Source organism: Coregonus lavaretus (assembly GCF_964263955.1).
Source record: "Coregonus lavaretus genome assembly, chromosome: 20".
Classification (NCBI taxonomy): domain Eukaryota; kingdom Metazoa; phylum Chordata; class Actinopteri; order Salmoniformes; family Salmonidae; genus Coregonus; species Coregonus lavaretus.
In genome coordinates this window covers 34,406,854-34,695,211 of record NC_140007.1, presented here as the reverse complement: position 1 = coordinate 34,695,211, position 288,358 = coordinate 34,406,854, and the positions used below count along the sequence as shown (strand labels likewise).

The window sequence follows — 288,358 nt, the reverse complement described above, 5'->3', positions numbered from 1 at the left end:
TTTTCCATTGTGGCAGATTTATATATTTCCAGGTTTTTAGTATACGTTTTTTCAAGATGGGTGATGGGTATCTCACTACACCCCCATATGCCATGTCTTGAAATATGCAGTTTACATTGTAATACTTCTGACAGCCAACTTTCTAGCTCCGCCCATAACTTTTGGACTTTATAGTATTTCCAGAAAGCATGGATAATTGAGTCATTGTTAGTTTTACACTTTAGACATGACTCTGCTGTTGTGCTGTATAATTTGTGAATTTTGTCTCTTGTATAATACATTCTACACATTAGTTTATACTGGATTAAGCGGACATTTTCATGAACTGTCATTTCATTAGTTATGCTCCAACATTACCCCCATCTTGTGCCAACATCAGTTCTTTTTAAGTCTTGGTTCCAATAGTTTATATTCTTTTCTAATATATTGTCAGTTGGATAGACTCTCTGCAATGTTTTGTATATCTTACTTATCATATGAACATCCTTTTCTGACTCCAAGATTCCCTCAAGGTTGCTCTGATGTCCAAAAGATTTGAAATCGAAATGTTGTTATATGTAACTTTTTTTGGCGCATGTATTTTAAAATATCTACATTGGTCAGTCCAAAATTGCTTTTTAACCTTTTACTGCAGTGGGCTAAATCAGGGTCACACAGAGTGATTCTTGGTAGTCTTAACCCTGTCTAAGCCCTGTCTAAACTGGGGGAGGGGGGGTTCTACTAAGCTATATGGAATTGTTTTAAGAAGGTCATACCAAGGATCATTTAGCTATTTGATTTATAATTTTAAGACCCCTTGAAGTATCCCCAAAAAATATGAAAGAATTTTTTACATTACTGCTTTTAGCCCATACAAACACATTGAATAACAAATTCACTACATGGAACAACAGATAGTCCCCCCCAAAAAATCAAAAATAAGTTCTAAAGTGTCTGTCCTATATCTGAGAGAAAGATCAGGAACCATTATTATAATACTTTTTTACATATATTTAACCCCTTATTTTTGGCACTAAACAGTGTCCATACTTCCATTCATTTTTTTCAACTGGTACCGGGGGACCTTCAGACGAGTCTTGTGAGGCCTGTTGGCATCCTAGAGCAAAACAACCAACATGTACGTGTTCGTGAGAGTCTCACCTTTCAACAGAGGGCTATATTTTCAGGATGTCTCAAGGTTTGACAAATACCGCTCTAGCTCTGCCACCTTTCACCACAGATGCGGAAGTGTGGCATAGGCGGATGCGGTGTATTGAGACGCATCCAATGCAACAAAACAGATACCTCTAACATAAACTGACAGATTTTTATGGGGATTTTTTTATTATGCTATTTATGGGCGCGGCCTTTGACCTTAGGGGGTTTTAAACAAATCTATTTTGAAACAAAAGTATACACCTCAAACACATGGTTATGGGCTTAAAAAGAAGAAGACACATGTACCATGTCAGATATAGTGTTGACGTATTCATTTTTGAGTTAGCATCCCAATATTACACTTTATATACTGTACATCACAGAAGACTGAAATATAACAAAACAGTTTGACATAGAAACACCGGATTTTCGTCGGTTGTTTTGAAATAATCATTATTAATTATGAAATTATAATAATAATATGCCATTTAGCAGACGCTTTTATCCAAAGCGACTTACAGTCATGCGTGCATACATTTTTTGTATATGGGTGGTCCCGGGGATCGAACCCACTACCTTGGCGTTACAAGCGCCGTGCTCTACCAGCTGAGCTACAGAGGACCACATTATATATATTAAAAAATATATATTAACCCATGAGGCCAAAGAGGGCGCTTTTGATCATTGACTGCAGGAAAGGGCTACTTCGGTCATGGAAATAAATGTATTTCCTGTTATCAAGTCATTAACGGTTTCTATGCCTTTAGTTTTCCATGTAGACCAATTTATCTGTGAATTTTGAAAAGCTATCCAAGGATTGGAACATAGGGTTGTGTATTTAGAGAGTGATATTGGTTCTTGTAGAATACGTTTCATTTTATTCCATATTGTTATAGTGTTCTTAACTATGAAGTTGCTAATGTTCTTAGCTTTATACTTTGAAAATAAACATGTAAAAACATTCTGGGGGTGAGCATGCGCATCTTCAATATGTACCCACTGTTCCTCTTAAGTGCATTTAACTATATGTCCCAAGTAAAAGCCTTGGGTAGCGAGTTGATACAATTCCAAGTCTGGAAGGTTAAAACCACCAGTGGTGGAAAAAGTACCCAACTGTCATACTTGAGTAAAAGTAAAGATACCTTAATAGAAAATGACTCAAGTAAAAGTAAAAGTCACCCAGTAAAACTCTACTTGAGTAAAAGTCTAAAAGTATTTGGTTTAAAATATACTTAAGTATCAAAAGAAAATGTAATTGCTAAAATATACTTAAGTATCAAAAGTAAAAGTATAAATAATTTCAAATTCCTTATATTAAGCAAACCAGATGGCACCATTTTCTTGTATTTTAAATTTACGGAATGCTAGGGGCACACTCCAACACTCAGACATAATTTACAAATGAAGCATGTGAGTTTAGTGAGTTCGCCAGATCAGAGGTAGTAGGGATGCCCAGGGATGTTCGGTTGATAAGTCCGTGAATTGGACTATTGTCCTGTCCTGATAAGCATTCAAAATGTAACGAGTACTTTTGGGTGTCAAAGAAAATGTATGGAGTAAAAAGTACAATATTTTCTTAAGGAATGTAGTAAAGTAAAAGTAAAAGTTGTCAAAATATGAATAGTAAAGTAAAGTACAGATACCCCAAAAAGCACTTTACACCGCTGAAAACCACCCTCAGACTTAGGAAGATGTCAAACTTTCTTTTTATTCTATGAGTTTTCTTTGCCCATATAAAGTCAGAGTATACTTTTTTAAAGAATGTCTTCGGTGGGGTAATTGGTATTATTGAAAATAAATACAAAAACTTTGGGAGCCATGCTATTCTGAAGAGGTTTATTCTATCTTCATAACTATAATTGGGATATCATGAATGGTCAGTCCTTGCATCCATAGCTCTGTCTATGAATTTTAGAGTGGTTACATTTCTCCAGCCCATCCCTCAGCTTTTTACTGAAACAATGGTGGGGTGACGCTTTGTTATTGTTTGAACTGCAGATTGCCATATCTTGTTGAACCATCTGGTTACCCCTGTACTAGAGCAAACACTTCATAAAAAACTGCTAAATGTCCTATTGGTCATTTTGCCAATGCGTAGAACTCAGCATCCCAGTCAAGCCATTGGCTGGATATCTCCAAAGTTGCAGTAGTAGGCTTCAGCGTTAAGTGACTAGCCATCAGTGTTTACATGTACAGTAAACAGTCTATATTTCAGATTATTCTCTGACGCCCCCTTGACAGTGGACATCCTCTCTCTAAGTGCTCAGGTCCCACAAGGTGCACGTCTAGCCTCACTGACTCACAATAAGATCACTTATTCCTGTTCCATCTGCTCTCACATCTGCTCTCACATAACATAAACTCCATCAAATAGCAGCTCTGCATCACCCCAGGGCCCTCCAGGCTCATAGCTCTCCCACTGTCCTCCCCTCCCTACCTCCTCTGTGTAGAATTGGGTGAGAGGTAATCTAGGGTTGTTTGGATCATGCTGGCTGGTGTACTCTAATATCCCATCAGGTATTTTCCTTCCATACATATCTGTGCCTGTTTGATCTTGACTGGCTTAATAAACCTATAGAAAAGTCCCCAAATTGCAAACCCCACCCATCTGGCACTCCAGACAGACTCAAACAAATGCTCAAAGTATTTGAGAAGATTGTTCAAGTGTTTAAACCCAGGTCTACCTACTTGTTCGAGAACTGTCAGTGGAGCAGTAGTTGAGCCTGTAGATCTTACTGGACTCAGAAGGATTGTGGCCCTTTGATATGCATTGTTTTAGTCTCAAAGTCATTGATTTTGGAGCTTACTGCATTTGCACTGTTGCCTGACAAAGTCTCAGAAGCTTTAGAGTTTTTACCTGGCTGGATCAAAGAACAATGTCTTTCTAACTATTCAAATTTGCCTCTAACTTCCTTTGTTTTGTTGCAACAAGTTAGAATGTAAAGGTCATACTCTGTGTGTGATCCAAGCCAGAGCAAGATGAACAAATACAGATGTATTACCTCACCAGGCTTTTATTTTATATGGGACTTGAAGAGCGTTTAAAGTTTATTTCCTTTGGGTGCTGCCTGCATTGAACATTCAGAATGTTTGCCCTGTCTATTTAACATTCTGTCTGAGTGAGCCAATTCACTGCACACCATCCAGCCAGTGTCAAAACCGCTCACACTCCTCAATTCGTGATAGCTTTAGAGTTATTCAGTTCTTTTCGCTCTTTAACTCACAGATTTTTGATGGAAGTGTGATTAAGGTCGATTTTGAGTGCCAACATTAATGTTAAACAGTTTGTGATTTAGAGAACGGAGAAAGAGATTGATTGCTTATTTGAAAGAGATTGATTGATCATTCTTCCTCACGCATGCAAGCTTCCATCCTCACACAGTTAAACAATTTCAGCACCATCTCAGGGGTGTCACAGTTGTGACACAGCAACTTTTCAAGCATTCTGTGTGAAGTATTAGGAATAATGGGAACTTTCTTTAACCACAACAGTTTCACTGCTGAAAATCATTCAGATATGTCACCACAATATAGGTGCCCTACTCAGCTGTTATTTAGGGATAGAAGAAGCCTGCTGAGCTCCTCAGTCCTCCAGGTAATACAGTGAAATATGCAGATGCAGGGCCTTAATTTCATCACTCTTTTGTTGCTGAGAATTTTCCTGCACCGCAGGAAATGCAGATGAGCTTTGTGATGTTCATAAATTCACTGAAAACCCACACTAGGGTTGGAATTCATTCAATCCCGCCATAGCAATGATTACGCAGTGTCTTTATTTACAATATTCATCCTGTTCCCACACACTTCTAATTACTGTGACAATATAGGTCAAATTAAGATCCTACATCTGTATTCTAAATGTCAAAGGTTTCACTAATAGTCTTTGTACCAATTAACGTTATTTTTATGATCATGACGTTGCCCCTGTCCACTGTCATCTTGCATCACACATGACTGCATCGCACATATTCCTCAAATCTCTCTCTCTCTCTCTCTCTCCGCTGTCTCTCATTGAAGATGCTGTTATTTACTCTATTTTCTCACCATCCATATGACTGTTGCCCATCACACAGTGAGATTCGAGTGACACAAATTCATATTCATAAGTTGTAAATTAGCACCAACACTCCCAATTAGCCACTGCACTCTATTTCAGAGGAGATGAGACGAACAGCTGACAAAACAATCAAACTATCTTTACTCATTACAGCATGTATTAACAAATGCACATACGACTGCATAATCAGATATTGAATTGAAGCATTCAAGGCTGTAGGTGAGAACCAAGTTGCTCTAAAACATTTGTGGCATGATTTTTCAGCAGGGCATGTTGTTGTTGGTTGTGGGGGTGTGGAGTGTGTCAGTGTGTGTCAGTAGGCTCCAATCAGATATGCACCAATAAGGACTGTTATCAGCAATATCTCTGGCTGAGAAGAAAGCAGCCCATCCCTTTGATGGAAGCAGCCAGCAGCCCTAAGTTCAGTTGGGAACCATGATTAAAGCACTCCAAATCCTCCGAGGGGTTACTTGATAAATCTACTCAGCTCCAAAAAGGATGAGACGAGGCGAAAAATGAAAAGAATGGCCAATGTGCTTTAAAGCATATTGTCTCATTGTTGCTTATAGTCTCTATAAAGTAAAGATATATGGGTAACATGGGTAACATTAAGTTGTTCTTATACCTTTGTAGTACGATGGTATTACAATAGTAACAGCATAGGGCACAGGTATGAAGCTGAGATGCAGTGGGAAAATATAGAACTGGAGGATGAGTGATGTTATTAGACTGATTCATCAGCTTATCTGAATCACCTCAATCATTTCCTGATCTTCACCCTGTCTGAGAGTAGGACATGCAGGGGCACAACTTTCACTGAGGACGGGGGGGGGGGGGGCATGTCCCTCCCCACATTCTGAAATTCCATTTTTGTCCCCCCCCCAGTTTTATCATTGGAATGTGATACAAAACGAGGCAACGGTGTGCTTTAGGACCATGTGGACAGCGCCGAGCGGTCAGGTAGGCTGTTTGGAGTGTTTATCCGACTGAAGAAAAAAATTAAATAATTCATATGTTATGTCCCCCCCACTTCTAAAACCAAATATGCGCCCCAGAGGACATATACATTATTTCATCTGACAAATCTATGTCCCTCCCTGCCCCTGGAAAGGACACATCATTTCCCCTTTTCCTTGTCTTCTGGAAGTGTTTTACAGGCCTTATAAATGTCACCAGGTTCTAATGTACATCTGCGCTCTCAGGTGCGCACTGCCAAAACTGACAGGACTTTGCGTTTGAGCTATTCATCTCAATTTAGCCACATTGCTACTGTAGCTCTCCTTTCTCTCTCCTTTCTCTCTCTCTCTCTCTCTCTCTCTCTCTCTCTCTCTCTCTCTCTCTCTCTCTCTCTCTCTCTCTCTCTCTCGCTCTTTCGCTCTGTCTCTCTCTGTCTCTCTCTCTCTCTCTCTCTCTCTCTCTCTCTCTCTCTCTCTCTCTCTCTCTCTCTCTCTGTCTCTCTCTCTCTCTCTCTCTCTCTCGCTCTTTCGCTCTGTCTCTCTCTGTCTCTCTCTCTCTCTCTCTCTCTCTCTCTCTCTCTCGCTCTCTCTCTCTCTCAATAAAACATCTCTTTCTCAATGAGGGGAAATAATAAATGGGCCCCATTTAAGTGGTAATGGGTTTCAGTGCTGAATGGCTGTAAACATTTGAGACTGTCTGAGATAAGAGTAGGATGACAACTATTAACTGGAGGACTCTGTTCTTTTCAGCCATACAGGAGCTATGACTTATGTTTCTACAGTAGCTAATGGATCGCTTTGTCTCCGTTTGTTCCTTGGCAGGAGAGATGACTGGGTGGTATGTTTCTGTATTAATCTGAACAATATAGGACAATTTAATCAGTCAAGACACTATCCATTATCCTGTATATCCAACCTCACTGGACACCTGCGAGTAGCAGATATTATCTGTTGTGGTGCTCAGTGGCATCTATTGCAGTCATCAATTATGCTGCTTTAAAATGAATCACATTTTGATTCCAGGTCTTCTCTACACTTTTTTTCTCCTCTTTCACATGTACTGCTTTCTAAAAATGTAAGACCATGGAAATATTGCATTACAACTGGCAGAATAATTATAATCTGTTTCTCAACTGAGGCTCTACTCCTGTCCTGTGCCTAACACTGTCCGGATACCAGCTGGGGTGAATTGTACACAAGCTCTGCCCCAGATTTGAAAAGAGCCTGCTGGCACTTTTAGCCTAGCACAAAAGGAATGAAATTGAGAAAAAAGTAAGTGCACAGCAGCACAAAGCTAGAGAAGAACAGAGGCAGAATAAAGAGTGCATTAGAGTGGTTGTATGGCCTTTTGGTTGTGTGGAGACCGGAGAGAGAGAGAGACAGAGACAGAGACAGAGACAGAGACAGAGACAGAGACAGAGAGAGACACAGAGATAGAGACAGACAGAGAGACAGAGACAGAGACAGAGACAGAGACAGAGACAGAGACAGAGACAGAGAAATCACAACTATTTATTACATTTACATTACATTTTAGTCATTTAGCAGACGCTCTTCTCCCAATATGATTACAGTTTTTCTCAATTGCTAAAACACTAAAACCCATTGGCTGAACAAAGTTCTCAGTTGCCTGGACTCCTTTAGCTAATTATGCAGTATGTTGTCAATACCTTAAACCATTTCACATGGTAAAACACAATTTGCAGATCTCACTTAGACTTTTCAGCAAAACTCTAAACACATTCTCATTCTCAAAACACATTCTGCACTCTAATGCACATGTCATCCATACTGGTAAACACAAGTGGCAACAATCAAATACAAATAGAGAACACATGTCATTGATTGAACACAACCACTCAAAATTGATTTAACCTGTTTCAAATGATGCGACACAACCACTATAATCCAGTTCAGAGAGTAAACAGGTTGTTGAAGGTGGGAAGGAGAAAGTCTGAGAATGGATAGAAGAAACAATGTGAGAGGACGAGGACGAGTGCATATGCGAGGTGGGCGACGAGGAGGAGGAGGAGGAGGGCAAGAAAGAGGAAGAGGAGGACGAAGAGGAAGAGGAAGACAAAGAGTGGAAATATCTGATGAAATTCGAGCAACAGTCATAGACCATGTTCTTGTCCATGGACTGACAATGAGGGAAGCAGGATTTAGAGTGCAACCCAATTTGAGCCGATTTTCTGTGTCCACCATAGTAAGGACATTCAAAGAGAACAGGTACAGTATACTACTGTATTTTTGTAATTGCAAATTTACTGTACTACACTATATGCAGCTGTTTCAATAGACATTTGTAAAGTTAATCACTGTATGTATTGTAAAGCATGAATATGTTTTGTAACTGCACAACTACTTTTTGTAGAATTGCAAGGCTGCCACATGCAGGTGGAAGGACAGCTATATTCACTCGGGAGCAAGAGGCCATTATAGTTGGCATGGTCCTTCAAGATAATGCAATACGACTCAGAGAAATCCAGGAACGAGTGATACAAGACAACACACACTTCCAGGGAATCGACAGTGTGAGCATTTCCACAATTGACCGTGTCCTCCATCGTAACCAAGGTGAAAGAACTGCGAGCTCAGTATGTGCAAGTAAGTGTACATTCAGAAACATCAATGGCCAGTTTATGAACTTGTACCTCCCTCCATACTCGCCTTTCCTGAATCCGATTGAGGAGTTTTTCTCCTCTTGGAGATGGAAAGTGTATGATAGACAACCCTACACCAAAGTAAATCTGCTGCAAGCCATGGATTTAGCCTGTGGTGATATAGGTGAGGAATCATGTCAGGGCTGGATATGGCACACAAAAGGCTTTTCCCCCCGTTACCTCAGGAGGGACAATATTGCTTGTGATGTCGACGAAGTGCTCTGGCCTGACCCAGCCCAAAGACAAGAAGAAGCACATTGATCACATGTTTACTCCTTTGATTTTTGTCCCTTTTAGTATCCCTTTTAGTGATTTTTGTCCCTTTTAGGACTCCACCGGAGGGGCAGATCCCGAGTGGACAGCCATACCCTCTGCCCAAGACGGTAGCGGGGAGCAGGGGTCCCATGACGATCCATCTGTCATCGATACCTGGAGGTGGTCTTGAGAAGAACGACCCGGGCTCTCTTCCAGGTACTGCAACAGGGACTGACGAATATCTGGGCAGAAGGTATGCTGACCTCTTCCTCTTGCTCCGGGAAGAGCGGGAGCTGATATCCCAGGGAACACTCAAAAGGAGAGAGACCCGTAGCAGAACAGGGAAGGGTGTTGCGGGCATATTCCACCCACACGAGTTGCTGGCTCCAGGTGGTGGGATTGGTGGAGATGAGGCAGCGAAGAGTCGTCTCCAGGTCCTGATCCGACTGGCCGCTAGACTGGGGATGAAAACCAGAGGACAGGCTGGCCGACGACCCAATGAGGGTGCAGAACGCCTTCCAGAACCGTGACGGGAACTGAGGACCGCGATCGACCGGCAGTCCATGGATCCGGAAGACGTGCTGCACCATGAGCTGGGCCGTCTCCATAGCTGAGGGCAACTTAGAAAGGGGAATAAAATGGGTGGCTTTGGAAAACCTGTCCACCACCGTAAGGATGGTGGCGTTGCCATCTGACGGAGGGAGGCCCGTGACGAAGTCCAAGGATATACAGTGAGGGAAAAAAGTATTTAATCCCCTGCTGACTTTGTACGTTTGCCCACTGACAAAGACATGATCAGTCTATAATTTTAATGGTAGGTTTATTTGAACAGTGAGAGACAGAGTAACAACAACAAAATCCAGAAAAACGCATGTCAAAAATGTTATAAATTGATTTGCATTTTAATGAGGGAAATAAGTATTTGACCCCTCTGCAAAACATGACTTAGTACTTGGTGGCAAAACCCTTGTTGGCAATCACAGAGGTCAGACGTTTCTTGTAGTTGGCCACCAGGTTTGCACACATCTCAGGAGGGATTTTGTTCCACTCCTCTTTGCAGATCTTCTCTAAATCATTAAGGTTTCGAGGCTGACGTTTCACAACTCGAACCTTCAGCTCCCTCCACAGATTTTCTATGGGATTAAGGTCTGGAGACTGGCTAGGCCACTCCAGGACCTTAATGTGCTTCTTCTTGAGCCACTCCTTTGTTGCCTTGGCTGTGTATTTTGGGTCGTTGTCATGCTGGAATACCCATCCACGACTCATTTTCAATGCCCTGGCTGAGGGAAGGAGGTTCTCACCCAAGATTTGACGGTACATGGCCCCGTCCATTGTCCGTTTGATGCAGTGAAGTTGTCCTGTCCCCTTAGCAGAAAAACACCCCCAAAGCATAATGTTTCCACCTCCATGTTTGACGGTGGGGATGGTGTTCTTGGGGTCATAGGCAGCATTCCTCCTCCTCCAAACACGGCGAGTTGAGTTGATGCCAAAGAGCTCGATTTTGGTCTCATCTGACCACAACACTTTCCCCCAGTTCTCCTCTGAATCATTCAGATGTTCATTGGCAAACTTCAGACGGCCCTGTATATGTGCTTTCTTGAGCAGGGGGACCTTGCGGGCGCTGCAGGATTACAGTCCTTCATGGCGTAATGTGTTACCAATTGTTTTCTTGGTGACTATGGTCCCAGCTGCCTTGAGATCATTGACAAGATCCTCCCGTGTAGTTCTGGGCTGATTCCTCACCGTTCTCATGATCATTGCAACTCCACGAGGCGAGATCTTGCATGGAGCCCCAGGCCGAGGGAGATTGACAGTTATTTTGTGTTTCTTCCATTTGCGAATAATCGCACCAACTGTTGTCACCTTCTCACCAAGCTGCTTGGCGATGGTCTTGTAGCCCATTCCAGCCTTGTGTAGGTCTACAATCTTGTCCCTGACATCCTTGGAGAGCTCTTTGGTCTTGGCCATGGTAGAGAGTTTGGAATCTGATTGATTGATTGCTTCTGTGGACAGGTGTCTTTTATACAGGTAACAAGCTGAGAATAGGAGCACTCCCTTGTCACGCCCTGACTCAGGGGACTCGTATTTGTTGAGTGTGGGTGTGTATTTTCTGTGTTGTGTTTGCTATGTTGATTTTCTTTGTTTAGATCTAGAATGTGTAGATCTATGTTGGCCGGGGTGGTTCCCAATCAGAGGCAGCTGTAGCTCGTTGTCTCTGATTGGGGACCATACTTAGGCAGCCTATTGGCACTAGTGGGTTGTGGGATCTTGTTCCGTGTTAAGGTATGTTGTGTTGTGCTGCCTTGGACTTCACGTATCATTTGTTTATTGTTTTGTCGTTGTGTTTATTCGTTAATAAACATGTATGCATATCACGCTGCGCCTTGGTCCGTCCCGTCTATAAATGATCGTGACATCCCTTTAAGAGTGTGCTCATAATCTCAGCTCGTTACCTGTATAAAAGACACCTGGGAGCCAGAAATCTTTCTGATTGAGAGGGGGTCAAATACTTATTTCCCTCATTAAAATGCAAATCAATTTATAACATTTTTGCCATTCGTTTTTCTGGATTTATTTGTTGTTATTCTGTCTCTCACTGTTCAAATAAACCTACCATTAAAATTATAGACTGATCATGTCTTTGTCAGTGGGCAAACGTACAAAATCAGCAGGGGATCAAATACTTTTTTCCCTCACTGTACGGATGTTGCTGCCTGGACTAGTTTCTGGAAGGAGTACATTTTAATTCCCCAAACTATATAACAAGCCCTTTCCCCTTGGGATTGTTTGTTCACGGAGCCCTTGTTTGTCTGTGCCAGAATCGAAAGCCTACTATACGCTACATCCAACGTACAAACACAGCAAAAACGTTTCCAAATTCCTTTGAAGTTTACGTACTGTATATATGGCAGACTGAAATGGTCAAATGTCAGGTGATACATTTCATATACCCTGGATACCAGTGGAGGCTCCTCAGAGGAGGAAGGGGAGGACCATCCTCCTCAGTGAATTTCATAAAAATTAAAATTGTAAAACATTTAAAAGGTTATCGTTTTTAGATATAACTATACTAAATATATCACATGTCACCAAATAACTGATTCAAACACATTATTTTGCAAAGAAGGTCTACTGTAGCCTCAACAGCACTCTGTAGGGTAGCACCATGGTGTAGCCGGAGGACAGCTAGCTTCCGTCCACCTCTGGGTACATTAACTTCAATAAAAAACCTAGGAGGCTCATGGTTCTAACCCCCTTCCATAGACTTACACAGTAATTATGACAACTTCCGGAGGACGTCCTCCTGCCTATCATAGCTCTTGCAGCTTGAACTGATATGTTGTCCACCAAATCAAAGGATCAGAGAATTAATCTAGTAATGAAAGCATAAGCTACAGCTAGCTAGCACTGCAGTGTATAAAATGTGGTGAGTAGTTGACTCAAAGAGAGAGAAAGACAATAGTTGAACAGTTTTGAACAAATTCATTTCTTCCAGAATGAAGGAAGAAGCAAGAGACAAATAGAGAGAGAGATTTATTTTTACTTTTTTCAGATTCACTTACTTAGCTAGCAAATGCAGCTAGCTAGTTTAGCCTACTGAAACACCCTACTCAAACAGAGGAATGCTATGTTAGCTAGCTGGCTATGACTTTCCTACACAACACTGGCACTCTTCCAAGTCAAGGTAAGCTTTTGGTAATTTATTGCCACCGGGGCCCACAGGTGTAACTGCTTACTGACTGTACACTAACGTAACTGCATGATTGTGGCGGGTTTACTAACACGTCAGTTCTTTTAGCTATGCTGACTATGACGTTACTTTAGCTAACGTGGTGACAACGATGTAGGCTGTTTATAGACGTTTGGTTTGGAAAGTTTTTTTCGCCTGGTCACATACAGCTGATTTGTTGTGCATTGAAGTCCACAAGCGAAGGGAAGAGAAGGAATACAATGTGGCTGTTATGAGAGTGAACTCTGTTTATGCGTGATAAGGGGTGTGTATTCATTCTGCCGATTCTCTTGAAAAAAAAAAAAAATCTTAAACGGAAGCAAAACGGGGATAAACATACCTGAATTTGTCCAATAGAAACTCTCGTTTGCAACTGTTGGACTAATGATTACACCCTATATCACCTTAAATTTGTCTTTTGACCTGTGTGCACCTACGTTGTAAACTTTCATTCATACATTTACATTTACATTTAAGTCATTTAGCAGACTCTCTTATCCAGAGCGACTTACAAATTGGTGCATTCAACTTAGGATAGCCAGTGGGACAACCACCCTTTTTATGTTTCATATTTCATATTTTATTTTTTAAATACTTTTTTATTTAATTTAATTTTTTTCGTTTAGTTTTGCTTTGTTTAGTTTTTTCTAGTGTTTTTTAAAAAGTATTATTATTTCATTATATTTTAATGGGGGGGGGGTGTCAGAACTGGCTGATGTGGATGTGGTGGAGGAGTCACACGCAGGACACAGAAGCTAAGTCCAACCGACTTTACTGAACACACAAAAATAAACAGACTCTGGCCTCAACAACGTAGGAGGCGGACTATGCACAACAATGCGCAAATCACAAATAATCTAAGGTGCACGAAACCATACAGTGCGACGACCGGAATATACAAAATCACAAATGACGAGCCGCACCAGTAGACAGGCGCACAATAACACACAACACATGACTAACAAAACGAGAAACTTATAGGAGACATAATCAACCAAAAAGGAAACAGGTGTACACAAAAGACAAAACCAAACAAACATCGAAAACATAAAACGGTGATAGCTAGTACTCCGGGGACGACGACCGCCGAAGCCTGCCCGAGCAAGGAGGAGGAGCAGCCTCGGCCGAAACCGTGACAGTACCCCCCCCTTGGCGCGCGGCTCCAGCCGTGCGCCGACCCCGGCCTCGGGGACGACCAGGAGGACGCGGAGCAGGGCGCGTAGGGTGTCCACGGTGGAACTCCGTCAGGAGAGACGGGTCTAGGATGTCTCTCCTCGGCACCCAGCACCGCTCCTCCGGACCGTACCCCTCCCACTCCACGAGATATTGGAGACCCCCCCATCCGACGTCTCGAATCCAAGATGGACCGAACTGTGTACGCCGGAGCCCCCTCGATGTCCAGTGGGGGCGGAGGAGTCTCTCCTATCTCACAGTCCTGGAGTGGACCAGCTACCACCGGCCTGAGAAGAGACACATGAAACGAGGGGTTAATACGATAATCATTAGGCAGTTGTAACCTGTAACACACCTCATTCAATCTTCTCAGGACTTTAAAAGGCCCCACAAACCGCCGACCCAGTTTCCGGCAGGGCAGGCGGAGGGGTAGGTTTCTGGTAGAGAGCCAGACTCGATCACCAGGTGCATACACCGGCCCCCACTGCGGTGGAGATCGGCGCTCGCCTTCTGACGACGGATGGCCCGCTGCAGGTGGACGTGTGCAGCGTTCCACGTCTCCTCCGAGCGCCGCACCCACTCATCCACCGCAGGAGCCTCGATCTGGCTCTGCTACCACGGTGCCAGAACCGGCTGGTAACCTAACACACATTGGAAAGGGGTTAGATTGGTGGAGGAGTGGCGGAGAGAGTTCTGGGCCATCTCTGCCCAGGGGACATACCGCGCCCACTCCTCCGGCCGGCCCTGGCAATATGATCTCAGAAACCTACCCACATCCTGGTTCACACGTTCCACCTGCCCATTGCTCTCCAGGTGGTACCCCGAGGTCAGGCTCACCGAGACCCCCAAACGCTCCATAAACGCCCTCCAGACTCTGGAGGTGAACTGGGGACCTCGATCAGACACTATATCCTCGGGTACCCCGTAGTGCCGAAAAACGTGGGTGAATAGTGCTTCGGCGGTCTGTAGGGCAGTAGGAAGACCCGGCATTGGGAGTAGACGACAGGCCTTAGAGAACCGATCCACAACGACCAGTATAGTCGTATTCCCCTGCGAGGGGGGAAGGTCTGTGACGAAATCCACCGAGAGGTGAGACCATGGTCGTTGTGGAACGGGCAGGGGTTGTAACTTTCCCCTGGGCAGGTGTCTAGGCGCCTTACACTGGGCGCACACCGAGCAGGAGGAGACATAAACCCTCACATCCCTGGCTAACGTTGGCCACCAGTACTTAGCGCTAAGGCAGTGCACAGTCCGGCCAATACCAGGATGTCCAGAGGAGGGTGACGTGTGAGCCCAATAGATCAGTCGATCCCGAACCTCGAGCGGAACGTACGTCCGACCCACCGGGCACTGTGGAGGACTAGGGTCGGTACGCAACGCCCGCTCGATCTTCGCATCGACCTCCCACACTACCGGTGCCACCAGACAAGACTCCGGCAGTATGGGAGTGGGCTCAACGGACCTCTCCTCTGTGTCATACCGCCGAGACAGTGCATCTGCCTTCCCGTTCTGGGACCCAGGGATGTACGTGATTTTAAATACGAACCGGGCTAAAAACATGTTCCACCGCGCCTGGTGAGGGTTCAATCTCCTAGCTGCCCAGATGTACTCCAGGTTACGGTGGTCAGTCAAAATGAGAAAAGGGTGTTGAGCCCCCTCAAGCCAATGCCTCCTCACCTTTAGGGCCTGTACCACGGCTAACAGCTCCCTGTCCCCTACGTCATAATTTCGCTCCGCCGGGCTGAGCTTTTTGGAGTAAAAGGCACAGGGGCGGAGTTTAGGTGGCGTGCCGGACCGTTGCGAAAGTACGGCCCCAATACCGGCCTCTGACGCGTCAACCTCTACCTGAAATGGTAAAGCGGGATCCGGATGCGCCAGCACCGGAGCCGAAGTAAACAAGTCCTTCAGTCTCCCAAAAGCCCTGTCCGCCTCGGCTGACCACTGCAAACGCACCGGACCCCCCTTCAACAGATACGTTATGGGAGCTGCCACCTGTCCAAAACCCCGGATAAACCTCCGGTAGTAATTTGCAAACCCCAAAAACTGCTGCACCTCTTTAACCGTGGTTGGAGTTTGCCAATTACGCACGGCCGACACCCGGTCAACCTCCATCTTCACCCCTGACGCAGACAACTGATAACCCAAAAAGGAGATCGACTCCTGGAAAAACAGACATTTCTCTGTCTTGACATACAGGTCGTGCTCCAACAGCCTCCTCAACACTCGGCGCACCAGGGCTACATGCTCGGCTCGGGTAGAAGAGTACACAAGAATGTCATCAATGTACACGACCACACCCTGCCCCTGCATGTCCCTAAAGATCTCATCCACAAAGGATTGGAAGACTGAAGGAGCGTTCATCAACCCGTATGGCATGACGAGATACTCGTAATGACCCGAGGTGGTACTAAATGCTGTCTTCCATTCATCGCCCTCTCTAATGCGCACCAAGTTGTATGCGCTCCAGAGATCCAGTTTTGTGAAGAAACGCGCCCCGTGCAATGACTCCGTCATAGTCGCAATCAGAGGGAGTGGATAACTGTATTTCACCGTGATCTGATTGAGACTACGGTAATCAATGCACGGGCGCAAACCTCCATCTTTCTTCTTCACAAAAAAGAAGCTTGAGGACGCAGGAGAAGTGGATGGCCGTATGTATCCTTGTCTCAGAGATTCGGCTATGTAAGTCTCCGTAGCCCTCTTCTCCTCTTGAGACACATGGCTCCGTGGAAGCGCTGCTCCTGCCTGGAGGTCTATCGCACAATCTCCCTGCCTATGAGGAGGCAACTGCGTCGCCCTCGCTTTACTGAACACGATTGCCAAATCCTCATATTCAGGGGGAATGTGCAGTGCGGGCACCTGGTTTGGACTCTCCACCGAGGTCGCCCCCACGGAAACACCTAGACATCGCCCCACACACTGGGCAGACCACTCCTTAAGAGCCCTCTGTCGCCACGAAATAGAAGGATTATGGGAAATCAACCAGGGAAGCCCCAGCACCACCGGATACGCAGGAGAGTCAATCAGATATAGCTGAATAGTTTCCTCATGACCCCCCTGCGTCCTCATCCTAAGTGGCGCTGTGACCTCCCTAATCAACCCCGATCCCAATGGACGGCTGTCTAATGCATGGACAGGGAATGGGGCGTCGACAGGAATAAGGGGAATTCCTAGCTTTAAACAAAAATTACGATCAACAAAATTCCAAGCTGCGCCTGAATCTACTAGCGCCTTATGCTGGGAATGAGGTGCAACCTGTGGAAAATGTACAGGTATACAGACGTGCACAACAGAGAGCTCTGGGTAAGTGGGACGCCTACTCACCTGGAATGACTCCCCAGTGCGTGGCTGTTGTCCTCTCCCCTAGGAGACCCTCCCCAGCACCTAGCCGCAGTGTGCCCTCCACGGCCACAGTTGGTGTAGGGGACAGCCCCCCTCGGGCTCCTCCTCCTCCTCTCTCTAGCGCCAGCACCTCCGAGCTCCATAGGGTTCGGCTCGGAGGTGCTGGAGGGTGGAATGGACGACCCCCACTCGGAACGTCCGCGGGTAGCCAGCAGGGTGTCCAGCCGGATGGACATGTCCACCAGCTGGTCGAAGGTGAGGTGGGTATCCCTGCAGGCCAGCTCTCGACGGACGTCCTCCCGTAGACTACATCGGTAGTGGTCGATGAGGGCCCGCTCATTCCACCCTGCATCCGCCGCTAGAGTCCGGAACTCCAGAGCGAACTCCTGTGCGCTCCTCTTCCCCTGTCGGAGGTAGAATAGACGCTCCCCCGCCGCTTTCCCCTCAGGTGGATGGTCGAACACGGCCCTGAAGCGGCGAGAGAACTCTGCGTAGGTGATAGTAGCAGCGTCTATCCTCCTCCATTCGGCGTTGGCCCACTCCAACGCCTTGCCGGTGAGACAGGAGATGAGGGCGGAGACGCTCTCGTGTCCCGAGGGCGCCGGGTGTACGGTGGCCAGGTAGAGTTCCACCTGCAGGATGAACCCCTGACACCCGGCAGCGGTGCCATCATACGCCCTCGGGAGCGAGAGCCGAATCCCACTGGGTTCCGGAGCACCGATGGGAGGACTGTCCGATGGTGATGGTAGGGTAGGCGGAGGCGTGGGTGCCCCTCTGGTCTCCCATCGGTGCAGAGTGTTAATAACGTCCTGCAGGGCAGTCCCGAGTTGATGGATCCGATCGCGGACGCGCTCCTCCAAAGACTCGGGTGCTGCTGCTGCTCCTGCTGACTCCATATGGTGTGTTATTCTGTCAGAACTGGCTGATGTGGATGTGGTGGAGGAGTCACACGCAGGACACAGAAGCTAAGTCCAACCGACTTTACTGAACACACAAAAATAAACAGACTCTGGCCTCAACAACGTAGGAGGCGGACTATGCGCAACAATGCGCAAACCACAAATAATCTAAGGCGCACGAAACCATACAGTGCGACGACCGGAATATACAAAATCACAAATGACGAGCCGCACCAGTAGACAGGCGCACAATAACACACAACACATGACTAACAAAACGAGAAACTTATAGGAGACATAATCAACCAAAAAGGAAACAGGTGTACACAAAAGACAAAACCAAACAAACATCGAAAACATCAAACGGTGATAGCTAGTACTCCGGGGACGACGACCGCCGAAGCCTGCCCGAGCAAGGAGGAGGAGCAGCCTCGGCCGAAACCGTGACAGGGTGGGAGAGGGGGGGGGGGGGGTAGAAGGATTACTGTTATACTATTCCAGGTATTCCTTAAAGAGCTAGGGTTTCAAGTGTCTCCGGAAGGTGGTCCTGGCGTCGTGGGGGAGCTTGTTCCACCATTGGGGTGCCAGAGCGGCGAATAGCTTTGACTGGGCTTAGCGGGAACTGTGCTTCCATAGAGGTAAGGGGGCTAGCAGGCCAGAGGTGGATGAACGTAGTGCCCTCGTTTGGGTGTAGGGTCTGATCAGAGCCTGAAGGTAAGGAGGTGCCGTTCCCCTCACAGCTCCGTAGGCAAGCATTCATAGGCTAAGTTGTAGCAACCTCATGATGGGTATAGGGAAAATGTTAGTATCATGTAGTAGCCTGAACCTATCACTGTTACATTGAACTGGGTGAATGGAATATGAATGACAGTCATCCAATATGCTGTAATAGAAATAAGGCCATGCTCATGAAAAAAAATAATCCTCCCTCATCTTAAACGGCACTGACCGCCACAGCTGGATACCCATTCTAAAGATGGCACAATGGTAACCACTCTTTATGTAACCACTTGTAAAGTTAGAGCTTTAAAAAGGACAAGAAACATATCAATCATATGATATGACACCTGGCCGACACACCCAGCATCATCACACAGCGGGGAAACGAGAGGCCCATAAAGTAGGCCAACCATTCATTCTGTTATGATACGCCTAGCGCTATCAGGTGTCGCTGGAGTCTGTACAGATTTCTCCAGTGTGGTATTGCACTCTGCCAAAAGGACAGGCAGGCTGGGCCTTCCTTCATGGAATCCCAGCTGTGGTGTTTAGTGTTTACACTTCTGCCGGGCAGGGTTAAAGAATCTATCAAAGCCTCAGAGTCATTACATTAGCATTGATTGCAGAGCACAGCCAGGCCTGACTCTTTGCATATTTTATTAGGGTTCTACGCCAGTCTTGAGGTAATTCATCAACCAAAGAGCACCATCTACTACCATATTAAAGAGAGTGACAGTAAGCAAGCACAGTGACCGTGATATCAAATGTTATTTGTCACATTTGCCAAATACAATGGGTGTAAACTTTACGTGAAATGCTTGCTTGTGAGCTCTTCCCAACAATGCAGAGTTAAAAAGAATAGAATGAGAAAAATACAAATAGTAACACAAGAGGAATAAAATACACAAGAATGAAGCTATATGGAGTACCAGTACCATATCACTGTGCATGGATATCTGGATCAAGCACGAATTAGGGTTACTATACAAATGTTTGAGACAAATTAGTGGTTGTTCTGTTTAGCAACTTCATTTTGAATCATATGGTTCACTTCATTAAATCACTTCTGTTAAATCTGACAATTCATCTTGATGGTTGTAAAGTCGTCTCAAATAAAACTGTGAAGGACCTCGGCGTTACTCTTGACCCTGATCTCTCTTTTGACGAACATATCAAGACTGTTTCAAGGACAGCTTTTTTCCATCTACGTAACATTGCAAAAATCAGAAATTTTCTGTCCAAAAATGATGCAGAAAAATTAATCCATGCATTTGTTACTTCTAGGTTAGACTACTGCAATGCTCTACTTTCCGGCTACCCGGATAAAGCACTAAATAAACTTCAGTTAGTGCTAAATACGGCTGCTAGAATCCTGACTAGAACCAAGAAATTTGATCATATTACTCCAGTGCTAGCTTCCCTACACTGGCTTCCTGTTAAGGCAAGGGCTGATTTCAAGGTTTTACTGTTAACCTATAAAGCGTTACATGGGCTTGCTCCTACCTATCTTTCCGAGTTGGTCCTGCCGTACATACCAATACGTACGCTACGGTCACAAGACGCAGGCCTCCTAATTGTCCCTAGAATTTCTAAGCAAACAGCGGGAGGCAGGGCTTTCTCCTATAGATCTCCATTTTTATGGAACAGTCTGCCTACCCATGTGAGAGACGCAGACTCGGTCTCAACCTTTAAGTCTTTACTGAAGACTTATCTCTTCAGTAGGTCATATGATTGAGTGTAGTCTGGCCCAGGAGTGTGAAGGTGAACGGAAAGGCTCTGGAGCAACGAACAGCCCTTGCTGTCTCTGCCAGGCCGGTTCCCCTCTCTCCACTGGGGTTCTCTGCCTCTAACCCTGTTACAGGGGCTGAGTCACTGGCTTGCTGGTGCTCTTTCATGCCGTCCCTAGGAGGGGTGCGTCACTTGAGTGGGTTGAGTTACTGACGTGATCTTCCTGTCTGGGTTGGCGCCCCCCCTTGGTTTGTGCTGTGGTGGAGACCTCTGTGGGCTATACTCGGCCTTGTCTCAGGATTGTAAGTTGGTGGTTGAGGATATCCCTCTAGTGGTGCGGGGGCTGTGCTTTGGCAGAGTGGGTGGGGTTATATCCTTCCTGTTTGGCCCTGTCCGGGGGTTTCTTCGGATGGGGCCACAGTGTCTCCGGACCGCTCCTGTCTCAGCCTCCAGTATTTATGCTGCAGTAGTTTATGTGTCGGGGGGCTGGGGTTAGTTGGTTATACCTGGAGTACTTCTCCTGTCTTATCCAGTGTCCTGTGTGAATTTAAGTATGCTCTCTCTAATTCTCTCGTTCTCTCTTTCTCTCTGAGAACCTGAGCCCTAGGACCATACGTCAGGACTACCGGGCATGCTGACACCTTGCTGTCCCCAGTCCGCCTGGCCTTGCTGCTATTCCAGTTTCAACTGTTCTGCCTGCGGTTACGAAACCCCTACCTGTCCCAGACCTGCTATTTTCAACTCTTAATGATCGGCTATGAAAAGCCAACTGAGAGACCTGAGCCCTAGGACCATACGTCGGGACTACCGGCCGTGGTGACTCCTTGCTGTCCCCAGTCCGCCTGGCCTTGCTGCTATTCCAGTTTCAACTGTTCTGCCTGCGGTTATGGAACCCCTACCTGTCCCAGACCTGCTGTTTTCAACTCTTAATGATCGGCTATGAAAAGCCAACTGAGATTTATTCCTGATTATTATTTGACCATGCTTGTCACTTATGAACATTTTTGAACATCTTGGCATGGTTCTGTTATAACCTCCACCCGGCACAGCCAGAAGAGGACTGGCCACCCCTCATAGCCTGGTTCCTCTCTAGGTTTCTTCCTAGGTTTTGGCCTTTCTAGGGAGTTTTTCCTAGCCACCGTGCTTCTACACCTGCATTACTAGCTGTTTGGGGTTTTAGGCTGGGTTTCTGTACAGCACTTCGAGATATTAGCTGATGTACGAAGGGCTATATAAAATAAAATTGATTGATTGATTGATTGACTTCATAAGAATGCTGCTGCATCACTTAAAAACGTAGGATTGATGCACATTACAACTGCTAACGAGCTGGGTAGCTATGTTTCACTGAATTCAATTTCTGTAATTAACTCACTCCCATGGTATTACTGTATGCAGTACGGCTATTTGTCAATATCTTTACTCCACAATATTAAAAAAATTATGCCTGTCTAGAATTTGATTCCTCAATTAATGTAAATCTGGATGATAGACTTGTAATACAGTGAGGGAAAAAAGTATTTGATCCCCTGCTGATTTTGTACGTTTGCCCACTGACAAAGAAATGATCAGTCTATAATTTTAATGGTAGGTTTATTTGAACAGTGAGAGACAGAATAACAACAAATAAATCCAGAAAAAGCATTGTCAAAAATGTTATAAATTGATTTGCATTTTAATGAGGGAAATAAGTATTTGACCCCCTCTCAATCAGAAAGATTTCTGGCTCCCAGGTGTCTTTTATACAGGTAACGAGCTGAGATTAGGAGCACACTCTTAAAGGGAGTGCTCCTAATCTCAGCTTGTTACCTGTATAAAAGACACCTGTCCACAGAAGCAATCAATCAATCAGATTCCAAACTCTCCACCCTGGCCAAGACCAAAGAGCACTCCAAGGATGTCAGGGACAAGATTGTAGACCTACACAAGGCTGGAATGGGCTACAAGACCATTGCCAAGCAGCTTGATGAGAAGGTGACAACAGTTGGTGCGATTATTCGCAAACGGAAGAAATAAAAAATAACTGTCAATCTCCCTCGGCCTGGGGCTCCATGCAAGATCTCGCCTCGTGGAGTTGCAATGATCATGAGAACGGTGAGGAATCAGCCCAGAACTACACGGGAGGATATTGTCAATGATCTCAAGGCAGCTGGGACCATAGTCACCAAGAAAACAATTGGTAACACACTACGCCGTGAAGGACTGAAATCCTGCAGCGCCCGCAAGGTCCCCCTGCTCAAGAAAGCACATATACAGGCCTATCTGAAGTTTGCCAATGAACATCTGAATGATTCAGAGGAGAACTGGGTGAAAGTGTTGTGGTCAGATAAGACCAAAATCGAGCTCTTTGGCATCAACTCAACTTGCTGTAATTGGAGGAGGAGGAATGCTGCCTATGACCCCAAGAACACCATCCCCACCATCAAACATGGAGGTGGAAACATTATGCTTTGGGGGGGTTTTTCTGCTAAGGGGACAGGACAACTTCACCGCATCAAACGGACGATGGACGGGGCCAAGTACTGTCAAATCTTGGGTGAGAACCTCCTTCCCTCAGCCAGGGCATTGAAAATGGGTTGTGGATGGGTATTAAAGCATGACAATGACCCTAAACACACGGTCAAGGCAACAAAGGAGTGGCTCAAGAAGAAGCTCATTAAGGTCCTGGAGTGGCCTAGCCAGTCTCTAGACCTTAATCCCATAGAAAATCTGTGGAGGGAGCTGAAGTTTCGAGTTGCCAAACGTCAGCCTCGAAACCTTAATGACTTGGAGAAGATCTGCAAAGAGGAGTGGAACTAAATCCCTCTTGAGGTGTGTGCAAACCTGGTGGCCAACTACAAGAAACGTCTGACCTCTGTGATTGCCAACAAGGGTTTTGCCACCAAGTACTAAGTCATGTTTTGCAGAGGGGTCAAATACTTATTTCCCTCATTAAAATGCAAATCAATTTATAACATTTTTGACATGCATTTTTCTGGATATTTTTGTTGTTATTCTGTCTCTCACTGTTCACATTAAAATTATTGACTGATCATGTCTTTGTCAGTGGGCAAACGTACAAAATCAGCAGGGGATCAAATACTTTTTTCCCTCACTATATATATATATATATATTCACTGCTCAAAAAAATAAAGGGAACACTAAAATAACACATCCTAGATCTGAATGAATGAAATAATCTTATTAAATACTTTTTTCTTTACATAGTTGAATGTGCTGACAACAAAATCACACAAAAATTATTAATGGAAATCAAATTTATCAACCCATGGAGGTCTGGATTTGGAGTTACCCTCAAAATTAAAGTGGAAAACCACACTACAGGCTGATCCAACTTTGATGTAATGTCCTTAAAACAAGTCAAAATGAGGCTCAGTAGTGTGTGTGGCCTCCACGTGCCTGTATGACCTCCCTACAACGCCTGGGCATGCTCCTGATGAGGTGGTGGATGGTCTCCTGAGGGATCTCCTCCCAGACCTGGACTAAAGCATCGTGGATGTCCCAGATGTGCTCAATTGGATTCAGGTCTAGGGAACGGGCGGGCCAGTCCATAGCATCAATGTCTTCCTCTTGCAGGAACTGCTGACACACTCCAGCCACATGAGGTCTAGCATTGTCTTGCATTAGGAGGAACCCAGGGCCAACCGCACCAGCATATGGTCTCACAAGGGGTCTGAGGATCTCATCTCGGTACCTAATGGCAGTCAGGCTACCTCTGGCGAGCACATGGAGGGCTGTGCGGCCCCCCAAAGAAATGCCACCCCACACCATGACTGACCCACCGCCAAACCGGTCATGCTGGAGGATGTTGCAGGCAGCAGAACGTTCTCCACGGTGTCTCCAGACTCTGTCACGTCTGTCACATGTGCTCAGTGTGAACCTGCTTTCATCTGTGAAGAGCACAGGGCGCCAGTGGCGAATTTGCCAATCTTGGTGTTCTCTGGCAAATGCCAAACGTCCTGCACGGTGTTGGGCTGTAAGCACAACCCCCACCTGTGGACGTCGTGCCCTCATACCACCCTCATGGAGTCTGTTTCTGACCGTTTGAGCAGACACATGCACATTTGTGGCCTGCTGGAGGTAATTTTGCAGGGCTCTGGCAGTGCTCCTCCTGCTCCTCCTTGCACAAAGGCGTAGGTAGCAGTCCTGCTGCTGGGTTGTTGACCTCCTACGGCCTCCTCCACGTCTCCTGATGTACTGGCCTGTCTCCTGGTAGCGCCTCCATGCTCTGGACACTACGCTGACAGACACAGCAAACCTTCTTGCCACAGCTCGCATTGATGTGCCATCCTGGATGAGCTGCACTACCTGAGCCACTTGTGTGGGTTGTAGACTCCGTCTCATGCTACCACTAGAGTGAAAGCACCGCCAGCATTCAAAAGTGACCAAAACATCAGCCAGGAAGCATGGGAACTGAGAAGTGGTCTGTGGTCACCACCTGCAAAACCAGTCCTTTATTGGGGGTGTCTTGCTAATTGCCTATAATTTCCATCTGTTGTCTATTCCATTTGCACAACAGCATGTGAAATGTATTGTCAATCAGTGTTGCTTCCTAAGTGGACAGTTTGATTTCACAGAAGTGTGATTGACTTGGAGTTACATTGTGTTGTTTAAGTGTTCCCTTTATTTTTTTGAACAGTGTATATATATTTTTTTATAACAGCAGTCCATCTTGAATTGGTAGTGATTTATTATATAAAACAAGGAAGACACACTTTTCACTTCATTTTAAAACACAATTTCACAATTATTAAACTATTCTATGCTGTCTAAATATGCATGCACTCACCTCTCAAACTTAAAGGTGTTTATGCTTTATACATTAGTGCCTGGTTGATAATACTGGTCTTTATACAGTATAAACTAAACCATGTTTACTTGGCATTACATCTCTTGTAAAAATTGTTTTTATATTGTGATATTTTGGGACATTTTATAAATTGTTCTAAATGTTGATTTGTGGAGTAGCATTGCTAGGGGACTGACTATTTTAAATACAGAGGATATATTATCTTACTGTACTTACAGTACTTTCTAGTCTTTTACAGCATCTGACTGTATTATTCATGTTTTGCAGATGAAAACCCAGGTTTGAACGTTACAGTCCCAAAGAACGTCTGGAGGGCGGCCGTGCAACCAGGCCAACTGTTCCACTGCAATGGCAAGAACGCTTTAGATGTTGACATGTTGCTGAAAATCTACCTGAGCGGTATGTACAGTGCATTCGGAAAGTATTCAGACCCCTTCCCTTTTTCAACATTTTGTTATGTTACAGCCTTATTCTAAAAATGATTAAATAAATAAAAATCCTCATCAATCTAAATGTTTACAGTTAGTGAGTGCATACATTTTTACCCCGTAATGACAAAGCAAAAACAGTTTTTTAGATATGTTGGCAAATGTATTACAAATAAAAAACAGAAATACCTTATTTACATAAGTATTTAGACCCTTTGCTATGAGACTCGAATTTGAGCTCAGGTGCATCCTGTTTCCATTGATCATCCTTGAGATGTTTCTACAACTTGATTGGAGTCCACTTGTAGTAAATTCAATTGATTGGACATGATTTGGAAAGGCACACACCTATCTATATAAGGTCCCACAGTTGACGGTGCATGTCAGAGCAAAAACCAAGTCATGAGGGCGAAGGAATTGTCCGTTGAGCTCTGAGACAGGATTGTGTCGAGGCACAGATCTGGGGAAGAATACCCAAACATTTCTGCAGCATTGAAGGTCCCCAAGAACACAGTGGCCTCCATCATTCTTAAATGGAAGAAATTTGGAACCATCAAGACTCTTCCTAGAGCTGGCCGCCCGACCAACTGAGCAATCGGGGGAGAAGGGCCTTGGTCAGGGAGGTGACCAAGAACCCGATGGTCACTCTGACAGAGCTCCAGAGTTCCTCTGTGGAGATGGGAGAACCTTCCAGAAGTCCAACCCTCTCTGCAGCACTCCACCAATCAGGCCTTCATCAGACCAGATAATCTTGTTTCTCATGGTCTGAGAGTCCTTTAGGTGCCTTTTGGCAAACTACAAGCGGGCTGTCATGTGCCTTTTACTGAGGAGTGGCTTCCGTCTAGCCACTCTACCATAAAGGCCTGATTGGTAGAGTGCTGCAGAGATGGTTGTCCTTCTGGAAGGTTCTCCCATCTCCACAGAGGAACTCTGGAGCTCTGTCAGAGTTGGGAAAAAAATGATGGTTCTGTTCAGAACAAAACGTAAGAAAATCATTTTGGTTCCAACCCCTGAGTTACATGGACTCATTCCTTGTTCAATAATAGTGGTCAACATGATTTGTACCCCACACATACGATTATCTGTAAGGTCCCTCAATCGAGTAGTGAATTTCAAGCACAGATTTAACCACAAAGACCAAGGAGGTTTTTCAATGCCTCGCAAAGGCCACCGATAGGTAGATGTGTAAATTGTTTTGTTTTTAAAGTATGAAAATGTATGCATAAAAAAATAAAAATATTTAAAAAACTTTAAGTCGCTCTGGGTAAGAGCGTCTGCTAAATGACTAAAATGTAAAATGTAAAGCAGTCGCTGAATATCCCTTTGAGCATGGTGAAGTTATTAATTACATTTTGTATGGTGTATCTATACATCCAGTCACTACTAAGATACAGGAGTCCTTCCTAGCTCAGTTGCTGGAGAGGAAGGAAACTGCTCAGAGATTTCACCATGGGTCCATTGGTGATTTTCGAATAGTTACATAGTTTAATGGTTGTGATATGAGAACTGTGGATGGATCAACAAGATTGTAGTTACTCCACAATACTAACATAAATGGCAGTGAAAATAATGAAGCCTGAACAGAATAAAAATATTCCATAACATGCATCCTGTTTGCAACAAGGCACTTAAGTAATAATTAAGAAATTGCGTTTTTGTCCTGAATACAAAGCGTTTGGGGCAAACACTGAGTACCACTTTTTATATTTTCAAGCTGGGTGGTGGCTGCATCATGTTATGGGTATGCTTGTCATCGGAAATGACTACTGAGCTTTTTAGGATAAAAATTAATGGAATACAGCTATAAGCACAGGCAAAATCCTAGAGGAAAACCTGGTTCAGTCTGCTTTCCAACAGACACTGGGAGACAAATTCTCCATTCAGCAGGACAATAACCTGAAACACAAGACCAAATCTACACTGGAGTTGCTTATCAAGATGACACTGAATGTTCCCGAGTGGCGTAGTTACAGTTTTGACTTAAATCGTCTTGAAAATCTATGGCAAGACTTGAAATTGACTGTCTAGCAATGATCAACAATCAACTTGACAGAGCTTTAAAAATTGTTTCAGGAATAATGGTCAAATATTGTAACTTACCCAAAAAGACTGTAATCAACGCCAAAGGTGCTTCTGCAAAGTATTGACTCAGTTGTGTACAGTACCAGTCAAAAGTTTGGACACACCTACTCATTCAAGGGTTTTTCTTAATTTTTACTATTTTCTACATTGTAGAATAATATTGAAGACATCAAAACTATGAAATAACACATATGGAATCATGTAGTAACCAAAAAAGTGTTAAACAAATCAAAATATATTTTAGATTTTAGATTCTTCAAAGTAGCCACCCTTTGCCTTGATGACAGCTTTGCGCACATCATCATTAAAAATGGAGCACCAGAGTTCTGACAGGGTTCATCAGTGTCATGTACGCCACCCTCTCGCTCTCGCTCTCCTTCTCTCTCTTTCTGTCTCTATCTCCCTCCCCTCTTCCTCTCCCTCTCTCTCACTAGTGCCACCTTCCCCTGGTGGACATCCTGACCTCAGTCAGCTAATGGCCCTCTCTGGGTCGGACACTTATTGACACAGCAAGCAACCTCCCTCCCTTCCTCTCTCCCTCCCTCCCTCTCTCCCTCTGCTGCTCATCCCCTGGGTGCTGACCAAAGCTTTTTTCCACATGATGTGCTCCTCCTCCGCTCCAATACTATCTTCACGCTACATGGCCATTCGGCCGTTACTCTATCTTTATCTATCTGGGGTCAGGGATAATTGGGGTCAATTCCATTTTAATCCAGTCAATTCAAGAAGTAAAACTGAAATTGAAATGTTCCTCCTTGTAAAGCTATGAGAAAATAATATGGATTTGTCCCCAATCCTGCCTTTGTCTGTATGACCTCACTGTTTTGACCCCTGACCTGTAAAACTTGATATAGATAGATAGATTTGCCATACAGTTAAACCCAGCTGTCTATTATTTTATTTTATTGTATTTATTTAACCTTTATTTAACTAGGCAAGTCAGTTAAGAACAAATTCTTATTTACAATGACGGCCTACACCGGCCAAACCCGGACGACACTGGGCCAATTGTGCGCCGCCCTATGGGACTCCCAATCACGGCCGGTTGTGATACAGCCTGGAATCGAACCAGGGGGTCTGTAGTGACGCCTCGAGTTGCAGATTAAATTACATATCCTTGTGTAATAGATAGAAATGCTCACTAAACTCCAAAATAGGGTAAACGTAAATAATCTGTAATTTCCTTCATACATACCTGTATAATCCAGAGGTGTTTTGTACCTAATAATGTATTTTATCTGTATTTTATCTAAATTGGGACAATAATACTTTCACACAACATATCTATACAGATGTAGGATCTAAATTTGAGCCAGTTTGCTACAGCAGGAAAATAATCCTGCAGCAACAGGAAATGTGAATTATTATGTGGTTTATAATTCATGGACATTTTTGTAGGGGTTGCTAAATTTTTCATAAGGGAAAATAGTCTAAAATTTCAAAGTGGAAATTACAAACATGTGAAGCCTTTTCAAATCTCAAATACACTACAAGTTTTACATTTCCTGCATTGCAGCAACAGGGTGGTCAAGTTCTTGTGCAACAGGGTGGTCAAATTAAGATCCTACATCTGTATGATATACAGTGGGGAGAACAAGTATTTGATACACTGCCGATTTTGCAGGTTTTCCTACTTACAAAGCATGTAGAGGTCTGTAATTTTTATCATCATAGGTACACTTCAACTGTGAGACACGGAATCTAAAACAAAAATCCAGAAAATCACATTGTATGATTTTTAAGTAATTAATTTGCATTTTATTGCATGACATAAGTATTTGATACATCAGAAAAGCAGAACTTAATATTTGGTACAGAAACCTTTGTTTGCAATTACAGAGATCATACATTTCCTGTAGGTCTTGACCAGGTTTGCACACACTGCAGCAGGGATTTTGGCCCACTCCTCCATACAGACCTTCTCCAGATCCTTCAGGTTTCGGGGATGTCGCTGGGCAACAAGATCTCGCGATACATGGCCCCATCCATCCTCCCCTCAATACGGTGCAGTCGTCCTGTCCCCTTTGCAGAAAAGCATCCCCAAAGAATGATGTTTCCACCTCCATGCTTCACGGTTGGGATGGTGTTCTTGGGGTTGTACTCATCCTTCTTCTTCCTCCAAACACGGCGAGTGGAGTTTAGACCAAAAAGCTCTATTTTTGTCTCATCAGACCACATGACCTTCTCCCATTCCTCCTCTGGATCATCCAGATGGTCATTGGCAAACTTCAGACGGGCCTGGACATGCGCTGGCTTGAGCAGGGGGACCTTGCGTGCGCTGCAGGATTTTAATCCATGACGGCGTAGTGTGTTACTAATGGTTTTCTTTGAGACTGTGGTCCCAGCTCTCTTCAGGTCATTGACCAGGTCCTGCCGTGTAGTTCTGGGCTGATCCCTCACCTTCCTCATGATCATTGATGCCCCACGAGGTGAGCTCTTGCATGGAGCCCCAGACCGAGGGTGATTGACCGTCATCTTGAACTTCTTCCATTTTCTAATAATTGCGCCAACAGTTGTTGCCTTCTCACCAAGCTGCTTGCCTATTGTCCTGTAGCCCATCCCAGCCTTGTGCAGGTCTACAATTTTATCCCTGATGTCCTTTTACACAGCTTTCTGGTCTTGGCCATTGTGGAGAGGTTGGAGTCTGTTTGATTGAGTGTGTGGACAGGTGTCTTTTATACAGGTAACGAGTTCAAACAGGTGCAGTTAATACAGGTAATGAGTGGAGAACAGGAGGGCTTCTTAAAGAAAAACTAACAGGTCTGTGAGAGCCAGAATTCTTACTGGTTGGTAGGTGATCTAATACTTATGTCATGCAATAAAATGCAAATTAATTACTTAAAAATCATACAATGTGATTTTCTGGATTTTTGTTTTAGATTCCGTCTCTCACAGTTGAAGTGTACCTATGATAAAAAATTACAGACCTCTACATGCTTTATAAGTAGGAAAACCTTCAAAATCGGCAGTGTATCAAATACTTGTTCTCCCCACTGTATCACTAACATGATGGCAATCAGAGAATAACAGCCTTGAGCATAATTGATTGTATAATGCTTTCTTTAAAATGTCTATTATCTGATTTTCCATTTCTGAATATGTGGAAAATATTGTAAACGAATGCAGTTGAATTGCCAACAGTATGAGATACTGTGTGAGACACAGTATAGTAAAGTGACACTGCTTTTCCATTCATAGACAGGAAGAGATAAACATGACCTCAATATACCCAATTTACCGTAAGAGCATAATTGGAACAGGGTGACACAAAGGCCCATATATAAAGCAGAGTCATGAACGACTGTCTGTCCGTGTGCCACTTCAACCATCAGTCAATCACAGTCCTTGGTCACAACCTTGAAGCAGAGCAGTGACTGATAGCAAGTAGCGAGTGGCTTTAATAACATACTGTGGCTTATGTATTGCAACAGCAGTGATCAGCTCTATAGGGAATTGTTAGGTTTTGTATTAAATTAAATTACATTTTATTTGCCACATGCAAAGCGGTACCGCTTGCCGTGCGGTAGCAGAGAGAACGGTGGCTGGAGTCTTTGACAATTTTTAGGGCCATCCTCTGACACCGCCTGGTATCGAGGTCCTTTAAGGTGTAGACCTTACAGTGAAATGCTTACTTACAAGCCCTTAACCAACAATGCAGTTTTAAGAAAAATAAGTGTTAAGTAAAAAATTGATGAGTAAAAAATTATATGTACATGTGGGTAGAGTTAAAGTGACTATGCATAGATAATAAACAGAGAGTAGCAGCAGCGTAAAAGAGGGGGTGGGGTGCGGTGGGGGGGACAATGCAAATAGTCCGGGTAGCCAAGATCAGCTGTTCAGGAGTCTTATGGCTTGGGGGTAGAAGCTGTTGAGAAGCCTTTTGGACCTAGACTTGGCGCTCTGGTACCGCTTGCCGTGCGGTAGCAGAGAGAACAGTCTATGACTAGGATGGCTGGAGTCTTTGACAATTTTTAGGGACTTCCTCTGACACCGCCTGGTATAGAGGTCCTGGATGGCAGGAAGCTTGGCCCCATTGATGTACTGGGCCGTACGCACTACCCTCTGTAGTGCCTTGCGGTCGGAGGCCGAGCAGTTGCCATACCAGGCAGTGATGCAACCAGTCAGGATGCTCTCGATGGTACAACTGTATAACTTTTTGAGGATCTGAGGACCCATGCCAAATCTTTTCATCTCCTGAGGGGGAATAGGCTTTGTCGTGCCATCTTCACGACTGTCTTGGTGTGTTTGGACCATAATAGTTTGTTGGTGATGTGGACACCAAGGAACTTGAAGCTCTCAACCTGTTCCACTACAGCCCCATTGATGAGAATGGGTGCGTGCTCAGTCCTCTTTTTTTCGCTGTAGTCCACAATCATCTCCTTTGTCTTGATCACGTTGAGGGAGAGGTTGTTATCCTGGCACCACACGGCCAGGTCTATGACCTCCTCCCTATAGGCTGTCTCGTCATTGGTGGTGATCACTGTTGTGTCGTCGGCAAACTTAATGATGGTGTTTGAGTCGTGCCTGGCCATGAAGTCATAGGTGAACAGGGAGTACAGGATCCCTGAGGGTGCATGCTCTGTCAATGTGTCTCAATAGGCTCAGGCCTGGTTTGTAACAAGTATATTCATAGTATAACTTCTCAGTGTATTCAAGAGTAAAGAAATAGTTGGTTTAGAATTGATCTTCAAAACTGTTTCTGTCTGTTAGGAATTGTCCTATTTTGGTGTGAAGTATAGAATCGGAGATGGGATCAGACAACAACAGAAAAGTTGATCAAAATGACACTGTAACTATTCACTGTACAGTATATACACACTATAACTCCCCATTGTAATGATGCATGAAAGTGTATCTCTAGAGTATAGGAATTGGCACAAACATGATTATAATGTAACTACTATTATTTAATTCATACCTGAAACTGCAAAACCTACACTTGTCATTACCACGGTTCCCCATTAGGATCTGTTTCTGGAAATACCTATTTTAATAAAATGCAGAAATGATTTATTCAATCTTTATTTTATAAGGGAGTCATACTGAGATCAAGGAATATTTTACAGATGAAGAAATTACAGAAAATACACATCAAAATAGAAATACAAAATGCAAGCAGAAGTTGATAACCTGATATGGTGCAATACAATGTTGTTTTTAAATGTGGTAATTAGGAGTGTACAGTGTGTGGGCTTTTCTGTTCTTTCATGTATGTATTATCAGTGTAGCCTATGTTTTTCGAGGATGTATGACCACACACAAAACATTCATATTTAGATAGGCCTATTGTTCAAGTCATTTACATCATGCCAAGGGGAAAATTACATTTTAGTCATTTAGCAGACGGTCTTATCCAGAGCGACTTACAGTTAGTGAGTGCATTGTATTTTTCATACTGGCCCCCCGTGGGAATCGAACCCACAACCCTGGCGTTGCAAACGCCATGCTCTACCAACTGAGCTACATCCCTGCCGGCCATTCCCTCCCCTACCCTGAACGACTTGTGCGCCGCCCCATGGGTCTCCTGGTCGCGGCCGGCTACGACAGAGCCTGGATTCGAACCAGGATCTCTAGTGGCACAACTAACACTGCGATGCAGTGCCTTAGACCACTGCGCCACTCGGGAGTGTAACCTTTTTATATTTGCTATAATAATACTGTTTTGTAATACCACAATACATTAATTCTTATCTAACACCACCCCCATTCAATCCGATCAGCACAATAAACCGATGAACTCTTATTATGTTCACGTCTTGGGCTTGACTGGAGAAAGGTGTCCAATTCCCAGCTACCTCCACTCAACAATGAGCCCCAAGGGGCAATCAAGAAAAGGCTTAGAAATGAAGATAATAAAGGACACTATGTTTTGTCATGTACTAGGTCAGTCCCTGTCTGGTGTTGTGGGATACCCCATTTCATATTGACACTGCATGATGGGACATAACAAAGCAAAAGACAAGGACATGGTACCATTATAAAAGGCGAGAGGAGAATCCTGGAACCAGAAGGCTGTGCAGTGAAGGATTGTGGCTGTTGGTGAGTAGCAAAACTTTGATCTGAGAAGCAGTCTGGGATTTTGTCTTGAGAGAAAACAATCACTAGGACATCTATGCAGGCTAGAAATACTGATATGTTATTATTGGGGAGTTCTCTAATAAAATGCAATGCATTTCCATGTTTCAGGTGAAGTAAACATGAATCAGTTGAAATGGTCTGCAGTGCTGCTCCTACTGGCTCTCTCAGTCAGAGGTAGGTTACTACTAGATCATACTTGGATTTTAAAAAAAGACTTGTAATAGGCCATATTATGTGTGGTTCATGTTTTGTAAACAGTACAAATACGCCTTGAATTCTAGAAGGATTAATAAAATCACATAATGGTTTCGGGCAGAGTAAAAATAGTAAATAAAGTACTCTGAAAGGGAGATGCTTCTGTATGCGGCCTGTATGCTTGTTCGTGTGCTGGTGGAAACAAAGACACAGCTAAAGGAGCCATGATTAGCCTAAGTCCGGCACTGAATACCCATTGTATGTTACAGCATATCCTCATCATCACGGGTGTCAGGTCCGGGATCCTATGACATTTGAAGTCCCTACAGTCCAGGTTACATGATTAGACTAACATTGTTACAATATGTAATAGCATGTGAGGTTAAGCCACGTGAAACCTGTATCACACTAGAAACGTGTAGCATATGTGGTACCGTGTATCTGTGTTGACAGCTAAAAGTACATTGTTGATGCTTTAAAACAGTACGACAATTTACAGTATGCTGCCAGTATCCAGCTGGTTAGTATTTTTTGTAAATAATGCGCACAGTTTACAACTGTTTCCGAATTAACATTGTTTTTCTAATATTGGCCACAGAGCCTTGAACAGCATCAGGCCTCAAACATTCATTTTTCAGCCATCTGTTCAATTAGTGTATCCATAACGGTTTTTAATGTACACTGTAAAAAATATTGTGCTAGTTCCACCCCAAAAAAATTGGCAACTATTTGCATCAGCTTTTTGAGTATTTACAACATTGTGTATTTTTACATATAATATATTTCACAAACACTAATATGTCAAGTCCAGAATAAAACAATGGCTAAGATCCAACTTAATTTGATCAAATCCAGAACTGTTATTGTACATTAGATCTACTTAATCTTTCTGATTATATAGTTACAGTTGAAGTCGCAAGTTTACATACACCTTAGCCAAATACATTTAAACTCAGTTTTTCACAATTCCTGACATTTAATCCGAGTAAACATGCCCTGTTGTAGGTCAGTTAGGATCACCACTTTATTTTAAGAATGTGAAATTTAAGAATAATAGTAGAGAGAATGATTTATTTCAGCTTTTATTTATTTTATCGCATTCCCAGTGGGTCAGAAGTTTACATACACTCAATTAGTATTTGGTAGCATTGCCTTTAAATTGTTTAACTTGGGTCAAACGTTTCGGGTAGCCTTCCACAAGCTTCCCACAATAAGTTGGGTGAATTTTGGCCCATTCCTCCTGACAGAGCTGGTGTAACTGAGTCAGGTTTGTAGGCCTCCTTGCTCGCACACGCTTTTTCAGTTCTGCCCACACATTTTCTATAGGATTGAGGTCAGGGCTTTGTGATGGCCACTCCAATACCTTGACTTTGTTGTCCTTAAGCCATTTTGCCACAACTTTGGAAGTATGCTTGGGGTCATTGTCCATTTGGAAGACCCATTTGCGACCAAGCTTTAACTTCCTGACTGATGTTTTGTTGCTTCAATATATCCACATAATTTTCCTTCCTCATGATGCCATCTATTTTGTGAAGTGCACCAGTCCCTCCTGCAGCAAAGCACCCCCACAGCATGATGCTGCCACCCCTGTGCTTCACGGTTGGGATGGTGCTCTTCGGCTTGCAAGGTCCCACCTTTTTCCTCTAAACATAACGATGGTCATTATGGCCAAACAGTTCTATTTTTGTTTCATCAGACCAGAGGACATTTCTCCAAAAAGTACGATCTTTGTCCCCATGTGCAGTTGCAAACCGTAGTCTGGCTTTTTTATGGCGGTTTTGGAGCAGTGGCTTCTTCCTTTCTGAGTGGCCTTTCAGGTTATGTCGATATAGGACTCGTTTTACTGTGGATATAGATACTTTTGTACCTGTTTCCTCCAGCATCTTCACAAGGTCCTTTGCTGTTGTTCTGGGATTGATTTGCACTTTTCGCACCAAAGTACGTTCATCTCTCGGAGACAGAACGCGTTTCCTTCCTGAGCGGTATGACGGCTGCGTGGTCCCATGGTGTTTATATTTGCGTACTATTGTTTGTACAGATGAACGTGGTACCTTCAGGTGTTTTGGAAATTGCTCCCAAAGATGAACCAGACTTGTGGTGGTCTACAATTTTTTTTCTGAGGTCTTGGCTGATTTCTTTTGATTTTCCCATGATGTCAAGCAAAGAGGCACTGAGTTTGAAAGTAGGCCTTGAAATACATTCACAGGTAAACCTCCAATTGACTCAAATGATGTCAATTAGCCTATCAGAAGCTTCTAAAGCCATGACATAATTTTCTAGAATTTTTCAAGCTGTTTAAAGGCACAGTCAACTTAGTGAATGTAAACTTCTGACCCACTGGAATTGTGATACAGTGAATTATAAGTGAAATAATCTGTCTGTAAACAATTGTTGGAAATATTACTTGTGTCATGCACAAAGTAGGAGTCCTAACCGACTTGCCAAAACTATAGTTTGTTGACAAGAAATTTGTGGAGTGGTTGAAAAACGATTTTTAATGACTCCAACCTAAGTGTATGTAAACTTCCGACTTCAACTGTACTTTCATTGATCGTGTCTTAGTGATAAACATGGATTTATGTACTTCATCGCTCAACATTTTCATCCACTTTAGCAGGAATTGTTGAGCGCATATGCTCATTCCACTAGCACTAACTGGAGGTAAAGCTGCAAGCATTGTAGCTTGATGTATTTGCTTTGTCTAGAGTAGCATGCATGATCTTACTAATGGTGAGAATGGGTGCTCTCATCATTTAACGTCAATTTGCCCGACGGTTTTGATATCCATTCATCATGATCCAGTACACCTCATAGCATAACAAACGATTTGATACTAATATAGAAATGTGCTTTTCGTTCTTCAAACATGCATACAACATTGTGTAAAAGTATCTACAAGTTTTTTTTTCAATCAATTACCCACAATCCTCTGAAAACAGAGCCACATGGCAAGTTGTTGGAAGAACTTAAAATTCTTAAATTGAATGGACATATTATGAAAATGGAGTAAATTAAACACAATTTTCCATGTAGTTGTTTTTACACGCAAATAGTTGTTTAGATTATGCATTTATCTTATGTTGAATTCATTTTTTTTTACTTACAGGTGAAGTGAAGTAGAGTAAAGTACTAATTATATTCACATAAAGATGACAACTACATTTTGTAATGTCCAAAAAATGTATATTTTCAAGTATAATTTACTAACCACCTGAATAATTTGTATGCACAATGCACATGTAGGAATTCAGATTACTAATTCAGATGAATAACAAACTGTCCTCTCAATCTAATCCACAGAGACTTTTACACAGAGAATCATCGGAGGACAAGAAGTCGAACGGTACTCTATCAAGTACCAGGCATCTATACAGTATAACAGGGACCACTACTGTGGAGCCACCCTCATTCGGCCCCAGTGGGTGGTGTCTGCTGCCCACTGCTGGAGACCGTGAGTACTGACTACAATTATGGGATAGTAGTGTCACAGTTGAATGGAATATAATGTTTTTTTGTTGTTTTTTTTACCTTTATTTAACCAGGTAAGCCAGTTGAGAACAATTTCTCATTTACAACTGCGACCTGGCCAAGATAAAGCAAAGCAGTGCGATAAAAACAACAACACAGAGTTACATATGGAGTAAAACAAAACATAAAGTCAAAAATACAACAGAAAATATATATACAGTGTGTGCAAATGTAGTAAGTTATGGAGGTAAGGCAATAAATAGGCCATAGTGCAAAAATAATTACAATTAGTATTAACACTGGAATGATAGATGTGCAAGAGATGATGTGCAAATAGAGATACTGGGGTGCAAATGAACAAAATAAATAACAATATGGGGATGAGGTAGTTTGGTGGGCTAATTTCAGAATGGGTGTGTACAGGTGCAGTGATCGGTAAGGTGCTCTGACAACTGATGCTTAAAGTTAGTGAGGGAGATAAGAGTCTCCAGCTTCAGAGATTTTTGCAGTTCGTTCCAGTCATTGGCAGCACAGAACTGGAAGGAATGGCGGCCAAATGAGGTGTTGGCTTTGGGGATGACCAGTGAGATATACCTGCTGGAGCGCATACTACGGGTGGGTGTTGCTATGGTGACCAATGAGCTATGATAAGGAGGGGATTTGCTTGGAGTGATTTATAGATGGCCTGGAGCCAGTGGGTTTGGCGACGAATATGTAGTGAGGACCAGCCAACAAGAGCGTACAGGTCACAGTGGTGGGTAGTATATGGGGCTTTGGTGACAAAACGGATGGCACTGTGATAGACTACATCCAATTTGCTGAGTAGAGTGTTGGAGGCTATTTTGTAAATGACATCGCCGAAGTCAAGGATCGGTAGGATAGTCAGTTTTACGAGGGCATGTTTGGCAGCATGAGTGAAGGAGGCTTTGTTGCGAAATAGATTGGATTGGAGATGCTTAATGTGAGTCTGGAAGGAGAGTTTACAGTCTAATCAGACACCTAGGTATTTGTAGTTGTCCACATACTCTAGGTCAGACCCGTCGAGAGTAGTGATTCTAGTCGGGTGGGCGGGTGCCAGCAGCGTTCGATTGAAGAGCATGCATTTAGTTTTACTTGTGTTTAAGAGCAGTTGGAGGCTACGGAAGGAGTGTTGTATGGCATTGAAGCTTGTTTGGAGGTTTGTTAACACAGTGTCCAATGAAGGGCCAGATGTATACAAAATGGTGTCGTCTGCGTAGAGGTGGATCTGAGAATCACCAGCAGCAAGAGCGACATCATTGATATACACAGAGAAAAGAGTCGGCCCAAGAATTGAACCCTGTGGCACCCCCATAGAGACTGCCATAGGTCCAGACAACAGGCCCTCCGATTTGACACATTGAACTCTATCTGAGAAGTAGTTGGTGAACCAGGCGAGGCAGTCATTTGAGAAACCAAGGCTATTTAGTCTGCCAATAAGAATGCGGTGGTTGACAGAGTCTAAAGCCTTGGCCAGGTCGATGAAGACGGCTGCACAGTACTGTCTATTATCGATCGTGGTTATAATATCGTTTAGGACCTTGAGCGTGGCTGAGGTGCACCCATGACCAGCTCGGAAACCAGACTGCATAGCGGAGAAGGTACGGTGTGATTCAAAATGGTCTGTGATCTTTTTGTTAACTTGGCTTTCAAAAACATTCGAAAGGCAGGGCAGGATGGATATAGGTCTGTAACTCTATCCTCTTGCATGGCAGTCTCATGGGCGGCGCACAATTGGCCCAGCGTCGTCCAGGGTAGGGGAGGGAATGGCCGGCAGGGATGTAGCTCAGTTGATAGAGCATGGCGTTTGCAATGCCAGGGTTGTGGGTTCGATTCCCACGGGGGGCCAGTATAAAAGATAAATAAAAATGTATTCACTAACTGTAAGTCGCTCTGGATAAGAGCGTCTGCTAAATGACGTAAATGTAAATGTAAATGTTGCATAAAACAATGAACAGATGCTTGAAGCCAACAGTCAATTACATCAAAAAATTTAAAGGGCCAGCACGCGCTTGATTGAGTAAATGTTTTGGGGGTGGGGAATAGTAGTGTAATATGTTGTAGGTTAAAACAATTCCATATGCATGCTCTCCACTTCCCCTGGACAGATTGGATCATGTCTGTTCCTCCATGTCTGTTCCTCCTCAGGGCCCAGCTTATCCAGGTGGTTTTGAGTGAGCACAGTCTGGTCGAGGAAGAAGGCTTCGAGCAAGTGATCAACATCTCCAAGATCTTTGTCCACTATAGCTACAACTACAAGACTTTCAACAACGACATCATGCTCATCAAGGTAAGACTATCCATCCCATCACCATAAGGTAGAGACGTGCTGTGTTTCAATACCCACACAGGCATACCACTTACAATGAAGCTTGGGAAAGTGGTATGCTAGTGTAGATATTGGAACCTATCCATGGTGTTAATGAGTTTGAATATTTCAGTTAGTCTACTCACTGCATAATTTCAGATACTGCTGCAGCTTAGACACTGTACCATAACATTGACTCCGCCCCCTTTGATCCCTTCTGTCTGATTGTCTGCCTCCTGATTGGTCAGCAGCATCTGATTTTGTGCCTTTTCTGTGGTTGTGTGTGTTCCAGCTCAGTGAGCCAGCCAAGCTGAATGCCTACGTTCAGCCTGCCCCACTGCCAGAAGAGGACACCCCTGCTCTCCAAGGGTACACCCCCTGTACAGTGAGCGGCTGGGGTGTCACCCGTATCTACAGCTACTACCTGTCCCCTGTGCTGCGTGCTGTGGATGTGCAGACCATACCTTACTGCCACTACTACTACTACTGGAGGATCACAGACAACATGATGTGCGCTGGGTCTCGCTTTGGTGGCAAGGACTCCTGTCAGGTAAAGAATAGCCTAATCTCAGCACCCAGAATCAAATCTTTTTTTTCTTAACCTTTATTTAGCGTAGGGAGTCATGCTGAGACAACACTCTTAAAAAAAAGGGTTCCAAAAGGGTTCTTTGGCCGTCCCCATAGGAGAATCCTTTTTGGTTCCAAGCAGAACCCTTTTGGGTTCCATTAGGAACCTTCTGTGGAAAGGGTTATACATGGAACGCGAAAGGGTTCTACCTGGAACCAAAAAGGGTTCTTCAAAGGGTTCTCCTATGGGGACAGCTGAAGAACCATTTTAAGTTCTAGATAGCCCTGCATGAAATTATCAATAAACAACAATTACATTATACATATCTATCTATATACACATAAATTACACAATACATGACAAGCAAACACAAAACATGAAAAGCAAAACACAATCATATTTATGTCTGTCACAAGAGCTTAGGTATAGACTGCTGTGAATAATATAGGGTGTGGGCCTTTAAAACTGGGCCAGACCAATGGGATAGATGTACAGTTTGGATTAGGGAAATGTATGTGGTCAGATAAGGGACATCAGATACTGGTCCCCAGATCACATGACATTCTTAAAAATCACAACAATAACATTTCAATGGCAGAAGAAAGTGACAAAATAAAATAAAACATCACAATTTGACAATTTAGTCGTAGAATAGAAAAACAGACACAAAACAGTGTTGTGTAAAATGTGTGGTAACTAACATGAAATTGTCCAGATAAGAGGGGTGTATTCACACTGTATATCCCTAACAAAAGGACCAGAGCTTTTGTTCATCATTGTGTCTTTTGTGTTATTGTTCTACAGGGTGACTCAGGTGGACCCCTTATCTGCAATGGAAACTTGGAAGGCATCGTCTCATGGGGAATCAGCTGTGCCAACCCTTACTTCCCAGGAGTCTACACTCAAGTCAGAATGTATGTCAGATGGATGGACTGGATCATCAACAATGACAACCCCAACAACTGAATGTATGTCAGATGGATGGACTGGATCATCAACAATGACAACCCCAACAACTGAATGTATGTCAGATGGATGGACTGGATCATCAACAATGACAACCCCAACAACTGAATCAAGATAAACATCCCAGAACGGTAGCGCACGCAGGGAAGAGAACAGTTCCACAAGGAATTTAATAGAAGGAAATAAATCAACATGAGGTAAAATAACAGACTACACTATTCCACTCCTGCTTGTCACAGTTTGAAACCATATGAACAAGAGCAGTGGCTGTGAGTAGAGGGCAAACACAGAAGCAATAGTATGGGATGTAGCACAGAGATCCAACAGTATGTCATTCTGTGTGGAATAGCGATAAACCACAACTCCCTCATTTTCTCATTAATTTAGTTAGCTTTGGACACTGACTAAATTATATCTTTACAGATATCAGATGTAAAGCATTGTCACATGCTCAGTCAGAAGTCGTTCTGCAGTATGTGAGACCTTTGTTGTAAGAATCTGATGATTATTAACCTTGTATTAAACCTACATACATGATTGACAATTCTACTTTGTTATTCTGTTGTAAAGAGAAAAAAATGCTGTGTAAACCCAATCTATTATTATACGTTTGTATTATAATTATTAAACAATCATCAGACAAACACTCTATAACAATAAAGCAGTTATTTTTTGGTATAAGGTCTTACTGTGTATAAAACAAATTAAAAAACTCACTGCACATACATGTATCAATCAATCATAATTTATTAGTCATAAAGGTTTGGTACAAGTCTGCAGGTATAATCAATAATGCATCATGATGCATTAATTTGCATAATGCATTGTAAGACTTGTCATAAGCATACGAATGAGCCATTATAATTTAATTAACCCCTGTTTAAAATTAGTCATAAGCCAGAGTAAAGTAATGATCAGGGTTGGGGTCAAATCCATTTAAATTCAGTAAATTTAGGAAGTTCGAATTGACCCCCCAACCCTATATGGTAATGATCTCTTTAAAAGTCATTACACACACTAAGCTTCCCCTAAAGAGCGGGCCAGTGCCCCTCCCACCCAGACCATATGTGAGCTGTGGGGCTCTTAAAAACCTGCTTGTTATGTACATATTTCAATCCATCCACTCTCTATTTCCACCTTTTATCTCTCTCTTTCTCTCTCAATACATGCACATTCTCACACAGACACAAATAGAACAACACAGACACTTACAAAGAAAGGGTTGATATGACAGACTTCAGGATCGGTGAGTTAAGGGTAGACGGAGCAGACACAGAAGCCAGGAATCACATGAGTGAAGAGGAAAATTAGGATTGGATTAAACCTCTTATTCACCAGTCCCAGGGGGCTAAAGAGTTTGCCTACTGTCCTTACAGTAGGTTCCGGATGGGGGCAGCCCTGTTGGCACATGATGGGACAGTTTTTACAGGTGAGGGGCTTTCAAATAATATAATAATGGTATAATATAATAATAATACATGGGTTGGGGGCTGATAAAATGCTTCCATTTATTTATTTAGTATGTTGAATGCTGCTGTAACTCTTCAGGTGGCTTGAAAGAACTACAGTGCATTCATGATAATTTATAACAATGTTATGCACCATGGAATAAAGAACATATAATGGTGTTCTGTTAAGGAATGGAAATAGAAAAATACAAAACCAAAAAAAATTATATAAAAAATATAATACATTTGAACATTCTTTGATGTTTGTCAAGGGGTGCTGAAGGTGGGTGTGGTGTATGAATCAAGCGCAGGACGCAGAAGCTCAGTCCAAAATACTTTAGTGCACTATTCACGTAGAAAATAAGCACAATAAGCCCGAAGGCGAAATAACGGCGCACACAGGCGTCAAACAAACGGCGCACTAACATGTGCGAAAAACCTCTCCAAAACACTGGAGGGAAGTACGTAGCTCCAACACAAAACAGAAGAGCAATCACACACAAAGACAAACACACACAACGAGAACTAAATAGGACACTAACGAGGACTAACAAGACACAGGTGTACAACATCAAGACAAAACCAAACGAACATGAAACATAGATCGGTGGCAGCTAGTACTCCGGGGACGACGACCGCCGAAGCCTGCCCGAACCAGGAGGAGGAGCAGCCTCGGCCGAAACCGTGACAATGTTATAAAGTTTGTTGACAGGCCAGAAGATAAAGTCAGAGGCCAGATGATAAAGTCAGACAGGCCAGAGGATAAAGTAAGAGGCCAGAGGATAAAGTCAGACAGGCCAGAGGATAAAGTAAGAGGCCAGAGGATAAAGTCAGACAGGCCAGAGGATAAAGTAAGAGAGGCCAGAAGATAAAGTCAGACAGGCCAGAGGATAAAGTCAGATAGGCCAGGGGATAAAGTAAGAGAGGCCAGAAGATAAAGTCAGACAGGCCAGAAGATAAAGTCAGAGGCCAGAGGATAAAGTCAGACAGGCCAGAGGATAAAGTAAGAGAGGCCAGAAGATAAAGTCAGACAGGCCAGAGGATAAAGTCAGATAGGCCAGTGGATAAAGTAAGAGAGGCCAGAAGATAAAGTCAGACAGGCCAGAAGATAAAGTCAGAGGCCAGAGGATAAAGTCAGATAGGCCAGTGGATAAAGTAAGAGAGGCCAGAAGATAAAGTCAGACAGGCCAGAAGATAAAGTCAGACAGGCCAGTGGATAAAGTCAGACAGGCCAGAAGATAAAGTCAGAGGCCAGAGGATAAAGTCAGACAGGCCAGTGGATAAAGTCAGACAGGCCAGAAGATAAAGTCAGAGGCCAGAGGATAAAGTCAGATAGGCCAGTGGATAAAGTCAGACAGGCCAGTGGATAAAGTCAGACAGGCCAGTGGATAAAGTCAGACAGGCCAGAGGATAAAGTCAGACAGGCCAGAAGATAAAGTCAGAGGCCAGAGGATAAAGTCAGACAGGCCAGTGGATAAAGTCAGACAGGCCAGTGGATAAAGTCAGACAGGCCAGTGGATAAAGTCAGACAGGCCAGAAGATAAAGTCAGAGGCCAGAGGATAAAGTCAGACAGGCCAGAGGATAAAGTCAGACAGGCCAGTGGATAAAGTCAGACAGGCCAGAAGATAAAGTCAGAGGCCAGAGGATAAAGTCAGACAGGCCAGTGGATAAAGTCAGACAGGCCAGTGGATATAGTCAGACAGGCCAGAGAATAAAGTCAGACAGGCCAGAAGATAAAGTCAGAGGCCAGAGGATAAAGTCAGACAGGCCAGTGGATAAAGTCAGACAGGCCAGTGGATAAAGTCAGACAGGCCAGAAGATAAAGTCAGACAGGCCAGTGGATAAAGTCAGACAGGCCAGTGGATAAAGTCAGACAGGCCAGAAGATAAAGTCAGAGGCCAGAGGATAAAGTCAGACAGGCCAGTGGATATAGTCAGACAGGCCAGAAGATAAAGTCAGAGGCCAGAGGATAAAGTCAGATAGGCCAGTGGATAAAGTCAGACAGGCCAGTGGATAAAGTCAGACAGGCCAGAAGATTAAGTCAGACAGGCCAGAAGATAAAGTCAGACAGGCCAGTGGATAAAGTCAGACAGGCCAGAAGATAAAGTCAGAGGCCAGAGGATAAAGTCAGACAGGCCAGTGGATACAAACAGGATCTTTCTGATTCAGTATTATAATGGTATTGGTTGTGTCTGTTCTGTTGTGTCTGTTCTGCTTGAAATCACAACCCAGACATTTTTAAAGATGTCGATTAATGAACCCATCATAGAATTAATCGGGTTTTGCTTCCCCTCAGAGTGTGTAGATGGTTATAAACCATTCTACTATCAAAGTCATGCTAAGATAAACAGTAATTGGGGGTGTCTTAGTCTTCCTGAAATGTTCAGTAGATAATTAATAGAGAAATTACAAAAAAAAGTTGTATACTATACTATTATGGTCAACACTAACTATATTGGTGCACACAGTACTAAAAATGACCGTTGTTAATGACATGATTGATTTTGTAGTGACCTGGAAGACCAGTTCATCTCACCATGTGGAGATTGCAGACAGTTCATGAAAGAGGTACATCAATTATTTATACAACTTAGATATGTGAATGATTCCATTGACAATGGAACAAAGGTCTAATCCAGGAAACCAACATGTATGGTTGTTTTAAAATCAAAGGTACATCACACAGCCTGAACCAGTACCTGAATTTGAGGAGACGAGATTTCCTCTGACGACCAGGATCCTTCAATTCAAAGTCCCATTAACCAGCTCTGCAAACGTTATAATGTCAAAATATCTTCAGTGCTCACCTAAATATGGCGTTTCGCAGACCAACTATCGTCATTCCTGCCGTTACGCACTGTATGTACTTCCAAAAAAGGTCTAAATAAAAAGTATAAATTGTTTTTGACCGCTGTCATGTGTCTGATATTAACAGTGTGCTGTTGTGTTAGTTGTCGAACAAAGGACAGAGAAGAGCAGCCATATCTTGTCACCAGATGGCCTAGTCTTGCAGGACTGCAATAACAGGACAACACCCACGCCCAAGGCCACAATCACCAGATCCTCCTCACGCAGTTCCCTGGACACACACAAACATTTCATTTGCACGCACACTCATTCTCAACTCCCCTGTCTACTGGTCGGGTGCCAAGGGCAGAGGACTCTGCCGTGCACCAATGGGGCATCTGCTCTGGACAGAGCAGACCCGCCTCCTACGCCTCGGGAACCAATCAAGGGACTAGAAGAAGGACCCCTTCCTTTATGTTACATTGTATAAAGTAATGCTGTAAACTCTATTTAATCATCCTTCTCAACTGTCTCCATAAGAGGCAATTGATTGGGTCCATGCATGTAGCTTGAGCAGGACAAGATCTCTCTGATTTAATAAACTGCCTTTTTGCATTAAGCAAATTCCTCTCTGTCTAGCGTCGATGGTTTGTACTCCCTCTCCTTATTATGTGTTCACCAACACCGCCGAAGTACATACAGTGCGTAACGGCAGTATTGACGATAGTTGCTCTTCGAAACTCCATATTTTGGTGACCACCGAACGTATTTTGACATTATAACGTTTGCAGAGCTGGTTAATGGGACTTTGAATTAAAGGATCCTGTGCGTCAGAGATTGATCATGTCTCCTCAAACCCAGGTACTGGTTCACACACAGCCATCCACCTATAATGGAACAACCTCAAGTAATCCAATTTCCCTTTCCCTTCTAGTTAGGTGATCAATGGTACTTCTACCTTTCCAAGCCTGATGGTTCTTACGTGGAAATGAATATAGAAGACCTGCTTCCTGTGTCCTTTGGGCCCGAAGACCTGAAGAAAAACAGATTGTTCACCACAAAGAATGGGTCATAATAGTATTCACAAGACAAGAGGCAAAACAAGAATCGGTCATAACGGCATTACAAGTCAGTTAAATGTTAGACTTTTGGGCTGGATAATGAGCTAATTTGCCAGCCAATAGGACTATACAATTTATTAGTTGAATAGTGCCATTGGATATTTTTTTCTTCTATCTGTGCCTTTGAAATTAGGAAAATCTGTCTCAATGTATTTTCTAACAAGTGTTTGAAATACAGTAAATTATTGATTGGATATGAGCTACACAGCTCATATCCAATCAAATCAAATCAAATTTTATTTGCAACATGCACCGAATACAACAGGTGTAGACATTACCGTGAAATGCTTACTTACAGCCCTTAACCAACAATGCATGTATTTTTTTATAAAAAAGTTAAATAAAACAACAATAACAAAAAAGAGCAGAAGTAAAATAAAATAACAGTAGGGAGGCTATATACAGGGGGGTACCGGTGCAGAGTAAATGTGCGGGGGCACCGGCTAGTTGAGGTTGTTGAGGTAATATGTACATGTGGGTAGAGTTAAAGTGACTATGCATAAATAATTATCAGAGTAGCAGCAGCGTAAAAAGATGGGGTGGGGGGGCAGTGCAAATAGTCTGGGTAGCCATGATTAGCTGTTCAGGAGTCTTATGGCTTAGGGGTAGAAGCTGTTGAGAAGCCTTTTGGACCTAGACTTGGCGCTCCGGTACCGCTTGCCGTGTGGTAGCAGAGAGAACAGTCTATGACTAGGGTGGCTGGAGTCTTTGACAATTTTGAGGGCCTTCCTCTGACACCGCCTGGTATAGAGGTCCTGGATGGCAGGAAGCTTGGCCCCAGTGATGTAGTGGGCTGTACGCACTACCCTCTGTAGTGCCTTGCGGTCGGAGGCCGAGCAGTTGCCATACCAGGCAGTGATGCAACCAGTCAGGATGCTCTCTATGGTGAGCTGTATAACTTTTTGAGGATCTGAGGACCCATGCCAAATCTTTTCAGTCTCCTGAGGGGGAATAGGCTTTGTCGTGCCCTCTTCACGACTGTCTTGGTGTGTTTGGACCATGATAGTTCGTTAGTGATGTGGACACCAAGGAACTTGAAGCTCTCAACCTGTTCCACTACAGCCCGTCGATGAGAATGGGGGCGTGCTCAGTTCTCTTTTTTTTCCTGTAGTCCACAATCATCTCCTTTGTCTTGGTCACGTTGAGGGAGAGGTTGTTATCCTGGCACCACATGGCCAGGTCTCTGACCTCCTCCCTATAGGCTGTCTCATCGTTGTCGGTGATCAGGCCTACCACTGTTGTGTCGTCTGCAAACTTAATGATGGTGTTGGAGTCGTGTCTGGCCATGCAGTCATGGGTGAACAGGGAGTACAGGAGGGGACTGAGCATGCACCCCAGAGGGGCCCCCGTGTTGAGGATCAGCGTGGCAGATGTGTTGTTACCTACCCTTACCACCTGGGGGCGGCCCGTCAGGAAGTCCAAGATCCAGTTGCAGAGGGAGGTGTTTAGTCCCAGGATCCTTAGCTTAGTGATGAGCTTTGAGGGCACTATGGTGTTGAACGCTGAGCTGTAGTCAATGAATAACATTCTCACGTAGGTGTTCCTCTTGTCCAGGTGGGAAAGGGCAGTGTGGAGTGCAATAGAGATTGCATCATCTGTGGATCTGTTGGGGCGGTATGCAAATTGGTGTGGGTCTAGGGTTTCTTGGATAATGGTGTTGATGTGAGCCATGACCAGCCTTTCAAAGCACTTCATGGTAGTCATTTAGCCAGGTTATCTTAGTGTCCTTGGGCACGGGGACTATGGTAGTCTGCTTGAAACATGTTGGTATTACAGACTCAGTCAGGGACAAAATGTCAGTGAAGACACTTGCCAGTTGGTCAGCACATGCTCGGAGTACATGTCCTGGTAATCTGTCTGGCCCTGCGGCCTTGTGAATGTTGACATGCTTAAAAGTCTTCCTCACATCGGCTACGGCGAGCGTGATCACATAGTCATCCGGAACAGTTGGTGCTCTCATGCATGCTTCAGTGTTGCTTGCCTCGAAGCAAGCATAGAAGTGGTTTTGTAGGCTTGTGTCACTGTGCAGCTCCCGGCTGTGCTTCCCTTTGTAGTCTGTAATAGTTCCTATTCACATTATTATTTGTATGTGTATGATTTGGGAGTGTTTGTTTGAAGTATCAATGTTGAAAATACTTTTTGATGTATTACACATATTACAATATTTTAGGACATTTGTGTAAAGTTGTGATTGTGTTTAGGCCTATTTGCATCATTTGCTGACACCAGTAACATTGTCATTGTGGCATTGTCTCTTTAATTCTAAAAACAGGTCAAGTAAAAAAAGAACGTAACGTGACACTAACAAGCACGTTCTCTGTGGCTGTTCCAGTTTGTTGACATAACGATTCGTCCTTGTGTTGTGTAACGTTATGCTATGAACGACGAGGACTGACGGAGAAAGTAAAAACATCGCGAAACTGACCATTTATTGGTAAAGCATGTCTGTAAAACATGCCATCAACCGTGGGGTGGAGTTGGGACGATCGGTTATCCAGCTAGGTCTCCTCAAACCTGCTGGTCGACTTGCAGCAAAGTTCCGAGGTGAGCGTCTTCGTGTAGGCCAACTGGGCCGAACCGTTCAGCCTCAGACTTTCCTGCCAGTTCGGTACCGATATTTCCGCATGTCGTTGGGGGGTCTTGCAGCGCAGCTGCAGTCCGGTGGTTTCAGGAGGTTTGGGGGCAGCGGCTCGCCAAGAAACAGAGTAGTGTTTTTGGCTTTCGGTTTCGGTGTGGGGTTGATCGAACAACAGCTCGAGGATGATCGAAGGAGTGCTGCGACATGCCAGGAAATCCAGGTAAACAACATGGATGTTGACAACAAATTGATATACAAGTGCTAGCTATCTACAATGTAAAATATTTTATTGATTTGTTGAAAAAATGCCCTTTTGTGAGTCGTCACTTTTTATCTTTAGTCTGGACAGGAATATCTCATTTAAATATGACATTTAGTAAAATAAAATAATAATAATTACATATCTAATAATATTTTAATAACGTTGTTAATAAAAATGTGTTATTTCATCTAAAAGGCCTACATTTTACCTCTTCTCTAAAGGCTGTGTTTACCAAGAAGAAGTACCCCAGTCCTCTCAAGTCCTTTGCCTCGGGATACAAGCTGGAGGACTACCTTATTGGGAAGCAGATAGGGAAAGGCTCCAACGCTGCAGTGTATGAAGCTGCGGCTCCATTCGCTGTGCCCAGGGACAGGGAGAGTGACCAGTGTTCCCTGGTGAAGCTAAAGGACCAGCCCAGTGAAGATGAAGGAGAGGTGGTCACTGGGTCTCTGAGGAGCCCCTCCGGCTCCCTGGGCATCTATCCTCTAGCTGTCAAGATGATGTGGAACTTTGGGGTTGGTGTCTGTCAAGATAATGTCATTTTTCCAGAAGTGTGCACTTGTTCACTTTCCTTCATGGATTTAAAGTGAGAGGACTGGTATAAGACATTTGGTGGAAACCATCTAGCCCTTTCTTACACCAATCTACACTTCAGAAAAAATGACAGATTATTGGGGCACAGGGAGAGTGTGATTGTTACTTTTGGTTTTTAAATATTACTATAGAATATAGGCTATGTTCAGCATGCAATTGGCATAGTAATAAGACTGTCTTTCCTGCAGGCTGGTTCATCAAGCGAGGCTATTCTGAGATCCATGTCCCAGGAGCTGGTCCCTGCAGGCCCTCTCGCCATGAAACAGGAAAAAGAGGAACAGATTGCACTAAACGGGTTAGTATCAGCAATCAGTCACTGCATCAACTTACTTTCAATAGACACAGAATAGCCCAACATATTTTGAGAGTGTTTTGCCATGCATCAAAAGAGTGCATTTCAAGTTTTATTTCCGTTGGTCTGTTTTGCAGGTATTTTGGGGAAGTGCCCAAGAGGGTTTCTGCCCACCCCAACGTGATCAGGGTGTTCCGGGCATTCACAGCGGATGTACCCCTTCTACCCGGTGCCTATGAGGAGTACCCTGATGTCCTGCCAGCCAGACTCAACCCTGAGGGCCTGGGCAACAACCGTACTCTGTTCCTGGTCATGAAGAAGTAAGGATAATTCTCCCACATCCATCCTCCAGCTGTATCTCAGTGTCCCAGCCCCAGATTAAGTCAACTCTTGGACTAAAAAGCAATTGTTTTTTACCGGACCGGACCATTTTGTGTGCAGATTTGTCCATCCCAGTAGTTATATATTCACCCAACCTAGTGTATACTGATCTTTCCTCCCCCTGTTTCCATAGTTACCCATGCACCCTGCGTCAGTACCTGGAGGTGAATGTGCCCAGCAGGAGAGAGGGCTCTCTGATGGTGATGCAGCTGCTAGAGGGGGTCGACCACCTGTACAGACAGGGCATCGCTCACAGGGACCTTAAGTCAGACAACGTGCTCCTGGAGTTTGACTCAGGTCAGAGAGAGAGAGAGCAACAGGGCAAGCTCAGGCATGGTATACTGAGTGTCATTAAGCTTTGCCATGTTTTTTAAAAGTTAAATATGAGATTAATTTACAAAAGACATGGTCAGAATTCTGTCTTGATGTTTTTGCTCTCTCCAAACTCAAATGAAGATATTACCTGTGATACTAATTAATTCATTAATAATGCTTATCGTATTAGTTTTAATCGAATAATCCTATTGACATTTGGCATCTCTATTGTGCAGAGGGCTGCCCCCGCCTGGTGATCACAGACTTCGGCTGCTGCTTGGCTCAGAGTGACTCTAGTCTCCAGCTACCCTTCAACACTATGTGGGTGAACAGAGGAGGTAACACCTGCCTGATGGCACCTGAGGTAAGCTCCTATCATCAGAGAAATAGAAAACCACAACCTATACAATCAAGATTCATACAAGCTTTTTTTGGAAATAAAAGTTAAAATACACATAGTCTCTTGTGACAGACGGTTAACATAAATGGAAACATTTTCTGGATTCTGGGATTAAAATACACCTCTATCTCTCTATAGGTTGTCACTGCAGTTCCTGGGCAGGGTGTGGTCATCGATTACAGCAAGGCAGATGCATGGGCTGTCGGGGCCATTTCTTATGAGATATTTGGCCAGGCCAACCCATTCTATGGAGCAGGTGGACTGGACAGCAGGAGTTTCCAGGAGATCCAGCTCCCTGCCCTGCCTGCCAGTGTCTCAGCTGACATGCAACTAGTCGTCAAGCTGCTTCTGCGTAGGAACCCCAATAAGGTACAGAGTCTAATAAGGAATTTTATTAGATTATATTGCCCTTCACTTCACTGAAGGGTATGTTAACAATGATTTTCTAATTTCTCAGTGTTTCTCAGAGAGTATTTGTGAGATAAACAAGATAAAGTTGTTCATTATGCAGTACTCATTCACTACGTAAGGGCTTGGTGATTAGTATTGGAAGTCATTATGTACACTGTCAGAGAATCCCATGCTCCTATTGTTGTTTCTCTGCAGCGCCCCAGTGCCCGAGTTGCTGCCAACATGCTGCATCTGAGCCTCTGGGGAAGGCGTGCCCTTGCCAATCAGGACAGCGCTGGCATGAAGAAGCTAGCTGATTGGCTGCTGTGCCAGTCTGCCATGGTGCTCCTGAGGGGCTGCAGCCCCAGTGGGAGCTCGGTGGAGGCGGACCTACAGAGGTGCTTCCTGTCTAACCTGGACCTGGAAGACCTCCGATTGGCTGTCAGCTTCCTCATGTACGGACGAGAACAGGGCAGTGCCAGCATCATGTCTCTTTAGGTCCTCTCAGAGTCTAACCCAGAGACATATACACTACCGTTCAAACGTTTGGGGTCACTTAGAAATTTCCTTGTTTTCCATGAAAACATACATGAAAATAGTTTGAATAGGAAATGTAGTCATTGACAAGGTTAGAAATAATAATTGTGTCCTTCAAACATAGCTTTCGTCAAAGAATCCTCCATTTGCAGCAATTACAGCCTTGCAGACCTTTGGCATTCTAGTTGTCAATTTGTTGAAGTAATCTGAAGAGATTTCACCCCATGCTTCCTGAAGCACCTCCCACAAGTTGGATTGGCTTGATGGGCACTTCTTACGTACCATACGGTCAAGCTGCTCCCACAACAGCTCAATAGGGTTGAGATCTGGTGACTGTGCTGGCCACTCCATTATAGACAGAATACCAGCTGACTGCTTCTTCCCTAAATAGTTATTGGATAGTTTGGAGCTGTGCTTTGGGTCATTGTCCTGTTGTAGGAGGAAATTGGCTCCAATCAAGCGCCGTCCACAGGGTATGGCATGGCGTTGCAAAATGGAGTGATAGCCTTCCTTCTTCAAGATCCCTTTTACCCTGTACAAATCTCCCACTTTACCACCACCAAAGTACCCCCAGACCATCACATTGCCTCCACCATGCTTGACAGATGGCATCAAGCACTCCTCCAGCATCTTTTCATTTGGTCTGAGTCTCACAAATGTTCTTCTTTGTGATCCGAACACCTCAAACTTCGATTCGTCTGTCCATAACACTTTTTTCCAATCTTCCTCTGTCCAGTGTCTGTGTTCTTTTGCCCATCTTAATCTTTTCTTTTTATTGGCCAGTCTGAGATATGGCTTTTTCTTTGCAACTCTGCCTAGAAGGTCAGCATCCCAGAGTCGCCTCTTCACTGTTGACGTTGAGACTGGTGTTTTGCGGGTACTATTTAATGAAGCTGCCAGTTGAGGACCTGTGAGGCGTCTGTTTCTCAAACTAGACACTCTAATGTATTTGTCCTCTTGCTCAGTTGTGCACCAGGGCCTCCCACTCCTCTTTATATTCTGGTTAGAGACAGTTTGCGCTGTTCTGTGAAGGGAGTAGTACACAGTGTTGTACGAGATCTTCAGTTTCTTGGCAATTTCTCGCATGGAATAGCCTTAATTTCTCAGAACAAGAATAGACTGACGAGTTTCAGAAGAAAGTTATTTGTTTCTGGCCATTTTGATCCTGTAATCGAACCGACAATTGCTGATGCTCCAGATACTCAACTAGTCTCAAGAAGGCCAGTTTTATTGCTTCTTTAACATAATTGCAAAATGGTTTTCTAATGATCAAGTAGCCTTTTTAAAATGATAAACTTGGATTAGCAAACACAATGTGCCATTGGAACACAGGTCTGATGGTTGCTGATAATGGGCCTCTGTAAGCCTATGTAGATATTCCATTAAAAATCAGCAGTTTCCAGCTACAATAGCCATTTACAACATTAACAATGTCTACACTGTATTTCTGATCAATTTGATGTTATTTTAATGGACAAAAAAAATTGCTTTTGACCCCAAACTTTTGAACGGTAGTGTATGTCTATATATGGTATAATTCTGCTCTAACCCATTGAGTTTGAATGTAGGTAAATTTAGTGTCAGGGGTGGAAGGTCACTGTGAAGTTGTGGGAACCCACCAATATAAAGTTTCTCTCCCCATTTCCACCCCTGTGTATCGAGCTTTCAGGAAACAAATATAAGGCCGTTTTATTTTATGGTAAGACTAGACACCGTATGTTAGGGGATTGACATTTATTTTGGGAATTGTTTGCACTTTATGTCCGGTTTGGACCTGGTCAGTGACATGCTTGAGGTTTACACCTTTGTTTGGTTTGTCTATTTTCCTAATCATCACATCTCATATAGACTATTCCATAGCCTCTATTTGATTAAGACCGTGAAGTAGTCACTGTATTTACTGTATGTCAAGGATGATATTATAAAGCATCTAATTATCTCCAGACGGTTATGTAGCAGAATATCAGTTCAGATTTAATAGCAATATCAGATCAGACTGTATTTCAAATTTAGTTAAAAGGCATTTTATTCATGGGACATTTAGAATATAGTCCTATAAAAATTACAGAATGAGTATTGTCCCTGACAACAAACACTTTGTGAAGCTACATTTTTTATTGTGAGAATGTTTTTAATAAACACTGAATGTAGTGGATAATACATATTATCCAAAGATTATAATAAAGTGTTAAGTCTTTGAACTTGGTTTTTCCGTGAGTCCCTAGCATTAATAGCAAAATAATAATGCATTTTGTTATCTAGCAAAGATTGTACACTAGGCTACTGGTCATGATAAATAAAATACATTTCCCATCACCCCCTTTTACTGCTAGAACGTGTCTGCCTGTCAGAGAGCTCTGGTTGTGCACAGATCTCCAATCATATGAACATGCTGAAAGCATAGGCCAAAACACGGGCCAAATGCCTGTCGAGTCCATCCATGTACTTAACAGATCTGTGGAACTGTAAACGCAACGCAAAAACAAGCCCAGAAGTTCAGAAACTCAAATCAAAAGTCACCACTACGAGGTTATATCTATTGAAAGTATGCTGTCTCTTTTGAAAACGAGTCGAATTGGCATTCGGGGAACGTTATGGCGGTCATGTATAAGAAATACCTATAACTTTTCAGAATTTTTAGCAGTGTGCAACAAGACACACGACAGGCGACGTCCATGTATCACCCCTGCACGACTTTGCTCAGGAAAGCGCTACAACGTTCCCCCGAGCGCCGAATTTGTAGCGAGGGTCTCTGGAATTGCTACAATGGGCAAGTTACCTTACCAAGAGACCGCAGATGGACTTGATGCAGCATTTGTTGGTGTTCCAATCGATACTGGTACTTCCAACCGACCTGGGACAAGGTAGCCTACTTCTGCAAAGCCTGATCTATGCAAATACTGTGCGGTACAATATTGTACTCGTACGAGCATAGCAGGCTATACTTTGTAAGCATTTGCAGAATAATTTATTTGAAATCCATTTCGCACATTTGCAGTAGATGTGCATTTTTACCTTTTATATTCTATAAATTGAGTCATATTTGTAGTATAATGTACACATTTAATTTATGAATTAAATCTAGTGATTGTTCAGTTGAGAGAATGTGTCAAACTAATTCTGCTTGTTACAACCAATGTTATTTAAAAGTAGGACAATGCATGGTCCTTTACAGATTTGGCCCCCGTCAGATCAGAGCAGAGTCGGCCATGTTGAGGGCCTACAACAGTGGCACCCGGGCAGCCCCCTATGAGTCTCTGATGGTGGCTGATATTGGGGACGTCAACGTCAATGTGTATGACCTAAAGGACACCTGCAGACGAATCCGGGAGGCCTACCGTACAATCCTGGCCACGGGCTGTATCCCCCTTACTATGGGTGAGGAGGAGGACCACTTTCTGCACTATGCAATCTGAGATGTGAGGAAAGTGATTTTGGACATTATAGCAAAGGCCTACTAACTACAGTTCAGCAGTGATCGCTATTCCTTTCAGATGTGCCTCAAAACAACACCTGCTTCTTCTTCTCTCCTCGTCACACATTTAGGCTAATGTTGAATGATTAATCTTTGCCCTGCTTATGAACCTTCCTGACAATTTTTATACAAAGGTTACTGTTACAAGGTTTTGGCATGACACACTAAAGTTCTATTTGGTGTATGTTTAACTGGATAGGCTACATTTTATTCGGTCTTTTAACAGGTGGTGATCACACCATAGCATACCCTATTCTCCAAGCAGTTGCTGAGAAGTAAGTGATGTACCAGTAGGCCTACATTTGTCAAATGCTAGAATAACGAATACTTTCAGTGGCAGTTTCCTGGACAGATTAAAGGACAGGTTCGCTTAAAAAAAAAAAAAAACTATAGTTTTGATGTAGATGGCATGTTATAGAATTGTCCAGATACTTTTTTTGCGATTTCACTTGGTTTTGAGAAATGTACCCCACAATGCTCGTTCCTCATGCTCGTTCTGCACTATCGGTGTGCGAGCATGCAAGTGTTTTCTAGTCCCCATTGTGCTGATAGAAAGTACGTGCATGGTCGCACACGGAATACTATCGCTCAAGTCCAACATAATGGAATGTACATTTGCTCAATGACACAATGTGTACAACATCTAAAGACCTGCATCGCTATACTGAGAGCTTTTCCGTTTCTAAAATGACATATTTGGGTGTTTCTGGAGCCTTTGTTCATGTTTCGTCACTGCCCCGATACTGCAGAATTAAGCTGAGGTAGTCTATCGCTGGTCGGGTAATTTTCTCAAAACCAAGTGAAATGGCAATAAGAGTGTCTGGACACTTCAATAACATGCCATGTAAACATAAAAAATTGTGATTTGGTTAAAACAAAAACAAACTTGTCCTTTAGTCCTAGACTAAAAAGCACTTTCAATGGAGAATCTCTGTTCAGCACAATTTTTGGCACAGGACTAGGCTGAATCGATGTCCGTGAAACAGTACATTTGTGTCCTGTGTTTGTCAGACACGGCCCTGTGGGTCTTATCCATGTGGATGCTCATGCCGACACAAGTGACGTGGTCCTGGGGGAGAAGATTGGCCACGGGACGCCCTTCAGGCGCTGTGTGGAGGAGGGCCTGCTGGACTGCAAGAGGGTTGTCCAGATAGGCCTGCGTGGGACAGGCTACTCACCTGATGCCTATGAGTGGAGCCGAGCACAGGTACTCACTTCACTGTGTGTAGAGGTTGTCCTCGCGTAGGGCGACACAAACATTCACAAAAGTAAAAAATAGGTCAAATAAGAAACATTATATATTATTAATTTATCTCTCAATGACGCTGATTCCGACCTGAGTTAAGTGCGCGTAAATGGAACGTTTTTCTCTTTTTATGCACTTGGTTCTCTGTGTATTCTGACCTTGAGTTGAAGGTGTGGCGGAGGTGTGTCTACAGATACACCGTATTCTGACCTTGACTTAATTCCCTAATAATTCCACCACCTTTACATGCGAGGAAACCATAAATAAGGTCTAGCGAACCTACAAGTTCCAAGTGGAAAAAGCAATCTACTTTTTTAAAAATCTATAGAAATAACATTATTCTCCATGCACTGTAATTTACAATTTGATAAGAGCTATTGATAAGAGCTATTGGTAAGAGCTAGGTAAATGAGTAATCCTTTTGGATAAGGGAATTGTAAATATAAATGACACTTGTTTTAGATATATTTTACCTTAGAATCACTGGAGACAAATGTGAAACCAGTCTTATGGCAGCAAACTGAAGCATATCAACATCAACTTTCCCACAGTAAAGTTTATGAAATGCTGTTGTGATGAGGTGGTGTGGAAGGAGTCAGGCGCAGGAGGGTAAATCACAGAAACACAGGCTTTAATCTGCAAAAATACAGGTTTACGCAGAAATGTGTCAAACACACTCCAGGGCACAAAACAGGCGCACTGGACAATACAAGGTACACGGGAAATCTCCCGTCGATACAAAATACACGCGCTCTACCGAGCTTCACTAACTTCCACAAATAACAATCACCCACACAGACAAAGAAGCAGAGGGAACACTTATACAATGACTAATGAGGGAATAAGGACCAGGTGTGTGTGATTGAAGACAAGACAAATGGCGTGATGATAAATGGATCGGCAGTAGCTAGTAAGCCAGTGACGCCGAACGCCGAAACCTGCCCGAACAAGGAGGGGAGGCAGCCTCAGCGGAAGTCGTGACAGTACCCCCCGACGCGCGGCTCCAGCATCGCGCTGACCCCGGCCTCGGGGACGGCAAGGAGGATGCGGAGCAGGGCGATCCGGATGGCGACGGTGGAAATCCCGTAACATGGAGGGATCGAGGATATCCCTCACCCGGACCCAGCACCGTTCCTCCGGACCGTACCCCTCCCACTCCACGAGGTACTGAAGGCCCCCCACCCGACGCCTCGAATCCAGGATGGAACGGACAGAGTACGCCGGGGCTCCCTCGATGTCCAGAGGAGGTGGAGGGACCTCCCGCACCTCAGACTCCTGGAGCGGGCCAGCTTCCACCGGCCTGAGGAGAGACACATGAAACGAGGGGTTAATACGGTAATCAGGGGGAAGTAATATCCTATAAGTGACCTCGTTGACTCTCCTCAGGACTTTGAACGGCTCCACAAACCGCGGGCTCAGCTTCCGGCAGGGCAGGCGGAGGGGCAGATTCCGGGTCGAGAGCCAGACCCAATCCCCCGGTACAAAGACGGGGGCCTCACTGCGGTGGCGGTCAGCGGTGGCCTTCTGACGGCGCGTTGGAGGTGAACGTGGGCAGAATTTTACCCGTTCCACCTGCCCATTACTCTCGGGGTGGAACCCAGAGGTCAGACTGACCGAGACCCCCAGACGTTCCATGAACGCCTTCCAGACCTTGGACGTGAACTGGGGACCTCGGTCAGACACTATATCCTCTGGTACCCCGTAGTGCCGGAAGACGTGTGTAAACAGGGCCGTGGGGAGACCGGGCAGAGGAAGGAGGCGGCAGGACTTGGAGAAGCGGTCCACAACGACCAGGATGGTGGTGTTACCTTGGGAGAGGGGAAGATCAGTCAGAAAATCAATACTAAGATGAGACCATGGTCGTTGTGGAACTGATAATGGTTGTAGCTTACCCGCTGGGAGGTGCCTAAGTGCCTTACTCTGGGCGCACACCGAGCAGGAGGAGACGTACACCCTCACGTCCTTAGCCAAGGTAGGCCACCAGTACTTTCCGCTCAAGGAGCATACTGTACGGCCGATACCTGGGTGACCAGAGGAGGGTGACATGTGTGCCCAGAAGATTAGACGATCACGGATAAGAGCAGGTACGTACCGCAGCCCAGCTGGACACTGAGGTGGAGATGGATGTGTGTGTAATGCCTGCTTGCTGCCCGGATGTACTCCAGGTTACGGTGGTCCGTCCAGACGAGGAAAGGGTGTTTCGCCCCTTCAAGCCAATGCCTCCACACGGTCAAGGCTCGGACAACAGCCAACAGCTCCCAATCACCAACGTCGTAGTTCTGCTCCGCTGGGCTGAGCTTCTAAGAGAAGAAGGCACAGGGGTGGAGCTTGGGTGGCGTGCCCGAGCGTTGGGACAGGACTGCCCCTATCCCTACCTCGGACGCATCCACCTCCACTACGAACGGAAGTGATGGATTGGGGTGAGCCAGTACCGGGGCTGAGGTAAACAGACCCCTCAGTTTCCTGAAGGCCAGGTCAGACTCAGCAGACCAGCGGAGCCGGGACGGCCCACCCTTCAACAGAGATGTAATGGGAGCTGCGACCTAGCGCCTTACACTGGGGAACTACCATGTGATCGGGAAAGTAGATAGGTAGGGTACAGTGCGCAACAGAGGGCTCTGAACATGTGTGGGTGTTCGATACCTGGGGTGATGCGTGAGTGCCCTGCCTGCCGCCTCCAGGCCCAAAAGAACGTTGACTATGACGTGTGATGTACTGTCCCTTCGTGCCACCAGAGTGGCACTGTCGCTGTCCTCCTCCGCTCTCTCGGCTGGCGGTTCCACCCAGCTCCATCCGCTCGGGATCCGAGTCCTCCGGGGTTGAAACGGGCAGACCCCTACCAGGACGTCCTCTGGCTGCCAGCAGGTTGTCCAACCAAATGGCCATGTCCACCAATTTATTGAAGGACAACATGGTGTCCCGGCAGGCTAGCTCCTGTCGGACGTCCTCCCGCAGATGGCACCGGAATTGGTCGATCAGGGCCCGCTCGTTCCACCCGGACCCCACTGCCAGCGTCCGAAACTCCAAGGCGAAGTCCTGCGCGGTCCTCGTCCCCTGCCTCAGGTGGACCAGTCACTCACCCGCCTCTCGACCCTTGGGCGGGTGATCGAAAACCACCCGAAAGAGGCGAGCGAACTCCCTGTAGTCCTCCAACGCGGCTCCTCCTTCGTTCCACACTGCGTTGGACCACTCCAGGGCTTTCCCACAGAGGCAGGAAACGAGGACGGACACCTTCTCCCGCTCCGATGGTTCCGGCCTGATGCTGGCGAAGTAAAGCTCCAATTGGAGGAGGAATCCCCCATCAAAAGCCTGTGGTCGGGATATCTGGATCCCTCCGGGTGCTGAGTGTAGGTGGCTGGATCCGGTTGGCCAGCTGGTCTTGACAGATCGGGTTCTCTCCTCTCCAGGCGTTGGACTACCTGGACTCGCTTCCCCCAAGCTGGCCAGCATCGTGGAATGCTCCTGGACCCTTGCCACGACTCCAGGCATGCGCTCATCTCCCGCTGACTCCATAGCGGGTGGGTGATTCTGTGATGAGGTGGTGTGGAAGAAGTCAGGCGCAGGAGGGTAAATCACAGAAACACAGGCTTTAATCCGCAAAAATACAGGTTTATGCAGAAATGCGTCAAACACACTCCAGGGCACAAAACAGGCGCACTTGAAAATTCAAGGCACACAGGAAATCTCCCGTCGATACAAAATACACGGACTCCACCGAGCTTCACTAACCTCCACAAATAACAATCACTCACACAGACAAGGAAGCAGAGGGAACACTTATACAATGACTAATGAGGGAATAAGGACCAGGTGTGTGTGATTGAAGACAAGACAAATGGAGTGATGATAAATAGCGGTCAAACAGGGAAATGGTTAAAATCGTTTTTCCACCATTAATTTGTCCCATAGAGGATTTTAGAAACACTTCAAATAAGGGCTGTGTTTCGTGCAGGCTTACCCTGGCGTGATATTTTGGTAACCGTGTAAATCTCTCTAGGACAAGGTGACTTTTATCAATATATTCGCCTGTATTTACCCCCCCCAAAATGAAACGCTAATTAGCTGCTAATGTGGCTATCATAAAGAATGACAAATGCCATGATGATCTGGACAAGACTGCCGAATTGAGGCAAAGGTAAAAATCTCTGGATTAACTATCTAATGTTTGCAACATTTTGTAATTAATACATTGGCTACATTTCTTTCAATGGACAATTCTGTGAACTGTCTTGTGCAAGTTTTAAATTGACACAATACCTGTTAGCAAAGATGTCAGCTAGCGATGACGTGCAGGAGCTTGCAGGGATTTGTAGTCTTGCATGACATCTACTTTGATGCCGTTTAGCATTTTTGAATCTGAGAGTAAATAGAGCCGCATATATTGATAAAAGTCACCTTGCCAAGAGAGATTTATATGGTTATCAAAACGTCACACCAGGGTAAGCCTACACAAAACACAGGCCGTATTTTAAGTGTTTCTAAAAATCCCCTATGGAAAAAATGAATGGTGGAAAAACGATTAGAACCATTTCCCTATTTGGCAGCTAGGTTTTATCGGTATTATGACACCTCCACTGTGGGGCTCAATAAGTAACAGTTGATAATATAAAACATAAATTTAAAAAAGACATGTAGGCTAATTAAATCGTTATGGAGCAGAGCGCAGACCAAGCCCTAACAGTTTGAACCCGACACATGGTGCAATATTTGGCTGTGTCATCACACAGTTCCATGGTTAGTGCAGGCAATAGACGAGGGTATAGCCTACTATTGTACACTATTATCCCTATTATAATTCTATATACACTAATCTTCCAACATTATCATGGGTTAAAGCCTATTACCTGGGCTCCCGAGTGGCGCAGCGGTCTAAGGCACTGCATCTCCGTCACTACAGACCCTGGTTCGATTCCAGGCTGTATCACGATCCGGCCGTGATTGGGAGTCCCATAGGGCGGCGCACAATTGGCCCAGCGTCGTCCGGGTTTGGCCGGGCTAGACCGTCATTATAAATAAGAATATGTTCTTAACTGACTTGCCTAGTTAAATGAAGGTTAAATAAAAAAAAAAAAAATTCAGAATGACTCAAACCACTGTATTTTTGATTCATCAATATATTTCATGTGTAAAGGCTCTCCAAACCAGTTTTTTTTAATGATTCATACATACATTCCTAACCCTAAAATGTGCCTAAATAATCTATAAGATCAGAGTATTTTAAAATCTACCAGTTGGTGTTGAAACAGAGACGAATATGTATATATTTAGATGGCTTTCTTTCATTGATCCCTATTTTCTGAACCCGTTCTCTCAATGTGTTCTAGTCTGTCGACAAAATTATAATTAAAGGTACACCGTATTTAAAGGGATGGCTTAAGATAAATGTACTGAAAACCCTATTGAATGAAAACCACAAGAAAATCTGTTCGCCAGCAAGTGGGAGGGTTTTCAGTGGTTGAATTATATTTATTCAGTGCGCAAGGGAACCACGCCTGCACCTTCATAAGGTAAGTCTGAATACCAACTACTGAGAAGTGCGTAGGAAAGGCATACATTCCTAAGTGGGAATCGTGCCCTAAGTGTGTATGTGTTCTCTCTGTGTGTGTGCTCTGTAGGGATTCCGTGTAGTTCAGGTGGAGGAGTGTTGGTTCAAGTCCCTGGCTCCTCTCATGGCTGTGGTTAGGACTCAGATGGGGACGGGTCCAGTCTACCTCAGCTTTGATATCGATGCTTTAGACCCAGCCTTCGCCCCTGGTACAGGCACACCAGAGATAGCAGGTCTCACACCGATACAAGTAAGGAAATACCTTTGTTTTTGTCGTTTTACAGACATTTGGTAGAATATTTAGTTGTTACTGTGTTATAATACAGATATTAGATGGAGGCAGCTGCTGACAGAGAGGGCAGTGTTATGTTTTCCTCTTTGTGTGTGTGACACCCAGGGACTAGAAATCATCCGGGGCTGCCGTGGCCTAAACCTGGTGGGGTGTGATTTAGTGGAGGTGTCTCCACCCTATGACACCACAGGTACTGTACTTAGCACTCTTGTGTCACATTGAATAATCTGTTTTACTTTTAGCATCATTTCAACAACAAAAAAATTATGTTTTTGCAGGCAATACAGCACTGACTGCCGCCAACCTGCTCTTTGAAATGATGTGTGTCCTTCCAAAGACAAAATATTATGACTAATTATGTGATGTGGTTATGCACATTCTTAATCGAAAGGATAGCACTTATACTGAACTTATTCAACATGTAATCAAAGGTTAATCACCCGGTGTGACCATATCACACCAAACAAGGACTGATAAAACAGAAAAATACTAATTAATAGAATGTCTCTGTAACATATGAACATAAAGCCTTTATTACACACAGCAAGGGGATATGCACTGCAGCAGAACCTCTAAGACATCTGCAAATCAGATACATTTATTTTGTAGACATTGTACCAGGGTTATTAGTATAGTAATTTTGTAACAAAAACATGTTTATAATCAAATAAACAACAGTATTGATGAATGTTATGACCACATTATTATAATAAATGCATGTAAAAACAACTCTTTATATATACTGTATTACAGTATGATGTTAATATGTACAGATAACAAGGTAGAATATGTACAGCATTTACATTTCCAAATATAACTACATTATTGTCTTGACGACAATATTAGAGTTTAATGCTTATAAATTGGGTTAAGCACAATTAAGTTGTTTTTTTACTTTGCATTTGCTCTGCCCTTATCTATTCCAAAATAGATGTCACATGAAATGTTGTCTGTTCTCCAACATGCACTATATCATTGCTATATACATTTTAGTCATTTAGCAGATGCTCTTATCCAGAGCGACTTACAGTAGTGAGTGCATACATTTTTCATACTTTTTCGTAGTGGTCCCCCGTGGGAATCAAACCCACAACCCTGGCGTTGCAAGCGCCATGCTTTACCAACTGAGTCCACTGAAGCCACTGTCTATGTGATGTAAAAAATCTAATCAAAAGTAAAATAGACTAATGCAAAAAGCTTGCAATTAATTGGTTATGTAACAAAAAGCACAAGAATAACGTTATGTAGATATTTCAATAATAGCCTGTCTATATGAATAAGGATGAACATGAAATAGTAGCAGCCAGGGGAAATGGAAGGCATTGTAGTTACAGTATATATTGCACAATAATAAAAGTCTAAGTTCAGGAAACATATTTTTTTGGGTGCGATCAAAATGAAGAAAATAGATGCATCTCTATTCACAGTACTGACCAATCACCATTGAGACAGTGAAGCTAATATCAGAGCACAATCTGATAGATTACATACATGAATAAGATGGATGATGGTTTTAAAAAGGCAGGAGTCTACTTGAGACCACACAGTGATTCAGTTAGCTCATCTAGACGTTGTAACAGCAGCACATATTAGAACTAAGTAACTATTATGACAGCATGCAGAGGAAGGGATCCCAAAGGGAAAGCGATCTAGGAATTGTTCAACGGTTGTTGCTTTTAGATCCACCATATTCTGTACCCTCCCTCTACTGATCCTACTTTAAAGTACTTCCATAACAAATAAATACCTAAACTGCAAAAAAGACAGCTCTAGCTAACTCCAGCAGAACATGAGACAAACAGCTTTGAGGGCAGATGGCAAACCATGTCCCAGTGCATGCACTCAAAACATACAGTAGCCTCCTCCCCCTGAATACATTGCCATGAGGACACCTTGGAATCTTGGCTTTTAGACACAGATACAGTTGAAGTCAGAAGTTTACATACACCTTAGCCAAATACATTGTTTTTCATAATTCCTGACATTTAATCCTAGTAAAAATTCACTGTCTTAGGTCAGTTAGGATCACCACTTTATTTTAAGAATGTGAAATGTCAGAATAATAGTAGAGTGATTTATTTCAGCTTTTATTTCTTTTATCACATTCCCAGTGGGTCAGAAGTTTACATAAACTCAATTAGTATTTGGTAGCATTGCCTTTAAATAGTTTAACTTGGGTCAAACGTTTTGGGTAGCCTTCCACAAGCTTCCCACAATAAGTTGGGTGAATTTTGGCCCATTCCTCCTGACAGAGCCGGTGTAACTGAGTCAGGTTTGTAGGCCTCCTTGCTCGCACACGCTTTTTCAGTTCTGCCCACACATTTTCTATAGGATTAAGGTCAGGGCTTTGTGATGGCCACTCCAATACCTTGACTTTGTTGGCCTTAAGCCATTTTTCCACAACTTTGGAAGTATGCTTGGGGTCATTGTCCATTTGGAAGACCCATTTGCAACCAAGCTTTAACTTCCTGACTGATGTCTTGAGATGTTGCTTCAATATATTCACATAAATTTCCTTTCCTCATGATGCCATCTATTTTTTGAAGTGCACCAGTCCCTCCTGCAGCAAAGCACCCCCACAGCATGATGCTGCCAACCCCATGCTTCACGGTTGGGATGGTGTTCTTTGGCTTGCAAGCGTCCCCCTTTTCCCTCCAAACATAACGATGGTCATTATGGCCAAACAGTTCTATTTTTGTTTCATCAAACCAGAGGACATTTCTCCAAAAAGTACGATCTTTGTCTCCATGTGCAGTTGCAAACCGTAGTCTGGCTTTTTTATGGCGGTTTTGGAGCAGTGGCTTCTTCCTTGCTGAGCGGCCTTTCAGGTTATGTCGATATAGAACTCATTTTACTGTGGTTATAGATACTTTTGTACCTGTTTCCTCCAGCATCTTCACAAGGTCCTTTGATGTTGTTCTGGGATTGATTTGCACTTTTCGCACCAAAGTACGTTCATCTCTAGGAGACAGAACGCATCTCCTTCCTGAGCGGTATGACGGCTGCGTGTCCCATGGTGTTTATACTTGCGTACTGTTGTTTGTACAGATGAACGTGGTATTTTCAAGCGTTTGGAAATTGCTCCCAAGGATGAACCAGACTTGTGGAGGTCTACACATTTTTTTTCTGAGGTCTTGGCTGATTTCTTTTGATTTTCCCATGATGTCAAGCAAAGAGGCACTGCGTTTGAAGGTAGGCCTTGAAATACATCCACAGGTACACCTCCAATTGACTCAAATGATGTCAATTAGCCTATCAGAAGCTTCTAAAGCCATGACATAATTTTCTGGAATTGTCCAAGCTGTTTAACGGCACAGTCAACTTAGTGTATGTAAACTTCTGACCTACTGGAATTGTGATACAGTGAATTATAAGTGAAATAATCTGTCTGTAAACAATTGTTAGATGTCACAAAGTAGATGTCCTAACCGACTTGCCAACGCTATAGTTTGTTAACAAGAAATTTGTGGAGTGGTTGAAAAATGATTTTTAATGACTCCATCCTAAGTGTATGTAAACTTCCGACTTCAACTGTAGCTTTGGTACATGTCCATGTAGGCCTGAATCCTGACTTAGGATGTGTGCATGCAATTCATTTCAAACCTCACAAAAGTTTTGTCCGCAAATCAGGATTTTCGGTAGGAGTCCTGTTATCTTCCCCCCTATTTGGGGGCGGTGATCTTGTCCAGGCCAGGCCAGCCAGGGATGTAGTACCTGGGAAGGGTTCCCTCTATCAGCCTCTCCATCCACAGCCCCAGGCGGTCCAGTTTGTGGTGGATCTGCAGTGTGGCAGTGGAGCGGGACCTGGGTGTAGACCTGCGTGGTGGGTGGTCCTCTCTGGACCCAGACCTAGACTTTCTCCCTCCCCCAGTGGCACCCCTGGGTCCTTCCTCCTCGGAGGACCCCCCTTCCTCCCCGGTGTAGACAGGCCTGAAGAGGCAGAGATACTTCTTATGGCCGTTGAGTGCCAGGACGTAGCCCGTGTAGTCTATCTTGTGGCGGGCGCCATCGTCCTCGTCGGCGTCTATCTGCATGGCATCCTGGGCGAACTCCAGCAGCGTCTCCATCCATGCACTGTGCTTGTCCACGTTCAAGAAGGAAAAGTGGAGCGTCAGGCTCCTAGGGGCAAAAACAAAGGATATGATATGTTGGTTACTGCGATACTGCCTCTGCACAAGTCAGGGCATTCATACTTCTTGCGCTTCACAGAGCTCTTGTGAAGGCAGTTGTCAAGGAAGTGAGTTTGTGTTTATACAGGACCTCCCGCCCCCACCTACCGTCAACCAATCATGTCAACACGGAGCTATACGGTGCCCTACACATTGTTACAACATTTGGGATGCGCACGGCGATGCGGTACGGTGCTCAATTTGGCCTCTGCATGCCTTGAGGCTCCGCAATGGCTTTTAGCCGTGGTATATTGGCCATATCCACATCCCCTCAGGCCTTATTGCTTAATCATATAGTAAAATTGTATTTTATATACAGTTATATGATATAACTACTACGTGCATTGCAGCTCAAACACCAGACCATGTGGGATCATGCACTCACCCGGTGAAAGAGTAGACCTCTTTGGCGAACTTGCTGAGCAGGACGTTCTTGGAGGCGTCAGTGAGCACCAGCACCACGTTCATGTGGCCTGGTCTCAGCTTCACCAGGTTACTGGTGTAGGTGATGTCGGTCAGCTCCGTCACCTCCACAAAGTTCTTCTTCGGTGGGCGACTATAAATGATAAAAACATGATAAGCATAGAACCACTCAATTTTATTTATTGCATTGACATCACTGAAAAGCTAAATATAATCCCTCAAATATGTCAGATAGTTAAAACAAAACAGTCTTTAAGTCACCGCTTGAATCTTTTCACTGAAGCTTAAAATGTCTTGCCTTGAGGTGCTGCTGCTACCCGGTGATCCATTTTCTGCCTTAGTTCCGTCTTTTGCCTTCGGTTTGGATTTGCCGTCTTCACTAGAGTCACTGAAATCACACAAAGCAGAACGATAAGTCTGAACAAGCAGTTTCCCCCAAGGTAATACGTTTGAGTCGCAGAATCACTGGTTATCCATCTTACCTGAAAGCCTGAACCACTACAGTTCCAAACAGGATGAATAAGGCAGAGAATATCAACGACAGGAGGGGCATCATCTCACGCCTGCAGAAACATATTACAGACATATCTAAATACAAGGGCGGCTAATGACAAACTGTGTTAACACTAATCTTGATTATAACACTTATTAGCAGTTATTGACTACAACATCAAGTAAACAACTGAAGAACAATCATTATTTTTACAAATCAGCTGAATTGGCATGAGCCATTTATTATGTCCACATCTCCGTATGTTGTTACCTCACTCCTATTCTAGATGTTAACTTACCAATTATTGTGAAGAATATCATCAATGATTTCAGTGAGGTAATCATAAGCTGTATAGATCCATCGAATGAGAAACATCTGGAATTTAAAACAACATTTACTGCCTAGTCATTAACTGGTGAACAACACACTTAACATACATGATTATACTGTATTACCTATCATAAAAATGAAAAACCATTGCAGGTTTGGAATCCTACAAAAATAACATTCCAACAAGTATATTATTTCTGGACACAGTACTAATTACCACATCATTATCTTTGTCCTTCAGAGATGATAAAGTAGGGCAGCCCTCTTCTTTTACATACAGTACTTTTCAGTAGTAAGGAACACAACTCACAGAGGCAAACTCATTGTTGAGCTCCGGCAGCATGGCGTCGTAGTTGAGGATGGATGGGTCTTTCTGCAGCCTCTCCAGCTCATCCAACAGACCTTGTTTATTCTTATCGGTTCCATTCCAACCGCCCGCCACCTCCTTGTACAGGACCTTCCCTGCTGCGTTACGACGCTCCAGGATGAACACCTGCAGGCACACACTTCCACATGAGCTTATAGTTTTGGGGAAAGGTGTTTTTACATTTTCATAAAGTATAATACAGAGAGGTGTTTGTAGCTCATTATACAGACACTTCTACCAGAAGCTCTCAAAACATCCAAGGAGAGCACATTAACAAAGTTAATAATTAACATGGCATAATTAATAATAATAATAATAATAATATGCCATTTAGCTGACGCTTTTATCCAATTGTACCTGTGGTGGTGGTGTACTGTCCTTGGTCTTCAGCAGAGTATCACAAAGTGGTTGTTGCAGTCTTTGGTAGACATAGGCAAATCTCACCACCTCCTTAGTGTTGGTTGAGGCAAATGAGAGGAAGGCCTGGTTTCCTATAGTATAGGACTCCTCATCACCAGTGATAAGCAGGACACAGTACCTGGAAGACAGATGTTTGGGGACATTAGCGTTCGTACTCCAGCACTAAAACCTTTAGAGTGTCCAGAATTTTCTACAGTGACACGCAAATGTGTATACCTCAATTATAGAAGTAAAATAATTTTAAAATAATCAATCATATCACCTGGCTGTTCAGAAATGGTATGTTCACAAATAAATTGTATGTTCACAAAAGGAAACAAAAGGCTTCAGTATCTTACTTCCTGCGTCGGTGGAACTGCTTCACAGGACAAAGCTCATCAAACAGTTTCTGGTTCACCAGTCGAGGGACGAGGAGAAACTTGTTGTTCAATATGAATTCATCAATTATTTGTTTTTTCATCCCTTTAGCCTAGAAGAGGAGAACAACCACATGGAGATATTAATGAAATGCCGTGTATCTAATCGGCTCAATTAACAGTTGTCACCTAAACAAAAATAGCATCTCTAAATATAATCGATAATACATCAGTAATACAGACACCCCAGATACTACTTGGGTATTCAAATGCTATTTAACTATTCAATCAAACTGTCTGGTGGAATAGTAGTCAAGTCTAGTTAACTGTCTAGTACCTACCTGTATAATGTCTGCAGGCTTGTCTGTACTCTCCTTAAAGACCAGCATGGTGGGGGCGTAGGTGTTAATGTTGAACTGTTTCAGTAGGTTGGCAGTCTCTGAGAGACCCTGGTCCACGTACCCAAACTGAACATAATCCTTATAGGTGAACGCAGTCAGCTACGGAAGATGAGAAAAAAAACAGTAAGCAAGTATTAGAAAGCAGTTGTGGATTACCTATGCTCCAGGAGGAAGTAAATAAGTGTTAGTCAGACCAGCTCTCTCAGTGCTGGTTTAAACTGATGCCAGACTGACTAGTCTAGACAATGGCTTACCTTGTACAAGAGCGGGACTACAGGCACTTGGTCAAACAGAAGCACGTGCGGCTTGTTCTGCTCATGCCAGCTGTTCAGGAATTGAAGGTCGTTCCTGTCTGTAACCTGAAACACACAAAAAAAAAAAAAATGCTGAGATGCCAACAATGGTGAGTCAGAAAAAGAGACAAAAAATGAATGTGCCAAATCATGTTGTTGCTGTTGTGTTGTTTACCTTCTCAACCAGTCTCTGAGGGAGCAGGTCCTCCACAAACTGCCTCAGGTGCTCCTTCACCACAGCGTAGTGGAAGAAGGTCACTTTCCCGTTGATGACCCCGAGTATGGACGGGGTGCGGTGAGCTCCGAGGTGATTTGCCAGACGTCTCTCATAACCAACGTCCACCACACCAATCCCCACACCTAACACACCAGTTGTACACATAATCAGCCATACAAAGACTCACTATGGTTATTTTGTCGCTCTGGATAAGAGCGTCTGCTAAATTACTAGAACGTAATATTATGTCATGTGGACGGTGAAGTTGTTGACTAACTTTCATTTGTGTAATGCATTTCATCATTTCCTACCCAAGGCCTCCAGCTCCAGCACAACCTCTTTCCAGACCGGCTCAATGTGGATGCAGCTGAAGCACCAGTCAGAGGTGATTTTGATCAGGTACGGTCTCTTGAAGCTGTCAGGCACCACGTCATTCACATACTGGTTGAAGTGCAGAGCGTACTTGCTGTCAGCAAACTCCTGGCTGCCCTTGTTGCTGAAGGGGAAGTGGAAGAAGGACTCGTCAAAGTAGAATTGGTCGTGACCATGACCGTAGTGACCATGACCATACGGCTGGGTGTCATCAGTCTGTCCATACCGGTCATAGTTGGCCCTTTTCTCCTCGTTGGATAAGATCTTAAAGAGTTTGGGTAGAAAGCACATGGATATTGTTACCAGAGGGTGGAGCATTCCCTTCTGAATAATGCATTTCAAATCAAATTTCATTTGTCACATGCGCCGAATACAACAGGTGTAGACCTTACTGTGAAATGCTTATTTACAAGCCTTTAACCAACAATACAGTTAAGAAAAATAAGAGTTAAGAACATATTTACTAAATAAACTAAAGTAAAAAGAAAGTAACAATAGGATGCTGAAGTTTTTATGCTGGCGAATATTGGATACACTCTTACCTCATAAGATTTGGTAATCTTGATGAACATATCTTCAGCGCCTTCATTTTTGTTTTTATCAGGATGCCTTACAGAAATAAAGGAAAGACAATGCATCAATGGGCCATTCATTTTTGTAAACAGTCAATAGTCTAGTGCTAAATATATCCACTGAGTCCTGACACCCAGAACAGAAAGGGTAAGTAATGTTCTTACCATTCCCTAGCTAGGCGCTTGTACACTTTTTTGATTTCAGTTTGGCTTGCACTTTTGGTCACTCCAAGAATCTTGTATGGGTCTACTTCATTGGCTGTCTCCACTAAGCCAACCTGAAGAAGCAGACAGACAACCACTATACCAGGAAATGTCAAACACATCCTTGTTCTTCTTGCCATGTTCTCTGTCGGGAAAGCAACAACAACAACAGTCAGAGTAAACACATCTGTCTGACGGGATGTGTTGGAAAATTAATCTGCATTGATAAAAGGAAGATTTGAATGCCAAAGCAAGGGCATCCCTTGAAACATATACAAGCCCAACAAGCTAACCGTCTAAACACAGCCTTTAGCGGGCAATACCATTATAATTGCCGTATGTAAGATACAAAACAGAACAAATGCATTAAATTGCCATTGACTTGAATTCACCACCTTGCTTTGCAATCAATTTAGAATAGAGTGCTAGCTAGTTAGTTAGCTAGCTATCCAGGTTAGCTTGTTGAACACCATGCAGGCACCTCAATAATCTGTCTAGATCAACTGTTCTTCTGCCACATTCCTCAACTTTTTCTCTGTCACTGCTTATCTGCGAAGGAAAAGCATTGAAAATGGGTCATTTGTAGCATCATCCGAGCTCTCTAATGTTATCTCTCTCCTCCGTAAATGATAACCTGCTGGGACTGCATCCAGTGAGTGTGAAGGGGAGACCAGAGACGCCAAAAGCATTGTGGGAGTTGCAGTCTTTTACAATCCACCAATCACGAGGAAGTGTGATTTAAACAAGGAAGTAGTTGGTGAAAAAAAAACAAGAGAAGAGTGGGGGTGTGATCACACGGAGCTGGTAAAATATATATATATTTATCCCCACTGCTTGTCATAATAGTTTGTGTATTCTATTTATTTCCATTTCTGACAACTGTATAAACATTTTTTATTAGTTTGAAACTCAGGACTTCTGTGTAGCCCTCTGTGGTTGACGTCGTTTCAATAACATGTAATTTTTTAGATGGTTATGGCTAGGCAGGTACATTTCCACAGTTTTTCGCGAGTCAGCCAGTTCAAATATTGGGTCTGCCGTGGGAAAAATAAGCGGAAAGTGAGTTTGCAGTATCGAAATCCAATATCACAGCTGCTGCATGGGTCCCCCGCCGTCTGCGCTAACCTCTCCACTCCAACCTGTGTATGTATGTGTGTCTTTTGAAGGGGTTGGGATAAAGGGGTTCCGTTCAACCTTGTGTACGATTGGACAATAAAGTAATCTTCTTCTTCTCTGACTGTTTGCTGTTTGTATTGATTATTTATATTTTGTAGTACTGGGACAGTCTTTGTAAATACATACGTTTAAGAAGACTTATTGTAAACTGATTTGGTCATTTCTCTTCTCTGCCAAAGAATCATTGCAGATCTCCTGTTCCATGCTTCATAAAGCCTAAGCCTACACAATGGAGGAAAGACACAAAAGGATTCTCCAACGCAATAGGGTCAATCTCGTGAGAGACCTGGACCCATCAGATATGTATGATGGACTTCTGTCAAAAGGAATATTTACTCAAGACATGATCGACGAGATAAAGGTAGGGTGTGATGGTATTCTTCTTGACTATTATTGTCTGTTTTGCAAGAATCCCGATTCATGATAAACATCATCATGATTAGGCTATTCTCATCCCATGCTGTTACGCACAGCGAAGTCTGGTGTGTGAGACTATGAACAGGCTACCTGAATTCTTACCATGCATCATATGCCACTGTTTCAGTTCTCAAAAGCATTTTTTTTTTTTTTACATTTTAGTCATTTAGCAGACGCTCTTATCCAGGGTGACTTACAGTTAGTGAGTGCATACATTTTCATACTGGCCCCCCGTGGGAATCGAACCCACAACCCTGGCGTTGCAAATGCCATGCTCTAACAACTGAGCTACACGGGACTATGCCTTGTTCCTCTATTTCAGAGCTCAGGGATCAGACGAGACCAGGCCAGACAGTTGGTTCGAGACCTGGAGACCCGCGGGAGTCAGGCGTTCCCAGCTTTAATAGATTGCCTTCATGAGACAGGGCAGCATAGCTTAGCAGAGCTCCTACTGGATGGAGAACCACAGAACCAGCCTCTACCTCAGCCTGTCCATGTCCGGCCAGTCGTTAGGCCTTTGCCAGTTTGTGAGTAGGCCTGTGTGGTCATTCATTACAATATCGGTCCATACTGCTGAAATTCTCATATTTGCTCTGGACTGCTCTATTTTGACAGACTCCCCTATGGACACTGACAAGCCTGTTCACGTGGTAACCCCTGTTTATCCAACTCAATCAGTGAAGCCTATGCCCACCACTCCTAGTCCATGTAAGTGTTCACATCAATTTTCTGTAAGCAATTTGACATAGTCTGCATATTCAAGTATAAATGTGGTGATGTTTATTGCGTGTTTATTACATGCTTATTACAGCCCCTGAAAGGGAGTTTGGAAAACCCAGGGCAACAGGAAGAGTTAGACGTGACAGTATTCAGGTAAGTTATCTTGCCACTTGGTTCTATTTACTGTAGGCTAAATGAAGCATCAGTTCCCCATTGTGGTTATTGACAGTACTCTCTAAAGGAATTGTTGTATCTCAGTTCTGTTTAATTGAACTTATAATATAACACATAATAGTGCATTCGGAAAGTATTCAGACCCCTTCCCTTTTCCCACATTTTGATATGTTACAGCCTTATTCTAAAATGGATTAAATAAAACATTTTCCTCATCAATCTACACACAATACCCCATAATGTCAAAGCGAAAACAGGTTTTTAGAAATTTTAAAAATGAAAAACAGAAATGCCTTATTTACGTAAGTATTCAGATCCTTTGCTATGAGACTCGAAATTGAGCTCAGGTACATCCTGTTTCCATTGATCATCCTTGAGATGTTTCTACAACTTGTTTGGAGTCCACCTGTGGTAAATTCAATTGATTGGACATGATTTCGAAAGGCACACACCTGTCTATATAAGGTTCCAGAGTTGACAGTGCATGTCAGAGCAAAAACCAAACCATGAGGTCGAAGAAATTGTCCGTAGAGCTCCGAGACAGGATTGTGTCGAGGTACAGATCTGGGGAAGGGTACCAAAAAATGTCTGCAGCATTGAAGGTCCACAAGAACACAGTGCCCTCCATCATTCTTAAATGGAAGAATTTTGGAACCACCAAGAGTCTTCCTGTAGCTGGCCGCCTGGCCAAACTGAGCAATCGGGGGAGAAGGGCCTTGGTCAGGAAGGTGACCAAGAACCCGATGGTCACTCTAACAGAGCTCCAAAGTTCCTATTTGGAGATGGGAGAACCTTCCAGAAGGACAACCATCTCTGCAGCACTCCACCAATCAGGCCTTTATGGTAGAGTGGCCAAACGGAAGCCACTCCTCAGTGAAAGGCACATGACAGCCCCCTTGGAGTTTGCCAAAAGGCACCTAAAGGACTCTCAGACCATGAGAAACAAGATTCTCTGGTCTGATGAAACCAAGATTGAACTCTTTGGCCTGAATGCAAATCTGGAAGAAACCAGGCACCGCTCATCACCTGGCCAATACCATCCCTACGGTGAAACATGTTGGTGGCAGCATCATGCTGTGGGGATGTTTTTCAGTGGCAGGGACTGGGAGACTAGTCAGGATTGAGGGAAAGATGAACAGAGCAAAATACAGAGAGATCCTTGATGAAAACCTGCTCCAGAATGCTCAGGACCTCAGACTGGGGTGAAGGTTCACCTTCCAACAGGACAACGACCCTAAGCACACAGCCAAGACAACGCAGGAGTGGCTTCGGGACAAGTCTCTGAATGTCCTTGAGTGGCCCAGGCAAAGCCCGGACATGAACCCAATCGACCATCTCTGGAGAGACCTGAAAATAGCTGTGCAGCGACGCTCCCCATCCAATCTGACAGAGCTTGAGAGGATCTGCAGAGAAGAATGGTAGAAATTCCCCAAATACAGGTATGCCAAGCTTGTAGCGTCATACCCAAGAAGACTCAAGTCTGTAATTGCTGACAAAGGTGCTTCAACAAAGTACTGAGTAAAGGGTCTGAATACTTATGTAAATGTGATATTTCCACATACTCTGTATCTTGCCTCGTCAAGATTGCAACAAGTCTAAATTTGAGTCCAACTTGATTGTTTGGATATACTGTGGAATCATTGCATGCTTTACTTTTATATTCTCTCAGAGTTATAAGATGGATGCCAACCCCTGTGGACACTGCCTGATCATAAACAATGTCGATTTTGAGCCTAAGTCGGAGCTGAGTAACCGCACAGGGTCCAACATAGACTGTGACAAACTGGAAAGAAGATTCAGATCTCTGAACTTTATTGTTCTTGTCAAGAGAAACCTGAAACAAAAGGTGAGGATGTCCTCAGCTACCTTCCTGTTTAGCCTACTAGTTTAGTTTATAAATATTCATGTTTAACTGGCCAAGTGATCCAATCCTTACATGAATCACTATATTTCAGCAAATAAGACAGGAGCTATTGGCTTTGTCCAAGGTGGATCATTCACAGTATGACTGCTGTGTGGTGATCATGTTATCACATGGAACAGAGGTAAGACTCTTTCTATCCTTTTACAAATGCATAGAAAGATTAGGCATTTTTGTCTTTCAGGAGATTAATAAGGTTATTCCATTTCATTGCATATTTTCAGGTGGGTCACAATCGCTTCCCTGGTGCAGTGCATGGAGTGGACGGGCCCAATGTCCCAGTTCAGCACATTACCAACTACCTGAACGGTCAGAACTGCCCTTCCCTACAGGGCAAGCCCAAGATCTTCTTCATCCAGGCCTGTGGGGGAGGTAAGACAACTTCACTAGCTATAATAGTGGCTTATGCTTAGTTATAACTTAGTACTGGTTATGCAGCACAGTAACAACAATGTTATGAAGGTGTTGTAATAATAGTCTGTACACTGGGTTACATCTCTGACAGTGGATGAAGTATTTGGGGGGTAGTGGAACTAGTCTCGCTCTGCCCGTCATCACACGGGATTCTCGTTTGAGAAACCTAGAGCGGCTGGAGTCATTTGTTATAATTGGTATAATGTTTTGCACATTGTGGTCTGGCAGGTGAGAGAGACACGGGCTTTGAGGTATCTCCTGACGAGGCGAGGACTTGTATTGGAGGAACAGGTGACCAGACAGACGCCATGCCTATGTCCTCCAGCAGTGACTCTCTGAGCACTCAGTCTGATGAGCCAGACGCTAGGGCCACACTGCCCACACCCAGCGACATACTGGTGTCCTACTCCACGTTCCCAGGTGTGTGTGTGGAGGGGGGGTTTATGTGCATGTTTGTGTGTTTCTGTCAAATACAATACATCTTTGTGGTTATCAATCCCAGAAAGTGTCGTTAGTGTGTCTGTCGCCCTGATGGCTGTTTGTCGTGTGACTTGTACAGGTTACGTCTCCTGGAGAGATACCCAGGCTGGCTCCTGGTATGTAGAGACACTGGATAACATCTTAGAAGAGAATGCTGCCACTGATGACCTGGTCACCATGTTAATGATAGTGAGTTTGTCGTCTTTTAAAATACAGCTGTATTTACTTTTAACGATACTAAAGTATATTCTCATATGAAGCTTTCAATGTTGTTTGTGTTTGTGTTCAGGTAAACCATGAAGTTTCACAGAACTCAGCCAAAGGCCTCTACAAACAGATGCCTGGTTCCTTTAACTTTCTACGCAAACTTCTCTACTTCCAAGCCCCGCCCTGCCAGAGACCAATCCAGTCATGACATCACAGAGTTTCACTCTCAGGAAATATTTGTCTCTTCGTGTGCCCTTATAAAACAATTTGAGTTTTCTCTATCAATGTTTATTTGGTTATGTGATCAAGAGGACCAAGATTGTAATTTTGTGTTTTATTATTTTCTAATTTTCTTTATTTTCTTGTTTTTATGCGCACCATTTTTGAGCTTCCAAATTGCAAAATCATTGTGACAATCAAAAAAATGGCAGCAAAAAAAACGATGGTTTACCTTGAGAAGCTCTGCGAAATATCAATCAGGACTGTTGATGGCCTTACTATTAGCCAGAAAATCAATTGCATATAATATGTAATTTCCATGAGTAAATTCGTTATTCGGAATTCTGAATATTTAGTGAATGGCTATTAATGTTCAGTACTTTAGAATAACGATTTGATGTCCAAATTGAATTGTGTAATTGTGTTCTGTTCATATTTCTACACTGTTTCAAAAATATATTTCTTTTTTATTTTAAGGTTTAAAGGTTACCGTTGCAACATTTATTTGGTATGGCGGGGTGCCTGTGAGTCATTGTGGCTTTCAAATACAGTAAGCAGGATTCAGAAGTTTGTTTTACAGCAAATTGAGATGTTTCGACATGCAAAGGGAAATTCCTGAAAGAGATACTAAAATCCACATCTGGGTCCCTCAATTCCCACTTCCAGTGGTTGGAATCCAGTGATATTAGAAGTGTTTCAGATCTTTTTGATTTATATCATAGCCGCCTGACCGCAGCTGTGCAGTGCAATTCCAATTGGCTTACAGTTTGGGCTTCACTCAATTTAATGACATATTGTAGAGTTGACTGACTCACTATCCCTGCAGCCTAGTGTCTGTAGCCATGATCAACTGCCATTTTAACCTCAGTTGTCCATTGCCTGAATCTAATGATGCAAATGCTAGAACCTATCACTGGAGTGTCTTGGCTGGAAGCCATGCACATTTGGCTCAGGTTCACTAGATGACAGAGCTTCTTTGGGAAATAATTCACACTTAGATATAAATACATCATACATCTATGAAGCAGAAGTGTTTCCCAAACTGTGGTCCACAAACAAGCCAGCTCCAGGGACAACTTGAAGACCAATCTAATGGTGAATGATTTGTATTTATATTCCAAATCACAGCATTGTGGTTTCTGAGGCCTGCAACACAAATAATCCTTTGCGATTCTTGAATCCAAGAGGAGCCAGCTCTAACCCTGGAGCAGATCACAATGTACAGATGTACAGTTTGGACACACCTACTCATTCAAGTGTTTTTCTTTATTTTTACTGTTTTCTACATTGTTAGAATAATAGTGAAGACATCAAAACTATGAAGTAACACATATGGAATCATGTAGTAACCAAAAAAGTGTTAAACAATGTAGAAAACTGTCACCAGCAAAGCACCATCACACCACCTCCTCCATGCTTCACGGTGGGAACCACACATGCAGAGATCAGCCGTTAACCTACTCTGTGTCTCACAAAGACACAGCGGTTGGAACCATAAATCTCAAATTTGACAGATTTCCACCGGTCAAATGTCCATTGCTCGTGTTTCTTGGCCCAAGCAAGTCTCTTCTTATTATTGGTGTCCTTTAGTAGTGGTTTCTTTGCAGCAATTCGACCATGAAGGCCTGATTCACACAGTCTCCTCTGAACAGTTGATGTTGAGATGTGTCTGTTACTTGAACTCTGTGAAGCATTTATTTGGGCTGCAATCTGAGGTGCAGTTAACTCTAATGAACTTATCCTCTGCAGCAGAGGTAACTCTGGGTCTTCCTTTCCTTTGGCAGTCCTCATGAGAGCCAGTTTCATCATAGCGCTTGATGGTTTTTGCGACTGAACTCCAGATTGACTGACCTTCATGTCTTAAAGTAATGATGGACTGTCGTTTCGCTTTGCTTATTTGAGCTGTTCTTGCCATAATATGAACTTGGTCTTTTACCAAATAGGGCTATCTTCTGTATACCCCCCTACCTCGTCACAGCACAACTGATTGGCTCAAACGCATTAAGAAGGACAGAAATTCCACAAATTAACTTTTAAGAAGGCATACCTGTTAATTGAAATGCATTCCAGTTGACTACCTCATGAAGCAGGTTGAGAGAATGCCAAGAGTGTGCAAAGCTGTGGCTACTTTGAAGAATCTCAAATATAAAATATATTTTGATTTAACACTATTTTGGTTACTACATGATTCCATATGTGTTATTTCATAGTTAAGATGTCTTCACTATTATTCTACCATGTAGAAAATAGTAAAAATAAAGAAAACATTGTTCCACATTACAGTGGCTAATGCATATGCACTACATGCAGGTAAAGTGTAGTTATATAGTACTACACTGTACCATACAGTGAGGGGAAAAAAGTATTTGATCCCCTGCTGATTTTGTACGTTTGCCCACTGACAAAGAAATGATCAGTCTATAATTTTAATGGTAGGTGTATTTGAACAGTGAGAGACAGAATAACAATAAAAAAATCCAGAAGAACGCATGTCAAAAATGTTATAAATTGATTTGCATTTTAATGAGGGAAATAAGTATTTGACCCCTCTGCAAAACATGACTTAGTACTTGGTGGCAAAACCCTTGTTGGCAATCACAGAGGTCAGACGTTTCTTGTAGTTGGCCACCAGGTTTGCACACATTTCAGGACTCAGGAGGGATTTTGTCCCACTCCTCTTTACAGATATTCTCCAAGTCATTAAGGTTTCGAGGCTGACGTTTGGCAACTCGAACCTTCAGCTCCCTCCACAGATTTTCTATGGGATTAAGGTCTGGAGACTGGCAAGGCCACTCCAGGACCTTAATGTGCTTCTTCTTGAGCCACTCCTTTGTTGCCTTGGCCGTATGTTTTGGGTCATTGTCATGCTGGAATACCCATCCACGACCCATTTTCAATGCCCTGGCTTAGGGAAGGAGGTTCTCACCCATGATTTGACAGTACATGGCCCCGTCCATTGTCCCTTTGATGCGGTGAAGTTGTCCTGTCCCCTTAGCAGAAAAACACCCCCAAAGCATAATGTTTCCACCTCCATGTTTGACGGTGGGGATGGTGTTCTTGGGGTCATAGGCAGCATTCCTCCTCCTCCAAACACGGCGAGTTGAGTTGATGCCAAAGAGCTCCATTTTGGTCTCATCTGACCACAACACTTTCACCCAGTTCTCTGAATCATTCAGATGTTCATTGGCAAACTTCAGACGGGCCTGTATATGTGCTTTCTTGAGCAGGGGGACCTTGCGGGCGCTGCAGGATTTCAGTCCTTCACGGCGTAGTGTGTTACCAATTGTTTTCTTGGTGACTATGGTCCCAGCTGCCTTGAGATCATTGACAAGATCCTCCCTTGTAGTTCTGGGCTGATTCCTCACCGTTCTCATGATCATTGCAACTCCACGAGGTGAGATCTTGCATGGATCCCAGGCCGAGGGAGATTGACAGTTATTTTGTGTTTCTTCCATTTGCGAATAATCGCACCAACTGTTGTCACCTTCTCACCAAGCTGCTTGGTGATGGTCTTGTAGCCCATTCCAGCCTTGTGTAGGTCTACAATCTTGTCCCTGACATCCTTGGAGAGCTCTTTGGTCTTGGCCATGGTGGTGAGTTTGGAATCTGATTGATTGATTGCTTCTGTGGACAGGTGTCTTTTATACAGGTAACAAACTGAGATTAGGAGCACTCCCTTTAAGAGTGTGCTCCTAATCTGAACTTGTTACCTGTATAAAAGACACCTGGGAGCCAGAAATCTTTCAGATTGAGACAGGGTCAAATACTTATTTCCCTCATTAAAATGCAAATCAATTTATAACATTTTTGACATGCGTTCTTCTGGATTTTTTTATTGTTATTCTGTCTCTCACTGTTCAAATAAACCTACCATTAAAATTATAGACTGATCATTTCTTTCTCAGTGGGCAAACGTACAAAATCAGCAGGGGATCAAATACTTTTTTCCCTCACTGTACATGTCTATGTAACTAATCTGTTCAAGGCTATTTAATATACATGAAAATACAAATATATTGTGTTGATCAGTGTTGTTGCAGCCTTTGAGAGGGAGTGGAAACATAATGGAATGAGCTGCAGCTGAAATGCCAGGGTTAAACTCTTAATTATTGTTCGGAGAATAAGAGGTTGGTGAGACTGTGGTTGTCCTATGTGTTAAGCAAATCAAAATATGTTTTAGATTCTTCAAAGTAGGCACCCTTTTCCTTGTTGACAGCTTTGCACACTCTTGGCATTCTCTCAACCAGCTTCATGAGGTATGCTTTTCCAGCAGTCTTGAAGGAGTTCCCACATATGCTGAGCACTTGTTGGCTGCTTTTCCTTCACTAAGCACAAACCAGATGGGGTGGCGTATCGCTGCAGAATGCTGTGGTAGCCATGCTGGTTAAGTGTGCCTTGAATTCTAAATAAATCACTGACAGTGTCACCAGCAAAGCACCATCACACCACCTCCTCCATGCTTCACGGTGGGAACCACACATGCAGAGATCAGCTGTTCACCTACTCTGCGTCTCACAAAGACAGTGGTTGGAACCAAAAATCTCAAATTTGGACTCATCAAACCAGAGGACAGATTTCCACCGGTCTAATGTCCATTGCTTGTGTTTCTTGGCCCAAGCAAGTCTCTTCTTATTATTGGTGTCCTTTAGTAGTGGTTTCTTTGCTGCAATTCGACCATGAAGGCCTGATTCACGCAGTCTCCTCTGAACAGTTGATGTTGAGATGTGTCTGTTACTTGAACTGTGAAGCATTTATTTTGGCTGCAATCTGAGGTGCAGTTAACTCTAATGAATTTATCCTCTGCGGCAGAGATAACTCTGGGTCTTCCTTTCCTGTGGCGGTCCTCATGAGAGCCAGTTTCATCATAGTGCTTGATGGTTTTTGCGACTGAACTTGAAGAAACTTTCAAAGTTCTTGACATTATCCAGATTGACTGACCTTCATGTCTTAAAGTAATGATGGACATATCTTAGAGCTTGGTGAGACTGTTGTTGTCCTATGGTTATTTGGCGTACAACATTCTGGGAATGGTGCAGGATAGTTGCTTGGCTTTGGAACATTCTCAGCACATTTAAGGAACTTGACAAAATAACGTTATTTTTGGGGGTATTTCATTAATTTAACAGAACGTTTCCTAAAAGTTCAAACATGGTTACATTTAGTTGAATTTCGGTAATGTTCTAGGCATGTTCTCTAACTGGTTTGACTTTGGGAATGTTCTCAACTAGTTCAGAGAACGTTAAGAAACAACGTTCTGTGGGAATTTCAATACTTCAGCATAATGTTTCCACATGGTTCTATTTAAAGTAATGTTCTCAAATTGTTCCGAGAATGTTAAGAAACAACGTTCTTCAGTGGGAATTTCAATACTTCAGCATAATGTTTCCTACAGGTTTCCTCATGGTTCTATTTAGTAATGTTCTCAGAACCTTACGAAACAACGTTCTTCTGTGGGAATTTCAGTACTTTAGCATAACGTTTTCTGTAGGTTTCCTCATGGTTCTATTTAAAGTAATGTTCTCAGAAAACTTTCCATAAAAACTACAAAAAAACATTAGCAACGTTCAAAGAGCTTTCAAATAATGTTATTGAAAAACATACACACAGAGTGTACAAAACATTAAGAACCCCTTCCTAATATTGAGTTGTATTTAACAATTGACATCAATAAGGGATCATAGCTTTCTCCTGGTTTCACCTGGTCAGTCTATGTCATGGAAAAAGTAAGTGTCCTTAATGTTTTGTATACTCGGTGTATATTCCGTTCTCAGCATCAACAAAACTCTCTATCCTCTATAAGTGTGTTCAGGTGTGTTGGCCGCACCCCATTAATTCACCACACCTAATCAATGTGAGTGCTTCTTTCCTTTTGAAATGGGGTCAGTTTGAACAGACTAAAATGACGCTTTTGAGAGGAAGAGTACAGCCTTAATGGCTGCCGGTGTGGCCATGAGGTGGGGGTAAGATGGTGGACAGGGAAGAAAAAAAGGAGTAAAGTGGAACATGTTTTGAGTGAATATGGAGTGGTGGATCACACAGAACTTTTGGAAGAGCTACAGAAGGAAATTGAACGTTACGAGAGTGAGGATGAATTAACTGAGGTGGCAGGTGTGGTGAAGACAGACGAGTTTGAGCCTCGTCCTGATGATGACAAAGAAAGATGATTCTGGCCTAGTGGGAGTGAGATTTTTGGAGAATGGATCCTTACCTCTTGCACATCCATATGTGGTGTAAGGTTGGCTGAAGAAGAGGTTGGGGAATGTTGGGTCGGTGAAAGTGACTCGAAGTGGAATATTTTCCGTGTGGTGTTAAGTATTGAGGAGGATCAACTGAAATGGAAGATTCCCAGTGTCTGTGACACCCGCTGTTTGGTGCGACACAGACCCATTGGAGAGCGTGGTGAAACAGAGAAGACACTGTCTGTACTACTGAGTTTTGATGCAGAGTATTTACCAGATAAAGTCAAGTTAGGATGTCAGTTATCCCGTGATAGCTTTTGTCCCGAATCCATTACGGTGTTTTAGGTGTCAAGCTTATGGTCATGTGGCAGCAGTGTGTAGGAGGGAGATTCCTAGATGTGAGAAGTGTGCAGGAGGATATGAGACAAAGGAATGTGTAGTATTGGTGTAAAAAGTTGTGTGTGTGTGTGTGTGTGTGTGTGTGTGTGTGTGTGTGTGTGTGTGTGTGTGTGTGTGTGTGTGTGTAAACTGTAGGGGTACCCATGGTGCTGGAAATCCGGTGAGAGAAAGGCAGGTTGAGGTTGCCAGGATCAGAGTAGTGCAGAAGATGTCGTATGCTGAGGCAGTTGGGTCCAGGGTGAGGGATCCTAAGAGGATCCCTGTGAGTAAGCCGAGGCCAATTGAGAGTGATAGGAATAACGTGCTTCAGTAGGTTGTTTTTTTGGCGTTCGTGGCCATGGTTGTCAACTGTATCGCAGGAATGGTACGTAAATCACAGAGGATAGATGTTGTGGTGGCAGCTGCGGAGAATTACTTGGGTGTGCGAGATTTTACTGCAGAAGAGTTACAAGATGTTGCTGTTTTTGTGTTTATCTGTTTGTTTGTGATGTTTTGTGTTACCATTTTTAAGAAGGATGTATAGAGTTTTGTAAAACATTTGAATTGGTATCCTTCAAAATGTATGTATGTAAAAAATAAAGAAAAATAAAAGTATGTAATAAAGAAAAAGGAAAAAAGATTATCAACATAGTGTTCCTGTTGTTTTTGAATTGTTATTCCAGGCTTACACTATATAATTAGAAAGGTCTAAAAAAGTGACAGTTTTGTGTATTGATTTCATAAAGAATATAGGCCTAGGTGGCCTACAATGTACAGCAAGTCAACATTGTAATGTACTGTTAAATCACAGTAATTCATAATCACAGAAATGCAGTAGAGAAATGCACATCACAGATATGCAGTGAAGTGTCATCAAGCCTTCAATGGGCGTACGAGTGCAACTGATTCGAGATCAACAACAGAGGGCGCCGATGCGCAGGGTTCTCCAGCATTAAGGTAGGCCTAAACCACTGGAAGAAACATTCCATTTAGGTCTACAGGCTACAGTAAAGGTCAAAGGTAGAGTGATATCCACATCGTGTATTATCAAAACAAAGCTCTTCCACTGAACCGCTTTTGGTTTGAATGGTGGTGAATGTGATGCATGAAAGAAGCGCGCCGAATGCCTTCGGCGGGCATGATATGCCTCGAAGTCAAGTGATGAGAAAAAGTCATGTTTGCATCTGAGTGGGTTTTACATTTAAAAAAATCGAATTAAATTGTATTTGTCACATGCTTCGTAAACAACAGGTGTAGTAGACTATCAGTGAAATGCTATGTATTGGTGCGTAATTTACACGTAATTATTAATCTGTATATTAAGTCCAATTTATGATCCATTTCAATGTGTTCATTTAACCATGTAGCCTAACACATTTAAAGCAATGTGATTGTTTTAAAACTGTAAAACTATGCTAGGTGGGTCGGCGTCTCCTCACGGAGGGATTACGTCTGCCTATCAGCAGAACTCCCTGAATTCCATTCCGCCTTTTACGCAGGGCAGTGGCTCGTGTATCGCAATAGCCTCGGACTTCCAAGTGACTTGCGCTGGCATTACAAGTCGAAGTTTCGGAGTGCAAGAGAAAGTGGGGCGAAGTGGTCTATCTCTTTCACGTGATTTAAAAAATATATTTTTTTATTCTGTTTCCATAGAAAACGCATTAAGGAATCATTTTCTGTTGATGAAGTCCCACCGGGTGTGGGACGTATAAATAGTATTTTATAGAAAGTGTAAAGAGGTGCACTCAACCATTACTTCAGTGGCCAGACGTGAAGGACCTTGATTTTCCTTTCCCTAGCATTTGCAGCCTGTGCTGGGTTGGTGGAAAATGGGCACGCGGATCCACTCGGTCTCTGGACTTATCGTCTCGTTGATATTTACCTGTCATCTGATAAATGTAAGTGATCTTTTACATACTTTTATTTTTAACTTTAATGTATTTCTCATGAACAAGATTTTGTAGATCCTCTGGTGTAGTTTTCACACTGCTCCACGCACAACCGAAAATTATTTCCTAAAGAAAATAAATTAACTATTAGGCTAACGTTACTTTCCAAAACGTTATTACAGTGTAATGTTATTTGTTTCTTGAGTGTTGCAGGTCAAGTGTCCCATATATAGCGTAGTTGAACATATATGCTCCCTCACACACTAATTATACGTTTCATAAAGATGTTCTAAAAAGTAATGTGACAAACAAGAATATCGAGTGGAATAGAGCTGATCTAATTCTGTCCATAGAAACAGTCTATTCATAGTGAAATCTCTCTCGCGTCTACATGCATTAAAACTTTCTCAAACTTCTGTCGGAACCACACTCACTTCACGTGAAACACTTCAGGAAAACTGGCAACATTTGACCATTATTCCATTATTTGCGAAATTATGCAAAGGCTACATAAAACAATGATTGAATGGTAGTGAAAGGAAACTGGTCAGAATCTAGAATTGGTTGCTTATTAGTTACTATGCAGTAAAACCAACTGATTGGTAGGCTAGATTGTAACAGCTTGTTTTATAGGGGGAAATACTGGTGTCTATATCAGGTATCAGTGAACTTCACTGTGTCAATATACTTTGGTAATGGCACTTGTTCTTGTATGAATATTCATCAGCATACTTTTCAACGTGATTCAGAGATTGTGCTAGTGGCGTACTGTTTTCAATTCATTCAAAATTCTCTATGAATATCTCTTCAGACAGAACTTCACAATGGATCATAAGAATAATGTATGGAATGTATAGGGTGTAGCCTGGCCCTGTGCTTAAGTGATGTGAATTGTAGGAGACAATACCCCCAAGCCATAAGACAAGACTGCAAAACAAGGCTACCTGGACTACCTGCATTGACCCTTTTTTGAACTAACTCTCTTGCACTGATTCTATGCACAAACACTGCCCACTGGGCACACCACATAATTTCAACGTGGAAATGTGGGTAATATTTGGTTGACACATTGATCAATGAGATTTCAACCTTTATTCACCCACTCTAAAAGACAGCCAGAAGTTTGTTGAATTCCCAATGTGTTATCACTATGTTTTCAACCATCTAAAAGCACAACCAAATTCCAATGGGAATACAATGTCAGGCATTTTGTATGTAGACAACAATATAATGTGTTATCATTGTGCTTCATCTAATAGCACAACCAAATGATCTGGGTTGCAGTTGAGATTACATTAAAGTACATGGTGCAGTGATCAATACTGTTCAAGATTCTGCGCAAATTATTATAGCAATTGTGAAAATCTCCACAGATCTCTGACCTTCGCATGCTATTTTGAACATGCCCAATTTATATCATTACATAAGAAGAAATGTATAGTTACAGGAGGCTAACCTCAAAATGTGGACATTTATATGTTACTAATTTTAAGGTTGAATAAATACTATTACATACTGCCTTAACTTTAGGCTATTTACTGTATTATAAAAGTATTGTTGAATTATGTTTGGTTGACAATGCAAGCAGATATCATAATATAAAGGATATCTAATGCTTGGATAGTTTAATCTGATCCACTGGCTTAATCCTATTCTTGAAGTTTTATTTTTGGTTTAGTTGGAGACGTGAATCCAACATATAATTTGATATATTTTCAACAAGTTAATAGGCTATTTACTGTATTGCAAAAGGGATATTGATGTTTGGTTGTCAATGCAACCAAATATCAACATTTGAAGGAAATGTATATTTTTTCCCACTGACAGAGTTAGGCTTTAATTCCAGTTTGCCTACAACCAAGAATCAAAGTTAAAGAATAGGATTAAATAAAATCAAAGTTTCTTTAAAGTGCATTTAAAGTTGGATTAGATTTTTGTTTGAGATGGAGACGTGAATTCAACATATAAATTATTCATTTGTAGACAAACTGGAATTAAAGCCTGACTAAATCAGTGGCACAGATGGAGCTATCCAAGCAGAAGATACAGTGCATTCAGAAAGTATTCAGACCCCTTGACTTTTTCCACATTTTGTTACCTTACAGCCTTATTCTAAAATGGATTAAATACATTTTCCTCATCAAGATACACACAATACCCCATAATGCCAAAGCGAAAACAGATTTTTAGAAATGTTAGCAAATTTATTAAAAACAAAAAACTGTGCATGTCAGAGCAAAACCAAGCCATGAGGTCGAAGGAATTGTCCGTAGAGCTCCGAGACAGGATTGTGTCGAGGCACAGATCTTGGAAAGGGTAGCAAAAAATGTCTGCAGCATTGAAGGTCCCCAAGAACACAGTGGCCTCCATCATTCTTAAATGGAAGACGTTTGGAACCACCTAGACTCTTCCTAGAGCTGGCCGCCTGGTCAAACTGAGCAATCGGGGGAGAAGGGCCTTGGTCAGGGAGGTGACCAAGAACCTGAGCTCCAGAGTTCCTCTGTGGAGATGGGAGAACCTTCCAGAAGGACAACCATCTCTGCAGCACTCCACCAATCAGGCCTTTATGGTAGAGTGGCCAGATGGAAGCCACTCCTCAGTAAAAGGCACGACAGCCCGCTTGGAGTTTGCCAAAAGGCACCTAAAGGACTCGCAGACCATGAGAAACAAGATTCTCTGGTCTGTTGAAACCAAGATTGAAGTCTTTGGCCTGAATGCCAAGCGTCACATCTGGAGAAAACCTGACACCATCCCTAAGGTGAAGCATGTTGGTGGCAGCATCATGCTGTGGGGATATTTTTCAGCGGCAGGGACTGGGAGACTAGTCAGGATGGAGGGAAAGATGAACGGAGCAAAGTACAGAGAGATCTTTGATGAAAACCTGCTCCAGAGCGCTCAGGACCTCAGACTGGGGCGAAGGTTCACTCTCCAACAGGACAACGACCCTAAGCACACAGCCAACACAACGCAGGAGTGGCTTCGGGACAAGTCTCTGAATGTCCTTGAGTGGCCAAGCCAGAGCCCGGACTTGAACCTGATTGAACATCTCTGAAGAGACCTGAAAATAGCTGTGCAACGACGCTCCCCATCCAACCTGACAGAGATTGAGAGGATCTGCAGAGAAGAATGGGAGAAATTCCCCAAATACAGGTATGCCAAGCTTGTAGCGTCATACCCAAGAAGACTCAAGGCTGCAATCGCTGCCAAAGGTACTTCAACAAAGGGTCTGAATACTTATGTAAATGTGATATTTCCGTTTTGTATTTGTAAAAACCTGTTTTTGCTTTGTCATTATGTATGTAGATTGATGAGGGTAAAAAACGATTGAATCCATTTTAGAATAAGGCTGTAACATAACAAAATGTGGAAAAAGTTAAGGGGTCTGAATACTTTCCACACTGTACATCTCCTTCAATGGTTTCGTTGACAACCAAACACAATTCAATATCCAGTTTGTCTACAAATTAATAATTGATATGATGGATTCACGACTCCATCTCAACTAAAAATCTAAATTAAAGAATAGGACTAAATCTAATAAAATGTTAAATGCACTTTAAATAAAGTTTGATTTGATTTAGTCCTATTCTTTAACTTAGATTTTTGGTTCAGATGGAGACGTGAATCTGACATATTAATGATTAACTTGAATATTACATTTGAAATTAACCAAAGCTCGAAACCCTAAGCCTACAGTGCCTTGCAAAAGTATTCATCCCTCTTGGCATTTTTCCTATTTCCAAATTGGTGAAGTGAAATTAAAAAAATAACTTGTTTCAAAAAAAGTCAAAAAAATAAATAACGGAAAAGTGGTGCGTGCATATGTATTCACCCCCTTTGCTATGAAGCCCCTAAATAAGATCTGGTGCAACCAAATACCTTCAGAAGTCACATAATTAGTTAAATAAAGTCCACCTGTGTGCAATCTAAGTGTCACATGATCTGTCACATGATCTCAGTATACAGTTGAAGTCGGAAGTTTACATACACTTAGGTTGGAGTCATTAAAACTCGTTTTTCAACCACTCCACAAATTTCTTGTTAACAAACGATAGTTTTGGCAAGTCGGTTAGGACATCTACTTTGTGAATGACACAAGTAATTTTTCCAACAATTGTTTACAGACAGATTATTTCACTTATAATTCACTTATCACAATTCCAGTGGGTCAGAAGTTTACATACACTAAGTTGACTGTGCCTTTAAACAGCATGGAAAAATCCAGAAAATGATGTCATGGCTTTAGAAGCTTCTGATAGGCTAATTGACATAATTTGAGTGAATTGGAGGTGTACCTGTAGATGTATTTCAAGGCCTACCTTCAAACTCAGTGCCTCTTTGCTTGACATCATGGGAAAATCAAAATAAATCAGCCAAGACTTCAGAAAATAATTGTAGACCTCCACAAGTCTGGTTCATCCTTGGGAGCAATTTCCAAATGCCTGAAGGTACCACGTTCATCTGTACAAACAATAGTACGCAAGTATAAACACCATGGGACCACGCAACCGTCATACCGCTCAGGAAGGAGAGGCGTTCTGTCTCCTAGAGATTAACGTACTTTGGTGCAAAAAGTGCAAATCAATCCCAGAACAACAACAAAGGACCTTGTGAAGATGCTGGAGGAAACAGGTACCAAAGTATCTATATCCACAGTAAACGAGTCCTATATCGACATAACCTGAAAGGCCGCTCAGCAAGGAAGAAGCCACTGCTCCAAAACCGCCATAAAAAAGCCAGACTACGGTTTGCAACTGCACATGGGGACAAAGATCGTACTTTTTGGAGAAATGTCCTCTGGTTTGATGAAACAAAAATAGAACTGTTTGGCCATAATGACCATCGTTATGTTTGTAGGAAAAAGTGGGACGCTTGCAAGCGGAAGAACACCATCCCAACCGTGAAGCACAGGGGTGGCAGCATCATGCTGTGGGGGTGCTTTGCTGCAGGAGGGACTGGTGCACTTCACAAAATAGATGGCATCATGAGGAAGGAAAATTATGTGGATATATTGAAGCAACATCTGAAGACATCAGTCAGGAAGTTAAAGCTTGGTCGCAAATGGGTCTTCCAAATGGACAATGACCCCAAGCATACTTCCAAAGTTGTGGAAAAATGGCTTAAGGACAACAAAGTCAAGGTATTGGAGTGGCCATCACAAAGCCCTGACCTCAATCTTATCGAAAATGTGTGGGCAGAACTGAAAAAGCGTGTGCGAGCAAGGAGGCCTACAAACCTTACTCAGTTACACCAGCTCTGTCAGGAGGAATGGGCCAAAATTCACCCAACTTATTGTGGGAAGCTTGTGGAAGGCTACCCGAAACGTTTGACCCAAGTTAAATAATTTAAAGTCAATGCTACCAAATACTAATTGAGTGTATGTAAACTTCTGACCCACTGGGAATGTGATGAAAGAAATTAAGCTGAAATAAATCATTCTCTGTACTATTTTTCTGACATTTCAAATTCTTAAAATAAAGTGGTGATCCTAACTGACCTAAAACAGTGAATTTATACTAGGATTAAATCTCAGGAATGCAAGGTGCACTCAGCAAAGTGCACCTTGCTTAGTGGTGTTGCAGACTCTGGGGCCTTTCAGAACAGGTGTATATACAGTTGAAGTCGGAAGTTTACATACACCTTAGCCAAATACATTTAAACTCAGTTTTTCACAATTCCTGACATTTAATCCTAGTAAAAATGCCCTGTTTTAGGTCAGTTAGGATCACCACTTTATTTTAAGAATGTGAAATGTCAGAATAATAGTAGAGAGAATGATTTATTTCAGCTTTTATTTCTTTCATCACATTCCCAGTGGGTCAGAAGTTTACATACACTCAATCAATATTTGGTAGCATTGCCTTTAAATTGTTTGACTTGGGTCAAACGTTTTGGGTAGCCTTCCACAAGCTTCCTACAATAAGTTGGGTGAATTTTGTCCCATTCCTCCTGACAGAGATGGTGTAACTGAGTAAGGTTTGTAGGCCTCCTTGCTCGCACACGCTTTTTCAGTTCTGCCCACACATTTTCTATAGGATTGAGGTCAGGGCTTTGTGATGGCCACTCCAATACCTTGACTTTGTTTTCCTTAAGCCATTTTGCCACAACTTTGGAAGTATGCTTGGGGTCATTGTCCATTTGGAAGACCCATTTCCGACCAAGCTTTAACTTCTTGACTGATGTCTTGAGATGTTGCTTCAATATATCCACATAATTTTCCTTCCTCATGATGCCATCTATTTTGTGAAGTGCACCAGTCCCTCCTGCAGCAAAGCACCCCCACAGCATGATGCTGCCTCCCCCGTGCTTCACGGTTGGGATGGTGTTCTTTGGCTTGCATGCTACCCCCTTTTTCCTCCAAACATAACAATGGTCATTATGGCCAAACAGTTCTATTTTTGTTTCATCAGACCAGAGGACATTTCTCCAAAAAGTACGATCTTTGTCCCCATGTGCAGGTGCAAACCGTAGTCTGGCTTTTTTAAGGCGGTTTTGGAGCAGTGGCTTCTTCCTTGCTGAGCGGCCTTTCAGGTTATGTCGATATAGGACTCGTTTTTACTGTGGATATAGATACTTTGGTACCTGTTTCCTCCAGCATCTTCACAAGGTCATTTGCTGTTGTTCTGGGACTGATTTGCACTTTTCGCACCAAAGTACGTTAATCACTAGGAGACAGAACGCGTCTCCTTCGTGAGCGGTATGACGGCTGCGTGGTCCCATTGTGTTTATACTTTCGTACTATTGTTTGTACAGATGAACGTGGTACCTTCAGGCATTTGGAAATTGCTCCCAAGGATGAACCAGACTTGTGCAGGTCTACACATTTCTTTCTGAGGTCTTGGCTGATTTCTTTGGATTGTCCCATGATGTCAAGCAAAGAGGCACTGAATTTGAAGGTAGGCCTTGAAATATATCCACAGGTACACCTCCAATTGACTCAAATTATGTCAATTAGCCTATCAGAAGCTTCTAAAGCCATGACATCATTTTCTGGAATTTTCCAAGCTGTTTAAAGGCACAGTCAACTTAGTGTATGTAAACTTCTGACCCACTGGAATTGTGATAAGTGAAATAATCTGTCTGTAAACAATTGTTGGAAAAATGTATTGTGTCATGCACAAAGTAGATGTCCTAACCGACTTGCCAAAACTATAGTTTGTTAACAATACATTTGTGGAGTGGTTGAAAAACAAGTTTTAATGACTCCAACCTAAGTGTATGTATACTTCCGACTTCAACTGTATATGACTTATAAAGTATGGTTACATTTAATTTGCTCTGTTGAACCTACCTTTTGAAATTACTTTGATAGCGACAGTGAATATATTTAGTTAAGAGATCTCTCAATAATCATTCTCACGATAGCACATTGGTAGTAGTCAGTCACAAATATCAAAGCTAAGCAGGACAAGGCTTGGTTAAAATCTGGATTGGGAGACCAAATTAATAGCTGTAGATAGATCAACTCTCCAGTAGGAGGTGCTGCCCAGGCTATTGTTTTTTTCTGATAGTGGATATAATGTTGAAGATCTGACATTGTTTCAAAGGTACAAAGTCAACATATTATAAGGTTTGTCTATGTTGCAAATTGGCTACAATGAGGACATAATCGTGTGGTTGAAATTTCACCCTCAAAACAACAGTTTGCGCTGATAACTTTTTACAAATCCAATGTATTTTCCACATAGATTCCACGTCACAATATGTTGACAAATTACGTTGAAACAACGTTGATTTAACTAGGGATGGGCATGAGTAATCGAGTACTCAAGTACTCGAACGGACGTCAAAGCTTGATCTTTAACCAGAGACTTTAAAAAAAATCAAATACTGTAAAACTATTTGGTGGAATGTGCTTTGTGGCTGCCTTAACAAGCGAGTGAAATTTTATCTTGAAAATTGTACATGTGCATTTGCAGGGCACAACTAAAAAGAAACCAAGCCAAGCATCACACCGTTCTTCTCTCTAAATTTCATTTCCTCTCCGTGTCTCATTCACTCAATTGCGTTCCGACCGCTCCCTTTAAACACCTGTGCTGAGTGTGCACACAAGCTCCCGTTAGGCCTACAGAAATAAATGCCTATAAAAACACATGTATCTAACTGATGGGATACACAAGCTACATTCCTTGCCAAAGGACGACAGTTTTATCACAAGTTCAAAATGGACTGGTTGATTGAAAATATGTGTTCCAACAACTAGCTGCAGTTTTGGAGTAATTGCGACCCGTCTTTTTTCCGCTTAAGCTACTTTGCGAACTGCTAGTGCCATTTAGAATAGATTAGCCTAGGATATAGCCCCCTAAACATAGACAGGTTCCACACTGAAAATATGCAAAAACATGTTTGATAAAGACAAAGATTGTATTTTTATCAGAATCATTAAGCATATGCCTAATCACCAAACAGATGTTGTGGCCGTAATTCAACACCATGCAGTGTTCAATGTGGAATTGTTCATCCATTTAGAAAATTCCAAACAACAGGCAGAATAAACTAAATCGAATGTCTGAAAACAATTTCTCAACTCACCAAATTGAGCAATCTTTGAGAATAACTGTTCCAGGCACGAGATGTGCATCACTTCGCACTGGCAACTGTTTTCATATTCTGTTATATTACGTTTTTTTTAAACTATAAAATAGGTGTCTTGACTGTGATAAGGGCTTGGGAAATAAGAGCGTCTTGTCTGCTAAATTAATTAAACAAGGCTATGCCATTGCACAGCCAAAGGCTTCTACAAGCGCCACTGCTGAGGTTACTGCCTTTTTGAAAATTGTGTTCCACAATAATATAACCAGTTGATATTACGGTTTCAATAAATTCATCTTAAATGGCACTTGCTTTTTTATTGACTGAATATACACTCACCAGACAGTTTATTAGGTACACCACCCCGTTCACAAAAATTGATTTATCTTATTGTCAAGGGGTGCTGAAGGTGGGTGTGGTGCATGAATCAAGCGCAGGACGCAGAAGCTCAGTCCAAAAGACTTTAGTGCAATATTCACGTAGAAAATAAGCACAATAAGCCCGAAGGCGAAATAACGGCGCACACAGGCGTCAAACAAACGGCGCACTAACATGTGCGAAAAACCTCTCCAAAACACTGGAGGGAAGTACGTAGCTCCAACACGAAACAGAAGAGCAATCACACACAAAGACAAACACACACAACGAGAACTAAATAGGACACTAACGAGGACTAACAAGACACAGGTGTACAACATCAAGACAAAACCAAACGAACATGAAACATAGATCGGTGGCAGCTAGTACTCCAGGGACGACGACCGCCGAAGCCTGCCCGAACCAGGAGGAGGAGCAGCCTCGGCCGAAACCGTGACACTTATAGACAGTGAGTCACGTGGCCGTGTCTTGCTATATACAGTGGGGAAAAAAAGTATTTAGTCAGCCACCAATTGTGCAAGTTCTCCCACTTGAGAGAGGCCTGTAATTTTCATCATAGGTACACGTCAACTATGACAGACAAAATGAGAAAAAAAAATCCAGAAAATCACATTGTAGGATTTTTTATGAATTTATTTGCAAATTATGGTGGAAAATAAGTATTTGGTCAATAACAAAAGTTTCTCAATACTTCGTTATATACCCTTTGTTGGCAATGACACAGGTCAAACGTTTTCTGTAAGTCTTCACAAGGTTTTCACACACTGTTGCTGGTATTTTGGCCCATTCCTCCATGCAGATCTCCTCTAGAGCAGTGATGTTTTGGGGCTGTCGCTGGGTAACACGGACTTTCAACTCCCTCCAAAGATTTTCTATGGGGTTGAGATCTGGAGACTGGCTAGGCCACTCCAGGACCTTGAAATGCTTCTTACGAAGCCACTCCTTCGTTGCCCGGGCGGTGTGTTTGGGATCATTGTCATGCTGAAAGACCCAGCCACGTTTCATCTTCAATGCCCTTGCTGATGGAAGGAGGTTTTCACTCAAAATCTCACGATACATGGCCCCATTCATTCTTTCCTTTACACTGATCAGTTGTCCTGGTCCCTTTGCAGAAAAACAGCCCCAAAGCATGAAGTTTCCACCCCCATGCTTCACAGTAGGTATGGTGTTCTTTGGATGCAACTCAGCATTTTTTGTCCTCCAAACACGATGAGTTGAGTTTTGACCAAAAAGTTATATTTTGGTTTCATCTGACCATATGACATTCTCCCAATCCTCTTCTGGATCATCCAAATGCACTCTAGCAAACTTCAGACGGGCCTGGACATGTACTGGCGTAAGCAGGGGGACACGTCTGGCAATGCAGGATTTGAGTCCCTGGCGGCGTAGTGTGTTACTGATGGTAGGCTTTGTTACTTTGGTCCCAGCTCTCTGCAGGTCATTCAATAGGTCCCCCCGTGTGGTTCTGGGATTTTTGCTCACCGTTCTTGTGATCATTTTGACCCCACGGGGTGAGATCTTGCGTGGAGCCCCAGATCGAGGGAGATTATCAGTGGTCTTGTATGTCTTCCATTTCCTAATAATTGCTCCCACAGTTGATTTCTTCAAACCAAGCTGCTTACCTATTGCAGATTCAGTCTTCCCAGCCTGGTGCAGGTCTACAATTTTGTTTCTGGTGTCCCTTGACAGCTCTTTGGTCTTGACCATAGTGGAGTTTGGAGTGTGACGGTTTGAGGTTGTGGACAGGTGTCTTTTATACTGATAACAAGTTCAAACAGGTGCCATTAATACAGGTAACGAGTGGAGGACAGAGGAGCCTCTTAAAGAAGAAGTTACAGGTCTGTGAGAGGCAGAAATCTTGCTTGTTTGTAGGTGACGAAATACTTATTTTCCACCATAATTTGCAAATAAATTCATAAAAAATCCTACAATGTGATTTTCTGGATTTTTTTTTTTCAATTTGTCTGTCATAGTTGACGTGTACCTATGATGAAAATGACAGGCCTCTCTCATCTTTTTAAGTGGGAGAACTTGCACAATTGGTGGCTGACTAAATACTTTTTTCCCCACTGTAAAGCAGGCAGACAGGCATCGAGGCATCCAGTTACTGTTCAATTGAACATTAGAATGGGCAAAATGAGTGACCTAAGCGACTTTGAGCGTGGCATGATCGTCGGTGCCAGGCACGCCGGCTCCAGTATCTCAGAAACGGCCGCCCTCCTGGGCTTTTCATGCAGGACAGTGTCTAGGGTTTACTGAGAATGATGCGTAAAACAAAAAACATCCAGTCAGCGACAGTCCTGTGGGCGAAAACAGCTCGTTGATGAGAGAGGTTCGAAGGAGAATGGCAAGAAACGTGCAAGCTTACAGGCGGGCCATAATCAGACAGATAACGGCGCAGTACAACAGTGGTGCGCAGAATGGCATCTCTGAATGCATAACTCATCGATCCTTGTCACGGATGGGCTATTACACCAACACTGGACAATTGAGGAGTGGAAAAACATCACCTGGAACATGACAGCGAGTTCAGTTTACTTGAGTGGCCTGCGCAGTCTCCAGACCTCAACCCAATAGAGCATCTTTGGGATGAGATGGAACGGGCTGTTCATGCAGCAACTGCGTGATGCCATCACGTCAACGTGGCCCAACATCCATGTGGAACGTTTCCGACACCTTTTTGAATGCCCCGAAGAATTCTGGCTGTTCTAGAGGCAAAGGGGGGTCTGACCTAATAAACTGTCCGGTGAGTGTAAATGGGGAAATTTAGCAATTTTGATTTATTATCTGTAATGGTTATGATAAATTAGGCATTGTTGCGATCTGTTGGCATATAGATAAATGTGTACATATTTCTTTCCAGTGCAGGCCTTGTGTTCTAAAAATAGAGTACTCGAAAACAAATCATGCGAGTACTCGAACTCCCTAGATTGAACCAGTTTGTGCCCAGTGGGTGGTCTCTACACACACACTGACACATACTTACACTGACACCCCAACACACACACACACACACACACTACATACACCCACACACACATAACATGCGCACAAATGCATACTGACGCCACACACACACACACACACACACACACACATAACATGCGCACAAATGCATACTGACGCCACACACACACACACACTCACTCACTCACTCAGTCACTCACTCACTCACTCACTCACTCACTCACTCACTCACTCACTCACTCACTCACTCACTCACACACACTCACACTTCACACTCACCACATACACTGCTGCTACTGTCTATTATCTATCCTGTTGCCTAGTCACTTTACCCCTACCTATATGTACATAGCTACTTAAATTACCTCGTACCCCTGCACATTGACTCGGTACTGGTACTCCCTGTATATAGCCATGTTATTTTTACTCGTTATTGTTATTCGTTATTCACAGTGTATTTATTCCTTGTTTCTCTATTTCTATGTTATCTTTTAAAATATTTTGTATCTTTATCTTTAACTCTGCATTGTTGGAAAATGACCCATAAGTAAGCATTTCACAGTTAGTCTACACCTGTTGTTTACAATGTGACAAATCAAATTAGATTTGATTTGAGGAGATGGCACTTTATCTCACATGATGAGAATAATTATACCCCTGAGATCATGTCTGGATTCTCACCTATTTACCATCAAATAGAAAAAGCTGTCCCGGTCTGTCTGTCTGGCACTTTTCTGTTTTTAATTTGATCAGAGCATTCTCATGGAAGCCCTGTCCCACATATACAGTAAGTCTAACACCTGTTTGAGATACAGTCAATAAACCACAGCAAGCTAAAGGTAACAGAGACAAAACATGGAACATGTTGATGAGGAGCCCACTGTCAATCCTGTAGCTTACATGATGATAATGGAAAGTCTAAATGTTGTCATGTCCAATTGGCTGAAGTATGTGTTTTTTTCTGTTTTGGTTGAATTTTCAAGCATGTCATTAATCGCTGTCAAATGTAAACTTATTTTTGGTCTCCATTCAGCGATCATCTGATACATGTTGACTCAACTGCCTGTCTGTATTAGGAGTTGGCTTCCATATAGTTTTACCAGTAACCTCGGTGACGACCAAGGATGACAATAGCAACATAATTGAATTATCAGTAGCAGCATCTGTTTCTTGGGTTTTGAGTCTGCACTCTGACAGGCTTGACTCTATGTTTCAATTAAGCACATACTGCTGTTGCTATGGGGTTAGTGCTATACGGGATCTTTGGGATGTCCCTACCCTAACCTTAACCCCTACCCTAACCTTAAGCATAACCCTTACCTAACCATAACCTTAACCCTTACCTTAACCATTTTACATGTCAACTTCAATGGGGTAGGGACTTCCCAAGGATCCCGGATAGAAAGGACCATTGCTATGTGGGCCCCCTTCACTCCTCTGGAATGTCAGGGTAAGTCGGATCAATCAACTCAAACAATCAGCGTCAATAAAATGGCACATACCAGTTGACTAACTCAATCAACTGCTCTCATCCTGCCATTAACCACCAATACGTTGTATTGGGGATTATTTAAGCAAGATAAGTAGAAATTCTTAAATTAAACAATGCAAAAATAGATTAAAGAAAAAAACAAGTGTGAACTTGTATTGAAAAGGGAATGATGGGTGTAATAACAACAATATAACGTCATATTTTCCTGGTTTAGTAGATTTCAAATTTAAACAGCACTCAACAGGAGAAATGGGTATAGAAGTGCATTGCTCGATATTCCCTGTTATCTCAAGCCGGTATTTCCTATGTTTTATCAACCCTCCTGTTCTCTCATGACTTGAGAACGTCAATCTTTACTTCATACTTTGGCAAAGCAACCAGCATCTGTCCAGGGTATTGTCAGGGCCATGGTTTTTGATCTGGCTCTGTGCCTGTCCTGACTGCCTGTCATTCTCTTGATCATACGAGCAGTTTGGTGTTGAGGCCACTTTGTTTTCTGGTTGTCTGACATCAGAACCGTGAGCACTGCTGACTATTTTCGCTCTGTGAGCCCTCCTCCCTCCTGGTATAGACTGCCACAGCCACAAGTGTCCTCTGACTTCATTGGGGGTGGTGTGAGCCACACGGGGGAAGAGTGCCCTTGATTCCTTTGACCATAAACAGACTGTTTTCCCATTGCCATAAACCGTTTTCTTTTTTAATCCTGTGAAACTCAACCCATTTATTCCCTTCTAAATGTTATGCAACATCTTGATATAGCTAGTGCTACAGTCTAGTCCAGGGTAGGCAAACTTTGTCAGGCCATGTGTGTGGTATATTAAGTAAGCAATGAAGTCTGATTCTGTGTGCTACTGTTTTGTCACCCCAGATCTGTCTGTACACATGTGGTGCGATTTAGAAGCTGAGAATCAGTTGATGCTTTCTAGCTGTGATCCTTTAGACGATGGTCTGACTGCTACCCCACACAGTTTATGCTATGCACTTCAGACATGTTTAGGGATCCAAATCCCCAAATTCTCTTTTGACTAGCTACTTGTTCTCTATTGACCAGCTACGGGTTCTGACTAGCTACCTGTGCTGACGAGCTACCTTTTCTGACTATCTACCTGTTCTCTATTGAATAGCTACCAGAGGGGCTTTCAACAAATGAAATAGTTTGCGAACGTTAACTAACATATTCGATTTGTTTTGTGTTAGCCATGACCGTTCGCTAACGTTAGCTAACAGTCCGAGAAGGTAGTGTGCGGTGAACGTAAGTGTCTGTTTTGGGTCTAAACTGCCGCTAAAAATAATCAAGTGGCCATGTAGACTTTCTACTATATTTAGTATGAATAGCTAAGTCATTTTCAGTTTGAATATTGTCACTAAAAAGCCACAGTAATCCTTACAAAAAGTAGCTGCTTGATGTTTCACCGTAACATTTTGGAATGTTCATTAAAATCGTTCAACTGAAATTGTTACTTTGGCAACATGTTCGCCGCAAACAGAAGCCTTGTTGAATTCGCACCTGTTCTCTATTGACTAGCTACCTGTTCTGACAAGCTACTTCAGTGGAGAGCCACACAATAAGGAACCCAGCCAGGGTCTCTGAAGCACAGCAGTGCAAACAGAAGCCACCCCACCACCATTTAGAAAGTTGGTCCCCAAGAACATATAGCTAATTGGGTGAAGACAAAGACTCCAGCCACCCAAGTCATAGACTGTTCTCTCTGCTACCGCATGGCAAGCGGTACCAATGCACCAAGTCTAGAACTGACAGGACCCTAAACAGTTTCTACCCCCAAGCCATAAGACTGCTAAATAGGTAGTTCAATAGTTAACCAAATAGCTACCCAGACTATCTGCATTGGCCCTTTTTGCACTAACTCTTTTGACTCATCACATACAGTGCCTTCAGAAAGTATTCATACCCCTTGACTTATTCCACATTTTGTTGTGTTACTGCCTGAATTCAAAATGGATTAAATTGATTTTGTTTCTTACCCATCTACACACAATACTCCATAATGACAAAGTAAAAACTGGTTTTTAGAAATGTTTGCAAATTTAATGAAAATGAATTACAGAAGTATCTCATTTACATACACTACTGTTCAAAAGTTTGGGGTCACTTAGAAATCTCCTTGTTTTCGAAAGAAAAGCAATTTTTTTGGCCATTAAAATAACATCAAATTGATCAGAAATACAGTGTAGACATTGTTAATGTTGTAAATGGCTATTGTAGCTGGAAACGGCTGATTGTTAATGGAATATCTACATAGGCGTACAGAGGCACATTATCAGTAATTATCACATTATGGGCGGCAGGTAGCTTAGTGGTTAAGAGCATTGTGCCAGTAACCGAAAGGTCGCTGGTTCTAATCCCCGAGCCCACTAGGTGAAACATCTGTCGATGTGCCCTTGAGCAAGGCACTTAACCCTAATTGCTCCTGTAAGTCGCTCTGGATAAGAGCGTCTGCTAAATGACCAATTATTTATTATTTTTATCAGCAACCATCAGTCCTGTGTTCCAATGGCACGTTGTGTTTGCTAATCCAAGTTTATAATTTAAAAAGGCTTATTGATCATTAGAAAACCCTTTTGCAATTATGTTAGCACAGCTGAAAACTGTTGTGCTGACTAAAGAAGCAATAAAACCTTCTTGAGACTAGTTGAGTATCTGGAGCATCAGCAATTGTGGGTTCAATTACAGGCTCAAAATGGCCAGAAACAAATAACTTTCTTCTGAAACTTGTCAGTCTATTCTTGTTCTGAGAAATGAAGGCTATTTCATGCGAGAAATTGCCAAGAAACTGAAGATCTCGTACAACGCTGTGTAGTACTCCCTTCACAGAACAGAGCAAACTGTCTCTAACCAGAATATAAAGAGGAGTGGGAGGCCCCGGTGCACAACTGAGCAAGAAGACAAATACATTACAGTGTCTAGTTTGAGAAACAGGCGCCTCACAGGTCCTCAACTGGCAGCTTCATTAAATAGTACCCGCAAAACACCAGTCTCAACGTCAACAGTGAAGAGGCGACTGCAGGATACTGACCTTCTAGGCAAAGTTGCAAAGAAAAAGCCATATCTCAGACTGGCCAATAAAAATAAAAGATTAAGATGGGCAATCTGAGATATGGCTTTTTCTTTGCAACTCTGCCTAGGAGGTCAGTTTTCAGCTGTGCTAACATAATTGCAAAAGGGTTTTCCAATGATCAATTAGCCTTTTAAAATTATAAACTTGGATTAGCAAACACAACGTGCCATTGGAACACAGGACTGATGGTTGCTGATAATGGGCCTCTGTACGCCTATGTAGATATTCCATAAAAAACTGCAGTTTCCAGCTACAATAGCCATTTACAACATTATCAATGTCTACACTGTATTTCTGATCAATTTGATGTTATTTTTATGGACAAAAAAAATGCTTTTCTTTCGAAAACAAGGACATTTCTACGTGACCCCAAACCTTTGAACGGTAGTTCAATTTACATATCTACCTCAATTACCTCGTTCGTAACCCAGCATGTCAACTCGGTACACACCCCGTGTATATAGCCAAGTCATCTTTACTCATTGTGTATTTATTCCTCATGTTATTATTTTTCTGTTATTTTTCTCTGCATTGTTGGGAAGAGCCTGTAAGTAAGCATTTTACTTTTAGTCTACACCTGTTGTTTATGAAGCATGTGACAAATACCATTTGATTTGATTTGACTTGGCTTGGCTTGACAAACATTGCCTTGTTGAGTTAGTTCCCCCCAAGAGGGGAAAGAGGCCATCTTGTCTCAGAGGACAATGCTATTGTGAAGTGGCTGGTTGGCCCAGGCCTCCTCAAACAAACACACACACGTTTTGTTCTTCTATCCTCGTGTGGACCAAACATTTATTTCCATTCAAATCATATTTTATCCCTAACCCTTCCCATATGTCACGACTTCCGCTGAGGCTGCCTCCCCTCCTTGTTCGGGCAGGTTTCGGCGTTCGTTGTCACTGGCTTACTAGCTGCTGCCGATCCATTTATCATCACTCCCCTTGTCTTGTCTAATTAATCACACACACCTGGTCCTTATCCCAAATTAGTCATTGTATACAGTGGGGAGAACAAGTATTTGATACACTGCCAATTTTGCAGGTTTTCCTACTTACAAAGCATGTAGTCTGTAATTTTTATCATAGGTACACTTCAACTGTGAGAGACGGAATCTAAAACAAAAATCCAGAAAATCACATTGTATGATTTTTAAGTAATTAATTTGCATTTTATTGCATGACATAAGTATTTGATACATCAGAAAAGCAGAACATAATATTTGGTACAGAAACCTTTGTTTGCAATTACAGAGATCATACGTTTCCTGTAGGTCTTGACCAGGTTTGCACACACTGCAGCAGGGATTTTGGCCCACTCCTCCATACAGACCTTCTCCAGATCCTTCAGGTTTCGGGGCTGTCACTGGGCAATACGGACTTTCAGCTCCCTCCAAAGATTTTCTATTGGGTTCAGGTCTGGAGACTGGCTAGGCCACTCCAGGACCTTGAGATGCTTCTTACGGAGCCACTCCTTAGTTGCCCTGGCTGTGTGTTTTGGGTCGTTGTCATGCTGGAAGACCCAGCCACGACCCATCTTCAATGCTCTTACTGAGGGAAGGAGGTTGTTGGCCAAGATCTCGCGATACATGGCCCCATCCATCCTCCCCTCAATACGGTGCAGTCGTCCTGTCCCCTTTGCAGAAAAGCATCCCCAAAGAATGATGTTTCCACCTCCATGCTTCACGGTTGGGATGGTGTTCTTGGGGTTGCACTCATCCTTCTTCTTCCTCCAAACACAGCGAGTGGAGTTTAGACCAAAAAGCTCTATTTTTGTCTCATCAGACCACATGACCTTTTCCCATTCCTCCTCTGGATCATCCAGATGGTCATTGGCAAACTTCAGACGGGCCTGGACATGCGCTGGCTTGAGCAGGGGGACCTTGCGTGCGCTGCAGGATTTTAATCCATGACGGCGTAGTGTGTTACTAATGGTTTTCTTTGAGACTGTGGTCCCAGCTCTCTTCAGGTCATTGACCAGGTCCTGCCGTGTAGTTCTGGGCTGATCCCTCACCTTCCTCATGATCATTGATGCCCCACGAGGTGAGATCTTGCATGGAGTTTTATCCAATTTTATCCCTGATGTCCTTACACAGCTCTCTGGTCTTGGCCATTGTGGAGAGGTTGGAGTCTGTTTGATTGAGTGTGTGGACAGGTGTCTTTTATACAGGTAACGAGTTCAAACAGGTGCAGTTAATACAGGTAATGAGTGGCGAACAGGAGGGCTTCTTAAAGAAAAACTAACAGGTCTGTGAGAGCCGGAATTCTTACTGGTTGGTAGGTGATCAAATACTTATGTCATGCAATAAAATGCAAATTAATTACTTAAAAATCATACAATGTGATTTTCTGGATTTTTGTTTTAGATTCCGTCTCTCACAGTTGAAGTGTACCTATGATAAAAAATTACAGACCTCTACATGCTTTATAAGTAGGAAAACCTTCAAAATCGGCAGTGTATCAAATACTTGTTCTCCCCACTGTATCACTAACATGATGGCAATCAGAGAATAACAGCCTTGAGCATAATTGATTGTATAATGCTTTCTTTAAAATGTCTATTATCTGATTTTCCATTTCTGAATATGTGGAAAATATTGTAAACGAATGCAGTTGAATTGCCAACAGTATGAGATACTGTGTGAGACACAGTATAGTAATGTGACACTGCTTTTCCATTCATAGACAGGAAGAGATAAACATGACCTCAATATACCCAATTTACCGTAAGAGCATAATTGGAACAGGGTGACACAAAGGCCCATATATAAAGCAGAGTCATGAACGACTGTCTGTCCGTGGGCCACTTCAACCATCAGTCAATCACAGTCCTTGGTCACAACCTTGAAGCAGAGCACACACACACACACACACGCAGGGAGGTTACAGAGGTTATGACTCTGAACCTGACTTTTTTCAGTGTTCTGTAGCCAGGTTTCTAAATGATTAATTCACTACAGAGATTCCCCTGCACCTTGGGGATAAACCTTTCAATTCATGGTTCTCATGCAATTTTGCCTTTCATCTTGTTTAAGTTCATTATAGCTTGAGGCGTAACTTGATTAAACTTTAAACAAAGAATCGGCTTTTACTATTCATTCATTAATTCATTCACACAGACGATTCTTTCTCAATTGTCTGATAGCAAAACAATGGGTTCTAGCGAGCAGCTGAGTATTCGACACTCACAGTTAATAAATCAAATGCTTTGTTTTGTCACTCAGCTCTACAAGCAAGCATCTTAGACGTCTTCTCACAATGCAGTGTGTTCTGCGGTTGTGGGTGGGGTGGGGAGGGTGTGCTTGGCTTTCATGTGCTTCGCTTCCGTGTTGGACGGAGGGGCAGACTCAAAACACAGCTGCACCTCAGCTGGTACAGGATGGAGCATGTGCTGACATAAGCAGGAGCAGCACACAAGCTCCTCTCCCTGTGCCACCAGTCTTGCTTGATGCAACAGGAGACCCCAATGTTTCCCCTAGGTATTTTTTCCAGCAGCGGTGGCAAGGGAGAGGAGCAAATTTCCTGCAATTCTACACATAGTGCCATGCTTATACCATGTTCTTATGCTATCTGGTTGACTCAAACATTATAACAAAATCAATGTGGGCCCCATGCCATGACATTTTTGGAATTTTACATTCTCCCTGACTCTCTTGTTTATATTTTGGTGATTGTTAGTTCTCAAAGATGATCTTATTTAAAAATCTATAGCTCCATGGTATTTTCTACATACTTCATATATGGTTTTAGTCCTTTAAGTTTACACTGGAAATGTTTTACCATCACAAAAAAATGTTTAAAAAAATATATACATATATTTCTATTTATAAATCATATAATTTGGAGTGGCGGCAACAATTTAGCAGTGGCGGCCCACCGGTGCTAAATTAAAATAGGATTAACACTGGACACTGAGAAACCCTGTTCCCCTTCTTAGCTATTCTCCATTTCCCTCTCTTAACCCCAGATCTTTGCTTGGCTCTTTTTTGGAACACACATCATCCAAAACTATTATGTCACACTTCAGTATGTTGCTGTGACGATGTGGGCAGAAAGCCTCCTCTCCTCATTACATGTGGAGTTATGCTGGATACAGGCCTATAAGGTCCAAGAGCAAAGGTTCACTATAAACCTTGAATAAAGGTTAATGGTGTCAATGGCCTCCTATCAGCCTAACAGACGTAAACAGTCTAAATAAATACACTTGATTCCAAATAACTGCTTAAAATAGTGCTGATTCAGCTTGAGTGAAGAAGCTTTAGTCTAGATGGATTCTTCCTCATACCTCTTTTATGTAACTATGTTTGTCAGTCAGAGAGCCAATTGAGTTCAGGATGAGGTCACTGGCCGAAGGCATCAGAGAGATAAACTATTATTGTGTCCCAAATGACACCCTATTGCCTATATAGTGCCATCTCCTACATAGGAGATAGAGTGCCATTTGGGACGTAACCTTCGTATTGTGCTGGGAGGCGTTCCCTCCCGGCTTTCTCTGCCTGTCTATTGGCCCGCACTTATTGGAGATTCATTGAAATGCTAAGTTAGTATGGCACGTTCCCCTTTGAAGGCACTTTATGGTCATCTGTGTTCTTTAGAATCCCCTCATTGTTTTTTACACTGGCATTGACGTGAAGCTATTTGAATGCTCTCCTGATTTTCAAGAGGAGTTCATGTATTGTCATACGGATCCTCCCTAGTTGTAGCCTTCCCTGCTCTGCAGCATTGAAGTGGGTTAGTTACCCTCTTTACCAAGGCTTCTTTGGCTATAGAAATTATGTTTTGGGAGCCTCTATGTCACGCCCTGGCTCTGGGACTCCGTTATGTTGAGCCAGGGTGTGTTGTTTCTATGTGTTTTGGGTTCTAGGCTGATTATCTAGCTCATGTGTTTCTGTGTTGGCCGGGGTGGTTCTCAATCAGAGGCAACGAGTATCAGCTGTTGCTTGTTGTCTCTGATTGGGAACCAAACTTAGGCAGCCTGTTTTCCACAGTGTGTTGTGGGATCTTGTTCCGTGAATGGTTAGTGTCTGTTACCAAGGACGTCACGTATCGTTTTGTTGTTTTGTTCGTGTGGTACTCTAATAAATAAGTATGTTCGCAAATCACGCTGCGCATTGGTCCACTGTGTATGACGATCGTGACACTCTAGCTTGTTGTCAAAAGTACATTATTTAGAAAGTATTATTATTTTTCAATCTTCCCATTTGTTAACGCCTAGCTTGACTCTGTCGTCCTGAGGTGTGTATATCACACATCCCCGTTGTTGTTTCTAATGGCCAAAACGGGTAATTCCCAAACCCCTGAACAGACTGTAATGCCCAAGCCTTCCTTTCCTTTAATGTCTGACAAGCCCCTGCCTGTCCCGAGAAGAAAAGCTCAGTTTTTTCAAGAATCTTCTATTTAACCCCAATATGATGCACATTCTCCCAGGGTGTTATTACACCTTTGGTGTTCAGCGAGAAAGGCAGGCAGAAGGAATTTAGCTGCCCTTGGGTCATTATGCCTCACTGCAAAAGGAAGACAGATAACCAAGAGGGGGAAAATACTTGTAACTTCTGCTTACTGTATGTTTTCTTTTCTTTAACTGGGCTTGTGGGCCTCTGTTGATACTGTGAGTGACAACTTTGCCCTTTTTATCCTACCTGTGAAAAGTGATACTTTATGAAATACTCTGCTGTATACAACCCTATCTTATTCAATGTAAATGGCACAAGCCTTTATAATAACTTGCATAATATTGTTGATGAATGCAAAATACAAAATGTTTCTCCTGAGCTTGCTCCTCACCCAGTACATTTTACCTAATGGGTGCATTCAGGTCACTAACTGTAACATTCAGTGCTTGTGCACTGTTGGCAAACAGGTATCTTTTGAAGCCCCTGCCAAAATATGTCTCAGTTTGCCTCTGTGTAACCCCATAGCCCTGCGCCTGGAAGTGTTAAGCTCTCTAGTCAGTACCCAGGGTACTCTCCTCTGCATCTCTCTCAGCCTCTCTCTCAGCCTCTCTCAGCCTCTCTCTCTCAGTCTCTCTCAGTCTCTCTCTCAGCCTCTCAGCCTCTCTCTCATCCTATGGAGGCCCTCTAGAGAGAGCAGGTAGGAGATAAACCCCTGAGAGGCCAGCAGGAGTCTGCTCTGTGTTAGCATGTCAACAGCCTCCCCATGAAAATTAACAATTCAACCTCCTCCTTCTGGGTGGTGGAAAGCATCTCAGAGACAGAGAGAGAGAGTGGTGAAGGGGTGTAAAACGTGGTGCTGCTCTCTCTCTCTCTCTCTCTCTCTCTCTCTCTCTCTCTCTCTCTCTCTCTCTCTCTCTCTCTCTCTCTCTCTCTCTCTCTCTCTCTCTCTCTCTCTCTCTCTCTCTCTCTCTCTCTCTCTCTCTCTCTCTCTCTCTCTCTCTCTCTCTCTCTCTAGTCTCTACAGAATATACCTTGTGCCTTGCTCTCGGTATATGCCTTGTGTATGCCATGAGGTATCTTTAGAGCAACAGGCGACAGAGGGTTGGGATTTAGGGGGTTTTGACAACTAACAGACCATTGTTTGGTGTGGTGGTTAGTTGTTTGTGATGGTCTACAGAACAGAACAGGGCCGTCCTGGTGCTGACTCATCGTCCTGTTGGGAAAATGAAACCTGGATGCATCTGCAGGACAAGTCGAGCCCCACTTCCCTGGAGCAAAGTTTTTTCAGGCTTTCCTGTGCAATGCCGGGCACATTGCAGTCAGACCATATCCTTTCTGTCTGTCTTATAGAGCTTAGCTACATACCTACAGCCACAGCAATAACCCTATTTGCTGTTGTTCTTCTCTTCCCCTGATCTGTCTGCTGTCTGAAGTGTGTTTGGAACGGCAAATTCCCAAGATCTTCAATCATACGTATTTTTCCTCCCAGAACACGGTTTATGGTGCTCCCCCCTCCACCTTCACATAATCCCCTTATGTAGAGTGAACATGCACAAACCCACCAAGGGCTCGGCGATATCGACAAAATATAATATCGTAATATTTGTATCATTTACATTTACATTTACGTCATTTAGCAGACGCTCTTATCCAGAGCGACTTACAAATTGGTGCATTCACCTTATAGCCAGTGGGATAACCACTTTACAATATGTTTTTTCTTCTTCTTTGGGGTGGGGTAAGGGGGGGTAGAAGGATTACTTTATCCTATCCCAGGTATTCCTTAAAGAGGTGGGGTTTCAAGTGTCCTGGCGTCGTGAGGGAGCTTGTTCCACCATTGGGGTGCCAGAGCAGCGAACAGTTTTGACTAGGCTGAGCGGGAACTGTGCTTCCGCAGAGGTAGGGGGGCCAGCAAGCCAGAGGTGGATGAACGCAATGCCCTCGTTTGGGTGTAGGGACTGTTCAGAGCCTGAAGGTACGGACGTGCCGTTCCCCTCACAGCTCCGTAGGCAAGCACCATGGTCTTGTAGCAGATGCGAGCTTCAACTGGAAGCCAGTGGAGTGTGCGGAGGAGCGGGGTGACGTGAGAGAACTTGGGAAGGTTGAACACCAGACGTGCTGCGGCATTCTGGATGAGTTGTAGGGTTTTAATGGAAACAGGCAGGGAGCCCAGCCAACAGCGAGTTGCAGTAATCCAGACGGGAGATGACAAGTGCCTGGATTAGGACCTGTGCCGCTTCCTGTGTAAGGCAGGGTCGTACTCTCCGAATGTTGTAGAGCATGAACCTACAGGATCGGGTCACCGCCTTGATGTTAGCGGATAATGACAGGGTGTTGTCCAGGGTCACGCCAAGGCTCTTCGCACTCTGGGAGGAGGACACAACGGAGTTGTCAACCGTGCTGGCGAGATCATGGAACGGGCAGTCCTTCCCCGGGAGGAAGAGCATCTCCGTCTTGCCGAGGTTCAGCTTGAGGTGGTGATCCGTCATCCACACTGATATGTCTGCCAGACATGCAGAGATGCGATTCGCCACCTGGTTATCAGAAGTGGGAAAGGAGAAGATTAGTTGGTTGTCGTCTGCGTAGCAATGATAGGAGAGGCCATGTGAGGATATGACAGAGCCAAGTGACTTGGTGTATAGCGGGAATAGGAGAGGGCCTAGAACTGAGCCCTGGGGGACACCAGTGGTGAGAGCACGTGGTGCGGAGACAGATTCTCGCCACGCCACTTGGTAGGAGCGATCGGTCAGGTAGGACGCAATCCAAGAGTGAGCCGCGCCGGAGATGCCCAACTTGGAGAGGGTGGAGAGGAGGATCTGATGGTTCACAGTATCAAAGGCAGCAGACAGGTCTAGAAGGACAAGAGCAGAGGAGAGAGAGTTAGCTTTAGCAGTGCGGAGAGCCTCCGTGACACAGAGAAGAGCAGTCTCAGTTGCATGACCAGTCTTGAAACCTGACTGGTTTGGATCAAGAAGGTCATTCTGAGAGAGATAGCAAGAGAGTTGGCTAAAGACGGCACGCTCAAGAGTTTTGGAGAGAAAAGAAAGAAGGGATACTGGTCTGTAGTTGTTGACATCGGAGGGATCGAGTGTTGAATTTTTGAGAAGGGGTGCAACTCTCGCTCTCTTGAAGACGGAAGGGACATAGCCAGCGGTCAAGGATGAGTTGATGAGCGAGGTGAGGTAAGGGAGAAGGTCACCGGAGATGGTCTGGAGAAGAGAGGAGGGGATCGGGTCAAGCGGGCAGGTTGTTGGGCGGCCGGCCGTCACAAGTCGCAAGATTTCATCTGGAGAGAGAGGGGAGAAATAAGTCAAAGCATAGGGTAGGGCAGTGTGAGCAGGACCAGCAGTGTCATTTGACTTAACAAACGAGGATCGGATGTCGTCAACCTTCTTTTCAAAATGGTTGACGAAGTCATCCACAGAGAGGGAGGAGGGGGGAGGGGGAGGAGGATTCAGCAGGGAGGAGAAGGTGGCAAAGAGCTTCCTAGGGTTAGACTGTATTTGACTGTATTTGACAGTGCCTTGCAAAGGTATTCATCCCCCTTGGCGTTGTTCCTATTTTGTTGCATTGCAACCTGTAATTTAAATGGATTTTAAGCCATTGCTTAAAGAAAAAAATAAGCAAACACGTTTGGTGTTCGCCAAAAGGCATGTGGGAGACTCCCCAAACATATGGAAGAAGGTACTCTGGTCATATGAGACTAAAATTGAGCTTTTTGGCCATCAAGGAAAACGCTTTGTCTGGCGCAAATCCAACACCTCTCATCACCCCGAGAACACCATCCCCACAGTGAAGCATGGTGGTGGCAGCATCATACTGTGGGGAAGTTTTTCATCGGCAGGGACTGGGAAACTGGTCAGAATTGAAGGAATGATGGATGGTGCTAAATACAGGGAAATTCTTGAGGGAAACCTGTTTCAGTCTTCCAGAGATTTGAGACTGGGACGGAGGTTCACCTTCCAGCAGGACAATGACCCTAAGCATACTGCTAAAGCAACACTCGAGTGGTTTAAGGGGAAACATTTAAATGTCTTGGAATGGCCTAGTCAAAGCCCAGACCTCAATCCAATTGAGAATCTGTGGTATGACTTAAAGATTGCTGTACACCTGCGGAACCCATCCAACTTGAAGGAGCTGGAGCAGTTTTGCCTTGAAGAATGGGCAAAATCCCAGTGGCTAGATGTGCCAAGCTTATAGAGACATACCCCAAGACTCTTGCAGCTGTAATTGCTGCAAAAGTTGGCTCTACAAAGTATTGACTTGGGGGGGGGGGGGTGAATAGTTATGCACACTCAAGTTTTCTGTTTTATTGTCTTATTTCTTGTTTGTTTCACAAGTAAGTGGTAGGCATGTTGTGTAAATAAAATGATACAACCCCCAAACAATCCATTTTAATTCCAGGTTGTAAGGCAACAAAATAGGAAAAATGCCAAGGGGGGTGAATACTTTTGCAAGCCACTTTATGTTTCTGAATAATAAAAGTAATACATATTTTTTATGAGTAGTGCAAGACCCTTGAATGGCAACAAATTAGTTCTAAGTGGTTTTGTACTGATGGTTTTATACTCAACCGAAATAGCACAAAACTGACAGTGACGTAGTCCAATTTGTACAACTTTTTTTTAAATTTAGCACTGTATTAAAATATTGTTATAGACAGGTTTTATAAAAATCCAAACCGGTATGTGGATCCATTCACAATATAACGCCCAGCCATAAACCCACCACACCGTCATTCCAAGTATTCAATCTCGTTCTTGGAAGATAAGTTGAAACTCAGTTGTATCTGTGGTATTATAAAGCAGACAGAACTGAACTGCATACTGTTGAGTGCTTTTTATTTACTGTTTGTGGTTTGGTGGCAGTCAGAGCTGCATAGTGGGCCCATATAAATCTTAAGCTGGTAGTCAACATATTTCAACTTCAAAGTCCTGAATTGCCTAGGACCCCATTGCACCAAACCTCGCCAGAACTACATACTTTACTGTTAATATTTCCCTCTGAAAGTGCGTATGTGATATTTTGATTTCCATCACAGCTTCAACCGAGTCCAGTTAGGTAATATTTTCCATACAGGTTTGTTAGCCTAGTGTTCGTTCAGCAGGTTCCATTGGCATCAGCCAAATTGTCTTGTCATGGAAAAAAACTTGATTTGAACCTAATAACAACCACTCACTGTGTTAGCTAATGTAAGGAAAAGAGAATATCAGTGAGGGTGGATTCCAGAGTCTCTGACTGGCCTTTGGCCTGCCTCTGTTGGCCAGAGATGAAGAAGTAAGGAGTAAATGAAGTAGAGAGACACTGTGCATCAATTAAGACTGAGGGAGTACTGCTGCTGATGGATATTCTTTGACATTTACTCCAACTCCTGATGTTGATCTACTTAAAATGAGATGTGGTCTGTTTTCAAGGCTACGTTCACAATGAGGCATTTGATGTAGGCCCACATTATAGCAGGAATGTTTGTCATATTGTCACAACTTCCGCCGAGGCTGTCTCCCCTCCTTGTTCGGGCAGGTTTCGGCGTTCGTCGTCACCGGCTTACTAGCTACTGCCGATCCCATTCTCATCACTCCACTTGTCATGTCTTGTCTTGTCAATCACACACACCTGGTGCTCATTCCCCTAATTAGTATGTGTATAAGTGTTCCCTCTGTTCCCCTTGTCTTTGTGAGTGATTGTTTCATTGTGAGAGCCAGGAGCTCGGTTGAGCTACTCTTCAATTTGTTATTGCCAAGGTGGAATATTTCCCTTGTGATAATTTCGTATTGACGCTGGGTGCGTTTTATTTATGTAAAAGGAATAAACTCTGGACTTCTGTGTTTTACCTCCTGCGCCTGACTCCTTCATTCACACCTCATCACACATATCAAATTTTATTTAGTAATGCAACAATTGTAATAAACTATATTGACTTCATTAGAAAATGCCTCACCTTTTTCTTAACCTCTACAGGTAGGAGTTACAGAAGAAAATGTGGCATGGGCAGCATTTTAATTTACTGTACATTTGAGAAATCTGCCGGACCAATACGCATTGGGTGTGTAACCTGATTAGGACTTCCACCAACTGGGATCAGAATGACAGAAATCACATTTAGATTATGGTAATTCATATTAACAGAACATGCAAGTCGAGGATGCAACAATGTGCGGTCCTTCTTACCAAATTCTGATGTGCACTTTGAAGATGTTAGAATAACTGTCCACATTTACTTTTCCTCAGCCATCAAGACAAGTAACAAACAGCAAAATTACTAGCCTATATCAATCTACTAACCCCCATAGTAGAAAAGAGTCCAAATTCATACAACCAGTAGGCCTAGGCTATATAAAAAAAAGCGTTAAAAAGCAATGAGTCTGATGCAACAGATCAGAATGTTTATCTTAAAATGTTGATAAACTATAATTTCTACACATTATACAGTAAGCGCTGCAATGCGCACAAGGCAGTGGGCTACACACAAATGTTCGTTCCATAATGCAATTAGTGGGAAAACACTGTTGTCAAAAGAGCACTGCACATGCCACCAGTTTCATGTGACAGAAATTAAAATATCCGTTAGAAATGTTGAAAGAGAGGAGATCTAATAGGATACTTTGAAGCAAGGTAAGACATGCCTCATAATATGTATTAAAATGTTCAGGTTTCAAACAATTAAGTATATTTTTTCAAATTGTATAGCATACTGCCTCCAGCTGATTGAAAAGTGGTGTGTGACGCGCTGATGAAGCCTGCCTTCTGTTGCCATTTGAGATGCTGCACCAGCATCAGTATAGGCTACATTACAACGAATATACTGTAGCCTACACATGCGCCAATTTAATTCCACTAAATTCAGCAAATTAACCTATAGACCGATAAGCATAACCAGTCAAATGTATTTCCATGGACTGGTATTTCCATCAATGAATAGGCAAAAAATTGACCGGTTGCAATTTTATTTATTGGCTTTTCAAAAAAGAAATATCGGCCAAAAGCGAGCTATTACCGGCTAATGGAGACCCTGGTGTGTGTGTGAGTGAGTAGGCTACTGGGAGAAGTTGTGGGAATGAAACTCAAACCATTGTTTGATGTGGATGGAATGTGGATCCTGTGTGTGGTTGAGTGCTTCGCTAGATCAGAATCGTGGGCGTTGCACCACGCTGGCTAGTGGCTATCATCGCTATTGTACCGTTTAGACAATTACCAGACACCGTGTCCAATGTGTCCTTTGGAGACCGTTCCAGGTCATTGGTGTGCTGAGGCTTACTGAATTATTTCAGACCTATGTTTTCTTTCTGTTCATGAAAAGATTATGGGCTAACACATCCAATGAAAACAATCACCAACATCAACCACAAACTAAAATTATGTTTTGGGACATTTTGTTTCTATTGTGTGCCCAGATGTTGGGCACAATTTGGTATATACTCAGGAACGGTTCACCCAGTACCAACTACCTGGCACAGCAGGCAAGCTAGAACTGGATGTGGTTCTACTCATGGTTTTGGAAACAGTGAGGGGAATTTCTGTGGCTTGCAGACTAAAGTGGCTACATGTTCTTTTCACTCCACCCTAACCATCTGTTGATCATTCCTGGGGCTAGTCTGGGTAATGTAACCCAAACACACACTGCCTGCCTATAGGTACATCTACACAGCTTTCAGAAGTTTGTCACGCGTTACGACTCTCAGGGCTTCATTATTTTATAGTTCAGTGTCAAGACTTGAGCAGATGTTTTCAGTTAATATAGCAATGTCACAACAAGCTAAAAGTCATGGCTAAAATACTACAAACAGTTGTGCTCTTCTCGTTCAGTTGTGCCTTGACAGGTTAGTAATAATGATATTTTGATTGCAGTCCCACCAGAGGTTTATTGAAAGCACGTGGCCGGTGGGCCTGCTTGCCTTTCTCAGTAGAAGTAAACCCAGTTGATGATAATTCAAGTCCTGGAGATTAGTGACCACCAGGAATGCCCTCACAACCACCACACCACTGAGAACCATGGGACAACAGCTGCAACTCATTCTAACACATGCTTTTGATTAATCATTAACAGCTATGATATGATTGTTGTGACTACAGTTTGGAGTTTTGCGTCTTGGATTCCTTTGTTTGTATTTTAGAGAATAGAGTTATCACCTGGATTTCTAGAAATAACTGTTTAATGTTTAATGTCTGAGTCTGACGTTTCAGTTCAATGTACTCTAGTCTGTAGGTCTATGTGGAAATATATGTTTCCAGTCAGCTCTTGTGGATCTATTTTAAGTTTCCCCACAACCATCTAGGCCTCACAGTTCAGATTCACCCAGCTAGCAGCACCTCTAGCCAAGTCAAGCAATTATTGCCTTTAAAGAGGTAATTAAAGGTTCTTCCCCTAACTGAGAGAGTTTGTGATTTATGTTGACTTGCTGGAGGGCCTCTGGAAGAGGCATAGAGGAGGCTGTTCCAGTTTTACCAGGGATCAGGGGGGTAAGGGGCCCCAGTCTTTCCCCAAACCCCACCAGATCTACTCCTGCTGAGCCTCTATTCTGGCCTTGTCTGACCTTTTATGGCCCTGTCGTTGGACACAAAGGGTGGAGGGGTGGAGATGTGGAGTCAAGGCCAGGGGCACACCAGGGTTGAGATTTGGCACAGAGGCGAGACTGCAGTCAGATTCCCTGGCACAGACACAAGCCCTGCCCGCCGTGGGCACATGTCTAGCTTCAGCTCTGTTATTTCACCAGGCAGGGAGGCAGGGGTTGAGGTTCCCTTATGCAGAACTAATGGAAAAGATCGCACAGAGGGGAGATTTACAGAGATAACAGAATAATGGGGGACAAAGCGTTTTTTTTTTAAGGAGCAGACGAGACAGACGGGAGGGCAGGCTCAGAGTTTTCATAGTCGGATCAGCCCAGACCAGGGTGTGATGTCTCTGAAAACTGGTCAGCAGTGTTCTCTCTCTCCTCTCCTGCTGCCCCTGCTGATCCAATCCCCACCTCAGGATTCAGCTGCAGGAATCAGGTCAAGAGAGTGTTTGCTCATATTTGGGTTGGGGGGAAATGCTTGCTAAACAAATTACAGGGAAAAGAGTGTTGTGAAAGTCTAGGCTAAATTATTATCCTCTATTGAGACGTTTTCCTTGAAGAAAGGCCATGAACTGATACATGATGAGGGCTTGTCTAGATTATAATAATTAGAAATGGGGGAAAAATCGATACAGGTACATTTCGCTATAAATTTTTTGGACGATATTGTATCGATACTTGACTCCAAGTATCGATTCGATTTGTATTGTTTATTTTTTTGCTACTGTAGGTAGAGTTAGCTAGCTCTAGTCGGCTGTACCTGCGCCATCCTATAGCTTGTTCTCCATCTTCTTTTTAAAATAGTGAGCCACATGTTGAACAGGGTATGGTAGTAGGTGCCAGGCGCACCGGTTTGTGTCAAGAACTGCAACGCTGCTGGGTTTTTCACGCTTAACAGTTTCCCGTGTGTATCAAGAATGGTCCAGCCAACTTGACACAACTGTGGGAAGCATTGGAGTTAACATGGGCCAGCATCCCTGTGGAATGCTTTCGACACCTTGTAGAGTCCATGCCCTGATGAATTGAGGCTGTTCTGAGGGCAATAAAATCACAGTACCGAATCACAATACATATCGTATCGGCACCTAAGTATCATGATAATATCGTATCGTGAGGTCACTGGCAATTCCCAGCCCTAATAATAATGCCTGTGAGTTTCAGAAGAACAGACAGTTTTGTCTGTCTGTAGTTAGTTTCACTGCTTTCTAGTCTACCTGACTTGTCTGTCTGATTACCATCCAGAGCTCAGGAGATATTCACACAGACACCCAGATCCCCCCCATGCCTGTAATTACATCTTATTATAGTAGTAAATGAAGGCCTCACATCTGCTCTCAATGAATGGGCCCAGCAAAGGCCTCCTGCTTTCTTGTATTGTTGCATAAACCTCTGGCAAACAGATGTCTAGGTGGGGGTGAAGCATTTGGTGTTGGTGTGTGAAGTCTACAAACGCACTAAGTCTTTGAATGGTAAGGATAGGTGATGTGAAATGTATCTGTCAACTGGTTAAGATTATGATCACTTTGTTGGTCATTTGCACATAAGGTCCAACCGAAATTTTAATTGCGCTTTTAACCCAACCGCTCCGAAAGACACAGATACACTGAGTGTACAAAACATTAGGAACACCTGCTCTTTTCATGACAGACTGACCAGGTGTATCCAGGTGAAAGCTATGATCCCATATTGATCTCACCTGTCCAATTCACTTCAATCAGCGTAGATGAAGGGGAGGAGACAGGTTAAAGAAGGAGCTTTAAGCCTTGAGACAATTGAGACATGGATTGTGTATGTGTGCCATTCAGAGGGTGAATGGGCAAGACAAAATATTTACAGTGCCTTGCAAAAGTATTCATCCCCCTTGGCGTTTTTCCTATTTTGTTGCATTACAACCTGTAATTTAAATGGATTTTTATTTCGATTTCATGTAATGTACATACACAAAATAGTCCAAATTGATGAAGTGAAATGAAAAAAATTACTTGTTTCCAAAAAATTATAACAAATGTATAACGGAAAAGTGGTACGTACATACAGTGGGGGGAAAAAAGTATTTAGTCAGCCACCAATTGTGCAAGTTCTCCCACTTAAAAAGATGAGAGAGGCCTGGAATTTTCATCATAGGTACACGTCAACTATGACAGACAAATTGAGATTTTTTTTCTCAAGAAAATCATATTGTAGGATTTTTTATGAATTTATTTGCAAATTATGGTGGAAAATAAGTATTTGGTCACCTACAAACAAGCAAGATTTCTGGCTCTCACAGACCTGTAACTTCTTCTTTAAGAGGCTCCTCTGTCCTCCACTCGTTACCTGTATTAATGGCACCTGTTTGAACTTGTTATCAGTATAAAAGATACATGTCCACAACCTCAAACAGTCACACTCCAAACTCCACTATGGCCAAGACCAAAGAGCTGTCAAAGGACACCAGAAACAGATCCTGCAGTGCCAGACGTGTCCCCCTGCTTAAGCCAGTACATGTCCAGGCCCATCTGAAGTTTGCTAGAGTGCATTTGGATGATCCAGAAGAGGATTGGGAGAATGTCATATGGTCAGATGAAACCAAAATATAACTTTTTGGTAAAAACTCAACTCGTCGTGTTTGGAGGACAAAGAATGCTGAGTTGCATCCAAAGAACACCATACCTACTGTGAAGCATGGGGGTGGAAACATCATGCTTTGGGGCTGTTTTTCTGCAAAGGGACCAGGACGACTGATCTTCAGCAAGGGCATTGAAGATGAAACATGGCTGGGTCTTTCAGCATGACAATGATCCCAAACACACCGCCCGGGCAACGAAGGAGTGGCTTCGTAAGAAGCATTTCAAGGTCCTGGAGTGGCCTAGCCAGTCTCCAGATCTCAACCCCATAGAAAATCTTTGGAGGGAGTTGAAAGTCCGTGTTGCCCAGCGACAGCCCCAAAACATCACTGCTCTAGAGGAGATCTGCATGGAGGAATGGCCCAAAATACCAGCAACAGTGTGTGAAAACCTTGTGAAGACTTACAGAAAACGTTTGACCTGTGTCATTGCCAACAAAGGGTATATAACAAAGTATTGAGACATTTTTGTTATTGACCAAATACTTATTTTCCACCATAATTTGCAAATAAATTCATTAAAAATCCTACAATGTGAAAATCCTACAATGTGAAATTTTTTTCTCATTTTGTCTGTCATAGTTGACGTGTACCTATGATGAAAATTACAGGCCTCTCTCATCTTTTTAAGTGGGAGAACTTGCACAATTGGTGGCTGACTAAATACTTTTTCCCCCCACTGTATGTATTCATCCCCTTTGCTATGAAGCCCCTAAATAAGACCTGGTGCAACCAATTACCTTCAGAAATCACATAATTAGTTAAATAAAGTCCACCTGTGTGCAATCTAAGTGTCACATGATCTCAGCATATATACACCTGTTCTGAAAGGCCCCAGAGTCTGCAACACCACTAAGCAAAGGGCACCACCAAGCAAGCGGCACCATGACGACAAAGGAGCTCTCCAAACAGGTCAGGGACAAAGTTGTGGAGAAGTACAGATCAGGGTTGTGTTATAAAAAAAATATCCCAAACTTTGAACATCCCATAGAGCACCATTTAATCCATTATTAAAAAATTGATAGAAATTGGCACCACAACAAACCTGCCAATAGAGGGCCGCCCACCAAAACTCACGGACCAGGGAAGGAGGGCATTAATCAGAGAGGCAACAAAGAGACCAAAGATAACCCTGAAGGAGCTGCAAAGCTCCACAGCGGAGATTGGAGTATCTGTCCATAGGACCACTTTAAGCCGTACACTCCACAGAGCTGGCCTTTCCTCAAGAGTGGCCAGAAAAAAGTCATTGCTTAAAGAAAGAAATAAGCAAACAATTTTGGTGTTCACCAAAAGCCATGTGGGAGACTCCCCAAACATATGGAAGAAGGTACTCTGGTCAGATAAGACTAAAATTTAGTTTTTTGGCCATCAAGGAAAATGTCTGGTGCAAACCCAACACCTCTCATCACCCTGAGAAGCATGGTGGTGGCAGCATCATGCTGTGGGGGTGTTTTTCATCGGCAGGGACTGGGAAACTGGTCAGAATTGAAGGGTTGATGGATGGTGCTAAATACAGGGAAATTCTTGAGATAAACCTGTTTCAGTCTTCCAGAGATTTGAGACTGGGATGGAGGTTCACCTTCCAGCAGGAAAAATGCAAAGGGGGGTGAATACTTCCGCAAGCCACTGTAAGTGCCTTTGAACGGGGTATGGTAGTAGGTGCCAGGTGCACCGGTTTGAGTGTGTCAAGAACTGCAATGCTGCTGGGTTTTTCACACTCAACAGTTTCCCATGTGTGTCAAGAATGGTCCACCAGCCAACTTGACACAACTGTGGGAAGCATTGGAGTCCTCATGGGCCAGCATCCCTGTGGAACGCTTTCGACACCTTGTAGAGGCCATGCCCCAACTAATTGAGGCTGTTCTGAGGGCAAAAGGGGGTGCAATTCAATATTAGAAAGGTGTTCCTAATGTTTTTTACACTCAGTGTATATACACAGGTTTTTTTGGAGAGGTGCAGGGGGCTGCCACACTGGGCATCCGGGAAGCTGTTGTTGTGGGGGGCTAAATGCCTTTCTCAAGGGCACAATGGCAGGAAATGGCATCTAAGATTTTTGATACCAGCAACCCTCCACTTGCCAGCTCACTTCCGCTAGATTTTTCCTGTCAGACCCGGGATTCAAACTGGTAACCCTCCGGTTGCTGGCTCGCCTCTCTACCACTAGGCTACCTGCTGCCCTGTCAACTGGGGAGGTAGATGAGGAGATGGTCCGACTTTGTTTATGCTTGGCAGGGAGATGGCGGCCTGTTGGTCTGCTGTGTAATCCACATAAATCTCATAGCATTGTCAAATGTTTCAAGTAAGAGTATATTAACTTGCACTTAAGCTATCTAGTTTTTTTCTACCCCTATATGCTCCCTGTAAGACTTACTGTAAGTATCATTTCTATCCTCTTTTAATGTACTTCATGGCATAATTATGATATTGATGTTGAAAATGTGCCAACGATGGAGGTTAACGGTTAAGACATCATGGTATGTGGTTTCCTGTTAACCCAACTTTCTGCTCAACTGCTCTCTTTCATGTCCAGCTCCTAGATGGGCTAGATAATTGTAATGAGCAGCACATTACACCAAGCACAGAAACAGACTTCTAGGGGCTCACTCACTTTACAGCAGATCTCTTGGCTGGAGTATCAACTGTATGGCACATCTGTAATGATGAACCCTAACATGTGGTTTGTGGCTCCAGTTTCTTAAAGGTGGGTTTATTGCTCATTAGTTTCAGACAATTATACATACATATTATGGGATGCTTCCGCTTCTGCCATCTTGAGTCAATTCAAATCAATGTAATTCAAACTTCAGTCAGACTACTCCTGTCTCTGAATGGAAGGTGGAGGTTTTATATCCACCTGGATTTGAATAGTCTTTGTGTTCCTTTTAGATTAATGCCTATATAATATCAGGCTCAAGTAGGCCACGGCATAAGTCATACACTTCTGCCATTTGTTTTCCCATCCATGATTTTTTGGTTATAGAGAGACGGACTGGTTATGTCTTGTTGAAGACTTCATTTGGAGTGGGTTATTGTTCTATACTGTATTAATGCGCTGGTTTATTTTGGGAGGATCTCGGGAAGGAAGGCGAGACGTTAAGTAGAGGGACATTTTTCATTTTAGACAGGGGTTTTATCAGTCTGTTTCATAGTGCTGGATCAAACAGGCGTGGTACCGTCTAGGGGAATTCCTTCCTGAACCTGCATGCAGAACAATGGGATTGTTGTCAGAATAATAGAGGATAATGGAGATAGTTCTTTTACACAATTGACACTGTCCAAACATGGGCGTCTGTGGTTTTTGCATTGCCATTTAGCTGTCAACATTTTGCTACAATATGGATTGAATGCACGTTACACTTGAAATATAGGTAATGGTCCACCTGGAACAATTTCATAACAAGTTTGGGCCTATACCAGTTGCTGAAGATTCAACTATCAGTAGTACAGCCTATACACTCTATACTACTAGACATTCATTTGATTTCATACTAATTTAACTTTTAAATCAATTATGACTAGTTGGCAGACCTAACCACACCAGTTCCATTGCAATCTTTCAGATATATTTACATTTACATTTTAGTCATTTAGCAGACGCTCTTATCCAGAGCGACTTACAGGAGCAATTAGGGTTAGGTGCCTTGCTCAAGGGCACGTCGACAGATTTTTCACCTAGTAGGCTCGGGGATTAGAACCAGCGACCTTTCGGTTACTGGCACAAACGCTCTTAACCACTAAGCTACCTGCCGCCATATATATGACATACCTGAAGTGAAATTGGCTAAACAATGAGATTCTAAGTCATTGGCTCTCACAGTAGTGTGGTTATACAGCCAATAATCAGATTTGTTATGTTGGTGTTTGTGGTTGTGTGTAATACTGAAGGCCTTTGTCTGAGAGACTATGGCTTGATCTGATTAGCAGGGAGGAAGAGCAGGGAGAGAATGGAGACATTCTATCAAAAGACTGGCATCTTAAAAACACACTAAAATTTAAGTTTATATGAAAACTTTACATTCAATGAAATAGTTGTATGTTTTAGCAAGGGGTACTTTATAGCTACGCTTAGAAAAAAAAGGTGCTACCTAGAACCTAAAATGGTTCTTTGGCTATCCCCAAATGAGAACCCTTTGAAGAACCCTTTTTTGTTCCAGGTAGAACCCTATGGGGACAGACGAAGAACCCTTTTGGAACCCTTTTTTCTAAGAGTGTAGCATGGTAAGTCAGATATTTAATTGGACCGCAGCCACATGAAATAATATATGATGTCGTAGACATCCCATTTCGTGGTACCCCCTGTTGACCTTGGACATGTGTAGTGGCTGGCCTGCTGTTTCCAGTCTAATCTGTAGTCTAACAGCTTTCCCCTAGATCTCATTCATACCATATCTCCATCCTGCACTCAGTCTCACAGCACAGCCTGCTTATCCAGTGTGTCTGGGTGAGTCCCAAATGGCAACCTATTCTGACACAATATGTCTTCGAATCCCACTCAACGCTTGGCCAGGAGTCCCAGAGGGGTTTCTGCATGGGGTTCTTGGAGGTATTACAACAGTGTGATGGACTCCTTGTGCTAAATATCCTACTGTTGAAACACATCTGCCAAAACCTGTTAAAAGTTTACTGTACTTTTAGTCATGTTATTGCTCTCGTTAAGTCCCACAAGAGGAATGTGTCTTTTAGTGACTCAACACAAGGAGTGCATCATATCCTTCTGTATACTATACTTTAAATACATGCGAAAGGTGCTATGATCATGTGTTATGATATGGAGGAGGACCCATTTGAAATCTGCACACTTAACTCAAATGGTCATACAAATCTCCCATTGGCCTCAATGTATTTACACAAAAATTCAAGTTACGCTCAAGTCAGGATTCCACCCTGGAATGTCAAGGTTTGATAGAATATTATGAAACGTAACCCTGCAAGCTCCTTTCTGAGTAGAGTCAGTCGTATAGAAGAACGTCTTCCCTTACTGCCCCCGCAAAGGATCTTTGCACCTGGTGAAATACAAACTTGATACTCCCAGGAAGGATACTCCTCCAGACAGACCCTAGCTTCTCCTCTCTGACCCAGCCTCTAGAAGAGATAATCCCGTGGTCTGTTGGTTTGTGAGTGGCCAGCTCCTTGATCCTTTGTCAGTCGGTGACAGGGGGAGTCTAAATCCAAGGATTTAAACCAGAGAATGGAGCAGATGAGAGCCAATCAGAGACAAAGCATTTCATGCAGACAAAGTGGGCACCTGATCCCTTCTCACATGTTGAACCCACATAATTGGCCTCAGGAATGTTCACATTTTTCCTTCTTTATGTTGGTTCATCATGGCTTTAAAGAGACAACTGGTGATGTTTTGGTGCACTGTTAGGTCAGGTCTTCCTTGAAAAATATATTCTCAAGGTACTTCCTGATTAAATAAAAGTTAAATAAAGAAGATTTGCCACCATGATCCTCAAATTATCACGAATGGGATCAAGGAAAGGAAATCACTTCCTTAAATAGTAAAACATGGCAGCACCAAACCCTGGAAAGTTCTTGTTAGCCCAAAGCTTAGGGTCACACGGCTAGCGTGGGTGGGTTTGCGTCATGACACTAATGACTTGCGGAAAAGTTCTCTGCTGCTATTTTTGATATTCATGTTGTCTCAAAACATCTTTAATTCAGTCTATTTTTAATAAATGAGCCATGTTTTAATACATCCTCCTGAATTGGTATTAATGTACGCAATAACTATGCATGCTCTAAGGAACAGCATAGAGAAATCATAACCTATTTAAATATTCCTGGAGTCCACTTGTGTGTGTGCAGAATGGGTGTGTGTGTCCTGAAGTGCTGACCAATCGTTGGCTGGCTGTGTGTGTCACTTTTTTTTAATTTTTTTACCACAGGAGCTTTTCTAAAGCATGTCTTTCTTCATTGTTTATAGATTTTTGGCCCGGAGGGACCTCAAATGGCAAGGTGTGAGCATTTCAGAGCAGATGTATGTGGCGTACTGTAGCCTACTGCTATGTAAAGATGGTAATGTCTTTGGATCTGGGAAACGGGAAATGGTTTGGCAAAAACAGACTGTAGGGAGGCTTTAACAAAAGCATCTTTGAATAAACTTTGATTCAGATTACTCTGTACACAGCCTCATAGCCTCATACACTGGAATAGTGACGCTGCAGTTGCAACAGGGAGGCTGACTTTTTTGAGAATACACAGATGTGTGTTACTGTCGTTCTGAATAATCCTAACCTGAGATAAAGATGGTGGATTTTCATGTTCCAAAGATTTTATTGTGTCCATTTTGACAGTCAATCATGCGCACAAGTACACACAGGAGTGGCCTTGATAGAGCGTTAGTGTCTCTGGGGACTCTTATATGTTGAGCCAGGGTGTGGATTTTTCTATGTTATAGTTTTCTATGTTGTGTTCTAGATCGTTTAGTTTCTATGTTGGCCAGGGTGGTTCCCAATCAGAGACAGCTGTAGCTCGTTGTCTCTGATTGGGGACCATACTTATGCAGCCTGTTGGCACATGTTTCTTGTGGGATCTTGTTCCGTAAGGTTTGTTTTGGTGTTAACCTAGGACTTCACGTATCGTTTGTTGTTTTGTTCGTGTGTGTTAAGTACGTTAATTAATAAAGATGTACGCTTACCACGCTGCGCCTTGGTCCGCTTCTTACGACGATCGTGACAGAAGATCCCACCATAAAAGGACCAAGCAGCGTGTCCAGGAGCAAACGCCGGAGGTTACGTTAGTAGATGTCCTCCTCGGTTGGGGGAGAATCACGGAGGAGGAGGCCATCCGTTACCGGAGGGCGATGAATGAAAATGCCCAGGCAGGAGAGGAGAAACGGCGCCAACCGTGCCGACGACGGACACACGAGAGGCAACCCCAAGACATTTTTTGGGGGGGGGGCACACGGCATGGACGACGGGGCTGCTGGAGGCAGCTACAGGGCGCATCGGCGATTTAGGAGAGGAGGCCACCAGGTTTGGGGGGCTGGAAGGGTGGTTGGCGGAGCCTAGAGGTAGAGCAGAGCCAACTCCCCGTACTCAGGCTAGGCAGCGTGAGACTGGGCAGGTTCCGAGTTATGCGGAGCTACGTACTGTGCCGCGAGTGTTCCGGCACAGTCCTGTACGTCCTGTGCTAGCACCACGCACGTGTCGTGCTAAGGTGGGCATGCAGCCAGGACGGAGTGTGCCGGCTCAACGCTCGTGGCCTCCAGTACCCCTCCTCGGGCCCGGATATCCTGCGCCAGTGCCACGTGCTGTAGTGTCAGTACGAGTGCACAGCCCTGTACGTCCTGTGCTGATGCCTCACACAGAGTGTGTGGAAATAGGCATTCAGCCAGGACGGGTTGTGTCAGCTCTCCGTTCCAGACCTCCAGTCCGTCTCCACAGTCCACCCCGGCCTGTTCCTGCTCCCCGCACCAAGCCAATGGTGCGCGTCGTCAGCCCGGCCCGGCCTGTTCCTGCTCCCCGCACCAAGCCAGTGGTGTGCGTCGCCAGCCCAGTCCGGCCTGTTTCTGCTCCCCGCACCAAGCCAATGGTGCGCGTCGCCAGCCCGGTCCGGCCTGTTCCTGCTCCCCGCACCAAGCCAATGGTGCGCGTCGTCAGCCCGGCCCGGCCCGTTCATGCTCCCCGCACCAAGCCTATGGTGCGCGTCGTCAGCCCGGTCCGGCCTGTTCCTGCTCCCCGCACCAAGCCAGTGGTGCGCGTCGTCAGCCCGGTCCGGCCCGTTCCTACTCCCTGCACCAAGCTAGTGGTGCGCGTCGTCAGTCCGGCACGGTCCGTGCCTGTTCCACCGGTGCCTGGTCCGGCACCGGTCAGCTGCTCCATGCCGGAGCCAGAGCAATCCGCTCCACCGGTGTTCAGTCCAGCTCCGGCCAGTGGGACCAGACCAGGGGCGCAACGGGGGGGTAGAGAGAGTGTGGTGGTCACGCCCGGAGCCGGATCCGGCCCCTACCCTCTTGTGTTTGGTTGGCGCGGTCGCAGTCCGCGCCTTTGGGGGGGGGTACTGTCACGCCCTGGCTCTCGGTTGACTCTTATATGTTGAGCCAGGGTGTGGATTTTTCTATGTTATAGTTTTCTATGTTGTGTTCTAGATCGTTTAGTTTCTATGTTGGCCAGGGTGGTTCCCAATCAGAGACAGCTGTAGCTCGTTGTCTCTGATTGGGGACCATACTTAGGCAGCCTGTTGGCACATGTTTCTTGTGGGATCTTGTTCCGTAAGGTTTGTTTTGGTGTTAACCTAGGACTTCACGTATCGTTTGGTTTGTTGTTTTGTTCGTGTGTGTTAAGTATGTTAATTAATAAAGATGTACGCTTACCACGCTGCGCCTTGGTCCGCTTCTTATGACGATCGTGACAGTTAGTCCACAGAGGGAAATACATGACACACATGTTGTTTATGTGTCACATGTACTGTGTACTGCATATGACAAAGCAACAGAAAATAATTATTATCCACTGTTGTCAATATGTTGGAGTTGGAAATGCTGTGGTTTTCTGGCAGGCACTCCTGAGTTGTCTCCCCTGTTTACCCCTTACTCCCATTCTGGCCTAGGGGCCTCCTGAGCAGGGTGAAATAACACCTCCGGGTGCGAGTTTCCATCTGAGATTTACCCCAGTGTTTCCCTCTACGTGGGCCGGCACCTTCGTCTCAGAAGGTCATGGCTCCGGCGGAGCTGCTCTCACTTGGGGCCAAAGCCAGGCCACTGGTACTTTCCAGCTTTTTTTACATAACAATGGGTAACTGTGAACTTTAACACCTTCTCACAAATCAACTGTCTTGATGATGCAGAGGTTGTTGATTCTGCTCGCCCCAAGGCTTTAGTGTTACACTCCTGATGGAAACACAATCACACTAGAGCTAACATTAGCATAAAACACTGGCCTCACACTAGTATGAGGTAAGTCTCAGGTGGAAGTGCAGCACAACAAAGGTATTCTTGTACCAATAATTCCACCTCTGTCCTCCCTGTCACTGTCCTGTGGCTCTCTTGGCTCTCCATGGGGGTCAGGCAGTGGTGTTTGGCACAGTCAGGTTTCTGCAAGTCACCTGCCCCCAACTACATTTCATTCATCCCAAATGAACTCTAAATCTCTGTCACATTGTTTCTAAGTTTAGCCTAAAGCTACTCCTCTGCTCTGAGGCCTCTGAGTGTTTCTTAGAAATAACATAGATAGACATCCCTAATGAGTTCATAGACTGCCTTCTCTTATTGATTAGCATGTAATGAAAGTACAAATTACTTAAATTCTGACCTCTCAAGGAAAATGGATTGGGCAACATGCTGGAGTATGAAACAATGTTGCTGCCTGGTGAGGTGATGAATGAACAGATGGCGTTTACCTTAGTTCACATACTGACTGTGATTACTGTACCTTATGTAAAGGGGTTGTTACCTTAGTTCACTGATGTGAAGTTGGCTTATGATGCGTTCCTGCCAAAGCAGACATTGTAATGTGGAAACAGCTGCAGACATTTATAATTTGATTGTTTGTCATGAGTCATGACTATGATTACCTTAGGCTATGTGAAGAATAGGCCATACCCTGAAATTATTTTTGTACTTTGTTGATTGAATAAATTAATCATAATCTTGACAAAGCAGGTTGTATTGCATTCAAAATAGCTCCAGAATAGCTCCAGTCAGTTTTAATTAGATCTGTGTGACGTTTTTGTTACTGGAGAAGATGACTACTATTTGCCCTGGCCTGTTTTATGTGGTACCACTTCTTTGATGGCTTTGCCGAAGGTTAACCAACAATCTATGCAGTCTTATTCTTCTTGTATGCATGACTCATTCAACCGAAGTTTGCACTGCAGTCTACAACCAGTAACGTCCCTCTCCCAGGAACAAGTTGCGTTTTTACTTATGATTGCAGGGTTATTTTAGGATTGCATGATGGTAATTCATATTGTCATATAGAACGGGACGGTGGTGGAGTGAATCATCCTCTAGCCCTCTAATTCAATTACAGGACTGAGATTTGAGTAAATAACACCGGCTCTGCAAATCAACAGCGAAGGGAACTAATCAAAGTGACAGACACAAACAGGGAATACTGATGCCAGAATGTAATGTAAACCCTAACCAACTCCAAGGTATCAAATTATCATCCACTGAGACATCATCCATCAGAGATGTCTAGACTTTTATGTCAGAAATGGGGTTTGTAATAAAAGTTGACCTCATGCCCATGGATATAGTATATTGACGTGGTGTGTGTGTGTGTGTGTGTGTGTGAAGTCAAGCCAGATCTTATTTCCCTCCCTAGTCGTCTTGTCTCCTCTCATCCCAGTGTTGCCTTTCCCACAGAGCACAGGTTAACGAAAAAAAGCTGTCAGGTCATTTCCAGAGTAGAGGATGGAGCAGGCTTCTGAAAGGGTGGATAACCTCTGAATACTTCTCCCAGCACTACACAGCTGATTCAAATAATCAGAGCTTGACGATGAGTTGGTTGTTTGAATCAGCTGTGTAGTGCTAGGGCAAAAACCAAAGTGTGCATCCAGGGGGGGCCCCAGGACTGAGTTTGGGAAACCCTGTGTTAGCAGAAAGTTGTTCTTGTGATGTTCCTCACTGAAAAGGAGCATCTCAGGTTACCAAACAAAGAGGTTCATCTTGTGGTCTGAGATGCTCTTTATGTTGCCATTGCTTGCTGCTCACTCGAAGTTTCAAAAGCTTCCCCATGGTGGTGTCCTGCCAAATCCCAGTTAATTACGAGATAGCCTTCCTAAAAAGCATGACCTTGGGAGGTTGGGAACGGGCTGAAAGTGGCTTTACAACATGAAATTACCCATAGTCCACAGGGTATTCTTTCCCTGGGCGTTCACACTGGTGAGGACAGCTAGCTAAGAAAGTTAAAGTAATGTTTCTGTTTTACGTTGGTCTTCTACTTCTACTTCTCTCATACTTGTAAACAAGGTTATTGTTTCAAATCAATGTTCTGATTTGCACTACTAAAGTATTCAGTTTGAATTACTTTCTTAAAATTTCTTAACTTTTTTGTTGCTGTTGTAAAATGTCTCTCCTGTGAATGTGAAATTGATTATGAGCCCCAGGGGGATGTGAGTAAACTGATTTAATTTCCTTTGACCTGGTGGTCTCTGGCGCAATGTGAGCTAGCTTGGCCGAGGCAACAGGTGGTGTCAGATTAGCTGCTCCTGAGGCGAGAATGAGAGCCAGAGTGGCGGTTAGAGGTAAATCTGCCGCTACTGCTGCTGCTGGTGCTGTTGTTGCTGCTGCTGCTGGTGGTGGTGTGGGAAACCAGAGCTTTATCAGAGTGATCAAACAGCTGCCGCCACTTCCTTCATTACTCCTTCTGGCCTAAGTACTGGCCTACAGAGCCTGAATTCACGTCAGCTCACTATAGCGGAGCTTAACTTACTTGGCTTAAACCCTGTTACTCTGTGAGAAGCATAGGTCATCCAGCAGAGCATTGTCGTGGCTATATGGTCTTATTGCAATTTTCTGAAGATCTGTGAAGAATTCCAGTCGGGCTTGAGTGAATTATTTCAATGAACGTGTTTTTGACTTTGCTGCTTATTAAACCATTTGTTGACAACAATGAACACAAATTGCATGATACATTCTCCACTTTGTCTGATTATCGAATGTCCATAATCCTTGAATAACATATATTTGGCCTTTTCACTAACATTTGTCCCACTTTTGCTTTCTACTTCCTCCGTTAGCTTTTCAGTACCAGGTACCTTGTAGCCTAGCCTAGCATCAACCAGTCAGCCGGTCCCTTTACATTACAAAGCCATTGATCCCTTCCCTTGGCAGGCAGACAGAGCCCGGCAGTCAGGACTTATCCATGGGAAGGAAACGTTATGGGGTTTCTTAAATGACACAGTGTGGCGCTCCTGGGGCTGGAGGCCCTTCCATCCTGTTATAAATAACCCTAGATGCTCTTCCCCTGCAAGCTGCCAGCCTGCCACCCCATTCAGCACCTCACTGTCCCAGCTGTCGTCTGCGGGAACTGGACACGGCCAGGGAGGAACAGGCTGCGTCCAAAATGGCACCCTATTCCCTATATAGTGCCCTAATCTTGACCAAAGATAGTACACTGTGTAGGGAATAGGGTGCCATTTGGGACGTAGTCACAGTCTACTGAAGGCCTGCAGGGTCATCCTCCAAAGCTCATTACCGGAAATGGAGCGCTATTTTTAGACGCAAAAAAATGCTTTTCCGTGTTTATGTTTGTTTAATGGGACGTAGAGACAAGGTGATGAGTTTCTGGGGATGTTTTTTGGGGGGTTTCATCATCAGTCATGCTGGGAATATCAATGTCTTATTTTTTGTAAGTAGGTCTAAGCAATAATGCATGACAGAGTGTGCATTATCTGGGAATAACACACACACGTAAGAAAATAAGTCTGAATCCTGACCTCCAGTGGACTGATGAGTGTGTCAATCTGTTTCACTAGGTTGTTTTGAAAGTGTGTGTAAATAGGAGTGTGGTCTCAGGGGTCATCACACTGAGAAGAGGCCTAGAAGTGAGTATGAGTGGCGCCGGAGAAGATGGCTGCCGTTTTACAGCCCTCTAACCAATTGTACTATTATGTGTGTTTTTTTGCGTTATTAGTAATTTATTCTGTACATAATGTTTCTGCCACCGTCTCTTATGACCAAAAAGAGCTTCTGGATATCAGGACAGCGATTACTCACCTGGGGGTAGAAGTCGGACGCGAAGGATATCCTACAGACACCCGACAAGGCCCAAATCCCCGTCATTCGCATGAGAAAGAGACGGAGATATCGTGGACGTAGGTCGGGGTGCCTTGTAAGGATCCGACAGCGAGCGAGTAAACTGCCTCTTCCATCAAACCTATTAGCCAATGTTCAATCATTTGAAAACAAATTGGACGACCTACGATTAAGGTTATCCAACCAACGTGACATTAAAAACTGTAATATCTTATGTTTCACCGAGTCGTGGCTGAACGACAACATTGATAACATACAGCTGGCGGGATATATGCTACATCGTCAGGATAGAACGTCTGACTCCGGTAAGACAAGGGGTGGCGGTCTGTGTATATTTGTAAACAACAGCTGGTGCATAAAATCTAACACGAAGTCTCTAGGTTTTGCTCGCCGGAGGTAGAGTATCTCATGATAAGTTGTAGACCACACTATCTACAAAGAGACTTCATCTATATTTTTCGTAGCTGTCTATCTACCACCACAAACCGATGCTGGCATTAAGATTGCACTCAATGAGCTGTATAAGGTCATAAGTAAACAGGAAAACGCTCACCCAAAGGCAGCGCTCCTAGTGGCTGGGGACTTTAATGCAGGGAAACTTAAATCCGTTCTACCTAATTTCTACCAGCATGTTAAATGTGCAACCAGAGGAAAAAAAACTCTAGACCACCTTTACGCCACACACAGAGACGCATACAAAGCTCTCCCTCGCCCTCCATTTGGCAAATCTGACCATAACTCTATCCTCCTGATTCCTGCTTATAAGCAAAAACTATAGCAGGAAGCACCAGTGACTCGGTTAATAAAAAAGTGGTCAGATGACGCAGATGCTAAGCTACAGGACTGTTTTGCTAGCACAGACTGGAATATGTTCCGTGATTCTTCAGATAGCATTGAGGAATACACCACATCAGTCACTGGCTTCATCAATAAGTGCATCGATGACGTCGTCCCCACAGTAACCGTACACACCCAGCATGTTAACGTTAACTAGCTACCCCAACCAGAAGCCATGGATTACAGGCAACATCCGCACTGAGCTAAAGGGTAGAGCCGCCGCTTTCAAGGAGCGGGACTCTAATCCGGAAGCTTATAAGAAATCCCGCTATGCCCTCCGACGAACCATCAAACAGGCAAAGAGTCAATACAGGACTAAGATTGAATCGTACTACACCGGCTCTGATGCTTGTCGGATGTGGCAGGGCTTGAAAACTATTACAGACTACAAAGGGAAGCACAGCCGCAAACTGCCCAGTGACACAAGCCTACCAGACGAGCTAAATCACTTCTATGCTTGCCTTCGAGCAAGCAACACAGAAGCATGCATGAGAGCATCAGCTGTTCCGGGCGACTATGTGATCACGCTCTCCGTAGCCGATGTGAGTAAGATTTTTAAGCAGGATCAACATTCACAAGGCCGCAGGGCCAGACGGATTACCAGGACGTGTACTCCGATCATGTGCTGACCAACTGGCAAGTGTCTTCACTTACATTTTCAACATGTCCCTGACTGAGTCTGTAATACCAACATGTTTCAAGCAGACCACCATAGTCCCTGTGCCCAAGGACACTAAGATAACCTGCCTAAATGACTACCGACCCGTAGCACTCACGTCTGTAGCCATGATGTGCTTTGAAAGGCTGGTCACGGCTCACATCAACACCATTATCCCAGAAACCCTAGACCCACTCCAATTTGCATACCGCCCCAACAGATCCACAGATGATGCAATCTCTATTGCACTCCACACTGCCCTTTCCCACCTGGACAAGAAGAACACCTACGTGAGAATGCTATTCATTGACTACAGCTAAGGCGTTCAACACCATAGTGCCCTCAAAGCTCATCACTAAGCTAAGGATCCTGGGACTAAACACCTCCCTCTGCAACTGGATCCTGGACTTCCTGACGGGCCGCCCCCAGGTGGTAAGGGTAGGTAACAACACGTCTGCCACGCTGATCCTCAACACGAGGGCCCCTCAGGGTGCATGCTCAGTCCCCTCCTGTACTCCCTGTTCACCCATGACTGCATGGCCAGGCACGACTCCAACATCATCATTAAGTCTGCCGACGACACAACAGTGGTAGGCCTGATCACCGACAACGATGAGACAGCCTATAGGGAGGAGGTCAGAGACCTGGCCGTGTGGTGCCAGGACAACAACCTTTCCCTCAACGTGATCAAGACAAAGGAGATGATTGTAGACTACAGGAAAAAAAAGAGGACTGAGCACGCCCCCATTCTCATCGACGGGGCTGTAGTGGAACAGGTTGAGAGCTTCAAGTTCCTTGGTGTCCAGAATCCTTCTACCCCCACCCCCTCCCCCACCCCCCCATAAAAAAAGAAAGAAAAAGGGTGGTTGTCCCACTGGCTATCCTAAGTTGAATGCACCAATTTGTAAGTCGCTCTGGATAAGAGCGTCTGCTAAATGACTAAAATGTAAAATGTAAATGTGTCCACATCACCAATGAACTATCATGGTCCAAACACACCAAGACAGTCGTGAAGAGGGTACGACAAAACCTATTCCCCCTCAGGAGACAGAAAAGATTTGGCATGGGTCCTCAGATCCTCAAAAAGTTATACAGCTGCACCATTAAGAGCATCCTGACTGGATGCATCACCGCCTGGTATGGCAACTGCTCTGCCTCCGACCGCAAGGCACTACAGAGGGTAGTGCGTACGGCCCAGTACATCACTGGGGCCAAGCTTCCTGCCATCCAGGACCTCTATACCAGGCGGTGTCAGAGGAAGGCCCTAAAAATGGTCAAAGACTCAAGCCACCCTAGTCATAGACTGTTCTCTCGGCAAGCGGTACCAGAGCGTCAATTCTAGGTCCAAAAGGCTTCTCAACAGCTTCTACCCCCAAGCCATAAGACTCCTGAACAGCTAATCATGGCTACCCGGACTATTTGCACTGCCCCCCCACCCCACCCCATCCCCCTCTTTTATGCTGCTGCTACTCTGTTTATTATTTATGCATAGTCACTTTAACTCTACCCACATATGACTACATATGACCTCAATTACATTGACTAGCCGGTGCCCCCGCACATTGACTCTGTATATAGCCTCCCTACTGTTATTTTATTTTACTGCTGCTCTTTAGTTATTTGCTTTAATTTTTTTCTTTTCTTTAATTAACCCTTTTTTAATTTTACATTTTTATTTAAAAAACTGCATTGTTGGTTAAGGGCTTGTAAGTAAGCATTTCACTGTAATGTCTACACCTGTTGTATTCGGCGCATGATTTGATTTGAGATGGTCTGTGGAGAGAGGGCCCCTGTTGGGACCACTGCTGTGGTGATAATTAAAGGGAGAGGGTTTGGGATCTGCAGGTGCCCCCTGGGAGGCCCAGTCTCATAGTCACAGTCAAGGAAGGAAAGTTGTCTTGGAATGTGCTCCGTCTCACTCAATCAACCCACCCACCCACAGATAATAATAATATAATATGCCATTTAGCAGACGCTTTTATCCAAAGCGACTTACAGTCATTTTTACGTATGGGTGGTCCCGGGGATCGAACCCACTACCCTGGCGTTACAAGCGCCATGCTCTACCAATTGAGCTACAGATACAGTTACAATCTATTACTACTAGATGGAAAATCTCTCTACCTGTAACATATATTTTAGAAGTGTTTCCATTCAGGGTGATTGATTAGCCTTTACTTTCTGTTACTGTAATTATGTTCTGTCAGCTAGTTCCAGGTTGATCTCCTACATTGTCTAATGCCTATTAATAACCTCTTACATAGGCCAACCTATCTCCTCATAGACAAGTAAACTTGGAAGGAACATAAATAGCAGTTTGAGTCTTGCAATTCTATTGTTAACAGTACATAATATGTTATATAAATGTTATTATAGTATGTACTCAATGTCCCATGATATTGCTATCATCAGCTCTCCTGGTTTTAAATGTTTTATTTGGGGTGGTGTCAGCTGGGTTCACGTCTGTGTGGCCTCTGTGTCGCAACCAGCCACTTGTAACAGAGTAGGCCCTATGGCTCCAAATACATGATATTGCTGCATGGCTGTTAGTGTTTTCATATACAGTGAAGGAAGGTGGGCTGTGCTTCAAATTGCAGAGTTGCCAGTTTACCAATGTGTATTTTAGGCTACATTTGTCACAGGAAGAATTGCAAAAAGCTGCTTTGCTACTCCAGCATCTTTCATTACGAGTCTCACTTCCCACATGGAGTTTCTCTGTGTGTATACATAAGTAGAATGCCTTTGATCGAATGTGTCTGTCTCTCTGTGTGTGTGTGTGTGAATATGTATGTCTCTCTCTCTGTGTGTGTGTGTGTGTGTGCATGTGTGTGTGTGTGTGTGTGTGCGTGTGTGTGAATATGTCTGTCTCTGTGTGTGTGTGTGTGTGTGTGTGAATATGTATGTCTCTCTGTGTGTGTGTGAATATGTCTGTCTCTGTGTGTGTGTGTGTGTGTGTGTGTGTGTGTGTGTGTGCGTGCGTGCGTGTGTGTGTGTGAATATGTCTGTCTCTCTGTGTGTGTGTGAATATGTCTGTCTCTGTGTACATACAGTATGTGTAGTATGTGTGTAATTCTTTACTTTCCTTGTTGCTCGCTCCACTGTTCCGTTTGTCCCTGGGGAAAGAGAGAAACGCAGCTCACCCGCCCAGCAGTAGTCAGCAGCCTAACATGTCTTCCTTTCTAATCACTCCCTCCTTCTAATTGTGGTTTGGGCATCTCCTTTCTCTCCTAACTCACGGAGCTCTGCGGCCTGTCTCACCATGCAAGTCCATACAAGCCAGGCGCTTATTTTGACATGCCTTACTAAACAATGGCCACGGTGTAAATAGAGAGAGAGAGAAGTGTGTGTGTGTGTGTGTATGTCTATGAGAGAGAGGCACAAGTTTGAGTGGAGCTGTGCCCTTGCAAGGCTGAAGTCTCTGAGGCAGAGGTAGTTAACAGTGTTCCTCCCAGGGCCTTGTGTGGAGAAACTAAAGGGAAACTGGTACAATAGAATACAGGGCCTCGTGTGGAGAAACTACAGGTAAACTGGTACAATAGAATACAGGGCCTCGTGTGGAGAAACTACAGGGAAACTGGTACAATAGAATACAGGGCCTCGTGTGGAGAAACTACAGGGAAACTGGTACAATAGAATACAGGGCCTCGTGTGGAGAAACTACAGGGTAACTGGTACAATAGAATACAGGGCCTCGTGTGGAGAAACTACAGGGAAACTGGTACAATAGAATACAGGGCCTCGTGTGGAGAAACTACAGGGAAACTGGTACAATAGAATACAGGGCCTCGTGTGGAGAAACTACAGGGAAACTGGTACAATAGAATACAGGGCCTCGTGTGGAGAAACTACAGGGAAACTGGTACAATAGAATACAGGGCCTCGTGTGGAGAAACTACAGGGAAACTGGTACAATAGAATACAGGGCCTCGTGTGGAGAAACTACAGGGAAACTGGTACAATAGAATACAGGGCCTCGTGTGGAGAAACTACAGGGAAACTGGTACAATATAGGGCCTTAGTTTCTTCTTGTTTTATCTCAATCAACAGTGGTTAAAGAAAAGTAAATAATAATAATAATAATAATAATAATAATAATCAAAAATAATAACAATTATTATTATTATTTACTGTGTCCCTTTTGGGAAATGTGTCTTGCATCTCAACAAACCACACCACAGCATCATCACATAAGTGCATAAATACATGAATCACAAGCAATGACTATAGCAGACAATACATGTGAATTAGTGGTCTTCACAGATCCACCTGTCCCCGAATACCCGAGACCCAATCCGGTACCCGATCCAGAATTCTAAATAATGTCACGGGTCTGGGTCGGATCTGATATGATTGTCACGGGTCTCGGGTATGTGTAATTTGAACTGACTTGTCCAGAAGGACCCGTACAGGTCTGAACACTACTGCTGCAGTAGAGAGAGAGACATTGTATTATTTATGCTGCTGCTCTTTGCTTTTCACCAGAGTGGAGCGTGGCGTTTAGCTTGTTTTTGTTGTTGGCCAATCATAACTCATCAAATCACATTTCATTGGTCTCATAAGCACATTTAGCAGATGTTATTGCGGGTGTAGCGAAATGCTTGTGTTCCTAGCTCCAACAGTGCAGTAATATCTAACAATACACAACAATACACACACATCTACAAAGTAAAAGAATGGAATTAAGAAATATATAAATATTAGGTCAAGCAATGTCGGAGTTCGGAGTATATATATACTACATGACCAAAAGTATGTGGACACCTGCTCGTCAAACATCTCATTCCAAAATCATGGGCATTAATATGGAGTTGGTCCCCCCAGCCTCAACTCTTCTGGGAAGGCTTTCCACTAGATGTTGGAACATTGCTACAGAGAATTGCTTCCATTCAGCTACTAGCATTAGTGAGGTCGGTCACTGATGTTGGGCGGTTAGGCCTGGCTCGCAGTCGGCGTTCCAATTCATCCCAAAGGTGTTCGATGGGGTTGAGGTCAGGGCTCTGTGCAGGCCAGTCAAGTTCTTCCACACCGATCTCGACAAACCATTTCTGTATGGGCCTCGCTTTGTGCACAGGGGCATTGTCATGCTGAAACAGGATAGGGCCTTCCCCAAACTTTTGCCACAAAGTTGGAAGCACAGAATCGTCTAGAATGTCATTGTATGCTGTAGCATTAAGATTTCCCTTCATTGGGACTAAGGGGCCTAGCCTAAACCATGAAAAACAGTCCCAGACCATTATTCCTCCTCTACCAAACTTTACAGTTGGCACTATGCATTGGGGCAGGTAGCGTTCTCCTGGCATCCGCCAAACCCAGATTGGTCCGTCGGACTGTCAGGTGGTGAAGCGTGATTCATCACGCCAGAGAACACGTTTCCACTGCTCCAGCCAATGCTTGGCATTGCGCATGGTGATCTTAGGCTTGTGGGCGGCTGCTCAGCCATGGAAACCCATTTCATTAAGCTCCAGACGAACAGTTCTTGTGCTGACGTTGCTTCCAGAGGCAGTTTTGAACTCGGTAGTGAGTGTTGCAACCAAGGACAGACGATTTTTACGCGCTTCAGCACTCGGTGGTCCCATTCTGTGAGCTTGTGTGGCCTACCACTTCGCGGGCTGAGCTGCTGTTGCTCCTAGACGTTTCCACTTCACAATAACAGCACAAACAGTTGACCGGGGCAGCTCTAGCAGGGCAGAAATTTGACAAACTGACTTGTTGGAAAGGTGGCATCCTATGACGGAGCCACATTGAAAGTCACTTCGGTTGATTCGGTTTATTCAGACCCCTTGATTTTTTCCACATTGTTACGTTACAGCCTTATTCTAAAATTGATTAAAAAATTGTTTTCCCCTCATCAATCTACACACAATACCCCATAATGACAAAGCAAAAAACGTTTTTAGAAATTTTTGTATTCAGAACCTTTGCTATGAGACTCAACATTGAGCTCAGGTGCATCCTGTTTCCATTGTTCATCCTTGAGATGTTTCTACAACTTGATTGGAGTCCACCTGTGGTAAATTCAATTGACTGGACATGATTTGGAAAGGCACACACCTGTCTATATAAGGTCCCACAGTTGACAGTCCATGTCAGAGCAAAAACCAAGCCATGCGGTCAAAGTAATTTTCCATACCGCTCCGAGACAGGATTGTGTCGAGGCACAGATCTGGGGAAGGGTACCAAAAAATGTCTGCAGCATTGAAGGTCCCCAAGAACACAGTGGCCTCCATCATTCTTAAATGGCAGAAGTTTGGAACCACCAAGACTCTTCCTAGAGCTGGCCGCCAGTTGAAGCATGGTGGTGGCAGCATCATGCTGTGGGGATGTCAGGATCGAGGGAAAGATGAACAGAGCAAAGTATAGAGAGATCCTTGATGAAAACCTGCTCCAGAGCATTCAGGACCTCAGACTGGGGTGAAGGTTCACCTTCCAACAGGACAACGACCCTAAGCACACAGCCAAGACAATACAGGAGTGGCTTCGGGACAAGTCTCTGAATGTCCTTGAGTGGCCCAGCCAGAGCCCGAACTTGAACCCGATCTCTGGAGAGACCTGAAAATAGCTGTGCAGCAACGCTCCCTATCCAACCTGACAGAGCTTGAGAGGATCTGCAGAGAAGAATGGGAGAAACTCCCCAAATACAGGTGTGCCAAGCTTGTAGCGTCATACCCAAGAAGACTCGAGGCTGTAATCGCTGTCAAAGGTGCTTCAACAAAGTACTGAGTAATGGGTCTGAATACTTATGTAAATGTAATATTTCAGTTTTAAATGTTTTATGAATTTGCAAAAATGTACTCCTTGTTGAGTGGGTGTGTCAGGTTGTTGGCAATTCTCACTCCTGCCCACGCCACTCTCTCCAAGAACAGCGCTTCCTTACTCTTGAGATTTTGCTTTTTTGTGTAGTTGGTTTTTGTTTGAGATGGATAGTTGTTTGTATCAGGCTTGTGAACAGAACGTGAGAACACTCTGAACAAAGGATATGTAGAATATGGTTGTTATTATTTTATCGACCTGATATTTACTTTTTTTCAAATGATCTTTAAGAAAACGTTTGTATATTGTCCCATACAATAATCTGTACTCTTCATTTTTTGTTCCCCCCCAAAAAAGAATGTAAATTGGCAACCCTACTGCAGTTTCCCCGCAACCTCGACTTTGAATACCACTGTGGTGAACATAAAGGGCTGCACACACCAAGCATGAATGCGAAAAGACATGCAGATTGTTTACAGTATAAGCTTTTCATACTCTCAACAGTTACCATTTCATTTACAACTAACAGTGTTCTTACTCCCTATTTGAGATAGTTTTCCTTGATTTCTTTTTCAAACACTTCCCATTTTATCAGCCCATTTCATGTTACTTAGGCGTATCCATTCAAAATATGCAGCAAAGATGAAAAATGTAAGATTGTAAGTTGAAGGTCAGAGGAAACAGGTAATATTTCTCACAGAGAATTCCTTAGGCTACTATTCTCGGGAAACACATTGTGGCTGTATATAGGCTACACACACAGTACCGCCTCACACTACCAGGAGCTTATTTGCTGTGTCCAACATGACGAACAGCTGCTCTGGGTCTGACTCTGGACATGCATGTGTGTCCAGAGAGAAATGCTGGGCCTGGTACACAGCGGAATGCCTGTTTGAGTCGTGACGTATTGTAGTATGCATGGCATGATCCGTATGTGGGAGAGAATGAATGACCTGTGGGAAGATTGCAGCCGCTCTGAGTAATGCGGTCAGAATGTTATATTTCTGATATTTCTGTTGATTTTATCTCAACAATTGATCCTCCCCCTCACATACCCACTCACACGCACGCACACACACACACACACACACACACACACACACACACACACACACACACACACACTGCCCAAACCACCACGCGGTTACACACGTCCGCACACACACACACCAACACACATTGTCTCTCTCTCTCCCTCTCTCTCTTTCCCTTTAGAAACATTGTGATGCTGTTTGTGTCAATGTCTGTATGGAACGTTGTCGCAGAAAATACATAGTACTGTAGCTAGTTGTCAGAGAGTTGCTCTCTGTTGAAAGACGCTCGTATGCTTCCTTCCTGTCCCATCACTTTGGATTAGACCCTGTGTAGAGCTCTGCAGAGAGCAGAAGGGTTTCTCTCATTGGCCTCTTTATCCAAGAGGGTCTCAGCCAGAGGTTTAGTGTCACAAGTGGCAGTTTCTCAATCCCCCCACCACTTCGTTAAAGGGGTTAAGCACACACAGGAAATGTACGTGCATTTACACACAAACACACGCACGCATGCACGCATGCACGCACACACAAACACACACACACTCAGGCACATCCTGTTGTCATACCCCCATTGTCAAACATCACCACTGGATGTCTCTCTCTCTCCTGTTCGATTCAGTCAGTGTAATAGTTGTAGAAAAACAGTGTTTTTCAGGGACTGACTTTCCCCCTCTTTCCCCCTGATGCATGTCAGGCTGTCCCTAAAAGGATGACAGACAGGACAAAAACCTCTACAGCGGGTCTGTGCGTGTGTGTCTGTCTTGTCTGTCTTGTCTGTCTTGTCTGTCTGTCTTGTCTGTCTGTCTGTCTGTCTGTCTGTCTGTCTGTCTGTCTGTCTGTCTGTCTGTCTGTCTGTCTTGTCTGTCTGTCTGTCTTGTCTGTCTGTCTGTCTGTCTTGTCTGTCTTGTCTGTCTGTCTGTCTGTCTTGTCTGTCTGTCTGTCTGTCTGTCTGTCTGTCTGTCTGTCTGCCTGTCTTGTCTGTCTTGTCTGTCTTGTCTGTCTGTCTGTCTTGTCTGTCTGTCTGTCTGTCTGTCTGTCTTGTCTGTCTGTCTGTCTGTCTGTCTGTCTTGTCTGTCTGTCTGTCTGTCTGTCTTGTCTGTCTTATCTGTCTTGTCTGTCTGTCTGTCTGTCTGTCTGTCTTGTCTGTCTGTCTGTCTGTCTGTCTGTCTTGTCTGTCTTTACGCATGTGTGTGTTGCTAATGGAGTTTGTTAATGCAGACATGCTCACACTCCCAGGTCTCTCTCTACTGTAGTCTAAAGATAGTGCTGAAGCTGGAGTCAGAGAGATAAAGCAAAGCCCCCTGGGGCCTCATTTATAAACATACAAAATGTATGTGTGCCAGTTTTCACGCAAAAGTTGACATTTATATACATTTTACTTGACGTGAGAATGTGCTCACCTCCCCGCAAACTTTAGACCATGCGTACATCTGCTAGTGGTTGAAATATTGTATTGCAAGCTGGCAAGTAAGAATTTTGTGCAAATGGGGTATATGATGAAAAGCTTTTTCATAAAAAACTAAAAACAGGAAAACCTATTAACAAGAATGCAGCAATTTGCCGTTAGTGAGAAGAGCGAAAATCTATGTTTTTTGTGTGTTTTTTTTTAACAATCTAAGGTAATTAGAATAAATGCAGAATAATTTTTCTGGCCTTGATGGGTTCATATTCCCAAAGGAGCCATACACCAAATGATCATGCACATCTCTCATTTAATTGGACCTAGTAGCCTAGTAAATAGTTAGGCTATATGTATTTTAAGTTTTGCAATATTATAGGCAGCGTGGTTTATAATACCGGTATACAGTTGAATTTGATAGGTGAACAGTTGATCTTTTACATTGAAATAGGTATGCTACTGTTAGTACTGTAATTGCATTATTTATTACTTTTTTTGCAACATTGTTTCAGAATTCGTGGGCAGTCCATCATATTTAGGTTGGGGTAAAAGTCGTTGAATTCAAACGTTCTTCTGACAGGTCCACGACAATTACTAATTGTTTTCTCTTCCAGAAACTGACAGTCCTTTTCCAGATACAGCAAATTACTGCTAAAGATGAACATCCTGCCAACACAGTAAATAGACCGGTAGCTTATGTAAAATATTTGACAGTATGGGTAAGCTACAGTATTGCTGTACGATAGAAGCGCGACATCATTGCCTATGTAATCTCAGAGCCTACTCTTTTGCATGCCGTGGCCTAATGCCAATAGTTCTAAATTATACAGCAAATAAATTGTGTTATTGTCACCATAAAAGGTGAATGGAGGGCGTTTTCCAGGCAGAGTTTTAATGCTCGTTCACGTGTCCATGGTTTTACGACAGGTCTGATTTATAACGGGAAACATGCGTATGTATGGCGTGCGGCAAATTTATAAATCTAAATATTTTTGTATGTGCACAAACTTTTCAGAAATGGCTTACGCAGAAATGTTGTGTGAAATTTACGTAATTGTTATAAATTAGGCCCCTGGTTCCTGGTAGTACTGAAGCTGGGGTCAGAGAAATGAAGCCTAGGCCCCTGGTGCTTGGTAGTGCTGAAGCTGGGGTCAGAGAAATGAAGCATAGGCCCCTGGTGCCAGGTAGTACTGTGGTAGTTGGTACTGTACACAGGGCAGCAGGCAGACCAGAAAGCTTTACAGCGTGTGCGTGTGAGTGTGTGTGCATGTGTGTGTGTGTTGTGTGTGTGTGTGTTTGAGGAGGGCATGCGTCCGTGCGTGTGTGTATACGTCTGTGTGCAGGCAGGGAAGAGCATACCTGTGTCAAGCTTTCATCCACTTATTGCTGCTAGCTGAACAGTTTAGAGTTGACATTCCGTTCTTCTTTAAAGCCTAGGCAGCGTCGCCTCTCCTCCCTCCTCCTGTCTGAGGAGATATTGTTTTCTGAATGCATCTTGTGTTGTTTTGTTCCCTGTCTTGCTGTTATCAGACATACACCATTCACCATCTGGACCTTACAGAGAGATATATAGTCTTCGTTTTTTTACACCTGAATTATGGAATAATCTCCCAAACTAAAATGCTATGATTTGATGCCTCTAGGGCAATTCAGACAGCTGATTGAGGACCTTTTTAATGAGGAATGTGTTTGTTTTCTATGACTGTTTTGTATCTCTGTTTTGCTTTTCGTAGTGTATTGATTTGTATATTTTTGTAATTACTGGGCTCATCTGTAAAAGTGAGAGGCTCGAAAGTCAACTTTCTAGCACGATTGGGAAAGACTAGCCTGAAAAGGACCTGCAGTGCCTTCAAAAGGTATTCACACCCCTTTTTCCACAGGAAGGTTTTCCAATGTCTTGCAAAGAAGGGGACCTATTGGTTGTAAAATAAAAAAAATAAAAAAAGCAGACATTGAATATCACTTTGAGCATGGTGAAGCTATTAATTATGGTGTATCAATATATCCAGTCACTACAAAGATACAGGCGTCCTTCCTAACTCAGTTGCCGGAGAAGAAGGAAACCACTCAGGGATTTCACCATGAGGCCAATGGTGACTTTAAAACAGTTACAGAGTTTAATGGCTGTGATATGAGACAACTGAGGATGGATCAACAACGTTGTAGTTACTCCACAATACAAACCTTATTGACAGAGTGAAAAGAAGGTAAGCCTGTACCGAATACAAATATTCTAAAACATGCATCCGGTTTGCAACAAGGCACTAAAGTAATACTGCAAAAAATGTGGCAAAGAAATTATATTTTTGTCCTGAGTACAAAGTGTTATGTTTAGGGCAAATCCAATACAGCACATTACTGAGTACCACTCTCCATATTTTCAAGCATAATGGTGGCTGCATCATGTTATGTGTATGCTTGTAATCGTTAAGGGCTGGGAGTTTTTCAGGATAAAAAAAAAGGAATGGAGCTAAGTAAAGGCAAAATCCTAGAGGGAAAACCTGGTTCAGTCTGCTTTCCACCAGACGCTGGGAGATGAATTCACCATTCAGCAGGACAATAACCTAAAACACAAGGGCAAGTATACATTAGAGTTGCTTACCAAGACAACGTTGAATGTTCCTGAGTTGCCTAGTTACAGTTTTGACTTAAATCTACTTGAAGATTTTTTAAAATTTTTAGTCATTTTAGCAGACGCTCTTATCCAGAGCGACTTACAGTTAGTGAGTGCATACAATTTCAGACTGGCCCCCTGTGGGAAACAAACCCACAACCCTGGCGTTGCAAGCGCCATGCTCTACCAACTGAGCTACAGCGGATCTATGGCAAGACTGGAAAACGGCTGTCTAGCAGTGATCAACAACCAACTTGACAGAGCTTGAAGAATTTTAAAAGAATCATGTGAAAATATTGTACAATCCAGGTGTGCAAAGCTCTTAGAGACTTACCCAGAAAGACTCATAGCTGTAATCGCTGCCAAAGGTGATTCTAACATGTATTGACTCAGGGGTATGCCATTTTCAATAAATTAGCAAAAATGTCTAAAAACATGTTTTTACTTTGTCATTATGGAGTATTATGTTTAGATGGGTGAGATTTTTTGAATTCGGGCTGTAACATAACAAAATGTTCAATAAGTCAAGGGGTATGAAAACTTTCTGAAGGTACTATATTTATAATATGTGTAATGCTGGAAAGACATATTGTAAGAAAGCTGTAAATAAAAAAACCAGAGTTACAGTTGCTAGTTTCAGTGATAAGTTAGGCCTTGCTGTGTCTGTATCTTGAAGATGTTTCTCACACATAGTCCATTCATTCTGCAGCTGCATTAGGGCTGACTGGTGGAGGGGGCGAACTGAATCCCCTAAAACATTATTCTCACGCTGTTCTCTCTCGACAGGCCTTGGCTGACGGCTGTTACAGGGATATGGTGTGGATGGGAGTAGTGTGTGTGCATGTGTGTGCTTTTGTGAATGTATAACAACAAGGTTATTATACGACCATCTCATGGGCACACATCTGTCTGGCGCTTGCTCTGGGTCAAGCTGTGAAGACAGCAGATGTTTGACTCACTAGAAATCCAGGACAACTGATAGTGCTCTCCTCTCCGATGGGATCTTGGCTGCATTGTCCCAACTCCCTCTGTTCCTACTGATCGTTCTGCCCCTACTGCTGGTCATCGATTGTTCACGGAGACAAAATGGTGGAATTCCTATCCTCTTGCACTGTAAACAACAGCTGGGCAAACTTAGAGTGGTTAACTTGTCTTGAGGCTTCACCCTGTGGCCTCACTCGGCTGTACTTCCATACCCCGTAGAATGTGTTCCTCTCCCTTTTGGTCTGTACCTCCTTTTACATCAGGGATAGACAACTTTGATGAGGTCTCAAAAAAATCTGAACTCATCATGAGGGGCCGCAGTGGCTGCAGTTCTACACATTTTGCTATAGTTGTGTAGAGAAATGTTAGCAGTTTTTAATATGATATCTGAGTGATTCGACCATGATTACTAGATGTTTAGATAGCTGGCTAGACTAACTTACCAATCACATTTTTTTTAGCTGACATGGGCTAATTAAGTGACAATTGATGCACAACCAAATTTCGAAATTGCACCTTGTATATTCTACTGTTCTAATTCTCAGCAGTAAGTTGAGACTCCGACTGTGTTCCCAAACAATTTTTGTTTGTTTTGTTTTGGAAATTGATCCGCGGCCCTACAAAAGGGGGGCCAGTTGCCCATCCCTAAACAGAAGACTTGTTACAATGATGCATATCAAGCGACAATTTGGAAAACATTGAGCAGGGAGCAGGACCTTTATCTGTAGGGAATGATAACGGGGATTTTCCTGCCATTGAAATCCTTGGGCGGGCTGCCTAATCGTTTTTTCCAAACAGTGGAGAAAAAAAATGTTGAGATGAAAAAACGCGTTCAGTGTAAATTTAAATGACTAAAACCAGATATGAAGTATGTAGAAAATATAATGGACCTACAGTATCAGGTAAAAGTTTGGACACACATACTCATTCCAGAGTATTTCTTTATTTTTACTATGTTCTACATTGTAGAATAATAGTGAAGACATCAAAACTAGAAAATAACACATATGGAATCATGTAGTAACCCAAAAAGTTTTAAACAAATCAAAATATATTTTAGATTTTAGATTTTTCAAAGTAGCCACCCTTTGCCTTGATGACAGCTTTGCACACTCTGTCTTAAAACGCTGGATAACCGCAACACAGTGGACATGTCCCAACTCCTAGAGGGACCTAAAGGTTACGCTAGCTTCTGCGTTAAAGTTGCAGTGCTGGAAAAAAACCGAACGTTTGGCTGTTAGTAAAAGTGTGATTACTGACGCTACATTGTTTATTGAGGAACTTATCAAATGATGAAGCACTGACTGAAAAGCAATGAATGTGGTCTAGTCTATGAGGATTTTTTTTGCCAGTATGGCAAAGTGTCTCCCGTCCAGAGATAATGAGTTAGAGAGAGAGGGAGAGAGAAAGATATAGGGAGAGAGAGAGAGAGATAGGGGAGAGAAAGAGAGAGAGAAAGAAAGAACAACAGAGAGAGAGAGTGAGAGAGAGAGAGAGAGAGATAGCGAGAGAGAGAGAGAGAGAGAGAGAGAGAGAGAGAGAGAGAGAGATAGCGAGAGAGAGAGAGAGAGAGAGAGATAGCGAGAGAGAGAGAGAGAGAGAGAGAGAGAGAGAGAGAGAGAGAGAGAAAACCCCATCAGACCTCATCCATCCCAAGGGAGTGGGACTGGGAAGCAGGAGATGATCACACCAACGGTTGGCTGGTTGGCTCCAGTGAAAAGAAATTGTCCAGTCAGCAGTTTCCTTTTGAAAAAGGCCCGGGATTGTTGTTTTAGGGTGTTGAGTCAGGGGAGATAGGATTTGAGGGAGAGATCAAGTTATTTATTAGCCGGAGACATTTAAATGGGAAACTCTGCCATGATGGGTGCGGGTGGAAATGGGAACTGGCGTGCCATGCCGACTGGAAATGCCAAGGGTGGCATGCTGCCTGGGAAGTATGCAAACATATAGCTCAGGTTTTGGACAACAACAGGGACTGGTGGGGATGGTATGGACCCAGGGAGAGAGAGGTTAAGGCTCAGTTTTTTTTTACCACGTTTTGAAGTTGAGAGAGTAGGCTAAAGAGCTTGGGTGGTATCATCAATGCATTATCAAGATGATCAGATATCAGATTTGCTGCCTTAGTGCTCAATGTCTTCAATTAGATTTGTGTGGTTATATTGGGTCAGTAATGACCTTCCACAGAGATTAGATCCCGTTGAGAATATAGACACCTTCCCCCATTGAACTATTATCAAATTCAGGTATGAAAATGAAGACCATCCCATACTTTTCCCCTCCAAATACATTTAACAATCTCTTCACACCTTGACTTAGTGAAGGGATCACCCTTTGGAGATGGGCCCTTTCAGTGACTGCTACACTGTGAGAATGTTTTTACATAATCTTTCCATTATAAAGTGCTTGCTTCCTGATCCTCTGCTGAGGGTCCATTGTAAAGCTCTGATTGTGGTATGCTGCTCTGGACCGGGCTGCCTGGCTGCCTGGCTGCCTGGCTGCCTGCCTGCCTGCCTGCCTGCCTGGCTGCCTGCCTGCCTGCCTGCCTGGCTGCCTGCCTGCAGGGGATGGAGTTTAAAGCATACTTTAACAGATTTGTGTAATCTAAACATTCTGATGTCAACCTCAATTAGCTCACTGGTCTTAAGATATGTGTTCAATTTCTGTGTTCAATCATGCACCTCCAGCAAGCTGAAGCTCCATGATATTAGTGACTCTTGATCAACCATTGTGAAATCAATGCAAAATGCAGTAAACATTTACAGACATTCATAAAATAGAAAATACCTTTAAAAAGTAACTAGAAACTATAAATGTTATGTTAACAGCACCCTTAAGAATCTGGTTAGTTGAAGACTGCCTCTATCCATGTTGCGTTAGTTTTGTGAATGGCATGTCGTCATTCACAACCACTTGCATATCTACTCTACTATCTACTGGTCTCTGACAGTTCACATAGATGACGAATGTTAAAGCAAACATACCACAATGCACCTATTTCCTGTGTGAAGCTCACATCTTGACAGCCTCACACTACCATCTAGGACTGCTGGGTGTAACCTAACTAACCTGGGCTATGTCCCAAATGGTACTCTATTCCCTATATAGTGCACTATTTTTGACCAGAGCCCTATAGGGGCCTGGGACTGGAAGGAAAACAATGGTAGTGTGGGGCTGAAAAATAGGGTGCCATCTGGAGACTTTAGACTTCAACCCCTATACATCTCACTGTGGTGTTGTGTGTGTGTCTGCTGTCTGCAGGTGGCTCAGAGCTCCAAGGTGTGGGGAGAGGTGCCACTGCCCGAGGACCTGGACTCAGAGAGGACTGTCATCCAAAGGTCTCAGCGGTTCTTAGACGATGACGAGGACTTCACTGCGGACGAAGCATCAGGAGGTAGGGTCTGGGGTCGACACAGCTGGATAGCAAACCAGCTTTACTATCATAGTGAAACTTAATTTATGATATACTTGTAAAGATCATGATTACAATGCTATACTGTATAGAACATCACACTGCCCCTGAATAGTCCTTACAACAAAGCTGCAAACAATGTAAACAGTGGTCCCATCCATAGTGAATGTAACTGTTTACTGTAACTATTTTCTCCCCCATAATCCAGTGGGTGCACAGGGTTCATTCTCCACCCTGCTGCACTTCAGATGTACAGTATATGTTCCACCTGTTGAGTAAATTAATGATTTGTCCTCCCTAGTCATCCCTGGTCCTCCCTAGTCCTCCCTAGTCCTCCCTGGTCCTCCCTAGTCCTGCCTAGTCATCCCTGGTCCTCCCTAGTCCTCCCTAGTCCTCCCTGGTCCTCCCTGGTCCTCCCTAGTCCTCCCTGGTCCTCCCTAGTCCTGCCTAGTCCTCCCTGGTCCTCCCTGGTCCTCCCTAGTCCTCCCTAATCCTCCCTAGTCCTCCCTGGGCCTTGAACTGTACTAGCATGCTGAACTGACCACACCTCTTTCATCTTCTCTGTAGATCTGCCCAGTGGAGAGGAGGATGGAAGTACACCGGAACCCACAGTGGTGACTGAGATCAACACAAGTAAGAACCCTCAGCCCTTAGCACAACATTCCCTGCAACTCTAGGAACAGGCACGTGCACAGATAGGGCTCTGCCTGTGCAGAGCACATGCCCCTTTGCCCTTCCAGTCTCCAAAGTGCCCTTTTTTTATGACGTTTTTGTCGTTGTGGTTCTGAACCCATTGCCCGCAAGTCGTCATTAAATTCTCATCTATGCTTCAGAACCAAAACGTTGCGCGTTTTGATTGTTGACCAATGACCAGTCGTCAGCATTGGCGTGTAACAGCGGGCGTACATATCCAGATTAGTGACCAGAAAGAACTTGTTTCATTTCCTCCAGTTTTGCCAGGCAAAAACTGAGTAGGGCTACGTTTATCATCCATATAAAATACAGTTTAGTAATCTACTACTGACTCATCTTAGCCATCTTAGCTGGCGATTTGATTGATCATTTTCACATTTCAGATAGGCCTAGTTTGGATGCCTACTGACTATATGTCAAAGATAAGCAGCTGTAACATCGCACTGCCTTCAAAATTAATGGAAGAAGATATTATATTCTGGCAAATGTATAACGATATTTGTAAGGAAGTACAGGACTGCCCGGCTGGCAACGAGCACTCTGCAGGCAGGCCGACCTCCAAAGTGATAGCACGGTGCAGACAGAACTTTCTATCCGATCCTACAACCTCTGTTACAATTAGGTTGTATGATTTAGCTTGCTCTGGACTCCAGAGAAGTGACATGACATATCCGTAGTTGATATTGGCTGCTAACATGAATGACCTTCAGCTCCAATTTCAGGTGTAAAACGCAGTTTATTGCTAGTGGTAGGCTACAGTATTTCTTACAATCTTCTATTTTGAATTGTGTTGTCATTGTTAATTAGTGCAGCATTTATACCAGTTCAAAATACTTTAGCAAAATACTTTCCTCATCAGATTGCTGCTTTCCCCTCTTCTTGTAATAATCGCTTAAGGAGTCTGACCGCGGTTGTAGGATTTTTTTGTTGTTGGGGGTTGCCCTTTTTTTTGTTTGAGCACATGTCCCCCTAAAGGTCTGTGCAGGGCCTTGTCTAAGAAGATAAGCCATGTGGTTGACTAAAATAGATCCTAATAAACAAACTAAACCCAACCAGGACCTCCCTCAGACAGGCCTTGTTTCAGTGTCCACATGTCTAGTAAATGGACAGATTGAGAGTTCTTATCTAAACTAGCTGACATGATCCCTCATCTACAATATCCACACAATGAGAGGGCATTGATGACCTTTCAGACAAAACGGATAATTTGTTTAACACCACCTCATTACGTGTTTGTATGCATCCAGGAGAAACTGTCTGTCTGTCTCTGAATGGTGTCTCCTCCACCTCTGGCTGCTCCATCTTCTTTCACAGTGCTGATTGTCTGTTCATAACAGGGAGGCAGAGATGCCCGAGATGTAAACATTCCCATTTCTTCCTTTCAACCAATGACAGAAGGTGAAAACACAATACCGCACATGAAAGAGGAAGATAAACACAAAGCTGAAGCAGACAACACAAACACCTTTGTTTTGCATTCCTCCATCTCCCTCCCGTGATTCTGGTGCTGTCCTCTTTCAGATTTGTAGATCTATGCCAACAGGAGCTTTCCTTCTGAGGGCAGATATGCACAGTAGAGGCACCATTGACTATAAATGCAGCTAAATTTAACAGAACCAGTGAGGCTAAATTTGGAGTGAGAGGTTTGACTTGAACACAATGTTAACATGTTAGTCATGCTGATCTAGCTGGAGCACTACCGCTTAGCTGTATTTTCCCACCTATAGTGCTGTGTTTAGCCAAGGGTTGGACGACAGTCTGGACAACAGGAGTTCCTGTTAGCAAAGTGTAGGACTTCTTTGTATTTCTCTGTACTACTTGACCTTAGCGTTAAGGCTGTCACGCGCCATGCATTGAGGACATCAATCCCTTCTTTGTTTTCTAGTTTATAATATTAGATGATCTAGAGATATTCCCCTTAGATTCCTTCAGGGAACCATATCTGCTGTTTATAGCAGTGCTAGCCAGCCTGGTATTTGAAGTGCATGTTATTGCCTGATTCATGCAATCTTGTATGGTGCCACTGATGACATCGAACTTTAATTCACCCTCTCATCTTATTAACCTCACTGGAATCAGGCAATAACAGTAGTGAGTTGACTTAAGGCGATAGTGGCCTTAGCCCTTTAGGAGTATAGCTACTGTAGTCTCGTGGTACTAGACCTCAACACCGTATTCTCATTCAAGAAAAACCTTGAACGGCAGGAGTCGAGGCAGCAAGTACGGGTAAAAAATAAATCCCAGATTAAGTTGAACCGAGGATCATGATTACATTTTCTAGCCCAAAGACTTAAGTCCCCTCCACTCTGTTCTGTAATGGCTGCTGGTTCTTAGTTTGTCCTTGGTGCCAGACGGTGTTGACTGGCAGCCACCAGCCAGGCTAGTGGAGCTCATTACATCATGATGGAATAACTGTTTTCATAGCAGCATTACAGGGCTGACATCAGAGCTGGGGCAGCCAGGGGCGTAGCATGTGCTCTCTGCTCCCTGAAAGAGCTCAGCACTGAGGCCTAGCTTGCTGGATATCTACTGTACAGGGAGCACTGAAGCGTGGTTGGTTAGACGACCACACTTAGCCATGACTAAACAGGTGAATTACAGGTTGGACACACTAGCCAGATCGAAGGAATTCCCCCAATTAAGGACCCAGTATAAAGACAACTGTATCAGGAGTTAATGCACATGTAAACGAATGATGAGGCCATGCGAGGTCGTGTGAACTTGGTAGTTCTCAGCATTAGCAGATCACACTCACAGTAGTAGATTTTAAGTTATCTTTAAGCCTCCATCAGTAGAATGGGAGCTTTTAAGTGGTTTGTTGACCCATTGATGATCTTAGATGTGAACACCCCACATGGGGTGGGTTTGATGTTTTGTAGTTCTCGGCTAAATCCTGCTGGGAAGCTTGGATTAGTGACCTCAGGGTCAAAGCAGATTTGGTGGATATACACAGGGGTATTCAAGTACAGAAGAAAGTTGAAAAAGTCTGAAAATAGTATTTGTTTATCCGCAGATTCTACAGAATATATGGAATTTCTGGTGTTTCCATTAGTTGATTACCATCCAGTCTTACTTGACATGGCCTACTGTACAGTGAGGGAAAAAAGTATTTGATCCCCTGATGATTTTGTACATTTGCACACTGACAAAGACATGATCAGTCTATAATTTTAATGGTAGGTTTATTTGAACAGTGAGAGATAACAACAAAAAAATCCAGAAAAACGCATGTCAAAAATGTTATAAATTGATTTGCATTTTAATGAGGGAAATAAGTATTTGACCTCCTCTCAATCAGAAAGGTTCCTGGCTCCCAGGTGTCTTTTATACAGGAAACGAGCTGTGATTAGGAGCACACTCTTAAAGGGAGTGCTCCTAATCTCATCTTGTTACCTGTATAAAAGACACCTGTCCACAGAAGCAATCAATCAATCAGATTCCAAACTCTCCACCATGGCCAAGACCAAAGAGCTCTCCAAGGATGTCAGGGACAAGATTGTAGTCCTACACATGGCTGGAATGGGCTACAAGACCATCGCCAAGCAGCTTGGTGAGAAGGTGACAACAGTTGGTGCGATTATTCGCAAATGGAAGAAACACAAAAGAACTGTCAATCTCCCTCGGCCTGGGGCTCCATGCAAGATCTCACTTCGTGGAGTTGCAATGATCATGACAACGGTGAGGAATCAGCCCAGAACTACACGGGAGCATCTTGTCAATGATCTCAAGGCAGCTGGGACCATAGTCACCAAGAAAACAATTGGTAACACACTACGCCGTGAAGGACTGAAATCCTGCAGCACCCACAAGGTCCCCCTGCTCAAGAAAGCACATATACATGCCCGTCTGAAGTTTGCCAATGAACATCTGAATGATTCAGAGGAGAACTGGGTGAAAGTGTTGTGGTCAGATGAGACCAAAATCGAGCTCTTTGGCATCAACTCAACTCGCCGTGTTTGGAGGAGGAGGAATGCTGCCTATGACCCCAAGAACACCATCCCCACCGGCAAACATGGAGGTGGAAACATTGAGCTTTGGGGGTGTTTTTCTGCTAAGGGGACAGGACAACTTCACTGCATCAAAGGGACGATGGACGGGGCCATGTACCGTCAAATCTTGGGTGAGAACCTCCTTCCCTCAGCCAGGGCATTGAAAATGGGTCGTGGATGGGTATTCCAGCATGACAATGACCCAAAACACACGGCCAAGGCAACAAAGGAGTGGCTCAAGAAGAAGCACATTAAGGTCCTGGAGTGGCCTAGCCAGTCTCCAGACCTTAATCCCATAGAAAATCTGTGGAGGGAGCTGAAGGTTCGAGTTGCCAAACGTCAGCCTCGAAACATTAATGACTTGGAGAAGATCTGCAAAGAGGAGTGGGACAAAATCCCTCCTGAGATGTGTGCAAACCTGGTGGCCAACTACAAGAAACGTCTGACCTCTGTGATTTCCAACAAGGGTTTTGCCACCAAGTACTAAGTCATGGTTTGCAGAGGGGTTAAATACTTATTTCCCTCATTAAAATGCAAATCAATTCATAACATTTCTGACATGCGTTTTTCTGGATTTTTGTTGTTGTTATTCTGTCTCTCACTGTTCAAATAAACCTACCATTAAAATTATAGACTGATCATGTCTTTGTCAGTGGGCAAATGTATAAAATCAGCAGGGGATCAAATACTTTTTTCCCTCACTGTATCTTTGACTACACTGGTATCCAGGCACTCAGTGTCTATTTTAACTTTCTCTTTCGAGTTCAGTCAGTGTTACATTTTGGACTTGTTGCTAGTTGCTTGTAAATATCCATGACTAAATACTGTATCCATTACTCTGACATAATGTCTGATTCAGAGAATGGGCCTGTTTTAATAGTATCCATATGCCTTGGCTGACAGCAGTGAAGGCCGGGGCAGCAGTGTGCTGTGCTCACCGTTCCATTTTTAGATCTTTACATGACAGCAGTTGGGAAGGAACAGTACTGGTTTTCTGAGTTGGATTGGTTTGGACAGACACGTTGCTGTTGAGTCTCCCTTCCCTGTCCAGCGGGTTGTACTTGTGGCATGCAGGCCCTCGCCTCTCCTTCCTCCCCCCTTACATACTGTGGCATGATGGAAGTAGAGGTGCCATTTCTGTACCCTTTATGATCCACATCCTGTTTTTGTTTGCTATGTTGAAGATTTCCCCTTTTCCCTTTCCTAGTCTCTCAAGGACCTGACATTTGAACCTGTTGAACTATCATTTGAAACAATCGGGTGACTTTAATGGCCCAATGCAGTCAAAAACATGATTTTCCTGTGTTTTATTTACATTGAGTGTAGAAAACATAAGGAACACCTTCCTCATATTGAGTTGCACCCCCTTTTGACATCAAAACAACCTCAATTTGTCGGGGCATGGACTCTACAAAGTGTCAAAAGCCTTCCACAGGGATGCTGGCCCATGTTGACTCCAATTTTTCCCACAGTTGTCAAGTTGGCTGGATGTCCTTTGAGTGGTGGACCATTCTTGATACACAAGGGAAACTGTTGAGATTGAAATACCCAACAGCATTGCAGTTCTTGACAGAACTCAAACCGGTGCACCTGGCAGCTACTACCATACCCTGTTCAAAGCCACTTAAATATTTTGTCTTGCCCATTTACCCTCTGAATGGCACACATACACAATCCATGTCTCAATTGTCTCAAGGCTTAAAAATCCTTCTTTAACCTGTCTCCTCCTCTTTATCTATACAGATTGAAGTGGATTTAACAAGTGACATCAATAAGGGATCATAGCTTTTACCTGGGTTCACATGGTCAGTCTACGTGGTCCTCTGTAGCTCAGCTGGTAGAGCACGGCGCTTGTAACGCCAAAGGTAGTGGGTTCGATCCCCGGGACCACCCATACTCAAAACATTTATGCACGCATGACTGTAAGTCGCTTTGGATAAAAGCGTCTGCTAAATGGCATATTATTATTATTATTATGTCATGGAAAGAGCAGGTGTTTCTAATGTTTTGTACACTCAGTGTATATATCCATGCTATGAGGTTGGAATAATACTGTGAAATGGTGAAAATTATGATAATGCCCATTTAGTGTAAGCGCTGTTTGAAAAGACCACCTGAAATTTTAGACTGTTTTGGTGGGATGGAGTTTGGCCTTGCATGGTGACGTCACCATGCGGTAAGTTAGGTAATAGACCAATAAGAAAGAGAGTTCCAAACCTCTCTGCCAATAACAGCAAATGTTCAGTTTTCCCCACACCTTTAAACCACTCCCAGACAGTCCTAGCAAAATTCTTGCTTGAGAAATTGCTCTTAGCTAAGAAGCTATTTTTGTTTCTTTTTCACCATTTTAATTGAAAACATTCACAGTAAGTTCATTAATTGTTACCCAGAAATGATTTGATATTGAGATAAAAAAAACGGCTGCATTGGACCTTTAAGTGTTGTTGAAGGGGGATGTTGTTTTAAACCTCTCTTGTCTATTGTCTTTTGGTCTACTTAAACAGTTTGTCTCTAGTCTTTAATGCAGATATGAAGGTTGAAGGTTCTGAACTTCTGTTCAGCATGGTCCCTCCCAACTTCTGCTCTTGACCTCTGCAGCATATCTCGATGCAGTTGTGTGGGAGACATCTTCCATCTTCTTCTCTCGGTACTCTACTGGTTCACATGCCCCCCTCCCTAGTAGACATTCCAAGAGCACCCGGATTACTGTAGGACTATTGGAAACTTTGTTTGTTGTGATGTTTGAATATCCATCTACACTTATTGAATTTATTTTAAAACACTTTAAACGTACATAATCAATCCCCTTTTAAGACATTTCCAGCACAGTGACAACAGTTTGATATGGGTTAAAGCACAGAAAATAGTAAAAAGGCACACAACCTTCGCAGATAAGGTTGCATTGTGTAGGAGGAGAGATGTGGTGTGTTTTGTTTTAAATTTGGAGTCATGTGTCTTAGATGGGAAGATTCTCACGATTCCCTCTCCTCTCCTCTCCTCTCCTCTCCTCTCCTCTCCTCTCCTCTCCTCTCCTCTCCTCTCCTCTCCTCTCCTCTCCTCTCCTCTCCTCTCCTCTCCTCTCCTCTCCTCTCCTCTCCTCTCCTCTCCTCTCCTCTCCTCCTCCACTCTGTCCTTGATCATACTGATCTCCTAGAGGACTTCAGTAGTGTTTCAATATTAGAATGTCTATCCTGCTAAATAGATTTTATTAGTCTGACCTGTATAAAAACTTTTATTTAAAAATAATGTAGGTCTATCCATACCCCAACTACTCAACAAATTTACAGTATGCTGTTTTTGTTGCTGATTATTTTGTATTTTATTCAGTGCCTGTGCCATTACCCTTACCATCAGTCTTTTTATTTTTTATTTTTATTTTTTTATTTCACCTTTATTTAACCAGGTAAGCCAGTTGAGAACAAGTTCTCATTTACAACTGCGACCTGGCCAAGATAAAGCAAAGCAGTGCGATAAAAACAACAACACAGAGTTACATATGGGGTAAAACAAAACATAAAGTCAAAAATACAACAGAAAATATATATACAGTGTGTGCAAATGTAGCAAGTTATGGAGGTAAGGCAATAAATAGGCAATAGTGCAAAATAATTACAATTAGTATTAACACTGGAATGATAGATGTACAAGAGATGATGTGCAAATAGAGATACTGGGGTGCAAATGAGCAAAATAAATAACAATATAGAGATGAGGTAGTTGGGTGGGCTAATTTCAGATGGGCTGTGTACAGGTGCAGTGATCGGTAAGGTGCTCTGACAACTGATGCTTAAAGTTAGTGAGGGAGATAAGAGTCTCCAGCTTCAGAGATTTTTGCAATTCGTTCCAGTCATTGGCAGCAGAGAACTGGAAGGAATGGCGGCCAAAGGAGGTGTCGGCTTTGGGGATGACCAGTGAGATATACCTGCTGGAGCACATACTACGGGTGGGTGTTGCTATGGTGACCAATGAGCTAAGATAAGGCGGGGATTTGCCTAGCAGTGATTTATAGATGGCCTGGAGCCAGTGGGTTTGGCGACGAATATGTAGTGAGGACCAGCCAACAAGAGCGTACAGGTCACAGTGGTGGGTAGTGTATGGGGCTTTGGAGACAAAACTGATGGCACTGTGATAGACTACATCCAATTTGCTGAGTAGAGTGTTGGAGGCTATTTTGTAAATGACATCGCCGAAGTCAAGGATCGGTAGGATAGTCAGTTTTACGAGGGCATGTTTGGCAGCATGAGTGAAGGAGGCTTTGTTGCGAAATAGGAAGCCGATTCTAGATTTAACTTTGGATTGGAGATTCTTAATATGAGTCTGGAAGGAGAGTTTACAGTCTAACCAGACACCTAGGTATTTGTAGTTGTCCACATACTCTAGGTCAGACCCGTCGAGAGTAGTGATTCTAGTCGGGTGGGCGGGTGCAAGCAGCGTTCGATTGAAGAGCATGCATTTAGTTTTACTAGTGTTTAAGAGCAGTTGGAGGCTCCTGAAGGAGTGTTGTATGGCATTGAAGCTCGTTTGGAGGTTTGTTAACACAGTGTCCAATGAAGGGACAGATGTATACAAAATGGTGTTGTCTGCGTAGAGGTGGATCTGAGAGTCACCAGCAGCAAAAGCGACATCATTGATATACACAGAGAAAAGAGTCAGCCCAAGAATTGAACCCTGTGGCACCCCCATAGAGACTGTCATAGGTCCAGACAACAGGCCCTCTGATTTGACACATTGAACTCTATCTGAGAAGTAGTTGGTGAACCAGGCGAGGCAGTCATTTGAGAAACCAAGGCTATTTAGTCTGCCAATAAGAATGCGGTGGTTGACAGTCGAAAGCCTTGGGCTGGTCGATGAAGACGGCTGCACAGTACTGTCTATTATCGATCGCGGTTATAATATCGTTTAGGACCTTGAGCGTGGCTGAAGTGCACCCATGACCAGCTCGGAAACCGGATTGCATAGCGGAGAAGGTACGGTGGGATTCGAAATGGTCGGTGATCTGTTTGTTAACTTGGCTTTCAAATACTTTCGAAAGGCAGGGCAGGATGGATATAGGTCTGTAACAGTTTGGATCTAGAGTGTCACCCCCTTTGAAGAGGGGGATGACCGCGGCAGCTTTCCAATCTCTGGGGATCTCAGACGTTACGAAAGAGAGGTTGAACAGGCTAGTAATAGGGGTTGCGACAATTTCGGTGGCTAGTTTTAGAAAGAAAGGGTCCAGATTGTCTAGCCCAGATGATTTGTAGGGGTCCAGATTTTGCAGCTCTTTCAGAACATCAGCTGTCTGAATTTGTGTGAAGGAGAAGCGGGGGGGGGCATGGGCAAGTTGCAGCGGAGGGTGCAGAGCTGGTGGCTGGGGTAGTGGTAGCCAGGTGGAAAGCATGGCCAGCTGTGGAGAGCAGATGTTGAAACATAAGAGGATCATAGATCAGTGTAATTGAGCCTATCTGACAGTGCAGTCTGGGCATGAGTGGGAGTTGGGGGCCAACGGTCAGTCCACCGGACAGACCACCCAGGACTGTGGCCATTTTCATGGGGTGGTGGTGGGCCGTGGACTGGACAGACAGTTGGTGTGATGTGTGTGTCAGTCAGTGGCGTTATTTGTCAGACTGCCTGGGCTCTCAGATAGTCACACCGACACGGGGCAGAGGGACAAGCGGTGGCAGCTGCAGTTATTTCGGTGGGCTCTTTGTTGTTGTTCTGCTCTGGCCTTCTTGGAGGTGGTCACTGGTCGCACTCACAGACACACCAGCGTCACTGACGTATACAGGGGGTCAGAAAAGGGAGGGGATGAGATGGCATGACTACTCTAGAGAACAACTCGGTAGGACAAGAAAGATACGGGAATGAACATTATTTATAATAAGGTTTACATGGAGAAAATCAGACCTAACTGAAATGAAAATGGATGACCCTCCCTTCAGTAAAATATATTTTTACCCAACCTTCCCAGAACGCTTGAAAAAAAAAGTGACCCTCCCCTGTACCCAAAATAATATTTAAAACATAAAGTGGATAGCAGAGGACATGCCTACCGTTTACCCTCACTCCTAGGACAGACCAGAGCCTTAGCTATGCAGTTTTAGAAACTGTTCTTTGTCCTGTAAGCATTACATGGCAATGCAGGAATTTTGATAGCGCACAGGGCTGCGGGCCAGAAGGTTGTGGGTTCGCAGACCACCGTGGACAAGAGTAGGGGTGGAAATATCTCCTTTATAGTAATAGCATTGCATGAATCTATCATCGTAATTGCAGGTCCAAGTTTTTTTTCCCTTTTATAAAAATTCTACGTCATTTTACATATTAGCAGTATCTTTTTTAATACCACACAAATTACTGAAATTACAGGCTAAGAATGGACAGAGCAATAGGCCTATGTGTTCATCTTATCATATTTCTCCAATGCCAAATCAGTGTGTCTTGTTTGCAATGAAACTGTCCCTGTTTGAAAATAATTACATCTGAGACGTCGTTAGGAATCTGAGCATGGTACTTTCAAAAGTTAGGCCTACCTTTCTGTACATCTTCTATTGTACGTCCCTTCGACTCTCCCTCCCCCTGTCCATTTAAACCCAGTATTCCTGTCGTTCATATTTTTCTACGGCCAGGTTTGGCTCTCTTTACAATGATGGCTTGCATTGCATTGTCTTGGTACCAAGATGAAAGAGTGTTTGACCTGGTGTTTATTTATAAGTATGAAAATGTATGCACTCACTAACTGTAAGTCGCTCTGGATAAGAGCGTCTGCTAAATGACTAAAATGTAAAAAATGTACAAATGTACAGAAAGTGAATAGCTTAATCAATTGATAGTGACAGAATTCGATTACTTCCCAAGCAAAGTAAGTTTTTTGTCTCCTCGGCTATAGAAGGTTGTATCTCAGCCTCTGAATGTCAAGGAAAGGAAACAGTATATGCATCGGAGTTAAGTCTTTCACAGGTATTTTACAGGTTGTTTCTAGCATAAAGCATTACGGACCAAAGCTCTGTTATAGATCACTTGATATAATCAAATCTGTTTTATTTTCTTCAAAATCTTAAGCTAACAAGGGGTAGGCCTGTGCTTTTTGCCATTTTCTTTAATAAAAAGTAGGCCTATGGCATACCCTTTCATACCCCCTCAATTCGAGTCTTGGTTTAAATTTAACAGCCCTTCACTGACACGGAGGTAGGCTATTCAAAGAGTGCATGGTGGGTGGAGGAATTTACCTACAAATCTATGGATATAGCAGCCTATAGCCTAGTTTAATCTGTTAAAGAGGAAGAAATAGGCTAAACACAAAGCCCTCTAATTAAAATGAAGACGTTGAAATGAATTATGCCTACTTGAATTTGCCTACTTTCAGCACAATGAGCTGTCCATTTACGATTGGATGCTGCTTCAAGTTTCAGCACCACAATGTACATTTCTCGAATCTGGTTTATTGTGAGCTCAATAACTCCTATAAATAGGCCTACATCATGGGCAAGAAACATATTGTTTTTAATAAAATCAATTATAGTAGTAACAAGCTATCAAAGTTGACCTCCAGTCCTCCTTCACATCTTTGCGCTCTTCTTCTCAAACTGAACAGAATTTAGGCTATAGGCTAGTCAGCGCACAAGATGGTGCATTTTTGGGATTAGGCCTAATCAAAAATTATTTTTGGAAGAAACCTTTGACTCTCCTCCTGGACTGCCGCCGTAGGCCTGCACAGCACAGCCATTGGTCGTTTATGATCAGCAAGAGCAGAGCAGGCCGAGGCTCAGGAATGGAATATCCATTGCAGTGTGTAATGCAGATTCGTTTTATTTACCCATCACAGCAGCTATCTTAGAAATATAACTTTGCTCTGTGCTTCTCCGAGCATGCACTTCGTAGCCTATAGGTATGGATCATTTGATTGAGACCACACTAAATAGCCTATAGGCACACTTCATATTGTGCGCCCAGCAGAGAATCAGAGATGAGAGGCATCGGACACACATCGATATATAGCCTATTAAGCAACTCATTCTAAAACACTGAGAAATATTGAAATTTCATCAATTACAAATTACATGATCCTCCCCTGGACTAGATTTTAAAAATACTAAACCCTCCGCTTGACTGAAATTGAAAAAAAATGACCCTCCCCCATTTTCCTCCAGGCACCCATTATGTACATTTCTATTCATCCCTAAGAGGAAAGAAAACAGTAGAATTGTATTGTAGAAGGACACTGTCTGTGTTGGGACTTGTGTGTTAGCATAAGTCCCTTTATCCTTGATTGGTTATTTGTTCACTGTCAGTGCCAAAACATTATCCTGGATCAATATTCAGTGTTAGTAGGGATAGTCTTACTCATGGACTCCAGCTCTGGCCCCTTAATGCTGCTACAGTCTGTTGTATCAATAACAGTTCATGTTGCCTTGGAGAACTGGACTTTCCCTCTCCTCTTTAGGAAACAGTACTTCAAGATATTTAGTTTACACAGAGGACATATTTGTTGCTGTTTCAGATACTCATCTCAACTTATTGATAGTAGAGGACGGTAACAAATACCTCTGTCTAATTGACCTACATTACTGATGGCATGTCAGAGGGGGATATCACTGATGTCAGTTGGATATCCGCTAATCTCGGCACTGAGAACCAAATCTTGCATGCGTGTTGGTCTGGCCAGCTACTCGATTTGGCTACCCGATAACACAAAATACTAGATATTCCTGCTACCTCCAGTGCAGAGTTTGCTATCATATCATTGTGTATTACAGTTAGACATGGTTTCCTGCTCTACTCTAGGGGAGTGCCCATTATCATAGTAATAATCCTTCTCTAGGGATTGGCTAAACAGTTTACAACTTTTGTTCCGGTAGTTAAAAAAAACAAATTCACATTACTCCCTAAAATGACCAAAGGAAAGGGAAGCAAAACTATACGCAATTCTATTAATCTTTGATCTAGTAAAGAAAAGGGAAAAAGAGAATAATATTTTCTTTGTTACTTCCTTTTTCAGACTCAGATGCAGTATAGTAAACCCATAGTTTCAGTGAGTGAGTCGTCTACGGCCAACTGTAGCTCAGGACTTAAAAGGAAAGTTTAGCCACAACCGCTCTGCTCTCCTCAGCAATTTGATTGTGACAAGGATCACAACATTTCCAGTAGGTCTTTGAAGTTGTGCGAACGCTTCATTAATACTAATTAGGTTGGTTCACCATGAACTGGACTACCCACAAACCCTTTAGCCTTTTAGGGAAGGGGCCGCCGCCGTCTTCTGTGTGTGACACTGTTCTATGTTTCTGACAGGAACATACAGGAACTTCTATACTGTTTCTGGAGCCATTGTATTGTAAAACAGTGCTGCTTGAAGCCATCTTTCCTGTAGAGGCTTCTGTTCTTAGCGGATCAACTTACATCAACCCCTTCATTAAATCGTATTAACTTTCTTACCAAGCAGGAGAGATGCATACATCATGCATTCTTACAGAGAAGTCTCTCTAGTCTAGTAGATGGACATCTGCTACAATTCAATGATATTGTCTCAGCGTAGGCCTGTGTGTGTTTCTGTGTGCACAGCTGGGACACAGCTGGATACAGCAGCCCTACCTGATTATATAGGCCTTGCCAGCAGTTCATGTTTATGACAGGGGACTTGCAACAGACTCTGGCTGGAGCCTTTCTAAGAGTTCCTGTAGCTAGGATATCACTATAAGAGGTAGTATTGCATAATAATCCACTGATACAAATGTGAATGATAATTTTTTTGTTGCTTTGGTTTATTTTGCACAATAGGCTACATGAATATAACGTTTAATGACCTGGTAGAAATGATCTCTTCATTTCTAAGAATTTCTTACATTTAGCATTTTGAGAACTCCTCAAACTCCTGCTCAAGTGATTTTTCAGAACATGCTCCTCAGTGGAACCATAACCAGAGCAATGGAAGAATGAATGAGTCATCAGAAAAAAAGTTATCCATCATTGATGTCTTTTCCAGTGTAATATTGTACTGGTTTTCAGTGAGAAATCTCTCCAGCTTTCCCATCCTAATGGAAACAACAGGAAGTGCCAACTCCCATTTGACGCTCCGAGTCTGAAACCCCCTTTTTTACAGGGTGGATCCGTCAGAGAGGCAGGTTGCATCCCAATCGGCAACCTATTCCCTATATAGTGCACTACTTTTAACCAAGGCCCATAGGGCTTTGGTCAAAAGTTATGCACTATATAGGGAATAGGGTGACATTTGGGACGCACCCACAATGTGAAAAGGATAGAGTGGAGGGAAGTGTTGGAAAGGAAGTGTGTCCTGTCTGAAGGATATCCTTTCAGCTCCAGAGACATAATGAGATAATTCCCTAACAGATAACTCCTGAGCTCCTTCCCTGGATACTGTCATCAGTGTCTCCCCTATATTAATGTCATGTTCATTCAGTGTCTCCCCTATATTAATGTAGTGTTCATTCAGTGTTTCCCCTATATTAATGTCGTGTTCATTCAGTGTTTCCACTATATTAATGTTGTGTTCATTCAGTGTCTCCCCTATATTAATGTAGTGTTCATTCAGTGTTTCCCCTATATTAATGTAGTGTTCATTCAGTGTCTCCCCTATATTAATGTAGTGTTCATTCAGTGTCTCCGCTATATTAATGTAGTGTTCATTCAGTGTTTCCCCTATATTAATGTAGTGTTCATTCAGTGTTTCCCCTATATTAATGTAGTGTTCATTCAGTGTTTCCCCTATATTAATGTAGTGTTCATTCAGTGTTTCCCCTATATTAATGTAGTGTTCATTCAGTGTTTCCCCTATATTAATGTCGTGTTCATTCAGTGTCTCCACTATATTAATCGCGGCCGCTCGAATATAGGGAATGATGGCACAAACAGTCATTCTGTTACCAAACTTTGAATCTGCACTGTTCTTCAAGTAAATGTTGTTGTTTTTTTTATCTGTGGAAATTGTTGAAAGTAGTCCTTGTGCATCGAGTTGTATGGTTTGTTTAACTTTGCAATTATTGGTTTTGTTTGACATACACTACCGGTCAAAAGTTTTAGAACACCTACTCGTTCAAGGGTTTTTCTTTATTTTTACTATTTTCTACATTGTAGAATAATAGTGAAGACATCGAAATTATGAAATAACACATATGGAATCATGTAGTAACCAGAAAAGTGTTAAACAAATCAAAATATATTTTATATTTGAGATTCTTCCAAGAGCTACCCTTTGCCTTGATGACAGCTTTGCACACTCTTGGCATTCTCTCCAGTTCCCACATATGCTGAGCACTTGTTGGCTGCTTTTCCTTCACTCTGCGGTCCGACTCATCCCAAACCATCTCAATTGGGTTGAGGTCGGGTGATTGTGGAGGCCAGGTCATCTGATGCAGCACTCCATCTCTCTCCTTCTTGGTCAAATAGCCCTTACACAGACAGTGTCACCAACAAAGCACCCCCACACCATAACACCTCCTCCTCCATGATTTACGGTGGGAAATACACATGCGGAGATCATCCGTTCACCCACACCGCGTCTCACAAAGACACGGCGGTTGGAACCTAAAATCTCCAATTTGGACTCCAGACCAAAGGACAAATTTCCACCAGTCTAATGTCCATTGCTTGTGTGGCTTGGCCCAAGCATGTCTCTTCTTATTATTGGTGTCCTTTAGTAGTGGTTTCTTTGCAGCAATTCGACCATGATGGCCTGATTCACACAGTTTCCTCTGAACAGTTGATGTTGAGATGTGTCTGTTACTTGAACTCTGTGAAGCATTTATTTGGGCTGCAATTTCTGAGGCTGGTAACTCTAATGAACTTATCCTCTGCAGCAGAGGTAACTCTGGGTCTTCCATTCCTGTGGCGGTCCTCATGAGAGCCAGTTTCATCATAGTGCTTGATGGTTTTTGCGGCTGCACTTGAAGAAACTTTCAAAGTTCTTGAAATGTTCCGTATTGACTGACCTTCATGTCTTAAAGTAATGATGGACTGTCGTTTCTCTTTGCTTATTTGAGCTGTTCTTGCCATAATATGGACTTGGTCTTTTACCAAATAGGTTTATCTTCTGTATACTACCTTGTCACAACACAACTGATTGGCTCAATCGCATTCAGAAGGAAAGAAATTCCACAAATTAACTTTTAAGAAGGCACACCTGTTAATTGAAATACATTCCAGGTGACTACCTCATAAAGCTGGTTGAGAGAATGCAAAGAGTGGCTATTTGAAGAATTTCAAATATGAAATATATTTTAATTTGTTTAACACTTTTTCTGGTTACTACATTATTCTATATGTGTTATTTCATAGTTTTGATGTCTTCAGTATTATTCTACAATGTAAAAAATTGTAAAAAATAAAAATAAAAAACCCTTGAATGAGTAGGTGTTCTAAAGCTTTTGACTGGTAGTGTACACATCTGAGTCTCAGCATCACTCAGTTACTGTGGAATTGCCCAGATACACTGCTGCTATACTCTTTAGATACTACAGAAATGGACTCTGTCATGCAATGAGGACTTCCATGTCTTTCATGTCAGATATTCATTGAATGCATTCAGAAAGTATTCAGACCCCTTGACTTTTTCCACATTTTGTTACTTTACAGCCTTATTCTAAAATGGATTAAATCGATTTTTTCCCCCTCATCAATCTACACACAATACCCCATAATGACAAAGCAAAAACAAGGTTTTTAGAAATGATTGCAAATGTATTATCAACTAAAAACTTAAATATCACATTTACATAAGTATCAGACCCTTTCCTCAGTACTTTGTTGAAGCATCTTTGGCAGTGATTACAGTCTTGAGTCTTCTTGGGTATGACGCTACAAGCTTGGCACACCTGTATTTAGGGAGTTTCTCCCATTCTTCTCTGCAGATCCTCTCAAGCTCTGTCAGGTTGGATGGGGAGTGTCGCTGCACAGATATTTTCAGGTCTCTCCAGAGATGTTAGATCAGGTTCAAGTCCGGGCTCTGGCTGGGCCACTCAAGGACATTCAGAGACTTGTCCCGAAGCCACTCCTGCGTTGTCTTGGCTGTGTGCTTAGGGTCGTTGTCCTGTTGGAAGGTGAACCCGAATCTGAAGTCCTGAGCGCTCTGGAGCAGGTTTTCATCAAAGACCTCTCTGTACTTGGATCCGTTTAATCTTTCCCTCTATCCTGACTAGTCTCCCAGTCCCTGCCGCTGAAAAACATCCCTACAGCATGATGCTTCCACCACCATGCTTCACCGTAGGGATGGTGCCAGGTTTCCTCCAGATCTGATGCTTGGCATTCAGGCCAAAGAGTTCAGTCTTGGTTTCATCAGACTAGAGAATCTTGTTTCTCATGTTCTGAGATTCCTTTAGGTGCCTTTTGGCAAACTCCAAGCGGGCTGTCATGTGCCTTTTACTGAGGAGTGGCTTCCATCTGGCCACTCTACCATAAAGACCTGATTGGTGGAGTGCTGCAGAGATGGTTGATCTTCTGGAAGGTTTTCCCATCTCCACAGATGATCTCTGGAGCTCTGTCAGAGTGACAATCGGGTTCTTGGTCACCTCCCTGACCAAGGCCCTTCTCCCCCGATTGCTCAGTTTGGCCAGGCGGCCAGGACTAGGAAGAGTCTTGGTGGTTCTAAACTTCTTCCATTTAAGAATGATGGAGGCCACTGTGTTCTTGGGGACCTTCAATGCTGCAGAAATGTTTTGGTACCCTTCCCCAGAGCTGTGCCTCGACACAATCCTGTCTCGGAGCTCTACGGACAATTCCTTCGACCTCATGACCTGGTTTTTGCTCTGACATGCACTGTCAACTAAATCCGATCCTGTCAACTAAATCCAATCAATTGAATTTACCACATGATGATCAATGGAAACAGGATGCACCTGAGCTCAATTTCAAGTCTCATAGCAAAGGGTCTGAATACTTATGTAAATAAGTATGTTTTTTATTTTTAATACATTTGCAAACATTTCTAAAAACCTGTTTTCACTTTGTCATTATGGGGTATTGTGTGTAGATTGATGACACAGTTTTTTATTTAATCCAATTTTGAATAAGGCTGTAACGTAACAAAATGTGTCAAGGGGTCTGAATACTTTCCAAATGCACTGTATATTTCATTTATCAGTCCGACAGTTTATGAACTTTACTCTTTGAATGGAAATTAGTGTCAAATGTATGGGTCATTACAGATGCACTGTAGACATAGGCTGTAGAACTATTTAACACTTTTACATTTATCATCAGGCCTCACTATGTCAAAGGAATGTAGCATTGCAGACACACTGCTGCTATGCTATATAGATAGTGTACAACATTAGGGCTCTGTCGTGTGTGTGTGCTCTGATATTCATTGAATGTATCTGTCATTTATCATGTGACTGGACGTTAAAGACAGTGGAATGTAACAGATCTACTGATAGACTGCAATACATTTCAGATCCATTAAGATACTGTACATATTATGATTCTTCATCTCACAGGAAACAGTAATTGGTTCTCAAAGACTTGGCCTTGTGTCCTATGAGGTATTTTAACACTGTTCACACATTCCGATTGTCAATTTCCACAAAGCTCGTCCCTCTTCACAATTCATTCAGTCTGAATAGCCCAGGGACTTTTTCTTAGTTATGCACCTGTTTCTGTTGAGATAACTATTTTTAGAAATATTCTGTCCTTTCTAATCATCACTTTCTATTTTTCTCTTGCTCTTTCCCCTCACACTCCGTTCCGCACCCACCAGCCTCGACTAACTCTGTCCTTTTTCCTGCTTCATCTCACTTGTTCTTGTTTCACCTTGACCCTTATCTTTGACCCCCTATCTTTGACCCTTTGACATCATTCCCGTCTGCCCTCTACCCTCCACCCCCCTCTCTACTCCCTTTACCAAAGCACCACTAGTGGAACCTCCCTTTCTGGGGGGAAATTCTAAGCCCAGACCAGGCTCTGTCTGATCTGTGTCTCTATCTATACTGTTCTCCTTATCCTCTCTATTTAAATACCTTGGCGTGTCTTATCATCACCTGCTCTGTTCAGCTACAGTGAGGGAAAAAGGTATTTGATCCCCTTCTGATTTTGTAAGTTTGCCCACTGACAAAGAAATGATCAGTCTATAATTTTAATGGTAGGTTTATTTGAACAGTGAGAGACAGAATAACAACAAAACAATCCAGAAAAACGCATGTTAAAAATGTTATAAATTGATTTGCATTTTAATGAGGGAAATAAGTTTTTGACCCCCTCTCAATCAGAAAAATGTCTGGCTCCCAGGTGTCTTTTATACAGGTAACGAGCTGAGATTAGGAGCACACTCTTAAAGGGAGTGCTCCTAATCTCAGTTTGTTACCTGTATAAAAGACACCTGTCCACAGAAGCAATCAATCAATCAGATTCCAAACTCTCCACCATGGCCAAGACCAAAGAGCTCTCCAAGGATGTCAGGGACAAGATTGTAGACCTACACAAGGCTGGAATGGGCTACAAGACCATCGCCAAGCAGCTTGGTGAGAAGGTGACAACAGTTGGTGCGATTATTCGCAAATGGAAGAAACACAAAAGAACTGTCAATCTCCCTCGGCCTGGGGCTCCATGCAAGATCTCACCTCGTGGAGTTGCAATGATCATGAGAACGTTGAGGAATCAGCCCAGAACTACACGGGAGGATCTTGTCAATGATCTCAAGGCAGCTGGGACATAGTCACCAAGATAACAATTGGTAACACACTACGCCGTGAAGGACTGAAATCCTGCTCAAGAAAGCACATATACAGGCCTGTCTGAAGTTTGCCAATGAACATCTGAATGATTCAGAGGAGAACTGGGTGAAAGTGTTGTCGCAGATGAGACCAAAATCGAGCTCTTTGGCATCAACTCAACTCGCCGTGTTTGGAGGAGGAGGAATGCTGCCTATGACCCCAAGAACACCATCCCCACCGTCAAACATGGAGGTGGAAACATTATGCTTAGGGGGTGTTTTTCTGCTAAGGGGACAGGACAACTTCACCGCATCAAAGGGACGATGGACGGCGCCATGTACAGTCAAATCTTGGGTGAGAACCTCCTTCCCTCAGCCAGGGCATTGAAAATGGGTCGTGGATGGGTATTCCAGCATGACAATGACCCAAAACACACGGCCAAGGCAACAAAGGAGTGGCTCAAGAAGAAGCACATTAAGGTCCTGGAGTGGCCTAGCCAGTCTCCAGACCTTAATCCCATAGACAATCTGTGGAGGGAGCTGAAGGTTCGAGTTGCCAAACGTCAGCCTCGAAACAATGACTTGGAGAAGATCTGCAAAGAGGAGTGGGACAAAATCCCTCCTGAGATGTGTGCAAACCTGGTGGCCAACTGCAAGAAACGTCTGACCTCTGTGATTGCTAACAAGGGTTTTGCCACCAAGTACTAAGTCATGTTTTGCAGAGGGGTCAAATACTTATTTCCCTCATTAAAATGCAAATTCATTTATAACATTTTTGACATGCGTTTTTATGGATTTTTTTGTTGTTATTCTGTCTCTCACTGTTCAAATAAACCTACCATTAAAATTATAGACGGATCATGTCTTTGTCAGTGGGCAAACGTACAAAATCAGCAGGGGATCAAATACTTTTTTCCCTCACTGTATGCACTCTCATTTCCACATTCACTCTAAGACACCATTCCTGGGACTCTTGGGATTGTGACGTTTGAGTCCAGTCTGAAGTGTTTTTCCATTTTAGGCAGGCTGTAAAGTTTTCTGATGCCAATGGAAAATGATGGTGTTGTTCCATCATGTCATAGCTTTCACTCCCTAGCTATGATACTAGCACTATCATTTCAGCTAAAAACAAATGGGCCAAAATAGGTTTTAATGTCATTTCCCCCTGAAAATCATGTTACATATTTCACACTATAATTACTTTCAATATTCCCTTATTGTCTTTTTAGGGTTGTAGTTTTAGTCACAACACTAAGCATGACTGAACTGATTCACGGATTGGTCCACCCAAATGAGATACACAAGATGGCGCCGACAGACATGGTCGCTCTGTATTTGTATTTGTATTTATTAGGGATCCACATTAGCTGCTGCCAAGGCAGAAGCTACTCTTCCTGGGGTCCAAACACATTAAGGCACTTACATTACATATAAAACATAAGATAAAGCAGTACATCATATAACATTACACCACTACATATCTACAATACAAAATGTATAATACCACCATACAACAATATTACAATGTACGTGTGTGTAGAGTGTGTGTGCTAGCGCTTGTGTGCATATGCGTGTGTCTGTACCTTTGTGTGTGTCTCTTCACAGACCCGCTGTTCCATAAGGTGTATTTTTACCTGTTTTTAAATCTGATTCTACTGCCTGCATCATTTACCTGATGTGGAATAGAGTTCCATGTAGTCATGGCTCTATGTAGTACTGTGCGCCTCTGGACTTGGGGATTGTGAAGAGACCTCTGGTGGCATGTCTTGTGGGGTATGCATGGGTGTCCGAGCTGTGTGCTAGTAGTTTAAACAGACAGCTCGATACATTCAGCTTGTCAACACTTCTTACAAAAACAAGTGATGAAGTGAATCTCTCTTCCACTTTGACCCATGAGAGATTGACATGCATATCATTAATGTTAGCTCCCCGTGTACTTTTAAGGGCCAGCCGTGCTGCCCTGTTCTGAGCCAATTGTAATTTTCCTAAATCCCTCTGTGGCACCTGACTACAATACTGAACAGTAGTCCAGGTGCGACAAAACTAGGGCCTGTAGGACCTGCCTTGTTGATAGTGTTGTTAAGAAGGCAGAGCATCACTTTATTATGGACAGACTTCTCCCCATCTTAGCTACTGTTGTATCAATATGTTTTGACCATGACAGTTTACAATCCAGGGTTACTCCAAGCAGTTTAGTCACCTCAACTTGCTATATTTCCACATAATTCATTACAAGATTTAGTTGAGGTTTAGGGTTTAGTGAATGATTTGTCCCAAATAAAATGCTTTTAGTTTTTGAAATATTTAGGACTAACTTATTCCTTGCCACCCATTCTGAAACTAAGTGCAGCTCTTTGTTAAGGGTTGCAGTCATTTCAGTCACTGCAGTAGCTGACGTGTATAGTGTTGAGTCATCCGCATACATAGACACACTGGCTTTACTCAAAGCCAGATGCATGTCATTAGTAAAGATTGAAAAAGTAAGGGGCCTAGACAGCTGCCCTGCGAAATTTCGGATTCTACCTGGATAATGTTGGAGAGGCTATACAATATACTGTAGCAGGGGGTGTAAAGCCATAACACATACGTTTTTACAGCAGCAGACTATGATCGATAATGTCAAATGCACACTGAAGTCTAACAAAACAGCCCCAGCAATCTTTTTATCATCAATTTCTCTCTGTCAATCATCAGTCACTTGTGTAAGTGCTTGTTGAATGTCCTTCCCTATAAGCATGCTGATAGTCTGTTGTCAATTTGTTTACAGTATAATAGCATTGTACGTATCTGGTCAAACACAATTTTTTCCAGAAGTTTACTAAGGGTTTGTAACAGGCTGATTGGTCGGCTATTTGAGCCAGTAAGGGGGCTTTACTATTCTTGGGTAGCGGAATTACTTTTGCTTCCCTCCAGGCCTGAGGGCACACACTTTCTAGTAGGCTTAAATTGAAGCCCTGTTCCTAGCTCCTAGCCAACCCTGCAGTATTTCTGTACTTTTTTAGTCATTTCTTACATTTGCTCAAAATGTTTCTTGCATTATTACCTACAGCTGGAAAGCCGGACTCTGACATTGCTCGTTCTAATATTTCTACATTTCTTAATTCCTTTCTTAAAATGTTTGGGATTTGCGTGTATTGTTTTGTATTGTTAGGTATTACTGCAGTGTTGGAGCTGGGAACATAAGCATTTCGCTACGCGAAAACATCTGCAAAATATGTGTATGCGACCAATACAAATTGAATTAAATGATGCAAACAGACTTTGTGAAAGGACCGCTGCCTGCCAGTAGGTTCTATGTCAGTATAGTGGACATAAAGTGGAAAGTCCAACAGTCAATAGTAGTTAAGTGTTATGCCGTTTCCCTGAAGTGTTTTTTGTCATTCAAATTGTGTGCTTGTGGAGAGAGCACAAAAGAGGCTCCAGTAATATTGGGCCCAGAAGTCATTCAAGTCATTCCCATGAGCTCCTGAGTCTGAAGCAGTCTATTCTGTAGAACATGGCTGTTTGGCTGACCACCAGCAGTAGGGAATAAGTAGCAGAGGTCCCTCTCTAAAAGCCAAAGCTGAGAAAGTGTCTCTCTTTCCCAAACAGCCCCATACCACCCCACATTGGCCTTCCCAGCCCCCTAAGAGAGAGAGAGAGAGAGAGAGAGAGAGAGAGAGAGAGAGAGAGAGAGAGAGAGAGAGAGAGAGAAGAGAAAGGGAGGGTGTCATATTGGCTGGTCCCTGGTGGGATGTGTAATACGACTTGGGCCTTGTTCTTGTGGGTTTGTGGTCTTTCTCGCTTTCTCTCTTTCTCTCTCTCCCTCCCTCCCCCTCTCTCTTCCCCTCTCTCCCTTTCTCTCTCTTTTTCTCTGCGCCTCTTTCTCTCTCTCCCCCTCTCCCCTGCCGTAGGTGCTGGTGCTGGTGGGGAGGGAGGGAGGAGAGAAGTGGGGTTGAAGGTCGGGCTGAAAGCAGTTGGGCTTTAAAGGCCAGGCTGGGCACACGGCTCAATCAGCTCTTTGTCTCCTGCTACAGGCCTCTGTGTGTTCAGAGGGGGCCCGGCCCGCCACACAAAGCCACCACAGTTTTACTGAACAGCTTTAATAGCAAAATACGTTTGTGAATTAAGAGTTTGGAATGCTATTTTTCCAGGCTCCTTTTTTCTTCTCCCCCGCGCTCGCTCTCAGCAGGCAGTTTCTTCACCCTTGGTGGTGCTTGACGGGGGATTTCCCCTGATGGAAAAAGTGAGTGGCATTCAGCAGAATGCTCCTCGGAGAGAGACAGAGAGAGGAGAGAGGGATGCAGAGAGAGGAAGAGAGAGCCCTCGTTAGCGTTAAGGGCACAGCCCAACATTGTAACCAAAGGATCATGGGCACTGAGTGCGCTCGCCAGGCTGTGACGTGTCGTCAGAGCGGCGAGCTCAGAGGAGACAGGTCTAATGTCTGTTACTGTGTGTGTGTGTGTTCCCATTCGCTGCAGGGCCAGGCGAGTGCCCAGTGAAGCCATTTTGATGTTGCATGTCTTCTGGTACTGTTTTCAATCTGTACAATGTCCTTTAGCCCGCTGACTGTATGGAACAGCCAACACAGTCAACTATGTCCATGCCATACTGCTGACGCCTGCTCTTCTATACTACATACAGTAGTCAGCCCATTGTGTGTTTTTTTATAATCTTTTCAGTTTACTCTGCAACAAATAAGGCCTTTCCTCACAAGAAGTGGAAGGCGTCTTGGAGGAACCAGGCCAGCATGGCCAGTGTTATGTTGTAATTCGAGGAAACTATGCTCTGTTTTGAATGGCAGCTTCTCACCACTAGACATAATGACACAGTTGCCTTCCAGCCAGCCTGTTCTGTCACTGGCACAATCACTATCAGACCCCCCAGGGCCTCAACACAATGGATGGATGGGACAGCCTGTGCGTGTGTGCATGTGCGTGCGTGTGAGGCACTCTTAATCCAACTTTTAATTAAACAGCAGGGTTCATAAAGCGTAATGAATGCATGCTGTCATTGTCAACAGAAACACAGCAACATGTTGTCTAGCGATATGTAATTACTGATTCCACAATTAAGAAAGAGAGAGGGAAGGAAGGAAAATAAAGAGAAAGAAAGAGGGAAGACGTGTACGTGTGTTTGGTTGACTTGAGGCCCCAGGCCAGGGTATGCCCACGTAAAACATGACTCTTCAATATAGCCATGGCAAGTAGCAACTGACCGTAAGAAAGAACACAAATATTGACTTCCTTCCCCCAACCCGGACCAGACCAGGTCGAGGCCAAGCTGAACAGAAGCTGGCAGACCCAGGCCAGCTCAACAAGGTTGGCAGGGGTGTGAGAATAGGTGCACCTTGAGGGGGGGCTTGCCTGGGCTATTTAAAGGATGTGTATTTGTGAGTGGTATGAGAGAAGATGTCTTGTAAAGGAAATAGATATGCAATAAAAATAGACCCTGTTATAGATCATGTGATAATAATAAGACAAATCATTAGTTGTTGTTTTTTCAGTTGCTGGGATACGAAGTTGCAATTTGGATAACCTCCCTTAGCCTTTGCAGACAGCAGTGACAGTAGCCTACAGTATGTCTACAGAAACGTGACATTTTTAAAGCTGCATAAATCGACAATAGAACACCACTATGGATAGTACTGTGTCTATATTAAGACCAGTATGACCTACTTAAAGCATAGAGCCGGGTCAGGGTAGCTTAGCTAACTCTGTTCTCCATAGGCAGTAGAGCCCATGCTCCAACCTCTCTGTCCCATCTGGTGTGTTTGACTTTGTGGAGGGAAAGGGAATGTTGAGGCCCACCTCCAGAATCACTCACTGGAGCTTTTTTCACTGCAGCCGTTGGCATAGTAATGCCACTGCCTGGGTTAGGGCTGGGGCTGGGCTGGGGCTGGGCTGGGGGCTCCCCTCTTATTCAGTGTCTAACTCAAACTGTGATGTCACCTTTTCACTGTGAATAAAAGTGTAGCTAGCAAGGCAGTGAGTGACCCACCTTGGCTGACAGTGTAATTGGACTTGTGTGAGATCGTCCACACGTATGGCTATGTGTGTGTATTTGTGTGACAAGTGTTGACATCTGTCTGACGTGCACATGTGTGTTATAGACAGAAAGTGTGTTTGTGTGTGTATCAGGGGATGCTGCTGAGGGGAGGACGGCTCATAATAATGGATGGAATGGAGCGAATGAAATGGCATCAAACACATGGAAACCATGGAAACCATGTGTTTGATGTATTTGCTACCATTCCCACTATTCCCCTCCAGCCGTTACCACGAGCCCGTCCTCCCCAAATAAGGTGCCACCAACCTCCTGTGGTGTGTATATGTGTGTATGTGTGCATGTGTACGTCTAACGTGCCTGTTGTTCGAGCGTCCTGTATATGTGGTACAGTTGTCACTTTTAGTACAGACCACAATTGAGATATGGAAATAGACCCCATCATTTGTACATGGCTCTGAATTTAGCCACAGTTATGTTTGGTGAGTTTCTTTCTCCAAACATTGAACCAAAGGCCTCCCTGAGGGACATTTGTCCCAAACATTATCCAAGTTTGAGTCTCAATTCATTTTGAATAAGGCAACACCACCAAAAGAAAGTCCCATGTAAATGTGGCTTTGTGTACATTATGTTGCTGAAAAATGAGTATAAATGTTCACGCCGTGGTTCCTGTATGTCATCCTGTGGTTAAACTAACAGTTGTCTCTCTCTGTGTTCCAGCGTACTACAGAGCTCTGGTGAACTTCACAGACTCCATCGTGTACAGGCCTGACATGGAGGACATCTACTCACTGTCTTTCCAGGAGATCTCTGACGCGGTGGTGGACACGGTAGGTCTATTCCAGAACCATATATACTATATACCACAGGTATTCAAATCTAACCCTTTGAGGTCCGGACTACTGCTGGTTTTCTGTTCTACCTGATCATGAATTGCACCCACCTGGTGTCCCAGGTCGAAATCTGTCCATGATTAGAGGGGAAGAATTAACCAAAAAAGCAATGGAACTGGCTTTGAGGCCCAGATTTGAATTTGAGGACTGTATACGGTAGGCCTATTCCAGAACATACTGTATACTGTGTACTGTAAGCAGTAGACCTATCCCTCCCTCCCCACAAGGGCTGTAAACTTTACACAGGCCAGGGCAGGATTCTCACACCTTGCATTCCACTGCCACGTCATGTCTGCTACACAATGTTATTGATTGCAGTTGAGGCCATATACTGTAGATCATTTTAGTCAATATACTCTACTGTACCATATTTAAGCAATAAGGCACGAGGGGGTGTGGTATATGGCCAATATACCACGGCTAAGGGATGTTCTTAAGCATAACGCAACGCGGAGTGCCTGGATACAGCCCTTAGCCGTGGTATATTGGCCATATACCACAAACCCCCGAGGTGCCTTATTGCTATTATAAACTGGTTACCAAAGTAATTAGAGCAGTAAAAATAAATGTTTTGTCATACATGTGGTATACGGTCTGATATACCATGGCTGTCAGCCAATCAGCATTCAGGGCTCGAACCACCCAGTTTATAAACTACTGTACATCATATGTTAGAACACTTGTTAGGAAAGTTGTTAAACTTGTTAAAACATGTTGCCAAAAATGCATCTCTGCTGGTTTGTACCCATCTAAGTATTGTTTTTCTCCTTTCACAGTTGGAGTCAGAGTACAACAGGATCTCAGGCAGCCAGACTGTCAATGTGGTCCTCATCAAGTAAGATCACTGTTCATCTCCAGCTACTGTTGATAAAACCCCACCAGTCTTACTTTTACTTACTTGACTTACTTTAGCTTGGGTGTAACAAAGGTGGTTCAATGAACCATGCTCACGTGATGAGTAACCTTGTCTGAGATCTGAAGACTGTTGGCTCCCAGAGCTAATGCTTAGGCTACAGCTTAGACTCATCTGGTTGGTCCACCAAACACTGTTGTAAGCTGAGTGTAACTAATCAATGTTCTTACCATGAGAAAATCTTGATATGCCCCGACCAACATTCATCTGAACCTGGAGCACTGTACCGTTATCGTCACCACGTCCCTCTCTAACAACCCCCTCTGTTCTGTCCTGGCCTGTGTATAGGAAGATGCTGAGGCAGGATGGGGTGGATGTGTTTGTAGAGCTTGACGTGGGCTCTGACTACAACAACAACGACAATCAGATCCGCAACGTGCTCTATGGAGTGGTGAAGGAGGGAGCCATCGCCTCCTACATCACCTCTGTCCAGGGCTTCCAGTTCAGACGCCTGGGAGAAGGTAAGGACCACAGGGGATAATATTTACTCCGCATTGTAAGGACTTTCCAGGATGCTGACATGGCCAAATATACATTCACATTTACATTTTAGTCATTTAGCAGACGCTCTTATCCAGAGCGACTTACAGTTAACGGCATCCATATTAGGAAGATTTCTATAGTACAGTATCCATTTTAGGAAGTCTTAACTGACCTACTATAAATGCTGTACAAGTTAACAAAATAGGTCTGATCTCATAGCTATGGTGTTCTTTATTTAGTTGAGACATTGATTTATCATATGTTATTACAATCTTTCAATGAAGCTAGGCTAGCCAGCTTAAGGCATCATGCTAGAAAAGGCTATTTCTTGTGTTCACTATTTCCCCTCTATATATCTCCCCTTCAATCATACCAATTTCTGTCAATAAACCAATACAATATTAAAAGAAACAAAAAGGAGGGCTAGGTGAGTCCGAGGTAGTGTCCTTAACATGTCTCTCTGGTTTCTAGCTCTGCCCCCTGTGAACCCCATGGCTGTGCCAGGTTTGTACTGTACCATGCCAACCTGACTTCACAGCTATTGGAAATCATTTAAAATACTTTAGCTGGGCTTGATTGAGCTTGCCTGGCGCAATGGAGCCTATAGAATAGTAGCAAAATAGTATTTGAACCCAGGTCTGGAACGATGCCTGCTGCACGAAGACTGCCAGAGCTGCTGGAGAAGTGACATGACTGTTCTGTAGTGCGTGTAGAATGCAGAATGCCGCTATTTCTGGATGATGATGACGAACAAGATGACGATTAGCTCTTTGGAAATCTGTTAAGAGTTCATGCAGGAATGTTATGCATGTGTGCACCTGAAGCAGAAGTCTGACAACATTTTGGTTTTGCACTACCCAAGAGGACTGCAAAGATTTTTGCATGGCATGAGTTAGGTTACAGATATTGCTATTTGTAACAACAACAAAACAGTTTATTCAGAAGGATCTCCCATTACATTATGGCCATGTCCCACCTCCGGTACGGTACGGTGAACTATTAGACTTTGACAAGCCCCAGGCCCCAGCTCGACCTGCAGTGACCCAGGAGGGTCATTGGAGGCTGGTGAAAGGAGGACGGCTCATAGTAATAACTGGAATGGAATATTGGAACGGTATCATACACATGGTGTCTGCGATACCATTCCATTTATTCCATTCCAGCCATTACAATGAGCCCATCCTTCGATTTAAAGTGACACCAGCCTCCACCGAGGAAGGTTGCTTGTATTTGACGTGATTTGAACAGGAAGCATTGTGTTGTGTTGTGTGGTGGCCTTTTAGCTCTGCATGTCTGACCCTTGAACCCCCCCACCCCCGTGTCTCTCAGTGGTCCCCGACCTTCGGCCGTGCATGAAGGATCAGCACACGTGTCAGGATGGGGGGTGCATCCCTCTAGAGTACCTGTGTGACAACAGACCTGATTGCAATGACATGAGTGACGAGCTGGATTGTGGTGAGTTGCATGGTATGGAATGGAGTAGTGGCAAAGGTACTGGACCTGTGTTGTGACTAGATGGTTGACTAAAACATTTGATTGAACATATCTTTGTACCCTAACGAGAGTGTCAACTCAAATGTTCACTTATGTTGAATTTTCACATTGTGTTCTATTGACATCAATGCATGACCAAGTGAAAATGTAAGTTAGGTGTAAGTTAGGATTCGCCCTTGGATCAACGGTCTTTAAAAGCTCTGTTGGTTTTCAGATAAGATCCGTCCTGGTGCAGTTACCCCCACCCCTCCCACCACCACCCCCATCAAGAAGTCCCCACGCCCCCCTGGTCCCCCAGGGCCCTGCAAAGTGGACCAGGCCACCTGTCAGAACGGGGAGTGTGTCCCCAGAGACTACCTCTGTGATGGAGAGAGAGACTGCTCTGATGGCAGCGACGAGTTCAGATGCGGTAAGCACATATTGGCAACCACTAACACTTCAAAGTACATACACGCAGGCACGCATGTATATACACACACCAGTGTTTCTGTTAGCCGGTAATAGCCGGCTTTTGTCAGATAAAACAAATAAAAAGCCAATAAATAAAATTGCCACCGGTCAATTGTCCGGGAGAAAAATTAAATCACATTGCGAAATAATGCATTTGAGCCTATTCATTGATTGAAATAGCAGTCAATGTAGCGTGAGAGATGCTGCTACAGCTCATCAAACAGCTGTTTGTTGCTGCTGGAGTGAAACGTGCTTTAATAAGCCCAATCATTGCGCAACAATTCTAAAGGCAATCGTGTGTATAAAAAAAAAAGAAATTTGATAATGACAATTAAAAAGAGCTAGGCCTAGTATTTTCTTTTTCTCAACTGGTAAATTGAAGCGCACTTCCCATTCGCCATTCAAGTGCATAGGCAACTAGACAGGCTTCAGCGCATCACACACCACTTTACAATGAGCTGGAGACAGTATGCATTTTGAAAACATATACTTAATTGTTTGAAACCTGAACGTTTTACAACATATTTTGAGGCATGTCTTACCTTGCTTCAAAGTAGTCTAGCCAAAATCTAACCAAACCTGCAGGCAATTATTTTATAAAAACTTCCATATGCCATTGAAACAAGTAGCCTTTTTCTCTCATGTTCTATTGGTTTTCAAATCAACTTTCTTTCATTGTCCAGTAGCCAAAAGGCACAATCCTAGTCATATTAGCAACCCATACTAGTTGTTGCATATTTAGATCTCCCCTCTTTCTACATTTCTAAACATTCGCGCGTAGACTACTGCCTTGTGCACATTGCTGCACTTATAATGTGAAGAAATAATAGTTTATCAACATTCTAAGCTAAACTTCTGATCTGTTGCATGAACCTCATTGCTTTTTAAACAATTTTGGGATGTAACCCAGGCCTGCTGGTTGTATGAATTTAGGATCTATCATCCCACAACTGTCCCAGAATCTGTTTGGAAAAGGTTATTTCTTTCTCGCACAGAACGACAAGCTGACCAATAGAATAGGTCAACTGTTCTACTATGGGGGTTAGTAGATTGGCATAGGCTAGTGATTTTGCTGTTCGTTACTCGTCTTGTTGGCTGAGGATAAGTAAATGTGGACAGTTATTCTAACATAGGCAGCGCATGGGTTTCAAGTTTGGGGAAGCTAATTTTCACCATAGAAATGCACCTTTATAATAAAGCATTCCATGCATCCTTGCATTTGCAGACTTATGTAAGATAGCCTACTATTCCTAATGTGATGATTAGATTGGATAGTCATAATTTAGTCTAATAATATAACTCAATCACTGTTCGCAAAAAAGACTGTTCAATGCAGTGCATAGTGGCGTAGAGTAGGCAGGTTATAGGCTATATCACAGGAAAATGTTGGCCATTCATAAACACATTTCATGCAAGTCTACTCCATTTTATATGACTGGAGACATTAGCAGAATCTTTTTTAATACAACAAAAATTACAGGGTAGCCTACTCTGGGCCTACGAAAAGGGGAGACACAAATACAATATGACGTCCGTCTAATCTGGAGGAGGAAATTATTGTCTAAAAACAAACAAAAGTGGCACTGACCCAATGATAAAGACAGTGAATATGCACACTCACCGGGGATATGGCCAATGTTCTCCGCTGGTGCCAATAAGATTGGCTACTTTTCACTCAATTAAGTTGAACATTTTGACAGTTAAAAGTCAGATTGGAGTCATTTCATTGTCTTCTATTTACAGTAATGGCTATTTCGCTTTCCAAACTGTTTTTCCATGATTGTATTTTTAAATATTGCGATATGCCTGACTGGGTCTCTCATTTTCACTGACAGTCGCAACTCAACAATCATCTATTTGGTATTTGCTGCGTGCTCTGCCCAAATTGTGGGCCCTTCCGACTGTAGGCTATGTGATCCTTTGTGGCCAAATCATGCTTTCTGGTGTAGTAGCCTACAGTATTTTGAATGATTTTATTTATTTATGTATAGACAGGAGTAAGCTATTTAGGCTATATAATTTTGGCAATTCAATTTACTTTAGGGAAAGCTAAGCTTCCCCTATATGGACGCGCTGCATATGTATTCTAACATCTTCAAATTTCTCATCGGAATTCGGTAAGAATGACGCACGCCGTTGCATGTTCTGTTAAGATGAATGACCATAAACTAAATGTGATTTCTGGCATTCTAAGCACAGTGGGTGGATGCCCTAATCAGGTTGCGCAACCAATGCATAGGGATCTGGTACATTTCTTAAATGTCCAGTAAATTAAAATGCTGCCGGTCAAATGAAAGGCGCCACATTTTCCTAATGGAAACCCTGACACACACACAAACACAATTACGATCAGACACAACGCTTTGCATCCGCTTAATGCAAACACACCTGATCAAGGTGTCTGATCCAGGCTCCATGTCTGTCTCCAGGCACTCCCTCTCCCTGTGAACCCAATGAGTTCAAGTGTAAGAACGGCCGCTGTGCTCTCAAGCTGTGGCGCTGCGACGGAGACAACGACTGCGAGGACAACTCAGACGAGACAGACTGCCGTAAGTCAGCACTCCTGTTTGCTGATCTGAAGCCAAACTAGTTCATTTAAAATGATTCACATATTTTTCAAACGCTTTTAGAGCTCCTTGGAAACTTAAATGTTAAAATGATTAATGACTAAGTGATTTTCCATCTCTTCTGGTTCTCCAGCCACCAGAGGTCCAGGTGACACGTGTGCCCCAGAGCAGTTTGTGTGCCTCAGTGACCGCACCTGCATCCCATCCAGCTATCAGTGTGATGAAGAGCCAGACTGCCCAGACCGCTCTGATGAGTACGGCTGCAGTAAGTCCCAGACCCTGAGCGTCATGACATCTATCTGCCTGTGTCTCTCTGTTCACTCTCTCTCTCTGTCTCTCTCTCTCTCGCTCTCGCTCTCTCTTTATCGCTCTCTTTCTCCTTTATATCTCTCTCACACACCATGTATGTGTGTCTCTCTTTCTCTCTCTCACCCATACACTCTTCTCACTCTCTTTCTCTACCTCCTCTGTCTTTCATTCTCTCTCTCTCAAAACGCCCTCTGACCTCCAACCCCCCTTCTTTCTCTGTAAGCCTCTATGTGTCTCTCCTGTATAGTCATCCTTTGTACCATAACCACTGCAGTGACTCAGGTTCCATTCATACTTCGGTGACATAGACACAGAACTTTTGGGATGTTGTCCATCCATGGCAAAGAGTATTTTTTTCGGACTTTCCATAATTTTTGTTTCGCACTAAAGAGACTGAATACCCCAATAAACCACTGACCTTTTAAATTGAGGTTGGGTAGTTGGGACTTGTTTTTGAATATGTGTGTGCCATCATGCATCACACAGTGCATACTTGGCTTTATAGATGCTCATCTTTGTTGTTGTTTTCTCGTAACTTTGTCTTTAAGCTCCTCCCACGGTGACCAGTCCCCCGGAGGAGTCCATTCAGGCGGTGCGGGGGGAGACGGTGACCTTCAACTGTGTGGCAGTGGGTGTTCCTACCCCCATCATCACCTGGAGGCTCAACTGGGGCCATATCCCTGTCAGTGGCAGGTGAGTTGGTACAGTCCTCCTCCTTCTCTGGTTCAGCCCATAACAGCTCTTATCATAAACGTAGTGAGGCATTTAAGCCAATGGCCCCAGCCTGAATGGACCCAGCCTGAATCAATGGAATGTTAAGTTGCATTTGAAAATGTCTGTGTGTGTGTGTTGGCAAACATTTGATAAATTCATATGCATCAAATAAACATTTAATGTGGAGTTCTGAACCCATCTGATGCATGATACACATGACTTCTCTTCAAACTCTGTCTGTCTGGTGCTATTATGGAAGATAGTGTTGAACTTTGCATTGATAGCGCTGGAAAAAATGCTGGGTTTAATTTGGGGAATTGTGTGAAATTAGTCTTCCGTATAATTGATTGGAAACAGACCGTGAAGATTTTGAAATGAGTAAGGATTTGTCCGCTATCCAATCTTGTCAGCCCACAAATTACAGCATTTCATTCATTGCTGTTTAAGCTCAGTCATATATCTGATCTACAGGCCAGTCATCTGTCATCAATTATTGAGTTATTAAATTATTGCTTTGTGGCTTTGCGATAATGATCTCTAAGTGGAAAATGATTTTCGCAATGTGCAAAAACAGACAACTCAGCTTACTGTGCATTCATTGAATGGCTGTTTGTGTTATACAGTAAAGTTATATATAATCCGTCAAAATAAAATCCCTATCAGAGAGGTAAAGCTACAATATGTACATTTTTGGTGTCGACCCGACCAAATTCACATAGAAATGTGTGTTATAGATCTGTCATTCTCATTGAAAGCAAGTCTAAGACGCAGAATATATGTTCTATGTGACCAATTTCTATGCTACCCGTTCTTAAGTTTCATTTTACTTTTCAGTTTTGTACACCAGCTTCAAACAGCTGAAAATATATTTCACAGCGGTTTAGATGGTACAATGATTCTCTACACTTTACTTGCTTGTTTTGTCACATAAACTGAAATTAGGTGAACTATTAGAATTTTAGCAACCAGGAAATGGCGGAGCGATATCTGCATAGTGCATGTTTAACTATTTCAATCACTATTAAAACATACCATAATGAAAGCCTAAAGTTGCAGAGAGTATGGCGGTTCATATAGCAATGTGTCAGTTCAGAAAATGCATTTAGAGTCAGAATATTCCTTGTCCTCTGAAAGCCCTTTAGACACTTGTGTTAACTGTGAAAAGTGAATCATCATTGTTTGGCTGCAGAAGAGTTGACCACAGGCTTCTGTATTTTATGTGATTGAAGCATTAATGTAATGTAAGCAATGTATACACATGTAGGATCTTTTTTATTTATTTTATTTCACCTTTATTTAACCAGGTAAGCCAGTTGAGAACAAGTTCTCATTTACAACTGCGACCTGGCCAAGATAAAGCAAAGCAGTGCGATAAAAACAACAACAACACAGAGTTACATATGGAATAAACAAAAACAAAATGTAGTCAATAACACAATAAAAAATCTATATACAGTGTGTGCAAATGTAGTAAGTTATGGAGGTAAGGCAATAAATAGGCCATAGTTCAAAATAATTACAATTTAGTATTAACACTGGAGTAATAGATGTGCAGAAGATGATGTGCAAATAGAGATACTGGGGTGCAAATGAGCAAAATAAATAACAATGTAAATAACAATATGGGGATGAGGTAGTTGGGTGGGCTAATTTCAGATGGGCTCTGTACAGGTGCAGTGATCGGTAAGCTGCTCTGACAACTGATGCTTAAAGTTAGTGAGGGAGATAAGTGTCTCCAGCTTCAGAGAATTTTGCAGTTCGTTCCAGTCATTTGCAGCAGAGAACTGGAAGGAATGGCGGCCAAAGGAGGTGTTGGCTTTGGGAATGACCAGTGAGAGATACCTTCTGGAATGCATACTAGGGGTGGGTGTTGCTATGGTGACCAATGATCTAAGATAAGGCGGGGATTTGCCTAGAAGTGATTTATAGATGACCTGGAGCCAGTGGGTTTGGTGACGAATATGTAGTGAGGGCCAGCTAACGAGAGCTTACAGGTCACAATGGTGAGTAGTATATGGGGCTTTGGTGACAAAACGGATGGCACTGTGATAGACTACATCCAATTTGCTGAGTAATGTTGGAAACTATTTTGTAAATGACATCGCCGAAGTCAAGGATCGGTAGGATAGTCAGTTTTACGAGGGCATGTTTAGCAGCATGAGTGAAGGAGGCTTTTTTGCGAAATAAGAAGCCGATTCTAGATTTAACTTTGGATTGGAGATGCTTAATGTGAGTCTGGAAGGAGAGTTTACGGTCTAACCAGACACCTAGGTATTTGTAGTTATTCTAAGTCAGACCCGCCGAGAGTAGTGATTCTAGTCGGGCGGTCGGGTGCAAGCAGCGTTCGAATGAAGAGCATGCATTTAGTTTTACTAAAGAGCAGTTGGAGGCCACGGAAGGAGTGTTGTATGGCATTGAAGCTCGTTTGGAGGTTTGTTAACACAGTGTCCAATGAAGGGCCAGATGTATACAAAATGGTGTCGTCTTCGTAGAGGTGGATCTGAGAGTCACCAGCAGCAAGAGTGACATCATTGATATACACAGAGAATAGAGTCGGCCCGAGCATTGAACCCTGTGGCACCCCCATAGAGACTGCCAGACGTCCAAACAACAGGCCCTCCGATTTGACACATTGAACTCTATCTGAGAAGTAGTTGGTGAACCAGGCGAGGCAGTCATTTGAGAAACCAAGGCTATTTAGTCTGCCAATAAGAATGCGGTGATTGACAGAGTCAAAAGCCTTGGCCAGGTCGATGAAGACGGCTGCACAGTACTGTCTTATATCGATCGCGGTTATTATATCGTTTAGGACCTTGAGCGTGGCTGAGGTGCACCCATGACCAGCTCGGAAACCAGATTGCATAGCGGAGAACGTACGGTGGGATTCGAAATGGTCGGTGATCTGTTTGTTAACTAGGCTTTCAAATACTTTCGAAAGGCAGGGCAGGATGGATATAGGTCTGTAACAGTTTGGATCTAGAGTCAAAATCAAATCAAATCAAATTTTATTGGTCACATGCGCCGAATACAACAGGTGCAGACATTACAGTGAAATGCTTACTTACAGCCCTTAACCAACAGTGCATTTATTTTAAACCAAAAAAGTAAAAATAAAACAACAACAAAAAAAAGTGTTGAGAAAAAAAAGAGCAGAAGTAAAATAAAGTGACAGTAGGGAGGCTATATATACAGGGGGGTACCGTTGCAGAGTCAATGTGCGGGGGCACCGGCTAGTTGAGGTAGTTGAGGTAATATGTACATGTGGGTAGAGTTAAAGTGACTATGCATAAATACTTAACAGAATAGCAGCAGCGTAAAAAGGATGGGGTGGGGGGGCAGTGCAAATAGTCCGGGTAGCCATGATTAGCTGTTCAGGAGTCTTATGGCTTGGGGGTAGAAGCTGTTGAGAAGTCTTTTGGACCTAGACTTGGCACTCCGGTACCGCTTGCCGTGCGGTAGCAGAGAGAACAGTCTATGACTAGGGTGGCTGGAGTCTTTGACAATTTTGAGGGCCTTCCTCTGACACCGCCTGGTATAGAGGTCCTGGATGGCAGGAAGCTTTGCCCCAGTGATGTACTGGGCCGTACGCACTACCCTCTGTAGTGCCTTGCGGTCAGAGGCCAAGCAGTTGCCATACCAGGCGGTGATGCAACCAGTCAGGATGCTCTCGATGGTGCAGCTGTAGAATTTTTTGAGGATCTGAGGACCCATGCCAAATCTTTTTAGTCTCCTGAGGGGGAATAGGCTTTGTCGTGCCCTCTTCACGACTGTCTTGGTGTGTTTGGACCATGATAGTTCGTTGGTGATGTGGACACCAAGGAACTTGAAGCTCTCAACCTGTTCCACTACAGCCCCGTCGATGAGAATGGGGGCGTGCTCAGTCCTCTTTTTTTTCCTGTAGTCCACAATCATCTCCTTTGTCTTGGTCACGTTGAGGGAGAGGTTGTTGTCCTGGCACCACACGGCCAGATCTCTGACCTCCTCCCTATAGGCTGTCTCATCGTTGTCGGTGATCAGGCCTACCACTGTTGTGTCGTCGGCAAACTTAATGATGGTGTTGGAGTCGTGCCTGGCCATGCAGTCATGGGTGAACAGAGAGTACAGGAGGGGACTGAGCACGCACCCCTGAGGGGCCCCCGTGTTGAGGATCAGTGTGGCAGATGTGTTGTTACCTACCCTTACCACCTGGGGGCGGCCCGTCAGGAAGTCCAGGATCCAGTTGCAGAGGGAGGTGTTTAGTCCCAGGATACTTAGCTTAGTGATGAGCTTAGAGGGCACTATGGTGTTGAATGCTGAGCTGTAGTCAATGAATAGCATTCTCACGTAGGTGTTCCTCTTGTCCAGGTGGGAAAGGGCAGTGTGGAGTGCAATAGAGATTGCATCATCTGTGGATCTGTTGGGGCGGTATGCAAATTGGAGTGGGTCTAGGGTTTCTGGGATAATGCTGTTGATGTGAGCCATGACCAGCCTTTCAAAACACTTCATGGCTACAGACGTCAGTGCTACGGGCCGGTAGTCATTTAGGCAGGTTATCTTAGAGTCCTTGGGCACGGGGACTATGGTGGTCTGCTTGAAACATGTTGGTATTACAGACTCAGTCAGGGACATGTTGAAAATGTCAGTGAAGACACTTGCCAGTTGGTCAGCACATGCTCGGAGTACACGTCCTGGTAATCCGTCTGGCCCTTCGGCCTTGTGAATGTTGACCTGCTTAAAAGTCTTACTCACATCGGCTACGGAGAGCGTGATCACATAGTCATCCGGAACAGCTGGTGCTCTCATGCATGCTTCAGTGTTGCTTGCCTCGAAGCGAGCATAGAAGTGGTTTAGCTCGTCTGGTAGGCTTGTGTCACTGGGCAGCTCGCGGCTGTGCTTCCCTTTGTAGTCTGTAATAGTTTTCAAGCCCTGCCACATCCGACGAGCGTCAGAGCCAGTGTAGTACGATTCAATCTTAGACCTGTATTGACTCTTTGCCTGTTTGATGGTTCGTCGGAGGTCATAGCGGGATTTCTTATAAGCGTCCGGGTTAGAGTCCCGTTCCTTGAAAGCGGCAGCTCTACCCTTTAGCTCAGTACGGATGTTTCCTGTAATCCATGGCTTCTGGTTGGGGTATGTACGTACGGTCACTGTGGGGACGACATCATCGATGCACTTATTGATGAAGCCAGTGACTGATGTGGTGTACTCCTCAATGCTGTCTGAAGAATCCCGGAACATGTTCCAGTCTGTGCTAGCAAAACAGTCCTGTAGCTTAGCATCTGCGTCATCTGACCACTTTTTTATTAACCGAGTCACTGGTGCTTCCTGCTTTAGTTTTTGCTTATAAGCAGGAATCAGGAGGATAGAGTTATGGTCAGATTTGCCAAATGGAGGGCGAGGGAGAGCTTTGTATGCGTCTCTGTGTGTGGAGTAAAGGTGGTCTAGAGTTTTTTTCCCTCTGGTTGCACATTTAACATGCTGGTAGAAATTAGGTAGAACGGATGTAAGTTTCCCTGCATTAAAGTCCCCGGCCACTAGGAGCGCTGCATCTGGATGAGCGTTTTCCTGTTGATTAATGGCCTTGTACAACTCATTCAGTGCAATCTTAATGCCAGCATTGGTTTGTGGTGGTAAATAGACAGCTATGAAAAATATAGATGAAAACTCTCTTGGTAAATAGTGTGGTCTACAGCTTATCATAAGATACTCTACCTCAGGCGAGCAAAACCTCGAGACTTCCTTAGTATTTGATTTTGTGCACCAGCTGTTGTTTACAAATATACACAGACCGCCACCCCTTGTCTTACCGGAGTCAGCCGTTCTGTCCTGCCGATGTAGCGTATAGCCTGCTAGCTGAATGTTATCATTGTCGTCGTTCAGCCACGACTCGGTGAAACATAAGATATTACAGTTTTTAATGTCCCGTTGGTAGGATAACCGTAATCTTAAGTCGTCCACTTTATTTTCAAAAGATTGAACGTTGGCTAATAGGATTGATGGAAGAGGCAGTTTACTCGCTCGCCGTCGGATCCTTACAAGGCACCCCGATCTCCGTCCACGATATCTCCGTCTCTTCCTCACGCGAATGACGGGGATTTGGGCCTTGTCGGGTGTCTGTATGATATCCTTCGCGGCCGCCTCGTTGAAGAAAAAATCTTCGTCCAATACGAGGTGAGTAATCGCTGTCCTGATATCCAGAAGCTCTTTTTGGTTATAAGAGACGATGGCAGAAACATTATGTACAAAATAAATTACAAATAACGCGGAAAAACACACATAATAGTACAATTGGTTAGAGGGCTGTAAAACGGCAGCCATCTTCTCCGGCGCTGTTGAACCATTTGAAGAGGGGGATGACCGCGGCAGCTTTCCAATCTCTGGGGATCTCAGACGATACGAAAGAGAGGTTGAACAGGCTAGTAATAGGGGTTGCGACAATTTCTGCTGCTAATTTAAAAAAGAAAGGGTCCAGAATGTCTAGCCCAGCTGATTTGTAGGGGTCCAGATTTAGCAGCTCTTTCGGGACATCAGCTATCTGAATTTGGGTGAAGGAGAAGCGTGGGGGCATGGGCAAGTTGCAGCGGAGGGTGAAGAGCTGGTGGCCGGGGTAGGGGTAGCCAGGTGGAAAGCATGGCCAGCTGTAAATAGATGATGCAGAAAAATTAATCCATGCATTTGTTACTTCTAGGTTAGACTACTGCAATGCTCTATTTTCCGGCTACCCGGATAAAGCACTAAATAAACTTCAGTTAGTGCTAAATACGGCTGCTAGAATCCTGACTAGAACCAAGAAATTTGATCATATTACTCCAGTGCTAGCTTCCCTACACTGGCTTCCTGTTAAGGCAAGGGCTGATTTCAAGGTTTTACTGTTAACCTATAAAGCGTTACATGGGCTTGCTCCTACCTATCTTTCCGAGTTGGTCCTGCCGTACATACCAATACGTACGCTACGGTCACAAGACGCAGGCCTCCTAATTGTCCCTAGAATTTCTAAGCAAACAGCGGGAGGCAGGGCTTTCTCCTATAGATCTCCATTTTTATGGAACAGTCTGCCTACCCATGTGAGAGACGCAGACTCGGTCTCAACCTTTAAGTCTTTACTGAAGACTTATCTCTTCAGTAGGTCATATGATTGAGTGTAGTCTGGCCCAGGAGTGTGAAGGTGAACGGAAAGGCTGGAGCAACGAACAGCCCTTGCTGTCTCTGCCGGGCCGGTTCCCCTCTCCACTGGGGTTCTCTGCCTCTAACCCTGTTGCAGGGGCTGAGTCACTGGCTTGCTGGTGCTCTTTCATGCCGTCCCTGGGAGGGGTGCGTCACTTGAGTGGGTTGAGTTACTGACGTGATCTTCCTGTCTGGGTTGGCGCCCCCCCCTTGGTTTGTGCTGTGGTGGAGACCTCTGTGGGCTATACTCGGCCTTGTCTCAGGATTGTAAGTTGGTGGTTGGGGATATCCCTCTAGTGGTGCGGGGGCTGTGCTTTGGCGGAGTGGGTGGGGTTATATCCTTCCTGTTTGGCCCTGTCCGGGGGTTTCTTCGGATGGGGCCACAGTGTCTCCGGACCGCTCCTGTCTCAGCCTCCAGTATTTATGCTGCAGTAGTTTATGTGTCGGGGGGCTGGGGTTAGTTGGTTATACCTGGAGTACTTCTCCTGTCTTATCCAGTGTCCTGTGTGAATTTAAGTATGCTCTCTCTAATTCTCTCGTTCTCTCTTTCTCTCTGAGAACCTGAGCCCTAGGACCATACGTCAGGACTACCGGGCATGATGACACCTTGCTGTCCCCAGTCCGCCTGGCCTTGCTGCTATTCCAGTTTCAACTGTTCTGCCTGCGGCTACGAAACCCCTACCTGTCCCAGACCTGCTGTTTTCAACTCTTAATGATCGGCTATGAAAAGCCAACTGAGAGACCTGAGCCCTAGGACCATACGTCGGGACTACCGGCCGTGGTGACTCCTTGCTGTCCCCAGTCCGCCTGGCCTTGCTGCTATTCCAGTTTCAACTGTTCTGCCTGCGGTTATGGAACCCCTACCTGTCCCAGACCTGCTGTTTTCAACTCTTAATGATCGGCTATGAAAAGCCAACTGAGATTTATTCCTGATTATTATTTGACCATGCTTGTCACTTATGAACATTTTTGAACATCTTGGCATGGTTCTGTTATAATCTCCACCCGGCACAGCCAGAAGAGGACTGGCCACCCCTCATAGCCTGGTTCCTCTCTAGGTTTCTTCCTAGGTTTTCGCCTTTCTAGGGAGTTTTTCCTAGCCACCGTGCTTCTACACCTGCATTACTAGCTGTTTGGGGTTTTAGGCTGGGTTTCTGTACAGCACTTCGAGATATTAGCTGATGTAAGAAGGGCTATATAAAATAAAATTGATTGATTGATTGACTGTAGCAAAATGCTTATTGACATTCTCAATTATCGTAGATTTATCGGTGGTGACAGTGTTTCCTAGCCTCAGTGCAGTGGGTAGCTGGGAGGAGGTGCTCTTATTCTCCATGGACTTTACAGTGTCCCAAACCTTTTTGGAGTTAGTGCTACAAGATGCACATTTCTGTTTGAAAAAGCTAGCCTTTGCTTTCCTAACTGATTGTGTATATTGGTTCCTGACTTCCCTGAAAAGTTGCATATTGCGGGGGCTGTTCGATGCTAATGCAGTACGCCACAGGATGTTTTTGTGCTGGTCAAGTCTGGGGTGAACCAGGGGCTATATCTGTTCTTAGTTCTGAATTTTTTGAATGGGGCATGCTTATTTAAGATGGAGAGGAAAGCACTTTTGAAGAACATCCAGGCATCCTCTACTGACAGAATGAGGTCAATAGCCATCCAGGATACCCGGGCCAGGGCAATTAGAAAGGCCTGCTCACTGAAGTGTTTTAGGGAGCGTTTGACAGTGATGAGGGGTGGTCGTTTGACCGCGGACCCATTACGGACGCAGGCAATGAGGCAGTGATCGCTGAGATCCTGGTTGAAGACAGCAGAGGTGTATTTAGAGGGTTAATTAGTCATGATGATATCTATGAGGGTGCCCATGTTTACGGATTTAGGGTTGTACCTGGTAGGTCCCTTGATAATTTGTGTGAGATTGAGGGCATCTAGTTTATATTGTAGGACGGCCGGGGTGTTAAGCATATCCCAGTTTAGGTCACCAAACAGTACGAACTCTGAGGATAGATGGGGGGCAAGCAATTCACATATGGTGTCCAGGGCACAACTGGGGGCTGAGGGGGGTCTGTAGCAAGCGGCAACAGTGAGAAACGTATTTCTTTAAAGGTGGATTTTTAGAAGTAGAAGCTCAAACTGTTTGGGCACAGACCTGGATAGTATGATAGAGCTCTGCTGGCTATCTCTAGAGTAGATTGCAACTCCGCCCCCTTTGGCAGTTATATCTAGACGGAAAATGTTGTAGTTCGGAATGGAAATTTCTGAATTTTTGGTAGCCTTCCTAACCCAAGATTCAGACACTGCTAGAACATCAGGGTTGGCAGAGTGTGCTAACGCAGTGAATAACTCAAACTTGGGGAGGAGACTTCTGATGTTAACATGCAATATTCCAAGGCGCCTGGGGGGTAAGAGTGATACTGGGAGCTACAGGGCCTGGGTTAACCTCTACATCACCAGAGGAACAGAGGAGGAATAGAATAAGGTTACGGCTAAAGGCTTTAAGAACTGGTCTTCTAGTGCGTTGGGTACAGAGAAAGGGGGCAGATTTCCGGGTGTTGTAGAATAGATTCAGGGCATTATGTACAGATAAGGATATGAGTACAGTGGAGGTACACATAAGCATTGGGTAACTATGAAAGCGATAACATCACTCGAGGTACCGATTGAGCCGGTCTCCGCGTGAATGGGGGGTGGGACAAAGGAGCTCTCTGAGGCTGGTTGAGCTGAACTTGGGGCTCTACAGTGAAATTGTATAATAAGAACTAACCCAAACAGAAATAGGCAAGGCATATTGACATGGGAGAGAGGCATAACGCAATCACAGGTGTTATTCGAGAAGACAACCACTGGTAATGGCGACGAAAGTTTGAGCTGAGGCTAAACAGATAAACAGGATGGGATACCGTGTAAAGGAACAGTCCAGCAGGCATTAGCTGTGTAGCTGAGTGATCATAAGGTCCAGTGAACAGCACTAAGTATGTCCGGGAGCAGATCGTAGGCTGCTAAAGCACAGGCGAGCAGGAGGCACGGCTGTTGATTGCGCGTGCTAGCGGGCCGGGGCTGGCAGATGGATCTTCGTGGTCGTCGCAACGGGAAGCCTGTTGAAACCACATCAGACGATTACGTCAACAGACCAGACGTGATGGATCGGCGGGGCTCCGTGTCGACACTAGGAGGTCCCGTCAGGTTGACAGAGAGGTAGATAGCCGGGAGATGGGCCTGGCTTGCGGCTAGCTCAAGGCTTACTGGTACGTCGGGAAGTGGATATTAGCCAACAACAGCCTTAATTTGAGCCTGTTTGCTACAGCAGGAAAATTATCCTGCAGCAACAGGAAATGTGAATTATTATGTGGATTATAATTAATTGACATTTTGGTAGGGGTTGATACATTTTCCGTAAGGGAAAATCAAGTCTGAAATTTCAAAGTGGAAATAACGAATTTCAGAAGCCTTCTTAAACCTCAAATACACTACAAGTTTTAAATGTCCTGCATTGCAGGAAAGTTATTCTGCAACAGGGTGATCAAATTAAGATCCTACATCTGTATGTATCTGCCTTCCTAGAATCTCAATGACCAGTGAGAATGGGGGTGGCACCCTGACCATCCGTGATGTAAAGGAGGCGGACCAGGGGGCGTACACCTGTGAGGCCATCAACGCCAAGGGCCTGGTGTTTGGTATCCCTGACGGGGTGCTCAGCCTCATACAGAAACCAGGTATGTACTGGATAGGCTAATTCACAATATAAGACCAAAACAAGCCAAACTGGACTGAGCTGGCCTGGTTATGCATGGTTCCACCATAGCTGCTGAAACCATGCTAGAAAGGTCAATTGGAAAATAAAATATCAGAGCCAGCATGGTAAGATTCGGGTCAGCCCTATAATGGGAATCAGGTACACTGTTTGTATACTACTCTCCTCTGGGATTAGCTAGATTATTTTAAAGGCTATTTCATTACATTATTTTGTATAAGAAAATAACGGCAGTGTGAGTATATGAAATGCCTAAAATGTCCGATGTCTGTCTGCACCTATTTGCCTGTTCTATGTCTGTCTGTTCTATGTCTGTCTGTTCTATGTCTGTCTGTTCTATGTCTGTCTGTTCTATGTCTGTCTGTTCTATGTCTGTCTGTTCTATGTGGCCTATTTGCACCGTGCTGTCCTTTCGTCCAGTTTTGTCATCCTCTCTGTCATCGTCACCAGGAAACTGTCCAGACGGTCACTTCAGCGTGGAGGGACGTTGTATCTCCTGCTTCTGCTTCGGCATCACCAAGAACTGTGGGAACACCGGCCGCTACCGCAACCAGATCAATCTGCGCTTCACTGACGAGGACGACTTCAAAGGTACCTGGACCACACTAAATACAAATGCCTGTATCAAATACACATGACAAAGTTGATGTAATTTTTACGTTCCTAAATATTTAGTGAAAAAGACAATACATTTGTAATTGATTGAACTGAACTTTAAAAAACGATTTAAGCATTACATTTTTGTTTATACATGCATAATATGAATGTCATTACTGGTATGATAAAACTCTCTCTTACTTCATACTTCGTCACCTCCCGAGTGGCGCAGAGATCCTGGTTCGAATCCAGGCTCTGTCGTAGCCGGCCGCGACCGGGAGACCCATGGGGTGGCGCACAATTGGCCCAGCGTCGTCCAGGGTAGGGGAGGGAATGGCCGGCAGGGATGTAGCTCAGTTGGTAGAGCATGGCGTTTGCAACGCCAGGGTTGTGGGTTATATTCCCACGGGGGGCCAGTATGAAAAATACAAAAAATAATGTATGCATTAAATGCTAAATGACTAAAATGTAAAATATGTCTCTCTCCTTGCCTCCCTCCATAACACCCTGCCTCCTTCCCTAACTCTAGGAGTGAACGTGACGTACCCCTCTAGACCAGGCACCCCTCCTCTCTCCTCCACTCAGCTCCTTATCAACCCTGAAGAGGAGGAGTTCCAGCTGGTCGACCTATCACGACGCTTCCTCATCCTGGACTCCTATTGGACGCTTCCCCGCCAGTTCCTGGGCAACAAGGTGCAGCATCTCTCCTGCTCTCCATTTCTCCTATGGCTCAATGTGACGCCATGTTGAAATGAGCTTATACTAGCAAGATAACTCCTATTTGAAGTGATATGAATTATAAATGAAATTAACTTGCACATCTGAGGGTTGCTTCAGAAAGTGCCCAATAAATCTTTAAGTCATATTAAAATGAAAGAAGCTCCCCCACACTGCTTTTGAAAATAATCTGTTTCAGCCTCACTGCCTTCGTCAGAGTTTTGTCAGAGTTATATAACGATTAATACAGAGACTGTATGTCTATTTAGATTGACTCCTATGGAGGCTTACTGAAGTACAAGGTGCGTTACACGCTGGCCCGCGGGGAGACTGAGCCTGAGGAGAAACCAGACGTGATTCTGACAGGGAACGGTCAGAGACTGGTCTACCGCAGGGGCAACCCCACCCCCTCCAGGGTGATCAACAAGAAGGAGATCAAATTCACTGAGGTGGGTCTCTGTCCATCTGTCAATCACAACAACATATCTACCTCACTTTGTTTCCTTCCTATCCCTCTTCTTCCTTTTTAGTAAAACAATGCACCTGTCTCTACACTCTTTGAAAAAAAGGTGCTATTTAGAACCTTAAAGGGTTCTTCGGCTGTCCCCATAGGAAAACCCTTTGAATAACCTTTTTAAAGAGGGTTCTACCTAGAATCAAAAAGGGTTCTACCTGGAACCAAAAAGGGTTCTCCTATGGGGACAGCCAAATAACCATTTTGGAACCCTTTTGTAGGTCTTACATAGCCTATATGGGGTCAGTGGCTGAGATGTACTAGTCTAGCCATTTTGTATATAATCAGTTGTTAAGATGAAGCCATCTAGGCCTTTAATGTAAAGTATATGATCAGTTGTTAAGATGAAGCCATCTAGGCCTTTAATGTAAAGTATATGATCAGTGGCTAAAATGTACTTGTCTAGGCCTAACATGCATAGGTTGAGTGTCTGATCTTACATGGTTGGTATGTGTTGTTGTAGGAGAACTGGCAGCACTCGTCGGGTCGCCAGGTGTCCCGTGAGGACCTGATGATGACCCTGGCCAGCCTGGAGACCATCAGCATCCGCACCGTCTACGACAACCACATGGTGAGCGTGGCGCTCAGCGACATCGTCATGGACACCACCACCGTGGAGTACAACATCCAGGGAAATGCCAAGGATGTGGAGGAGTGCAGGTGAGATCCCATAGACTGACTTCAGCTGAGGTTGGGATTTAGATTGGATGTAGTTTGTTATCGCCCCGTAGAGTTGCAGGCACTAAAAAGTTACTTAAACCGTGGTACTGGTTTTTGTGACAAACTATCCCTACAAAAAAGGTTGAGCACTTAGACATTTTTTTGTGCCTGCAACTGTAGATATATTGTAAATAAAGTTGCAATGCATTGTATTGTGTTTGAAATGTAGGAGAGTTTCAGTTGTAATGGCTTCTATGGTGTGGGTCTGTCTCTCCCAGGTGTCCCCCTGGCTACTCAGGACTGTCCTGTGAACAGTGCTCCACTGGCTTTGAGCGTGTGTCTGGAGGGAACTTCCTGGGATCCTGTGCTGGATGTAACTGTAATGGACATGCCAGCGCCTGTGACCCCATCAGTGGACACTGTCTGGTGAGAACTCCTTACAACATAATGTTATTATTATACTATTATAAACTTGTATTAACCTCTATGTATTTTAGCGGTAAACAAATATGTTCTAAGTGTTGAGAATGTGTATACAAATTCTTACAAAATGTATAGTAAAAATGCAAGTAGGATCATTTTTATCATAAAGTCAGTATATTACAAAACTGAGTTTTGTGAGGTTTGTGTAACTGAGGTCGTCACGACTTACATGACGGGTTGGGTTAGGATTACAATCATGCCCACTTGCCCACTAACACGGGATGGTAACGCCTAGGGAGAATTATCATGCACTGATATACAGCTGCGCTGATACGCTCTATCCAATCATAGCAGTGAACCTCCAGACAATGACACAGACCTGCCCAGCCTCTTGCTGATATGTTTGATAGTGATCACTCCAGCCTGCCACTGTTTTGGGCAAAATAAGAATTGAGACGATGCGCACTTGCATCCCAACTGTCACTTGTCAATATTCCAAAATTCAAAAACCCATTTGCGAGTGTCTTGTGTCTGGCCGCGACCTGTTCTGTAACATGATTCGCTATGAAACAGCACTTTTTCATGCTATTTTTTTAACTTTAGAAATACTGTACCAAACACCTGCGCGACCTAAGACCTCCTCTGCAAAAACGTCAAAATTAATTACAGATTTTTTTATTTATCTTAGATTAATTCTGACTATTTTAAGGAAGTGGTAGTGGCTATGTTGTTGCTATGGTGACTCAAGAGGGACAAACAACAGTAACTGCCAGGGTACTGTTGTGTCGAGAAAACGTTGCTAATTATGCTGTGAGACCAAGGAGAACCGCTGACGCTGTAATTTCATCATAAAGGTTTATTCATAACAAAGGGTTACAGCGTCGATTTACAGATACCTGCAGATATCTGGAGAATAATCGCCCCATCTCAAATATGATTATTCTGTCTTCCTTTGTCCTAACTGTGGTATATATCCTATGTAATCTGATATTGGTGTTTCTTCCTACCAACCAATCCCCTGTCTCCACACAACAGACTTCCTCTGTTCTATGGGGTGTCCCCCTAAAACTACTCCCCAGATGCTCCCTCTAAGCTGAATAAACCTCCTCTCAGGTTCCATTTGAAAACGTTAGCAAAGTCATAATTCCTCAGATACTACAGTACAATAAAGCGAACATAACACACCCCCATTGAACAACACCCCTAAAACTCAAATCTTGTTTTTCTTAATGAGCAGCAGAAAAACATGCGGAATTGATAAGTTCAGCCGCTCTTTAAGGAATGTATTGACAAATGTACATAATATAGAGGTAGTAACTGAATTACGTTCCTCTCCCTTCCTCAGAGCTGCCAGCACAACACTGAAGGTCCTCAGTGTGACAAGTGCAGACCAGGCTACTTCGGTGACCCCAGACGAGGTCGCCCCGATGACTGCAAGCCCTGTCCATGCCCATACACCGAGACGTCCCGCCGGTGAGGGGCCACCACACACCTACACAAACACACACACACACACACACACACACACACACACACACACACACACACACACACACACACACACACACACACACACACACACACACACACACACACACACACACACACACACACAGTCTGTTACACACACACACACACACACACACACACACACACACACACACATACACCCTGAGTGACAGACAGAGACATGGATGGAAAGAGCTTTTTCACACAGCAGGTTGACGTCTCTGTTGGGTGGCGTCACTGGATTCTCCAGAAGAACACTGGGCTTATTCATTCATTGCTGGTGTTGTCACCTTGTGACCTGTGTTGCTACCCATTAACTGGCAGCTAATGTACATATTAATGTAGCTAACACTCTACTCCTGTGATTTGTTTGTGACTCCCAGGTTCTCCGACACCTGCTTCCTGGACCATGACTCTCAGGCCACGTGCGACGCCTGCAAACCAGGCTACACCGGCCGCCGCTGTGAAAAGTAAGGGAGTCACAAATGACATCACACCCCTTTACATCTGCACTGTCTTTAAATCAATGACAGCTTTACTGTATATGGAATAGTTAGTTATAAAGGATAGTTATAAAAGATGAAGATGTTTATGGGTATTTTTTTCTTCATAGGTGTGCACCTGGGTACCAGGGTAACCCGCTACAGCCAAATGGCAAATGTTTTCCAAACAGTGAGTGTTCTCTTTTACATCAGTATCGGGATGGAAATGTTTTTAGGCTTGAAAGTGCCAGGAAAATGTTTTATTTGTATTGTTTTACCCAGAGCCATGTGTACAGTACAGTCGTGGTCAAAAGTTTTGAGAATGACACAAAAACTAATTTTCACAAAGTCTGCTGCCTCAGTTTTGATGATGGCAATTTGCATATACTCCAGAATGAAGAGTGATGAAGAGTGATCAGATTAATTGCAATTAATTGCAAAGTCCCTCTTTGCCATGAAAATGAACTTAATCCCCCAAAAACATTTCCACTGCATTTCAGCACTGCCACAAAAGGACCAGCTGCCATCATGTCAGTGATTCTCTCGTTAACACAGGTGAGAGTGTTGACGAGGACAAGGCTGGAGATCACTCTGTCATGCTGATTGTGTTAGAATAACAGACTGGAAGCTTTAAAATGAGGGTGGTGCTTGAAATCATTGTTCTTCCTCTGTTAACCATGGTTACCTGCAAGGAAACACGTGTCGTCATCATTGCTTTGCACAAAAAGGACTTCACAGGCAAGGATATTGCTGCTAGTAAGATTGCATCTAAATCAACCATTTATCGGATCATCAAGAACTTCAAGGAGAGAGGTTCAATTGTTGTGAAGAAGGCGTCAGGGCGCCCAAGAAAGTCCAGCGAGCGCCAGGACCGTCTCCTAAAGTTGATTCAGCTGCGGGATCGGGGCACCACCAGTGCAGAGCTTGCTCAGGAATGGCAGCAGGTGAGGCGAAGACTTTTCGAGGATGGCCTGGTGTCAAGAAGGGCAGCAAAGAAGCCACTTCTCTCCAGGAAAAACATCAGGGACATATTCTGCAAAAGGTACAGGGACTGCTGAGGACTGGGGTAAAGACATTTTCTCTGATGAATCCCCTTTCCGATTGTTTGGGGCATCCGGAAAACACCTTGTCCGGAGAAGACAAGGTGAGCGCTACCATCAGTCCTGTGTCATGCCAACAGTAAAGCATCCTGAGACCATTCATGTGTGGGGTTGCTTCTCAGCCAAGGGAGTGGGCTCACTCACAATTTTGCCTAAGAACACAGCCATGAATAAAGAATGGTACCAACACATCCTCTGAGAGCAACTTCTCCCAACCATCCAAGAACAGTTTGGTGACGACCAATGCCTTTTCCAGCATGATGGAGCACCTTGCCATAAGGCAAAAGTGATAACTAAGTGGCTCGGGGAAGAAAACATCGACATTTTGGGTCCATGGCCAGGAAACTCCCCAGACCTTAATCCAATTGAGAACTTGTGGTCGATCCTCAAGAGGCGGGTGGACAAACAAAACCCCACAAATTCTGACAAACTCCAAGCATTGATTATGCAAGAATGGGCTGCCATCAGTCAGGATGTGGCCCAGAAGTTAATTGACAGCATGCCAGGGCGGATTGCAGAGGTCTTGAAAAAGAAGGGTCAACACTGCAAATATTGACTCTTTGCATAAAGTTAATGTAATTGTCAATAAAAGCCTTTGACACGTATGGAATACTTGTAATTATACTTCAGTATACCATAGTAACATCTGACAAAAATATCTCATAACACTGAAGCAGCGAACTTTGTGAAGACCAATACTTGTGTTATTCTCAAAACTTTTGACCACGACTGTATATGATTGGTTTTAGCTCTAGTGCATGCCATGCTTTATGTCCTGCTTTACCTTTAAGACCCTCTGTATTAACATCAGTCATACCTGCTGAGGGGGGTGTCATCATCAGCCTGGTATGTTGAATGGTTGTGGAGGGGTTGGAGTTGGTGGAGCACTCCCAGGTACTGATCCATATCCATATGTCCCCGCCCGCCCTCCCTCCCTCCCTCCCTCCCTCCCTCCCTCCCTCCCTCCCTCCCTCGCCTCCCTCCCTCCCCCTCTCTCCCCTCCATCCCTCACTCCCTCCCCTCCCTCCCTGCCTCCCTCCCCCTCACTCCCTTCCCTCCTTCAGCAAACTCAAAGTGTGATAGCAGAGGAACAGTGAACTCCAACAGCAGACCATGCACCTGCAAGGTAACATACTACGCTGCTTTGACTTACTGTACTTAATTCTTACGACCATAGTTATGAATAGGGCTTTAGATTAGATTTAGGAGTTTAGATATGCTGTAGTAAAAAATTACACTCAATCACCAACAGTTTAACTCCATTGTCTAGTCCAGGGGTCTCCTATCTTTTCTAGCATGAGAGCTACTTTTAAAAAATGAAACGTGTCATGAGCTACACATTTTTTTCTAGCTTTTAAATAGGCATGTTCTTCTCTTCTCCTCTCCCCTGCAACTCTTGCCCAGTTCCACAGTGTCCAAGGGAAAGTAGTGCAGTATGTTTTCTGTCAATATACCTGGTCAAATAATGGTTAATAACCAACTGGAAGGGGGCCCTGTAAAATCTATGATTCTTTTCAAAAATGTTGTTTTATATTTTCCCATATTATGTTTTGTCAGTTGAAATTTCCCTGGTTTTTGATTATACATATTTTTTAACTCTCAAAATTACAATTGTTCATAGAGAAACAACTCAATTGAATGTTCTGAGTCCATGTCAATGCTTAAATCACATCAGAAGGTCTGGAAGAAAACAAACACGTTTATTTTTTTGTGCAATTCCCCTTTAGTTGAGCATCTGGCCCTTTAATTGCGCATCTAGCGAGTGAGGAATGTGCCGGCCTAGCGATGGTTCCGTACTGCTTTTCATGGAAAAGTTAGCGAATAATAGATACAAATGATATACTTACTCATTATACAGTGGGGAAAAAAAGTATTTAGTCAGCCACCAATTGTGCAAGTTCTCCCACTTAAAAAGATGAGAGAGGCCTGTAATTTTCATCATAGGTACACGTCAACTATGACAGACAAATTGAGAAAAAAAAATCCAGAAAATCACATTGTAGGATTTTTAATGAATTTATTTGCAAATTATGGTGGAAAATAAGTATTTGGTCACCTACAAACAAGCAAGATTTCTGGCTCTCACAGACCTGTAACTTCTTCTTTAAGAGGCTCCTCTGTCCTCCACTCGTTACCTGCATTAATGGCACCTGTTTGAACTTGTTATCAGTATAAAAGACACCTGTCCACAACCTCAAACAGTCACACTCCAAACTCCACTATGGCCAACACCAAAGAGCTGTCAAAGGACACCAGAAACAAAATTGTAGACCTGCACCAGACTGGGAAGACTGAATCTGCAATAGGTAAGTAGCTTGGTTTGAAGAAATCAACTGTGGGAGCAATTATTAGGAAATGGAAGACATACAAGACCACTGATAATCTCCCTCGATCTGGGGCTCCACGCAAGATCTCACCCCGTGGGGTCAAAATGATCACAAGAACGGTGAGCAAAAATCCCAGAACCACATGGGGGGACCTAGTGAATGACCTGCAGAGAGCTGGGACCAAAGTAACAAAGCCTACCATCAGTAACACACTACGCCGCCAGGGACTCAAATCCTGCAGTGCCAGACGTGTCCCCCTGCTTAAGCCAGTACATGTCCAGGCCCGTCTGAAGTTTGCTAGAGTGCATTTGGATGATCCAGAAGAGGATTGGGAGAATGTCATATGGTCAGATGAAACCAAAATAGAACTTTTTGGTAAAAACTCAACTCGTCGTGTTTGGAGGACAAAGAATGCTGAGTTGCATCCAAAGAACACCATACCTACTGTGAAGCATGGGGGTGGAAACATCATGCTTTGGGGCTGTTTTTCTGCAAAGGGACAAGGACGACTGATCCGTGTAAAGGAAAGAATGAATGGGGCCATGTATCGTGAGATTTTGAGTGAAAACCTCCTTCCATCAGCAAGGGCATTGAAGATGAAACGTGGCTGGGTCTTTCAGCATGACAATGATCCCAAACACACCGCCCGGGCAACGAAGGAGTGGCTTCGTAAGAAGCATTTCAAGGTCCTGGAGTGGGCTAGCCAGTCTCCAGATCTCAACCCCATAGAAAATCTTTGGAGGGAGTTGAAAGTCTGTGTTGCCCAGTGACAGCCCCAAAACATCACTGCTCTAGAGGAGATCTGCATGGAGGAATGGGCCAAAATACCAGCAACAGTGTGTGAAAACCTTATGAAGACTTACAGAAAACGTTTGACCTGTGTCATTGCCAACAAAGGGTATATAACAAAGTATTGAGAAACTTTTGTTATTGACCAAATACTTATTTTCCACCATAATTTGCAAATAAATCCATAAAAAATCCTACAATGTGATTTTCTGGATTTTTTTTTCTAATTTTGTCTGTCATAGTTGACGTGTACCTATGATGAAAATTACAGGCCTCTCTCATCTTTTTAAGTGGGAGAACTTGCACAATTGGTGGCTGACTAAATACTTTTTTTCCCCACTGTATATTTCTGCCAAGTAAGCCTACTTTGCAGTTAACATTTAATTGAGAAGGTTTTGGGGAAAGTATTTCTGTCAACCCACAAAACGGTTATCACATGGCTACACACAGTGATAGACAAACGCCCACACCACACAGACAGACAGGGGCTATATTGATGGAAATGAATTGGCAGATATTGTGTTAGGTTTGGCTTTTTAAGCCAATAGTGGCTAACCAGGGGTGGTATAATGTAAATGTTGCGTTGATTAGATAGTAGCTGGGAGCTTGCGGTGTCTGATACCAGTGAGATTTGTTTATCACAGTTTGCGGTGGAACACGTGCCAATTACATGTATTTTAAGAATTGTTTGGTGAGCTACTCAGCTGGGCTGTGAACTACTACTGGTAGCTCGAGATCAACCTGTTGGAGACCCCTGGTCATAAACTTGGACCTGTCTAGGTCTTACTGCCATTATTATACGATCAACCTGTTGGAGACCCCTGGTCATAAACTTGGACCTGTCTAGGTCTTACTGCCATTATTATACGATCAACCTGTTGGAGACCTCTGGTCATAAACTTGGACCTGTCTAGGTCTTACTGCCATTATTATATGATCAACCTGTTGGAGACCCCTGGTCATAAACTTGGACCTGTCTAGGTCTTACTGCCATTATTATATGATCATCTTTTATGATGAGCCAGCCAGTCAGTCAGTCAGTGAGTCGGATGCATGACAGATGTGTGTCTGGTGTGTGTGTGTGTGTGTGTGTGTGTATGTGTGCGTGTGTTGTGTTGCAGTCCAACGTGGTGGGGTCGCAGTGTGACGAGTGTAAGAGCGGCTCCTTCCACCTGACAGAGGACAACCCAGAGGGCTGTCTGCAGTGCTTCTGTATGGGCGTCACCAGGCAGTGTGCCAGCTCCACCTGGAGCCGAGACCAGGTCAGTGGCCTGGCCGTACTAATACCAATACACACTACTTCTATAGGGCACGTAAGACATCACAAAATACAAGGAATGGTCAAGCACATCCTAAACCACAGCAGTGCATTGAGTCTGGCTTAAGTGCACTTGAGCCCTATTCGCTTGGACTCTTGAGGACTGAGAAGACACAAAGACGTTGTATCTAAAGTGTGGCTGTTTGTATCCCCCAGGTCCGTGGTGGTGTGAATGGGCAGCTGTTCTCCCTCTCCAACAGTGCTAACTCCAGGACTATCACAGATGGTATCACCCAGAAAGGCTCCTCAGAGGTGGCGTACCGCTCCTTCTCTGACATCCCCAAAGACATCTACTACTGGGTCCTACCAGACGGCTTCAGAGGAGACAAGGTGAGAGGGGGGAGAGAGAGGGAGAGGAAGGAGAGAGGGGACTAGGAGAGAGGGGGGAGACAGAGGGAGAGGAAGGAGAGAGGGGACTAGGAGAGAGGGGGGAGACGGAGGGAGAGGAAGGAGAGAGGGGACTAGGAGAGAGGGGGGAGACAGAGGGAGAGGAAGGAGAGAGGGGACTAGGAGAGAGGGGGGAGACAGAGGTAGAGAGGGGATTAGGGGAGAGGAGGGAGACAGATGGAGAGGAAGGAGAGAGGGGACTAGGGAGAGAGGGGGGATACAGGTTAGAGGGGGAAGAGAGGGGACTAGGGGAGAGGGGGGAGACAGAGGGAGAGGAAGGAGAGAGGGGACTAGGGGAGAGGAGGGAGACAGAGGGAGAGGAAGGAGAGAGGGGACTAGGGGAGAGGGGGGAGACAGGGAGAGGAAGGAGAGAGGGGACTAGGAGAGAGGAGGGAGACAGGGAGAGGAAGGAGAGAGGGGACTAGGGGAGAGGGGGGAGACAGAGGGAGAGGAAGGAGAGAGGGGACTAGGGGAGAGGAGGGAGACAGGTTAGAGGGGGAAGAGAGGGGACTGGGGGAGAGGAGGGAGACACGGGTTACAGGGGGAAGAGAGGGGGATGACGGGGGAGATGGGGGAGACAAGTAGAGAGCGGAGGGACAAGGTGATATGGAGGAGACTAGATGAGAGGGGGGAGACAAGGGTAGAGGGTGGGGGGTGGGGGAGATGAGTGGCGTCTTTATGACACTTTATTTCTCCACTAGATCATGGGGACAGGAGAAACTGTCATCCACCGTATTTTGACTTAGTAGTCTTCCCTCTGGAAGCAAGGTGTGAAATAAATGTGGTCAGGCTAGATTTCACCGTCCACATGCTCTCTCAACATAAAGGCTTAACATAAACAAAGAGAAGCTCTCTACTTCTGGTTCATGGTCATGCACATGTCATCATGATGATCCATGACCCAGCTAGCCTTATGGGGTGAAATACCTTTCCACCATCGAGTGGAGAACGTTTCTCTCTGACATCTGACATGTTGTTGCCAGGTGACAGCCTATGGCGGAGAGCTGCGCTACACTGTGCGCTATGAGCCCCGGCAACGCTCCCTGGTGATTGACGGACAGCCGGATGTGGTTCTCCAAGGCAACGGCATCTTCCTGGAACACTTCTCCCAGACAAAGCCCCTCCCCCGCGTACCCGCCACCGTCACTGTCACCTTCAGAGAGGTGTGTGTCACTGTGTGTGTGTGTGTGTGTGTGTGTGTGTGTGTGTGTGTGTGTGTGTGTGTGTGTGTGTGTGTGTGCGTATTTAAAAGAAAAACTGATAATAAACAGTTTGTTATCTTAACATTAAGATGTAATACAATGTTGTCTTTGTGGATGATTTTGTTTAGATTACGTAATTAGATGACCATTAACTCCATTGCTAATCCCAATCCTATTCTTGGATATAATCCATTTTTTTTACATTTTAGTCATTTAGCAGACGTTCTTATCCAGAGCGACGTGAGTGCATACATTTTTCATACTTTTTTTCATACTGGCCCCCCGTGGGAAACGAACCCACAACCCTGGCGTTGCAAGCACCATGCTCTACCAACTGAGCTACAGGAGGCCAGCTCTAATCCTGACTTTGCCTAGGCAGAACTTTACACTGAGCTTCATTTCTCTGTCTCTCCCTGTGTTTTCTCCTACCAGTCTGCATGGAGGCGTGCCGATGGACAGCCCTGTACTCGTGAGCACCTCCTCATGGCCTTGGCTGATACTACTGTCTTCATGATCAGAGCCACCTACGCTGACAACATGGCTGAGACCAGGTAAGAGAGGGCCAGACTACGTGTACTATTGAGATCTACCTCTAGTCAACTCTAGTGTCGGTAGGAGAAGGAAGACATATTGAGTAGTATCTCAAATCAGCTGTAGTTTACCACATAATGATGATTCTAAAGAATCATTTAGGACACTTACTGGAAAGACCATGTGGCTGATGTTGTTGTTGTTGTTGTTGTTGTTGTTATCTCACCTGTGTTGTTGTCTGTTGTCCAGTCTTTCAGACATCCGAATGGACATTGCAGTGCCACGCTCCACAGGCAATGAACGTGCCCTTGAAGTGGAGGAGTGTGCTTGTCCCCAAGGCTACAAAGGACCATCATGCCAGGTACTTTACACACACACACACACACACACACACACACACACACACACACACACACACACCACATAAACGTTATCCTGATGACACAAGAACAACCAATACAATAGCTGTTCCTCTGTTACCTCTCCTAGTCGTAAAGCTCCATCACTTTGTTTCATGGCACAGTAGACATCTTGGAAAGAAACACAGAGTTGAATTCTTAGAGCATGTTGTAATGGAGCAACAAGACAATCTACTGTACTGTATACATTTCTATCACTACATGGCCTGAGGGGTTTTTCCATGTCTTTCCTTCCATGTCTGTTTCTATACAGGAGTGTGACGTGGGCTACACCCGTACAGGCTCTGGGCTCTACCTGGGTACCTGTGAGAGGTGCGACTGTAACGGCCACGCCAGCGGCTGTGACCAGGAGACAGGCGCGTGCTTGGTAAGTCACTCCACCCTACTACTGTACTGTATGCCAGTAGTACAGTACTACAGCTGCATCTGGCTTTCAAGTCTGCTATGGAATCCGCTAATGGTTTCTTGGCAAATCGCAACATGTGGAAACAGATTCAGAACACACATTAGCTCATAATAGGATTTCACTGTTCCATGGATGGATCCACCACTCTCTCCCTTCTCGTGTGTCTCCTTTTTCTAGCAATGCCTTCACAACACGGCCGGCCCAAGGTGCGAGCGCTGTTTGCCAGGTTTCTACGGCAACCCTGTGACGGACGGCCCCCAGGCCTGTCAGCCCTGCCCCTGCCCTGGCACTTCCACCAGCAACCAGTGAGTTCACTCCTCATGGACTCTACAGCTGCACAGAACTACACCTTTACATGGATCAATGGCTCTGGAACTCTAGCTCCAGACTTATCCTCTTATGAAGATCTTTATTCTACTGATAAACGTATCCATTCACCTGCTGGTCAACCTCATAGAGATACTATTTAATTATGTGGGGTCAACCTGCTCTTTGTAAAGATAGCCGATCTGTCAGTGACTGGTCATACAGTTACGCTATTTTCTCAAAGGTAACCCCATTAATATTATACGGGCTGTAGGCTACACTGTCTCTGATAGAAGACTCTGTCTTCATGCAGGTATTCTCAGTCTTGCTACAAGGACGCGGATGGTCAGCCCACTTGTGATAACTGTCCCCCAGGCTTCACTGGCCGGCGCTGCGAAAGGTACGATTCTCTTCATATTCATCTCTTTCTCTCTCTATCCCCTCCATCCTTACAGTCAAGCTGTTAAGTGGTCAGTGGTTTGGGGGGTGCTGGGCTGGCCGGAGCGCAGCAAAGCAGAGGTGACAGGTCTGGCACTGGCACCCACTTATTTCATTTACAAAAGGGGTATAGTAGCATGTCTGTCCATTGCATCCCTCTTTCAACCAGTCTTTCCAACCAGTCATGATTGATTGGTATGTGTTAGTGGAGTGGTATGGTGGAAGCAAAGCTCAAATCAATGCCACCCATTCCAGTTAGTTAGTAAAGGTTTTTGTGTGTAGGGTTTGGTCTCTGCAGTAGCAGTGCTTTTTATGCTATTTGACAGGTCAATATGTGTAGTGGATTATTGAGCTTGGCTAACGAACATTGTATTTATCAATGGGCATTTTTGTTAAAAAATGTTTACCATGGGATTATACGTGATATGCTAAGGTGTGATTGTACATTTGTTGTCGTAAAAGTCGTAAAAGCCAATAAGTGGTGAAACCAAGTTTTTCGTTAGGAGTGTTTGGACTTGTAGTTGTATCCTGAGGAAACCTCATGTCACATGGTTTTTGCTTTCTCTCCTCTGCTTCAGCTTCAGTTCTCTCCTTTGCTTCAGCTTTAGTGATCTCCTTTGCTTCAGCTTCAGTTCTCTCCTTTGATTCAGCTTTGCCAGAACCTTTTCAGTGTACCGTTTTCTGCTCCAGCTGTGCTTTACTGCTTTCTGAAAGGTTTAGAAGCTGTGGGCTAATGCTGTCCGTGTTTATGCCCGGGCTATGTAAACATATTCTCTCTCTGAGGCATAAATCTAGAGGTGGCATTTCGAATGTCACATCTGTTTGACGAATCTTTGCTACTCGAGGTGCAAAGATGATGATGCGGTGACTGGGTAAATAAACATCGGTATGTTTTGATAAGTTGAGCCTCCATGCCTGCCCTATGTCTGATTTGAATGTTTTGATCATTAAGAAAACAAGAAAGTTGTGTGGACCCGTACCTGCAAGAGGACAATGAGGGCTTCCTCCCGCCGGGGTGTGATGAGGCAGTGTTCAACTTTAGCCTGGAGAAACATGTGGTGCCAGAGGGCAGTGGAGAAGAGGATGAGGGGGAGGAGGATTATGATGATGAGGAGGAGGAGGAGGAGGAGGAAGACACAGACTACAGCCCAGAGCCAGCCAAGGAGGAGGAGGAGGAGGAGGACACAGACTACAGCCCAGAGCCAGCCAAGGAGGAGGAGGAGGACACAGACTACAGCCCAGAGCCAGCCAAGGAGGAGGAGGAGGAGGAAGACACAGACTACAGCCCAGAGCCAGCCAAGGAGGAGGAGGAGGAGGAGGACACAGACTACAGCCCAGAGCCAGCCAAGGAGGAGGAGGAGGAGGAGGAGGAGGAAGACACAGACTACAGCCCAGAGCCAGCCAAGGAGGAGGAGGAGGAGGAGGACACAGACTACAGCCCAGAGCCAGCCAAGGAGGAGGAGGAGGAGGAGGAGGAGGAAGACACAGACTACAGCCCAGAGCCAGCCAAGGAGGAGGAGGAAGAGGAGGACACAGACTACAGCCCAGAGCCAGCCAAGGAGGAGGAGGAGGAGGAGGAGGAAGACACAGACTACAGCCCAGAGCCAGCCAAGGAGGAGGAGGAGTTGGAGGACACAGACTACAACCCAGAGCCAGCCAAGGAGGAGGAGGAGGAGGAGGACACAGACTACAACCCAGAGCCAGCCAAGGAGGAGGAGGAAGACACAGACTATAGTGGCATCACACAGCCAGAGGAGGAAGAAGAAGAAGAAGACACAGATTATAGCCCAAGACCATACATTCCCACACAGAGCCTACTGTCCACTACCAGCCACCCTACCATCCCCACTCGCCCTACCATCCCCACTCGCCCTACCATCCCCACTCGCCCTACCATCCCCACTCGCCCTACCATCCCCACTCGCCCTACCATCCCTACTCACCCTACCATCCCTACTCGCCCACCTGCTACGACTCGCTCAACCACTCGCCCTACCACCACTACTCGTCCAACCACAACTACCCCCGTAGCCGACATGGTTTGAGTCCACCTGAATAGGACTGCACCCAGGGTCCCATCACTGAACACACCCAGCCCTGAGGTTAGAGAGCACAGCTTCCAGTTCCTAATGAGGCTCCACATGAACCGCTTCAACCAGCACCTCAGCATGCTGGAGAGCAAAATCCTGGACATCAAGGAGGGCATCCAGGCCATGAGGGGCCAGCAGAGCAAGCTCAGCACCCAGCTGGAGACACTCCTGGCCCTGCAGTCACAGTCTGCCCTGGAGAAGAAAGAGCTGGAAAGTAGCTACACAGACATGGAAACTCGGCTGAGAAGGCTGGAGGGTCGTCTGGAGATCGTGATAGATGGGTTTACTGCCCTAGCTCAGGAGATGAACAAGGTGAAACGCGTCAGACACACCTCACAGTCTGCTAAAGAGGCAAAGGCACTGCCACCAATCTCTACAGTCTTAGTGCCAGGGGTTACTACAACTCGACCCATCGTCAGGACTTCTCAATGAACAACCACGACAACACTGCGACCCACTGTCAGGATTCAATCAACAATCACCAGGTCACAAACTAGAGCCACAGTCCCCAAAAGTTTACCAATGTCCCATCTCCCTGCTAAGAAAGCCCCAACAACCCCTCAGAGGAATAAAAAGCACAAACCAACTGTCAACACAAAGTCCACTTCCCAAACATTCAAAGACAGACAAACTACAAAACCTAAACCTAAACCATTATTAACTAGAACCACAAAAAGTCATGTTATTTCACAGTCCATCACAAGACAAAATACTACCGTAAGTAAACCCAGGACTAGCACTAGACCACATAGTACAACAAAGCCTAGCACTAGGCCAAGTACTGCAACAAAGCCTGAAACAGAGACTACGATGGCCAAGAAGATTCCTGTGACAGCTAATAAGCGCTCAACACAGACAAGTCAATCAAAACCAGGGCAAGCTAAAGAAGACCTGGCTGCCACTAAATATCAGCTGGCACCACCATCCCATAAACTTAAGCCTCCAACACAGGTGTCAAAAAATCCTACATCATCCAAGTCACATAATCAAGCTGCTAAAAAGGAAGAGGATGCTTCTCGTGCAAGGAGCAAGATTAGTTGCACCTGATTCAAAGATTCAACCCAATGTTAAAATCACAGAAACAGTTGTAAGAGAAACATCCCACTCAAACAAAGGTTATGGGAAAACCACTGCTCCAGACTCATACCAGCTGGCCCCACCGTCTCACAAAGTCCAGGAAGTGTCAAAAGCCAAAACAAGTTACTCTAAAAAAGTTCTCACCACCACGTTGGCACCAACCAAAACCACCTCTTCTTTGAAGCGTTCTAAGTCAACCACGAAGAGTAAAGTAAAAACTACTAGTTCCAAGAGATCCCCACAGAGGAAGAAATCCCAGCACCAGTCTAATGTTCTGGACCTGCTCAAACTACTCCAAGGCAATGATGAAAAGTCTTCCCAAAAGAACAAGAAACAGAAGCAAGATGGTTCCGATGGTTCTTTTCACATTGTTCTAGGAAGGCTGACCATTCCTGTCAAAATTATCCCTGATTATTAGAGACATTTATATTTTTTTAAACTTGAACTAATTTCAAAATGTATCTTAAGTGACCTGTGTGTCCTGATATTTATGCTTTTATTATATATTTTTTATCTATGGAAAATGGAAAATGAATGTTTTTGATAAAGGACTGCATGAGTGGAAATGAACTTCTTCAAATAGAGGCAACATTGTTCCTGTGTTTAAAGCTGTATTTTGTGACTATTTGATCAGTTGCACAATAGCCTAATCCTGTCATGAAAAAATATACAGTTAAGTGTTTCCCCTAGGATTATTTTGAGCAGCGGTGGCAAGGGTAGCAGGGGGTGGGGGGTGCATTGCTACTAGCGTTAGCACAATGAAATGCTAGCTGTTCCCATTGCATTCCATTCATTGAGCTAACGACTATCCATATATATATTTTTTAATTACATCATATTTTTTGCAGCGGTGGCATGAATATAGGGGAAACACTGCAGTTACCATATTCAAAGGGTGAGACCATGAGAAACAAGATTCTCTGGTCTGATGAAACCAAGATTGAACTCTTTGGCCTGAATGCCAAGCGTCACGTTTGGAGGAAACCTGGCACAATCCCTACGGTGAAACATGGTGGCAGCATCATGGTGGTGGCAGGGACTGGGAGACTAGTCAGGATCGAGGGAAAGATGAACTGAGCAAAGTACAGAGAGATCCTTGATAAAAACCTGCTCCAGAGCACTCAGGACCTCAGACTTGCATAAGCACGTTTGTATAAGCAATTGTGTGTGTGTGTGTGTGTGTGTGTGTGTGTGTGTGTGTGTGTGTGTGTGTGTGTGTACCCATCAGCATGCTAACGCAAACATCCACTCCTAGCCGTTCCAACAATGTTAGATAAACCCACAAGGCCAGTTTTCTGTCTGGTCTTTCATCAATCATTAAAACGACGCTGAGACAAGACTATGTTTCCCTTCCCTTTGCTCAAACAGCTGAGAGAACTCGTAAGCAACATCGGACAGAATGGAAACACACACACGTCACGTGTTTTTCCAACCTTGTACAGAGTGAAACACAGCTGTAGGATGCTGACGTCAGTATGTTGTTAATTAAATCTGACTGCAGGTCAGTTTAAGACTCAGTGGTGAGTTGCCTCACACGAGGCAGGATTAGGGTTGCAAAATTCCGATAACCTTCCCAAGAATTGGTGTAACACAATCATGCAAGTATATGCACACTACACAGCACTGTACTCAGCTGTAAGTGAAGCATTTGAAGTGAGTTTGCCTGAGGTATCGGCCGTTGCTATGTTCAGGTGTAAATCTATGTTTCGATTCCATCTTCTATTATTATTGGATGTGTAATGATATGATTGTGTATGCAAATGTAATCCATGTATATGAGATATTATGTACTTTATAACATTAATTATGCCCTTGCTGCCTTATGATTGTACTTAATTTGAACACTTTTTTCAAATTTGTGTCTTCTTCAATGTACTATAACCTTACTGTGCATAACACAAATAGCAGCATGAAGAATGTGAAATATCAATCCCTTCTTTACGTCAACAATATCCAGATTTGGCTTCATCATGAATTGGTCAGATAGTTTCCAAAAACCTTTTTAGTGTCTTACTGTAAAGCTAGACTGGACAGGTATTTTCAAAGCGAGTTTATTGCGAAAGGTCGCTGGTTCTAATCCCCGAGCCGACTAGGTGAAAAATCTGTCGATGTGCCCTTGAGCAAGGCACTTAACCCTAATTGCTCCTGTAAGTCGCTCTGGATAAGAGCGTCTGCTAAATGACAAAAATGTAAAATGTAATTGCATTTAAGTCCCGTTGAAGCTGTGCGTTGGTTGGCTCTTCAACTGTGGAGTTTCCAGTGACGAGGTAAGAACTGGATAAACTAGGGTAGCTCTCCCCCAGAGTAGCCTGGCCTCTTGGCCTGCAGGGCTCTTCAGCTGTACAGAGCTTTGGTGGAAGGCCAGAGTGCCTCAGCTTGCTTAGGCACTGGGCATAATTCTTCTCAGCTTCTCAGTGTCATATCATGATGAGATATGATGCCTCTTTCTGCAGGTCAACTTTAGTTTTGTGTCTCTTACTTCTCCTGTTGATTTTCTCTGCTCTGCTCTCTGTATCAAGGTTTCCTTTGGTGACACATCCTTTTAAAATGGAAATGTTACTTTTAATGCAAACTTGCGCAAATGGGTTCCTCAGTTCATCACAGTAGCGTCCCGCCCAGTAGGGTGTTTGGGCGGCGCCCCGCTTGTGATTGGTAAAACAAACAAAAATATATACACTGCTCAAAAAAATAAAGGGAACACTAAAATAACACATCCTAGATCTGAATGAATGAAATAATCTTATTAAATACTTTTTTCTTTACATAGTTGAATGTGCTGACAACAAAATCACACAAAAATTATCAATGGAAATCAAATGTATCAACCCATGGAGGTCTGGATTTGGAGTCACCCTCAAAATTAAAGTGGAAAACCACACTACAGGCTGATCCAACTTTGATGTAATGTCCTTAAAACAAGTCAAAATGAGGCTCAGTAGTGTGTGTGGCCTCCACGTGCCTGTATGACCTCCCTACAGCGCCTGGGCATGCTCCTGATGAGGTGGCGGATGGTCTCCTGAGGGATCTCCTCCCAGACCTGGACTAAAGCATCCACCAACTCCTGGACATTCTGTGGTGCAACGTGGCGTTGGTGGATGGAGCGAGACATGATGTCCCAGATGTGCTCAATTGGATTCAGGTCTGGGGAACGGGCGGGCCAGTCCATAGCATCAATGCCTTCCTCTTGCAGGAAGTGCTGACACACTCCAGCCACATGAGGTCTAGCATTGTCTTGCATTAGGAGGAACCCAGGGCCAACCGCACCAGCATATGGTCTCGCAAGGGGTCTGAGGATCTCATCTCGGTACCTAATGGCAGTCAGGCTACCTCTGGCGAGCACATGGAGGGCTGTGCGGCCCCCCAAAGAAATGCCACCCCACACCATGACTGACCCACCGCCAAACCGGTCATGCTGGAGGATGTTGCAGGCAGCAGAACGTTCTCCACGGCGTCTCTAGACTCTGTCACGTCTGTCACGTGCTCAGTGTGAACCTGCTTTCATCTGTGAAGAGCACAGGGCGCCAGTGGCGAATTTGCCATTCTTGGTGTTCTCTGGCAAATGCCAAACGTCCTGCACGGTGTTGGGCTGTAAGCACAACCCCCACCTGTGGACGTCGGGCCCTCATACCACCCTCATGGAGTCTGTTTCTGACCGTTTGAGCAGACACATGCACATTTGTGGCCTGCTGGAGGTCATTTTGCAGGGCTCTGGCAGTGCTCCTCCTGCTCCTCCTTGCACAAAGGTGGAGGTAGCAGTCCTGCTGCTGGGTTGTTGCCCTTCTACAGCCTCCTCCACGTCTCCTGATGTACTGGCCTGTCTCCTGGTAGCGCCTCCATGCTCTGGACACTACGCTGACAGACACAGCAAACCTTCTTGCCACAGCTCGCATTGATGTGCCATCCTGGATGAGCTGCACTACCTGAGCCACTTGTGTGGGTTGTAGAATCTGTCTCATGCTACCACTAGAGTGAAAGCACCGCCAGCATTCAAAAGTGACCAAAACATCAGCCAGGAAGCATAGGAACTGAGAAGTGGTCTGTGGTCACCACATGCAAAATCAGTCCTTTATTGGGGGTGTCTTGCTAATTGCCTATAATTTCCACCTGTTGTCTATTCCATTTGCACAACAGCATGTGAAATGTATTGTCAATCAGTGTTGCTTCCTAAGTGGACAGTTTGATTTCACAGAAGTGTGATTGACTTGGAGTTACATTGTGTTGTTTAAGTGTTCCCTTTATTTTTTTGAGCAGTGTATATATTTTTAAAGAACATATACAGTATATTATATTATAGTTTTAAATGCTCATAAATGTGTGGTAAATATGTAAATTTGCCTGTTTCAAAAATATATTGTTCAAAACAAGTTGTTCAGTTATTTACTACTCTGGTCTCAGTGACTGCCAGCAGCTCCGCGGGCGCATAGGCCATGCGAACATTGCTTAGATTGCTTTGCCAGCTGTTTTCTATGAGGGAGAACTGCCCCCAATGAAATCACAGGATTTCATTGCATGAATTATAACAGCACAAAGCAAATGGACTGTCCTGGGATGCTCAAATGTGCGCTGAGTCAGAACTTCTGGGTCTGCTCTAGTCTCCCTCCCAATGAGTTTCTCGCGCCAGGTGGATTTCTGCCGCACGTGAGACAAATCTGCTCTGTCAGGTACAGATGGTGCTAAACCAAAAAACAAATAGCAATGAACTTGTAAATAAATAATCATAACAGTCATGGGAGCCTGGGACCTGATAAACCAGACATTTACATCCAAGAAGAGTCAAAGGACAGAGGGATACACAAGCTAGAACCTTCTCATCGCGGATCTGGTAGGACAAAAAAGCATGACTGTGGCTGGCCAATTTTATTGTTTCCCCCCACAGTGTTCATCAGGTTTTACTGTAGGTGACAGGGAGACATGTTGTGTGGACTAAAACAGCATAAAACCGGGTGAATCACAACGCATGATCAAATTATTAGCCAGTTACAGTAATTTTGAGAAACATTGAGAAATAGTTTGGTCATTTCTTGGGGTCAAATAACCAGTTATCTACCTTTGATAAGCAACAAGCTCTCTATAGCTAGCTCCCACGCCAATTTCAAGTCTTTCTAAACTAATATGAGGAAATATGAGGTTATTTCAGAATGAACGTTAACGGGCTAGCGCATCATGCTTTGTGACATTATTTTAGCTAGAAATCCCAAGTTAGATCATGTGTTTTCACTTATTGTATCTGCATGCTTGTTGCGTTCTCCCTGGTGCACTCATTCCTTCGTGAGCTGGCTGCTAGTTCTAAATAGTATAATCTAATCTATTCAAAACAGTGGCAGCATGTGCAGCAGTGCTCATTTGGTTTTTTACATGCCAAAGTGAAATAGGTGTATTTATACTGTTGTTCAAATGCACAGATTGCTTTATATATCTTCTCAAAGAAACTACCGGTAGATCAGCCAATCAGCAGCCGCCACCGGTTTATCATCTAGAAACCTATTAGAGGAGAGATGGTTTCAACATCTGACACGTTGAGAGTTGTAGCATTGGATGTGCTTTGTCTAACGCCAACATTGGCAATACATATCTTTTATCCTCTTTTTGCATCTGGGAAACTCAAAAGTCAGTGGATTTTCAAGTGGTGGAACAAAGCTGTATTTAAGCATGTTTTATTCTGTGAGTCTGAGTCTGTTTGGTAAAACAATGCAGATTATTTACATGCAGGGGACTTGGGTAATTAATAGTGCGTCGACAACGGACATCCACAATGAATACATTCTGGATGTTGGCTAATAATGTGACAACTCTATTGTATAGCTTGTATCCATAGTCTTTTCACAGAAATGTCTTTTAATGTGTCTACTCTGGGCCAAGAGTGTGCTGTGAGGACAAGTCTCATCACGTATCTATCTCCTCACACAGCTCGCCCAGTTTCCTACCCCCATTGTTCCTTCCTTTGGTTTGAAAAATGTATCCTCTTTGACTGGAAATGTTTGTTTTAAAGTATAAATGTTCACCATTCTCCATTTCAGATGTGCTGCTGGGTACACAGGCAACCCCCAGCTCGGCCAGAGGTGTAGTGTTGGCAACAATGACCTCAACGGTATGTATATGGATTATTCAATTCAATATAGCTTTATTTATCCCCTCAGGGGCAGTTAAGAGTGTTATTACACAGTGCTAACAGGCTGCAGCTGTTAGCAACACAATTTAAATGATAGTATTTGATAGAATGAAGGCACACAGAGTGAAAACCTCTGCTGTGGCATGTTTACAGGTAACTGCTACAACTGTGACCAGAGAGGAAGTGAAGGATGCAATGGAAATGGTGTGTGTCGCTGCAAGGTAAGCAAACCAAGGCTTCTGTAAGTATTTCCTAATAACCACCATCCGCATTGACATCTCCCAACCCATCACTCAGACGGGGGCAGTATAGGAACATCATGGCAAAACCTGTAAGTCTGGCCAAATTTCTACCCCCAGACTCAGGCTGCTGAATAGCCACCACTAGCCAGCTACCTGCTCCCTCCTCAACGGACATTTACCCTGCTCCCACCCCAATGGACATTTATCATTGCCACAGTTGTTAATATGTATATATTATTATTTCTGTTTTATTATTATCTATTTTTATTATATTTGTATTGTTTTATTTAACTTTGTCCTGCATAATTTCACTGTACCCTGTAATTACATCTGCAGCCCTGTACATGTGACTATTAAACTCTCTAAATCTAAATCTAAATATCCTTATCCACTTCTGAGGGTTACTTCCGTGAGATAGTTTGTCCCATAGAAATAGAATTACTAGCATGGCATTCCCATTCAAGTCAATGTTCTATTTCTATGGTTAGTTCCCCTCTCACACTATAAATCATTGTGTTCCAGATGAACGTCGAGGGCCCTGCCTGCTCCAACTGTAAGCAGGGAACCTTTCACATCAGCACAGACAACAAAGATGGCTGCCTGTCCTGCTTCTGCATGGGCGTCACACAGCAGTGCTCCAGCTCCTCCAACTACAGAGACCAGGTACCCAGGCAACAAGAACTAGGAAACTACTACCTTAATAAAATAAATGAGTAAAGTATTTTTTTGTGTAATTGATTTGTATATACTGTACACTGAACTTGAGCTGAAATAAAAGATCACAGAAATGTTCCAAATGCACAAAAAGCTTATTTCTCTCAAATGTTGTGCTCAAATTTGTTTACATCCCTGTTAGTGAGCATTTCTCCTTTGCCAAGATAATCCATACACCTGACAGGTGTGGCATATCAAGAAGCTGATTAAATAGCATGATCATTACACAGGTGCCCCTTGTGCTGGGGACAATAAAAGGCCACTCTAAAATGTGCAGTTTTGTCACACAACACAATGCCACAGATGTCTCAAGTTTTGAGGGAGCGTGCAATTGGCATGCTGACTGCAGGAATGTCCACCAGAGCTGTTGCCAGAGAATTTAATGTTAATTTCTCTACCATAAGCCGCCTTTAACGTCGTTTTAGAGAATTTGGCAGTACGTTCAACCGGCCTCACAACCGCAGACCACGTGTATGGCGTTGTGTGGGCGAGCGGTTTGCTGATGTCAACGTTGTGAACAGAGTGCCCCATGGTGGCGGTGGGGTTATGGTATGGGCAGGCATAAGCTACGGACAATGAACACAATTGCATTTTATCGATAGCAATTTGAATGCACAGAAATACTGTGATGAGATCCTGAGGCCCATTGAGAAGGCCCATTTTTTAACGGTATCTGTGACCAACAGATGCCTATCTGTATTCGCTGTCATGTGAAATCCCTAGATTAGGGCCTAATTTATTTATTTCAATTGACTGATTTCTTCATATGAACTGTAACTCAGTAAAATCTTTGAAATAGTTGCATGTTGCATTTATATTTTTGTTCAGTATAGATATGTATAGTGTAATTGTTGTTTATTGATGTGATCTGCGAAAGAGACCGTGGTCTCAGCATGACTCCCGGCTTAAATAAAGGTTAAATTAAAAAATATATATGAAGAGAGCACTTTGAGTGTAGGCTGGCCCTGGTCCCAGATTATTTTGAGTTTGACATGACAATGACCAATACAAGAATTGGCAATTCAACACACAAACCGATACTTACAGCTACTTTGAGAGCACTCCAATTGCCAATAAAGCTCTTCTGAACTGAATTAAACGATTCCATTTTCTGAAGCTTTTCCTGTCTCTCTGAGTGAGACTGGTTGATCATTCCTTCCTCTGTGTCCTGCAGGTGTCGTCCGTCTTTGTCCCTGGCAACTTCCAGGGCTTTGCTTTGGTCAACCGGCAGCGCACCAACCGTATCTCCACCGGCTTCACCGTGGAAGTATCCACCGATGGCACACAGCTCTCCTATAGCAACTTTGACTACCTGGGCCAGGAGCCCCACTACTGGCAGCTGCCTGGGGTCTACCAGGGGGACAAGGTGAGTCACAGATGATGATCTGGCCAACTGGCCAGCAGAGACTTTCCATACTCCTGTGGACCTCAGCTCAATCCCAGCTTCCTGGTGCTTTCTATGATGCAAAGCGGCTTCTTCTCGTGCTGAAAACCTTTACATTCCTGCTTCTCTGGCACCTAAATGCTCAATGTTCTCTCTCAAATTCTTCTTAATTAAGTAGCCTGACTTTCTGAGTAAGAGCTGATCTTCTCTTGCTGTGAAATGGGTTTGCTAAATGAGTTATAATAGAGAACACTGAGTGTGAATGTCCTCGTAGTGGCAAATGTGGAGGCAGAGTTTGGTTGTATACTCCATGAATTCACAATTTATTACTAGGGTTAGAACCTCACCAGAAAGCCTTAGCAGTCTCTGAGATAGTACACAGTACTTTGTTTGTTGATGCATCTTCTTTTAGAGACCATCACATGATTACATTTTCATTGGTCTTGATGAGATTATGGTTATTTAAGCATCAACAAAGTGTTTAATTGCTTCTTTATTTATTGGTTTGCCTGTCAACTCTATAGAAGGAAGCTTTCTTTGCTCGTATGAGACGAGCACACAAGGTAAACCAGAGTGGTACTTGTCGTGTGGTGATGATTGAGCATACAGTATCATACTTATTGTGAACAATTGATGACTAAAATGTACGCTTGTAATTCAAACAAAGGATAGGTGTGATTTGGCATTTGATTGTACTGATTGGTGTCCAGTATTTTGATAAATGTTTCATACATAAACCATAACAATTTTTCTTGAATGTAGGTTTTTGTGTTTGAGATGCATGGATTGCCTGCATAGTTTTCCAATGGCCTCTAATTTGTCCTAGTTTTAGTGCAGTTGTAGCAGCAATCAACATCCAGTACTTGCTCTATTTTCACACAATATTAGTAATATTTTAGCTTCATATCAAATCAAATTTTATTGGTCGCATACACATGTTTAGCAGATGTTATTGTGGGTGTAGCGAAATGCTTGTGTTCCTAGCTCCAACAGTGCAGTAATATCTAACAATACACACAAATCTAAAAGTAAAAGAATGGAATAAAAAAAAATTCCAATGGCACATTGTGTTTGCTAATCCATGTTTATCATTTTAAAAGGCTAATTGATCATTAGAAAACACTTTTCCAATTATGTCAGCAGAGCTGAAAACTGTCTCAACTTCAGCAGTGAAGAGGCGACTCCGGGATGCTGACCTTCTAGGCAGAGTTGCAAAGAAAAAGCCATATCTCAGACTGCCCATATTAATATTTTATGGCTTTTTCTTTGCAACTCTGCCTAGAAAGTCAGCATCCCGGAGTCGCCTCTTCACTGTTGACGTTGAGACTGGTGTTTTGCGGGTACTATTTAATGAAGCTGCCAGTTGAGGACCTGTGAGCTGTCTGTTTCTCAAACTAGACACTAATGTATTTGTCCTCTTGCTCAGTTGTGCACTGGGCAATCCCACTCCTCTTTATATTCTGGTTAGAGCCAGTTTGCGCTGTTCTGTGAAGGGAGTAGTACACAGCGTTGTACGAGATCTTCAGTTTCTTGGCAATGTCTCACATGGAATAGCCTTCATTTCTCAGAACAATAATAGACTGACGAGTGTCAGAAGAAAGTTATTTGTTTCTGGCCATTTTGAGCCTGTAATCGAACCCACAATTGCTGATGCTCCAGATACTCAACTAGTCTCAAGAAGGCCAGTTTTATTGCTTCTTTAATCAGCACAACAGTTTTCAGCTGTGCTAACATAATTGCAAAAGGGTTTTCTAATGATCAATTATCCTTTTAAAATGATAAACTTGGATTAGCAAACACAACGTGCCATTGGAACACAGGACTGATGGTTGCTGATAATGGGCCTCTGTACGCCTATGTAGATATTCCATTAACAATCAGACGTTTCCAGCTACAATAGCAATTTACAACATTAACAATGTCTACACTGTATTTCTGATCAATTTGATGTTATTTTAATGGAGAAAAAAAATGATTTTCTTTCGAAAACAAGGACATTTCTAAGTGACCCCAAACTTTTGAACGGTAGTGTGTATATATATATACATTTGAAGTCAGAAGTTTACATACACCTTAGCCAAATACATTTAAACTCAGTTTTTCATAATTCCTGACATTTAATCTGGTAAAAATTCCCTGTCTTAGGTCAGTTAGGATCACCACTTTATTTTAAGAATGTGAAATGTCAGAATAATAGTAGAGAGAATGATTTATTTAAGCTTTTATTTCTTTCATCACATTCCCAGTGGGTCAGAAGTTTACAGACACTCAATTAGTATTTGGTAGCATTGCCTTTAAATTGTTTAACTTGGGTCAAACGTTTCGGGTAGCCTTCCACAAGCTTCCCACAATAAGTTGGGTGAATTTTGGCCCATTCTTCCTGACAGAGCTGGTGTAACTGAGTCAGGTTTGTAGGCCTCCTTGCTCGCACACGCTTTTTCAGTTCTGCCCATTTGTGATGGCCACTCCAATACCTTGACTTTGTTGTCCTTAAGCCATTTTTCCACAACTTTGGAAGTATGCTTGCGGTCATTGTCCATTTGGAAGACCCATTTGCGACCAAGCTTTAACTTCCTGACTGATGTCTTGAGATGTTGCTTCAATATATCCACATAATTTTCCTTCCTCATGATGCCATCTATTTTGTGACTTCCTGCAGCAAAGCACCCCCACAGCATGATGCTGCCACCCCCGTGCTTCACGGTTGGGATGGTGTTCTTTGGCTTGCAAGCCCCCCTTTTTCATCCAAACATAATGATGGTCATTATGGCCAAACAGTTCTATTTTTGTTATTGTTTGATCTTTGTCCCCATGTGCAGTTGCAAACCGTAGTCTGGCTATTTTATGGCGATTTTGGAGCAGTGGCTTCTTCCTTGCTGAGCGGCCTTTCAGGTTATGTCGATATAGGACTCGTTTTACTGTGGATATAGATACTTTTGTACCTCTTTGTTCCAGCATCTTCACAAGGTCCTTTGCTGTTGTTCTGGGATTGATTTACACTTTTCGCACAAAAATATTTTCCTCTCTAGGAGACACAACGCGTCTTCTTCCTGAGCGGTATGACGGCTGCGTGGTCCCATGGTGTTTATACTTGCATACTATTGTTTGTACAGATGAACATGGTACCTTCAGGCGTTTGGAAATTGCTCCCAAGGATGAACCAGACTTGTGGAGGTCTACAACCTTTTTTCTGAGGTCTTGGCTGATTTCTTTTGATTTTCCCATGATGTTCAAGCTTAGAGGCACTGAGTTTGAAGGTAGGCCTTGAAATACATCCACAGGTACACCTCCAATTGACTCAGATGATGTCAATTAGCCTATCAGAAGCTTCTAAAGCCATGACATCATTTTCTGGAATTTTCCAAGCTGTTTAAAGGCACAGTCAACTTAGTGTATGTAAACTTCTGACCCACTGGAATTGTGATACAGTGAATTATAAGTGAAATAATCTGTCTGTAAACAATTGTTGGAAAAAATTACTTGTGTCATGCACAAAGTTGATGTCCTAACCGACTTGCCAAAACTATAGTTGGTTAACAAGAACAAGACATTTGTGGAGTGGTTGAAAAACAAGTTTTAATAAACTTCTGATTTCAACTGTATATTAACACTACCAGTCAAAAGTTTGGACACACCTACTCATTCAAGGGTTTTTTCTTAATTTTTACTATTTTTTACATTGTAGAATAATAGTAAAGACATCAAAACTATGAAATAACACATATGGAATCATGTAGTAACCAAAAAAAAAGTGTTAAACAAATCAAAATATTGAAGCTGCCAAATAGCCACCCTTTGCCTTGATGACAGCTTTGCACACTCTTGGCATTCTCTCAACCAGCTTCATGAGGTTGTCACCTGGAATGCATTTCAATTAACAGGTGTGCCCACTTAAAAGTTCATTTGTGGAATTTCTTAATGCGTTTGAGCCAATCAGTTTTGTTGTGACAAGGTAGGGGGATATACAGAAGAGAGCCCTATTTGGTAAAAGACCAAGTCCATATTATGGGAAGAACAGCTCAAATAAGCAAAGAGAAACGACAGTCCATCATTACTTTAGGACATGAAGGTCAGTCAATACGGAACATTTCAAGAACTTTGAAAGTTTATTGAAGTGCAGTCGCAAAAACCATCAAGCGCTATGATGAAACTTACTCTCATGAGGACTGCCACAGGAATGGAAGACCCAGAGTTACCTCTGCTGCAGAGGATAAGTTCATGAGAGTTACCAGCCTCAGAAATTGCAGCCCAGATAAATGCTTCACAGAGTTCAAGTAACAGACACATCTCAACATCAACTGTTCAGAGGAGACTGTGTGAATCAGGCCTTCATGGTGGAATTGCTGCAAAGAAACCACTACTAAAGGACACCAATAAGGAGAAGAGACCTGCTTGGGCTAAGAAACAAGAGCAATGGACATTAGACCGGTGGAAATGTGTCCTTTGGTCTGGAGTCCAAATTGGAGATTGTTGGTTCCAACCGCCGTGTCTTTGTGAGACGCGGTGTGGGTGAACGGATGATCTCCGCATGTGTATTTCCCACCGTAAAGCATGGAGGAGGAGGTGTTATGGTGTGGGGGTGCTTTGCTGGTTACACTGTCTGTGATTTATTTAGAATTCAAGGCACACTTAACCAGCATGGCTACCACAGCATTCTGCAGTGATACGCCATCCCATCTGGTATGGGCTTAGTGGGACTATCATTTGTTTTTCAACAGGACAATGACCCAACACACCTCCAGGAGTGATGGAGTGCTGCATCAGATGACCTGGCCTCCACAATCCCCCGACCTCAACCCAATTGAGATGGTTTGGTCTGCATCGCAGTGCTAGCTGTGCCACTAGAGATCCTGGTTCGAGTCCAGGCTCTGTCGCAGCCGGCCGCGACCGGGAGACCCATGGGCGGCGCACAATTGGTCCAGCGTCGTCCAAGATAGGGGAGTGTTTGGCCGGCAGGGATGTGGGTTCGTTTCCCACGGGGGGCCAGTATAAAAAAACATTTTAAAAAAACATGTATGCATTCACTAACTGTAAGTCGCTCTGGATAAGAGCATCTGCTAAATGACTAAAATGTAAAATGTAATGAGTCGGACCGCAGATTGAAGGAAAAGCAGCCAACAAGTCCTTAGCATATTTGGGAACTCCTTTAAGCTGGTTGAGAGAATGCCAAGAGTGTGCAAAGCTGTCATTAAGGCAAAGGGTGGCTACTTTGAAGAATCTCAAATATAAAATATACACTGCTCAAAAAAATAAAGGGAACACTTAAACAACACAATGTAACTCCAAGTCAATCACACTTCTGTGAAATCAAACTGTCCACTTAGGAAGCAACACTGATTGACAATACATTTCACATGCTGTTGTGCAAATGGAATAGACAACAGGTGGAAATTATAGGCAATTAGCAAGACACCCCCAATAAAGAAGTGGTTCTGCAGGTGGTGACCACAGACCACTTCTCAGTTCCTATGCTTCCTGGCTGATGTTTTGGTCACTTTTGAATGCTGGCGGTGCTTTCACTCTAGTGGTAGCATGAGACGGAGTCTACAACCCACACAAGTGGCTTAGGTAGTGCAGCTCATCCAGGATGGCACATCAATGCGAGCTGTGGCAAGAAGGTTTGCTGTGTCTGTCAGCGTAGTGTCCAGAGCATGGAGGCGCTACCAGGAGACAGGCCAGTACATCAGGAGACGTGGAGGAGGCCGTAGGAGGGCAACAACCCAGCAGCAGGACCGCTACCTCCGCCTTTGTGCAAGGAGGAGCAGGAGGAGCACTGCCAGAGCCCTGCAAAATGACCTCCAGCAGGCCACAAATGTGCATGTGTCTGCTCAAACGGTCAGAAACAGACTCCATGAGGGTGGTATGAGGGCCCAACGTCCACAGGTGGGGGTTGTGCTTACAGCCTATGGACTGGCCCGCCCGTTCCCCAGACCTGAATCCAATTGAGCACATCTGGGACATCATGTCTCGCTCCATCCACCAACGCCACGTTGCACCACAGACTGTCCAGGAGTTGGCGGATGCTTTAGTCCAGGTCTGGGAGGAGATCCCTCAGGAGACCATCCGCCACCTCATCAGGAGCATGCCCAGGCGTTGTAGGGAGGTCATACAGGCACGTGGAGGCCACACACACTACTGAGCCTCATTTTGACTTGTTTTAAGGACATTACATCAAAGTTGGATCAGCCTGTAGTGTGGTTTTCCACTTTAATTTTGAGGGTGACTCCAAATCCAGACCTCCATGGGTTGATAAATTGGATTTCCATTGATAATTTTTGTGTGATTTTGTTGTCAGCACATTCAACTATGTAAAGAAAAAAGTATTTAATAAGATTATTTCATTCATTCAGATCTAGGATGTGTTGTTTAAGTGTTCCCTTTATTTTTTTGAGCAGTGTATTTTGATTTGTTTAACACTTTTTTGGTTACTACATTATTCCATATGTGTTATTTCATAGTTTTGATGTCTTCACTATTATTCTACAATGTAGAAAATGAGTAGGTGTGTCCAAACCTTTGACTGGTAGTGTATATATATATATATAATATACAGTATACACTACATGACCAAAAGTATGTGGACACCTGCTTGTCGAACATCTCATCCCAAAATCATGGGCATTAAAATGGAGTTGACTGAAATGCTTATAATAATTGCATATGGGCGACAACAATCGGTTTTCTGCACCCTATGTATTGTGATATGAGGATAGTTTAAACAGTCTTACTTACCTGGAATGACCTAAAGATGATGCTGCAATAGTGCAAATAAATCTCTCTTCTGTAATAGTTACTTCTTCATGTGTTCAAAGTGGCTGTTTATCGCATCCTAATAACGTTTCAATGGTTCACCTCTCAAAAGCATCTCAGTCTACTTCTCAGCGCGCCTGCTTTTAAAGCCCCACAGACAAATCCGCTAGAATATTCCACCGGATGTGACGAACCAAACTGTCCATTCTTGGTCTGGCCACTGTATTGAACAAACTTACAGTATGTGTGATGGGATGTATAGACATTATTGACAGTATGTTGATAGAATATGGTAGGTTACACGCTACACAAAATTGCTTACTTAAAATGCACTCTGTTTAATAGACCATTCACATAGTGGATGACTCAGATATACTTAACTGTACAGCAGTGAATGAGTCATAAGGAGCTTTGCAGACATCCATCTATGATTCATTACTGTGACCATAAACAGTAGTTAAGTTCTAAAACCCTTCCATTAGTTCTAGTTCTAAAGTGTAATGTTAAAGTCTTACATTAGTTCTAGTTCTAAAGTGTAATGTTAAAGTCTTCCATTAGTTCTAAAGTTCTAAAGTGTAATGTTAAAGTCTTCCATTAGTTCTAAAGTTCTAAAGTGTAATGTTAAAGTCTTCCATTAGTTCTAGTTCTAAAGTGTAATGTTAAAGTCTTCAATTAGTTCTAGTTCTAAAGTGTAATGTTAAAGTCTTCCATTAGTTCTAGTTCTAAAGTGTAATGTTAAAGTCTTCCATTAATTCTAGTTCTAAAGTGTAATGTTAAAGTCTTCCATTAGTTCTAGTTCTAAAGTCTTCCACTGGCTCCTCCATGGGAAAGTAGAAAGTGATCACAGGAGCCTTGCTTTGTTCACAAAACTAGAGAGACTCTCCCTGGATAGAGGAGCAACTGAGGAAGGATGCGTCCATTTGGGTCTTAATGAAGTCTTTGAAGGGTAATGGCACCTCCAGGTCCAAAAGAGCTAGCCAGGTATTCCTACTGTAGTCTAGCCACTCACTGTTACATCCATACAGCACGTCTACTGACAACAATAGAAACCAACCATCCCCCTCACACAGTGTGACCTCCTTCCCCTAATATGGATTGCCTTTTGGGATGTCATTTTCCATGACATTACTGAAAGATAATACCAACACCCTTAGATATGTGACTGAACATTTACGGTAGCATGGTAGATATAAGCATGAATGCAACTGCAGCACATTGACAGTAAATGTACCAGATGCATGTCGTAAAAAGGCATGTGTGTATTGCAAACAGACCTCAATGAGCATGTGAGGAATGTGAAGAGAAGATAGCCATGTTGTGTCTAATTGCAGACATGTGTGGATGATTTTGTATGTTTTGCGTAAAAGACATCCCTGTTTTAGGATTGTAGAAACTAGAAAGTTGAACGGCCCCAGTCAGTGAAGTTGTGTACACACCACAGGGGTGTAGCCCTGGTAAGAGCAGGACAGCATGTCTCCTTACCTACTCCCAAAGAGCCCAGTGCTTGGTGTGTCTCTTACCTTACATGATGGGAGGTCTTCTTTTGGAACCCCCCTGAGCCCTGTTCTCCTGACTGGTCCTTTGGTTACTAGATCTGCTGCCCCCCTATCCTCTCCCCCAGGAACAAGTGAAGAAGCTGGATGATGAGATCTGGGAAATGATCTCCAACTTTGGCGACAAAGGCTCTCCTCCCTTCCCTCCCTCCTCCTCCTCTTCCTCCTCTTCCTCTGAGAGGAAGATCCCCAGCCACTCCTATCGTGCTGGGTCTCGTACCCACCTGAGGCCCCACTATCCCTCTTCCTCCCCCTCTGGTATCTCCTCCCTGGTACGGCCTACTAGGCCTCAGCCAGCCTCCCCCGGCCCCTCCCCTCGACTCCAGGTACATATAAAATAACCCCTCGGAGAAACCCTCAAACATTCAAACTTATTTAGCTCATCCATATGTGTTATTGTGGTCGTTGCTGACTGGTTTACTCTCTGTTTGGGCCTGGTCCTGTTGACAGACTAAACCGCGTGGGACGAAGAACATAGTGGGTCCTCCTAGTGCTCCCAGTGGCCCCAGACCTGCTGGGGTCTCCAGCCTGGTAGACATGACAGTGACAGCCTGACTGACTAACTGATGACTGGCTGACTAAATGACTGACTAACTGGCTGGCTGGCCGGTCGGCTAGCTGACTGGCTGATGGACAGGCGAATGGCTGACTGACTGACTGTGTGATGATTGACTGACTGACTGACTGTCTGACTGACTGACTGATAGACTGACTGTCTGACTGACTGAACGCATGTCCCTGCCCTTGGCACACACAGAGGAAACTGCCACCTTCCATGCGATAACATAATTCATATTTCACAGGGTTATCCTGTACAGTTCACCATAGTATTGGCAAAGTATTAGCTGCCTGAGTCTATTTCAAAAGAACAAGAAAGAGAAGATTGGGCTGAAAAGGGCAGTGTGTGTGTAAATTCCATGGCTAACCAGGGAGGCATTTTCCTCTGGAAAGCACTGAGTGCCCACTAATTGCTGTTAAAGTCGTACTCTGTAATTGTCCACTTAAAGAGTAGTACTGGATCTGTAATTATATTCACCCGTCACACAGTCACCTTAACAAGCTGTGATATTCCCATTACACACACTGGAATCTGTTGTTCTAGTTGCCAGTCAATGCATGGTGTGAGTCTCACTTTGTCACCAAGTACTAGTTAAGTAGTAGAGGACCAAAATGTAAACCCTTTCTCTAAAGGTCTGCTCTACTTAACTCTGTCATGCTTGCCTGTTTGTGATGCCTTTATCTCTCTCCTTGCTTATCTTTTGATCTCTGTCTCTGGCTTACTCTCTCATGCCTCTCCTTCCTGCTCTGCCCCAGTACGCTTTGGTCTACAAAGGTTTCAGCTTGCACCCGGATGACACCCTCTACTGGCAGCTCCCAGATCAGTTCAAAGGGGATAAGGTAACAGTACGAGCCAGACCCAGCCCTCCTGCACCCTGCCTGGGTTTTTGCCCCTCCGGTTAACTCCAGGGCCACAGACAGAACCACCCCACCCCTCCAACTGAACCTTCAGAGCAGGGCTGGGGAAGGAAAGGGCAGCACCACCTGACAACCCTGTGGAGTTTGGAGTTCCTGTTTATATAATCACTTCTATATGTGGTGGGAGGTCAGGCACGACTCATTTGGTGTTGGAAACTATTCATGTCTAAAAGAAATAGAAAGACAGATTGGGATATGAAATCTCTCTGTAATAGATGTAATCATAGATTCACTCGTTTACCTCTTCCTGAAACATTGTAATGTTATAGGCCTATAGTCATATTTGTTTGAATGTCTCGATGTAACGCTCAAAGGCTCACCAACAAAGTTAGATGTAGTATGCAGCCTAATTTCTTTACCTTTACCCATGTTATAGGTGAGCTCCTACGGCGGTAAGCTGAAGTACACCATCTCCTACGTAGCAGGACAGAGAGGAACAGCCATCGAAGACGCTGACGTTCAGATTATTGTAAGTAGCTAATGCACCAAAGTTACCAACTTAATTCATTCACTTTCATGTTCTATTGCTGCATCCATACATCCCACAAGTTATGAACTGAAATCACTTCCATGTATTGTGGTTGCATCCATTCACCTGTCATTTATTGGTTCTCCTTGTCATTGTTGCCCACAGGGAAATGACATCACGCTGGTGGCTCGCCAGCCATGGCAGAGGGGACAGGGGACAAGAGAGTCCCGCCAGTTTGAGGTTGTCTTCAGAGAGGTCAGTGTTCTACAGTAGTACAGATTACCTACATTTTATCAATTCAATTCAATAGAACTTTATTGTCCCCAACTATCAATTTGATTGCAGCCTTTACCATCCATTCCTCATTGACACAGGTCACCCTAGCATCCTAGTAATAGCATAGTATTAACCTAACTCTGCTCTCTCTCTCCTGTAGGAAAACTGGCGTCGTCCAGACGGCATGCCTGCCACTCGGGAACACCTGATGATGGTGCTGGCTGACCTGGATGACATCCTGGTGCGGGCCTCCTACTACACAGAGATGAGGTCCTCCAGCATCTCCGAGGTCAGCATGGAGGTGGCCGTGCCCAACTACAGTGGCCTGGCTCAGGCTCTAGAGGTGGAGCAGTGCCGCTGCCCGCCTGCCTACCAGGGACTCTCCTGTCAGGTAAGAGGATCTCTATCTATCTCTCTCTCTCTCTCTGCCACAGGTGGCAATATTGACAAATTAACCTCAATCTTATGTTTATGTACATTTGAAAACTCAACATAATTATTTTTTACTCCCGGAGAAAGCATGTTCAAAGGAGGACCAGGCTCTGTGTCCGGGAAACCCGCCCTTAGCGTGTCAAGTCCATGTGATGATGTGTGATGAAAGTTGTACCTCCTCTCCCCCAGGACTGTGCTCCTGGCTACACCCGAACCGGAGGTGGCCTGTACCTGGGCCACTGTGAGCTGTGTGAGTGCAACGGGCACTCTGACTCCTGCCACCCAGAGACTGGCATCTGTACGGTATGCAGCCCGGAGAATCTCTTTAAGGCAGTTGTTTTCATTCAATTTTCACTTCATTGATTTAAACTTAATTTATCTAGGTTAGTCTCGTTGAGATCAAATTTATTTTTAGAGGGCTGGTAGAAGATAACGGTTGTTTTGAAATCAGTACATTGAATAAGATCTGAGTGTCTGCCCCCAGAGCTGCCTCCACAACACCCAGGGAGCGCTGTGTGAGCAGTGTGCCCCGGGCTTCTTTGGGGACCCCACCGCTGGAACCCCAGAGGACTGCCAGCCCTGTGCCTGCCCCCACACAGACCCTGACAACCAGTGAGTAGGCTACGTACATTACAACAGAGAGCTGTTACGCACATAGACGCGTGCATAAATGCTCGCACTAACACTCACACTGACTTTTGTCTTGTGTTGCATTTTAAATGATCTCATTCATATCTCTTACCTCTCATATCTTTTTGGCTATGCCCTCCACCGATACTTGGAACAGATCCAAGTTGATATTATAATTAAGCAATAAGGTCCAAGGGGGTGTGGTATATGGCTGTTCTTATGCACGACGCAATGTGCAGTGGTATATTGGCCATATACCACAAACCCCCAAGGTGCCTTATTGCTATTACCAACATAATTAGAAGAGTAAAAATAACTGTTTTGTCATACCAGTGGTATACGGTCTGATATACCACGGCTGTCAGCCAATCAGCATTCAGGGCTCGAACCACCCAGTTTATAATGCTGAATTAAGTATACTGTACTTCATCTTTCTTCTCTGTGTGTTTTCCAGGTTCTCCCCTATCTGTGAGAGCCTGGGTAACGGTGGTTATCAGTGCACTGCCTGCCAGCCTGGATACACTGGCCAGTACTGTGAACGGTAAGCTGACACAACTCTACTTTAACTCTCTATTCTAGCCTGGTCCCAGATCTGTTTGTGCTGTCCTGTTGACTCCTGTGGCCATTGTCATGCTAAGTGATCATAGGAGTTGGCCATACAGCAGAGACAGAGCTAGGACCAGGCTACTCTATTCAGACTAACTTTTCAATGTCCTCTCTGTGGCATTCCACCATTGTCTGTCAGTCTGTCATCACATTGACTCGTTATGATCCTCGGTTTTACTCCACAGCTGTGCACCTGGATATGTTGGAAATCCACAGGACAGGATTAAGTGTCGTCCATTCAACAGTAAGTGAATGCAGTCAGCAAAAGAGCTGCACAGAAATGTATTTTCCCCATACTTGGCCAGGTCTCCCTTGGGAAAGAGGTATTCTGGACCCAATGGGACTACCTAGTAAAATAATAAATAAAATACTCTACTCTACTGTAACAGTAAGAGTGTATCTCTGTGATCATTGCCAACTAACCTTTGACCCTTAACCTCTGACACAGCAGTGGCAGCCTCTCTGGTGGTGAAGGTATACCCTGAGAGGGTGTTGGTGGCCCAGGGCAGCCCTGTGACCCTGCGGTGCCAGGTGACCGGCTCTCCTCCCCACTACTACTACTGGTCCAGGGAGGACGGACGTCCCATCACCAACAGCGCCGACAGACGCAGACAAGGTAAAGTATACTGGACAGATCAGGTCTGGGTAGTGGAGTGTTTGACATGGCAATACATACACTCATGTAGTCTTATATAGCTGTACCTACAGTATATACTCCTCAGTAAAGACCTTATACTGGTGAAACATCCAGTACTAACTGTAGGAGAGAGCCTATTGAGGTACGAGTCCATTCCCCATGTTAACGTAAGGTAATTCTATATTCCTACCTGTTCTTTCAGGAGAGGAGCTGCATATCCCCAGTGTTCAGCCCAGTGACGCAGGCATCTACGTCTGTACCTGCAGAGACCAACGCAACACCAACAGGAGCCGCGCTGAGATCGTCGTCAGAAGTACTACTTGTTAAATCATTTACATTTTACTGAATGTTGCATTTCCAATACTTTTGTGATTAATTTTTCAGTGATCTTAGTCAGTTGTTGAGTAGTTAAACTGGCTTGAACTTTTAAGCTTTTTTGGGACGTTTTGGCTCCAGCTAAATATGGTTGAAGCTGAGATACAGTAAGTAATACATTTTTTGGCTTTTGAATGTTTACCGAATGGTTTCTGTCCCTTTCTCCAGCTGTCTTATCCAAACCCATTGAAGTGACCATCGAGGAGCCCAAAGCACAGAGTGTCACAGTTGGAGCAGCAGTCAGCTTCATCTGCACAGCCAAGAGCAAGGTAGGACTAGCTTCCAACATGGAGACATTAACACAATCAATTCTGTTTATTTGTATATATCTTGGATGGTTGGCATTGTGCTTAATACATTTGCCCATGAGAGAAAATGGTAGAAAACCTTTAAACCGTTTAGTATATTATTACACAATTGTCCCCCTTGTATTGGCCCCTCTGTTGCATTGCTTTCTCTCTTACTTGTGTTTACTTCATATCTTGTACCCATCTGTCCCCTCCCCTCCCAGTCTCCAGCCTACACCCTGGTGTGGACCCGGCAGGGTAACGGCAAGCTGCCCAACAGAGCCATGGACTTCAATGGCATCCTGACCATCCAGAACGTCCAGCCTGAGGACGCTGGCATCTACGTGTGTACAGGCTCTAACATGTTTGCCATGGACGAGGGCACTGCCGTCCTCTACGTGCCAGGTTCGTGATCCCAGACAGGCGCCATCATACTGTTAGCCATCAGCCTCTATATACCACCCTACAAGCTCTATTCCTTTCCTCAGCCCTTCCTCGAATGGGGCATGCCCCTGCTTGCTTTGGCTTTGCCTCCGTCCCCCTATATCATGCACTGCTTTAAATGTGTTTATCTGTCCGCACCCTAGCTTCTGGCAAACAGCATAACCCTGTCACTCCGACTCCCAACTCTCACTTTCTAAACTCAGACAACCTCTCTCATGTCAAACCCTTCAAATCTCTCTCTACGCTACCTTTTTCTGATGTTGGTGTCTCTGTCTTTCTAACAATGATTTGACCTTCTTACTCTGTATAAAATCTTTATGGTTCCAGGGGCAATATACAGCTTGTGGATATTATAATTATTTTATAATACAAAATAATGAAAAGGTCCATAATTGTAAGATATGTGTATGGTTTGTCCAAGAAATCATAGCATACAGTAGTCCTCAATGCTACCAAAGCCCAAAGATATCTCCCACTGAAGAGTTTCAAGTAGATTTAGTTACTATGCACTGTCACCACCCCCAATGGATTTACCAAAGAAGGTTGTTTTGCCCAGTGGAATACAGTTTATTCATTTTCAAGTTGCTTCTTGGTTTAATACTCAGTGATGACTGATCAATCCTTTGAATTGGGTCTCTGTTGCCATCAGTGATATCTCCGCTCTGATCTCTAGCTGTTGCTGTCATAAGAGGGGTTCATGTAATCAGTGGTGGTAGTGGTAGTGGTGGTGGTCTGGTAACTTTTCAATCACTTGAACACTAGTTTCTGCCACTGCAGATTTCCTTACTAGCAGGGTGTTGGTTATTTGGTATCTTTCCTGAAGTCTGCAACCCTGGCTGGGACTGGTGGTGGTTTCTCCTTGAGCTGTAGTGGTTGATGAGGTACATGGATGACAAAATGGGTGATTAGTGACTGACTGGGAGGGACCGACATTCAAAAAGGACTTCAGTCTATCACCACCGGGACATAAATGTACTTTACAGTATAGTAAAAGGACTGTACTGAGTCTACTTACCCCATCACGATCCCTATCGTCACACAGGAACAGAAGCAATCACACTCTGTTTAAAAACCAGATCCTTTGTTACTTTCCTGATTGTTTTGATGAATGTTAATGTTGACAATGGTGCTATCAGCCTTGTAGCAGGTGAAGATACCTGTGGTTGAACTTTAAACTTTAGGTTAGTAGTATATCTATCTATGGCTGCTTTTATTGTCTGTTATCTGGATCTGAGTAGTAAGAGGGTTCAAGGCATTGCATTGCCAATAGTAAGTAAGGCGTCTTGTTTTGCATCGTACTATCCAGTAAGTGTTAATTAGACTAAAAGAAAATGTGTTGAAGATTTGACTTGAAATTTGAAAGATCATTGAAACTAGTTTGATTTCAATGCTTTCACAAATCAACTTGCGTATGTCACACGTGTTGCATAGATTTTTTATTGCAGTTCAACATTTTCATATTTTTTAAATCAAGGGCAAATCATATTTTTTCATTGATTCACTTTTTTAAACCTAAATGTTATCCAAACATAGTATATTTTGACTGTACTATCAAATTGGATAAAAGTTAACTAACGACTACATACCTTGATTTATATAGTGATATATTAGTTAGATAGTAATTGATTTTAGAGAATAGGCAGTACTCATGCGTTTACTTACATGATAAAAGCATGGTTTACAATTATTTTGAGAACAGATCAAAAGTTTATAATAATTTTCAATGTTTTGTCAGTGCATTTTTATGTTTTAAATGTTTCTCGTCAAACATTGTTTAAATATATTTTGTTGTTGTTGATATACAGTATCTTATTAAGAGAAAAAAAGAGAGATTCGGTGGCTGAAATATGCCTATTCAAATCTCACTGGTGTGCCGATAGAGACAGAAGACGCAATCCACACACAGTTTGAGATGCCTCAGCATGCTACTATGTTATTTCAGTTTGAACTTTTCATTTCAACTTTTATAACTATTATTTTACACTGTATTTAAATAATCTAGATATCCAAAGGTGCTGTTTCAAATACATTCTATTGTACACTATACTATGTACTGATTTGATTTCTTTTTAATGCCTAACTGATGTACCATACAAATATCACAATGTATTTTATTTATCTTAACTGTGAAAATGTTTGAGAAAAATATAAATTTTATTAAAGTAATGATATAGACCAAAGATATGACACAGAGTCATGCAGAGTGAGACTTCAATGGAACAGAATATATTACCACCCTCAGGGTACAAGGCACCAGACCTTCGTATGGAATTACTTTTGGATGTATTGTAAATCAACTAATTGTAAGGTGCCGATGTAATGACTATCAGACCCTTCTTCACTATGACCTACTTGTCAAGGATAAGCCAACCCACCATTGTTTAAACCACAAGCTGTATATGGTTGAAAACATTAAAGAGAACCATTCTTGAGAACCATTCTAAACACAAATCGAATGGTTCAATCAATGGAAGTAAAGTTTTTACAACTAATTTAGTTTGTATAACGACTAACATGCATGTTTTGTGTGTGGCTCTCAGTTCTCTTTGTGCTTGTTTGTAATCAGTCCGACCATACCGTTTTCATTGTTGTGTTCTTGTCTCATTGTGTTCTGTGCATGTTTGTGAAGTAGAACTAGTTGACTTTAAATCCACAGGTTCTCTCACTGAGTAGACACATTCACTGTTACACCAGCAAATGACCATAGTTCATATCAGTAATACGTTTTATACAGCAAAGCAAACATTTCAACACAGCACTGTATGTTGTATGAACACAATGACACAATCTCCAAGGTGATATGCCCTCTATCTTAACCAATATCCACAGAACCATGTCCCAGAAATCACACAATTACTAACATTGTATCCAAGGGTAAGTATGTAATGATTGTGAATATATAAAACTATGAATGCAATAGCACCATCTCTGACCATCATAAAAAAGACACCTCTTACTCTTTAGTCTGCATGGGATGTAATGTCTGAATCAGAGGACCTCAATGTTGCATGCCTCTAAATCCCAGAAAATTGACAGATCTCTTTGAAGACATGGGCTAGTGTTCCCAATACCCCAATTATATTTCCTTATTTGGCTTTAGATCTGAATTGGAGAAACGATTTGAATACTTTGAATACATGATGTGAAAGGTGGTGCCTATTGCGTTCAAGTTATGTTATGTTCCTTGCCGATCATTCTGCTGTTGTATTGTTGTGTCTTGTGCATTTTGGAAAATCACTGGCACAAGAAACACCAGGCAGTACTTGGATGGACCACAGCATTCTGAGTACTGATTGAGCCACAGGCTCAGTGGGAGGAGCATTGGATGATGATTCCAATGCCAGTGTTCCATCGTTGCCCTGGAGACTCACATGTCAGTTTGCCTGTCATGTCCCTCCCTCCTCCTTTCCCCATTTCCAGAGGCCTCACAGACTCAGATGTTTTACACAGCCTATGAAATGTTTGAAGGACATGGAAAGCGTAAGTGGGCATGGCATGGCCACACCTCTCCACCACACCTCCACCTCATCCCTGGAGGGCTCCTCCCTCTCTCTGTCACGCATGCATTCATCTACCTCTGCCTTCAGCATGGATATGGTGGTCTGGTAATGCCCATGTACAATCAACCATAGGGATTACATACAGTTTACACTTCACATAAGGTTGTAGGGTTATACGCTTCACTGGACTATCAATGTAATAGAATGAATCTGCAAAGTTATTCATTCAAATATAAAGGTGCAAGTCTTATTGCTTGCTCTGCATTTCGTCTCCTCAAACATACAGAATATGAAGACTGTCCTCTTGATAACATATGATAATATGTTGACATACAGTATCATGATCATATATGTTCATAATACTCTTGACACCATATAGACTTTAGTTATGATAGTACAGAATAGATTGTACATGTGCATTACTAGGTCTTGCCTGGCTCATCTGGCTACTATGGTATGTGTCCATTGGTGCAGGTGCATGCTCATTCATGTGGGAAGCTCCTCTCGAATGTTGAGTCCAGTTATCAACTTCAGTTTTCACCCATTAAGTCCCTCATGCACTTCATCTCAGGTCCCCTCAGGTTTTCCATCTGCACAAAACATTCACACTCACTTTTTTAACACCCCACTAGTATACGACAACAACTAATGCACATTTTATTACAGTCATCTGACCGATATCAGATCTCCATCTTTATCTTATAACCTCAAGTATCTGATGCATTTAGAGAGAAATGTACATTCTCAATAAGACATTCTAGAATGTTCTTATAACCTCAAGTATCTGATGCATTGAGAGAGAAATGTACATACTCAATAAGACATTATAGAATGTTCTTATTTCCCTCATTCTATCTAGACTTGAGTACTTAGCTTGTTCTCTTCCAATCAGCACTCAACACAGAGGAGACACCACTCACACTTTCCCCATCTGCATTCCGCTTGACGGTCCCACACAGGGACACACACTGTTCTGGAATAGCTGTCATATTGTGCTTCAAACATCATGCTGTGCCTAATACACCACATCACGATCATGGCTGTTAGCTCACTGGAGCCCAGGGGGAGAACTATCTGCCATTCCTCTCATCGTGCTCACCTCCCCCTGGACAGATATCATCCTTCAACCGTCTGACACACTGAATGTTTCAATAAGATATACTGTATACTTAATGGCCTGTCGTAACCTCACCACCCACTTACTGAAATTCTCTATTCTACATTACTAAGTTCACATAGGTCAACTGAGGTAGGTCACCATGTCTCAATATTGAGACAAGCTAAATCATAAGATCAATTTGAGAAAGTGTACTAGTCAGTGCTCAGGCTCTCAGAAAACAAAGATGATGAAATATAGTCAGTCTCTCTCTCAGGTCAGTGAGTCCCAGAACCAGACCAGGGCTTAGCTCGGAGATGAGATAGCCTGATAGTCCTCCCTGGACGCTGAAAGGGCGCTTTCTTTTGCTCTGTCGCCCTGGGATCAGATGGGATTCAATGTGGCTGGGGATCAGCGGCCAGCCAAGCTGGCACAGAGAGCCATGTGCCCTGCCAAGGCCAGCCTGCCACCTCTCATCTGTGTCGGCTGCACAGAGGGCCCTGGCTGCCAAGGGGTAATTTCTAGGCGTAGGCCACGTACCCAGCCCTGTCCCACCACCCTCTCTCTGCCCTCACCATGTGTTTGATGTATTTGATACCATTCCACCAATTCCGCTCCAGCCGTTACCACGAGCCCGTCCTCCCCAGTTAAGGTGCCACCAACCTCCTGTGTCTGGTAGCCATTATTACTACCCACAAAATGTTAGGTTGATGGTCCAAAATCAGACTCACAGTTTAGAATCTGGGGCATTTTGTGTAATTTAATTATACAAAGGGATGAGGTAAGTGTTTGTTGTTCAAGTGAGAGGACAAATCCCTGACATATTTTCTCATCTCATGCAGTAGCTAGAAAGTGTTGACTGTAAACAAAGCCCCTTCCTGCAGAAAAGCCCCTGCCCTTTGTGAACACTAACGCCCCATACTTTGGGCGCTGTCTATTTCTGAGCAATGCTGAACTGTTCTCTGCCTTATTGTAGCTGCTGAGGGGGCCCAGCCAGTGGCTACCGTCAATCCTCCTGTCCTGACCATCCAGCAAGGAGGCCGCGCTGAGTTCCGCTGTACTGTGACTGGCAACCCTACCCCTGCCATCGAGTGGATAGGTAAGGAAGACTGCAGCTAGTGGAACACCTACAACATAAACTAAGCCAGTCAATTAGTTTGGTCAATTGCTGGCTTAGTCAATTAGGAACACATTCATTCGCATGTATGACGACCTGTTCTAATCTTGTATTTGAATAGCTGTTTTTGGAAGTATACATTCACTCTGTATAATGCCATAACTGACAAAAGGGGAAAATATAAAAAAAATCTATGTGTTTCTAGGTGGAGGTCCTGGTAACAGGATGAGCCCCAACGCTGTGGTCCGTGGAGGAGTACTAACCATCCCTGCTGTGGAGAGGGGGGATGAGGGGGAGTACGTCTGCAAGGCCCTCAACACCCACGGAGAACACACAGCACGGGCAGTCCTCTACGTACACAGTGGGTCTCAACATCAACAACAGGCCAATGTCACAGGTTCATAGGGTGGTATTCTTACTTGAGATCTGCACTCTTTACTCAAATTGTTGCGCAAGTCTTCTATTGAGATCGAAGAATGATTTATGCATGCTCTGAGGTCTGAGTTGTGTGTGCTTATCTCAACTGTGAATCTGCCCAATATTGTCGATCGTAACTAGTTACCACAGCCACAAAGTCATTATTTCTACAATATCTTCTTAAAATCTAATTTTAAACCACAGGAGGTTGGTGCCACCTTAATTGGGGAGGACAGGCTCGTGGTAATGGCTGAAGCGGCATTAGTGGAATAGTATCAAATACATTAAACAGATGGTTTCCATTCCATTCGCTCCGTTCCAGACATTATTATGAGCCGTCCTCCCCTCAGCAACTTGACTGTTTTAAACCTAAACTTAACTCTAACCTTAACCACACTGCTAACCTTATGCCAAACCCTAACCTTAAATTAAGACCAAAAAGCACATTTTTGTTTTCACTAATTTTTACGATATTGCCAACTTTGTGGCTGTGGTAACTAGTGACAACCAATATTGTCTACCAGTCTGGTTGGGTCCTCATTTTGGCATATTCTGTGTTCTTCCTGTGTGTTTGAATGCTTCAGGTGCCAGCCTGCCCCACGTGCAGGTGAGCCCCCAGAGAGTGGACATCCATGAGGGGGAGACTCTAAGGCTGTACTGCAGGGCTGGAGGCACGCCCAGCCCCGGACTCACCTGGAAGAAACAGGGAGGACAACTCCCTCCGCAGGTAAACACTGGTCCTTTCTACCTGATACTTTCTGTCTAGGATATAACCTGATCTTAAGAGTAGCTACATAGAGTGCCTTCAGAAAGTATGTATTTATACCCCTTGACTTTTACTTCACTGGCCTACACACAATACCCCATATTGTCAAAGTGGAAGTATGTTTTTCAAAATCTTTACAATGTCTTGAGTCAATAAGTATTCAACCACTTTGTTATGTCAAGCCTAAATAAGTACAGGAGTAAACATTTGCTTAACAAGTCACATAATAAGTTGCATTGACTCACTTTGTGCGCAATAATAGTGTTTAACATGATTTTTGAATGACTACCACATCTCTGTACCCCACACATACAATTATCTTTAAGGTCCCTCAGTCGAGCAGTGAATTTCAAACAAAGATTCAACCACAAAGACCAGGGAGGTTTTCCAATGCCTTGCAAAGAAGGGTAGATGGGGTATTGGTAGATGGGTAAAAATAAAATAAAAAGCAGACATTGAATATTAATTACACTTTGGATGGTGTATTAATACACCCAGTCATTACAAAGATACAGGCGTCCTTCTAACTCAGTTGCCAGAGAGGAAGGACACTGCTCAGGGATTTCACCATGAGGCCAATGGTAACTTTAAAACAGTTGCAGAGTTTAATGGCTTTGATAGGAGAAAGCTGAGGATGGCTCAACAACATTGTAGTTACTCCATAATACTAACCTAATTGACAGAGTGAAAAGAAGGAAGCCTGTACAGAATACAAAATAATCCAAAACATGCATCCTGTTTGCAACAAGGCACTAAAGTAATACTGCAAAGAAATGTGGCAAAGCAATTAACTTTTTGTCCTGAATACAAAGTGTTATGTTTGGGGCAAATCCAATAAAACACATTACTGAGTACCACTCTCCATATTTTCAAGCATAGTGGTGGCTGCATCATGTTATGGGTATGCTTCTAATTGTTAAGGACTGGGGAGTTTATCAGGATAAAAAAGAAACAGAATGGAGCTAAGCACAGGCAAAACCCTAGAGGAAAACCTTGTTCAGTCTGCATTCCACCAGACACTGGAAGATTAATTCATCTTTCAGCAGGACAATAGCCTAAAACACAAGGCCAAATATACACTGTTGTTGCTTACTAAGATGACATTGAATGTTCCTGAGTGGCCTAGTTACAGTTTTGACTTAAATCTACTTGACAATCTATGGCAAACTATGATCAACAACCAATTTGACAGAGCTTGAAGAATTTTGAAAAGAGTAATGGAAAATATTGTACAATCCAGGTGTGAAAAGCTCTTAGAGACCTACCCATAAAGACTCACAGATGTAATCACTGCCAAAGGTGTTTTTACAAAGAATTGACTCAGGGGTGTGAATACTTATGTAAATAAGATATTTCTGTATTTGATTTTCAATAAATTTGCAAAAATTTCTAAAAACATGTTTTCACTTTGACATTATGGGTTATTGTGTGTAGATAGGTGAGAGAAACAAATAACTTGAATCCTTTTCGAATTTAGGAATGTGGAATAAGTCAAGGGGTATGAATACTTTCTCAAGGCTCTCACTGTATGTATCGTATACAGCAGGGGTGTCAAACTCACTTCGCTCTTGTGGCCGCATTCAGTCTTCAACGAGGTCCACACAGAAAATTGGTTATATTTCCTTGCCTTCCAAATTTGCCAAAAATAGTCCTTTATCCATTGTTTTTGGAATGTTCGATGCTCCCTGACTGTCTAGTGATTATTAACGAGCTGGACAAACAAGAAACTGTATGAATATAGGTCCATTACCATTTCTACACAGTTTCAATTTGGTTTTAATCATTTATTTATGAATGTTTTTCTCAAACCACCCGCGGGCCGGATTGGACCCCCTCGTGAGCCGGATCTGGCCCGCGAGCCGGATGTTTGACACCCCTGGTATACAGTATTTGGTGCTGGTATCTCACCATGCTATTGAAAGGGTTGTGTTGGTGAAAAAGTGAATTCTGGTGTGAAGTGTTTTGACCAATCTTTATTGTTTTTTTTCCTTCTTGTGTTTCCTTCCCCCCTTTCTTTATTCCCTGTTTCCTTTACGTTTTGCTCAGGCCATTCCTTCTCACGGTTTCCATCAGTTTAAAAGCAACAGTCTCGATGTGTTACAGAGACGTATTGAGGAGCTGCAGGTCTGTCCGTCTGTCCTCTGTCTTTACGTCTGTCTGTCTATCTGTCTCGCCTCTTACTTCCCACCTGTTGCCCTCTACTGACCTTGCCTAAACACACTGTCAACTAAATGCATGATCAAACGTGTCTTTGATTCATCATCACACACAGTAACTGCCATTAATTCACTACAAGCAAATAACTGCTCACAAAGTCTCCATGAGAAATAGTAGTTCAGTATAACTGGTAGAAAACAACAACAACAACAACAACAACAACAACAAGCTGGGTGTGAAGCTCTACTTATGGCATGGTTTAGTTGTTGTTTTTGTCTTGTAAGTGTTCCATCCATCCATTGTCCTTCTTTTTCTCATTTGTCCACAATCATTAGGGATGGGTGAAAAAAATAGATACAGTTACATGTCGCAATATTATTTTTGGATTGATATTTGACTCCCAAGTATCGATTTGTAAAAAAAAAAGTTTTTGCTACTGTAGGTAGCGGTAGCTAGGGCTAGTTGTCTATACCTGAGCCAAAACTATCCTATAGCTTTTTAAATAGTGACCCAACATGTTTTCAGCACTTTTATTTCCCTGACTGATCAAAACTCTTTTTTTCATGCTGACTCTTCTCTCTCTGCAACAGATAAATAGTGAGCAATATGTTTGGAATATCAAATCGCAATACAATCGCAGTATTGAATCGCAATAGATATAGATTCGTGAGAATCGCAATACATATGGTATCGGCACTTAAGTATGGTGATAATATCGTATCGTGAGGCCCCTCTCAATTCCCAGCCCTAACCATCATCATATCATCCCTGACATATATGTTTCCTAAACCAACTATTTAGCATTTTGTTCACATTATTATTATTCCTGTATGTCCACGCCCAGGCCCCAGGGCGTAGCTTGGTATTTGGGACATAGTCTCCTCATGCTAGGCCCTTTGGGTTAGTCCCTCCGTACCTGGTGTCTCCTCCGCCAGCCGAGGCTCAGGGCTCTGTTTTGTTCTGCCTCAGAGAGCTTCAGCGTTGTGTCAGCTTTTCCCATGGGGTCTCAGGCTCTGCCGTGCGGCCACGCAGAAATTCTGTGTGCTCTAGCAAATGGGTTGCTTTGAAAACTTGTGAATGGGTTCAGACACAAATTGAGCCGGCTCCACCTCGGCCACTGCTCACTTTAGCCAGGCCCTCACGGTTGACTAGGCCAGCGCTAAGCAGCTTTGTCCACGGATGGATGGCACACTACCACCACCCCCAGGATACTGTAATCCACCCAGCCCAGCCACACCCCTTTCAATTCTCTCTACAGCCACACCCCTTTAAATTCTCTCTCCAGACACTCCCCTTTAAAGTCTCTCTCTAGATTCTAGACACATCCCTTTAAATGATGTCTTTAGGTGTACTCTATTCTCAGCCATAACACTGGTCCACTGTTCACGTTGATGGTTGTAATACTGTATGGTTGTAAGGTTGTAAATGGTAGTAAGGTCCACCACTCTGTCCATTATAGTTCAAGTGTAAAGTAGTTGCTTAGGGACTCAATTGGACATTTCTGTGCCATGCACAGGCTGATTATTTCCCCATTAGAATAGAGTTGATCCACCGCCTTACCGTTGTGTTGGTTGTACATTGGGATTCATTTACAAATGAAGGCATAGAGAGTTAGTGAGTGAGTGGTTGTAAGTATTAGTAATCATCTGTAATGCATTTCCAGTGATTTCATACTGTACATAGACAGAGGAGCTTTGTATTGCTTGAAAGCATTGTATTGGCTCAAAGCACTATGTCTAATATGTCAATTCCCTAACAGTTTCCCAGTCCTGTCATCATTGTACTCAATCATTTTAACAACTCAACAACATGTGCTACTATACCTACTGTAGTGTATCCTACTGTAGTGCACCCTACTGTAGTGTATTCTACTGTAGTGTATCCTACTGTAGTGTATTCTACTGTAGAGTACCCTACTGTAGTGTATCTTACTATAGTATATGTCCACCTACTGTAGTGTATTCTACTGTAGTGTATCCTACTGTAGTGTATCCTACTGTAGTGTATTCTACTGAAGTGAATCCTACTGTAGTGTATTCTACTGAAGTGTATTCTACTGTAGTGTATGATCACCTACTGTAGTGTATCCTACTGTAGTGTATGACCACCTACTGTAGTGTATTCTACTGTAGTGTATCCTACTGTAGTGCATCATACTGTAGTGTATGACCACCTACTGTAGTGTATCCTACTATAGTGTATACTACTGTAGTGTATCCTACTGTAGTGCATCATACTGTAGTGTATGACCACCTACTGTAGTGTATCCTACTATAGTGTATCCTACTGTAGTGCATCCTACTGTAGTGTATGACCACCTACTGTAGTGTATCCTACTATAGTGTATCCTACTGTAGTGTATGACCACCTACTGTAGTGTATCCTACTGTAGTGTATGACCACCTACTGTAGTGTATCCTACTATAGTGGACCCTACTGTAGTGTAACTGGTAACTGTTTAAATAGTGATCATTATTAGTTGTCAAATTAAACATTTTAACTGTGAAATCATTATAGTAATGTTGATATACCTAAACATTACTTTTCTCTTCAACCAACGATGAAATGGTTCGATTTTTTTGTTTTCTTTCTTGCAAAGCACAGCAATACCTGAAAAGCCTATTTTAATGATCATAACACAAACATTGTTACAACGCACAAACCATTTAACAATGCTATATACTGTATATGCTGAAGATCCACCCTGCTGTGCTTTTGTTGATATTGATTTTAAATTATGTCAAGTGTGTCTTTTGTTCGCACCTTTGTGGTCTGTGAAATCCAATGTTCATACAGTAGGTGGTTTGTCCAAAGGTAAGAAATCTGCTGTATGTATGATGTTTTTGTATTGGATTTGGGTAGAGACATCATCATTGTCATGCACATTGTCGTGTAGCTCGTACCACGGTGGTGCATCGTGTCTAAGGCCATCGTGACATATTCTTCATCCCTCTCCTTGCTCGTTGCTGTGTCCTCTCTAGGCCCGTATGGAGCGTACAGACATTGGCACCCTTCTCATCCCCAACATCAAGTCCTCTGACTCTGGCACCTACCTGTGTGTCGGAACCAACTCCATAGGATCCTCAGAGGCTCGCATCGAGGTCACCGTCAATAGAGGTGAGAGGTCACTCCAGGGTCATGTTCAGTAGGGCACTCGTTTTAAAATGTTTTGCAATGTAAATCGGAAACGGCTGTTTCTTATTTGAAAGATAGTTCAGATTACGTCAATGTTTTAATCTGTTTCAAAAAGTTTTCTCCCTACTCGGCATGACCCAGGTAATTGTACCCCAGAGCTTGCTGCTGCTGTGCGTTGACAGTAATCTAACATTAGTAAATATCTGTGCCCTGTGTTTGTTGTTGTGTAGCAATAGGAGGAGACACCATCTCGTCAGCCATCACCATCCAGCCCTCCATAGCTGACGTCCAGGAGGGACAGTCTCTGGACCTCAACTGTTTTGTCCCTGGTAACCCCCCACCTGCTGCCACCTGGAGTAGGTCTAGTGGACGCCTGTCTGCCAATCACCAGGTTGGAATATACACGTTCTGTTACTAGGGTTGAACAATTCTGGAAACTTTCCCAAAGTTCCCAGGTTTTGATTTTCCCAAAGTTCTCAACAGGGATTTCTGAAAACCCAGGAACTTTGGGACCTTACCTCTGACATACAAATGCTTCCAACTGTTCACGTAAATGTGCTGTAGCCACATGCTGATATGGTATCATTACTGTTTAGGAAGCTCAGCTAGTCAAATCTCTATGAAAAATCAATTGAAGGGATAGTGCGACATTTTGCAAGAAAGCATGCTAATTGTTCCTGTAGACTTCCAGTCATTGCGCTAATGCTAGTTAGCAATTGCTCCAGAAACTACCTTCAACTTCCTTAAAACTGAACGCAGAGACATAAAAATGGTATCCATGAGTTCATCTGACTCTAGGGAAGTAGAACAAAGTAATTGCCTAAATATCCCTTTAATGGGATAGGTAGCTTAGTGGGTAAGAGCGTTGTGCCAGTAACCGAAAGGTCGCTGGTTCTAATCCCCGAGCCGACTAGGTGAAAAATCTGTCGATGTGCCCTTGAGCAAGGCACTTAACCCTAATTGCTCCTGTAAGTCGCTCTGGATAAGAGCGTCTGCTAAATGACCAAAAAAAAAAAAAAAAAAAAAAAAAAAAATGAAGACTGTTTTATTTCAGTTGAATATTCAGCAGGATAATTCCCATTGTGCCTAACAGGTTCTGGGTGCCCAGCTGCGTATCCTCTCTGCCAGCCCAGATGACTCTGGGGAGTATATTTGTCGTGTGGAGGCAGGGCCTGGTACTCCTGTCCGTCAGGCCTCAGTCTCTGTCTCAGTCACTGCCACCTCCTCTCGTAAGTCATCAAGCCATTCTCTCTGTGACAGTACACTGGCTTGACAATGGAACTGTCCTCTCAACTGATATCACTGGGGATGGTGGTGAAGCAGTCCAAGGCGTACACAGTAGGAACATCTGTGTTATTTATTTAGTGGCCTTTCGTCATGTACAGTATTACTTTTCCAGTTGTGTTTAATTCCAACCCTCCTTAAAGTGACCTCAGAGTGTATGCTTTCCTTTTCCACACTGTGCCATGATCTCATCCTGGTTCAAACCTTCCTGGGTTCCTAGTTTATCATGTTCTGTATTTGCTGACAAATTCCAATGCTTCCAATGGAGGCCATAGACCTATAGTATCACGATCTGGTACTTACAGTACACCCTCTTGTAAGTGTTGTAGGATTAGAACCAAAGTGAACTGGAGTGAGTAGAGGAAATGTTGTCCTGTTGTAATGTTTGTGGTGGTGTGTGTTTCCTGGAGCAGGCCTGCAGACCCCCATCATCTCCATTGAGCCCCACAGTGCAGCGGTGCGACAGGGAGAGTCAGCCAGCTTCAAGTGTAGGGTCTACAGTGGAGCCCAGCCTGTTCGCCTGGAGTGGAAACTGTCCAACAACCAGCCCCTTCCTGGTGAGGCCCCTCCCACACACACATACTGTTACACTGCTACTCTCTGACTGGAGGATACTGAAACATTCAATTCAATTCCATACAACTTTATGCAGACAGGCATTTAGTCAGATTCATGTCAGATGTCAGAATCATGTCATTATCCACTCACGCAAACTACCTGCAATATCTACAGTAATGACAATATATAGTCTGTATCCAATTAGCTATGTTTTTAATCAAACAGACACAGTTGCTGCTTGTCAGTTGCTGCTTGATAGACTAAATTATTCCCTGTGAAACCTGTCATTCTGTAGACAATGTGAAGATTGACCATTACGGCACTGTCCTCATCATCACTGATGCCCGCCCTAGCAACCAGGGCACCTACCGCTGTGTGGCTAGCAACCTGTTTGGAATCACCCAGAGCATCGTCTCTCTGATTGTCAAAGGTATGGCGTAGTCACACCCACACACACACACACACACACACACACACACACAAACACACACACACACACACACACATATATGGTGTTGATGTTTTTTTTATGTGGTTCACTATGAGCAGCTGCTCTCTGTCGATGAACTAAGGGCCCCCCTTGGTGGTTGTCATGGTAAAGGAAAGGCCTTACGGTTGTTTATTTGGGTGATGTCATCCTTCCTTCCAGAGTCTCCCGTAGCGACTGTCACCCCTCAGGGGCCCGTGCGAGTCAGGGTGGGTGAACCCATCAATCTGGAGTGCCAGGCCTCCGGGGAGCCACGGCCATCTGTCACATGGCACAGACTGGACAACGCCCGCAAGACCATGCTGAGCAGCCCTGTGCCCATGGAGTCCAACGCTGTCATGCAGGTACTGTACTGGATCTGTGTTCCTGATCTTCAACTCCCTAAGAAACCTCAAAGTCATTTTTACTGAGCTTTTGTACTGTACGGGTGGCAGGTAGCCTAGCAGTTAAGAGCGTTGGACCAGTAACTGACAGGTCGCTGGTTTGAATCCCCGAGCCGACTAGGTGAAACATCTGTCGATGTGCCCTTGAGCAAGGCACTTAACCCTAATTGCTCCTCTAAGTTGCTCTGGATAAGAGCGTCTGCTAAATGACAAATGTAATGTAAAATGTACATGGAAGAATAAAGGTTTCCTTAACACAGATTAAGCCTAGTCCTAGATTCTCAATTCAAAGTGCTTCTTGGTCTAAGACCAGGCTTAATCTGTGTCTGGGTAACCAGCCCTTAGTGTTAGGATGTAATGAATTTTTATGCTAAGATATATTACGCAGGGTGTGCTATTTATTCTATGATGGGCAGACGCAGTAAAGCTGTCTTCCCCTCCAAGGTCCTAGTGGCCCGTCCAGAAGACAGTGGCACCTACGTGTGCATGGCCCGCAACAATGAGGGCACCACTGAGACCAGGGTTGAAGTGATCGTGGAAGGGGGTGCCCAGGTGCCCACCTCGCCCCGTGCCTCTGTGCCAGAACCCCTCGTTGTGGTGGTGGAGGGACAGACCACCACACTGAGATGTGACGCTCACGGTAACTGATGCACCTACAAATTACACTAATGAGTATTATAGCAAAGATAACTGAGTTCCCAGGTTTTGATTGTATTGATACTTGTTAGTACAGATAATACTTTTAAGTAAAATTACATCCTACAAATGAGAGCTGAGAGGAACTTCATGTCATAGTTACCTCATCTTTGCTAAGAGCATACAATTGGCATGACAAATCATTGACATTTACATTTACTTAAGTCCTTTTCACACACTGATATTGTGATTTCCCTCCCTCCCAAGGTTTCCCTGCCCCTAATATCACATGGTCTAAGCTGCGTGCCCCTCTTCCCTGGAGACATAAAGTAGTGGACAACACCCTGGTTCTGCCCAGAGTTGGCCGGGCAGACTCTGGAGAGTACATCTGTAATGCCACCAACAACATGGGCACCACAGAGGTCACCATCATGCTGGATGTGGAGAGTGAGTCTGATAGAGAGATTTTAGTAGCCTGGTCCCAAATATTTTTGTGCTGCTTAGCCAACTCCTGTTAATCGTAATCGTGTTGGCTATACAAATCTGGAACCAAAGAGATCTGGGTCCAGGTTAAGGTTTCATCACTGCAGGTTCCAGTCTACACAGAAATATTGTGGCGACTTATATAGATTATTAACACCAATAAAACTCAATGACCCATGCTTTAAATAGATTATGAGGAACTATTTTCTCAGCTCATGAATCACGTCACACCATGCATAAATGTGATCGCACATCTCTATGCGAGCTTAAGTATAATTTAGTGATTTGCTTTTTTATATAAATATAGACTCAGAGCTTCAAAATATATCAACTGTAGTTGGATGAAACATGGGAAAGTTATGCTGTAAAACCACTTAGGAGACAAGTAGGAAAAAAAGCCCTTGAAAGATTTTGCTGAGATTTTCACACTTGCTAGAGAGCTCTTCTTTGTTTTATGCCGATTCAGCATCTTTCACACCCTCTTAAGCCTTAGCCCCACCCGTGTAAACGCATGTGAGTCAGCATGGCATTGTCCTCCAGAAAGTAATCTCTCTACTTAAACTTTCTACAACTGAGCTTTGTCGATAGCACCAGCTACATTTGCAGGTTGACATTTATTGTCATGAATCTTGCCCAATAGGCAAAACTGAGCAATTTCTGCTAGGTGGGCCAGCTACAAAGTCTAAATTGTCTATATCATAAAAATGCAAGGTTAGGGTTAAGCATTAGTGTTAGGTTTTAAATGATTTTATGACTTTGTGGCTGTGCTAGCTAGTGACCACTCTGCAGAGCTGCCTCCAGGTCAAGATTCATGACAATAAATGCCAACCTGCGCTAAATGTAGGCCAGCAATGTAGTTGAGCGCTGTAACAACACTTTTGCAGTTGTCCATAACTATATATTTCCAAAAATCTGCGGAAGCAAAGATTATCTATATACTGACCAGGAAAACCCCATTATGTTATACATGTAGACAGAAGCCTGTGATATGACAGGCCAAACATCTCTCGGCATATCCAGCCCCTCCATTATCAAAGCCAATCATGGCAAGCCAGGAAGGATCCTGTCTTTCTCCCTATATAGCTCAGTACTTTCTCCTTGGCTAAACTAGGCTTGTCATTTACATTTTTTATTCATATTTACAGATCACCTCCGATTTTTTTTATTAAGGCACATGAATGTTCACATGTTCAAAAACTATAAAAAAAATTATAACAATTCCAGCCCTACTGTGAAGTCGGAACTAGCGCCAAATGCCCAGCTTCCTGAATCCAGTCACAAATCATCATCTATTCCTAATACTAGTCCCTTTAGGATCTCTAACCTTCCATGTCTCTGTAATGCAGCTCCTCCCTATGCCACCTCCCTGCCCGACGACGTGGCAGTGCGTGTGGGCGAGGTGATCCGACTGCAGTGCCTGGCCCATGGTACTCCCCCCCTGCTCTTCCAGTGGACCAAGCTGAACGGCAGCCTGTCCACTAGGGCTGACGCCCAGGCAGGAGACCTCCAGATCAACCTGGCCACAGCTGAGGACGCTGGCACTTACAAGTGTGTCGCCACCAACAAAGTGGGCACAAGTGAAGCACACACTAAGGTTACAGTCAGATGTAAGTACTGTGCCCAGTCACAGCCTGGCTTCTGTGTTGATGAAATTAGTCTACAGTAAGGTACCTATTTTTTACCATAATAACGTATGGACACAGACACCTTCAGTGAATAAGCACACAAACACTCCCTTATTGTGTGTGTGTGTATGTGTGTGTAGCGCCCCTGGCGGTGCGTGTGTCTCCTCAGGTAGAGGTGAAGGCCCAGGGTAGTGCTGTGGAGTTCACCTGCTCTGCTGCAGGAGGCCTGGGGACCACCATCGAGTGGCTGAAGGAGGGAGGAGCCCTGCCCCCCAACCATCACATCAAAGACGGAGTGCTGAGGTGAGAGAGCCAGGAGAGACACTTTACAGCAGGCAGTCAAAATGATCAACATGGCGATCCGGGATTAACAAAACGATGATCCAGGTTCAACACAGTTAAATGACGATCCAGGATCAACACAGTTAAATTATGATCCAGGGTCAACACAGTTAAATGACGATCCACACAGTTAAATGATGATCCAGGATCAACACAGTTAAATGACGATCCAGGATGAACCAGATGATGATCCAGGATCAACAAAATGATAATCCAGGATCATGTCCCTCTTGGTGAAATCAGAACGTGCATTTGGGTTGTCTGCCTGTATCTGATCCGTGTGTTTTGTGTAGGATTGAGAACCTGGATCAGAGCAACGAGGGCATCTACATCTGCAGAGCCACCAGTGTTCATGGCCAGGCTCAGGATACCGCCAAGCTCACCATCCAAGGTCTGCCCATGTCCAACACCCTCATACAATCATTGACACTGTCACAACCCATATTTATAACCAGAATATTTAGTATAGCCCCACTATGCAATCCCTCTCAATGATCTGGGAATCACATACATGTATGTCTCTATAAATGGCTCTGCAATTATCTTTCTTTTTATGAACTTGCAATGTATTAATTCAGTGTTTGTATGAACCCTCTCTCTCCTCTCCCCATTGTCTGCAGCCCTTCCCAAGGTGATGATCAACGTGCGTACCTCAGTGCAGACTGTCATGGTTGGTAACTCGGTGGAGTTTGAGTGTCAGGCCATAGGCGAGCCCCAGCCCACGGTGCGCTGGAGCAAGGTGGGAGGGCTGCTGCCGGCACACATTGTGGTGAAGGGCGGCATGCTGAAGATCGAACAGGTGACCGAGGCTGACGCTGGACAGTACCGCTGCACTGCCACCAACGATGTGGGATCTGTGCAATCCCAGGTGGTCCTCAATGTCCAGTGTAAGTAGAAAAAGGAGTGTACTGGTCCTGTACGTCGGCAAACACACACACACACACACACACACACACACACACACACACACACACACACACACACACACACACACACTCCTATAGCTCTTGTCCCCTCTACCATGTATTGACAGATGTTTGTTTGTAAAGCCCTACCCCAGATCGCAGCTCTGCCAGAGCTGAAGGAAGTGACAGTGGGATCGGATGCTGTCCTGCCCTGTGTGGCATCAGGATACCCAGTGCCTGCCATCAAATGGTCCAAGGTAACCAACACCCTATCAGTGCAACGGAAAACAAACTAGTGAAGATGGTGCCTATCTGTTTCTGACTATTTTCCATCTACAGTATGTGCCTTGTGAACAGGATCCTGATTTGACATGTTTTGTGCGTCCTTCTCTCTGTAGCTGGATGGGGAGCTTCCTCCTAAGTGTATACAGGTAGTCAATACCTTGTCGGTTCCTGGAGTGACCCACGAGGATTCTGGGACATACGTGTGCACTGCCTCCAACAAGCAGGGCAAAGTGGAGGCCTTCACCACCCTCAAAGTCCATGGTCAGTCAGCTCTATAGAAACACACTGTGGTAGAGAATATAACATAGTTGCCTGTATCCAACTCTATGATTCCCTGTTCCCTGTCTCTAGTTCATAGACAGTCATCTAGTTCATAGACAATCAGCTCAATCAGAGGGGAAATTTAAATATAGGCAGTATCTAACTTTAATTCCTTTATCTCTACAGATCGAGTGATGCCCTATTTCACCCAGGAGCCCCTGTCCTATCTCACTCTGCCCACCATCAAGAACGCCTATAAGTCCTTCAGCATCAAGATCAGCTTCAGGCCAGACAATCCTGATGGTGAGAAGTCAGTCACATTGGTTTAATCACATTGATGTACTAGACTAATGTTTTTGTCTGTACAGTTTCAATGCCATTTTTATGATCCAATGATACTGCATCTGTTATGATCTTGTGTAGCTCAGTTGGTAGAGCATGGCGCTTGCACCGCCAAGGTTGTGGGTTTGATTCCCACGGGGGGCCAGTATAAAACATTTAATAAAATGTATGTACTCACTAACTGTAAGTCGCTCTGGATAAGAGTGTCTGCTAAATGACTAAAATGTAAATGTGTTGTGTCCTTCAGTACGTTGTCTTTCCTTATTTTTGTCTTGTTTGTCATTTATTGTCGTTTTCCCATGTATGATTTTACCCCCCTCTTCTTCTATCCCTCCACACTCTCCCTCTCTTCTCACCTATTCGGTGTGAAGGTCTCATACTGTATGCGGGTGAGTCGCACTTCTGTAAATCACACACTCAAGACTGATGCAGGTGTTGCTTTTTGGGCTAAAAGTCCAGAAAAGACACCAGTGATGTTTACCTTTTAACTTGCCATAATGCATGGTAATGTAGAGTACAGCTGGTGGCTGAGGGAGAAGCCTATGGAGAATGGCCTATGTCCTCATTCAGGCATGATGGTTGTATTGGCAGCCCCCCGCTCGTCAATCCATTACAGTCATTGGCCTAATGGTGTCGGGATAGTACGATGCCGATGCATGGAAAGATGGCAATTTTTACAATCCATTTCATCACTCTGCATCAGCTTATACCAACAAGACTGCAATGCTGCTTCCAAAGACAAGCTTTATTATTGGCAAATTAAGGAAATACAATGTCTTATTAGCCTATACAATGAATAAGCCTCAAAATGGACATTGTACAGTATTGTATGTGGCTATAGGATTTATCTTCTCAGTTCGGAAGCTAGTACATAGTACTGTACCACCAGCGAGATGGGGTGCTTCAATGGGTGACACACATACTCTGATAACAACTTCCATACCAACTTCATGGAAGTTGTACAGAGTGAACAGAAGAAAAAAGCAACAATTGTACCGCATTTAAGCAATCTCTCTCTGCTCTAACATCTTCCCTTTCAGAGCCATAGATGTTAGGGATATGTTTATGTTTAGGAGGCATGGTTTTAGACTGCCCTGGCTTTGACCTTGATGATGATGGCCACAGTGCTGGTTGGGAAGAGTTTAGCAGAGCATGTGTGGTTGGCATGCAGCCCGTGTGAAGGCAGAGCTAGACCAGACCAGACAGAGCGATGCCCCAGGGCAGCACATACTAGAACCTGGCTTTGACTGTCCCAAGCTTGGCCCTAAACCTGCTAGCATGCAGCTTCTTGGACTGAGTGACCTCAGCCCTCACCCTGGTGCCTCTGTCTTTGACTGGCTCTAGGAGGGGAGGTGTGTGAACAATGCTAATTGTACCTCTACTGGTCCACCAGGTATGATAATCTATAACGGACAGAAGAGGACCATGGGAGCAGACTTCATCTCTCTGGGGCTGGTGGGAGGCAGGCCTGAGTTCAGGTGAGCACCTGGCTGTGTCATTCTGGAGCATTAGGGGTCACTATGCACGCTATATGAGCTCAGTGTGTAAGAATAAACAAGCTATTGATGAATGGTAACTTTAACTGACATTAGAGTCTGTCAACATTAACTGATGATGATGGTGATCACGATCATGATGACACTGACGATGATAATAATGATAATGATAGCAATAACGCTAACCTGAACTATTTTCTCCCGACAGGTTTGACGTGGGTTCTGGCATGGCCACCATCCGCTACCCCACCCCTATCAAACTAGGAGAGTTCCACACCATAGAGCTCTACCGCAACCAGACCCAGGGCTCCATCATAGTGGACAGAGAGGCTCCAGTCAACGGAAGCTCACAGGTAGTTTTACACTATCATTCTTTAGATCCAGAGACTGTTGAACAATATTATTCAGACATAAATATCAAACAGAAGCTCACAGGTAGTTTTCATAGTCAGTTATAGACTGTTGAATATATACAAAGTACATATCCAGGAGATTAATCCATGAACACTGTTTCCTGTCTCGTATCACAGGGCAAGTTCCAGGGGCTGGATCTGAACGAGGAGTTGTATGTGGGTGGTTACCCCAACTACACCCTCCTGGCCAAGACCGCTAGCCTCAAGACTGGCTTCATTGGTTAGAGATCATTGTTTTGTTTTGTAGCTAGTTATGCTTAACAACAATAAAACACACTTTGATGACACTGTATGGAGTGATATTAGTGCCAACCGGAAGTGAATTTGAATTCAATCATTATGAATTGTTATCGAGATATTGGTCACTGTTCTGGAATATTCTCATTGGTTCATGGTTTATGGTTTATGGTTTATGGTTCATGGTTCTTGTTCTTGTTCTGTCCAGGCTGCATCCGTAAGCTGGTCATCCAAGGTGATGAGGTCATCTTCAAGGATCTGGACCGCAGCTCTACGGGCGTGTCCAACTGTCCTGTCTGCACTGACAGTCCCTGTCAGGTCAGCTGACCACCACTACCTCAGACCCCACCTGTTAAATACAATTCATTCATTAATTGTGGTGTTTTGTTTCAGAATGGAGGGATATGTCAGGACTCTGATACCAGTCTGTACAAGTGTAGCTGTCCTAGAGGATTCACTGGAAGTAACTGCCAGCACCACTCCTCCCTGCACTGCCATCCAGAGGCTTGTGGACCGGACGCCACCTGCATCAACCGTCAGAACACACTGGGCTATGACTGCCGATGCCACCTGGGGAAGTCTGGAAACAAGTGCATGGACGGTAAGGGAAACAGGTTATTTTCCTTAGCAATGTCCACTCCTTGAGTGGGCAAGCCTCTGCCCACCGGAAGGTGGTAGAACAGTGGCTCGCCGCACACGGGCCTCTGATGGCAATACGACAGCGAACCTCCCTTCCCTTGTTTGCGGTATCTGTATAACCATTGAGGCATTATCACACTTTCTTACTAGACATCATATTTGAACATCTTGTTGATGTTTGTTTCCTCTAGGTGAATTGGTGACTACTCCCCTGTTTGACGGTATGGACTCGTACATTGCGTACCCTCCTCTGACCAACATCCACAACGACCTGCACATCGAGATGGAGTTCAAACCGATGGACCTGGACGGTCTGATGTTCTTCAGCGTGGGCAAGAAGATGAAGACGGAGGACTTTGTCTCCCTGGAAATGGTGGACGGACACGTGCAGTTCTGCTATGAACTGGGGACTGGTGAGAGCATAGAGATACAATATAATACTATATACTGTATAGTACATAATAAGGATTTTTTATTATGAATTATATTTATTGATGTGGGTGAGAGGCCCTTATATGTTACTGTTATACTCTGATAGCTACTCAACCTGCTGTATCTGATGGGAATTTTTTAGTAAACTATTGGATAAACAAAGTTAAATCACAGACGTGACGAACATATAGTCAGGATTTTCTGCTGCAAGAACTTGAATGGTTCCTTTCACTGGGCATGGGTGTGTGTGTGAAGTGGGGATCTGACCTAGGGTTGAATTGCTCGCTCTTACCTAATCCATGGCTGTCCTACCTTATCAGAGACTGAAACCAGACTGTTGCCTAATGCATCTCTCCTCAAACAAAGTAGAGAGAGCGCGGCACCAGAATTAAACAGAGTCTAGACTAATCCTGGGTAATTACAGCATGACGGGAGGGAAGAGAGGAGTGGGTTTGGGTATGTTTGAAAGATTAAGTGTGGATCTGTCATGTCCAACAATCAATCTTTAGGTCAAGCCAGGGAGAGCCGGGGTTGAACAGAGTTTAAACTGAAGATGAGTGTTTTTGCATGATAAGGGCTGGATTGATTGTACTACTAAATGTCAAATTTAGCCGCTATCATAGACTAAGGAAGTAGGCAGAGCGGTAGAGAGAGGGAAACTGAAGATGGTGGTGGGGGAACCCAAGAGGGAAGCTAAGATGTATGTGAATTTGACTATATAAACAGAGAGCTTAGAGGTAGAGGGGAGGTGCTCTGCAGACCATCTCGGCTTCCGTTACTCTGTGTAATAAAGTCTATCTTGATTCTACAGAAACTCTGGAAGAACTTAGATTTTTAATAAGTATAGTGATAATTTTCCACAACATATCCTCTCCAACTGTTACCTTTTCGTTTTCGAGCTCAAAGATGTTTATGGTTGTGCCATAGATTCTTGAATCTAAAAGGGATACTTTGGGATTTTGGCAATGAGGCACTTTATCTACTTCCCCAGAGTCAGATGAACTCGTGTCTCTGCTTGTAGTTTGAAGGAAGTTGCTAACTCGTGCTAGCGCAATTGCTAACTAGCATTAGAGTAATGACTGGAAGTCATTGCCCAGTCATTGTGCTATGGTATCTGCTAGCATGCTAGCAGATACCATAGACTTCCAGTCATTACGCAAATGCTAGTTAGCATTGGCTCGCGAAACTACCTCTAACTTCCTTCATACTTGACACAGAGACATAAAAATGGTATCCAAGAGTTAATCTGACTCTGGGGAAGTCATTGCCAACATCCTGAAGAATCCCTTTTACTAATAGATCGAGTCACCTGTAACTCTGTTGACCGATATAATCAGGGAATCCATTGTCTCTAGATTAAGTATCTCCGCTGTTTCATTGGCCTAGTTTTCACACTAAGCTCCTCTCAGGCACCAACAAAACAGTGGAAAAGGAAACTAGCAAGGCGTTAGCAAGCACTGACGCGCTCAGACATAGTGCGGTAGTGGAAACCATGCTATTGTCTTTGTTTCCAGGCCAAGCTGTCCTGCGCAGTCCTGAGCCGGTCACCCTGGGCCAGTGGCACCGCGTGGAAGCCGGGCGCCTCGACAAGGACGGCTCTCTGAAGGTTGATGGTGGCCGGGAGGTCAGGAGGTCGTCGCCAGGCAAGGCCCAGGGCCTGAACATCCACACCCCCATGTACCTAGGAGGAGTCCCCAACATGGACATCATCCCCAAGGCCCTTAACATCAGTGATCTGTACGATGGATGCATAGGAGAGGTGAGCTCAACACACACACACAGCATGAGCCATGATGGCCTTTATTATAATTCATAAGCACTATCCACACAGTCACAGAACATCAATAGTAAAAAACACCAACATGAAAATGTCCTATTTTCCCCGATCATTTGACTTGATTGGACCTCTAACCCTCTGTGTTTTCTGTTGTCCAGGTGTCCATCAACGGTAAGAAGGTGGACTTGTCCTACAGCTTCACAGACAGCATGGCCATCGTCCAGTGTAAGGACAACAGTCCATGTGACCGCAACCCCTGTCTAAACGGGGCCAGCTGCATGCCGAGCGCCGAGTATGAGTACCAGTGTCTCTGCAAGGACGGCTTCGAGGGTGAGTCCATTGTATAGTTAAATGAAGTACAATCTATGGGATTTCACTTTGGTTAGAGCTATGTGCCGTAGATTTATTAAATAATTGGCATTCAATAATCATATTCTGAAAATAATCTTTCCCAAATGAGATCACTGCCGTGTGTATCTCTCCCCCTAATGCCACTTTGATCCCTGTAACCTCTGACCCCTGTCTCTGTGCCCTCTCCAGGTGAGCGATGTGAGGTGGGGAAGGATACCTGCCAGAGCAGTGACCAGTGCCAGAACGGAGGCAGCTGTGTCAACAGCCAGTGTGTGTGTCCTATAGGCTTCAATGGCCCCGTCTGTGGGCAGAGTGAGTACTGCTCTCTTACCCTCCTATACACAGCATAACTATTCCACTATATCTTCTAGTCCCATGAGATGTAACTTTATTATCATAGAGAGTGAGGGAGACAAGCAGAACAAATGGAACAATTCTGGATAGAGTATCTGGATAAGAAATCATTGTAACCTAATTATAACACTTCATAATGTGTTCACGTATTGTATTTTAGTTTTCTATCAATTGCCCTGTTACCATAAAAGCTGATGTATGGTATAATTGTGAATGCTGATTTTGTTTGTAGCGCTGTTTCTTTATTAGGAGATACAGACATCTCTGGAGATACCATCACATCTCTTCACAGTAACACTGTGTATATGTTAGCTTTAGAATATACCCTTATAATCTTGACAGAGATATTAGTTACCAATAGACATAACAATCTCTCTCCCAAGGACCATTGCATTAGCTAGGCCTCAACCAGACCCCTCTTCTAAGGAATGGGCCCATATGAAGATGATTGTCCACACTCTAACCTCCACACCGTAACATCAGAAAGCTATTCTACTCTATAGGATCCAGCAGTGGTCTGTAGTGTTGGGTGTCAAAGCCACATGACCTAGTGTGTCTTACCCCTGCCCTCTAATGGCTATATCCCACACACACAGGCCAGGTCTCCAGCTTCGCCGAGGCCCTGGGGAATTTGGAGGGTAGCGGGGGGAATGGTACAGTATCCCTCCCTTCAGTTCTGCCTGACACAACCGTGACTAACCGTCAGGGGCCCGTCTGACCGACCTGAGGGCCCCCGAGAGCCCCCGTGTGGGCCCCCGCCGCAAGCCTAACACACACTCAGCAAATCAGAGAAACAAATTACTTACGCAAAACTGTACTACCAAAACAACGCTACACATTTCTATTCTGTTCTCAACTGGTGGCTGGGGTTCCTATCCTGTGAAATGTTGGGAGAGGGGAATTCTATGTTGTTAAAGGCTAAGGGTACTGTAGTATGCAGATGGATATTGCGTCTTCTTGCGGTTGTCTATTATTGGGTTTTGGCCCTTTGACACCTTTTCTCTCTCTTGTTTGAGATACTGTGTATGTTTTAGAGATGCAAGAAATGTAGAATTCCCCTTTTGTCCTCTCCTAAACAAGCGTCCTGTCAAGTCTGTGACATAACCAACTACTTACTGCAACATCTTCCAAACTGCCGTCTTCCAAACTGCCTGTCCAAATCAACAACAGAAACAACTCTTTTTTTTCTCCACTTCTGCTCTCGTTCGTTGGAAACTGAGAATGTGAAATGCATTATCTTCTACCCATTGGAACAAGGATGTTCGTTGTCAGTTACTAACCACTAAAAGTATTTTTATGAAAGTATTATGATGTGAAAGCTGTTTGGGTGAGTTGAAACTCCTTTGAAGATGATAACTATGCATGGAGCACTCGATCGTCTGGGTCCGCACTGCACTGAGATGCCTGTCTCGCTTGAGTCTACAGATCTAGTGTTTGTGATGAATGACATGTACTATGGAGAATGTCGTCTGACTGTGGTATTTTGTACAGTTTGTCTGTCAATACAGAATCTTCAATCTGCAACATTGGTATAAAATACTGTGTTTTGGGATATGTGTCAAAAGTAGAGCTGTTTAAAAACATAAATACAAATATTGATAAGAAAATATATTTTTCCCTCTTTCTTAACTCTTGTATACGAACTACTGTTAGTTTCTAACTGAGCCAGTTGGACGGAGGTTCTATTCAACCTGCTGCCAGCGGAGGGAGCGCTAACACTAAGGATCACTATAGCAACATACAGGAAACTGAAGTGTTGTGTTTTCTACTCTGTTTTTATAGATGCCCCCATTGAGTATGCAGCTGAATTCTATGACAACGGTTACCTTTCTCTTCCCAAGACTATCTTCCCCAGAAGGTGAGACAGAGTTTCCCAAGTGGAGAAGGAAGGAACTTTTGTTAAGCTGTATCAGTTTCCTTCTCTGCAATTGTCAGTATTGTATTGAGACATCGACGTGGTCTAGGTAGTTTTAAAGCCATGTCTGGGTGCCCCCCCCCCCCCCCCCCCACTCTCGCTCTCGCTCTCTCCCTCTTTCTCTCTCTTTCTCCATGTGTATGTGTGTTATAATGTCTGTGTGTGTGTGTTGTGTGTTGCAGCGGCCCTGACACTCCAGAGACCATTGAGCTGGAAATCAAGGTCAACACCAACTCCAAAGAGGGCCTGATCCTGTGGCAGGGAGTGGTATGTCCTAACCTGGCCACCGTACTCGTGCACCCCCGGGGCAATACTCAGCACTATTTATCATCCTTACTATCTAATCACATATTTACCAATAACCTACCATACAGCACTGTGAATCAGCACTTCCGTTTACCCTCACTGTCATTAATAATTATAATAATACATTGGATTTGTGTCCCGCTTTTCTAAGACTCAAAGAGGTTCACTGGCATTCAACCGCTCTTTTCCTTTTGGTTATTTGTAATGTTTTTAACTGGCTCTCACAGCTCACTTCTTTCTCATTGCATTGAGATTGATGTGACTTACAGACTGGCTGCCGGTTTGGCATGTTGGCTCTGAGCGAGCCACGTCACAGTTCCAGGTCCAGGCATGGTTTGGCATGGTTTTGACAGCACTATTTTGATTGACTGCACTGCATGTTGCCTGGTTGTTGCTTTGCCTCTCTAACCCGAGCCCCTTCCCATCTTCCCCAGGAGTCAGTTAATGGCGCTAGTCATTTCCGCAAGATGCATGCTAGTAAAAAGGTATCCACCTCACCAAAACACCTGGTAAATATGGTATATTTCAGGATATGTACTTCATGTATAGATGTATTGTAAGATGATTTGACAGTCTTACACTATATCTACACCATAACTATGGACTACATGTTTTGAACTTGAATCTACAGTCGTGGTCAAAAGTTTTGAGAATGACACAAATACTAATTTTCACAAAGTCTGCTGCCTCAGTTTTGATGATGGCAATTTGCATATACTCCAGAATGTCATGAAGAGTGATCAGATGAATTGCAATTAATTGCAAAGTCCCTCTTTGCCATGAAAATGAACTTAATCCCCCAAAAACATTTCCACTGCATTTCAGCCCTGCCACAAAAGGACCAGCTGCCATCATGTCAGTGATTCTCTCATTAACACAGGTGAGAGTGTTGACGAGGACAAGGCAGGAGATCACTCTGTCATGCTGATTGAGTTAGAATAACAGACTGGAAGCTTTAAAAGGAGGGTGGTGCTTGAAATCATTTTTCTTTCTCTGTTAACCATGGTTACCTGCAAGGAAACACGTGCCGTCATCATTGCTTTGCACAAAAAGGGCTTCACAGGCAAGGATATTGCTGCTAGTAAGATTGCAACTACATCAACCATTTATCGGATCATCAAGAACTTCAAGGAGAGAGGTTCAATTGTTGTGAAGAAGGTGTCGGGGCGCCCACGAAAGTCCAGCAAGCGCCAGGATCGTCTCCTAAAGTTGATTCAGCTGCGGGATCGGGGCACCACCAGTGCAGAACTTGCTCAGGAATGGAAGCAGGCAGGTGTGAGTGCATCTGCACGCACAGTGAGGCGAATACTTTTGGAGGATGGCCTGGTGTCAAGAAGGGCAGCAAAGAAGCCACTTCTCTCCAGGAAAAACATCAGGGACAGACTGATATTCTGCCAAAAGGTACAGGGATTGGACTGCTGAGGACTGGGGTAAAGTCATTTTCTCGGATGAATCCCCTTTCCGATTGTTTGGGGCATCCGGAAAAAAGCTTGTCCGGAGAAGACAAGGTGAGCGCTACCATCAGTCCTGTGTCATGCCAACAGTATAGCATCCTGAGACCATTCATGTGTGGGGTTGGTTCTCAGCCAAGGGAGTGGGCTCACTCACAATTTTGCCTAAGAACACAGCCATGAGCAAAGAATGGTACCAAAACATCCTCCGAGAGCAACTTCTCCCAACCATCCAAGAACAGTTTGGTGATGCCTTTTCCAGCATGATGGAGCACCTTGCCATAAGGTAAAAGTGATAACTAAGTGGCTCGGGGATCAAAACATCGACATTTTGGGTCCATGGCCAGGAAACTCCCCAGATCTTAATCCCATTGAGAACTTGTGGTCGATCCTCAAGAGGCGGGTGGACAAACAAAAACCCACAAATTCTGACAAACTCCAAGCATTGATTATGCAAGAATGGGCTGCCATCAGTCAGGATGTGGCCCAGAAGTTAATTGACAGCATGCCAGGGCGGATTGCAGAGGTCTTGAAAAAGAAGGGTCAACACTGCAAATATTGACTCTTTGCATAAACTTAATGTAATTGTCAATAAAAAGCCTTTGACACTTATGGAATGCTTGTAATTATACTTCAGTATACCATAGTAACATCTGACAAAAATATCTCATAACACTGAAGCAGCGAACTTTGTGAAGACCAATACTTGTGTCATTCTCAAAACTTCTGACCACGACTGTATATGTGTTGTTGTTTCCGGCTGGAGCAGCCTACTACCTTTAGTTAACAAATAAATTAAATCAATCAATCCTTAACAATAATATGTATGTAGTATAATATGCACCATGGCTGTGACAGCTTCAATGCTCATTGTTATGTTGCATGTAACATTTGTACTGTACTACCAAAAGGAGCTTGATTCAGGTTTGTGATCAAATTTTGAATAGGTATAAAAAATATATTTGTATGTATCTTATACAATAAAGGAAACTCCACAAGTCTTAATACAAAACCTGTGCGCTCAGTATATGAAAAAATCCATAATGGTTTTAATATATGATCCAGATATACAGTACCAGTCAAAAGTTTGGACACACCTACTCATTCCAGGGTTTTTCTTTATTTTTACTATATTCTACATTGTAGAATAATAGTGAAGACATCAGAACTATGAAATAACACATATGGAATCATGTACAATGGGGGAAAAAAGTATTTAGTCAGGCACCAATTGTGCAAGTTATCCCACTTAAAAAGATGAGAGAGGCCTGTAATTTTCATCATAGGTACATGTCAACTATGACAGACAAAATGAGAAAAAAAAATCCAGAAAATCACATTGTAGGATTTTTTATGAATTTATTTGCAAATTATGGTGGAAAATAAGTATTTGGTCAATAACAAAAGTTTCTCAATACTTTGTTATATACCCTTTGTTGGCAATAACACAGGTCAAACGTTTTCTGTAAGTCTTCACAAGGTTTTCACACACTGTTGCTGGTATTTTGGCCCATTCCTCCATGCAGATCTCCTCTAGAGCAGTGATGTTTTGGGGCTGTCACTGGGCAACACAGACTTTCAACTCCCTCCAAAGATTTTCTATGGGGTTGAGATCTGGAGACTGGCTAGGCCACTCCAGGACCTTGAAATGCTTCTTACGAAGCCACTCCTTCGTTGCCCGGGCGGTGTGTTTGGGATCATTGTCATGCTGAAAGACCCAGCCACGTTTCATCTTCAATGCCCTTGCTGATGGAAGGAGGTTTTCACTCAAAATCTCACGATACATGGCCCCATTCATTCTTTCCTTTACACGGATCAGTCGTCCTGGTCCCTTTGCAGAAAAACAGCCCCAAAGCATGATGTTTCCACCCCCATGCTTCACAGTAGGTATGGTGTTCTTTGGATGCAACTCAGCATTCTTTGTCCTCCAAACACGACGAGTTGAGTTTTTACCAAAAAGTTCTATTTTGGTTTCATCTGACCATATGACATTCTCCCAATCCTCTTCTGGATCATCCAAATGCACTCTAGCAAACTTCAGACGGGCCTGGACATGTACTGGCTTAAGCAGGGGGACACGTCTGACACTGCAGGATTTGAGTCCCTGGCGGCGTAGTGTGTTACTGATGGTAGGCTTTGTTACTTTGGTCCCAGCTCTCTGCAGGTCATTCACTAGGTCCCCCTGTGTGGTTCTGGGATTTTTGCTCACCGTTCTTGTGATCATTTTGACCCCACGGGGTGAGATCTTGCGTGGAGCCCCAGATCGAGGGAGATTATCAGTGGTCTTGTATGTCTTCCATTTCCTAATAATTGCTCCCACAGTTGATTTCTTCAAACCAAGCTGCTTACCTATTGCAGATTCATTCTTCCCAGCCTGGTGCAGGTCTACAATTTTGTTTCTGGTGTCCTTTGACAACTCTTTGGTCTTGGCCATAGTGGAGTTTGGAGTGTGACTGTTTGAGGTTGTGGACAGGTGTCTTTTATACTGATAACAAGTTCAAACAGGTGCCATTAACATAGGTAACGAGTGGAGGACAGAGGAGCCTCTTAAAGAAGAAGTTACAGGTCTGTGAGAGCCAGAAATCTTGCTTGTTTGTAGGTGACCAAATACTTATTTTCCACCATAAATTAAAAATCCTACAATGTGATTTTCTGGATTTTTTTTCTCAATTTGTCTGTCATAGTTGACGTGTACCTATGATGAGAATTACAGGCCTCTCTCATCTTTTTAAGTGGGAGAACTTGCACAATTGGTGGCTGACTAAATACTTTTTCTCCCCACTGTAGGTGTGTCCAAACTTCTGACTGGTACTGTATGTTAGATATACTGTACAGTATATCCCCCATACTCAACTGGCGGACCGCGGTCCGGATCCGGACCCAGAACGGGGTCAATACGGACCGCGGTTCTCGACTACTTGGTTGGGCTTCGACCCCTGGTATCACATAAACTCACATAAGTCATGGATTTTTTATTATTATTATTGCAGGAAATTAGCTTTAAAATAGAAAAATAAATCTCTGCCCCATGCAAAATTTGAAGAATTGTGGGAAATTAGGTTTAAACTGTAACATTTTCTCTCTGCCAACAAGAAGGGTGTGAGCAGTTTGGGGTCGCATGGGTTGCGAGGTGGGGGTTTGTTACTATGCCGAAAAATTACAATATTCATCCGGACCTTTGCCACCTAGGAAATTTGTCTGACCGGACCTTCTCAAGTAGTACTTGAGTACCCCTGCTGTATATGATACAGTATATGCTATTTTATTGTCTGTCATTATACTGTCATAACTTTCCTATAATTTGTCATATAAATAACTTTATTTCCAGGAACTTGGAGATCAAGGCAAGGGCAAGGACTTTATCAGTCTTGGTCTGCAAAACGGACACTTAGTCTTCAGGTAAGAAGGCATCACTGTCATCACTGTTTTTCGTCTTGATTATGGTGGTATCCTAAGGAATATGCCCATGCTTACTCTTCGTATATCTGATTGGTAACGTACAGTTGAAGTCTGAAGTTTACGTACACTTAGGTTGGAGTCATTAAAACTTGTTTTTCAACCACTCCACAAATGTCTTGTTAACAAACTATAGTTTTGACAAGTCGGTTAGGACATCTACTTTGTGCATGACACAAGTAATTTTTCCAACAATTGTTTACAGACAGATTATTTCACTTATAATTCACTGTATCACAATTCCAGTGGGTCAGAAGTTTACATACACTAAGTTGACTGTGCCTTTAAACAGCTTGGAAAATTCCAGAAAATTATGTCATGGCTTTAGAAGCTTCTGATAGGCTAATTGACATCATTTGAGTCAATTGGAGGTGTACCTGTGGATGTATTTTAAGGCCAACCTTCAAACTCAGTGCCTCTTTGCTTGACATCATGGGAAAAGCAAAAGAAATCAGCCAAGACCTCAGAAAAAAATGTGTAGACCTCCATAAGTCTGGTTCATCCTTGGGAGCAATTTCCAAACGCCTGAAGGTACCACGTTCATCTGTACAAACAATAGTACCCAAGTATAAACACCATGGGACCACGCAGCCGTCATACCGCTCAGGAAGGAGACGCATTCTGTCTCCTAGAGATGAACGTACTTTGGTGCGAAAAGTGCAAATCAATCCCAGAACAACAGCAAAGGACCTTGTGAAGATGCTGGAGGAAACAGGTACAAAAGTATCTATATCCACATTAAAACGAGTCCTATATCGACATAACCTGAAAGGCCGCTCAGCAAGGAAGAAGCCACTGCTCCAAAACCGCCATAAAAAAGCCAGACTACGGTTTGTAACTGCACATGGGGACAAACATCGTACTTTTTGGAGAAATGTCCTCTGGTCTGATGAAACAAAAATAGAACTGTTTGGCCATAATGACCATCGTTATGTTTGGAGGAAAAGGGGGGGACTTGAAAGCTGAAGAACACCATCCCAACCGTGAAGCACGGGGGTGGCAGCATCATGCTGTGGGGGTGCTTTGCTGCAGGAGGGACTGATGCACTTCACAAAATAGATGGCATCATGAGGAAGGAAAATTATGTGGATATATTGAAGCAACATCTCAAGACATCAGTCAGGAAGTTAAAGCTTGGTCGCAAATGGGTCTTCCAAATGGACAATGACCGTTGAGCGCCCGGTAATCAATGCACGGCCGCTGCCCACCATTCTTTTTCCCCACAAAGAAGAAGCCCGCGCCCGCGGGTGAGGTAGAGGTGGTGGAGGTGACCCTCGACGAGTGCCTCGTCTATATACTCCCTCATGGCCATTGTCTCCGGCCAGGACAAGTAAAACAATCGCCCTCGTGTGGGCATGGCGCCCGGCAGGAGATAGATAGCACAGTCGTATGGCCTGTGAGGAGGTAAACCCTTGGCACGCATCTTACTAAACACCTCCCCCAGATCCCAATACTCCCGGGAAACTCCTGCCAGGTCTGGGCCGGTGATGGAGTCTGTAGCCGCCATCCTCCCGGTTTCAACCGCTGCTAGGGCGGTAGGCGGTTCGGAGTGCGGGACCTGGGGAAGATGTGAGGACTGGTAGGTGGTCTGGGACGGTGGTTTGGGCTGATGAGTGGTCGGTGGAGACCGGAACAGGACAAGAGCGGAGCCTCCCTCCAGGATGAGCCGCCTCATGGACCAGTCTATCCAGGGTTTGTGGGCGACCAGCCAGGGATGCCCGAGGACGAGGGGACACTCCGGAGAGTCCACAATAAAATACTGGATATCCTCCCATAGCCCCCCTGCCACCCGGACAGCACGGGGACAGTGCGCAGGGTGATGAAGCCCGACCCCAATGGCCGGCCGTCCAGGCCCATGACTGGAACTGGCTCGGAGAGGGAGAGTAATGGAACGCTCCACCCTTGGGCTAGCCCCGTGTCCATCAGGTTTCCCGCAGCCCCAGAATCCACTAGTACATGCGCCCTACACGCAGCGCGGGCCCACTGAACCCTGATGGTGAGAAAAGTCCGGGAGTCTCTGGAGTTGGGGTTTCGGTTCCGCTAGCACCCCTCCCGATATTAGCGAGCCCTCCCGTTTCCTGGCTTCTCCGGGTATGAGTCGCAGTGGTGACCTGCCTGGCCGCACTACAGGCAACGTCCCTGGCGCAGACGCCTCTGCCTCTCCATCCTGGACAAGCGCGCCACACCCAGCTGCAGAGCCTCCTCCTGAGGTGTCTCCTCCCTGAATCGGCGGAAAGCCTCCAGGCTGATAGGGGGACGCGGAGGTGTGCCTTGCGTCATCCCTCTCTTGTGCTCCCTCTCACAACGGCGATTGTCTACCCGCACCGAGAGGTTGACGAGGCCATCCAGTCACTCAGGCAGCTCCCTGAAGGAGAGTTCATCCTTCATCCCCTCCGATAGCCCTGAGCGTAAAGGACGACCAGGGCGGCCTCCTCCCATCCTGCCTCTCGAGCCCGAGTCCGGAACTCCACGGAGTGGCCCGCCACCGAACGGTCACCCTGCCGACAGGCCGTGAGCCGCCTCCCGGCCTAGTGCCCCGACACCACCCGAGAGGTGTCGAACACCTTGCGTAGCTCCCGGGTGAACTGGTAGTAGTCGGAGCATGCCAGAGTTTGGCTCTCCCACTCCGCGGTAGCCCAGGAAAGGGCCCGACTCGTCAACAAAGTGATGATGTAGGCCACCCGGCCCTGCTCCTTCGGGAAGGAGAAGGGTTGTAGGCTGAATACCAGGGAATACCCTGCAGCCCTCTGGACGTCCGTCATACCTCTCCAGAGGTGGTAGGCGGGGTTCCCGCGATGTTGCAGGTGAGACTGGAGACGCCGCTACCGCGGCTTCTGCTCCGCCGGCTGCCGGGCTGGTCGGGTGTCCATTGGCAACGGAGGTTCTCTGTGATCTGCTGCATGCTGCGGTCGTGTTGGTTCAGCATAGCTCCCTGCATTGCCAATGCGCTCCGATACTGTGCTGCTGGGTCCATATTGGCTCAGTTTTCTGTAAGGGTTGGTGTGAGGTGTGACCCAGGTGCGGTGCAGGATAGACAGTAGGCAGTAGGCAGAGATGGTGAAACAAGGATCTTTACTGGTGGTCCCAAAACCAGGATACAACATAACGGACTTAACACGATAAAAGAAAGGTGGAGCAAATAAGTCTCCAAAAACAAGCTGACAGCCAAAATACGAAAAAGTAACTACGACTGAAATAATAAAGAAACAGGGAGAACACTTCTCGAGTACCTGTACATACTTCTCCGATCAGACTGCTGAGCATAGAGAAACTAGCAGAGAAAACTGAGCAAGGGAACACAGGGAAGTGAGGGCATAAATACACAGGTGAACAGGTAGACACAGGTGACACCAATAGGATCATTATTAGTCCAGACTGTGAGTGAGGAGGTGCCTAAGGTTGTCGGAGAAGGACACCTAGTGGATCGCTCCGGAATTGCAACCCCCTCCTCTAACAACAGGGGTGTCAATAGTTTTGACCCCTGCCTTTTTGAGAGAAAAAAATATTACTTGTTAAACAAAATCTCTTTCTCTGAGCAATTGTATTAGTATAAAATTATAAAATGTCCCTATTTTTTTTAGCATACAATATAGCTCAGTATTGTAATTATTTATTTTATACAGTCATTCTTGCTCATCTTTATCAAGGGTGTCAATCATTTCGGACCCCACTGTAGTTCCTTATTCTCCTCTGTGTAGTCCCAGTAGTAATGCTGCTGTTGCATGCTCCCTGTCTGTCCACAGCTACCAGCTGGGCAGTGGAGAGTCTCAGATCCAGTCCAGAGAGCCCATCAACGATGGCAGATGGCACAAGGTCACTGCTGTGAGGTAACGTACATGACTTTCCACTCTCATGCTCTGTTACACCTTGTATTATTCACCTCTTATTCCACATACAGTGGAAGATCTATTTTTAATAGAATATAAAAAATATATAATTTTGGTGGTGATTTATTTTCTCAACGAATGTACTCTGTGCTTTGTGATGAAGTGTATTGATTATACGAGTAAGGAATTTTTTCTTCTGTGTGTGTGTGTGATCAGAACTGGTAAACAGGGATATATTCAGATAGACGGCGGAGCCATTCGACGAGGACAATCACAAGGCAAAAGTATCATGGTGAACACCAAAGGCAATGTATACCTGGGTACGTCTCCTTCCCGTTAGGGACCTATTGGGAAAATGTCAAGTATTATATTTCAAAGTCTCCTTAGAGTAGAGAAATACAGTACCTTAAATATTTTCTTGGAAAGGGACAATAATTAAGAGTTTGAAAGTACAGTGTCCCAAATCTATAGGGAAATGACTGATTGACAGAGGTGATATTGTGTCTTCTCTAAGGACATGCACTGAGATTGACTGTGTGTGCGTGCGTGTACTCATGTGTGTGTTTGTGTGTTACAGGGGGAGCTCCGGACATATCTGCGATGACGGGAGGGAAGTTCTCCTCGGGGCTCGAAGGCTGTGTGAGGAACCTGTCTTTGATGAACGCCCGGCCGGGAGAGCAGCTGGCCAGACCCATCGAGCTGCAGGCCACTGCAGAGAATGGCATCAACGTGGGCCGTTGCTCCTCATAGACCTATAGCGTCTCCCCCCCCCCCCACACACATGCACACACACACACACACACCCAGAGACTATGGAGACAAGATACACACGCACACATTCACAGTTACACGCAAACACACAGAGACTTACACACATGCATACACATACAGTCAGTTTGATACAAACATGGTGCTTTGCTCCTACCAAACACAAAGATACACAACACAAAATGATATTTTGCTCTGTGTGCATTAAACCAAAAAAAAGAGAAAAAATGAAATGATATTAACAAGTCTTCACTTCCTCAGTGTTGTATTGTCAATGAAGGTCAAGGACTATTAACACAGGAGATCCAGTACAGTTTACATACTCCCGGCAGTAGCTTTTAGCCATGAGAACAAGAGAGTAAAACGCTATAGGCCTTCTACGATGGGTCAGATCCTATGGAGTTGGAGATGTTTTTACAGCACTGAATTTTTATTTATATAAATATAAATATATATTATATATTTGTGGGGAAAACATGCAAACTAACCATAACTGCTCTTCTTTGTCCTGGAGTTGATTCTGGGTTCTAATACTGTGTGTCCAGGGCTTTTTTAAGGGCCTAGTTTTGTTAATACTTGAAGACATTTAGGCCTTCTACTTTCTTCTTCACTTCTGTAGGGGAACCTGAGGGGCGAGCATGCTCACAGCCTTGTTACACTATTGGTAGAGGGGTCACAGAGGTCACGGCACAAAGCAGTATCAAGACTCATCTCAGGGGAAGACAGGATTTAAAAAACAAACAGAACGCTATTAGAAGTAATGGTGCTTTTCAATTCTGCCAAATCATTTCTGATCTGATTTTAAAATCACTTGCCTTCCCACACCTAGCATGGTTGCCTCTTTTGTGTCTGTAAGTTGTTTTTTAAAAACTTGGTGCTATTAAGTCAGACATGAAAATACAGAGCACTAACACTCATTTGTCTGGCTCCTTATATTAATGTAGTACATGTGTTGTTACATTTTCTTCATTTCTAAATTTCAAATAATATTAGTGTAAAATACATGCTACACATGTGCCTATTTTCATTCACCTCTCCTGAGGTTGGGGAGGTTGTGTTGTTCTCCAGATGAAATCTGAGGTTTATTTTAGTATTTTTAGTGTGGCTCTGTCTCCTCGTGAGTCCTAATTGATTGAGTAGATCTCAAAAGACAGCAAGGAGGTGTTTTAAAGAATACATGGAGATTGTATTTTGATGTTTTTTAATATGAGCGGTTCATCATCCAGCTTTGATTATTTGAATCAGCTGTGTAGTGCTAGGGCGACCCAGGACCGACTTTGGGAAACCCTGATTTAGCAGACTTACAACTTACAGTAGTGCACTGTAAATGTTTTGTACTTTTTCACACTGGTCCACCGTGGGAATCAACCCCACAACCCTGGCGTTGCAAGCGCTATGCTCTACCAACTGAGCCACACGGGACCATCTTTTCATCCCTATATGATATTGTGTGTGTACTGTATGTCTTTGTACTGTATGCGTGTGTACTTTATGTGCGCGTCTCGCCATCTAAATCCTCAGGAGGGTTAACGCAGAACTGCCTCAGTCATTTTCAGGTTCAGTGGCAACTAGCCTCAGTAGGTCTCATAGAACTAACAGGTCTGATATGGAACTCAGCAGCTGCATAATTTTGTTAGTTGTTGTACCTAACACACTATGCAAGCAGATTCATGCCAAAATATTTTGACATGGATATGGCTTCCATAACTTGGGGTAGACGAATTGGAGGAGACTAACAGTAGATATACAGCAGACAGAGTAGATTACTTCAGTAGTGGGAGAATGCAGTTGAAACCTCCCTGGTGGGGTGCGTGCTAGCTGTGACCTTTGGAGCTCCAATGAGCATGCTCGCCCATACTGGTTGACCACATTACAAATATGGCATCATAGTTCACTTCATGAGATTCACAAACTTTTCACTTTTTGTAAGTTTAAGATTATGTTGATTAATATTCTAAAATGAGCACTATCATTTCACTTAAAGTTGCTTCATTTACATTTCTTTTCATTTCTTTTTGTTTCTTTGTTTTATTCATTTCTGATGTTTATTTCAGGCTTGATTCGGCTGTTGTAGAGCAATCAGAAAAGCTTGCCATAATAGTTTTCTTGGGTTATTGTGTATTGCCTCCCCACATCCCCCTGTTCCCTTCATGTTGGATTTTTAATACCGTTCTTCCAAGTGTCTTCCCCGACTGGAGTTCTCACAATGACCCCTCGGCCTATACAGTCTCTGTGGAGTGTCTGTGGAACTGTGGTAACCGACAGTAACATCAGCCTGACAAGGGGTTGTCAACTGCTTTGTGGCAGACCCAAATAGATCTATGTGTATCTATAGATCTATATATACAGTATGGCTCTGGTTTGAGATGACAAAATTGAGGATCTTAGGCTCTGTATGTCACACTGAGTAGAGTTACCATTACTCATTGGGAAAGGTTACAATGTGTTTATTGTGTAATTGACAGGAGAAAACACTGCATAAACACAGATGAGAAATACATCACACAATCACATATCATTAATACATTGAATGCCCTATTTGTGTGGTCTTAATCATAAGATATAATTGGGTATGGTTGATGTACTGAGTATGTATGAAGTAAATATGGGCACTCATCATTGATGAAGATATTATTTCACCTTTTTTTGAAATTGTTAATATTGTCTATGTTTCATTTTTTGGATTAAAGACATGTTGAAAAAGACCGTCACAAATTTCTAGTGAATGGAAGTTTACTACACATAATATTATTGTCCATTGGATGATACTGCTCTTGTTCCTGACTGAACCATTTCGTGTTGAAAGGAAGGACTCTTCCCCTCCCTCAGTGTTTCTTAATTAAAACAAAATTAATGTGCTATTTATAATCTTGTGAGTCGTGTTCTTTTCCCAGTCATATTATTTTTACCCAGTTCTATTATTATTACTGTCAGGATAAACGTGTATGCGGTGAACGAAGTCAAGCGCAGGACACCGAGAGACTGGCAGATGTACTTTACTAATAAACGTAATGAAAAGTACAAAACAATAAAACCTCCAAAACAGGGAGGAACAATAATCGCAATACACAGACCTGCCGAAAACAAACGGAGAACAATCACACACAACAAACGAATGACAGACAGGGGTTATAACGGGAAACACATCAAGGTGTACACAAAGCAGACCAATCTAGATGATTGCTGAAACCTAGATCGGTGGCAGCTAGTACTCCGGGGACGACGAACGCCGAAGCCTGCCCGAGCAAGGAGGAGGAGCAGCCTCGGCTAAATCCGTGACATATACTATGATTATCAGATAAGGCATGGCAAATGTTTATATAATAAGTAACCGTAGCAGCATTTGAAAATGCTTTTATACTTCATTTTTACTGCTCTGTTCTACCAGCATTACATACATATTACATTGCAACAGTGGAAGAGGAAGCATCCCAACAAATAGGTCCCATGTAGGGCTGTGGCGGTCATGACATTTTGTCAGCTGGTGATTGTCAAGCAAATAACTGCTGGTCTCACAGTAATTGACTGTTAATTAACATAAACACATGTAGCATCTCTTGGCTTCCACGCATAGCCTACAAGCCACTGATGCAGACCTTTGGAACATCTACATTTAAAAATGTCTAATAAATCCATTTAATATTAGCTACACCATCACAATAAATCCATTATTTATTTTAGACACGTCTAAAGAAACATGATATGAAGAAAATGTAGTCTATTTCAGAAGAACAGAATAGCATACTTTGAGTTAACCTTATGTTAGGCCCTGATCTGGCTATGCCATATCGCTGTGGGCTACACTAGTTCATTTAGCAGACAAGATCTGCTTAGAATTCCATGGCATTATTTTATAGTATGAAGAAAATAGCTGAAGAAAATAGAAAGGATATTTTCTCCAAAAAATTTGAGGGAGTGCGCACATGCGGTTATTCTGTGTTGAGCTGTAAGCAAAGAAACAGGTCCTCCTATATGCTTAGAGTTATTTATGCAGCTTTAGTTGTGATACAAACGTTGGGCTATATGTTTAGATTTTTAATACATTCTAAGGCTGCATGATGCGACTCTAATGATGATTTGAAAAAAGTCGCATGAAACGAATGACCTCTGCTTTGTTTTTTTTGCGCAGGCTACACACTTCATCAGTCTCTCATTCACAATTTGACAAGCACTTGATAATGCCTCGAATTTCCCATTGGCATCCCCTTTGTGTGGCCGTAATTCCCCCTAAAAATATCAATGCATTTATGGCCAGTGGCTGTTGTGCCCTTGGACTGAATATAATCATTATAATGCCATTATCCCAGCTGCGTGCTCCAAAGCACCTCTCACTCACATGGCTCTCTCAGATATCTCAATTCTTATTAGCCGATGCCCGTCACATGATCAGGTCCTTCTCACAGGCTACAAGTGAAGACAGACACATCAGGGACTCAACTGCGCCCGTCCTTATCGAATTCCGAGGCGCATATTGAAGCTGTTGGAAGAACTGTCCACATTTACAGTACCAGTCAAAAGTTTGGACACACCTACTCATTCAAGGGTTTTTCTTTATTTTTTACTATTTTCTACATTGTAGAATAATAGTGAAGACATCAGAACTATGAAATAACACATATGGAATCATGTAGTAACCAAAAAAGTGTTAAACAAATCAAAATATATTTTATATTTGAGATTCTTCAAATAGCCACCCTTTGCCTTTATGACAACTTTGCACACTCTTGGCATTCTCTCAACCAGCTTCACCTGGAATGCTTTTCCAACAGTCTTTAAGGAGTTTCCACATATGCTGAGCACTTGTTGGCTGCTTTTCCTTCACTCTGCCGTCCGACTCATCTCACACCATCTCAATTGGGTTGAGGTCGGGTGATTGTGAAGGCCAGGTCATCTGATGCAGCACTCCATCACTCTCCATCTTGGTAAAATAGCCCTTACACAGCCTGGAGGTGTGTTGGGTCATTGTCCTGTTGAAAAACAAATGATAGTCCTACTAAGCCCAAACCAGATGGGATGGCGAATTGCTGCAGAATGCTGTGGTAGCCATGCTGGTTAAGTGTGCCTTGAATTCTAAATAAATCACAGACAGTGTCACCAGCAAAGCACCCCCACACCATAACACCTCCTCCTCCATGCTTTACGGTGGGAAATACACATGCGGAGATCATCCATTCACCCACACTACGTCTCACAAAGACACTGCGGTTGGAACCAAAAATCTCCAATTTGGACTCCAGACCAAAGGACAAATTTCCACTGGTCTAATGTCCATTGCTCGTGTTTCTTGGCCCAAGCAGGTCTCTTCTTCTTATTGGTGTCCTTTAGTAGTGGTTTCTTTGCAGCAATTCGACCATGAAGGCCTGATTCACACAGTCCCCTCTGAACAGTTGATGTTGAGATGTGTCTGTTACTTGAACTCTGTGAAGCATTTATTTGGGCTGCAATTTCTGAGACTGGTAACGCTAATGAACTTATCCCCTGCAGCAGAGATAAGTCTGGGTCTTCCATTCCTGTCCTCATGAGAGCCAGTTTCATCATAGCGCTTGATGGTTTTTGCGACTGCACTTGAAGAAACGTTCAAAGTTCTTGAAATGTTCCGTATCGACTGACCTTCATGTCTTAAAGTAATGATGTACTGTCGTTTCTCTTTGCATATTTGAGCTGTTTTTGACATAATATGGACTTGGTCTTTTACCAAAAAGGGCTATCTTCTGATTTGATTTGTTTAACACTTTCTTGGTTACTACATGATTCCATATGTGTTATTTCATAGTTTTGATGTCTTCACTATTATTCTACAATGTAAAAAATAGTAAAAATAAAGAAAAACCTTTGAATGAGTAGGTGTGTCCAAACATTTGACTGGTAGTGTATATAGTAGGCCTAGCCTATAGAAAGCTGATGGGATCCTCCTCTTTTTAATAGAGGACATCAACACACTGTTTTTTCACGCAATTGCATAGCCTATAGAAATGTTGCGCAACATGAGCTCATGGGCTCTCATGAAGTGTTTGATTAGATTTGTGAAAATATTTGCATTGATGTCAGAGTGATTAGAGGGACAATACAGTGCTGAGTACCAGGCAGTTAGTAAGTTTGGTAGGCTACTAATGACCATCAGCAGCATCAGAGCTTGGAGAAGCCTAATTACCGTGACTAAACGGCGGTAATACGGTCACCGTAACAGCCCTAGTCCCATGAACATAAAGAAAAGTTTAGTTGTTATTGATTGCTGGCCATGTAACATTGGATACATACTACTGTATGTATGCACATGGCCAAACGTCAAAACAGACGACCAAAAACACATTCTTGCAGTTACAGTCAAAAAGTCATTGTTGAATTCACATTTGCTGCTGGGATTGCACGAGACAATCTAGCCTTGGGATACTTCTAGAGATAATCACTTGGCAACGGATGGTTACATAACAAGATTAGATGCACCGTTAGGCTGTTCATAAGAAGCGTGGAAGGCTGTGCTGAAATGAATTTACAAATCAATATCACTTTGAAAATGTGAGGACAAGTAATCTTGTCACATTATGTAGGGGGATTTCTAACCCTAGGGTCAAAAGAGTATGTGATGCTTGGGTTGTGGTGAGAGTAAACTTTCATCGTTCATGTCACAATGGCTGTGTTTATGTAATAGGGATTATGCCATTGGCCATTTCTATTCAGTGTGGATGACTAGGGATCAAGGTTCAGGTAAAGATCAAATATTGTTTATACACAACGTCAATACATTTGGAACATTTCTTGTTATTTTTCTCCATCTTTCTCCAAATATTCATATTCAAGTGTAAAATCCCAAAATGTAACATTTTATTTAGGTATACTTACAGAGTCACTGGTGTTGATCTTCTGTGTCTTTCACTAATGTTATAATAATATAATAATATAATAATATATAATATATATAATATAATATAATAAGTGATAGGACTGAAAGGAAACTTATCGGTAACAGCATATCTTTTGCATCTAGTATTTTATGACATCGTAAATCTTCACACTAAGCCCAACAAATGCCAAATTGAATACATTCATGTTAATTAGACTGAGAAGAGTTGTGTCCCTGTGACCTAATTTCAGGTGTAATGCTTAGCCAACAGCCAATATACCTGTTCACTGGTCCTATTGTATCTTAATCTACCCACTCTATTCATACCTGAGTATTTTCACTTACAGTTCATATTTTGTTTGTTGGGCAATGCATAGTATGTATGCAGCTATGGTTCGAATGAAAGGTAGAGTCTATTTTGTAGCAAACCTGTTCACATACAGTGACATCAACAGACATGCAGTTTAACATACTGATGTTCTATTGATAGCGTAGCGACCTTAACCCAACACCTAGCGACCTCATCAAGAGGTTCGGACATCTTGGCGTAACAGTTAAGGTTCGAGTCCCAGTCAGAGCTACCCCCCAGATTTGCTACAATAGTTTGTTATTAAAGTGGCACTGCAGGTTCCTTTTCACCTCATGTATCAACTAATTTACTTAACAAAAGGCACATCTCAAATGTGGTCCAGGTATATTATTCTCATGACATGGCACAACTTATTTTTTTACCCTTAAGTGTGTGTACATTACTGTATTTCTACTTGGCTATTGTTTTTCAAAAGGCAAGGTTAAAAATAGCTGGAGTGCATCTTTAAGTACAGTATCTATAGATGGACTATCCAAATACTGTCAAAATATGTGATTATTTATCCACTTTGTATTCTAAGCATCAGGTCATCTACATGCTACAGCTTCCTGGTGATATATCATCTTGACAGCTGGCCTCAGGTGAGTTCCTATCAGACAACCAACCCTCACTATGACCGCCGGCCTATCAGGAATGATGCATAACAACAACGACCCTGTGTTGCCAGTTATTCTAAACGTTCCTTGTTACTTTAGACTGCAGCATCTTTGTCAGACACAGTGGCATTTAACAGCACCCTGACCCTGAGGTCCCTCTGTCTTAACGAAGCCCATTGTTAACTGCAGAAAGCTGAGGAAAGTGGTGACACCCAACAGGTGAGATGTTCTTCCTGCGGCAGTCTAATACGTGTAGAGTCATCCCTAGGACTAACAAATAGCCAGAGAGGCGTACAGATAGGTGTCTGTCCTAATATGGACACCGTATAGAGGACCGACACATAGTCTCTGATGCTTCCATCTCTCTACTGTTACTAATGAGTCACTCTCATCCTCAGGGTGGGGTGGAAAGGCATGTCACTGGATCTATGTGCATCTCTCCTATTCCAAATTGGAGCTATCTGCCTCTATCCTGTACCAAAATGACAAGTTTGCCAAGTTTATTCTTAGAACGCTACATTTCCTATATTCTCTGAGACCAACAGTACATGTAGGCATATTATGTACAGTAATTGAATCTCAACTAACTGTTCCAGTATTCCTCACTTGTCGTCCTACTTCACCACCCACACTCCGGCAAAGAGTAGCATACATTATCATCTAAATCATAATCTCCTATTTTTCTCTCCTTTCCATTGCTAATCCGTGCCTCAGCTCTCTGTATTATGTTGAAATCCTCTCGCCTCACATTGTAAAACAAGAAATCATGCTCTAATACTGATGGGTATCCATTTCCAAGCCTGTTTACCAAACATAAAAGGGGGTTTTGAGAGGCTGGCAGGGTGAGGACAGGGGGATGGAACCAAGGTTTTGATGGACAGTGATAGTTCAAGCGCTTGTAAAAAAGATTTAGCAGGTCATAGGCTGCTGGGCCATTTACCTGAAAACAACGGAAAAAGACAACGATCATGTTGCCTCGCATAACATTGTTGTGAACGTGCTGCTGTTGTGGTCCCCGTTCAGACAAATATCCTGTTGTAGCCTGCTATTAAAACAGGAAAGTCACACTGAACAACAGGGTGCAGAGAAAGAGAGAGATTAGGCCTACTGGAGAAACCTGAACTTCCTGAGAAGACCCCACAAAGAGGGGTGGAGGACAGCTGGTGAGGTGCAACTGGGTAATGTTCATTCATGTTTGTAGTAAAACGTTTTGCAACAGAAAAGTTCAGATAGTACCTGGACATTTCTTTCTTTCAATTTCTGTCCGTTTTCATCCGTTTGTGCCTACTGAACATAATCCTGTTGGCAGAATGCTGCTACTCCATGTTGGATTGATTTTACATGACTGGCTCATCCCAGGTGGTGTGTCTCAAGGTTAGGGGAAGAGCTAATGACGGTCCACACAGGAAGTCTGTTATATCAAGGATACCAGGGGACCAAACCTATTTTTCAGACGCTCATTTGAAATGGCAGTCTTCAACTTGATAGTGAAGAGGGATTGGCCATGCCTCCATTCCAGTCAATCTTACACACTTTACGTGCAGATGAGGACCTGTGCTCTTACAACTACAGAAACCTTCTTGTGTGTATTACTTTTTAAATATTTTGTTATAATATTACTTATTACTATAGTTTCCATGAGGATATTCAACTTTATTCTAATTTCTTTAATAGTTCATATACATTCTAATCCATTGATCATTCATTGGTAATATGAAAAATGCAATATTATTTGAAATAATGTATAAATAATTTACTGTATGTCATTTAAAATATTAGGTGTAAAACCTTTTTTTCTGTTTTGTTGTAGATCTTTTGCCCTGTAAAGTATGTATTATTGATTAATTAGATTGTTAATACAACACATGTAGTTATATTAATATAAATGTCTGTACAATGTTTAAAAAGATAATGTATGAACTCCTCTTTCAAGTGAAAATAAATAACGTATTTTTTTTTTGTGTGCTCATTTTCATTTTATTTTCAGATCTTTTCAATTTGGTCTGTTATTGCTGCAAACGCCCACATCTTTACCTCTGGCTTGGAGACTAAGTACCATCCAAGGAGAACATACAGCATTATACCTGTCACAGTCTACAGTATCAGTGTTTTAGTTAAAGGGGCAACCTGCAGTTGCTCCATCCATTTTTGGACTTATAAATTAATGATATGTACCCATTGATTGAGGAATATAACTTATAAATGCCTCATGAGCTAAGTTCAACTGTCGTACCCCATCAGAACCCAAAATATAAGCTGGTTTTCCAATGTTTGTAACCAAAGCAAATGTAAACAACCACTGTATAGCCTCAAAACATGGGAAAAAACTATCATTTTGATATCATGGATGGTCAGTCCTTGCATCCACAGCTCTGTCTATGAATTTGAGAGTGGTTACATTTCTCCAGGCCCATTCCTCAGCTTTTTACCAAAACAGAGGGGGGTCACACACTGTCTCTTTGTCCTGTTCCTCTCAGCCTGCAGGACTGCCTGGTTCAATGGCAGTAAAGTGACCTCGGAGGGGGACTGAGCGCTCTTCAGCAACCTGAGAAGGAACCACGGGAGAGGGATCTGTCCTAGACCTGTGGACATGGAGGTTCAGACCCTCTCTGGCATCAAGTCTCAGCACACTAAAAACACATTCCACCAGTAGAGTGGTCGCCTTAATGACCTAATCTTAACTGTGTTGTCATAACTGTACCTGCAAAAGAAACCCTGGGAATATCAGAAGTGAGGGACATCCTACACTCATATATATAAATAAAATTTAAAAAAGGCGCTATCTAGAACCTAAAAGGGTTCTTCGGCTGTCCCCATAGGAGAACCCTTTTAGGTTCCAGGTAGATATCACGTTTCAGGAGAAGACCCAGATGAAGACAGTGTCGAAGTAACAAAAGTTTATTACAAAAACGGGTGGCAGGCAAACGACAGGTCAAGGGCAGGCAGAGGTCAGTAATCCAGATCAGAGTCCAAAAGGTACAGAACGGCAGGCAGGCTCAGGGCAGGCTGAATGGTCAATACTGGGAAAACTAGAAAACAGGAACTTAGAGAAAGACAGGAGCAAGGGGAAAAACGCTGGTAGGCTTGACGAAACAAAACTAACTGGCAACAGACAAACAGAGAACACAGGTATAAATACACTGGGGATAATGGGGAAGATGGGCGACACCTGGGGGGGGGGGGGGCGTGGAGACAATCACGAAGACAGGTGAAACATATCAGGGTGTGACAGTACCACATCCCCCCCCCGGCGTACTACCCGGCGTTGAGGCCTGGGTCCAGGATGTCCCTAGCCACATGAAAAGTGGGATGTATACGGAAGACGAACAGAAGAGGGGCTAATGATCTTGGAGATGGGGAAAGGGCCGATAAACCGGGGGGAAAGTTTGCGGGAGTCCACCCGGAGGGGCAGATCTTGGGTGGACAGCGATACCTTCTGCCCGAGAACCCCGGTCGGAGACCATATCCACTGGGAATCCGTGGATCCGGCCATCTCTTTGACGGAAGGTAGCTTAGGGAGAGGAATGAAGTGGGCGGCTTTGGAAAACCGGTCCACAAATGTCAGGATGGCGGTGTTGCCATCAGACGGGGAAAGACCCGTGACAAAGTCCAGGGATATGTGAGACAAGGGACGGTGAGGAACAGGCAGAGGTTGTCGTCGAGGTAGATGAAGACTAACCGGTTCAACATGTCGCGGAGAACATCATTAAACAGGGCCTGGAACACAGCTGGAGCATTGGTAAGACCAAACGGCATGACCAGATACTCGTAGCGACCGCTGGCCGTGTTGAAGGCACTCTTCCCCCTTCCGAATCCGCACCAGGTGGTAGGTGTTCCGTAGGTCCAGCTTGGAGAACATGTTGGCCCCCTGGAGCGACTCGATGGCCGAGGAGATGAGTGGTAGCATGTAGCGGTTCTTCACCGTGGCGTCATTGATGCCCCTGTAATCGATGCACAGGTCGCAGGGTTTTGTCCTTCTCCTCCACAAAGAAGAACCCTGCGCCGGCGGCGGAGGCAGAAGGACGAATTAACCCGGTAGCTAGGGAGTCTTCAATGTAGGTCTCCATAGCCTTGGTCTTCGGACCCAACAGTGAGTACAGTCGTCCCCCGGGCGGAGTGGTGCCTGGGAGAAGGTCGATTCCGCAGTCGTAGGGTCGGTGTGGCGGAAGCGAAGTGGCCCGGGCCTTACTGAACACCTCCCGGAGGTCCTGGTACTCCGCAGGAATGGCGGATAGGTCCGAGGCAACTTCCGATCCCCCAGGAAGACATCCCGGGGCAGGCTGCGCTGACTTCAGGCAATAAGCGTGGCAGAACAGGCTCCAGCCCATGATGGCACCAGTAGACCAGTCAATAAAGGAGTTGTGTTGCTGGAGCCAAGATAAATCCAATACCACAGGAACCTGAGGAGACTTAATTAGCAGGAATTGGATCGTCTGTGGTTCCCTGATAAGCGTAGGTTGATGGAGGTGGTATTGTGGGTGACGTGGCCTATAGAGCGCCCGTCCAGCGCTCTAACGTCCATGGGAATGGAGAGGGGCTGAGTGGGGATGCCCAGCTCGGACGCCAGGGTAGCGTCCATAAAGCTCTCGTCGGCCCCAGAGTCGATGAGTACCCGGAGAGATTTCGACTGGTTCCCCCACAGCAAGATGGCTTGAAAGGGGGTGTGAGTAAGGGGAGAGGAAAAGTTATCCGTATGGCCCACCAGAGTACTCGCTCCTACTGGTGAGCCTGGTCTTTTAGTGGACAGGTGGACACAAAATGACAAGTAGTCCCGCAATACAGGCACTCTTCTTGTGAAGCCTGTATTACCGTTCGGCTGGGGACAGCCTAGCTCTGCCTAGTTGCATCGGCTCGGGAAGAGGTGAATCGGCAGACTTCGGAGACTCTCGGGAGAACTCGGGTAGCCTCGGGTTCTCTCGGTAACGGAGCCGTCGAGGACTTCCGGGATACCTCGGAGGCGAGGTGGAATCCTTGGGCGGGCGAGTGGAGTCGGACTTCCTCCGTTCCCGTAGTCGCCCATTGATCCGAAAGGTCAAGGCGATGAGCGAGTCGATATCCGTCGGTAGTTCCCGGGCTGCAAGCTCGTCCTTTACTTCCTCCGATACTCCGTGCAGGAACGTGTCGAACAGCGCTTCCGGGTTCCAGGCACACAGCTGCCAACGTGCAGAAATCCACTGCATAGTCTGCCCCACTGCGGGATTCTTGCCGAAGCTGGAGTAACTTCCGGGCAGCCTCTCTCCCGGACAATGGAGCGTCGAAAACCTTATTTACCTCCTGCATGAACTCCTCCAGACTGAAGCATACGGTTGACTGTTGTTCCTACACTGCCGTAGCCCAGGCGAGAGCCCTCCCGGACATCAGCGTGAAGAGGTACGCTATCTTAGAGCGGTCGGAGGAGGGCTGCAGCCCGATGATGAGCGAACACTGAGCGAGAAATGCCTGACAGGTTCCCGACTCTCCAGCGAAGCGTTCCGGGGGAGGTAAGCGGCGTTCTCGGGAAACCAGGGAGACCGTGCTGCTAACAGCCGGGTTACTGAGGGTCTGGGAGGTTACGGTCGTGGTAGGCTGCCTAACAGACAACCCGCGGAATTGCTCCAGCAGTGTGTTAAACGCTCGGTCATGGCGTTCGGCCAAGGTCTGGAACCCTTCCATGAGACCAAGAAGCAACTCCTCGTGCCTTCCAGTGGTGGCTCCTTGGGAGGAGATGGCGTTGCGGAGCTGGTCCGAGTCTGCTGGGTCAGTCATGGCCAGTTCGTACTCTCACATTTCAGGAGAAGACCCAGATGCAGACAGTGTCGAAGTAACAAAAGTGTATTACAAAAACGGGGCAGGCAAACAACAGGTCAAGGGCAGGCAGAGGTCAGTAATCCAGATCCGAGTCCAAAAGGTACAGAACGGTAGGCAGGGTCAGGGCAGGCAGAATGGTCAATAATCCAGGGTGGTGTGACAAGGTACAGAACTGCAGGCAGAATAGTAAATAACAGGAACTTAGAGCAAGGGGGAAAACGCTGGTAATAATAAAAATAATAATATGCCATTTAGCAGACGCTTTTATCCAAAGCGATTTACAGTCATGCGTGCATACATTTTTTTTTTTTTTTTGTGTATGGGTGGTCCCGGGGATCGAACCCACTACCTTGGCGTTACAAGCGCCGTGCTCTACCAGCTGAGCTACAGAGGTAGGCTTGACGAAACAAAATGAACTAGCCACAGACATACAGAGAACACGGTATAAATACACTGGGGATAATGGGGAAGATGGGCGACACCTGGAGGGGGTGTAGACCATCACAAATACAGGTGAAACAGATCAGGGTGTGACAGTAGAACACTTTTGGTTCCAGGTAGAACCCTTTCCACAGAGGGTTCTACCTGGAACCCAAAAGAGTTCTACCTGAAACCAAAAAGGGCTTCTACCCGGAACCAAAAAGGGTTGTCCTATGGGAACAGCCGAATAACCCTTTTGGAACCCTTTTTTCTAAGAGTATAGGTTGGGGTCAATTCCATTTAAATTCAGACAGTTAATTCAGGTGGTTTAAAGACATTTTCCTCATGAAGAAAATCAGAATTTGAATTTTGGTTTATTTCCTGAATTAACTGAATTGAAATGGAATTGATCCCAACCTAGGATGTCCCTCAGGTCTGATATTCCCAGGGTTTCCTTTGCAGGTACAGTAAATCAGAGGGCTTTGTTTGCCTGAACTCAGAGCAGCAGCGGAGACCGTGGGATGATTACAAAGTCATGTTGACCTGCTCAGGAACATTCTGTTCAGGTAGGCATCAATGCTGAGACCTAAATGTGCCATAGCTTGACCATAGATGGTGATGGATTCTCTTATTACGTTGGTTATTAAACTAAACAAATTGATACCATACTATTGCTATACAATACTTTATATAATAATGTATATAGTAGTATGAATAATGTAATAAGGGAATTTACTTTTAAATTGCATGGAATATGAAATATGTTGAGCCAGACGTTGGGTCCAGATGCTGTACGCTGACAGCCAGGTTGACTGACTGTTATTGATGTGGTTGGTTGGTTTGGACAGAGTGCAGGACAAACTGGTTCGACCATGACGACCCCACAGTGAACAGAGACTACGAGGTCCTGAGCGTGCTCCTCACCATGTACCCCAGAGATATCTGTCCTCAGCCTATAGCCATCGAGGCCCAGACCCACTCCGGACAACCTGCCTCTGACAGTGGAGACACTTTGCTTATGTGAGATGAATGATGGTAAATCTTCTGCTTTCTCTACTTTCTATCACTACTTTCAATTTTTTCTCTTCTGTATCTTCTTACTTTACTCTGGACAAGACCTGCAATCTCTGGGATGGCATTCATTGATCTAAAGTGCAAATGCATTTTGAGGGTTGGACTACAATTGATGGTTGTTTTTTGCAGTTATGATGCCACCTACAGGTTTGCTTGTGTAAATGCAGACCAGAGGAGTGGAAGCTGTAAGGACAACAGAATCCGGTTCACATGCCCTGCAGAGTTTTGTCAAGGTGGGTATCCTATATTAGTTTTCAGATAATATAAACTAACCCCAAGGAGTGTCCACAATAGACAAAAATGTGTTTGTCTCCAAACTATTTTTGAGATGCATATGTACTCTTTCTCCCACATGTCTATGGTACATGGCAATGCCAAAGCTTGGAGACAAACAAACTACATTTTAGCTTTAATCATTATAATGAATGGAACTAATCAATAATTGAATTACCATCTATTACTATCTGTAGCTCAAGCACTAGTTTACGTTTCAGGGTTTTCATTGTTTTGAAAACACAAGGCTGCTCTCATATTATTTGTGTTCTAGAACCTTTGTTGATGGTAGAATACCTTTTTAAATGTCATGTTTTATTATATGTTTAATGTTCTAGTCTCTGAGGAGTGTGGGACGTGGTAGCTGAGCAGTGATACCCCGTCAGATGAGGGCGACCTGGAGTCCATCCCCCAGCTGCTGCAGACGTTTCCTGGTCAAGTGTGTAGAAACCCCATCAGCATCGAGGCCCAGACCACCTATAGGATATCTGCTCAGCACACTGGAGACACCTTCCTCTCGTGAGCAGCTCCTCTAACCCTAGTTTCATTTCCATATCCTGGCTCGACCCTAACCCTAGCCTCAACCCTAACCCTAGCTTCATGTCCACATTCTGGTTGAACCCTAACCTCAAGCCTAACCCTAGCTTCATGTCCACATCCTGGCTCAACCCTAACCCTCAACCCTAACCCTAGCTTCATGTTCACATTCTGGTTCAACCCTAACCCTCAACCCTAACCCTAGCTTCATGTTCACATTCTGGTTAAACTCTAACCCTCAACCCTAACCCTAGCTTCATGTTCACATTCTGGTTCAACCCTAACCCTAGCTTCATGTTCACATTCTGGTTCAACCCTAACCCTCAACCCTAACCCTAGCTTCATGTTCACATTCTGGTTCAACCCTAACCCTAGCTTCATGTTCACATTCTGGTTCAACCCTAACCCTCAACCCTAACCCTAGCTTCATATTCACATTCTGGTTCAACCCTAACCCTCAACCCTAACCCTAGCTTCATGTTCACATTCTGGTTCAACCCTAACCCTAGCTTCATGTTCACATTCTGGTTCAACTCTAACCCTCAACCCTAACCCTAGCTTCATGTTCACATTCTGGTTCAACCCTAACCCTCAACCCTAACCCTAGCTTCATGTTCACATTCTGGTTCAACCCTCAACCCTAACCCTAGCCTCAACTCTAACTCTAGCCTATTAATGTTAATGTCATTTAGGAGTTTGTTTTGATTTGTATATTGAGTTTTAAATTAAATTAATAGAGTCTACTTCCACACTCGTAGTGAGAGAAAGATTAAACACAAACTTTTACTTTCCTCTGAAGTGACAGTGTTTATTTTCATTCTTTGCTCAGCTATGATGTCACATTTGGGTTTGTCTGCATCAACTCTAAACAAAAAGATGTGGACAGTGCAAGGACTACCACGTGATGCTAACCTGTCCCTCTGATATCTGCCAAGGTAAATCCTCCTCACATACTCTATTGAGAGGTCCATGCAGGAGAAGCATCTTTAATCACCTTTGTCTTTATTCAAGCTGATATGTGATATGCAACTGCAGAATGTTGCTATCCTTTATATTTGACTGTGATATGTGGTTGTTTCACAAAGCTATCTTAAGATGAATGCACATACTGTAAGTCCCTCTGGATAGGAGCATGTGCTAAATGGCTAAAA

The 288,358-nt window shown here is 43.8% G+C and overlaps 7 protein-coding genes and 1 pseudogene across 10 annotated transcripts in view; 7 read left to right on the top strand and 1 right to left on the bottom strand.

Annotated features, from left to right (window-relative positions):
* Nucleotides 1-34,175: 34,175 nt before the first annotated feature.
* On the top strand, nt 34,176-41,579 carry LOC311148139 (trypsin I-P1; the record flags this gene model as incomplete). Its single annotated transcript, XM_084185032.1, has 5 exons — nt 34,176-34,230; nt 37,552-37,702; nt 39,886-40,027; nt 40,338-40,595; nt 41,418-41,579. The coding sequence occupies 5 exons, from the start codon at nt 34,176-34,178 to the stop codon at nt 41,577-41,579; spliced, it is 768 nt and encodes a 255-aa protein (XP_084041158.1).
* Nucleotides 41,580-42,806: 1,227 nt separating this feature from the next.
* On the top strand, nt 42,807-46,890 carry LOC311148138 (cytidine deaminase-like; annotated as a pseudogene). Its single transcript has 2 exons — nt 42,807-43,008; nt 46,754-46,890. The product of its transcript is annotated as a cytidine deaminase-like (transcript).
* Nucleotides 46,891-49,260: 2,370 nt separating this feature from the next.
* pink1 (PTEN induced kinase 1) lies at nt 49,261-55,001 on the top strand. Its single transcript, XM_084184480.1, has 9 exons — nt 49,261-49,734; nt 49,998-50,291; nt 50,559-50,665; nt 50,800-50,982; nt 51,177-51,340; nt 51,595-51,722; nt 51,897-52,127; nt 52,365-52,603; nt 53,124-55,001. Exons 1-9 carry the CDS (start codon nt 49,378-49,380, stop codon nt 53,185-53,187), a joined length of 1,767 nt encoding a protein of 588 aa, XP_084040606.1. The 5' UTR covers nt 49,261-49,377; the 3' UTR covers nt 53,188-55,001.
* Nucleotides 55,002-55,129: 128 nt separating this feature from the next.
* On the top strand, nt 55,130-63,972 carry agmat (agmatinase (putative)). The gene is made up of 7 exons (XM_084184415.1): nt 55,130-55,549; nt 55,861-56,063; nt 56,387-56,435; nt 57,172-57,367; nt 63,022-63,201; nt 63,349-63,433; nt 63,522-63,972. Exons 1-7 carry the CDS (start codon nt 55,233-55,235, stop codon nt 63,596-63,598), a joined length of 1,107 nt encoding a protein of 368 aa, XP_084040541.1. The 5' UTR covers nt 55,130-55,232; the 3' UTR covers nt 63,599-63,972.
* Nucleotides 63,973-66,369: 2,397 nt separating this feature from the next.
* On the bottom strand, nt 66,370-72,000 carry LOC311147665 (dnaJ homolog subfamily C member 16-like; the record flags this gene model as incomplete). Its single annotated transcript, XM_084184414.1, has 14 exons — nt 66,370-67,362; nt 67,798-67,968; nt 68,134-68,223; nt 68,318-68,398; nt 68,627-68,703; nt 68,969-69,151; nt 69,383-69,563; nt 69,784-69,914; nt 70,143-70,301; nt 70,457-70,561; nt 70,671-70,855; nt 71,024-71,348; nt 71,627-71,693; nt 71,822-72,000. The coding sequence occupies 14 exons, from the start codon at nt 71,998-72,000 to the stop codon at nt 66,906-66,908; spliced, it is 2,391 nt and encodes a 796-aa protein (XP_084040540.1). The 3' UTR covers nt 66,370-66,905.
* A 604-nt stretch (nt 72,001-72,604) lies between these two features.
* Nucleotides 72,605-78,088, top strand: LOC311147515 (caspase-9-like). Of its 3 annotated transcripts, none has more exons than XM_084184267.1 (12): nt 72,605-72,664; nt 72,830-73,003; nt 73,216-73,397; nt 73,776-73,980; nt 74,069-74,161; nt 74,265-74,326; nt 76,017-76,193; nt 76,303-76,392; nt 76,493-76,640; nt 76,911-77,102; nt 77,242-77,351; nt 77,452-78,088. In XM_084184267.1, the coding sequence occupies exons 3-12, from the start codon at nt 73,266-73,268 to the stop codon at nt 77,575-77,577; spliced, it is 1,335 nt and encodes a 444-aa protein (XP_084040393.1). In that variant the 5' UTR covers nt 72,605-72,664; nt 72,830-73,003; nt 73,216-73,265; the 3' UTR covers nt 77,578-78,088. The 3 variants fall into 3 exon arrangements, with proteins under 3 accessions (XP_084040393.1, XP_084040394.1, XP_084040392.1); XM_084184268.1 differs by having other exon boundaries at nt 72,617-72,664; nt 73,227-73,397; XM_084184266.1 differs by having other exon boundaries at nt 72,617-72,664; nt 72,830-73,007.
* Nucleotides 78,089-85,717: 7,629 nt separating this feature from the next.
* On the top strand, nt 85,718-274,167 carry hspg2 (heparan sulfate proteoglycan 2). The gene is made up of 81 exons (XM_084184593.1): nt 85,718-86,043; nt 149,264-149,396; nt 149,982-150,047; nt 176,433-176,542; nt 177,382-177,440; nt 177,807-177,979; nt 179,331-179,456; nt 179,710-179,904; nt 182,375-182,494; nt 182,646-182,777; nt 183,370-183,514; nt 194,243-194,394; nt 194,883-195,023; nt 195,559-195,722; nt 196,016-196,195; nt 196,724-196,920; nt 197,199-197,346; nt 198,689-198,816; nt 199,236-199,322; nt 199,466-199,524; nt 201,499-201,560; nt 204,672-204,812; nt 205,025-205,198; nt 206,239-206,418; nt 206,890-207,008; nt 207,238-207,349; nt 207,661-207,774; nt 207,991-208,118; nt 208,433-208,519; nt 217,742-217,812; nt 217,987-218,054; nt 218,598-218,738; nt 219,964-220,155; nt 230,329-230,421; nt 230,587-230,676; nt 230,858-231,088; nt 231,319-231,432; nt 231,614-231,741; nt 232,214-232,300; nt 232,551-232,609; nt 232,814-232,981; nt 233,205-233,315; nt 233,546-233,646; nt 233,889-234,069; nt 237,529-237,588; nt 239,681-239,803; nt 240,027-240,182; nt 240,823-240,965; nt 243,051-243,128; nt 246,143-246,278; nt 246,527-246,687; nt 247,390-247,525; nt 247,994-248,137; nt 248,434-248,568; nt 248,788-248,969; nt 249,453-249,648; nt 249,912-250,091; nt 251,474-251,734; nt 251,893-252,055; nt 252,388-252,485; nt 252,715-252,981; nt 253,144-253,256; nt 253,398-253,545; nt 253,732-253,848; nt 255,281-255,365; nt 255,592-255,736; nt 255,914-256,016; nt 256,242-256,351; nt 256,427-256,634; nt 256,864-257,085; nt 258,619-258,863; nt 259,040-259,211; nt 259,422-259,544; nt 260,183-260,239; nt 261,369-261,444; nt 261,684-261,768; nt 262,242-262,292; nt 266,587-266,657; nt 270,458-270,541; nt 270,758-270,861; nt 271,119-274,167. The coding sequence occupies exons 1-81, from the start codon at nt 85,975-85,977 to the stop codon at nt 271,289-271,291; spliced, it is 10,647 nt and encodes a 3,548-aa protein (XP_084040719.1). The 5' UTR covers nt 85,718-85,974; the 3' UTR covers nt 271,292-274,167.
* Nucleotides 274,168-284,074: 9,907 nt separating this feature from the next.
* Nucleotides 284,075-288,358, top strand: part of LOC311147770 (uncharacterized protein) — a 5,794-nt gene continuing 1,510 nt past the window's right edge. Inside the window, exons 1-6 of the mRNA XM_084184543.1 lie at nt 284,075-284,975; nt 285,786-285,889; nt 286,172-286,343; nt 286,527-286,630; nt 287,009-287,189; nt 288,037-288,142. Coding sequence (XP_084040669.1) covers nt 284,767-284,975; nt 285,786-285,889; nt 286,172-286,343; nt 286,527-286,630; nt 287,009-287,034 — 615 coding nt within the window. The 5' untranslated portion in view covers nt 284,075-284,766 and the 3' untranslated portion in view covers nt 287,035-287,189; nt 288,037-288,142. The remainder of the gene's footprint in view (nt 284,976-285,785; nt 285,890-286,171; nt 286,344-286,526; nt 286,631-287,008; nt 287,190-288,036; nt 288,143-288,358) is intronic.

Coding starts and splice junctions, on each gene's coding strand:
- agmat (XM_084184415.1), top strand. CDS start 55,233: ATGCTGTCTCTTTTGAAAACGAGTCGAATTGGCATTCGGGGAACGTTA. Junction 56,436..57,171: donor CTCCAAGCAGTTGCTGAGAA/GTAAGTGATGTA, acceptor TGTGTTTGTCAG/ACACGGCCCTGTGGGTCTTA. Junction 63,434..63,521: donor TCCACCCTATGACACCACAG/GTACTGTACTTA, acceptor ATGTTTTTGCAG/GCAATACAGCACTGACTGCC.
- hspg2 (XM_084184593.1), top strand. CDS start 85,975: ATGGGCACGCGGATCCACTCGGTCTCTGGACTTATCGTCTCGTTGATA. Junction 218,055..218,597: donor ATGGTGTGTGTCGCTGCAAG/GTAAGCAAACCA, acceptor ATTGTGTTCCAG/ATGAACGTCGAGGGCCCTGC. Junction 255,366..255,591: donor GGAGGCAGGCCTGAGTTCAG/GTGAGCACCTGG, acceptor TTCTCCCGACAG/GTTTGACGTGGGTTCTGGCA.
- pink1 (XM_084184480.1), top strand. CDS start 49,378: ATGTCTGTAAAACATGCCATCAACCGTGGGGTGGAGTTGGGACGATCG. Junction 50,292..50,558: donor AGATGATGTGGAACTTTGGG/GTTGGTGTCTGT, acceptor TCTTTCCTGCAG/GCTGGTTCATCAAGCGAGGC. Junction 51,723..51,896: donor CCTGCCTGATGGCACCTGAG/GTAAGCTCCTAT, acceptor ATCTCTCTATAG/GTTGTCACTGCAGTTCCTGG.
- LOC311147515 (XM_084184267.1), top strand. CDS start 73,266: ATGGAGGAAAGACACAAAAGGATTCTCCAACGCAATAGGGTCAATCTC. Junction 74,162..74,264: donor GCCCACCACTCCTAGTCCAT/GTAAGTGTTCAC, acceptor TGCTTATTACAG/CCCCTGAAAGGGAGTTTGGA. Junction 76,194..76,302: donor AGAGAAACCTGAAACAAAAG/GTGAGGATGTCC, acceptor ACTATATTTCAG/CAAATAAGACAGGAGCTATT.